This window comes from Sorex araneus, chromosome 5 (genome assembly GCF_027595985.1).
Source record: "Sorex araneus isolate mSorAra2 chromosome 5, mSorAra2.pri, whole genome shotgun sequence".
Lineage (NCBI taxonomy): Eukaryota > Metazoa > Chordata > Mammalia > Eulipotyphla > Soricidae > Sorex > Sorex araneus.
In genome coordinates, this window is record NC_073306.1 from 145701208 (window position 1) to 145986744 (window position 285537).

At 53.9% G+C, this 285537-nt stretch overlaps 3 protein-coding genes and 1 pseudogene across 3 annotated transcripts; 1 reads left to right on the forward strand and 3 right to left on the reverse strand.

Annotated features, from left to right (window-relative positions):
* Nucleotides 1-1666: 1666 nt before the first annotated feature.
* STK32B (serine/threonine kinase 32B) lies at nucleotides 1667-204146 on the reverse strand. The gene is made up of 12 exons (XM_004617418.2): nucleotides 203977-204146; nucleotides 136648-136703; nucleotides 114206-114357; nucleotides 54092-54265; nucleotides 36513-36550; nucleotides 33599-33688; nucleotides 15380-15483; nucleotides 13777-13893; nucleotides 13295-13420; nucleotides 10074-10205; nucleotides 8649-8713; nucleotides 1667-3089 (listed from the first exon to the last, which is right to left on the reverse strand). The coding sequence occupies exons 1-12, from the start codon at nucleotides 204026-204028 to the stop codon at nucleotides 2948-2950; spliced, it is 1248 nt and encodes a 415-aa protein (XP_004617475.1). The 5' UTR covers nucleotides 204029-204146; the 3' UTR covers nucleotides 1667-2947.
* LOC129404861 (uncharacterized) lies at nucleotides 72598-73952 on the reverse strand (annotated as a pseudogene).
* Nucleotides 204147-216608: 12462 nt separating the features above from the next.
* On the forward strand, nucleotides 216609-219596 carry CYTL1 (cytokine like 1). Its single transcript, XM_004617419.2, has 4 exons — nucleotides 216609-216841; nucleotides 218365-218409; nucleotides 218509-218637; nucleotides 219320-219596. Exons 1-4 carry the CDS (start codon nucleotides 216692-216694, stop codon nucleotides 219398-219400), a joined length of 405 nt encoding a protein of 134 aa, XP_004617476.2. The 5' UTR covers nucleotides 216609-216691; the 3' UTR covers nucleotides 219401-219596.
* A 36520-nt stretch (nucleotides 219597-256116) lies between these two features.
* On the reverse strand, nucleotides 256117-259814 carry MSX1 (msh homeobox 1). Its single transcript, XM_055139661.1, has 2 exons — nucleotides 259177-259814; nucleotides 256117-257216 (listed from the first exon to the last, which is right to left on the reverse strand). Exons 1-2 carry the CDS (start codon nucleotides 259646-259648, stop codon nucleotides 256774-256776), a joined length of 915 nt encoding a protein of 304 aa, XP_054995636.1. The 5' UTR covers nucleotides 259649-259814; the 3' UTR covers nucleotides 256117-256773.
* Nucleotides 259815-285537: the final 25723 nt, after the last annotated feature.

The window sequence follows — 285537 nt, forward strand, 5'->3', positions numbered from 1 at the left end:
TGCAGCTCCCTAGCTTCACTGGAGCCTGCTGTGGCATGAGGAGAGGGACGTGGTTGTGACCGAGGGTTGGCTGGGCGCTAGCAAGTCTGCCAGGAGACCCTGTGAGCTGCAGGCTAGTGCCCAGGGTCAGCATGACGACATACGGACCCCTCCCCCAGTGCAGGTCTTCTGAGGGGTCTTTGGCCAGAGGAGAGAGGGGCACAGAGCACTGAGTGTCCCGTGCGCTGGGCGCCCTGGGAGGGAAGCAACCCAAACTAACTGTCAGGGTGTGTCCTTGCCTGGAGTGGGAGGGGGTGGGGAAGGCTGGGGTCCAAGCAGGAGCTCCGAGCTCAGGGCTTACAGGGGGCTGGAAACCATATTAGCAATGCAGCAAGAATATGGCGAAAGCTGGGGCCACTTCAGGCTGAAAAGGAGGCCCCCCTGCACCTCAGGTGGGCAAACACCCCTCTGGCTGGCACAGGAGCTAACCGGGGTGTCGGGGAACTTAGAGGATTCTGGGCCGTGTGCTGTAGCATCTGCTGTAGCTGAGAAGGGACATCGGCTTCAGGGTCATGCGGGTAAGACCTGGCTTTCCTGGCATGGGAAGGGAGAGGAGGGGGAGAAGCCCCCTCGCTGCCCCCCACCCCAGGGCGGGCTTTCCCTGGGCCCGCCTTCTCCCACTGCTTCCTCCTGGGCTGGCCTGGCGATGGCTCCGAGGTGGGCTCAGGCCCTGCAGGGGACACCTTGGGCGTCCGCAGAACGGACAGTCCCTGTGGAAGGAGGGGCCCATGAGAAACTTCATGGCAGAGAAGTGGTCGGGACTCTCCAGTCCTTTTCCTTGGGGGACCAGGGATTAGCGTCCATGAGCCACTAGGAGGGGAGTTGGGGGCGCATGGGGACAGACAGGGACAGACCTGGTCCCTCTTGTCACCCACAGGCAAGGAAAATGAGTCACGGGAAAAGTGACCTTCACGCTGGCCCCCAGCCCCATCCGTGAGGTGCTGGGGGGACAAGTGAGAGTGTATGGGGGGCGACTCGGCTGGGGTCTCTGCAGCCGGGCCCCAGGGACCATCATGGGGAGTTGGGGGTTGAAGGGCACCCTGGGCCGGAGGGGTGGGCTGCAGCCGGGAGGCAGCCGGTCACCAAGTCTGCACAGCGGAGGCCTCTCCCCCCAGCGTGCCTGTGTACAGCTTGAGGCTGTGAGGTGTGACGTCATCTGGGGGGCAGGATGCCCACCGCTGAACTAAGGCAGCCCAGCCTCCCATGGGGTTTCTGCTCGGCCCTCGGTCCTGGGGATCACTTGGGCCGCCAGGGTGCTCGGGTGCGTCCAGGGCGACACCCCGTGAGCCCAGGTTGGACGCACACCAGGCCAGACCCTCTGTGTCCTGTCCCCGCCCTGCGGTTTGGGAAGCCTGTGTTTCCTGCAGGCGAGGAGCTTCTGTGTTCCGCCTGGGCACGGCGGGGGTGCTGGTGGGGCCAGCGTGACTGTGGCTGGACACCAGGGCCGGGGAGCAGAGACCCACCACCGGCCAAGCGGCACTTTTAGTCTCGGTCCTAGTCTCGGTCCCTTCGCTGGCCGCCACCGGCCTTCTCCCCACTGCCGCTGTTCCTGCGCGAAGCCAACGGGCAGAGAACATCGGCCGCCCCGCCCGCCCTTCCGTGAAAAACAACATCGTAAGAAGCAACGTCCAAGAAATAGTTTATTCTGGACAGGGACCCACACAGGCTGCGGAGGGGGACACCAGCGTCCGGGGCTGCTCGGGCTCCTGGCCCGTGGACACAGCACAGGCGCCGTGCGGCCAGAGTCACAGTGAAGACAGAAGCAGCCCCGCTATTTCCTGGAGGGGACGGGACAGAAACGCGTGGAACACGAGTTATGGAGAAACAGGCCTGGTTTGGAGGAGGAGGACGAGGACCATGTGTGTGTCTTTGAGTAAAAATATAAAACCACACCCTACACTGAGACGCCTCTCGAGATGTCGAGGAGATGACGCCGACGGCCCCAAGACTGGGGTGGGTCGTCGAAAGGGACACTCAAGGGTGGAGGACAAAACCCAAGGGCAGGGGGCCCAGGACGGCTGGGGGAGGGGGGCCACAGATGGCGCGGGCCCGGGAGGGAGGTGGCCCTGGCAGCAGCGGGAGGGGACCTTCTCTCCCGCCAGCCCAAGGTCACCAGGCTGCAGCCCAGCAGGGACAAGTCTCGGTCCCTCCCTTCAGACACTCTCCGATGTCCCTGGATGCTGCTAGCCAGAGTCCATGGCTCCAGCCACGTGCTCCAGGAAGGGGGCACGTTCCCGAATGTGTCCTGTGTCGGAGCAGTCTGGAGCTGCCATCTGCCCACCCGGGGTCTCCCCTTCAGACTGGCAGCCTGGACCCCCGGGCTGGGCTTGGGGGAGTGGGGAACTGTGCCAACACTTGGCTGCGTGACTAAGGGGTGTGGCCGGATTCTCAGAAGGGGCTGGGCGAGGTGGGGGAGGGGCGGGTCTTGAATGGGTGGGGGGAGGACAGCTGCAGCACCAGATCCTCAGGGCCGGGCTGTCCTGCGGGCGGCCAGCCCAGCAGGTGGGAGGGGTGGCCAGCGGGGCCGAATGAGGACAGCTGGGCTGTGCTGGGGCCGCGGGAGACGCTCCCCCTGGGCCACTTTCCCCAAAGTCCTGCCTCAGGATGAGGGGCGGGTGAAGGGTCGGTTTGGGGTGGGCTCATTCATCGCCCTGGGGGCCTGGGGGTCTAGGTTGGGAATGGAGGGCAGATTCTACACTGGGAACATTTTATAAACAGCGGGGCTGGCCCGCCCGCCTCCGACTGGCATCTCCCGACAACCTGGTAAATTAGAGGTGGGGCAGAGGATTGTCAGACCCGACGCAGAGGCGGGAAACTGAGGCACAGAAAGGGCCGGGTTTGTCCAAGGTGGCAGCGAGTGGGCCGGGCGGGCCCAGGCTCTCTGCGTCAGCGTGGCCGTGTGCCGGCCTTAGCTGCGGCAGCCTCGGGAGCAGGCCTGGGCCAGGAGGTTGTTGTTGCGGCCGTCCTGCAGTCTGCTCTGCGCCTGGCTGCCTCCGCGGCCCTCGGCGCCATCCAGGAGTTGGCCGCTCGCCCCCTGCTGCCGCCTCAGCCTGCAACAGACAGCACAGACCCCGTCAGTCAGGCCACGGGCGGGCGGTGGGCAGCGGGCTGGCAGAGGGCCCCGGATCGGGACCACGGGCTCGGAGGTGGCACGTGGGAGCAGGGGGGTGGGGGGACCGGGAGCCACAGCCCAGTCCTGCTGCCCTCAGCCACGTTCCACAAAGCACATGTGTGCACACAGACATGCACGCACATGTGTGCACACACGCACACTAACGCGCACATGTGTGCACATGCATGCATACACACATAGGCACACACGGGTGCACACCCACACGTGCACACACCTCCCCTCCCCCCACGTGTGTGTGCACACGCTGCCTTCCTGCAAAGTGAACGGCAGCGCTGCTGACTCTCTGGAGCTCACACGTGCTGTCTGCTGGCTTTTCCCAGTGCAAGGGAAGGTGGTGAGCCCCACACACGCTCACTCAGGTCCCGAAGGTTCTGGGCCAGCTGCCACGCCAGGAGCAGAGGACTCACTCCCCGGCGGGGCCCCCGCGCCGCGGTTCTCACACACATGGCACCTCAGGACGGAGACGCACACCCACTAAGCAGGGCCAGCAGGACCTGGCGAGGGCCAGGCTGAGGGCACTGAGTCCAGCGGGGAGGGGCAGGCGCAGAACGATCCCTTCCCCCTGTGGGTTGTAGAGAAACTGAGGAAGGGGAGGAAACAATGCTCAGAGGCAGCAGAAACAGAACAGACACTGGCCTCCAGGGGCGGGCGAGGAGCAGGGGAGCAGGGGAGGGAGGTGGCACTCCAGTGGGGCCTGCTCAGGACTGTTGCAAGCCACGGCGCCCAAAGTGAAAATCACGCCCTCAACCCCCACCAGACCCACGAGTGAGCATCCAGAGGTGACTGTGTGCCCGGCAGGTTCTGAACGGGGCGGTGCCGACACTGGCACTCGGCACCTCCCCCTCGGAGCAGAACCACAGCCTCCTGCTCTGCAGGTCTGGCTGCAGGCTTCACAGTGTGTGTGTGTGTGTGTGTGTGTGTGTGTGTGTGTGTGTGTGTGTGTGTGTGTGTGCATACATGTGCGTGCGCATGTTTGGGGGAGTAGTGGGAAAGGATGAACTGGAGACAGCTAAAGAGACAGGTTTGGGGAGCAGGGAGAGCTCAGCTCCCGCCCGCTCTCAGCCCCGCGCTCGGCCAGGGACCAGGCTGCCTGCTGCGTGTCCTCTGGAGCCCAGACCCCGTGTCTACCCCTGGCCCTGCCTGCTTGCCTCTGCAGGGAGGGATGTGCTGGTCACGCATGTGCAGGTCCCGTGGCTGAGACAGGGGACCCCTGCTCTGTGCCCTGGCACCAGTCACGCATGCGCGCGTGCATGGGTCGGGGGAGGTTGGTGGTTACAGCACGAGCAAGTCCCGAGATAACACAGTTTGGGTTTGGGCCCACACCTGGTGGGGCTCAGGCCTCACTCCTGGCACGGCCCGGGGAACCGCACATGGTGCTGGGAAGTGAACCTGGGTTTGGCTGCCTGCAGGGCAAGTGCCCTCCCCGCTGGGCCCCTCTCCGGCCCCAGCGCACTGGGTGCGTAGGAGAAAGTGAACTTGGTGGCCATAGTCTGGAAGCAACCCAAGTGCCCGCAAACAGGTGACTGGATGAAGAAACTAATCCATATACAGGATGGAACAGTACTGGGTCCGAGAAAGACAAAACCCTGCAAGCCGCAGCTACTGAGGGGTCCGAGGGGACAGTGCTGAGAGGGCAGGACACAGAGAGGTCACCCTCGTGTGTAGGGGGAAGGACAGGAAGGAAACAAGCCGTTCAGGGACAGCAGAAACTGGGAACTGGTCTTCGAAGAAAGCAGATCATGATGGAAGTGGGGTCTGGGACTTTGGGGGTTACACTAGGACAGTGGGGGTGGGGGACGCTGACGTTCTGGGGGCAGGGGTGGTGCCGGAATGTTCAATGCACAAGACCTGCCATTATCAGTGTGGTAAGCACAGCCTAACATGGAATTTAAAGAATTATTTTAAAAGTGAGTGAAAGTTCAAAGGGCTCCAAACCCCCGAGGCGCCGGAGGCGAAAGTGGCGTTTGCCAAGAAGAGGCTTGTTAGTGCCAAGGGTGCTGCCACTGGGCTGCCCGGTCACAGACAGACAGGGCTCAGTCTCATTATGATGTCATTCAGCTGCTCAGAGAAGAGGTGGCATTGTTATCTGTAGACTTCTGTGCTTTTTATTTATTGCACATAACAAAGCATCAGAAGTTGCCAAGAATGGAACATGTCCATTTTCCATCAACTTACGCATCTATTTACTTACCTTCCAATTTATCCTGTAATCAACCATCTACTTACTCACCCACCTATGCACCCACATGTCCATCTACTCGCCCATCTATCCACCCATCCACCCACTCATCCATCCACTCATTCACCCACCCATCCACTATTCATCCATCCATCCACCTATCCACCCATCCATCCATCCACCCCCCATCCACCCACCCATCCATCCACCTATCCACCCATCCACCCATCCATCCATCCACCTATCCACCCACCCATCCACCCATCCGTCCACCCATCTACACACCTATTATCCGTCCATCCTCCAGTCATTCTCCACCCATCGATCCACCCATGTCATCTATTTACCATCCATCCTCTTTTATTTTTTTGCTTTTTGGGTCACACCTGACGATGCTCAGGGGTTACTCCTGGCTCTGCACTCAGGAATCACTCCTGGCAGTGCTCAGGGGACCATATGGGATACTGGGAATCGAACCCGGGTCGGCCGTGTGCAAGGCAAACGCCCTCCCCGATGTGCTATCGCTCCAGCCCTGACCATCCACCCTCTTTTGGCCCTGTCTACCCACCTACCCCTCCACCTTCACATCCTTCTTTGTCTACTGCCGCCTCCGTCCCTGTCTCCCCCTCTCTAGTCGCGCCACGCCCTGAGGCTGTCCACGCACCCATCTGCCCCCAGGCTCTCTGCGTCACAGCTTCTGCCCAGCTGACAGGCCCACACAGTGCCTCCCCGTCCTGCTCCTCACCCATCCAGGCTCACGGAGGGGAGGCCTGGGCGAGCTCCGTGCCTCTGACAGAGGGTCTACACCGGGAAGAGGCACTGTTCGCAAGAAACTCAGTTTGTTTTTAGTTAAAAACGAAGGGAAACACTGGAGCTCTGTCTTGTGGTGCTCAAGATTCAGTGCTCTGGGGGTCCTCCAGGTGGTGACCCGGGAGCCACCCAGCGCTGGGGACTCACCCAGGCCCCCCGCACGCAGAGCCGCTTGGTCCATTGAATCATCTCCTTGGCCTTGGGCTTGATATTTTTAATATTTTAATTGGTTTTGGTTTGGGGCCAGTGTGCAGGGCTCACTCCTGACTCTGTGCTCAGTGCTCACTCATGACAGGGCTCAGGGTACCACATGGGGTGGTGGGCTTAGAACCTGGGTCAGCTGTGTGCAGCGCAGCCCACAGAGACGCTGGGCAGCCTGTAGCCTCCTGGGGGCTGTTTGTCTCCAGCCCCTGGGCTCTGGGTGCGAGTCCTCTGCCTCGGTGTCCTAGCCTGGCCGGGGCGGAGCCCTGGAGGCGTTTCCCACAGGCACGAGAAAGGCGCAAGCTGTCCACATGGAAGCCGTGAGCTGGACAAGGATGGGGCGCCATCCGGTCACCCCGAGAACCCCCTAAGGAGGTGTGCAGGCCCTGTTACCTGACCGAGGAGGGGATGAGAGCGCGTCATGGACCCTCCTCGTCCCCAGCCCACCCCGCCCGCCTCACCGCGCTGGAAGGGATGTCGCCCTTCCTCAGCCCACCATTCCAGCTCCTGCCAGCTCTACTCTCGGACCGACCACTGTGTGGTGGGTGTGCGTGCCGCGGCCTCCTGAGCTCAGCCTCCAGTGCCGGGATGAAATGCTGCGCCAGAGACCCGCCCTGGGCTGCAGGCCGGGCTGCGGGACTCTGAGGCAGGAGCTGCACAGGAAGGCCACACGAGCTGCCAGCTGCTCGCAAACCTGCCCACTCCACAGGCCACGACGGAGTCCGGCACCCACCAGCCGGACCCAGCCGGCACCCACCAGCCGGACCCAGCCAGCACCAACCAGCCGGACTCAGCCAGCACCCACCAGCCAGACCCAGCCAGCACCAACCAGCTGGACTCAGCCATACTCGGGGGCAACCAGGGGAGCGACCTGCTTCCGACACAAGAGCACCATAACGAGAGCTCCCATCTGCTCACACCATGCTCTGCTCGCCCCTCCCTGCTTCCTGGTGGCTGTCTGCAGTGGGCGGGGGCCCAGAGGGACTAGACAGGCTCCAGTGCTCATTGTGGCTACACCGAATCTTAGCCTCACCCCTGCAGCCCCAGGAACCACCAACTTTGTCGTGTTTCTTCTGGTCGCCAGCAGGGGGCCCTCAGCCCCTGTGGCTGGAAGCGCCACGCAGAGGGTGGGCTGGCTGCACGGAGAAAGCCCACTGTGCGCAGGGACCAGAGAGCCGGGAGATGAGGGACTCCTTGCCACCTCCAGAGGGCGCTGCAGCCTCGGGGTCAGAGCCGGGCTGGAGAGACCGAGAAGGACTTCCTCTCCGGGAGTGGGGGACACGGGGACAGGAACCAGCAGCGGGAGAAACGCAGCAGGAAACAGTTTTTAGGTGTATAGATCCAGGGAAACAGGGCCAGGAGGACTGGTCAGTGGCTGGAATCCAAAACAAGCGTGTGTGGGGTGGGGGGCAGGTAAGATAGAGAAGGGACCAGCAGGACAGAATAGTTGGAAATGATCACACTGGACAAGAACTAAGGAGGCAAAGGGACATACCCGGTGACCTCTCAGTATCTGTACTGCAAACACAATGCCCTCCTAGAGGAGAGAGAGAGACAGAGAAACAGAGAGACAGACAGAGACAGAGAGACAGAGAGAGACAGAGACAGAGACAGAGAGACAGAGAGAGAGAGATGGAGACAGACAGAGAGAGACAGAGAGAGATGGAGACAGACAGAGACAGAGACAGACAGAGAGAGACAGAGAGACAGAGAGAGAGGTGCCTGTCACAGAGGTAGGCTGAGGGCAGGGAGTGGGGGTGGTGGGAGGGACGCTGGGGACACAGGTGCTGGGCAATGTACACTGGTGAGGGATAGTGCTGGAATATCGGTGACTGAAACCCAGTCATGAGCTCTGTAAGTGTCTGTCTTATGGAGTCAGTAATTCTTTTTTTACACAGATCCACCCGAGTCTGTGTGAAACCCAGCCAGAAGCATCTCTGGTGTCCAAATGGGGCATCTCCCCCCCTGCCACCAGGGGGCAGACAAAGAGCCGACCAGTCACTCTATGACGAACTTTACACCAACAGGCACGGCCCGGGCCGAAACCTCACCTCTGCAAATCAGCCCCCGGGACTAGCCTCCCCCGTCATCCCTGACCCAGTGCTCGCAGTTGGGGCCACTCAGCTCCAGTGCTTCGTGGCTGCCTTCCCCCAACTGCCACTCGAGGCATCACGCCCTCGCGTGGCCCCACGGGAACAGTCTTTGGGGGTCGCTCGGCCAGGAGGCAGCCCTGGAGGCTGGGCGCCCTCGCCCCCCGCCGGGAGCCCCGGGCGTGGCGGCACTTACTTCTCTCTGTTGAATATGATGAACTCCTTCCGCACCGTCTCCAAGCACTGCTGCAGGTGTCCGTTCTGCAGAGAGCACAGGAGGGCCGTCGAGGCATGCCCGGGGCAGAGGCCCCTGGGAGTTCCCGGGCGAGTGGCTGCGAGGCCCCCAGTGAAGGGGCAGCTTCACAGCGGCCCCAAGAGGTGCTGGGGGCAAGTTCTTCTCAGGCTACGGAGATGTTTCAGCACCTTCCAAAGTGAACAGGGAAGCGCAGGAGCCTGGGGCACTGGGGTGCACTGATCACCCCGGGATGGAGTGGAGGTCTCCGGCAACACACCCACGGGTGGGGTCAGGGGCAGCTCCAGGTCCTGGCTTGGCCCCGCAGGCGACAGGGCTGGCTGAGCTGGGAACCAGCACCCCCCCCCAAAACTTTGGTTTCTGTTCTTGTTTTGGAGCCACACCCTGCAGTGCTCAGGGCTCACTCCTGGCGGTGCTCGGGGACTCTGTGGTGCCGGGGATTAGACTGGAGTGGCCACGGGCAAGGCAGACACCTAACTCCCTGTGCTGTCTGCCCGCTCTGGTGTTTGTGGCCGGTCGAGGCCCAGGCCGCTGGGTGCAGGGCTGATGGAGGAGCTGAGGAATCAGCGGAGGAAGGTCACACGGGAGGTCGCGTCCCTTAAGGAGAGAGAGGCTGGGCCCCAGGGCCACAGGGCACATGGCACAGGGCATAGGGCGGGGTCCGGGAAGGCGGGGAGGCTGGCGGCTGCCGGGCAAGAGCAGACAGGGAAGGGGTGACCCCGCCCCGCCCTTGCAGGCTGAGCTTTGACCCCTGACCTCCAGACTGGGCAGAACACATTTGCTGACTTCGCTGTATCAGACCAGAGATGAGTCTAGGCGCCCTGGACCCCCAGAGTCCCCATCTGTCTGCTCTCTAGGGCACCCAAGGATGGGCAAGTTGCACCCCAGGGTGGCAATGTGAGTGACGGGGTGGGGGGGCTCGGACAGGAGCGAGGCAGCAGAGTGCTCTCCCGGGCCGCCTCACGTGGGCACCCCGTGTCCCGGCCAGCTGGTCACCCCGTGTCACCGAGTGTGGCTGGGACTGCTGAGTGTCCCCACGCATAGCACAAGAGGCGGCTGCTGGACGAGGCGGTTTGCTCGCGGCCTGAGCGGTGGGGCCGGGTGTGGGGCCGAGTGTGCGCCCGGGTCACGCTGCCCGGGGGCAGCCAGGGAGCTCGAGAGCAGAGTCTGGGTCTCCCGGGGCCAGGCAGGTGCCCCAGCGAGCACTGTGTCCCTGCGCCTGCCTGTGGGCAGGACACGGCAGGGCGTGGAGGGGCTTCCTGAGGTCCGGGCCAGGGCCTTGCCAGCAGGCACCGGGACAGGAGTTGGATGGAGCCCCGCCACCCCCACTCTGGGGCTGTGCGTGCTGGGCGCCCCGGGCCCACTCACCAGGGGACAGCTGGTCTTCGTGCTGTCCCTGGACCGGTTCTTGGCCAACCGCTTCTTCTTTTTGTGAAGGGGCTTGGACTCGAGGATCATCTCTTCAAGTTCAAACGTGGGGTCGCAATTCAGTCTCCCTTTCTGAAAGAGCGGGGAGACAAGGGGTTGGCCTTCGCCCTGCGGCCACGGAATCTGCACCCCCGTCATCCACCCATCCACCGGCTGTCCATCCCTCACTCATCCATCTGCCATGCATTCATTCATTGCTCATTCACCCATTCACCATTCATTCATTCAATCACCATCAACCCATTCATCCATCGTTCTTTCGCTCATTCACCATCCACCCACCATCTATCCATCCAACACTCATCCAGCCAGCCACCGTACATTCATTCATTCATCATCCACACATCATTCACTCACCCTTCATTAATTCACTCACCTAACTTTCATTTATTCACTCATTCACCATTTATCCATCCATCCATCATTCATCCATCCATCCATAATAAATTATCTATCATCCACCCATCATTCATTTACCCACTCACCACTCATTCATTCCCCATCATTCACCATCCATCTACCGTCCAACCTTCATCCACCCGTCATTAATTCACCTGTTCATTCATTCACCATCCATCTACCATCCACCCATCCATCCACCATTCCCCATTATTTGCTCACCCACTCACTGTTTATTCACGTCATCTGTCCATCCATAATTCACCCATTCGTTAGTCACTCATGTGTGGTGTCATCCATTTGTCCATTATCCCTGCACACAAGCACTCACTCACGCTTGCCCACATTCATTCATTCGTTAGCAAACAGTGCTGGTTAGTGTGTCAGGAAAACCTCCTTGGCTCATCCCCTCACACGTGTCCCTTGCTCTTCCCCAGGGGCCTGTCTCCCTCCTGGGGGACTCCTGAGAGCCCCCATGCTCCTCCTCCCGCTGTCCCCTTCAGAGGCTGGCTGCAGTCTCCCCGACTGCGTCGCTGACCTGACCACACACACTCCTAGGGCACTGCTCTGTCTCATTATCTATCTATCTATCTGTCTATCTATCTATCTATCTATCTATCTAATATAACTGATATAATTATATATATAGATGTTTATTATCTATCTGAAATAATTGGGCCATAAAGTCCACATCTGGTTGAAAATCCCGCCTGGCTCCCATGCCCTCGGCTGCTGGGTCCTGCCGGCTGTTCCGGGGTGGGTCCCGCCCACCGTGCCTGGTCAGGGGGATTTGGTGAGTCTGACCATGGCCTGAGATCCCAAGCGGGAGGCCCGGGGAAGGCTCAGCTGTCTCTGCCTCGGGGCGCCTCCTGGCAGCTCGGGTTCCCCTCGAGCACGGGGAGCGAGGTGGCCGGGGGCGGCCCCGGCTGGTTCTGCAGGAGCCTCGCACAGGAGGGGCCCCGGCTCCTGGCCCCGCACGCTTGTGGCTCTGGAAAGGCCAGCAGAAGGGGCTGGGTGGCTGCTGGCCACTGCGAGGATGGAGAGCTGTGATGACTGTGCTGTCATCACTGTTTGTGGGGGTCTGGGGGGCTCCCGGAAAAGCTGATTGGGGGCTGCATTCATGTTGCACCGATTCTACTGGATTTGGCAAAACTTGTTTGGCAAAACAACAGGAGCACGGAATCTCTAGACGAGTGGGGTGTGACGCCGCGGGGGGGAGGCGTCGGGGGTCCAGCCTGTGCAGCCCAGGCCCCGCTGAGGTGTGCACAGGGAACCCCACAGCCAGCTTCAGGGGCCTGCGGTGGGGTCCCTCCTCCCAGCTCTGTGTTCTGCTGACCGCTCAGAGATGGATGGGGTGGGGGCGGGGGGAGGCCAGGCGTGGAACCTCCTCCCCCTCCGTGAGCACAGGCAGGAAATGGCACCGGGAACGCCACCCCGGACTTATGTCCTTTTTGTCTCTTCCTGGAACGCTGCATGGTGCCCTGCTGCCTGTCCCCTCTGCCCTATGGGCTCCTCTGTGGGCGTGTCTGTGCCAGGTAGAAGTGGACACAGGGGCCCTGCTGACGGACCCCCATCCTGCCCAGCTCCCTCCATCCCACCCCCTGCATACAGATGTGCGGAGGTGAGGGGCCGTGTGGGAAACAGTCTGTCCTCGAGAAGAGCTATGCCGCCACCTCCCTCCATGGTTGACTCCAGTCCCCGGGCGCGGCCGTGCCCCTTGGCCTGGCCCCTCACCCCAGATGTCTGCTGCCTGGTCAGTCGCCAGAGCTGCTCCTGCCTCCATCCCCGCCGTGCGGCCCCCACCCCGCTCTGCCTTCCCGGGCTGGGTCAGCTCTGCGAAAGCAGGGCCGGGGCTGCCCCCCTGCACAATGGGTGTCACACCCTGCACATTGTGGGGGTCTGCACCCCTGCACAGAGTGGCTGCCTGGGTCCCAGACACAGAGGGTGTCGCAACCCTGCACAGAGCAGTGTCTGGGTCCCTGACTGAGCAGGTGTCGCACCCCTGCACAGAGCAGTGTCTGGGACCCTGGACAGAGTGGGTGCCTGCACCCCTGCACAGAGCAGGTGACTGGGTCTCTGACAGAGCAGGTGCCTGCAGCCCTGCTCAGAGCAGGTGTCTGGGTCCCAGACACAGAGGGTGTCGCAACCCTGCAGAGAGGGTGTCTGGGTCCCTGACAGAGCAGGTATCGCATCCCTGCACAGAGCAATGTCTGGGTCCCTGACTGAGCAGGTGTCGCACCCCTGCACAGAGCAATGTCTGGGTCCCTGACTGAGCAGGTGTCGCACCCCTGCACAGAGCAGTGTCTGGGACCCTGGACAGAGCGGGTGCCTGCACCCCTGAACAGAGCGGGTGTCTGGGTCCCTGACAGAGCGGATGTTGCACCTCTGCACAGAGCGGTGTCTGGGACCCTGGACAGAGCGGGTGTCGCACCCCTGCACAGAGCAGTATCTGGGTCTCTGACAGAGCGGGTGCCTGCACCCCTGCGCAGAGCGGGTGTCTGTGTCCCTGACAGAGCAGGTGCTCGCACCCCTGCGTAGAGTGGTGTGTGGCTGCCTGACAGAGCGGGTGCCCGCACCCCTGCACACTGCAGCCATGTTCAGAACAGGAAGTAGGCCTCAGGGCGGGAAGCCGCCTGTGTCCGGTTCTCTGTCAACTCAGAGAAACATCAGCCGGTGGCTCCTCTGTGGCCAGCAGGCTCCTGGCTGCACAGAGCCCGGGTCTCCCTGCAGAGGGTGGCACTGCGGGCAGGGACCCCACTCACGTTGGGCACGAAGCCGGGCGTCAGCGCCTTGTCGAACACTGCATCCCAGTTCATGTCGGCCAGGTAGGGTGCGCTCTGGACGTCCCCCAGGCTGGACAGGCGACTCTCAGGGTCCTTGGCCAGGAGCTGCGGACCAAGGACGTGTGTCAGCAGGAACTGGAGCTGCACGGGGTGTGGGACGTGCCCCCGCCATGCCCCTGTGCCAGCCCGACAGGCGCCCTTGGGGCCCTGCCCCCCACCGCCTGGGGGATTCCACGGAGCAGAGGGCAGGACAGCCTGCTCCTCACCTGTCCCCACAACTCCAGGAGCCCTTCGCAGGGGTGCGGGGTGGGGGGAGGCTCCTGTTTCCGGAACCCAGTGGCACTGGTGGGGGGCTCTGTTCAGGGGTCCTAAGTGACCCTGGCGTTCCCTGCACTCGTGTCTTTGGACCCTCCCCCGGACTCCCGGACACTTTCCGGAAGCCCCCGCCCCTGCCCGCCTACCTTCTTGAGCAGAGCCACCATCCCCTTGCACCAGGTGGAGGAGTAGCGCACGCGCTCGGCCCGGAACATGTGCAGGATCTCGTCGACAGGCGTGGCCGAGTGGATCTCGTAGGGCCGCTGCAACAGGGCCCGCGTCAGCCTCGCTGCCGGCCCCTGCGGCCCCTCGCCCTGCACCGTGGGGGCCCGGCCACACCCACGTGCCCACGGTGACACAGGAAGGACAGTGTCAGCCTCACGGGACCTCAGGCTGGGAGGGAGGGGCCTCTGGGTCTTCCCCAGGGCGGGGTCCTGCAGAGCTGCCTGTCCATGGGCGCGCCTCTGTCCTCAGCGGACCACCGATCAGGACAAGCCTCTGCCCCAGCTCTGTGATATGCCTCAGCTCCACCACCACCCCCCCCCGCCCCGGGTACTCCGGGAAGGCCTGTTTTCCGGCTACACTGTCATTCCGGAATATGTGTCCACACCTGTTCTAAAATGGAAGGGAAACGGAGCCCCTGAGGTTTTTGTCCTGCTGGCAAGCCCCCAAATCAAGGTGGGCACAGCCCCGCTCTCTGGGTGGGACCGCCCCTGCCGCCCCCACCCCCACCAACCACTCACGGGGGCTCCACGGAACAGAACAGCAACACGACTGTTTTCAGGAGACAGACCAGAGCACAGGGTGCTACTGCCTTAGCGGGCCAGGCAGGGGAAGTGCTGGGTTGGGGCGTGTGCTGCAGAGGCCCCTTTCGGTGGTGCAGCACAGGGGTCTTGGGGATGGCCCCTGGAGAGGGGTCAGGGGCTGAGCCTTGCGCTGAGCCTTGGGCAGTCTGGGCCAGCGGTCGGCCCCCTTTCTGCCCGGGGGACCCAGAGTTCCAGGGGTCGCAGACAGGAGCTTCTGCCCTCCTCCTCCTGAGACACCAGAGCTAGAGGGGGAGGGCGAAGGGCACAGAGTAGTCCTGCCAGGCCCCGGGCACAGCACTGACTCTGGGGGCTATACCGAGGCACGAGGAGTTGGGGTTCACCCATCTCCGTCCTGACTTGGGCTTGGCCCGGGGACTGTGGTTCTGCACTCCGCCCTCTAGGGGGAGCTCCACGCCGTCCCTCGATTACCCAGGACTTCTCTGCGCTCAGCCCTCTGGGCTCCCCAGGGAAGGCTGTGCTGACCAGCCAAAGGCCAGGGAGCAGCATGGAAGGGAGCTGGAGATGGGGAATGGAATAGAAGTTCTCCCGGTGACTGTCTGTGCTGTTCGGGCCCGCTCAGTCTCAGCCCTCTAGAGGACCCTCCGAGAGGGGCAGGGCTGGGGGTGCTGGTGGGGAGGGAAGCAGGCGGGGCCCCTTGGTACCGGGCTCCGGAGCAGGGCGGGCCCAAGGCGCGTGGCCCAGATGGCCAGGGCGTGGCCAGGGGCGTGGCCAAGGCCCAAACGCCTCTGATTGGTCTGCACTCGGCACGGCACTTTCCCGCCTCACAGCCACAGCCCCGCGGGTGGGTCAGGGGCATGTAGGAACGTGCATGGCGCTGAGCTGTCAGGGAGGATGCTGGGGGCCCCGATCCTCGCCCAAGGCCCTGCTCCGGTGGGAGCCCCCCACCTCCAGGCGCCCGTGTTCACCCACGGGCGTGTCTTACCCAGCCCCGCAGCAACTCGTAGGCCGTGACACCCAGGGACCACCAGTCAACCGGGTACGAGTACCCCGGGCCTCCATCCACGTACACCTGGAAGACCTCGGGGGCTGCCGAAGACAAGACAGAGAGCACGTCACCGGCTTCGGAGAGGGAACACTGGGACAGACACCCCCTCTGCCTCCATACACATACACTTGAGACCCCAAAGCCGATGCCCCGTGGTCTCAGCCCTCCTGAGCCTCAGGCTGCCGGAGAAAGAGCTGCAGGGAACAGGGAAATTTGTGAGACGGCACCGAGGGGTGCCTTGCGGGGGACAGTCCACCTGGCGCACTGGGGAAAGCCTTGAGGGGGTGGGGCTGGGGCCAGGGGGCAGGGTCGGGGATCAGTTAGAGGGGAAGCGGACCCCCCAGACGGAGACACTGGCTAAGCGCCCCTCGGCTTCCCAGAGCCCCTGTGGGGGCCTGGCTGGGGCCCGCTCCTTCTGCACAGCTGTCCCAGGGGCTCTGGGCAGGGACAGCAGCAGATGGGTGCCGGGAAGGGGGAGCTGTCCTGCAGGGGAGAGCAACTGTTCCGGAAGCAACGGAGCCCGTGGTCACACTGCACTATGAGGGCTCTAAGTGTCATGGGTCGCTTGCCTGACAATGGCGGATTTCAGGCCAGGGAGAGCACGCAGGGGTGAAGGCCCCGGCCTCGCGTGCAGCAAACACTGGCTGGAGCCCCTGCACCGCGTGGTGCTCTGACCGTCTCCTGGAGGTGGCACAGAGCTGGGAGAAGACGCTGAGCATCGCCAGGTGTGGCTCAAACCCTCCCTGATAATGGTCTGTCTTATGGTTTGCAAAGTTCCTTCAATAACAAGACATGGGGATGCGGGGAGACCCATGGATGGAGGGCCTTATTCTTCTTATTCTGCATGGGTCTGGGGGTCCCTGCTCTGAGGAGCAGAGAGGGGTTCATCTCATTGCCTCCTCCTGACTCGCCAGGCCCGAGAGTGGGCCCAACACTCCTCCTGCAGTCAGACTAATGCCATCAAGGGGCAAGAAAGCGCCTGTCCAGGCAGAGGAGGCTGGAGAGAGACCACCTGCAAGGCAGGGGGAGGCTCACCCCCAGGCTGGGGCAGAGCACGGAGGAAGTGGGACCCCTTCTCAGCCTGGCTCCAAAGGAGAGCATGAGGGGCCCATGAAACCCAGACCCAGCTCAGCGCCAGGGTGAGTGACTCAGCTTTCCCTCCCTGCACAACTCCAGGCAGGGTGCTTGGGGAGCAGTGCTCATTTCCAGGCACAAGCTCTGTCCTCTGTGGGAGGTCCCATCCCCGAATGACAGAGCTAAGGAGAAAAACAGCCACAAGTGAAGACCCAGTGTACAAAGACAAAGCAATTAAAGGAGCTCCAGAACCAGTCAAGAAATCCCAAATGCTTCCAGAGGAGAGCCCCGGCCCCAGGGGGCCACGCTATTTATTCCAGATCTCTGTTTTGTCCCCCAGGTCAGGACTGCCCCCCACCCTCTATGAGCTCCACTATGCATCTCGGCCACACATTTCTTCAACTCTCCATAACACACTGTAAACATACGACGACATCCAATCTGTAGGCATCAAACCACACAACACATAACAACAACTCCAGGTCACAAGGGCAAAGCAACGCAGAAATCCGCCAGGCTTAGTGAGGATGGGTGCTTGTGTAAAACACAAAAATAAAAAGAAAGGGCGCGCAGGCGGCGAGGCAGGCAAAGGAAGGAAGAAGGCCAAACTGGTTGATTGGTTTATTTCATGTCCATCTCCATTCTCCTCTGATTCTCCTCCTGCTTCTTTCTCCCCCATCCTACTTCATTCTCTCTCTCTCTGCCTCTCTCCCGGCTCTCGGTCTCTCTCTCGATCTGTGGATCTGGCCCCCGTGGATCTGGCCCCCGTGGATCTGGCCCCCATGGATCTGGCCCCCAACCCACTCTTACAGCCTAGTTAAATCTCCACAGCATGAGGGGGTTGGGGCATACACATAGGCGTGGTCAGCAATAGGGTAAGGTTCTTTTCCCTCAGGGGATGCTTCTCCTAGGACTTAATTCTCTTTCAGCAGGAGGATCCACCCAAGGGCAGAGTCCCATGAATGCGTTTCTCTTCTCCTCAGCCAGCAAACATATAAGAATTCATAATATTAATTATTTTGTATGGACACAATAAGAGATGCATTAAAGCTTATAGAATTGCTCTCCTGGGGCCATCTCAATCTCAGACTACAGTGCTCAGGCCAGATCAGTCTTTCCTATCCCTGGCAGGGTCCCAGTCTCATAATTACTATTGGATCATGACAGTATTTGTCTATGATCAAGCTCTTAACTTATAGTTAAGAATTAGGCACTTTGGCCAGGCCCATCTCGATGCCAGGGTAGCACATAACTCACCGCTTGCCCTGGATCCTTCCCTCCCACGTCGGGGACCCTACTTTGGGGTGCTAGGAACTGAGGGCAACTGAGGCTTAAGTGGAGAAAGCAGATGCCCAGGAGGGAATAATATTCAAGGCCAATAATATTCAATAATATTCGAGGTCTTAAGTTATAAAAACATAATATTGTCTTCTTGTGTCTATACAAAAAAGACATAGCTTTAAAGTAAATTATTCAAAAGGCATAAAGAGGAGAGAAAGGCAATGTTATAATATTCAGTGTCCTAGGAAGTTCTGACCTTACCAATTAACAGAGTTTGATTAAGGGAAGAGCAGATAAACTGATAGAAATGGTTACAGATAAACAAAGGAATGGGAGTGACTCGGGAGCACTTTGATGGGTGTGACTGATAAACCTAAGCTCCTAGTGGCAAGGGGGAAAGGACAAACCAATGATATCCAACAGGTGCTAAGCCGGGAGACTGACCAGTAATCCTGAGCAACATAAGCTCTCTGAGAAGGAATTTCATCATCATCATCATCATCATCATCATCATCATCATCATCATCATCATCATCCCGTCGATTGATTTTCTTGAGGGGTCTCAGTAACGTTTCCATTCATCCTAGCCCTGAGATTTTAGCAGCCTCTCTTTACTCGTCCTTTCCAATGGTGCCGCATTGGAGACTCTTTCAGGGCCAGGGGAATGAGACTCAGCCTTGTTACTGGTTTTGGCATATGAATATGCCATGGGGAGTTCGCGAGGCTCTCCCATGAGAAGGAATTTAAAAAGGAATTTTTGAAGATCCATAAGGAGCTTACAGAAACAATGGAATGCACTGCCAATAAAACACAAGAGAACAGGAGAGCAGAAACGAGTAAGTTACAAACAGAAAAGCTGCAAAACTTGGTAGGTGAAATGGAAAACTCACTGGGAGGCCTCAGCTGCAGAGTGACAGGCGCCGAGGACAGCCAGAATCAGTGAGCTCCGAGGTCGGGTTCAGAAAATCTCCAGACAACAGCAGAAAATGGAAAAGAGCTCCAAAATTAACCAATAGATGACAAGAGAACTTTGGAATAAAGTGAAGAGGAGCAATATAAGAATCATTGGGGTCCCAGAGGGCAGGAATAAAACCCTGAAAAAGAAGCAACTGTCAATGCAATCACTGAGGAGGAGTTCCAGAGCTGGAAAGCATATGCACCCAAATCCAGACCAGAAAGGGACCAGCTAAAAGAAATCCAAATAAAGATACTCCAAGACACACCTTAATCAGAATGGCAAAAACCAAAGATAAACATAGAATACTGAAAGCAGTAAGATCAAAGGAGGAAACTATATACAAAGGAGCATCCTTGAGATTTACAGCTGTATCGTATGGAATCCTCTGGGCCTGGAGACAGTGGTGAGATAAGTGAAGGAACTCAGTGAGATGAATGCCTCACCAAGAACACTTTATTCAGCCAGATTCTCATTCAGATTTGAAGGAGCAATACATAGATTCGCAGATAAACAACAACTCAGGAACTTCATAGATTCAAAACTGGCATTACAGGAACTTAACAGGCTACCTTAAGGCAAGCAAGCCCCACAAACACAACACAGTCCTGCAGAAAGACGGTACAAAATTCTATGACGATTATATCTCTCACTGTCAATGGGCTAAATACACTGATTAAGAGACACAGAGTCGCAGATGGATTAGAATATTTAACCCCACACTCTACTGCCTTCAAAAACACATTTGACCAGTCAGAGCAAATACAGACTCAAAGTCAAATGTTGGAAGACCATTCTTCAGGCAAAACAACCCCTCAAAAAAGGCTGGAGTGACCTTACTAATATCAAACAACACAGACTTCAGGCTGAAAAAGGTAATGAGAGACGGAGAAGGTCGTTTCTTAATGATCAAGAAGGATGTACATCAGGAAGAGCTCACACTCCTAAATGCAAAATACCTAAAACAACTTTTAATAGACTTGAAGAAAGACATTGATAGCAGCACAATAGTAGTTGTAGATTTCAATACTGCTTCATCACCTCTTGATATATCAACTACACTACAGCTCAACAAGGAAATACTTTATTTGAGAGGAAAATGGAATAGAGGGGTTTAGTAGATATCTATAAGGGCCTTCTTTCCTCAAAACCTTGAATACACATTCATCTTCAATGCACATGGAACTTCTCCAAGATAGGCCACATGCTGGGACACAAAACGTACCTCCACAAAGTCAAGAGCATAGAACTCATATCAACTATCTTCTCAGAACAGGATGCAATGAGAGCAGAAGTTAATCACAAACAGAAATGGAGAAACAACTCAAGGCCCAGGCTCTAGAGGAAGAGGCAGCATATGCTTTAGAAGAGGGAAACTATGGTCAGAAAGGGGAAACTATTAAATATCCAGGTGGAAAGGATAGTAGCAATGATCATCAATAATAATGACAGCAAAAATAATGACACAAAGAGGGGTGTGGCAATGGAATACTATGCAGCTGTTAGAAAAGATGAAGCCATGAAATTTGCATATAAGTGGATCAACATGGAAAGTATCGTGTTAAGTGAAATGAGTCAGAAAGAGAGAGAAAGACATAGAAAGATCTCACTCATCTGTGGAATATAAAATAACAGAATAGGAGACCCAAGAGTAGTAGAGATAAGGACCAGGAGGTCTGCCCCACAGCTTGGAAACTAGCCTTACATGCTGGAGGAAAAGGCAGCTCAGACAGAGAAGGGAACACCAAGTAGAGGATGTTGGGAGGGCCCATTCAGGTTGAAAGATTCAAACTGAAAGCAGACTATAGACTGAATATGAAGGCCACTCAAAACCTCTATTGCAAACTACAACACCCTAAAGGAGAGAGAACAAAAGGGAATGGAGTGGGGGTGGTGAGAGGGATACTGGGATCATTGGTGGAGGTGAATGGGCATTGGTGGAGGGATGGGTAAATGACCACTGTATGAGTGAAATGCAAACACAAAAGTTCTTAAGTTTGTAACTGGACATCACAGGGATTCTCTAATAAAAAACTGAAAAAAAGGGGGTGTGGTGTTGGAATGTTGTCTACATGAAACCCTATCATTGGCAGCATTTTGATCCTGATGATGAAAATTAGAAGTCTAAAGACTTCTTTAACAAACTCACCAGACGAAGGGAAGCAGTGAGGGAAAAAAAAAAAAACACTGAATTTGGAGATAAGTCAAAGTAAAAGAATAACCTAACGCAAAAAATTAAATAAATAAAATAAAGGAACAGAGGAACTCAAAGCTGTGGGACGGAGTGTGAGAGGCCGCAATGCATAGAGAGCTGAAACCTAGCCACAGAGGAGAGAGGGAGAAGAAGGGTCAGGAAAATATTTGCAGATGACGAGGAATTTTCTAAAATTGGCGAGTCACCAATTTGATGGAGGCAGGCAGGCAGGGAAAGCCCCACTCCCCCAAGGCAATGGCAATGAATTTCCTGGGAAATAATGATACCAATAGCTGGTAAGTTGCAAAAAGCCACCTTTGCAGAAAACAGGAACTAAGGCCTGATAAGACTTTCCCCTGGTCAGCAACAGAGCCAGAGAAGGCTGGGCCCGAACTCGACAGCTCCAGCAGGAACAGAAGGCCAGGAAAGTTCAAAGACAATCAACTCTACCCCAGTTCTACCCACTTGGCAATCTGCCTAGTAACGGACTTTGACTTAGGTAGGAGCCTCACCTGACGGCAGGTTGGGAAAACCCTATAAAAGCCGCCTGAAACAAAGGAAGGGGGCACGTGCTGCCCAAGCCCTGTGCTCTTGTGCCCAAGGGGCTGAGCACATGCGGCACCCGAGCACATCTGTCACCCGCATCTCCTCTTGTGAGACGTGGACTTCCCTGTCTAATGCCGGGGTGTGTGAGGGCTCTCTCCGCCCTTGGAGAAGCTCCGGTTCTCTCTTGAGCGCCTTACTCTCTACTCTCGCCCACTTTCTCTCCCTCCTCCCTTCAAAACCTCCAAATAAAATCTGTTTTAACTTCACTGCCCGTCTACTCCTGAAATTCTTTTCTGCCAGGCGAGACAAGAACCCAGTGACCCTGGGTCCCGGGTGGCAGAGGCGGATCGGGAAAAAGTGACTGTCTTTCTCCTCCCCGATTCACATAAGCCACCAGTGGGGTCCACCGACATCCAAACAACAGATCCAAAAAGGTCATGGACTAGGATAAATGCCCCAAAGTGAACAAACACCATCAAAGGAAGGACATCGCATCTAAACCCCAGATCAGGAGCAAAGGATGCACACGGCTTGAGAGAAAAAACAAACAAAAAGTCTGCCTCCTAGAGAAGAACAAAGGCAGGGGTCAGATGATCTGTTGTTGGAAATATCGCCCTGAGAGGCAGTGCAGGACATGCCCCAGGGCTGATGGGGGAAAACACAGGAAGCCCTACTAGAAAACAGAAACGAAAGCTCTGTAAAGAAATAAGGATCACTGCAGCTCTGGTCACAGTGGCACAGTCTGGGAACAACCGAAGTGTCCGTGAAAGGACGAGGGGGTAACGGAACTTTGGTGTTTGCACACAACGCAGTACTGCTCAGCTATCAGGAAAGATGAAACCGTCTGAGTGAAGTCACGGAGAAGGAAGGAGCGGATAAAGAAACAAACAGCAAATGGCCAAATCAAAAGAATCTGAGAACTGTTCTACAGAGAGCGGGGAAGGTTGTCTCGGGGGGTGGGGGGAATCCTGAGGCGGTGGTGGACGGAAATGGATGTTCAGTGAGGGATGTGGAGCTGGAATGTCTGCATGGAAACTTATCATCGGTAGTATTTTAATCATGGTGACAAAAATTAAAAATAAAAATGGATTACTGAGAAAGATCACTGTATCACTCTATCACTGTCATCCTGCAGCTCATTAATTTGCTTGAGCAGGCACCAGTAACGTCTCCATTGTGAGACTTGTTGTTACTGTTTTTGGCTTATCAAATACGCCACAGGTAGCTTGCCAGGCTCTGCTGTGCGGGCAAGATACTCTCGGTAGCTTGTCGGGCTCTCCGAGAGGGACAGAGGAATCAAACCTGGGTCGGCTGCATGCAAGATAAATGCCCTACACGCTGTGCTATCACTCCAGCCCACTGAGAAAGATAGATTGAAAACTTAATGTTTTAACCAGTGCAAGTCCAAATATAGTTGACTAAAGCAAAGACAAGATCAAATAATTATGCATCTATTTACAGCAAAATAAAACAAAAATGGGTCAGGGTAGGAGGAACTGGGATTAAATTCTTCTTCTTCTTCTAATGTTCTTGCTATTCATGAAGTGGTATGCTATTTTGAGTTGCATTTTTTGTTGTTGATGTTGCTTGTTTTGTTTTGTTTGGGGGTCACACCTAGTGAGGCTCAGTGCTTCCTCTCGGCTCTGTGCACAGTACTCTTCTTAGGTTTAGGGATGCTGGGGATTGAACCTGGGTAGACCACATGCGAGACAAATACCCTACCTGCTGAATTGTTGATCTGGCCCCTCGGGGTGGATTCTGATTCACCGAAGACGTAAGTGAATTGGACACCTAAGACAACTTTTAAACTTTCATTTTTTTTTTTAAAAAGCAGTGTAAGTACTATGTCTCTTAAATAAGTTAATATAAAATTATAAATAACGGTTCACTCATTCCAAATAAGCAAGAAAATTAGGGACTCAGGAATAAAGAACAAATAAAACAAATGGGGGCCAGAGCAATAGTACAGCAGGTAGGGCGCTTGCCTTGCACACGGCTAACCCAGGTTCAATCCCCGGCATCCCATATGGTCCCCCAAACACCATCAGGAGTAATTCCTGAGTGCAGAGCCAAGAGTAACCCCTGAGCATCCCTGGGTATGACCCAAAAAGAAAAAAAAAAGGAAGAAAAAGTCAGAGGGCAGACTTAAATCCAACTTTACCCACAATTATATTAATTACAGGTGTTCTGAATATCAACCAAAAGACAGATGGGCAAAATGACTCCCTGTAAAATCTCTTTGAAATATAAAGACTGGTTAAAACAGAAAGGTGAGGCTCACCGCGGGCTGACATCACTGGGCCTACCCTGAATGGGGGGCAGCCAGCAGCCTCCCCACCTGTCACGGTCAGCTGAAGATCTACTCAACACATTCCATGCCGCTCACAGTTATTCTTCCTATCATTCTGTGAAGATAGGCAGGGAAGACAGAGAGCAACTTCTAGCTCATCCCTCACCTCCTTCCCGGGAGATGAACTACAAAGACTCACCCCCGGCACAGCAACACTAGAAACCCACTGGGTAAATGTGTAGGTACCCACCACGCTCAATAAGCGACAACACCAGAGCCATGAACTAACCAGCAAGCCCTCAGTTTGCATCCTTAGTGACCCTACGCTGAGGATGCTTAATGAGTTCAAAGAAACAATAGCCCAGTTAGTCAGCAAACCACAAGAATGTATGAGAGTCGAAATTTAAAAAACTACAGTAAAGAAAAAATCCAGGACTGCGCGGCTGGCTGCTAGACACATCATAAGACACTCCTACCCATTTCCCATAAAATCATAGATTTCATTTCCCATAAAATCCTATGTATAGTACGGAGCCAGGAGTAACCCCTGAGCATCGCCAAAATAAATAAATAAAAATTTAAAAAAATTCTATAAAAATAATCCAAAAGTATGGCAAAATCCACAGTCATGGCTGGGGTACAGCAAGACTGTGCTGGCCCACCAAGCGTGTGGGGCGCTGGAATCCTCTCCTGACTCGAGCCAACAGTGTCACATTATCATTCACATCACAAAATCCAGCAAAATCTACACATCGGGGCATTTCCCCTTCCTTAGCAGAGAGCCAGCTTACCTCTGGATGGGGCACGCAGAGTAAGCAGGGGAAAGCCAAGTGGTTGTGTTAATGGCAGAGAAAGTAGGTTTCAGGAAAAGGAGCAAGAGCGACAAAGGGATAATGATAAATGCGGCAATTAGCCAAGACAATGGGACAATTCCCAAAGTGTACACCTTTTACAACACAGCAACAAAACACACGAGACAAAATTGAAATGTGCAATACACAAGTCCCTAATTACAGCTGGGATTTCAGCAAACTGCTCCTGGTACTTGCGGTAACAAATAGACATCAGAACATTAAAGGTATTTTCCAAGCAATGCCATCTAGCAACTTAACCTTACTGACATTTCTAAGATACGTGAGCAGACCAGAGAATGTACAATCCTGAAAGTATTATAGAATATTCATCAATATAACCCTGTCCAGTTTGTCATAAGCATAAACAAATTTACCGATTAATAAGAGGAGCAGTTGTACAAGATATTTCCTTTGACGATCACAGAAATAAGCTCTATAACAATCAAAGAAATATATATGGGGTTTCACAAATTTGTTTGGAAATGACACAATATACATCTAAACAATCCAGTTTGGTTAAAAAGGAAATCACAGAAAGTTAGAAAATGAATAAAAATAACATCAAATTTTTCTACAGCTAAAGCTTGAGTTAGAATTATACCATTAAGTGCCTGTATTGGAAAAGAAGATAAGTCTCAAATCTGTGATCTAAATTTTCACCTAAGAAATTGGAGTAAGAATAAATAACCCTCAGAGTAAGCCAAAGAAAGTAATCAAGATAAGAGCAAAAATAAATAGAAAATAGGAAAACAGCAGAGGAAAAGAATTGTGATAAAAATTGATTCTTTCAAAAGATTACTAAATTTGACAAACCTCTAGTCAGAAATATGAGGAAACAGGGGAGAACAAACGACTAATTCAGACATGAAAGGGCAAATATCTTCAGAGAATCTATACACATTTAAAAGACCGGGGCTATTATAAATAACTGTATATCCAGATATTTAGAATTAAATGAAATGGGAACCTGTCTTGAAAGTCATAGATGACTAAATCCAACTCAAATTTTCTTATTTATTCTTAAGGAGAAATACATGACTAGATTTGTTTCTATTAGAGAAATTTTTTTTTTTTTTTGCTTTTTGGGTCACACCCAGGGATGCTCAGGGGTTACTCCTGGCTCTGCACTCAGGAATTGCTCCTGGCAGTGCTTGGGGACCATATGGGATGCCGGGGATCGAACCCGGGTCGGCTGCGTGCAAGGCAAACGCCCTACCCACTGTGCTATCTCTCCGGCCCCCCTATTAGAGAAATTTAATTCATAATTTGCAAAGTGTTCAGGCCCAGTTATACTCATTGTCTAGTTCTACTGAACTTGTGCTGGAAACAGCTCCAATCCCACACAAAATTTTCCACAAATAGAAGAGTCAAAAAATACTCCCAAGTTTATATTCCCATATTAATCTGATACCCAACCACACACAGTTACAGTAAGAAAACTACAGATGATCATCATGACCCTCAATGTACACACTGTCAATGAAATATCAGCAAAATGAGTCCCGCATTATTTAAAAAGAATTATATATTATTATCAAGTGGGATTTATTTGGGGACAACAAGAGAATTTCAGCATTCTGAAATCAATGTATTACAACAAACTGGAGAGGAGAAACCATATTATTATCGCCATAGATTCAGGAGAGAAATGGACAAAATTCAACATGCATTTATTTAAAAGAACTCATAAAATTAGAAATAGAAATTTGCTTAACCTACTAAAATAAAACTACCAAAAAATTCCTATAGGGGATGGAGTGATAGTATACTGAGTAGTGTGCTTGCATTTCACGTGCCGACCCAGGTTTGGTCCCCAACATCCCATATAGCCTCTCAGCGTTGCCAGGACTGATTTCTGAGTGCAGAGCCAGGAGTAACCCTGAGCATCACCAGCGTGGCCTCAAAACCAAAAGACAAAACAAAAATAAAACTCTTATAGCTAACACAATAGTGAGTTTAAAAAAGCATCTGCCAAAATGGTTTCCAATAAGATCAGAAGGAAGTCAAAGCACATAGGATCTAGAATGTTACAACCAGCTCAAGAAGATCTGCGGATGGAAAAAAGGGACTCTGAATGGGTGATGGCTCTAAGGGTGACGCACAGAAGCTAGATTTTGATGCTCATGCCATAGTGTTCTCTGATTGTAATGCCACATAGCCAAAACTTACAAAAAGCTGTAAACACATGCTACTTTGATAAAATTTAATTTCAAGAAAATTGTCTTTAATATGACTTCATGTATAGGACTTTTTGGAATGGTCAAAACTATAGGAGTAGAAAACTGCTCACTGATTCCAGGGACTGGAAAGAGGGGATTTTGGAGGTGATAGAGCCTGCCATTGTTTTCATTGTGATGGTGATTCTATGATCAATGTTTGTTCAAATTCACAGAGCTGTAAGTAAAATGAGTCTATTTCACTGCATGAAAATTATTCCTCAAAAATAAAAGCTCACATTAGTTATTGATTAGGTTGAAAATATTTAAAGCAATTATCTCCTACACAAATGGTTAGGCCAGTGAGTATAGAAATATGTCTGTTCACAGATGCATAGGTCCAAAGGACACTGGTGCAGGGAAGGTACCCAAAAAATCTATGTTAATGGAGGGATGGAAGGAAGGGATGAAGGATGGATGTGTTGGTGATGAATGGGTAGATGAATAGATTGGTGGACTGATTTATGAATTGATAGAGATGGAGGCACAAATGAATGGATGGGTGGACAGATGGTGGATAAATGGATGAACGGATGATGGATGGATGGGTTCATGAAGGGGCAGATGTATGGATGATGTGTGTATGTATGTAAATTGGGTTTTCAGGAAAGAAAACGGGCACTGAACCTCTCTATGAATACTGGCTCTGTCACATTCTCTGAACAGTAAGCCACAATTTCCCATTCTTCACGTGAGTACAATCTGAGGAGAATCTGAGCATTCTTTGATGGCCTGACCACTACCCTTGTGTGCTTGATCTGCAGCACCCCTGGGGAGGGGTCCTGTAAGGACGGGGAATACTGAACAGGTTGTAGTCCCATGATCTCCTGGTGCTCCCAGTACCTCTGAGTTTTAATGAATTAGGATTGGCTTTGGGCCTTGATCCCATGACATTTAAATTGGGCTCTGGGATCCCAGCAGTTGCTGGAGTCCAAATGGTCTGTGACATAGTTCACGACAACAGCAATAATAACAGCTCCTGGTTTGGAGCACCTGGTTTCGGGGCATTATGTTAGAGACAATCTATGTCTCTGGCATCATATTTTCACATACAACCTACTGAGGCAACCATGTGATCACCTCTCATTCGGGCTGAAACAGGCTCCTACTCTGGTGACCCCCATGTCAGGGCCCGCACGCTGAGCTCATTATGTCAGGTGCTGTGTTCTCCGAGGTCACTCCCTGATCGGGGGAAGACCTGGGATGCTGTCAGCACCAGAATCCGCTGTGGGCGACTTGGCCCCTGAGACATCCTGGTGTCCCAGTGGCCTCTTCACCATGGCCTGATCCTGTGAATCTGGTTGGGATGTCCCCAGCACTGAACTGCGGGTTCCTGACATCTGGCCAGGGCATCTGGCCAGGGCATTCAGGGGCTCAGGTTCTTGTCTCTGACTTTCCTCTCTATTTCCTATAAGTTCTCAAACTAGCAAAAATGGTATATCACTTCTTGGCTTCTGTCCCCAAAACACTGAACCATGAATTTGAAAGGATCTGTGACACCTATGTTCATTGCAGCACTTAAACAATCCAAAACCCCGACTACAGATAAATGGATCAAGAAGTTGTGGTACCTATACACAGTGGAACTACGCAGCTCTAAGAAAGAACAAACCATGCAACTTGCCACAACGTGGATGGAACTCGAGGAAGTCAGTCGGGAAAAAGGGAGAGATCTGGAATGGTCTCTCTCACGTGTGGGACTTGAAGATGCACAGTGAGGGTACGGCAAAGGACCAAAGACAACGAGATGGAGGGTCTGACCCACACTGGCCTGGGAGGGGCAACGGGAGGCTTGGGGCAGTGAGGTGGGCGCACTGGCGAGGGGCGTGGCACCGGAATCACACGCAGGAGGCCGCCATGAGTACCAGCTCACAGAACTGTACGACAACAACGTGCTAAAAGATGGAGCCACGAGGCTCTCCCAGCACATCCGCAGGTGGCGGTGGCAGCCCCGTCTCTCCCGAGGCTCCGGGTGCCTTTCACTCACTCCCGGGCGGCCACCGCTGTCTGAAGTGACCTCCTTGCTCCCTGGCCCAAGGCTACCGCTGAGCTCACTTGCAGAAACTGCAGGTGGCCCTGCCCCGGGGCCCTTCCCGACAGGGACCCTTTACGCTTTGCTCAAACACGGGGCTGCCGACTAGCTGTCCCCCTTTAGATCTCGGGGACAGGAAAGGCCCCGAGCCGCAGGCCCGACTCCAGTCCTGCCTCCTAAGTGTCCCCTAGGTATTGCCGCCGAGGCGGAGTGCCTCTCCCCTGCTTCCCACTGACGCACCGCAGGGCCCTGCACAGCTGCTCAACTTCTGACTCTGAACCTGACGCATGTTGGAGTCGTGTCCCTGTGCTGTGGGCCCCACCTGCTCTTTAATTAAGGAGAATTCTGTTTCGTGCGAAGGATGGCGTCTCAGAGGCCATCTGCCGGGTGCCACCTTCGGGAGCGCCCTCACCAGCAGGCTCTTTTAGTCTGTGTTTGGAACATTCTGGAAGTGGTTATTGGGCCTCTGACTTGGAGGGCCGAGATGATGAAGCCCACCTGTGCGCCACCTGACACGAATTCCTAGCGCTGCGGGCAGCGGGGTTTGGTTCGACAGGCGAGCGCCCCCTTGCTGCCTGCTTCTGGGAAGCCCCCAGTCTCTGGAGATACGTCCATTGCACAGGTCCCTTGTGCCTCTAGCGCTGTAAGAATTCTCCCACTCCTTGTTCATGAGCTCCGGGCTGGAGACGAGGCGTGCGGGACGCTGGTGCCCACCCATGCAGCAGCCCCCCACGCACTGGGGCAACAGCCGTGTGTTGTCTGAGAAGCTTGAGTCTGAGTCAGGGGCCCAAGGCTCGGCTCAGTGGCAGAAACACGGATTTCCGATCCAAATAGGCCTGGCTTTGAATTTTGGTTTCTTCCCTGGCCAGCTGTGTGGTTCTCGGCAGCTTAACGGAGCTCTCTGGGCCGCAGACACTTCACACGCGAAAGGAGAAAGATCTAGGGATCACTTTCCTTGGGCCACACCCAGCCGTGCTCAACGCTCACTCGTGGCCCTGTGCTCAGGGATCGCTCCTGCGGGGGCTCCGGGGACCAGCCTAGCTCGACCCCCTGCCAGGCAGGTGCCTGCCCCTGCACCCTGTCTCCAGCCCCACTGGGGAGTCCTTGGGGTCTGGCATGTCAGAGCCGGGCTGGTAGTGGACACAGCAGGTTCCTTCCCCTTCCGAGGATGGGGCCCTGGTGGGTGCTGGAGAAGTGGGCCTGAGGCTGAGCAACGAGTGCCGGCCCCGCGGAGTGGACAGTCCAGTCTTACGCAAAATGGCCTGGAATTCCTCCCGGCACTCGGCACTGGCTTTCCCAGGGATTCCATTTGCACTTTGGACATAGTTCCAAGACAGCCAGAGCAGCTTCTGGGTCCTGGGGCCTCACTGGGACGGCCTCCCGGCCCGTCTGTGCCTTCCCCTGAGCCCCCAACCACAGAGGAGAGGATGGCTCCCGCCCCCCATCTGGGCGGGTCCCCTCAGCCACAGAGCTGTCAGTCACCATCGCCTGGGGGTCACCTGGGAACACTGAGGTCCCGTGGGCTCCTCTGGACGCATCTCCCCACCCCTCACACACTCCTGCTCCTCCCCACCCCTGCACAGAGGTCTCTGCCCAGTGCCTGCACTGGAGGCAGCCGGACAGCCCCTGGACACCCCCCTCCGGCTCACACGCTCTCTGGGAGCTCCCAGTCTCGTGGGGGTGGGTGGAGGGCGGTTTCCAAGGGCCTCAGTCTGTTTCTCAACTTCCAAAGGGGAACATGGAGTTGGGCTCCATCATGTTTAAATAAAGTCCTGGCTAGAAATCGCAAAGAAATGTGTCACCCATTATTTTTTGCCCTTGTTTATTGCCTGACTTCCTGCATTTAATGAATGAAGCAACAATGACTCATCGAGTGGATTCTGGGGAACGGTGGCATGGCGTTTGGATTTCCACGAACCCACGCATAAAAGTGGGGTGGAAGACTCGAGTAGCTCAATCAAAGCCCTGTGGACAATAGAGAACTCTCGTCCTATAACGCCCGATACCAGCAGAGGTGACAAGTCATCAGGAACGACAAGTCCTCCACGGCGATGGTTTCTGTGTGTGGAGAAGCCGGGAAGGACCAAGGCGCCGGCGCTGGACCAGAGGGAGGAGAAGCGTGACTGGTCAGAGCTCCCCGCTGGGAAAGACTCCAGGGAGGAGCTCTCCAGGGTGGGGGGACGTGAGCTGACGAGGACGCCCCAGGCCAGAGAAGGAGAAGGCCAGGGCAGCGAGGGACCGGCATGACAGAGCCAGCGGTTCTGACACCTCTCGGGAGTGATCAGTCGAAGTGAGACAAGCTACCCTGAGTGTCCCATCTTCTCATAGGTCCCATCCCTCGGAGACTAGAGGGTCGGAGGCACAGAGCAGTGGGCAGGGTGCTGCCTTGCCTGTGGCCAGGCCGGGTTCAGGCCTGAGGTTTGCTAGACAGTGACCGATAACTAGAGAAACATCAAGAAAATGATATGAGGCAAGAAACAATAACATAAACTGCAGCTGGAAAAAATACCCTCAGATATTTGGTAAGAGAACATGGGGGGGGGGACTGTAACAAAGGGACATTAATTCCCCAAACAAATACTTTACCAGAAAACCCACAGAGCAAATCAATGCAGCTACAATGCTTTAGAGAAGGAGGAACATGAGGACAATTCTAGGCAAAAGAAGGGTAGGAAAAACTTGAACACGTCACTGAAGGCTGGAAGAAAATGCCCAACACTCCAGCGACAAAAACTGGAGGACACAATCCAGGCACGAAAATGACCCCTCCAGTGAGCAGCGGCTTCTTGTACTAGTGGATGCGTGTATTCTTTGAATTACTGCTTTTGTGCTTGGGGTGCTGGGACAACGACAGGGAAGTGACTCTGGAGGAGGGCATGGAGTGGGAAGGCATCAACATAAAACCATCAACAATCTTGTAAACCATGGTACCTAAAATAAATTTAAAAAGAAAAGAATTGTGGTATGTATATATACATGGAATACTATGCAGCTGTAAGAAAGAATAAAATCATGTAATTTGCACTACATGAAATGAACTAGATTATAACATGATGAGAGGAGTGAGTCAGAAGGAAAGGGATAGATATAGACCCATCTGTCTCAAATGTGGGATTTAAAGACACACAGTAAGGGAGAGGCAATAGAACTGGAGGGGGGCTGGGGGACCCTTGGGCACGGAGAGGGAGAAAGTCTCTGGCGACAGACATGGTGCTGGAACAATGTGTGCATGAAATCATCACTAACAGTGATGGAGAGTTTTTAAAAATAAAAAATTATCGTCTTGCCGCACTCAGTAGTGAAGAAACCCGGCAGGCACCGGGTTTCTTCACTACTGGAGAATTGTCCAGGCCCCATACCGAGCTGATATCTCCAGGACGCCCCAGGTGCAGTCTCCCCGCCTTCTCCAGATGGGATCCTGACGAATGTGAGCTTCTATAAGCATGGCTCCCGCATGCGGCTACAGGACTATTCCTCCGAATATACAAAGTGATATGGAAAATAATTCCTGGTATGCAAAGTGAGCAATGGAAAATAAATGATCTAGCGCCTGCCCCTGCCCAAAACTAGAGAGAGAGCAGCTGACGTGGGGCCTCATGGGATGGGGGGTGGAACCGGCCCCTTTCCCGCCCCGACGAGGCCCCAACTTGCCGCCCATGAACGGCTCCTGGCTCCTGAATGCCATGATCCCAGAGGCACACAGACCAACCTCGGAAACCAGCGGCTTCTGGCAGAAATGCATCTGGACTGAGCACTAAACTATGGCGCCACGCCACCCTGGGTAGGGAAAGGTGTGTGTCCCTTCCACCTTTTCTCCCCAGCGGCGCAGTGGCTGCCACCTTTTCAGAGTCTATTGGACAGCCAGGTATGAGACTGCAGTGACATGACACGCAGGACCTCACAGGATGGGGGGTGGAACCGGCCCCTCTCCTCACCCCAACGAGGCCCCGAGTTGCCGCCCATGAACAGCTCCTGGATCCTGAATGGCCACGATCCCAGAGGCACACCAACCAATCTCAGAACCCAGCGGCTTTTGGCAGAAATCCCTCCAGACTTATTACTAAAGCATCAGAAATCCAAAATGTTCTTCATATCAGCAATAGAAAACAAATTATCTAATGATGCCTTTTTGGCAGGTCTGGTTGTTGGGGAAAATTCCAAATAATAATGGTGGATCTTTTGTTGAAATATTGAATGTGATCAAAGCAGAGAGAGAGTAAGGTGGAAATCATCTGCCACATAGGCGGGGAAGGGGTGGGATGGGGGTACACTGGGGTTCTTGGTGGTGGAGGGTATGCACTGGTGAGGGGATGGGTATTTGGTCATTGTATGACTGAGACTTAGACTGGAAAGCTTTGTAACTGTTCTCACGGTGATTCAATTAAAAAAATTATTATCCCTAAAATAGAAATGAAACTAAATTAATACAACAAAAACTGTAAAATGAAAATAAAGATGCGTCCATCCAAAGTCCTAGGAAAAAGTAAGCTGGGATTCCGCCCTCAGGACCACTGTGTGGGGCAATCTCTAGGCTGCATCCCAACACTCGGCGAAGACAGAAGGGTGTGCTTCAGCCTTGCCACCTCCCCGGGGTGCAGCCAGGCTTCTGCCTGGGGGTCGAGAGGGCAGGAGCGGGGAGGGAGGGCAGGGCCAGTGGGACCCGGGGGTGCTGGTGAAGCAGGAAGGATGCTGGGATGGGGCCAGGGACACTCACCCATATAGGGCTTCGTCCCGGCCATGGAGGACGCCTTCTCGGACCCTTTCACGACCGTGGCGATGTTGAAGTCTGTGACGTGGACGTGCCCTGGAGAGAGGAACAGAGACCCCCGTCAGTCCGAGCCTGGGAGCTGGGCCCCTTCAGGTGCCTTAAGGCAGCTACTGCAAAGCACAGAGCTGAAAGGAGATATGCCTTTCTCGACGCAGACCTTTTTTTGATGCCGTGAAATTGTCACGATAGTCGGGTTATAGAACAAGTGTCCATGGAGAATGAATGAATGAGGAGTGTGGGGTGTGTGTGCTGGGTGCATGAGGAATGGCCGCTGCTGAGGGCTACTGGCTGGACCTCGAGACCATTAGGTTGGGATAAGTGTGGCAGAGAGAGACAAATTCTGCACAACTTCGTTGGCGTGTGGGTCCAGAGGAAGTCATACTCTAGAGCCAGAGGGTAGAAAGGTGGGTGGGTTGGGGGTGGGGAGCTGGGGGATCTGGTCAGTGCTAAGAAGCTCTGGGGCTCTTCCATGCAAACCTGGGCCACAGCCTGGGGTCCCCTGGAGAGCACTGTTTTGTGAGTCTGGAATGGCTGGTGGAGTGAAAAAGGGCTTCTACATGGCGAGAAACATCCCATTCACAGGCAGGTTTCACCATGTGATCTTTTTAGAGTGCTACACGCGTGTAGTTTGTGCACAAACAAATATACCGAGGGCTTGGTAAGAGTTTCTGTGGGGAAGCCCAGCGGCCCGAGCTCTGGAAAGACTGAGCCTGGGGTATTTAATGGGGAGGGGCCGGGATGGAGCCCCCTTCCCAGCGGCCCAGAGCCCAGCTGGGCTGACGTCACGAAGGGCTCTGGGCACCAGGGAAGGGAGGAGAGGCCTGAGGAGGGGAAGTGGAGCGGGGGCGGGGGGGGGTGTGTAAGTGGGGAGGGCAGAGGGTCCCGAATGGGCTCATGTGGACACGGGGCAGGACAGCACTCACGCCGGCCTCCACTGGCTCCCCTCGCCCTCCCGTGCCCGCCGGTGGGGTCTCACTGTCTGAAGGCTGTGTTGGGGCTGAGGGAGGGGACACACCACTCGGGCCCGGGGGCACCTCGGGGGCTGGCCAGATGCACAGGGCCAGAGCTGGGCCACGGGAGGAGCGGCCTGGTTCCACGTGGATGGGGCAGCCGAGTTCCAGCGTGGGTGCCGCCCCAGAGGGTGGGCACGGTGCTCAGGGCCCTGGGGAGGTCAGGCCGCCCTGCGCCCCGGCTGGCGGGGTGAGCCGCACGCCCCGGGACCACCTGTCCACGCACACACTGTCCGTCCAGAAGCACCTCGAGGGTGCCCAGCCTGGCTGTGCCCACGGCCCGAGTGTGCCACCCTCACCCATGGCTGTCGCTGCCCTGCACGGCTCAGCAGCCGTGGCCACAGCCTCAGGCCAGCCCTCGGTCGCTCTCCGCCGTGGCGCCTGGCCGTGAGCGTCAGAGATGGTTTCCCATTGCTCACACCCTGAGGCCTGGGGTCCCCGCTCGCCTCATTTCACTCCCTCCCACCGACTGCCCCGGGGGCCTCGCAGACCCCACTCTCCCTCACTGTCAGGCCACCCACCAGGGTGCAGGGACCAGTCTGCCCAGCCCTGGGCATTACGGGGCGCCGAGGGCCCTGGTGGGGCGGGGCCTTCCCCACGCTCCCTTTCTCGCACCTGCCCCGAGAGCGTCTCTCGGGATAACCGGGCGGGAGGGGGTTTAAGGGCCAAAGTCAGGTTCTGCAGCAGGAGGTCAGCCAGGCTCGCCGGGTGAGGAAGGAACCGAGCAGCCGTGTCCAGCCTGTGGTCTGGGCCCCGCACGGCCAGGCGGGCCCTGGGCGTCTCCCGTGCTCCTCCCTGCACTCTGGGCCCCTCACCTCAGTGCTTCCTCGTCCCGACCAAGCATGGGCTGGGCACGAAGCCCAGGGACGCTGGCGGCCACCCCTCGAGGCCTTGCAGAGCTCCCGGTCCCCGCCAACCCCGGCCCCCCTCCGAGACGCCCTGCCTGGCCCTGCCTCGTCCACTCTGAGCGGACACGCCAGTGCCAGCAGCGCTACTGCAGAGCTAAGCGCTCAGGAGGCCAGCTCTGCCTCTCTGCTCTGCCCTCCCACCTGTCCCGGGAGCAGGAGTGCAGGCGCCGGGCACCTGGGGCCCCGTGGGCACCCCGTCCTCCCCGCAGGTGGGATGCAGCAGCCCCCACTGCCGGCTAGTCCGACGCTCCCACCCCGGCAGCTGAGGCGACAGCAGGGCAGGGCGCTCAGTCCTGGGGACCAAGGCTGTGGGCAGGGCGCTTGGGAACGGGAGGACTAAGGCTGACCAGCCTTAAGAAGCCCCAAGGGCAGTCCAGTGGGCAGGGCACTTGCCTTGCCTGTGGCCGACCTGAGTTCGGTTCTTGGTACCACGTATGTTCTCCGGGAGAACAGAGCCAGGAGTAAGTCCTGAGCACAGCTAGGTGTGTCCCCAACAACACAAAAAGAAGGGCCGGGATCCAGCCCGAGTCCCCACAGGAGCGAGCCCAGAGCCCAGGGGAGGTGGCCCGAACCCCGAGTCCCCGAATAAACCTTCCCCTCTGCAGCCGGGTGGGGCTCTGGGCTGACGGCCACGCGCTGGGCGGGAGGGACATCAGCATCAGGCGTGAAACAGGGCCTGGGAGTGGGGCTGCGGCCCCTAGGCCAGTGCGCTCTGCCCGGAGGGGTCTGCTTCTCCTCTGGCCCCGAGGGCAGCCTGAAGGGTGGGTGTCCTGCTGGGGGCATGCACGGGGACCCCAGAGCTGGGGAGAGACGAGGGGCTTTTCTGTGGTCCCAGGCAGCAGGAGGAGGAGCTCGGCTATGAGCCTCAGGGCCCCGTGACCCCCATCTGCCGGCCTGGCCCGGCCCGGCTGGTCCCGCTCGGGCGCTGCTCCCGGGGCTCACCGCGCTCGTCCAGCAGGATGTTGTCTGGTTTGATGTCTCTGCAAGAGAACACAGAGAGGGCGGGTGGGAGAGGGCCGAGGCGGGGACACAGCCCGCGAGAGCCCCGGCCCCCAGTGGGTGTTTGGGCGGAACCAAGGAGAGGCTGGGAGGCGTAGGACAGAGCAGTGGGCGCCCTGGCCCTGGAGGACTTTGGGGAGAGGGGACCCGGGGCTGACACGAGGAAACCACCAAGGGGCAAGTAGGCCTTCCTTTGCAGAGGAGGCCGGGGGGGTGTGGCCCCTCCCAGGGGCAGGGCAGAGGGATGCTGGGAAGGGAGAGGCTCAGGACATTGTACATGTGCGCATGCACGTGTGCGTGTGTGCATGTGTGTTTGCATGCATGCGTGAGTGCACTGTGCCTACATGTGTGTGCATACATGTGTATGCATGTGTACGTTCATGTGCATACATGTGCATGTTCGCATGTGTGTGCGCGTGTGTGCAGGCTCGCACAGACCCCTCTCCTGCATGGCCTCTAGTCCAGCAGGCACAGAGATCTGGACTCGACCATTAACTGGGACCAGGAGAGGTCTGGAGAGGCCCAGCACTGTGGTCCAGAGGACGCTGGGGCCGCCGGGAGGGGCACTGAGCAGAGGAACAGCCCGGGGGCCCAGAGACAACTCATGTGGCTTAGCCCACTCCAGTGTGCAGGCACGGTCGGGCCTGGCGCTGCTCACAGCCCTTCCTCAGCGCGTGGGCCCAGCCGCGTCCTGCTGTCCACCGACTGTGCCTGCCCCCGGTTGCCTGTGAGAGACCAAGCTCCTCTCTAATGACACCTTGAGGCCCCCCAGTGCTGGAGCCCACCTTCCCCAGCTCTGGGGCTTCAGGGCCTGGGGCCTGGGGCCGGCCCCATCCTGGGAGGAAGGCGGGGGGAGACGAGGACCTCTTCATCCATCCGCCCCCTCCCTCGCCGGGGCCGCAGAGGGACACGGTCTTCATTATAACGACGGGCAGGAAGCTGCAATCGTATTAGAGCATCCGCTACCCCAGAAAGACAGGGCCAGCGGCCACGCCCCGCCCCAGCGCCCGCAGCTCAGAGGGCGCGGCAGGGGACGGGCTAGGCTCTTCCCTCCGCCAGACGCCAACAGCAAACCAGTCACTGGAGTCGAATGTGGGGCAAGGGTTAAGGGGCGAGGGTGGGCGCCCGGCTTCAGCAGGGAGAGGTGGTCCAGAGTGTCCGGTCCGCTCGCCATGCCCGCCCAGGGCTGGAGCCAGGAGGGCCGAGGGAGCAGCCCACTTCTGCCTGTTACTCCCCCCCGCCCGCATTTCCTTCCTCAAACCCTGGAAACTGCCCACCTCTCTTCTAAGGGGCCAGCAGTGGGGTCACTGGCCTTGGAGCTCCCACTGGGCACCAGCGTCCCTGTCTGCTGACCCGACTCCAAGGTGGTGTGGTGACCCTGCACCCACAGGGCGGCCTGTCTCTAGGACTGGCACAGCTCAGGGACTCTGTCGGGTGCCCTGGGTGTGTCAGCCGGGGGGCGGGTGCTCTCGTGCCCAGGGGCTTCTGCCCCGTCTGGAATATCTGCCCTCCTGGTCTCCTGCCCCGATTCCAGAGGGAACCTTGGAGGTGTCACCTGAGAGGGTGGACTTGGACCCACTGTACCCCTTTGTTTCCCTAAGGTTAGCAACGGAGCACGGACTGACGAGAGAGGGCGTGTTGGTCCTGCTGTGGTCCCAATGCCTCCCCCTCACCCGGAGTCGAGCTGGCATCCGGGCCTGCCTCACAGTCCTGCCAAGCTGCCTTAGTCTGTAACCCCCGAGCCTTTAAACAAAAATAGTGACTTAGGGGCTGGAGCAATAGCACAGTGGGGAGGGCACTTGCCCAGCATGCGGCCAACCCAGGTTCGATCCCTGGCATCCCATACGGTTCCCTGAGCACCGCCTGGAGTAATTCCTGAGTGCATGAACCAGGAGTAACCCCTGTGCATTGCCAGGCATAACCCCCCCAAAAAAAGACAAAAAAAACCTCCAAAACTATGGGCCTACTCTGTCCTCTCCTTCTATCCCTCTGACTCAAAACATCAGACACGCCGAACTTCTCTTATTTATTTATGTATTTCAGTGTATGGGTCATGCCCAGTGGCGCTCAGGGCTTACTCCTACCCGAGTGCAGGGGTCACTCCAGACAGGCTGAGGGGACAGGTCAGCCGCACCAAGGCCCATCCACTGCATTATCTCTGTGGCCCCAAGCATCTACCTTGTAAGAATACGATTTCCTTTTCCTTACTCTGGTCTGGCTGGTCTTCCAGCACATCAAATTAATGGAACCAAATGCCGACAGAGCCCTGCCCCAGAGCCCGAGAGGGACTCAGGGACAAGGTGAGTGTTCAGAGCCAAGCTGCTGGCGGGCCCAGCTAAGGCGCCCAGACCCGCCTCTTCTGGGAGCAGGGAGCCAGCAGGCACCCCAAAGACACAAAGTGACACGACAACCCGAGGCCAGCAGGAGTCTGACCCAGGCAGGTTTCCGTGGTGTCGCTGACATGGACACCTGCCTCCTGCCAGGGGCGGGTAGGGGGCGCATGCTGGACGGACCATCGGCCCCGAGTGTGCAGGGTGGCAGGTTCCTCTTTAAATCACTCGGGTGATTTAATGAGCCATGAATATTGAATTTGTCTTTGTTAACTGATAGAGTAAACACTTCGAAGAACCATCTCACATCCCACCGAGACCCCAGAGGTAACAGGACACACATCACAATTAACAGGCACAGTGATAAAAAAGGGCCAGTCACAGGAAGGAGGCTGGCTAACTCTTTTTCAGTGTTTTTGTCTTTTATTTTATATATTATAACTATTTATTATATATCATATATAATAAAAGATCAAGATATGATATATAGTAACATATTATATATATACTCCCAAACAGACTCATCCAACTTGTTGGTGGTCAATGTAGAGCACAGGTCAGGTCCTTGTGCTGGGGACCACCAAGGTCACACTTGGTGATGCCCAGTCTCCGTGTGGTGGCCGGGATCAAACCCAGTCTCACCTGCATCCTAAGCCTTGCATGCTCTCCCTGGCCCCACACTGAATTCTTGAGCTGGTTACCACAGCTCTGTTCAGGATAATTTCCTTTCCATGTCCATAAACCAGAGGTTGTTCTGAGTTGGTCTAAATGCCTCAACCACTGGTATTCTTAGAATTTCTCTAAGAGGCACGTGGGGCATAATAACTGAGCCCAAGCTCTGGGCTGGCACCAAAGCAGGGTCCATCCTCAAAGTGCCAAGTCTGCCCAGAACCCCCAGACACACAGCCCCAGTGCTCATTCTGGACAAGTCCTGGCCTCCTTCTGAGCCTCTACTCTCTCCAGAAGAGGAGGATTCTTCATTATGGCCTAGGCTGGGTCATGCAGAAGCAGAACACAGGACTCTGATGGCGAATCCAAAGTACGAAGGCTTCTGTGTAAGGGATACGTGAAAGGGTGAATATAAAAGCTGCAAGTGCCAATTCGGGCCTTCCCGGGGCATACAGCGCGAATGTTCCTGGGAGTCGGGCTCTGTCAGATCTCAGCGGCTGCATCTGGGATAGGGACGTCCCAAGAGAGACCTGGCTGTGCTGGGTGAGGAGCTGACTGGGACCCCGTGATGCAACCCAGAGCTGTGGGGGGAGCGTGCACAGGCGCCGGCCGGTAGACTGAAGCGTGGCATCCATGTGTGTCCCCAGAGCCACAGATGCTTCCATGGAAGGCGTGGACCTGACCTGGAAGTGACGCTGTGACAATGGTGCTCCTGGGGAGCCTTGCAGACTCGTGGGAGCTGACCCGATGGCCACCTGATGGGCAAGGCCGGGAGACTGCTGCTCAGGGCCCTGGCAGGGCCGGGTTCATCTCCTGCCCCTTCCAGTGAGCTTTCTCACCACAGAGACTGTTTCCTCCATCCCCGTGGCGTCTGGAGGGGGGACGGCTGGGAAAGAGCTGGGATTCTTTCCTTCGGGTGGGGCCCTGCTGGGGTGCAAGCCCCCAGAGTTCCAGCTGCATTCACGGCTTCTGCCTCTGAGCCACAGCCAGGCTCCCGCTCTCCCTCCAAAGGGCACCTAAAGGTCCAGTTTTCTCTGCAGAGACCACGTTCCAGGGCTCTGTGGCAATGCCCTGCCCACTGCCCTGTCCCCCAAGCCCCCGGGCCCTGACACTCCAGGGCATGCAGCACTTCTTGCTTCTACTCGTCGAACCTCTTCATGCTCTCATGCTTAACCTGCCCACCCACGACTCCCCTAGACAGCGTCCCTCCGTGGGAAGCACTCAGAGCGCCTGGTGCTGCCTGCACCTGCCCAGTTCCAAATGAAGAGTCTGTGCCCGCGAGAGCCGGTAGGTGCAGGCAAAGAGGTCAACAGGGAGGTCTGAACGCCAGGGGATGTGGGAATGGGCGAGAAAGGGCTGGACGATGGCCCAAGGATGCCAGACCTGCCAGTCTGCAGACAGACCCTGAGTGGAGCCCTGGACTCCGGGGCCCGGGTGGCTGCGATGCTGTCCTCCCAGCTGCCACCCAGCCCCACACGCAGGCAGGCGGACGTTTCGTTTTCAGCACCAGGGAGAGTTCTTCCCGCAGCACAAGGTTTGTACCTTGGCTAATAAAAATAGCAGGGCTTTGGGGCCTGTTTCAGTCTCTCATCTGAGAGAAAGCCTTTGGACTGGTCCAGAGAGAAGTCTGGTTTCTACATCTAGACAGGATTTACGATACTGTTAGTAATAGTTTCCGCCATTCCAAGCGCCAACTGCATGGCTGCCCCACTGTCAGCATCCCTCCACCAGTGTCTCGAGGCCCCTCCCACCACAACCCCTGCCCCCGACAAACTCATTAAAAATAATTAGGGCTGGAGAGATCGTAGGGTGGGTAGGGCTCTTTCCTTGCAAGCAGCCAAGCTGGGTTCCACCCCTGGTATCCCATATGATCCACTGAGCATTTTCCAGGAGTGAGTCCTGAGTGCAGAACCAGGAGAAAGCCCTGAACACTGCTACGTGTGGCCCCAAAACAAAAAAATATGAAAAAATAATTATAGTTTGGCTCACATATTTATAGTCCTGTTAACACTTGGGTTTAATACACCTCATGTCACCACCACGAAAGTACCCATGACCTTTACCCAATGTCCTTCTGTTATGTCCAGTCCGGCTCCTTATTCTCCCCTGCCCACTCCCTCCCTGCTTGGCATCTCGTTTCTGCAACCCAGGACCGAGGGGCTGCCGCTGAGTGAGTTCCTTAGTGCTCAAAGGAAGCATCCCCAGAGAAGTACGACCTGGAGGCTCACCCTCGTAGACCCCAAATTGGAACACTGGTTTCCATTTTCCCTCGTATGTAAGAGGCACAATGCTAACCTGCACAGCCCTCTCTCACCGGCTGCCCTGACCGTGTCCTCTCTCCCAGCATGCCTTAGGGTAGCTGCCCGACCGCCATCTTGAGAAGACCACCCAGCTCCCCACAAGTCTGAGTTCTCTTGTGTGGCAGTTGAAACTCTTCTCTATAAAACACTAGGCTAGGTGCCCCCCTTCGCCGCCACCAAATTAAAACAATTACTGTCTGATCCCACAATTCCACTGAGGATTCATACCTCACCATAATTACAAAGGTGGGTGACAACCAGATGCCCCAAACTAAACACTAAACAAAGAGCATGTGCTCTATCCCTGTTTGGGGGGGGGCACAGATCGGCATCATAAAGGAAGGCTCCCTGGACCTGGAGCTGGAGGAACCAAGAGGGCAGCGTGCTAAGTAAAACAAGTTAGTTGCAGCAAGACAAATTAGTCACGTGCCAATGTTATGGGCTCCCAGAAGAATCAATTTCATAGACATGGAGAAAAGAATGAGCTTCTGGGTGGGGGAAATCGGTCTGGAGACATGGCACCAAACATCACAGGACAGGGCGAAGAGAAACGGGCGGGATGGTGATTGCTCCACAGCAAACACGCAGACCACCCTGGCCCGGCCTCCTGCTGCCAGGCCCTTGCAGCTGGGACGCTGTCCACCCCAAAGGACGTTCGGGTTCTGCACACACAGCCATGGTTACCAGCCCCTCACCAGAGGTCACACTTCCTTCCAGGGCACAAGGGGTCATTTGACCTCACCTGGCAGCCCGCAGTGGCACGGCCCCAGTTCCGTGCTTCTGGAGCTCGCCTCTGCCATGCTGAACGGGTACTGGCGAGCCTGTCTGATCTCACCAGGACTGGGCAAGAACTTCCAAGACTGGCAAGGGTCCGGCCAATTCTGCCACCCCAGAATGCAGCGTGGAGCCCGTCAAACTGGCAAGAGTGTTCTGAGTCACCTGCAGGCACCTGGGAATGGGCCGGGTGGGCAGGGAGAGCTCACAGGGCTGAGCTTCCAGCAAAACACGCCTCTGCTTTCCAGCAGGAAACTGGCCCTCGCTCCCCGGTAGGAGGGAGGCTGCTTCCCACCCCGACGCTCGTCCATCTTCTGCACAGCAGCCGGAACGATCCTGCCACGAGCAGCCAGCACGCTTGGCTATTGAATGCATAGATCAAACGCTGTCACCCCCGCTGAAAGCTTTCCCTGCGCTCGGTGAGCACCGAAGCCGAGAAATTCCTGCTACCCTCGCTCTCACCTTCCCGCCTGCCACTGCTGCTCCCCCAGACTGGCCCCCATGTCCTCAAGGCACACCAGAGGCCTCAGGGCGGCCCTCTCTGCCTGGAAGGGGCTCCCCCAGAATGTGACCTGCTGCCCCCCACTCCCCAGCTCTCTGCGTCAAAGACTCTCCTCTGAGTGCTCTCTGTAGAGCAGCTACTAGGTAGCCCCGCTGCCCTTTGTCCTGACCTCTCTGGCCCCTGGCAGCACTAGCCATTGCCTGACACTGCATGTGCGTTGGCTGGGCTACTTCTTCCCACCACAATGCTCCTGAAGACAGAGACTTGGCTGGTCGCTGTCCACGGTGGCGGCTGCCCTACCTGACAGAGGACACACCTGCTGACTCACGGCTGAGGGGTGCAGTGTGCAAGGCAGATGGTGGACGGGTAGGTAAGGAGTCACTAGCTGCATGGATGCACAGATGATGGTCACCAGGAGGATGGATGGAGGGATGGATGGATGGATGGAGGGAGGGAGGGAGGGATGGAGGGAGGGATGGAGGGATGGATGGATGGATGGATGGGTGGGTGGATGGATGGAGGGATGGATGGAAGGAGGGAGGGAGGGAGGTGTGGACAGATGGACAGATACACAGACAGATGTGCTGAGTGATATGTGCACGCGTGTGCAGACTGCACAGGCTGGAGTCCAGCACATTCTAAACCGTCTTTCTCGCCCCTTTCCTTGCCTCCACTCCCGTCCGAGTGTAGGTACCCATCTCAACAACCCAGCGGCAATTGTCAGAAAATGTGACATAAGCACACTCACAAGAGTACGCTTGCTGGTCAAGAAGTCAGAGCAGACATCTTTGGTGTTAATTCTTTTTCATGGAAAAATGTCCTCTACCAAGTGTAGTTGTTAAAATGATCACCAGACTTCAAAATCAGGCTCTTCTCTGAGCCCGGGAGAGTATAAAGATATTGAGATCTCCCGGCCCCCTCCCTCCTTCCTGTCTTATAAACCCCATCCTTCCGTATCCTTTACTTCCTCCCTCCCCATCCCTCTCTCTTCCCTCTTCTCTTCTTCCCTCCCTTCCTCTCCTTTTCTCTCTCCCTCTTTCTTTCCTTCCCTTCCTCCTCCTTCCTTCCCTCTCTCCTTCCCTCCCTCCCTTCTTCTGTCTTTATCTCCCTCCCTCCTTCCTTCCTTCATTCCTCCCTTCTTTCCTTCCCTCCCTTCTCCTCCTATCTTCCCTCCCTCCCTCCTTCCCTCCCTCCCTCCCTCTCACCCTTCCTTCCTTCCTTCCTTCCTTCCTTCCTTCCTTCCTTCCTTCCTTCCTTCCTTCCTTCCTTCCTTCCTTCCTTCCTTCCTCCCCTGCCACAGCTGGCAGTGCTCAGTTGTTACTCCTGTCTTGGTGCTCAGGAATTACTCCTGCTGGAGCTCAGGGGACCATATGGGATGTCGGGGATCGGACTCAGGCCAGCCGTGTGCAAAGCAAGCACCCTAGCCCTCTGTACTATCTCTCCAACCCCAAATCCTCTGTTTTCTAACTTGTAAAAAAAAGGAAAGGAGAAAGCTACTGTGAATTGTAGTACATGTGTGCAATTAGTGCACGTGTGCACATGTACATATGTGCTTGTGTGTACACACTGAATAGATGCCTGATGTTTGTACATGTGTACATACACACATGTGCTCATGTATACACAAGTACATATCCATCAATGTACGTGACATAATGCAGTGCACAATGCACATGTGTGTATATATGCATAAATAGACATATACATGCATATAAGCCACGTAGGATTATATATAACAGTGTGTATATTTGTGTGTATAGTATATTTATAAATGGTGTAACCACAGTTTATTTTTGTGCATATCATATAAAGACATATATATGTATATGTGTACTCACATACACATACATATTGATATATAGCATTAAAGTACATGGGTGTGTGCATAATGTGATTGTGCACATATGTGCATAGGAGTGCACATAGATATAGACATACATATATATCATATATATGCATATACATTATGTGTATATATGTAGTACATACATAATATCCATGAGTGCCATATAAATACAGACACATGCATATTATGTAAGTATAATGCATATACACTATATATCTATACAGCACATCTATAATATACATGTGTGTCTGTATTCATATGCACATTCACTATATAATGAGTGTAGATATATGTGTATTGTGTATATATGTGGACACACTTGCTGTGTGTCTGTGTACATGTGCATGCATGTGTGGTGTGCATCTGGATATACATCCAAATAAACTGTGTTTGTGAATGAGTATGTTATGCCATGTGTACATGCACACACACGTGTGTGCACAAATACCCATATAACCAGATATAGGCTTGTGTGTGCACACAATCCTGTATGTCTACAGGCATATCTGTGTCCATGCATAGCTACAGACGCACACCCAGAAAAACTTCTTTACACAGGTGCCTGTGTGTGCCCACGTGTCCTGGTGCCAACATGCCTCTTCCCCAAGACCTGAGGCTCCCTGAGAACAGAATCTCGTCTTCCTGTCCCAGCCTTACTGCCCGGCTCTGCGCCTCATCCATGGGGGTTATGGAAGGGTGGGTGATGCATCCAGGACCCACCCCGCAGAGGGGAGCAGCGCTGGTGGCCCACCTGGAAAGGAAGCCGCTGGCGTTTCGGAACGCACGCCCGCACTTCCTGAGGCTGCTCTTCGTCCTGTTTCAAGCCCTCCTGCAAAAGAGCCTCTAATTTATTGGACCCTTTCAGAGTCTGCTTCCTGCTCACATTCTGCTCCTGGATTTCGTGATGTTAAGTTGAGACCTGGAGCCCAATTTCTAAGATTTATTATCGAACATCAACACTCTCCACCCAATTGCAGGAGCGATTTATACCCAGGAGACAGAACAAGCCTTGTAAGAAATAAATTGGATTCTCTCGTATCTCACTTTTCTATCATCACCAAGTCATAAATTTTCAAAGTGCTTGCCTCACCAGAAGGGGCTCGGAACTCGGAGCCCACAAATAATGAAGCTGCCCCTGAAACAGGAGAGGATCTCCATCCTCAGTGACACTTCGGCTCTTCTGTTGTTTGCGTTGCGTCTGGAAATCTCTAGGTAAGACTGGTCCAGAATACAGAGGCCAGGGAAGTTATTCTTGTTTTGTTTTGGGGCCACACTTGACGATGCTCAAGGGTTACTCCAGCCTCTGCGCTCAGAACAACTCCTGGCAGTGCTCAGGGATGTTGAGCATTGAACCCGGGTTGACCACGTGCAAGGTAAACGTCCTACCTGCTGTGCTTTAGCTCTGGGCCCTAGACTGGGAAGTTTTTTACTAAAGCAGATGGGGGAAGCAGCTCTGCGCACCACAGGAGGGAGGGGCTGGGGGATCACGATCATGATCACGATCACGAAATCCCGTTAATGATCGATTTCTCGAACTGGCTCAGTAACCTCTCCATTTGTCCTTTCCCTGAGATCTTAGAAGTCTCTCTCGACTCAGTCCTCCCAACGATGTCGCACTGGGGGCTCTTTCAGGGTCAGGGGAATGAGATCCAGCTTGTTACTGGATTTAGCATATGAATACACCATGGGAAGCTTGCAAGGCTGTCCCATGTGGGCAGGAAACTCTCAGAAGACTGCCAGTTTCTCCCAGAGGGAGACATAAGCTACATTCGTGGCCGTGCGCTTCTGAGAGCTCGCCCTCAGAAGTCTCTCTCTGGATGTTGGCCGTTGATGGGATTACACACACCTGGGTTCCTCTGCCGGTACCTTCATGCATGAGGCCTGTCCGAACGTGTGGAGAGGGGCCTCGAGCATGGCTGTAGCTAGGTTCCGGTGTCTTTGGCTGCTGAGAGCTCTGCTCGGGGTGGGGCAGGAAGCTGGAGCCCATTCCCTCCGAGGGGCCCCGGGGAAGACAGGCAGGCGTGCGGGCAAGAGACTCTCTGCCAGCTGGGGGATATTTAAAGGATAAGAGTAGATTTATAGTAACCAAACCAACTGTCTTCTGCTCATTGGGTGGGAGTGGGCACTGTGGCTCATATCCACTTGGTCACTTCAGCGCCTTCGCACCAAACCCTTAAAACTGCCCCACATAGACACTCTCCTAATTGGCAAAGTGGAGGGCAGTGGGCGGGAGGGGAGGGGGACATAATCCCCACCCAGGTGGGCCTATAAAAGATTCTCAAGTGGCAGACACTCCAGTGGACACAGCTAAGTCCAGGTGCCTGGTGCCAGGAGCAGGGCGCTTTGGAGGAGGAGGTTTCTAAGGCTCTGAATTTTTATCAACATCTCCTTGATTATCAGAGATGATAATCCATAACTCTACCCCCTGCAGCAGGCACTTTCCAACAAGGGCTAGACTAGAGAATATATGGGAAATAGGATCATTTAATGAGTATGAAAATGCACTGATTTTTAAGAAAAATACATGCATGTTTGAAAAAGGAAAAGACTGTTAATATCAACCTAGGGAAAATATTACTCTTGGAGAGACTCAACAGAGAATCCTGGAAGACAGCAGCTCACCAGAGATCTCTCCAGACCCCGAACCCAGCCAATTCCCCGGGGCCCCGCAGACAGAGTGGTTGTGCCCTCTCCGCCCACCCACATGAAACCCTGGTGGCCACGAGCTTCCAGAAGCAAAACCCAGGTATGTGGGTTCCAGGACTAAGATTCCAGCCACATGGTGGCAGTGGAAATGGGCCATCCCTCCCTGTCTCTCTGCCCACTTGGGGTCTGGGCTGTCACGCCCACGATCTGCCTCCGGGCCTCATCTCAGCGCACCAACAACCTTGACCCAGAGACTCCCAAATGAAGCTCAAAATTGATTGGCTCCCTACACAGATGTCTCTGGACCCCAACCATTTACAATTTTGGAATTTCAGAAGCATGCGACGTTTCATGATATTCATAATATCACTGTATCACTGTCATCCCGTTGCTCAAGCGGGCGCCAGTAATGTCTCTGTTGTGAGACTTGTTATTACTATTTTTGGCATATCGAATACTACCGAGAGTATCCCGCCCACATGGCAGAGTCTGGCGAGCTACCCGTGGCGTATTTGATATTCGATATTCATAATAAGCAATAGAAAATAAATTATCTAGCTTCTGCCCTGGCAGGCAGGTTTGAATGGTGGTGGGAAAATTTGAGCAAACCATAATGGCCAAAAGTAGAGCATATGGGGGAAATTGTCTGCCATAGAGACAGGAAGGGGGGTGTACTGAGGACACTGGTGGTAGAAAATTTGCACTGGTGGAGGGATGGGAGTTTGATCATTGTATGGCTGAAGCTCAAACATGAAAGCGTTGTAACTGTATTGCACGGTGATTCAATAAAGGAAAAAAATAAATAAAAGAAAATATTACTCTTATTGAAAAATGAATCCCCAAAAGCTCAGGTTTGACCAATACCTTCTCTTTTGGATAAAATTAACTATGCTTTGATTTTTCTTCATTAAGAGGATGACAAACTCATTATTGAAAATTTCCAGATAGAAAAGAGAAGAAAAGGGAGATTATTAGGAATCTTCTGAGTATCCTGGGAGATTTCTTTTGAGTCTTTTAAAAAAGTAAGCAGATATTTCTTTACAGTCACACAAACCAATAAGCTATAATTTTTTCAAAATCATAAAATAACTCTTTTCAACCTAGTGAAGTTTCCCGAGGAAGCTTCAGACACGGGAGTATTACAACCCCAAGTTTCCGGAGAGGGGGGTCTCTCCCCAGTTCACTATGCCAACACCTTTTCTTGAAGTTATTTCAAAAAGACAGTCACTGGAGCCAATGCTAGTACAGTGGGGAATGCCTTGCCTGTGGACACCCACCCCCACTTCGATGGCATCACATGGGGTCCCCTAAGCCCACCCAGGAGTAACTCCAAGCTTATTACTGGCTGGAATAAGTCCTGAGCATTCTGGGTGTGGCCCCCAAATCAATGAAAAGTTATCCAAAGTGATGGATAAGCACAAGTCACGTTCTGACCAATACCCCCGGGATTCGAGCTTCCTCTGAAGGCTGTACTGGGCCCGTGTGTAGGGTCAGCAGCTCTGAGGAGCCCTGACTTGAGTCTCCTGGCCTTTCCAAGGTGTTAAAGGATCTTTGTTTTTTCTTTTTGAGTCACACCCAGTGATTCTCAGGGGTTACTCCTGGCTCTGCTCAGGAATTACTCCTGGCTCTGCGCTCAAGGAACCATGTGGGATGCAGGGATTGAACCCGGGCCAGCCATGTACAAGGCAAATGCCCTACCCGCTGTGCTATCGCTCTGGCCTGTGTTACAGGATCTTGACTGCTGCCAGAAATGTGCATCCAGAATGTCCTGAGAACACTTCTCTAGATGCTTTATGGGGCCGCACTGCATTTCACTTTTTTGTTATTGATTGTTGTTTTGTTTGAGGGGGCACACCCAGCAATACTCCTGGGTCACTCCTGGCTCTGTGTTCAGTAGTTACTCCCAGTGGTACTTGAGGATCCATACTGGGTGCTGGGGATAGAACCTAGGCTGTGTGCGAGCAAACGCCCCACCCCGAGCACTGCTCTTCCGGCCCCGCACCTGCATGTCAGCTGGCACATCAGTGCAAGCGACACCCCCAGACCTGCCCTGTGGCTTCCCTTATCCCCATATCTATCCCCTAGAAAACAAACTAAAAAAACTCAGTGCATGTTTGTATACGTGTGCAGATGTCCAGGTGTTTCTGTGTGTGCATGTGTGTCTGTGTGCATGCACAGACCTGATTTACATCCTTACACGCTGACATCCTAAAATTGTCCACAGGAAGTATAGCACCGCGCTGTAGCACTGTCGTCCCGTTGTTCATTGATTTGCTTGAGCGGGCACCAGTAAGGTCTCCATCGTGAGACTTGTTACTGTTTTTGGCATATCGAATATGCCATGGGGAGCTTGCCAGGCTCTGCCGTGCGGGCGGGATACTCTCGGTAGCTTGCTGGGCTCTCCGAGAGGGGCGGAGAAATTGAACCCGGGTTGGCCATGTGCAAGGCAAAGGCCCTACCCGCTGTGCTATCGCGCCAGTCCACAGGAAGGATAAATGATGAATTTAAGATATATTTTGAGGGGGGGCCACAACTGGCAGTGCTCAGGGCTTACTCCTAGTTCTCTGCTCAGGCCTCAATCTTGGTGGAGTTCAAGGGGCCCTATGGGGGCTGGGCCCTGAACCCAGGCCAGCTGTGTGAAGGGAAGCCCCCCACCATGCAGTGCCATCTCCCCGGCTATGAAAGATGAACACGCGGGAGTCAGCACACGGACTCCAGCGCTGGGATGTGTGCTGACGGAGCCCCATGCAACGGTGAACTATAGTGGCACATACACTTTACTGCATGTGCTTCACACCGGATAAAATCCTTGGAAAATGGGGAAAAGCTTGCTTATTTCACTTATGCTCTTGAGTATTTTGGATTTTATAATGTATAATATTTTATAACAAAAAGTGTAGAGGTACTATCTTGTGAAGTAAAAGGTAAGAACTTAGCCCTATCTATCATTGCTAAAGAGAGGGGGATTTGCTTCTCGTTTCTTCAATGTATTAAATAAAGTGACAAATGATGAACTATGGAAACCAGGACCCGGATGCTGACCTTGGACCATCGTCGGGAGATGCTGTGGCATGCTAAGCCGGGCTGCGATGCAGACGCTGCTGATTTGAGAAAGGATGGGAGGAGTCTAGGATTGGGCCAGTGTTCCTAAAGATGAAAGGAAGAGGTGTCTGATGAGGCTGCTTGAAAACTCCCGTCAAACGGAGAGTGAGCTTCAGGGGTAGAGCTTCCCCCACACCTCGGACACTCGCCTGCGTTGGACCCTTGGACTCCCCATGCCTGAGGAGACACCAAGGGGTTTCTCTGATGCTGAGTGGGGGGCAATGTAGCGTGTGTGTGTGTGTGTGTGTGTGTGTGTGTGTGTGTCTGTGAGATGAAGTGACAGTGACATCCGGAGAGACTGTTTGGGTCCATGTAATGCTAATGCAGGGGGCACCGAGGTCAGCTGATCTCATGTCAGGGGCCAGGCAGGGGCACTGCAGGGGCTCTCAGCCGTGCTCGGAGCTCGGCTGGCTGGAGAGACCCACCCTGTGAAAACTTCCTCCAAGAGAAGTTTAGGACGTGGCGGGCCACGCCACACATGCTTAGCAACCAGGGCACCGCCCGCTCCAAACGGCAAATAGATTGTTTCTAGACGTGCAGACAAGGCCAGAGAGGAGCTAAAGCAGCAGGACTGAGAGAGAGTGACCAGACCCGCCGCGCCACCTGCACCCGAGACCCCTCCAGACCCATTTGTGTCCCCAGACTGACGGGGGGAGGCGCCGTCTGCTCGCGGTGAGACACCAGAGGCTTTCCTGGGCGGCTTTCTTAGACGAAAGCTCCTTGAAATTGACTTCACGTATGTGAGGAGTGGACGGCGGCCTTGTCTCGGAGACATGGCCTTGTCTCGGAGACGTGGACAGTGTTAAACGTGGGGTCCCAAGGAAGTCCATGTGTGTGGTGGCTTCTTGGCCCCCACCCCAACACTGCTGGCGCCTCATGGACAAAGGGACATTCAGGAAGTCACAGAGGCTGTGGACAAGCCAGCTAGAACTCGCGTGTCCAGGAGGGCCTGTCTCTCTTCTGCTCTTCCTTAGGCCCCCCAGCGCCAGGGGTCACGGTGGCGACTCCGGCTAGGCTGCGTGTGCCCTAGACTGTATGGAGCGGCCTCCTGCAGCGTCCCAGCTGGGCACCATGTCACAGTTTACGGGCCAAAGGAAGGGGACAGAGCACTTTGGAGGCGAGCAGGGTGGGGCGGAGAGGAGCCCCCCTTGGGTGAGAACTGCCTGCTGAGATGCAGCTTGTGTCCCTCCCATCTTGGCGCTTCCTGTGGCTGACCTAGACGGGACAGGAGCTTCCTGGACCATCAGCTTCCTTTCTGCATCCGGGAGCACGAAGGAGGGGGCAACAAGGCACACCCCAACAGGGGCCGCACGACACTGGTCCCAGCTCGGGAGAGCCCAGCCTGGGGCCGGTTCCCCGGAAGCATCATTGCTCTGGTACCGCCACAGGACCGGCAAGAGACTTGAGGTCATGATCCAGCAGCTGTGTGCCGGGGTCAAGTCACCCCACCTTTCTGCATGAACCAGCTATAGTGCCCAGAGCATTCCACAGGGGGGAGGGTTAAATGATATGACATGTGTGTGCATGCATGCATGTGTGCATGTATGTGTGTGTGTGAAAGAGAAAAAGAGAGAGAGAGGAAGAGAGGGAGAGAGGGAAGGAAAGAGAGGGAGGGAGGAAGGGAGGAAGGGAGGGAGGTGGAGAGAAGGGAGAGAGAGGGGAGGGAGGAACAGAGAAAGGGAGAGAGGGAGAGAGGGGGAGGGAGGGAGAGAGAGAAAGGGGATGGAGGGAGGGTGACAGGGGGAGGGAGGGAGAGGTGAGGGAGGGAGAGGGAGGAAGGAGAAAGAAAGGGGAAGGGAGGGAGAGAGAGGAAGGGAGGGAAGGAGGAGGGAGGGAAGGAGGGAGAGAACGTGCTTCCCAGTGAGCTGAGCCCCCCGAGTCACGGCATGCCTGGCAGGAGCGGGAGAGAGCACGTCCGCTCGGCCCGGGCCTGGCTCACATGCCCTGGGTTTGGTCTGCACCAGCACTTGGTTTCCTGCAAATTGCTGGGCCTAGCTCTGTGTGTGTGTGTGTGTGTGTGTGTGTGTGTGTGTGTGTGTGTACCAGCAGGGGGATCTGGGAGTCCCTGGCACCCGCAGGACTTTGTATACCATAATCAGCCGCTGCACCAAAAATCATGGGCCTCCTGAGTGCCCCCCCTTCGAATCATACACAATACATGGTACACATGGAACCTCTTGGACACAGCTATGTGAGCCTGCTTGGACACACTTGGAACACGAATGCTCAGGTGGATTCCTGGGGTTCAGCGTGGACAGTTACTGGCCTCTCAGCTGGAGTGAAAAGCAGCCTGTGGGGGTTTGTCTGGTCGTGTGGCAGCCGGGAAGCTGAGGCACATGCCAGCAGTGTACATACATATGCACACATACAAGTGCATGCGCATATACACATGCATGCACACACATGTACACACTTAAACATGCATATACTCACAATACATGTAAATAAATACAGGTGTGTCAAATACACAGTACATGTGTGCGCACACCTATGCCTCACGTGTGAACACACATGATATGTGCAGTGCCAGCATGAGAGTTTAACAAATGTGATTCCTTTGAGTTTCTTTGCTTTTTTGTTTGTTGGGCCATATCTGGCAATGCTCAGTAGTTCCTCCTGGCTTTCTGCTCAGGAATCACCCCTGGAGATGCTCAGGGGACCCTATGGGATGCTGGGGATTGAACCTGGGTTGGCTGCGTGCAAGGCAAGCACCCTCCCCGCTGGACTATGGCTATGGCCCAGTGGGGGATGCCCATTACAGAATGAATCCCCCACCCCCTGCATCTGGGTGGTCATGTGACTATTCTGGCCAATCACTAGCAAGGAGATATCAGAAGTTTGGCTTCCAGGAAATGTCATCTTCCTTCCTTCCTTCCTTCCTTCCTTCCTTCCTTCCTTCCTTCCTTCCTTCCTTCCTTCCTTCCTTCCTTCCTTCCTTCCTTCCTTCCTTCTTTCCTTCCTTCCTTCCTTCCCCTTTGGATTGGGGAACCATGCAGTACAGGAATCAAACCTAGGCTCCTGGGCAATCATACGAATGCTGGGGACTAAGGCAAACGCCCTCCCTGCTGTCCCCTCACGCAGGCCTCGATTCCTTTGATTTTTGTAGACTTGAGACTCCTGGCCAGGTGGTGGGTGGCGTGAGCAGCCAGCTCCGGTCACAGGGTGTCAGGCTCAGGGGTTACACATGGGAGGGGAGGAAACCCCGGCACACCTCTGCGACCCTCCAGTCTGCGTGGGCAGTGAGCGAGGTTGGAGCTCCTGCCGCCCGCCCAGCCCGGGAGAAGCTCGCCCCTCCTGCCCGCCCCGACACACCGGCCCCGCCCACCCGCGGGACGGGCCGCGGCCGCACTCACCTGTGGATGATGTGGTACTGCTGCAGGTACTCCAGCGCCAGCGCCAGCTCGCAGATGTACAGCTTCACGGCGCCCTCGGAGAAGTGCACGTTCTGCTGCAGGTGGTAGCGCAGGTCCCCGCCCAGCAGCAGGTCCACCACCATGAACATGTCCTCCTCGTCCTGGAAGGAGTACCTGCGGGCGGATGCACAGGCCGTCAGGGGGCCGTCAGGGGGCCGCCAGCCCACGCCAGCCCCCGCGGCTCAGAGCCAGGAAGGGGCCGGGAGCCTCTTTATCAGTGCAGGCGCCATGGGTGACAACGTTTCCACTGCTGTTTTTCGGGGGCTTGGTCAGATGCTTCCAGAATCCAAGGGTGTGCCCCCGCGGAAAAAGCAAAAGCCTCCTCACCCCCAAGCACCCACAACTCGCCCTGGAGCCCGTTCCCGCAAGCCGTGAATCGAGGAGCCCCTGGAAAGCCACGTCTAGCCTGGCGGAAAGCGGCGGTTCCTGCCTGCCGCCTCCCCCCGCTGCTCAGAGCACAGACCCAGGGGGATCGGGGGTGTCCCGGGGACGGGGGTGTCCCGGACCGTCCCACACAGAGCAGAACCGCCCCTCGGAGCCCAGACTCACCGCTCTGGAACAGTGGACGGTAACTGACAGTGGATGGTCATTTCTGTCACTGATATTTCCGGTTTGGGACCCACATGTGGGGGTGCTCAGGGACCACTCTGGGAAGGGCGTGGGGGGCCATGTGCAATGTGGGGAATTAAAGCTGGGCCCACTATGGGCCTCCTAAGTGTCCTCAGCCCTGTACTATCTCTCCGGCCCTGTTTCTTTTTTCTTTTTTTTCCCCCATTTCTTTTTTTCTCTAGCAGCAGGAAACTACGATCAAACGGAAATCATATTTTTTTTTAAAAAAATGCCTTTTGCTTTTTAAGGAATGCTAGTGTCTAGCATCAGTAGTAGTGTTGAGCTATTGCAAAATCAAATAGAAGCATCAAGAAATGCTGCCCACGTTGGTGGGCTGGAGACATCATGAAGTAAAGCACAGAGTGACTGAATGTGACAGGGAAGCTTCCACCTGTGCCCCAGAGCCTTGGCTCTGGAACCTGGACCATTCTCCCCATTGGACAGCAGGGGAAACCCGAGGCCCAGAGGGATAGACAGACTCAGTGAGCCGCGGCAGAGTGGGGGAGGGACCAGGTCTTCCCTCCTCCCTGTTTCGGCCTCAGCATGGCCTTCAGGGTTGCTGTGACCGGGATGCAGCCCTGGGCAGGGGACCTCACGGCTGACTCTGACCCGGGAGAGGGGCCTTAGGGCCAGAGCGACCTGACATGCTGAGCTGGGATGGAGCCGGAGAATCGTTCCTGGCAGCTCCCAGGGGACCTCGTGGTACCGGGGATACAGCCTGGACTCCTGCACAGCCCACTGAGGCCCCTGGCCTTTCAGCAGTGTGGCAAAATGACCAACAAGCTTTGTTATTTTTTAAAATTGATATTCTGAGTGGATGTTTTTAAACCCTCAGAAAAGAGCCCGGGGGCATGAGGGGGGTCAGCGGTAACAGCCTCCTGCAGATGCTCGGTTGGTATTCTCGGAGCCTAGGGATAACTGAGGCTCTGCATGATAAGCGGCGAGTTCCCCGAGCCACTCACAGCCCAGCTGCGGGAGAGGCCGGCTCACTCAACATTCCAGGCCAGCTCTTGGAGGAGCGGCGTGGGCTCTCAGGAGGGCAACCTGCAAGCCAGAATGAATTCTAAGGAGGAAGTCCCAAGCGCAGATGGGCTGTGATTGAAGGGCGCCTCCCGCCTCCCTCTCCTGTCCTGGGCCCATTGGACTTACTGGGGCTTATCAGAGAACAGAGAACGATCTTTCCTTGATCTCTCCCTTGGCCTGGAACTGCATCGTATTCTCACAGAAATACGATGCAGTTCCAGGTGGTGGAAGTGGAGGTGACCCAGAGCAGAAGCCCCCAGCCTGGCACACGAACTACTAACACAACGCTGGAGGGAGCTGGGAAGGCCCTGCCCACTCCCCCACACTGAGTCAGTGAACTTTACCCGAGGAACCAATAGCATGGAAGAGCAGTCCTTGTTACATCAGTGGGCTCAGCTTGTTCACACCTTAAAAGGGGGAGCCCAAGTTAGGTCCAAATAGCACTTTTATGTAGCACTTCTCATGGGAACTTTGTGACCACCTTCCGTTGGCTCTGAGCCCCATCACCGTGGTTTTGGACCCCGTTATCTGCTGTTTCAATATTCTGCTCCCTCCCTAGTCTCTGGCAGTTGACGAGGAGCCAACCTTCCTAAAACTGCTAAAATCCCAAAATTCTCTAAGCAGCGAATGTTCTATCACATCTCTCCCTTTTTGATTGTCCCTCGGACCCTTTTGCACTCAGATCGTACCTGGTCTTCCAGGTCCTCAGGATGATACTATCTCAACTAGCAGCTGGAATCCAGTGACTTCAGGGCGGGAGCAGATAAATCCTCTGGCCAGGTGCAGAAGTCACGGGCCAAGAAGGAGGGGACTAAGTGGGAAGGTGAGGGTGGCCTGGTAAGGGAGGAACCACGGAAGGCACCATTATGTGAGCATCCTCCGACAACACAGCAAAGCAGCACGAAGAACTCAACACAGCCCTGCAGAGTTAGCACAGGACTAAGATGCTTGACTTGTGCGAAGTGAACCCTTAGCACAGTGCCAGGAATCAAGATCTGAGCACTGCTGGGTATTGCCCAATGCCTGCCTCCTTCCAGCCCCTGCCTTGCTCTAAAATGACTGAAAATGATTTTGAAGTGCATGTAATCTTGATTTAAAAAAAATCACAACCTATAGATCAAGATAAAGAACAAGAAAGGAGTGAAGAGAACAGAAGAGGCAAAGCGCCAGCTCATGCCCCTCAACTGTTCCTGCCCAAATAGACCAACCAGTGTGCCTCTGACCGTCCCAGCCACTGGGGCAAAGGGAGAAATGAGGTGAGTTCCGTGACTCAGTGGGAGAGAATCAGCTATATAGAAAGAAGCCTGATTGTTCCTGGAACAGAAGCCACAAGGAGGTTTCTCGCGGTGGAGCCATCTAAAGATGACATTCCGTAGTGTGTGAGCCTTGGCTGGCAGAGACGAGCTCTACACAGGGGAGCGCTTTAATGGGGACTTGGGAGACTGATGCTCCTGAAGGAAGACAGGAAATCTCAGAGCACTGATGGAGGAAGCCTCAGTCTCCCCTTGCTGGCTTCTGTGAGCAGGCCCATTTTGACTGCTTCCATGCTACATTTTTAACTTTCTAGGAATCCCTGGGCTCTTTCTGATAAACAGGAAGTCAACAATTGTCCAACATAAAACTCTGCCTCGCTAGGCTCGCCAGGAGGTTAAGATAATGAGCAGTGCCCAAGGCAAATTGCCAGAGAGCGCCTGTTTGAACAGCGCATTCTCGTGACATTCTCATCAACTGATAAGAAATGCAAAGCCCAATTTTTATGTAAAAGGACCTACACAACAAACCCTTATCTTTAACCTCCTGCATTCTCTGTAACACAAAGTTAGTGTTCCTATGAAAAAACACACAGAGTGAGCCATAGTTAACCATAGGCCTATACTCAGTTCCTCTCTGTGGGGAGTTCCTCTTCCTTTCTCTCCTACTTTCCAATATGCTTTTTACTCTCTGACTCTGAGCATCATTATTACTCAATATCTTCACTCTTGAAAATACTAGAGAACCTGGGAAGCGTACAGCGGCACAGAGACCCGCTGTCACCGCCATCACTTCTGCATCCACATGATTCCAGAAAGCCACGACCCACAGGCCTGGGCAGAGTCCGGACGTCATCTCCCCTGAGTGTCTTAGGCAGAAACACCCAGCCGAGAAGGCAGGAGCAGTGGGGCCACCTCACCATGTGAGCTCACTCACACAGGCACTGGCCATCCCAAATACACTGACCCTGGCTGGCACCCGGCGGGAGGGCTCCCCCAACATCTGGGATGACCGTCAGGGTCCTGGAGTTGGATGTCACAAGCCATGACAGGCCACCGGGAAAATCGGTGCTACAGAGGCATTCTCTCTAAATGCTTATTGTTGGGGGGGGAGGTTGGGGCACTCAGGAATATATAACTGGAGGCACGTATGTCCCTAACATGGTCCCAAACCCCTAGAGTAGGGAACTGCAGGAAGAGGCCAGCGCCTGCTGTCTGCAAACTCCCTTACCCAGAGAGGAAATAGGAGACCTAAATTAGGCGACATTCATCTACAAAAATGAATGTTTTACAAAAGGGAATATTTTTATTTGATTTACACTTGCATAAAATGTCTCTGGAATTGTATTCACAGTCTGACAGCCCTGGCAGGATTGCTAGATGAACAGTTTCAGAAGGAGAAGGGAAACTTTTTTACCCATATTCTTTACACCTTTAAAATTATGAGCCATATGAATGTGCCAATCAAAACCATTTTTACTGAATTAAATCCAGTCACACTAAAGAGAAATGGGCAAGAGACTCGAGGAAGCTATTTGAAGTAAAAGGATGACTGTATACAGTGGGTGATTAAATATATTTAATGCCTGGCTTCGTGAAACTTTAGTGAAAATTGAAAAGGGATCAGTCACTACCACAATCAATAAAATGGCTAAAATAAGGATGAATAAATATATCAGGCTTTGGTAGAAAGCTGAGTCAAGCCTGGCTCGTGTGTAGGCTTGACTGAAATGTATATGAGTGAAATATTTTGGTAAACTTTAGGCTGGTATCTATGCAAGCTTTGAAATTATGTATATCCAAAGACCCAGCCATTTCCCTCCTTGGCTAGCTGTAAGGTAAGGGTGACAGCCCTGTTCCTTTGCTGAGGTGAAGATGAGGAGACTGCTCACAGGGGAACAGGCGCTGGTACCGCTCCTGTGAGCGCTTACCACCTACCACCAAGTGAAGCGTCTCACTGAATGGAAGAAGAAACACGAGTTTCACTTTAGTGGCCCCGTCAACCGGGGCCGGCCAAGAGGGAAGCTTTTGACCTTAAGAGCCCCCAAAGTGACTGCATCTTCGAGGCGGCAATGGTGGCTAAAGGAGGCCGGGGGCCGGCAGCTCAGGCAGCCTTGGAGGAGGGCCACTCGGGAAGAACAGTGTGAGCACCAGGCCTGCTGCGGAAACCCGGCCCCTCCGCTTCCTGCCCGAGACCACCTGCTCTCCTGACACACCTCGTCCCGGTCCTGTCGGCCTCCTCTTGTGAGACGGGCCTCGGCACCTCTGACCCCGAATGTCTGGCTTTGCCAGGCTGCTATTAACGAAACAGTCCAGGGGCAGTGGAGTCAGCTACAAAAATACGTTTCTCAGAAATGTGGAGGCGGGCAGTCTGGGGAGAAAACAGGGCAGGGTCTCCTGAGGGATGGGGCTCTTCCTTGGGGGTCAGGCAACGTTTCTTCCCTCTGCTCCTCCACGGCTCCCTGAGCGACTGTGCCAAGTCCTGCTCTCACTCGGAGCGATAGGACTGCACTGGGCCCTGCTGACGGCCAGGTTCACTCAATTGCGTTTTTCAAGATCTCTCCCAGCACACCCCTGAGCAGGGCAGGGGATGCTTAGGACTCGGGCAGAATTCTGAGAGGACACGGGTTGGCCCACAGCAAGGAGCGAGGCTGGGAGCCACTCAGGCCTGTTGGCCGTCTGGCCCTGTGCTCTGGGGCTGGGTCCGATCTCTCCTCAGTTACCCGGACAGGCTTTGACAGAGTCTCGCAGCCTGTGTCTCTACAGCCAGCGCCCACCTCCCTCAAGCTCCGACTGGGTCTGGGTCTGGGGACTCCATTTCTGTGTTCCCTTGAACTTGAGGTCAGCCTGACCGTCCCTTTGAACTACCTGCTAACGACAGAGCTAAGTTAAAAGCCTCTCAGCCAAGATTTAATTTGTGATTTGTCCTTGGATTTCCAGCAAATTTTGCTTCATCTAGTTTCCATTTTTATAACAGGCACAGCCAAGTTCCGAAATGTGGATTTTCTTATCATTTGTTAGCTATTATCCTGGAAATGTATTTTTGCTGTGGCATCAATTTTTGTCCCGTAGCTACCCTTTTTCCGAGTCTCTTTACTCTGCGCTATGTTCAGTTTTCACTATCTTCATGTTTTTTTTGCTGTGGTTATAAATAGACTGCACAGAGTTTTTGAAAAAATACCCAGATTGAGAGCTCGGGTATTCTTTGTTGAACTCAGCAAACCAATACTTATTGTGGTGGTCGGTTTCTTAGAATTGCTGCAGTTTACTGTGGGCTTTCAATCTGCCACAATTTCTTCTTCCTACATATATTTATTTAATTGCTTGTGCTTATTTATTTTCCCGATTGCCTATATATTCTATGTCTAATCATTTGTTGCTTACTTTTAAATTTTAACATCTACACCTTGACAAGACATTGAAATAAACACCTCTACCTATTAGCTTAAGGATATATACTAGCACAATTTTACCATAATCATCCCATCTTCGAGACTTTATATTATTGCTCTACCTGGGCTTTTTTAAACTTAGATTTTAGAGTACAATTTTACTTTTATCTTCACATTGTTCAAGTTTTATCCATTAAAAATATTTCAAAGAACAAAACGCCCATTTGTAGCCTGTGTCCCCACCTGGGTTCGATTCCCAGCATCTCATATTGTCCCCTGGACACTGCCAGGGATGACTCCCGAGTGCAGAGCCACGAGTAACCTCTTGGCATCAACAAAATAGAATGATGAAACAAATTCCATAGCCTTTCCCAAGGCAAAGTCAGAGGCTCATTCTGGGACAATGGCGGAGTCGGAATCACCAGCAGTGCCTCGTCTCACCTACCCACGACTGCAGGGGGGCACTCGGATAGTCATGAGGGAACTCAGGAGTCTACGGAAGGCTTGCAACTTATAGGATAAGGGTTAAGGATTGAGTTGTAATTAATTTAATTAATTTCTGCAGAGAGCTTCGAGCAGCTAAGTCACTTCTCCTGCCTCCCACGTCCCAACTCCGGGAGTGGAGGCTCAGGGTTCCGAGAGCATCTTGCACATGGTTTATAGAAATCAGGATAGACACAAGGACCCTGTCCTCCAACACTGGGAAGCTGGGCTCTGTGGCCCAGAGGCCTCAGATGCAGCCCTGGAAGGAGGCGGCCTATTGCTCCCCCTCCCCCACTGATGCCCCTCTCTGCAGGAAGTGATGTCAGAGCATGCCGAGGGCCAGCATCTTTATCCACCCGCTTTGCTTTCCTCTTCTCCCGTTTTGAAAGCGGAGGAGAAAATCAAGGATGACACTGATAGGAGTTAGTATAGGAGTTAGTCACTGTGCGTACAAAGGAAATCACCTGAGAACACCTGGCAATCATGTGTCAGGCTGACGCTCTGGTGTGCGGGGGGAGTCAATCAGCACACAAATACAGCAGGCCCTGAGAAAGGGGAACGACCCTGAGTCACACTGTGACGATTCACTGATAGCAACAACTCCCACAGGAACAGGAGGGGACCCAGGGAAAGCAACTCACAGCCACAGTCCCTGTGGAAGATGGAGCGGCCAGCTCCCGTGTCCTCCCCCAGCAGGGAGCATAACAGGACGCCCACTACAGCCACGCTGCCGGGCCCCGCGCCAGGCTGTTTCACTCGGGGCGCCCCACAGGGGGACGTGTGAGGCCCCTCCCTGTCCTCAGGGACCGGCTGAAAATCTCCAGAACTCAACTGCCTCCATGCTCACAGAGGCTCTCCTCATCTTGGGTCGAGCTTCACCCATGAGCGAGCCTTTTCCTGGACCGTGCGGCCGCACAACACTTCATAGGACACACCCCACCCACACTCCGAGAGTACTGCACCGCTTTTGATGGGATCCAAAGTAGGAGGCAATCAATCTTAGAGGGAAATATATTATTTCGGTTCTGCTTTGGGGCAGGGGTTGGGGTACGGGAAGGAAACACCCGAAATATGGTGGTGAGAAGGTGTATGGTGGTGGGATAGGTGTTTGAATTTTAAATGTAATCAAATATTGTGAACTACTTTATAAAATAAAAATATTTTTTTTAAAAAAAAGATGGAATGGCAGGTCTCTCAGATAAATATTTTATAATAATGGTCATAAAGATGCGAAAAGATCTAATGGAAGATGCAGGTGCAGTGAAAAATGACACATAAATAGTCTGGAGAGATCGTACAGTGGCAGGGTGCTTGCTGAGCATGAAGCTGACCCAAACTCAGTGCCTAGCACCCAGTCCCTTGAGCACCACCAGGAGTAATCTCTGAGCACAGAGCCAGGGTAAGCTGTGAGCACATCCAGAAGTTACTCTAAACAAATAAACAAAAAAGATAAATGAACAAAATTAAACTATCAATATTGACAGAAATACAAGAAGAAACCTAAAGGAAAATTATGCAGCTAAAAAGCACCATAACTTAGATTTTTAAAAATCTATTAGGAGGTTCAATGGTATACTTGAGTGAGGGAAAGAAAGAAATCAATGAACCTGGAGAGAGGAAAATGAAATTTTTTGATTTGAAGAAGAGAAAGAAAAAATTGCAAACATTAAACACAGCATAGGAACCTGCAGAATGTAGCGGAAGGGATCAATATATGCATTATGGGGGGTCCCAGGAGGAAGAGAAGAAAAAGAAGTGGCAGGGGGAGTATTTGGAGAGATGCTCTCTTGAAAATTTCACAAATTCACATGGTCTATGAATCACCTGCATAGAAAACTCTGTGAAGCTCATTGAAGCTCCAATAGGATGAAACTCAAAGCAAAGCACACTGAGAAACATCGTCATCAGACCGTCAGTGACAAAGACAAGGGAGAATTTTGAAAGCAGCAAGAGGAACAAGCCGTCTCAGTAAAATTATCTGTCAGTCATTCAGGCAGAAACTCTGGGGGCCAGAAGTCAGGGTGACTGATACATTAAACATTCTCACATAGAAAACAGATCACTGTTGACCCCAGATCCCAGATCAGGTAAAACAGTCCTTCAAAAGCGAGGGAGCAAATCAAACACCCCCAGATAAAACACAAGCTACTGAGCTCATGACGAGACCTGCTCTGCAGGCAAGACCGCCCGGGATTCCTGCAGGTCCAAGCTGCAGGGCAAGAAAAGGGACCTGAAGTCTAGTCCTCAACGAAGGAACGTAACTTCGAATACCCTGTGTTTTCCATGTGACTCATAAAATGCTTCCTTTTCAGACATAATCAGTCTAAGTGCTTAGACAGGCAGGCAGATAGATAGCGGACCCCTAGCAAAAAAAGACACCACAATAAAATCCTGGGAAGTAATTAAACCAATAACCCCAAAACCACAAAAACCAACCTTGTGGACACAGGAACTAAGGCTGGAGCAGACCCTTACCTGGTGCCAGCAGTCGGACACCCCCCCCTGCCGCCCCCCAGAGAAGCTCCAGCAGTACCAAAGGCCAGGAAGGGAATTCAAAGACCATCCACTGCTCCCAACTCTACCACTTGGGAACTGCCCTAGCAACGGACTCGTACCTGGGTATAAAGCCCCGCGTTGGTAGGCTGGGAGAAACCCTACAAGAGTTGGACAAAGGACAGAGGAAGCATGCCCATGTGCTGCTGCCAAGCACATGTGGTGCCCAAGCACATGTGTAGCCACATTTTCCCTTTTGAGATGTAGACTTTAATATCTAATGCTGGGGTGTGTGCGGGGGCTCCCTCTCCACTCTCTCCTTCCCCCCATATCCCTCTCTCCCCCCCTCGATCTTTTGCTCTCCTATCCCTCCCTCTCCCTCCCTCCCTCCCTCCCTTCCTCCCTTCCCCCCTCTCTCCTCTCTCTGTGTCTCTCTGTCCCTATCTCTCTGCCTGCCTGCCCGTCTCTCCTCTCTGTCTCTGTCTATCTGTCTGTCCCTCTCTCCTCTTTCTCTGTGTCTCTCTGTCTGTCTCTGTCTGTCTGTCTATTTAATATAGTCAGGCAGGTATATAGGGAGGCCGCCTTATACTGTCCCCTTCGATGGCAGTGTATTTCCTGGGAAGTAATAGCTCTGAAGTTGCAAAGGCCAAACTTGCAGAAAACAATAACTAAGGCCTGGTAAGACACTCACCTGGCGCCAGCAATGGACCCTGAGGAGACTGGACCCCTCCCCATGAAGAAAATTCCTCAAATACCCTCGGACCTCTCCTTTAATCTGATTAACTTTAGCGATTCAACCCAGAGAAGACTTCAGAATATTCCAGACCAAGACATCCCGAGAAGATACTCCATAAAAGCCACCTTGAACAAAGGAGGGCTGCCTGAGCCCAGGTGCTGCTTGCACCCACGTGGCCGAGCACATTTGGCACCCGAGCACATGTGTTGCCCGCATCTCCCCTCTTGCAATGTTCTTGAGATGTGGACTTCCATGTCTAATGCTGGGATGTGTGTAGGGAGAAACCCGACTTCTCCCTTGAGTGTGTTTCTCTCTCTCTCTCTCTCTCTCTCTCTCTCTCTCTCTCTCTCTCTCTCTCTCTCCCTCCCTCTCTCTCTCTTTCTCTCCCTCCCTCCCTCTCTCTCTCTCTCTCTCTCTCTCTCTCTCTCTCTCTCTCTCTCTCTCTCTCTCTCTCTCTCTCTCTCTCTCTCTCTCTCTCCCCTGCCACACCTTCAAACACCCTCCAAATAAAATGTTTTACTTCATTGCTTGTCTACTCCTGAAATTCTTTTCTGCGAAGTGAGATAAGAACCCTGGGTCCCGGGTGGCAGAGGTGGGTCGGGAGAAAGTGACATCTTTCCCTCCCCACTTCACATGAGCCGCCCGTGGGGCTCACCGACACTCCCTCCCGCCACGTGCGTTCGGTGGCCATGAGCCACTTCCCCACCCTGGCCTGCAGTCATCGCCAACAGACGCATGAAGGAGGGAACAGGGCGCCAGGCTGGCTGGTGATCAGTTGCCGTTTATGCCAATCTCAGTCAGGCCGTTTATTCCATTATCCCTGCGTGCCGGTTCCAGTCTCACTGAGCGCCCCATTCCAGTCTCACTCCGCCCCTCATTCCCGTCTCCTCCTGTCCCCACACTAGTGTCCCCGAATCCAGTCCTGAGCCTTAGTCAAGAGCCCAACCTCCACACTCAGGTCAGAGAGCACAATCAGCGCCCATAAAGCCCTTCCTCCCTGGAAGCTCTCCTAAGATCTCCCCCTGGGGATCTGCTCGAGGGCAGGAATTCACCTAAGGACACACTTCTCCTTTCCTTAGTCCATAAACAACGATCTTAGATTTACTTCAGAATAATCTTTCTAGTCATGTTGTGTGAACACAGTAAGAGATATATTATAAGAGAGCCACTAATAAGGTGGCTCTGCTGGGGACACCTCACTGTAGATCCCAGACTGCAGTGCTCAGGCCAGATAACTCTTCCTAACCCCAGCAGGGTCCTTGTCCAGTCACTTCTCTTTGGGTTATGACAGAATTTGTCCACAACTGTGCCTTTAACTTATTATAAGTTTTATGGCACTTGGCCTATCCTGTTCCAATGCTATGGTAGTTGACAGCTTGCCCTGGGTCCATCTAGTCTCTATGTCGGAACCTGATTTTGGGGTGCTAGGAATTCAGGGCAACTGAGGCCCTTAGTTGAGTAAATATGACAGATGCCCAGGAGTAAATATTATTTGCTCAATTAACTCCCAAGTTACAAAAGCATAGCATTAATTGCTTTCCTATGTCTATATAAAAAGGACATTGCTCTAAATTAAGCTATGCAAAAGATATAAGGGAGAGATAAAAGCAATATTTCACTTACAAATACAAATCCAGAAATCTCTGGGCTGGAGCGATAGCACAGCGGGTAGGGCACTTGCCTTGCACGCGGCCGACCTGGGTTCTAATCCCAGCATCCCATATGGTTCCCTGAGCACCGCCAGGGGTAATTCCTGAGTGAAGAGCCAGGAGTAACTCCTGTGCATCGCCGAGTGTGACCCAAAAACAAAAACAAAAACAAAAACAAAACAAACAAAAAAATCCAGAAATCTCTGAAGAATTTGACTTTACAAGTCCCAGGTACTGGTTAGGAGAAACGAGTGATTAACAGACAGGGGAAGCAGAGCACAAAGGAGAAGTCAGAGACGAATACCGAGGACATGGGAGAGCTTAGGGAGCCGTGTGACGGTGTTACTCAGTAAACCTCAGCTCCCTGCCGGTGGAGGAGAAAAGACAAACCTCCGTTACCTGACAATCAAGAGCACCTGAGATTTTGCTCCCACTCCACTCCCCGACTTCCCACCTGTGGAACTACTATTCTGGATTTTGTTTAATTTCCATCTTGCTGTTTCACAAGTTTAAGGCAATTGTGCATCTATCTCAAATGTGTTGCTTGGTCTGAGCCTAACTGGAAAGATTCACAGGGCTGTTTCTGTATTGCAACACTCCTCTGCCTACGGAACCAGACAGACAAGGCATCTTCAAGCCTCAGTCCCTGGGGGGTGCACACCTGGGTGTGCAGGTCTGCACGTGCGGGAATGTCCTTCTTCCCACAGCTGGCGGGCACTGGTCGGTCTTGGTCTTCCTGGCCCAGAGACGGACCCTCCACTCTCTGGCAGAATTTTCAGCGAAGGCCCTGCCTGCTCCAGCGAAGGGGTGCTAGTTCCTCTCCATATCTGCTCCCATTTCACAGTCACCGGAGGTCAAATTTTCTACCCTCAGTGCGTGCTGAACCCCCAGTTCTCCAAGTAACTGAGACCTGCCCCTCTCCCTGGCCAGCTGGTGTCAACTCACACCCTCCATGGTCTGGTTTTCTGTCACTTCTTTCCATCTGGTATGCAGGTTTTCCTTTGTTTCACACATAATTTGATGCACAAAGAATATCAAACTCTCCACTGCCCCTCCCAGCCCCTGTTTCTCTATGTTTCTGCTGGGAGATGACCCACCCTCCTGTCATCTTGACGGTAGCCTCTTGCTCCCTTGACACAACTCCCAAGCTCGAGTTTGGTCACGGATCATCAGTGAGAGGACCTCTCAGTGTGAGTTCTTGGTCAAGCATTACGAACAGCCCTGGGGGCCCAGAGAGGACACGGGGTCTCCCAAGCTGGCCTAGGAGTGATGTCTCAGCAGAGCTGGGCTAAAGAAGAACTGAGAGCTGCTTGGGGGGCCAGAACCAGATCAATGAACTAATCACAGAGCCTTAGGTCATGGCGCTGACTCATTGCACACAGGAGTGATGACTGTTCCTGGAAGCATCTCGGATAGTTCAAGACGGTTCCAGAGACCCATGACGGGTCTTTGAACAATATTTAAAATCTATGCCTTCCCCTGCATCCATCTAAAGCAGGAAAGAAGCCGACACAATGGAAAGGTCCCTTGTGGAAAGAAGTTTCTCCCCTCCCTCCCTTCCCCTCCTCTCCCCTCCCCCTCCCCTCTCCTCCCCTCTGCTCCTCTCTCTTCACCTCACCTCTCCTTTTTTCCCCTTTTCTTTTCAGAGAAAGAAGCCCCCACTGATTTCCACCTCCCAGCCAAGTGGGCCGGGAGAGATTGATCTTCTTACTGCAAATGGAGCCCAGGGGTCTAAGACGGGCCCTGCAGGCTGGACCAGTCTTCCACATTCCTGGCTGCTGGATCCCAACCACCAGAACCCTACTGAGGCTCTCAACACTGACTGAAGGCAAGTGTTTCATCCTCAAAGCCACTTCCAGGAAGAAATGAATTGGCTGGGGGCCCCAGACAGCGTTCCTGCTCTGGGAATGAGCCGCTGGCTCACAGTTCCTCCGGTGCCCTACGCTTTGAAAAGCAACAGTGAGGACTGAACTACACACTTGTGTGACACCAACCAAGCTGGCACGTGGGGGCTGGTCCCAGCGAGGGCATCGGCTCTGCATCCTGCTTCCCGGACATTCCCCACTCACAAACACAAAGGTGCTTCTTCGATGCTCTCGTTAGCCAAGCAAGAGCCAACCTAGCCAGGCCACATGCCCTCAAATGCTCACTTGGTGTTGGAGAGAACTTACTGATGGGATAGGGAGCCACAGGGAGCAGTCCCCACTGGCCCCAACCCTGGCCACAGATTTAGTGGGCAAGAGTCCAGGTGAGTGGCAAAACACACATCTGTAGCACTGTCTTGCATGTCTGTTAGCAAGGACACTGGGAACGCCCGTCTGACTAACAAGGCCCCTCAGGGCTGTGGGGCAGAGCTAGAGATCAGGCAGAGAGCAGAGTGGGGCTCAGCCAGAGCAGCCGTGGGGACCAGGCCTCCCCTCTCTCCATTTTCCAGTTAGCTGTCTCTCTAGGCAAAATATTTTTACATCTCCCCGCAGTAGTTCCCTTTGTAATATGGTAATATTATTCTTGAAAACATAATAACGAGTTGCGGGGTTGTTAAGAGCGTATGAGAAGTGTATGTGGAGGCAGCTTGAAAAATAGATGCAATTACTAGCCTAGTGCAAGAAGAGAAAGGAGAGAAGAGTCTGTTTTCAGTTCTTTGGCTGCATGGGGTGTGAGAAGCTCTGCTCTGTGTCAGACCTTCCGCGTCTGACATGAGCGTGTGCAAACACCAACTCTCCATCTCCAAGCTGAGGCCACAGAAACTGCCCGGAGGGGGCATCTGCATGAGAGGGTTGGGCAGGCCACCCAGACTGACCTCACTGTGCTGTCACTTTGCTTGGGGACGGTAAGAGATGTCTGGGAGTCAGCAGGACATGACAGGTGGACGCAGGGGACCGAGCAGGTCCCCAGGGAGAGTAGTCGATGGGTCTTCATTTAACAGGATAGTTGCTGGTTTCTGCCGCCGTTCTTTCAGGACAGAGGAAGTCACCCCAAGTCTTCTGGCTGCAGAACTGATCCTCTTTAGAAAGCTACAGTCCTTCGTGGGGTTCTCCTCGACTCCCCAGGTGACACACAGTGGGCCTCGTCTGGTCTTCTGGTCTGTCCTCACTCGGGCTGGGCTGCAGCCTGGCTCCTGCCTCCACTCTTCCCCAGCAGACCCTTCTGGAACTCCCTCTGCTCTGTGCACTGCCCACCCCCCACATTTTCGAAGCACCCACAGTGCCCCAGCTGCCGCGGAGGCTGTGTGTTCTGAGGCTAGTGGCCCTGTGCCAACATCAGCGCCACACGAGCAATGAAGAACGGGAACATCAAACGCAGGGCTGTGGTCAGGGGACTACAAAGGGGCAGGGGACCCTGACACAGGAGCAGCTCCTCCCAGACTTCTAGACCCCTGTCCCAGTCAGAGCTCCCAGAGGTATCTGCATCCAAATGAATTATTGGTCGTTTTTAACCAAATGAATGCAGTAGAGCCTCAAATCATAGCTGGAAAACAACAATCAGCCATGAAATCCGATCTGACATATTGGAACAGAATTGATTCCTTCCCTCCCTCTTTGTGAAACACCGGGAAGGCTAGAGAGGAAGCAGCCAAGCTGAACTTACATCATCATTGACTGTTACAGGGTTTGCCTTATTTTATCTGAATATTGTCTGGCTCCCCTTCGAAGGCTAGCTCTTTGAGGACAGGGAATTTGCTAAGAATCAACAGCCATATCCCTGCGTCTATTTGAGACTTGCATTTCACTGTTAAACCTGATGCCAGGATTCCAATATACTCAAAATATCTTGACTTAACTGGCATTGTGTCACTTGTATCACTTGTCATCCCGCTGCTCATCAATTTGCTCGAGCAGGTGCCAGTAATATCTCCATTCATCCCTGTCAAGTGCTAGTGTAGCCCAATGGCGTCTGCTTGCTTCAGGAACACAAAGAGCCTCAAACTGTTCACTCAGGGTCTTGACGAAGAAGTCTGACCATCTTGTAGGTGGGCGGCCAGCGTTCTTTTGACGTCCTGTGGAATCCAGTCAGAAACAGCTCTAGTCCAGCGGTCGTCTCCAAATTGCATTACATGACCAGCCCATCTGATTTTCGACTCCTTGGCAAATGAGGCAATAGCACAGCAGGTCGGGCATTTGCTTTGCAGGCAGCCGACCCGGGTTCGATTCCTCCGCTCCTCTTGGAGAGCCTGGCAAGCTACCAAGAGTATCCCGCCCGCACGGCAGAGCGTGGCAAGCTACCCGTGGCATATTCGATATGCCAAAAATAGTAACAAAAAGTCTCACAATGAGACGTTACTGGTGCCTGCTTGAGCAGATAGATGAACAACGGGACGACAGTACTACAGTGCTACAGTGGCAAATGAGACAGCGTCCCTGATTCTCGATCTCGAATGGAGGTTAGAACTCTGATTCCTTCTCTCACTTGAGTGAAATGTGATACTCCAAGCATACCTCTTTCAATTTCTCTTTGGAAGACCCAAATAGCGTTCTTATCCTGTTTTCGTAGGGCCCAGGTCTCTGAGGTATATGTTAGTGCAGGAAGAATGGTGGACTCAAAAAGATGTGCCTAGAGCCTGAGGTTCTTTATCCTCTTAACAACTTCTTTGACACTCTTGAAGGTGTTCCACGCTGCTCTCTTCCTCCTGAACAGCTCAGGTGTCAGGTCGTTCATCATGTTGAGTTCTCAACCTAGGTACACATAGCTGCTGCATTCGGAGATGTTTGTTCTGTTGAGAGCAAATGGAACATCAGGAACTAGTCTGTTTCTCATGAACATTATCTTCGTGAGATTCAGCTGCAGTCCGACTTTTCCACACTCACAGTCGAAGTCGGCCAGCATTCATACCACTTGGCTAATGTTTGGTGTTATTAGAATGATGTCATCATCGAAGTGGAGGTGGTGTAGTTGCTGACCGTTTATCTTCACTCCATTCCTTCCCATTTTAGTTGTCATATGTTGTTCTTGAATTTGGCACTGAAGAGTTTTGGTGGAATGGTATCACCCTGCCGAACCCCCCCTTCTTTTTTTTTTATTAGTGGATCACTGTGAGGTACAATTACAGAGTTATAAACTTCTGTGCTTGCGTTCCAATCACACAATGATCGAGTACCCATCCCTTCACCAGTGCCCACTCTCCACTACCAATAATCCCAGTGCCCCTCCCACCATCCCCACCCACCCTGTCACCCCCACCCACCCCACCCCACCCTTTTGTTCTCTCTCCTTTTGGGTATTGTGGTCTGTAACAGAGATATGGAGTGGCCATCATGTTTGGTCTATAATCTACTTTCATCACATATCTCCCATCCCAAGCGGGTTCTCAGAACACCCTTTTCCTGGTGTTCCCTTCTCTATCTGAAGTGCCCTCTCCCCCAGCATGTGAGGCCAGTTTCCAAACCATGGAGCTAACCTCCTGGCACTTATCTCTACTATTCTTGAGTGTTAGTTTCCCATTCTGTTACTTTATATTCCACAGATGAGTGCAATCTTTCTATGTCTGTCCTTCTCTTTCTGACTCATTTCACTTAACATGATACTTTCCATGTTGAAACACTTATATGCAAATTTCATGACTTCATCTTTTCTAACAGCTGCATAGTATTCCATTGTGTAGATGTACCAAAGTTTCTTTAACCAGTCATCTGTTCTTGGGCACTCGGTTTTTCCCAATTCTGGCTATTGTAAACAGTGCTGCAATGAACATAGAAGTGCAGATGTCATTTCGACTATACTTTTTTGCCTCTCCAGGATATATTCCCAGAAGTGGTATTGCCGGGTCAAGTGGGAGCACAGTTTCTAATTTTTTGAGAAGCATCCATACTGTTTTCCAAAACGGTTGAACCAGCTGGCATTCCCACCAGCAGTGAAGGAGAGTCCCTTTCCCCTCACATCCACACCAACACTGGTTGTTTTTGTTCTTTTGGATGTGGGCCAGTTTCTGTGGTGTGAGATGATATCTCATTGTTGTTTTGATCTGCTTTTTTATGTGCTTTTTGGCCATTTGGATTTCTTCTTTGAGAGTTTCTGTTCATTTCATAGCCCCATTTTATGATGGGGTTGGGTGTTTTCTTCTTGTGCAGTTCAACCAGTGCCTTGTATATCCTTGATAACAACCCCTTACCAGATGGGTACTGGGTGAATATCCTTTCCCATTCTGTAGACTGTCTTTGTATTCTGGTCACGATTTCTTTTGAGGTGCAGAAGCTTCTTAGTTTAAGATAATCCCATTTGTTTATCTCTGTTTTCACTTGCTTGGCTACTTGAACCCCTCTCTTTATGTCAATGATCATTCCTTATAGAATGGTGAGATCCTGGTGGTGAATCCATAATACAGCTCATGGAGGATCCTGATGTACTGAGTTTGAATGCCCTATTTGGCTAGGGCTTTGATGACTGCTTCAGTCTCAACAGAATCAAAGGCCTTCATTAAATAAATGAATGTTAGACAGAGTGGCATCTTGAGCTCTCGCGAAATCTCAATGAGCTTGGTCACCGTGTGGATATGGTCGATCATGCTGAATCCTTTTTTGGAACCTGGCTTGCTCACATGGTTGTCCTTTGTCTAGTGTTCTGCCAATCCTATTCAGGATGACTCGAGTGAATAACTTGTAGACAAGGGGCAACAGGCAGATCAGGTGATAGTTGCTGATGTCGTGGATGTCTCCCTTGTACAACAGAACAGTACTGCTGGTTTTCCATTGGGACAGAACCTTGCATTCAGACAGGTAGCATGTGAAGAACTGAGCCAGTGTATTGACGAGTGCTGGCGGCAGATTCTTCAGATGTTCAGGTCTGACCTTGTCTGGACCAGGTGCTTTACTTTTCTTTATTGACGAAATGGAGTGTTGAATTTTGGAAGGGAGAACGCTGGGAACGACATATTCATCCTTCAGAATTTGGTATGTGGGTAGGTGGATGTGGCTGTCAAAAAGATCCAAGTAGAAGTCGTGGATAACCTTTTCCATTGCCCTTCTGGAAGATGTGATAGATTCATCAGGACGTCGGAGGGTAATCATCATGGTCTTATAGTTGGTGAAGGACAGATGGGCCTTGCGAATACTTTTCCTGGTTTCTGCTGCATTGGCCAACACTTCTGCTCTTCTTTCTTTGAGGTCTTCCTTTATCACTTCTCTGCACAGCTTTGTGAGCTCGGACATTAGTTTGTGATTGCCTAAGGCTCGAGCCAAACCACATTGGCAAATGAGCTTGAGAGTTTCCAAAGACAGGCGTCTTTTTGTGGCTCTCTCTCTCTCTCTCTCTCTCTCTCTCTCTCTCTCCCCCCCCCCCCGGTGTTCCTTGCATAATCATGGAGGTGCTGAACCAGCTGATTGTATTCCTCATCGATGCTGTCAACGATGGCGTCTTCCCATATTGCTGCAATAGTGCCAAAGAGCTTACAGTTGGTGGTTATTCTGGAAGTTCTCTTAAACTGTTCTTAAACTCTGCAACCCTTTTTCTCCGCTCTGTGAAGTAGAATTTTGCACAAAGAAGATGGTGGTCTGATTCTGTTTGGAATTTTGGGACAACAGTGACATTAGTCAGGCAAAACCATCGATTGAATATGATGTGGTCAATTTTATTGTGGAACTATCCACCGGGAGATTCCCATGTCCAACGTTTAGATTTGGCCTTCCGGAAATGTGAGTTACCATGGGTGGTCTTGGTGAACATGATGAACTCAGACAGTCTCTCACCCTGTTTGTTCCATTCTAGGAGTGGGTCCTGATGTGGAGTTCTTCGGGCAACCTTCTCGGTCCTATCTTGGACTTAAAATCACCAACAATGACCTTGTAGAAGGTATGGTCTTCTTTATAGAATTTCTCAAGCTCCAGGTAGAACTTCTCAATTTCTCCTTCATTGTAGTTGGATGTTTGTGTGTAGAGGATGAAGATAGAAACTGCCAGCAATGAGCCACATCTATTCAAATGTAAGCATCCGATTCGGGTTGTTAGGCATTCGAATGAATCAATGCTCATGGCCAAGTTCGTGTTGACCAGGACACCGACACCATTAGATGCCCCTACTGTTGCATGTTCTGAGGCACATTTCTTCTCCAGTGTCGAAAGCAGCATGATGTGATTGATGCCTTCTCATCTCGGTCAATCCAATGACGTCATATTTGATCTTCTGCACTTGCATCATCAGTTCCTCAATGGATGCTTCTGATGCGGCATTAAAAGTGCAGACAGTGGGGTTGGAGCGATAGCACAGCAGGTAGGGTGTTTGCCTTGCACGTGGTCGACCCGGGTTTGATTCCCAGCATCCCACATGGTCCCCTGAGCACCAGGGGTAATTCCTGAGTGCAGAGCCAGGAGTAACCCCTGTGAATTGCTGGGTGTGACCCAAAAAGCAAAAAAAAAAAAAAAGACTTTAATTGAGAATGTACTGAATCTATGGATCAATGTTGACACCATAGCAACATTTAATCATAACGCTTCTAAACAAGGTGGATCTACTTGTGAATTGGGTCCTTTTCCCTTCCCTCAGAATGCTGTGTAGTACTCAGTGTCTAACTCTCTACATGTTTATTCAGTTTTCCACTGAGTAGTTTCTATTTTTTATATTGTTATAAATGGTATTTTTAAAGTTTAATTTGCTTGTTTGCTTTTGGGCTACACCCTGAACTTCTCAGAGTTTACTCCTGGCTCTGCCTCAGGAATTGCTCCTGGCAGTGCTTGGGGACCATGTGGGATGCTGGGGATCTAACTTTGCCAGGTTGGCACTACCCACTGCACTATCATTCTGGCCCCATGATTAGGACACTTGCATTGGTCGTTCTCTAGAGAAAAGATGCTTGAGTCATGTCTGACTTCGAGTTGGAATCCATCAGGCAGCTGTAGACCAGCCCTGGTGCTTCAGACTGTTCGTCTGGGCCCGGGGGCGGGTTGCATCTGCAGCAGGCTGGAAGCCCAGAGAGTAAGAATTCTCTGCCCACCACCTCCAGCAACTAAGAGGCATACCAACACCCATGGGTCCTCACTTCTCAGGTGCCATAATTAGGATGGATGTTTTGTGCCATTTCACAGTGTTGAGTTAAGAATCAAAGAAAGAAGGATACTGAAGGAGGGGGAATTTTTCTAAGATTTAGGACGGGAACAACTGGAATAAAAGAAATGTCAGTCCTATCTTATACCATAGACAAAATAAAATTTGAGATGGCTAACGGATGAGTGACTTGAATATATTTTCTAAAAGAAACATAGAATATTCTATGTACGATCTAGGTAGGTAAAATTTCTATGACGGGGACGATGAAGCCATAAACATAGAGAAGGAGAAGGAAAATGAATGCATTCAGTTATCTCAATTAAAGTCATACCAGAGAGAAAATGAAACAAGTCACTAGGATAAAATATTTACCCAATGGATAACTGACAAATAACCTTCATCTGCAATTTATAAAGACTCCACAACACAATAATTAAAGTAACCTAATTTAAAAACTAACTCAAAGACTTGAACAGGCACTCACAAGGAAGATTTATGAATGCTATTAAGCGGATGAAAAGTCTTCAACGTCATTCGTTATCAGCAAGAAGGAGAGTAAAAGCAAGAGGAAATGCCAGTCTGTACTCTTTGAAGAGTCTAATTAAAAAGTCGTCCTCCTCCAAACGTTGACAAGGACGTGGAGCAACGAGAACAACCACACAGGGGACTTCAGTTCTGCGCCAACTCTGGAAACCTCACTGTCGATTTAGAATGATGTTAAACATGTCATTGGCCTGTGATCCAACGTTCAACCCCACCTGCTTAGCCAACAGAAATCAAAGCAGGTGTTCACACAGACACAAGCACATTCACAGCCGCCCTCGATGTGAGAGCCCCAAACTGGAACCCCATGTGTGTCCGTAGCAGCAAGTATTTTAGATTTACGCATCATTCTATGAAATAATGCAGAGATCCTGGCACCTTTACCCAGTGTTCTCCTGGTCAGACACCTGCAGTTACCGTGTGGAGTTACGTCTAGCACTGCACGTGCCGTGGCTGCGCTCCACTCGTCCTGCTCGGCCTCACCGGAACGCCTGATGTGGATTTCATCCCCTGGCACTAACCCCTCTCTGGCTTCTGAATCTACAACCACCATGGAGGCACTGAGTGGTGTCAGCACCTGCAGGACCCCTGGGCGGCTTTCTGGGACCCTACCCATCACCCCCAACTGACCTGACAAGCCTCCATTTAATCTGAAATTTGTGCTATATAATGGAAGCATTGAGCAGGCAACCTTTTGGATTAGCCTTTTTATCCACTGGAACCATTTGGAGATTGTCCCAGGGTGTGTGTGCGTGCGTTTGTGTGTGTGTGTGTGTGTGTGTGTGTGTGTGTGTGTGTCGTCTGCTCCTTTTCAGTGGTGAGTGATATTCATGCTTGTACAGTGGTTTACCTAATATCTGCCTGCTGCTTTAGGGCATCTGGCTGTTTTTGGAGTTCAGCTGTTTATCTATAAACTGTTGTGACCAGGCCGTGCAAAGATGCATCTTCTTCCTTTCTGGAGAGAGCGCTGAGTCATGGCTGCTCTCAGCTCAGTCTCAAGAAACGCGAAGAGTTGGAGGGAGGCACTGAGCAGAGCAGCTGTGCCTGGCCCGACCCTCCAGCAAGGAAAGACTGTCTGGCTTCTCCACGTTCTCGCCAGCACTGGGGGGAGTCACAGCGCCCATCCCAGTACCCTGCAGAGAGGGGTGATTTATCTTTGTGGCTTAAGCTGCACTTCTCTTGTGTCTGGTGATGCTGAGTGGCCATTCACGGGTTTATTTGCCATCTGCGTCTCTTCTCAGCCAAGTGACTCTTCACATCTAACGGAATTTTGTCTTTTACCATTTTTACTGTTTTTGAAAATGTATTCTAGAGCCTTGTTCTTAGTCATGGGTGTGACCTGCAAGCATTTCTTTGATGATGCAGTTGGTCTTTTCATTCTCTAGATAGAAGAGATCCTGTAACACATTTTCATTCCAGTGAAATCCAGTTTATCAATATTTTGATCACGTTATTGATGTTGAGTCAAGGAATTCTTCACCAAGTCTCAGATTCTGCAGATTTTCCTCCTTCATTTTATCCCCTTGTAATTTCAACAAATCAAAGCTGAAACTATAAATGAGAATGTGGTTTTACTGGGGGTGAGGTGAGGAGCCTTAGGAATTGGAATTCAGGAAACAAGAACTCATAAGTAAACTGTGCTCCTTCCTGCCTTCCTTCTTGCCTTCCTTCCCTCCCTCCCTTCTCCGTACCTCTTCCCTCCCTCTTCCTCCCTCCCTCCCTCCCTCCCTCCCTCCCTCCCTCCCACCCTCCCTCTTTCTTTCTTTCTTTCTTTCTTTCTTTCTTTCTTTCTTTCTTTCTTTCTTTCTTTCTTTCTTTCTTTCTTTCTTTCTTCCTTTTCTTTCTTTCTTCCTTTTCTTTCTTTCTTTCTTTCTTTCTTTCTTTCTTTCTTTCTTTCTTTCTTTCTTTCTTTCTTTCTTTCTTTCTTTCTTTCTTCCTTTCCTCCCTTTCTTTCTCTTTCTCTTTTTTTCTTTCCTTCTTTCTTTTTCTATTTTTCTTTTTTGGTCTTTGGTTCTCACCTGACAGTGCTCAGGTCTTACTCTTGGCTCTGCACTCAGGTATCACTCCTGACAGTGCTCAGGAGTCCATATGGGGTGCTGGGGATAGAACCCAGGTCAGCTAATGCAAGACAAACTCCTTACCTGCTGCATTATTATCTCTCTGGCCCCCTGAATTGTGCTGTTACAGATCTGACAAATACAGAATATTTAAAGAAATAAGAAGATAATATAAGACTTAAGATTGATGTTAGCATGTGCCCCCCACAGGATGTTAAGGTTTATTTGTGGCTGAGAGGCACATGGGGCCTTGGGGACTCACAGGTTTTTGGATCGATCAGCTTCATCTCCCTTATGGTCTCTGGATCTCCTGGCTGGACCCTTGGAATGACATGTTTCATTTACAATTTTCTTTTTGAGCACGAACATGACAGTTTCTCAATTTCCATTCCTAACCCCGTTCTGAGTTGGCTTCTGTCTCAAGTGTGGAGTTTGGGGCTTTGGCTATTTCTGCTGGTGGGGCTCCAGTTAATCCTGCCTGGCTTGCTGGAAAGATTCTTCTCCGCTGAGATGCTTCTGACCTTTTCCAAAATGAGTATCACATTTTTTGTTCTACTTCTGGAGTGTTCATTCAATTCATTGATTTATATGTCTACCTTTATGCCAATGCAATTCTTCTTTTCAATTAATGTAGCTATAGAGGAACCTTATTACCAGGTAGAAGAAGAACATTTCTTCTTTGTCAGATTGCTTTAGCTAATTTAGGGTATGTATTTTTCCATATTAATTTCAGGCTTGTTTATGTCAGCAAAAAAAAAATCCTGCAGGAATTACTTTAGGAATTGCTGTGACCTGCATGTCTGTCCGAGATGTTTGTTATGTTGAGTTTCCCTGTGCATGAAGATGGGATTCCTCTCTACCTCTGTGGGCTCAGTTCATTTCTGTCATTAGCATTTGCAATTTGTAGCGCACAGAACCTCAGGTGTCTTATACAGAAGTTTTTCGCCATCTCTGACCTGATTATAATATTACTGTGTTTTAATTTTAGCTTCTGCTTGTTCATTGTTAGGATGTGGACATTGCTCTGATGTCTGCATGCTGGTCTGGTATCCTGAAACCTTGCAGAACTCTTTGATTTATTCTAGGAATTCTGCTGTAGGGTTATTTTAGACAAAATATAGACAGCCATGTCATCTGCAAATATGATCGTTTCATCTCTCCCTTTCCAGCCCCCGCACCATTTCCCTACTTGCCCTAGTGCTCTGGCAGAACTGTCCCGTGCTACAACGACCATAAATGGTGAGAGGGCTGGTTTCGGCAGCGTCCAGTCTGAGGGGTAAGCAAGAGCCTCCCAACCCAGATGATGCCAGCTGCCGGCTTTCCTACGGTTCTCTGGATAAGGTGCTGTGAGGGTGCAGTGCCTGATGCAGCTCAGCCTCCCATGACCCTGCGGGTGCTAACTAAGGCAACAGAAGGTCGTCCAACGGCCAGACTCTGGGAGGAGGGGAGTCCCAGGCCCCCAGGGGTAAGAGACTCCCTGCACTGGCACACCTGAGGAGACCTTGCTGAACCCTGGTATAGTGCCCAGTATCTGATCCCAATAAAGTACTAGAACCTGATGCATAATACTTGGAATCCAGTACTAACCTTAATCCTAATGTAGTACCTAAAACCTAACAGTACCGTAGTACCTAGTACTAACACGTCGAGATAGCACCTAAGACCTGGTACCTATATAATACTTGTATCTCTCACCTAATACAGTACCTAGTACACAGCACTTAACCGTCACCACCATGGCACCCACAGAGGGCTATGTGGAAATTACCTACGTGCTTCTACATTTTCTCCAAAGACAGAACTCTCAAGAGACCCGTGGTATCATGCTTCTTCCTCTCCGGCTGTGCGTGGCCTTGTCTGGGATCTGACACATGGCATATCATGAAGGGCTGGTGGCCCTCACATGGCTGGTCATATGCTGCTGGTCCCTGAGGGCTCCCACGGGACAGTGACCAGCACTTCCCACGCGCTGCGTCCTCTCTCAGAAGACAGAGCAGACGGGAGGTCGCCCGCTGCTCCTGCCAGAGTCACGGGGGGCTGGACCAGCCCTGTTCTGGGCTGAGAATATGCGCTGGCCAGTTAATTAGACTGCTGGCTGCCAACAGAGAGTGGACAAACATGGGGAGGAAACTGTGAGTGGCAAAGAGGTGGGTAACGCTGTCGGGGAGGGCGGGGATCGGCCATTTGTCGGAGGCAATGAGTCGCAGGGAGTTGGCCTCCTGCTAAATTACCATATGTGCTAATTGTATATGCACCAGTAATTGTTGGCTGCCGTTCCTTTAGATTTGATTATTATATTTGCAGTTTTTAATTGCACTTGAATATATCTGCCGCTAATACTGTCAAGATCATCACTGGCTGCCAGCGAGTCTCAGTGCTCTGACGACTAATGAAATGCAGACCAGTGACTGACCACCATGTCCCCGGACAGGGCTGGCGAGAGCCACGGATGGACAGTATTAAGGACAGCTGTCCTTCTGCGTGTCAGCTGTTTCCCTGGAGCTGTCCTAGGTTCCTGAGCTCCATGAAACTGGGTTTTACCCCTGGCTCAGTTGCTTATTACTGTGTGACTTTAGCCAACTTACTTATGCCCTCTGATCTTTGACTTCACACTATGTCTAAATGTGCACTAGGTGGAACTAGTGTGTTGGCTGTGCAGCAGGACTTACTCAGTGGGGGCTGTTCCCACCCCCCTGCCATCACCTTTGCAAGGGCTTCCTCACAGCTCCCCTGGGCGGGAAGCATCACTTCCCTTCTGGGGCCGAGCCCCCTGCTCCCGCCCCCTCCCCCAGGCATCACACAAGCAGCCCGCACGTCTGTGGACGTGGATGGTTCTCCACACCCTGCAGGACCAGGCTGGATCCCACCCCGGCGCAGACTCACCCTCCAGCTGCTGGGAAGCAGATGGCTGGGAAGCGCCCTGCTGGCCAGGGGCATTGCACTGGCTGGTCACCAGGCAGATGTGACAGCCTGGCCCTGTCCCCACAACTTGGGATAGCTCTGGGGGGCCATATGAGGTTTCACCAGACCACAGCAGAGCCCGGTGTGCCCTTTGCTTTACCCCACTCCTCTCCTCTCCAGCTGGTCCCCGCTGGGACTCTTCCTAGAAGTCCCTTGTATGTGAATTCTCACTGCAAATATGCCTTCCAGGAGCTGGAGAGATAATACAGCAGGTGGGGCACTCACCTGGCATGCAGCCAACTTGGGCTTGATCCCCGGAATACCAGATGGTCCCCCGGCACCACCAGGAGTAATTCCTGAGCACAGAACGAGGAGTAACCCCTGAGCACCTCTGAGTGTGGCTCCTCTTCCCCCCAAGACATGCTTTCCAAGAAACCAACATTCCCACAGGCTCTTTCTACGCATGTGTCCCTCTCTCCTGCTGGCTGTGGGAGGAACCATTTGTAAGTTCCACGTGTGACCCCAGGATTGTCATTTCCTCTTTCTAGGTTTTGTGTCTGCCTTTATAGGAGGGTGGGGGCCAACATCAAGTCTAGAACCCAGGTCACATGACCTTCTAGTCTCAGACTGACTGTTACAGGAGCCAGGATACAGCACAGCACGGATGTCCCCCATCTCCTGGCACATACTTGGTACTCCTCATCTCACGTTCCTCTGAGCATTAGGGCTCTGACCGTACATGCTCACTGTGGACAGTAGGGAATTACATGATGGGGAACGGGAGGTAAAACAGAGAGTCTGAGTGCAAGAAGTCATCTCGTCCCCAGATGACTGTGTTCCTCTCCTGTTCCAGAAATGCAGATGTCCGAGCAGGGGACACTGCAGCCTGGCCCTTGTCTGGCTGGACCCCCTCACAGACTAGCTGGAGACGTGATGTGGAAATGTCTGGATTGGAGCAATTCAAGGAATGTGAACCTTGTAACATAAACCGTAAATATATTTATTGACATATCCATATCCAATATGCACGGGTAGCTTGCCACGATCTGCCACGCGGGCTCGATACTCTCGGTAGCTTGCCGGGCTCTCCGAGAGGGGCGGAGGAATCGAACTCGGGTCGGCCGCGTGAAAGGCAAATGCCCAACCACTGTGCTATCGCTCCAGCCCACCGTAACAATAAGTCTCTCAATGAGAGACGTTACTGGTGCCCTCTTGAACAAATTGATGAACAATGGGATGACAGTGACAGTGATATTTATTGACAATTAGTATTTCTCAAGGCAATTTCGCAGCCTCCTCCAACCTCAGCATAATCCCCTGGGAAACATCGAGGGCAAAATTATTCATCTTGTATCCCAGGTAAGGAACACGGTGACCAGAGGGAGCTTGACATATCAAGTATCACCTGTCAATGGGAAAATCAGATCCTAGGAAATAAAGCTTTCGACCTATCTCCATGCTTGGATCAAAGAAGGAAGAAATCATGCTGAGAAAACAATGGGGGTCATTCGCCACCGTTCAGAACCAATTGGACAGAGAGGTAGGAGTTTGCAGTGATGGGATGGGATGCATGCAGAATCTTGCGATGGGGGAGGCAGAACCGGCCCAATGAGACCCCGAGTGGTCACCCATGAACAGCTCCTCTGCTCCTGAACAGCCATGATTCCAGCACCACAGAAACCAATCTTGGAATGCAGTGGCTGTGGCAGAAATACCTCTGGACTTAATACCAGAATCCCAAAGCTGGTCGGCCGATTTCGAGACCGTGCAACATCTTATGCTCTTTGTTACCAACAATAGAAAACATATGATCTAATGATGCCATTCCGACAGGTCTGACTGTTGGAGGAAAAACTCCAAATAATGATAGTGAGTTTCCTGTTGAAAATTAAATGTAATCAAAGTAAGGAAAGAGTAAAGTGAAAATCATCTGCCACACAGGCAGAGGGGGAGTAGGAGGGGGGGTATGCTGGGTTTTTGGTGGTGGAACATGTGCACTGGTAAAGGGATGGGTGTTTGAACATAGTATGACTGAGACTCGATCCTAAAAGCCATGTAACTGCTCTCACGGTGCCTCAATTAAAAATATATTTAAAAAAAGACAATGGGGGTCATTAAACCTATGTGTTTCCATGAGTTTTGTCATTCTGGGGTTGTATGGGCTTCTGAAGATACACAGATATACTTCCTCTTAGTTCAGTAGGTCAAATGCTCTCTTAGCTTCCAGCAATTTTACAAGTAAAAGGAGTTGATTCACATGTCCCTCACTGGCCCCTTAAGACCCAGAACCACATTTAAATTTGGTCTACATTGTGATCCTGACACTTGACGTAACAATGAACAGAGACAGAAGAAAGAGAGAAGGAAGGGAGGAAGGTGTTTCGAGAGGGCTTCGGCTTTAGGACCAGGGAGTCTGAGTTTGAATCCCGTATCTCATCACTGGAACCTACGTCGGTCACTTCACCCCTCCAGTAGAGAGGGCCAGGGACTAGGACGACCAGCATCACTGATGAATTTGGCTGAACTGGTGTCATTGATAAGAACCCAGAGGCTGACAATGTGCTGAGGTTTTGCAATGAGGAACTGATGACCCTGGCCCCGTCTGTGCTCCCCAATCCCAGGGTAGGTAGTGGGAGGAAACAGACCCTCTCCCTCTGACTGCTTGGGGGCTCCTGACGCTTCTTCTGAGTGTGTAGCGTCTTTGTTTCGCTGACATGGGACTGGGGCAGGAATGAGAGTAGAACAGTTCCCGAGCTGAGAAGGACAGCTGGGTGCTCAGGACCACGGACAGAAATGATTCGGATTCTTTTTTCCGATATCTGATCATGAGTCTTCAAATCTGAGCCTTGATCTCCCACCCCTTCCTGTGGGCCACCCTATGGAATCTTTTAATTCACCCTAACATATGGTTCATGCACGTTAGAACTAACACCTTCCTCTGTCTCCTCACAAAATAAATCAGGCCCTCTTACTGCCCCAAACATCTTGACTATCACCCTGAATGAACTGTGGGCTTTAAAGTTGTCAGTGAAATTCTAATTTGGAGAGGGAAGCGTCATTCACTCATTCTTTAAATAGTATTATTTCCTCTCCATCCCTCACCAAGATCAGAAACTGGGGGTCACTCCAGGCAGGAAAAACCTGAAAGTTCAGTAAATGATGACTCAAAAAAAAGCTAAGACTTGAGTGGGCAGTCAGTGTGGGCTTTCCAGAGTAGTGGAGCAGGCAGGAACAGATTATTTGAAGAGACTTAGGGAGTGAGACGCTTCAGGAGGAAGCCAGAGTGCAGCTAAAGACAAGGGTCTGCCTGTGGGCTTTCTGGAGGGGAAATGTGAGGTCTGAAGAGGAATCCGAGGGCCAGTTGTCTGAGATTTCAATTCCTGCCAGAGGCTTGAACTTGGGGTGCGAAAGACAGGTGCCACCGGGTTTTAGGGGAGGAACAAAATCTGAAGAAAACACAGCTAGATGGGAGATGCTAAGACACCGGATTGAACAGAAATATGCTGCAGTGTCACGGAAAGGAAACAGAAGCTTTAGAGTTTGGGGAATCTCATGGGATGTTCCAGGGATTAGAGGGGAAAGACCCGCAAGCCCTAATACGCGTGAAACTCGTTACCAAGGCATATGTTGAACCTTGTGGAGGCCAGACCCACAAAGGAGCGTCCCACAACTCACAGAAGTGAAAATGTTTGTAAGTGGGTAGAGCTCACTGGCTTGGCTCTGGGTGTGCAGGAGTCAACGGGAAGGAAGGGAGGCGAGAGGACAGAGATCACCGTTAGCCAACGGCTGCTCTCAGGCACGACTCCCAGCCACACTCGAGAGGTGAGCCGTGAGACGGAGCTGGCCTGGGGCTGCGGTGGGGCCAGGAGGGACCCAGGCTTGTTCTCTAATGGGATGGCCACAGGCAAACAGTGGCCCAACTCGCTCCCTCCCCAACACCACACCTCGCTCTTACCCAGAATGGCACCGGCCTTAGGACACATTGACCGAAGGAATGACAGGACTCGGGCATGCAGGCACTGGTCTGGCTGGGTCTCTGCTGACGCTGCTCTGAAGGGCCCCTACAACTGGAGGTGGGTTCCCCGGTCCGTAGCCAGACCCCCTCGGCCAGGAGCAGAGCCCCTTAGCCTACTGCAACTACCAGAGAGACCCTTACACCCCAGAAATAGGCCTGCCCTCACCTCCGGCTCACAGAATTGTGGGCTCAGTAAGCAGCCTTTGTTCGGAGCCCGACGTTCTGAAGGGCCCGGGTGCAGAGAAGTGAACTGTTCTCCACACCGCTAGTGGTGCCCCCGCTGAAGGCTCTAAAATGCCAATGGGTGTAGAGTGGGGGTTGGAGGAAACCCTCCCCTTCCGTCTGACACCCTGGATGGGATTTTACTCTAGACGGAGTGTAAAATGCATTAGCAATGTTTGGAGCTTCCCCTCTGAGCTGAGAGATCTGCCTGCCCCAGGCCCTGCCTCATTGCCAGAGTGATGGTCAGGACAGAGTGGACACAGGTCTTTGCTCCCCAAAAGGCCACAGAGACTGTGGGTTCAGGATGAGAAGGTGCTTGGCTTGGCTTGGCTCCTGAGGGGGTGCTCTCACCTCTCCTGCAGAACTGTGTCCACTCCCGAGAAGGACTCAGCAGGACTCTGATGTCCCAAGGAATCCTGGAAATCACAGGCTGGTCAGGGTCCTGAACTGGACTGCAGAAAGTCTGTCCCCTGTGAGTCCCACACATGAGACCTGGTCACCGTGGGACTGCAAGGAAACGGGTGACCCTGTGGGATGGAACCAGGGTCATTCCAGGGATAGTTGTGATGGTCGCCATGCCACGACCTCACCTTTGGAACCGCTGGAAGGGAAATAGATGAGACAGTGTGTGTGAAATCACCCACACAGGGGGTCACGTGCGGAACCAGAAATGGAACGGGCTGGCTGCGTGCAGGACAAGCACCTTGATACTGTTCTGGCCCCTCAGTTTCATTTTGGTGTCAATAGTAGCAGAAACGTCTGGAAGTAAAATTTTAAAGAGTGTGTAAAAAACTGAACAAACAAAACAACCGTTTATCAGGAAAAAGTTGGGGGCCCCAGTCCACAAAGATGGTCTCACAGAAGAAAAATCTTGGTGTTAAAACACAGCACCAGTCGCGTTGAAAAGCAAAGCTATGCTACAGATTTAGTAAGTCCAAGGAAAATGTAAGATCTGAGACTCATTTATAATAACAACAAACTATATACTAGGAATCAGCCTGAAAAGGGCGTTTTATGAAAACCTACAGTAAACGCCTTAGAAGCAGCCCTTTAAAATCAGGAATAAGACATTGCACCAAAGATCCAAGCCGAGGTTGTGTGATAAGAAATAGAAACAGACACTTAAGGAAGAGACAAATGATACATTGTTTGCAGAAGACACAATTGCTTAACCAGGAAGATCCAGCGGAATCCAATAGAAACCATTAGGATGTTTCTGTAGATAAGATCCAAAAAGGAAGCTGAATTGTACCCTAGTCCTTGGCCACAAACACTCAGAGTGTACTGACTCAGCAGTGAGGAAACCCAGCGGGCACAACAGTGGAGAACCGTCCGGGCTCCATACCGAGCCGTTATCTCCAGGATCCCCAGATGGAGCAGGTGTAGTCTCCCCACCTTCTCCAGATGGAATCCTGGCGACCATGAGCTTCTACGAACATGGCTCCGGTGTGTGGCCACAGGACTATTCCTCTGACTTCTCCTGATATGCAAAGTGAGCAATGGAAAATAAATGATCTAGCGTCTGCCCCTGCCCCAAACTAGAGAAAGATCGGTGACACACGGGGCCTTGAGGAATGGGGGGTGGAACCGGCCCTTCTCCCCACCCCGACAAGGCCCGGCTCCTTGCTCCTGAACAGCCATGATCCCGGAGGCACACAGACCAATCTTGGAACCCAGCGGCTTCTGGCAGAAATGCATCTGGACTGAGCATTAAACTACGGCACCATGCCACCCCAGGTGGGGAAAGGTGTGTGTCCCTTCTGCCTTTTCTCCCCGATGGTTTGGTGGCTGCCAACTTTTCAGAGCCTATTGGACAGCCAGGTATGAGACTCCAGTGATGTGACATGAGGGGCCTCAAGGGATGGGGGGTGGAGTTGGTCCCTCTCCCTGCCCCCATGAGGCCCTGAGTTGCCGCCCATGAACGGCTCCTGGCTCCTGAACGGCCATCATCCCAGAGGTACACAAACCAATCTCGGAACCCAGCGGCTTTTGGCAGAAATGCCTCCAGACTCATTACTAAAGTATCAGAAATCCAAAATGCTCTTCATAAGAGCAATAGAAAACAAATTATCTAATGATGCCTTTTCGGCAGATCTGAGTGTTGGGGGAAAATTCCAAATAATGATGGTGGGTCTTTTGTCGAAATATTGAATGTGATCAAAGCGGAGAGAGAGTAAGGTGGAAATCATCTGCCATATAGGTGGGGGGAGGGGCGGATGGGGGTATACTGGGGATCTTGGAGGTGGAGGGTCTGCACTGGTGAGGGGATGGGTGTTTTATCATTGAATGACTGAGATTTAGACTGGAAAGCTTTGCAACTGTTTTCAATTAAAAAAAATCACACGCAGAAAATGCACAGGTATGAGTTCACTTGACATGCAATGTTTATGGTGAAAAGATAAGCCTTTAAGATGCAAGGAGCCAGAGAAATGAGAGAAACTCACGGGCATAGAAACATACATCCCAGCTCTCCCCAAGCTGGTCCTTCGAGTCCACTGGTCTCCTGTCAAGACTTTAGGGTTGAGGGGCTGGAGGAATAGTGTGGGGGTCCCTCCCTGTCCAGCAGGGAGGACCCTTCGTGGGGTTGAGGAGGGGACGCAGCCGAATGAACAGACACAGAGCCAGAAAGCAGCAAGAAAGAGGAGAGAGCTTCATTCCACTGCCAGCTACAGTATTTATACTTGCCTGCTGGGAGGCAGTGGTATGGTATGCGTGCCCGGACCCCCATACAAGCAGTAGTCAATCACAGACTGTGACATGTCCATGTATCATGTCAGGCACAGGTATCTGTTAGTGTAAACAATGGCGGAAAGGTAAGGTCAGTAAGGTCAGTAATGGCAACCTTGTTACAGGAATTTTAAGTAAGCCCCTGTTTGAGAATAGCCAGGCTCTGTCTTACTTGAAGATAAGAGCCAGGCTTGTAAAATGGCTCCCTACAGAATAGCACAGCGGGTAGGGCGTTTGCCTTGCACGCGGCCAACCCAGGTTCGAATTCCAGCATCCCATACGGTCCCCTGAGCACCGCCAGGGGTGATTCCTGAGTGCAGAGCCAGGAGTAACCCCTGTGCATCGCCGGGTGTGACCCAAAAGGCAAAAAAAAAAAAAAAAAGACTTTAGAGTTGAAACAAACTTGACAAGCACATAGAAAGCCTAGAAGGGTGAATGAAGCATGAGGATATATAAGACAGATTTTGAAGAAGGGCTGCAAAGTCTTGCAAACCACAAGCCCAGGCTTATCATGGAGCTGTGAGTATAGCGGTGCACAGGCAGAGGACAGACGCACATGCACACGCGTGCACACAGACGCACGCACACACGCGCGCACACACGCAGCAGAGAATACGCCCAGCATTCCTGGAACCCTGACAAGCAATGATGTCACTATTTGTAAATGTCAACTGCATGTCATTCCCACAAATAATGCGGCCTGACCCAACTTCTCTCCTCCTGCGAATAAATATCGCACTTGAGAATTCACAGTGAAAATGGAAGTTGGTGGCCCGGTTCTGCAGCCTCCCCCTCGAGGCAGGAACTCCGTCTGCGGAACAGAGCGGTTCCCGAGGGCCAAGCACTGGCCCTGCAGATGCCAGCAAGGGGGCCTGGGCACAGGCGCTACTCCTGCTGAGGTCAGCGTCTTCTGTGTGTGTGTGTTTCGGGTTCGTGTCTTCCCGCAGCCAGGGGTGAGCATGGCGGAGAGAGCTCACGGGCTCCGGCTCCGGCGCTGACACTGCACACGGTCCCTCGAGCTCCACCGGAGGCTGCTCCCGAGCAAAGAGCCTGAAACAGCCTCTGAGAACTGTTGAGTGTGTCCCACAACAGAAACAGAGTTTGGGGCCGGGAAGTAGCTCAGGGTGTGGCATTTATTCTGCACGAGGCCCTGGGCTCGGTCCCCAGCATTGCACAGAGGAAAGAGAAGAGGCAAGGCGGACGCCCTGGCTCCCTCCCCTGCCCCCCACCCCCGCCTCACCCCCACGGCTGCCCCATGCTGGCATCCTGGCTCCATGCCTCACTAAAGGTCAGGCGCCTGCCCTGCCTGCAGTTGGGGGGTACAGAGAGGAGGACGCTGCCTGCTGAGAGCCAGAATGGCGGGGACAGAGCAGCACCCACCCAGATGGGCCGGCAGCCTGGGGTGGCAGGGGGACAGAGGACAGGCGGGCACGGGCAGGTGTGAGCCCTGCAGAGAATGGGGCAGTCGGGCGCCCAGGGCACAGCCGGATCAGGGTCGGGAGACGTGAGGACGCCTCACCTTGCTGGCCTTCAGGGTGCCACTTGGGAATAAAATCACGGGGAAAAAAGGACAGACACAGTGTGTACTTTCAGTCTCGTTTAGGAAAATAAATACTTGTGCCTTTTAGTATGGTCAGATAACTAGGTTGAGTTGCTAGGCAACACCTGGCTCCTGCCCCACCCAAGAGCTGGTGTGACAGCTGGGCTGGCCAATCCCATGACCCTAGCAGCCTGGCTACAGGGCAGCTCGGGCTCGGACACATGGCTGGTCAGCACCCGGGGCCCTTCTGAGGTGGCAGAGGCCGGGCTACACTCGGGCTGCACCGCCCAGCACCTCGTGGAGGATTATAGCGATCCCCGTGCTCCTCGGTCAGCAGATCAACACCGGCTTCTCCAGACACACTTACGGGCACGTCTTGGCAGCTTGCCAAGGACGGCGCAACGGACAAAGGCAGCTGGTAGCTCCTGTGGCAGCCCGGCAGTGTCTGCTCAGTTTGAACATGAGCGAGTAGCCCCGTACCCCAGAAATTCCTCAGAGGCACCCAGAACGGTTCATGTGTTTGCACCTCAAGGCAAGCTGTCGAGTGTCTGGTGGTGTTCTCAGTAACGGCCGCAAGCTGGAGAGGCTCGAGAGCCATCCTCAGAGACTGTGCCCACTCTGCACCAGGGATCACCTGCTGGCAAGGAGAGCACAGCCTGGCAGCGCTTCCACAGCACGGAGGAGCCATGAAGTGACGTGGCCCGCCGGGCCTGGGGACGCGTCACGCCCTGCGTAGCACTGTGATGCTTTCTATCTCGTGTCTCCTCACTGCTTCTGTTGGCGAAGGCAAGCCCACACACAATCACACGAGGGGCCGCTCTGCTTCTCCCATTTGGGAGCGGGGCCACCTTTGAGGACGAGGCCAGGACGGGCTCCAGGGGCTTCTGGTTGTTTCTTATTCTGGGTGCTGGTCCCACATCTCGTGCCTTGAGTTTGACATTCTTGAGCTGGACACGTCTCACAGGGGTGCTCTTTTGGTTGTATCTAATTTTGCTTTAAGTAAGCAGTTTTCTGGACAGGATAAAGGGACGAGGCAGACAGGAAGGAGGCGGGGGCCAGGAGAGACCCTGCAGCTGGGAGTGGAGGGAAGCTTTGGGGGGGGTCAGAGCTTCACCCCCACACCACCCCGAGGGGCAGCTCCCCCCAGCACACCTCCACCAGACTCAGCCCCGCCTGCAGTCCCCATGCACTGGGCTCTGCTCTGCTCCCTCCCCTCCTGCCGGAGCCCCCCCCAAGCTGGGTGCCTACTTCTCGGGGTGTGTACAGACTACACAAGACAAGGTCAGGATTTCTCTGCCCCATCTGCTGCCTGCTGGCTTCGCATCCTCACTGCCACAGACACACAGGGGGTGACACCGAGCCCTCACGGAATGGGTCTGATTAAGAATCTCGAGGCTGAGGCCCCTTCTCCAGAGTCTATTTTTAGCCAAATGAGACAGAAGCAGGTGAGACTGTTCGTACTGGGCTCTCTCCCACAAAGACAAACACTTAATCCTGCAAAATAACCCGTTGTCTTAAGATCTTGGCTTTACTTGGTTATGATCCTCAACATCCCAACCACGGGCAAATCTCTTGTGCTGACACATAAGCTTTAACTTATCTCATCTTCTTTTCCTATGGAAAGGTCTTAGAAGACTCAGAAGAAAGGTCTTAGGTGCCGTTGCTAAATTGGGTTTGGCATGCAGTGGAGGGGGATGGCACTCGAGGGAAACAATGTTCTTGCTATGGGGAGACTCGAGAAGACCAACACCCACTTACTGAGAGCCAGTGACTGCCCCAGACCGAGCACCCGACACTGCTGACCTCAACTGAAAAGCAACCAGTTATTTCCCCCATGCAAGGAGTTTGTTCATAGGAAAAAGCACAAAAGCAACACAAGGAGCAATCGTGGGGCAGGAAACGTGAAATGACACATACAGATTTGAGAGGGGCTGTTGTCACCAACAAGTTTATTAAAGGAACTGCAAGATTGATGTGTGCTGTCTGTTCACTGGGTTCATTTATGGCATCCCCCATTGGCTGGGCAGAGAGGAATCTTCTTCCTTCTGTGGGGCAGGCAAACATGACCACTTCCACTGGAGATGCAGGACACTTGAGGCCCTGTAGTTTGCTGGTTGCATGTGTGTGAGGCCTCGTTTAAATCAGTTTTCTGAGTAGCATTTCCTCATTCCTTCTTCATACTAATGCTAAGGGCTGGGGCGATAGCACAGCAGTTGGGCATTAGCCTTTCATGCGGCCGACCCAGGTTCAATTCCTCCGCCCCTCTCGGAGAGCCCAGCAAACTACCGAGAGTATCGAGCCTGAGCCGTAGAGCCTGGCAAGCTACCCATGCGTATTGGATATGCCAAAAACAGTAACAATAAGTCTCTCAAAGAGAGATGTTACTGGTGCCTGCTTGAACAAATCGATGAGCAACGGGATGACAGTGACAGTGACTAATGCTAAGATGGACACGCCATTGTCATGTGGAAGTTAAGTCAGGTCATGCAAACATGTGAATGGTGGAGCATGGTAAGCAGTATTTCATTCCACAAGTCTCATGCAACACGCAATGTCACCTCACAGATGAGAAATCCTTACAGAGATTAGGGTTGTTTTTGGGGGGGTCATACCTGGCGATGCTCAAGGTTACTCCTCGCTCTGCACTCAGGAATTACTCCTGGAGGTGCTCGGGGACCATATGGGATGCTGGGAATCAAACCCGGGTCAACCGCATGCAAGGCAAATGCCCTACCCACTGTGCTATTGCTCCAGCCCCAAGATTAGAGTTTCTTGACCAAAGAATCCAACTACTAAAGGATGGAGTCAACTCCACGTCATTTCCAAATCTATTCATTATATGAACACAATTTTATTGGTCACCAGCACAAAGCATGTGTCTAACAGGCATACATTTAACAGCATTTAGCTAAATGGGGTGGATGGATGGATGGATGGAAGGAAGGAAGGATGTATGGATGAATGGGTAGGTGGGTGGGTAGGAGGATGGGTAATTGATGGGTGTATGGGTGGATGGATTTGAGAAGAGTTGGATGGAAGAATAGGTGGGTGGCTGGGTAAGTGATGAGTGTGTAGATGAATGAATGATGTATCAATGGGTGGTTAGATGGTAGGTGACTAAAGAACAACTAGATGGGCTGCTTCTGCTTCTCGCCTTCATATTTTCTCTTCAGGCTTTTGGTATCAGCATATGACTCTGCTAATGCTTCCCCTTTAAAAATATCCTCTCTCGTCCCCCAGGTCCTCAAGGGGCTATTGATCTCTCTCCCTTCTATTGCTCACCGTGGTGTTTCTGTAAAGAATTGTTTGCACTTGATTCCTCTGTTCCTCCCTGACCGACCACAGATATCAGCTCTGTGCGCTCCAGCCTCTCTGCCACGCGCACACACTCCACTGAGAATTTAAGGTCCCAGCCATCTATTCATTAGATCGATCAATATTTACTGAGCGTCTGTTGTATGCCAGGCAGGCCGCCAGAGCCCAGAAAAGGGCACTGCTCAGGAAGCCCAACCCTGGCTTGAGAGTGAGTGTGCGATCACGCCCGATGACACTGGGGACTCAGAAGAAACCGCTGTTTATTACCAGCCATTCAGAGTCCAAATGAACAAAGCCTGCCGCAGGCTTCAGGATAGCGGATCCCGTTTCTTCGGCCGAGAAAGTGCAAACGAGAGCTCAGAGACTAATAAAGCCTTCTGTGGCTGACGTTGCTGGATGCCTGCGGATGACAAGTGAACCCCAGAAATCGCAGCACGGCAGCAGCTCGCCTGCAAGGGAGAGGTCTGCCTGGCCGCAGACATGAGACGGAGCCACCCCACCCCTGCAGGACCACACGCCGCCGCCCAAGCAGGCAACTCTCAGCAATGGCTCGGACTCGTCCCCAGGGCAGATGTTTCAGCACCTTGCATCAAACACAGGGCTGCTGGGAGAATCAAAGCGCAGGGGGCTTGCAATGTGCCCTCCCAGGGAGGGGCTGAGGAGGGGGCCGCTCTGCACTGACTAGAGCAGGGGCCTCCCCACCGCTGGGTTTCTCACCGCTACACATTCACCAAGAATAGCTTGTTTCTCTTCAGAATCACCCTGAGGATTGGGGCCAGGGCGAGAGCAGAGCAGGAAGGGCATTTGCCGTGCTTGTGGCTGACCCAGGTTCGACCCCCGGCACCCCATAGGATCCTGCTAAGTTCTACCAAAAGTGATCCCTGAGAGCCAAGTCAGGAGTAAGCCCCGAACACAAGCAGGTGTGCCTCCCACCAAAAAAAAAAAATCCAGCAAAAAATGACTCTAATACTGGGCTAAGTGCAGGTTGTGCAGATAGGACACAGGGTTTCATCCCCAGCACTGCAGGGGCCCCTGACAGCCACTAGGGCTGAGCCTCCAGCACTGAGCATCATCCAGGGTGGCCCTAGAGATAAATCATAAAGGCGGGGGGGAGGGGCAAACCTAAGGAAGCAGGAAGCATTAGTGCCGTCCCCTTCTCTCCACGGTGCGTTCTCTTGCTGTTCGGTGGAATGAGATGGGAAGTATGTCAAAGGCTGCCTTCCGCTGAAACAGACTTTTACAACCACTGTGCAAGCCGCATTAGACACCATTTTTCTGTAGAGCATGAATGATCCTAAAACCTGAGGCTGGATGAAGCCAATTAATACATTAAGATAAAACATCTGTGTTTGCTGCCAGTAATAAAAGCCTGAGTTTTCAAGTGAAAACTAGACTTTGGGGACACTTGTATCCCTGCTCCTGGGCCAAGCTTGCCACCGTCTCAAGACTGATGCTGCTGCGAGTCTGGTGGTGATGTGAGTAGGTATGCTTTTGAATCCCACGTGGCAGACCGTGTCCATCCTCAGGAGACTTGTGTGAATCAGTGACTCACTGCCAAACGACGAAGGAGCACGCACAGTTTAAACAGATACTTAGATGTGAAGACAGCTTAGAAGACTTGAATGCTACAGAACACAGACAATTCTCGGACATAGTTCCGGATTCCAGATCACAACTAATCTTTAAGGAGAAATCCAGCATTAGAGTTTGGAATAGCAGTGAAGGGGACGATCCAGAATCGGAAGAAAAGCTATCAACCTATTCCTCCCTCCTGCGGCTACACACCTGTGTGAGGCTGGCTTGCCCACAGACACTTCATTCAAATTATCACAGTGCAAAGATGGGCTGAAGAAGCATTTTCAGTAGAGCGAAGTATTAGAGAGAACTTCTTCAAAAATGTAAAGGGATGGGGAGCTGCTGAGAGTGAAACGGACCCTCTGCGCCTAAAGACTTTGATTCCAGTGACCTTCTAACACATTTTGGCATCCAGCACAGCTTCTTACAGCAATGCACTGGGACTGTGAGCTGGGCTACAATGGATATTTCCTCTCCACCTTGTTTTTCTGCATGGAAAATGGCGGCGGCAGCAACATCCACATGGCAGGAGCCACCTTCTAAGACTCCTAACCCAGAGGCATACAGTTTTTACACTTGGAGCTCCTATGGAATCATGGGAAGTGGGTGTAACCGGCACGCCCTAGGCCCAGATAAATCCGGAGCTGCTGAGAGTAAAACGGACCCTCTACGCCTAAAGACTTTGATTCCAGAGACCTTCTAACACATTTTGGCATCCAGAGCAGCTTCTTACAACAATGCACTGGGACTGTGAGATGGACTATGCAGTTTCTGGCAGAATTTTCCCTGGACTTTATACAGAATTCCAAAACCATGCAGCCGCTGCTGCAGCTGCGCAACTTAACATCTCTTAATTGTCAGCAATGTGAAACAGTTCTTTTTTTAGCAGGTCTGACTTTGGGGGGAAACTCCAAATAATAACAATGAGTTTTTTGTTGAAATATTGAAGGTAGTCAAAGTAGCAGCCATTTCTCTAGACTGAACTAAGCAACAGCCCCACGCCAGCCGAGAAGAGGAAATATCCCTCTTTCCCGGTTGTTTCCCATTTTCGGGGAGAAATGCACCGTGGTGTCCACCATACTATGAGGCGTGGGAAGAGAGATGAGGGGGGGGGGAAGGAAAAGGGAAAAGGAAAAAAAAAAGAGTTATGTACTTGGAGCAGTGGGGCTACATATCTCCTCAATCTCAGCAATGGAAAACTAATTATCAAAAGCTTCCTTGGCAGTAGGGCTGTCTTTCTTGGGGGAAAACTCCAACAACAATAGTGAGTTTTGTGTTGAAATATGGAATGTAATCAAGGTAAAGAGAAAATGAAGTGAAATTCATTAGTTATCCAGTTGGGGGTGGGGGGGCGGGGGCGGGAGGTATACTGGGGTTTTTGGTGGTGGAATATGGGCACTGGTGAAGGGATGGGTGTTTGAATGTTGTATAACCGAGACATAAGCCTGAGTACTTTGTAACTTTCCACATGGTGATTCAATAAAAAAAAAAATTTAAAAATTTTTTAAAAAAATGTAAAGGGATGGAAATGAAGATTTCAAACTATTACTATTTGCAGATGGCATGGTATTACACATTAAAAACCCAAATAACTTCACAAAAAATCTCCTAGAAATAATTAATCAATACATTAAAGTAACAGGTTACAAAATCAAAATACAAAAATTCATAGAACTTCCATACAGAAAAGCACTATAGCACTGTTGTCCCGTTATTCACTGATTTGCTCGAGCAGGCGCCAGTAACGTCTTCACTGTGAGACTTGTTGTTACTGTTTTTGGCATATCGAATATGCCACGGGTAGCTTGTCAGGCTGTGCTGTGTGGACAGGATTCTCTCAGTAGCTTGCTGGGCTCTCTGAGAGGGATGGAGGAATCAAACCCAGGCTGGCCGCATGCAAAGCAAACACCCTACCAGCTGTGCTATCGCTCCAGTCCAAATACATACACTTAAATAAACTTAAATAAATAAACTTAAGTAAATAATAAAAATGAATTATTATTATTAAATAAACTTAAATTTAAAAAATAAACTTAAATATAATAAACTTAAATAAATAAATAAATAAACCAAATACATACATTTAAATAAGTAAACTTAAATAAAAAGAAATTAAAGTCAATTACCTTCAAAATAGTGCCCCAAATTATAAAATACGTAGGAATCAATTTGACAAGGGAGATGAAAAACGTACACAGTGAGAACTATAAGTCACCACTAAGAGAAACAGAGCAAGACACTAGCAAATGGAAAGACATTCCCTTTTCATGGTTTGAAAGAATCCACCTTGTTAAGTGACCACCTGACACAATGTACCATACAAATTTAATGCAATGTACATTCAAATGTCAATGATGTTTTTCAAAGAGTAAATTTGTATGAAACCATAAAAGTCCCTGAAAAGTCAAAGCAGGAGGGAAAAAAAAAGAAAGAGGAATTATAGCTCTGAACTTTGAACTATAACACAAAGCTACAATAATAAAGACTGCATGGTGCTGGAATAAAGATAGGCTGCAGTCCAGTGGAATGAATTGAGAATCCTGAATTAAATACCACATGTATGGACAATTTATCTATGACAAAGGGCTAACTTTAGAAAGTGGAGAACAGAAAACCCTTAAGTCTCCTCATTGTCTCCAGGACCAAATCTAAATTCCCAAATCACATCTAAGGTGCTTGGTGATCTGTTCCCAACAATTCCATCCTCAACTCTGCTCCTCTGACACTTGTGGAGGCTTTTGGGATCACCTCCAGTGGCACCCAGGGGCTGGGTCCTGGCTTTCTTCCCAGGGATCACTCCTGCAGTGCTCAGGGGACCATGCCCAGCATTGGGGATGGAGCTGGGTTCAGCTGCACACAGGACCAGTGCCCTAGCCCCTGGACTATGGCTCAGATGCCTTTCCCTTGCCTCTCCTTAACCCGAAAGCCTGCCCCCACTTCCAGTTCATCTCAGAGCCACCTCCCACCAGAAAGCCTTATGTGACCTCAGCAGGCCTACCTGGGTGGCCCTGTTCCACACTTCTACATTTCGCACGAATGGCACTGTCCAGAGATTCTCACATACTAACTGACCATCACAACCGTGCCGAGAGCGCAGGCCTGTCCTGAGGTCCCTATACTGATGTGCGTCAGGGTACCCGGCACAGAGATGAACTGGATGACTAAGAGGCCAACTGTCACCAGCTCCTGGGTGCATCTTTGCTGTGATGAACCCAAAGCCAAACTGAGTGTCTGTTCCGGGAATCACTCCATCTTCTCTTCTGGATTCAATGGTTATGGGTCCCTCATATCCTAGAGACTGGCTCTATATTTAAAATGAGTCTATAATTCAGTGCCTTCGCCCCCGTGCATTGCCAGCCTGCCCGGAGCCACTGTCTGTTCTAGATCACCACAAAAGCTGCAGGCAAAGGCTGCTTGCTGCCACAGCCCGGTGTCTCTTCCACTCAGTAGTCAAAGGGAAGTTTCAAACACACAAACCGAAAGGCTAGTGACTGAGAGTGGACCTGCTCCCCGGCACTGCCCCTGCGGGACTGTGATTGACTTTCTCTGCCTTTGAATCAAGCCAGTCTAGTGCTGACAAGCAGGATGTCTGGGAGACCTCCGGGGTCGGGTTCTGGACAATCATAATACTGACTCGAAACATTTCCTGAAGAATGAGGTACCCACTCACTGATATGTAATGCTGGGAAAATAACAATAGAGGCAAAACGTCACAATCGCAGCACGGCACTAATGGCCTCCATGGAAGGTGAGTTTGGAGGCGCCCTTACCTCCGATTCCTCCGATTCCTACTACGTCTCCCATTCCCGTGGCAGGGGAGAGCTGTTCCGATGTCCCACAGGCGGATGCAGCTCCGTCTCTGAGTTTTCTCAATGAACCAGGAGTCAGCACTCAAGGCCAGCGTAACAAATGACGAAGGGCCTGGTGCTCCCGCCTCCCCTCCCCGGGGGAGAAACCCTCCCGCCCGTGGTCCTCTCCTTGGGAGCTAGGACAAATACTCTGCACAGGTCCACACATCACAGAGAAGAGACGAGCCCAGTGATGAGATCGCCCTTCCTGCAAGTATTAAAGCAATAAGTCAGTTGGCTCGAAGATGCTGCATTGTGTGGCTCTGATATTGGTCCTGGGCTCCGATATTCCACGTGAGAACAAGGGCTGAGCTGCGTAATTGAAGCCATATGTTAACCGACGCCCCAGCACACCCGCGCATCCCGCCTCCCAAGTTTCACTGCTCTTCAAAAGCCCCGGATGCGGGTCCAAAGGACGGACACTACTGCAAGTCCAGCAGCAGCAGAGGCTGGGTCGGTGAGCTTCCCTGGGTACCTCACCCCTCTCCACCCGTCTCCCTCCCAGTTCCTTTCTCCTTCTTTCATGAAACGCACAATGGCCTCCTGGTAAGGGAGAATCAAAAATATTTCTGTTCTGAGGGTCAGCGGGATTGTTATGAACCTTAAATTATATCAATCAACCAGAGCCTTGCCTTTAAATCTGAAACAATGCAACACTATGGATTTCAACTAAAATTTCAATTCTCCCTCGAGGAGAGCAGCCTCGCAGCGTTGTTCACAGGACATATGAGCTGCCTCCGGAGGCTGAGCAATTGGCACTTCTGGCTGCTACATGGGCTGATTTTGCTGTATTTTAGTTATTTATTTACTGTCTCACTGGCACACGTACACAGTGACTCCCCCATAAGCTGTAGTGGCGGACACACATGTACATGCATGCATCCACACAGAGATCACCACTACCACCATAATCAACATAATCTACCATCACCACCATCAATAGCACCATCACCACCATCATCACCATCACCATCATCACCATCACCACCACCAACAGCACCCTCACCACCATCATCACCATCACCATCATCACCATCACCACCATCAACAGCACCATCACCACCACCACCAATAGCACCATCACCATCATCACCATCACCACCATCAATAGCACCATCACCTCCACCATCATCACCATCACCACCATCAACAGCACCATCACCACCATCATCACCATCACCACCACCAATAGCATCATCACCACCATCAACAGCACCATCACCACCATCATCACCATCACCACCACCAATAGCACCATCACCACCATCAACGACATCACCACCACAATCACTACCATCACCACCCAGTAGCACCATCACCACCATCGACATCACCACCACCATCACTACCATCACTACCCAGTAGCACCACTCACCACCACAACCAGAAGAGAATGAATATTTCTGAAACTTTTACCATGCACAAAGCATAGAACACGAAGGCTACTCCGTATACCTACATTGTGTTGGAAATAAAGCTAACCAACCCTCAATTTTTATAAATCAGCAAATCAATATAAATGAACAGAACAGTCATACCTATCCCATGTTGTTTAAAACCCAATGGGTTGTTAAAGGCTTCCCATTTACCTTGGAGGAAACAATCCATTAAATTAAAATGTTTTTTTAATTTTATAAAATGGTTCACAATATTTGATTACAGTTAATATTCAAACACCAATCCCAATACCATGACACCTTCCCACCAACAAACTTGGGATGTTTCCATCTCAAGCCCCAATCCCTGTCCCAAAGCACAACCGAAATAATGTATTTTGTATTGTCTGTTATGGAAAACTGTCTTATGATGTGTCATGTGGCCATGAATGTGGCCACGTAGTCCAGGAATATGTTCAGTAGTACATGAGGCTCGGCCCGAGCCTGTGGGGAAGGGCCTTAAGCATGGTGGTGGTTGGGTTCTGGAAGTTTTCGGCTGCCGGGGTTGGGTCCCTTGGGTCAGAAGGACTCTCACCCGCCCCCTCTGAGGCGCCCTGAGTGGAACAGCCTGGTGTGGAGGCCGGTGGCCTGGTTATGGCAGGCATCATGTTCCCCATTAAGTTTCCTAAGTTAGCTCAGAAGTCCCCCCATGGCCCCCCCCCTGCCTCCCTTCCCTTGACATCCTGCCCTCTGCTATTTCCATGCTCTTCACCAACCCCGTGCTCTGCTCTCTGATGCCAGAACTCGCTCTGCCTCCCATCTGCTCTCTCAGGTTCTCAAAATGCCGCCGTGCTTGGCAGGTCATAGTTCATGTACTGTTTCTGCAGGAAGCCCCGCTGCCTCTGAGGGTCCCCTGGATGAGGCCTGTGCTTCCCCCTCCTGGGGCCCCGCAGCCCCTCACTCACCCAGTCCACACGCCACTTCCTGCTTCACATTTCCACTAAGGCCACTGGCCCGCAAGCTCCCGCGGGAAAGAGCCAAGCCCACCGAGTGCCCCCCTATTTCTGTCGGAGTTAGCAGATGTGTGCGTGGAGAGGGATGCTCTTTGCCTTCCCCAGTTTCCCAGGAATTAAAGGGTTCAAAGGTTATGGTTTTAGGGTTAGGGCTTTAGGATTAGTCTCTTGGGTCCAGCCAGGGCCCCGGAACCTGCTTCCCGCACTCATGCGTCAGCTTACACCAGCCACCGGGTGCAAATAGGACATTTCTGCCAAATCAAATGTGCAGAAAATGTCATCCTACCCCCAGCCTAGTGCTGTGGCTTCCAATTATATCCTGTTCCAAGGGATGGTGACAAACATAAGAGAAATGGCCTAGAGGTCGAAGTACTATTACCAAATGCTCAAACGTCCGCTCTCTTCTGCCTCCCATAAGGGTAGTTTGGCCGGTCAGATGAGAACCCCCGGGGTGGGAACTCCCCTGAAGTTTGGGAGAGGCTCACAGTGCCGGCTTCAGGGGCAGAAAGGCGGGCTCAGACACGGGCTGGGTGCCATGGGGAAACGCACTGAACCTTGCTGAAGCACAATCTCTGTGCCCTGCGTGGAGGTACAGTGAAAGCGACAGACAGAACAAGGAAAGCGCTCTGCACTTGGCCATTCACTGGAAGAGTTCTGAATAAATATGCCTGCCAGTGCAAACAGATCTGGAGGGCAGGAAGGAGTTGCCCGGTCAAAGGCCACACCTTTGATCAGGGGCATTAGATCTGCTGGACTCCAAAGTCAGTGCTCCCTCCATACTGCACCGAGGTGACGATGACAGTGGTGATGAATACCTGATGTTCACTGAGTGCCTGCTCACCGTCTTGAGCTCCTTACTGTATTGATCAGTTACTGGGGGGGTAGGGTCCCTGCCAGAAGTCTTCAGGGGCCACTCCCTGGAGTAGCTGCCTGAGGTCCAGTGCTCAGGCCCAGTGACGCTAAGCCAGACTCACCACCAGACTCACCCTGGCAGTGCTTGGGGAGCACCAGGGTTATACCATGCAGTGCTCTGGGGTCAGGCGACATTAGGCATCAACCCCAGGGCCCTGCACAGGCCAGGCAGACACTCCCAGCCTCAGAGGCACCTTTCGTGCCCAGTTACTCACTCTCCATGAGAGTCCAACCAAGTGGATACCTGAGAACGCTTCACAGATGGGGAAACTAAGGCTCCGGTTGGAGAGATTGACAGCGGAGAGGCGCCCCCACCGAGGAAAAGGGAAGTCCTTGCAGTGAGGAGGGTCTCTCAAGCATGACGCCCAGCTCCCCCAGCCCCTCCGGCCCGCTCCTCAGCGGCGTGCTGGCCCCAGGCAGGAGCCATCTGGCTGGGCTGGACCAGTCTCCTGAGCCACACAGGCCCCTGATTTGCATCCGGGGGCTGTGGGCTCGGTCTGCGACATTACACCTTCGTGTCGAGATGCTATTTTCAAGGCAAAGGCTCCGAGACCACATATGTGTGGAGCTGTGGGGGAGTTTGACATTTTAGCGCCGGCGTGGAAATGTTGAGAAGATGCTCGAGTAAGCCTCCAGGAACGGTGCCGTAGCAGCCGAACCAGCGGCTGGCCTCGGAGCCACGACATACGTGACTTCCTCACGCCAGCGACACCGTCCCTGAAGAAACGGCCGTAGGAAGGTGGGTCATGGACACGGAGGGCCGAACCACATCCTGCTGCTGCTTCCTGTCAGCCTGGAGACTTCACAGCAGGCGTGCAAGGCTCCAAGCTGCAATCTCAACGTGGAGTGGGCCGGCCGCTGCTTTCGTGGGGTTAGAAGAACGGGCTGAGAACGGGTGGCTGAGGCCTGCTGTGGGGACCGGCCCGCACTGGGTTCAGTGTGGACTGCTCACAACAGCTCACACGTTGATGAATGCAAGCTCCAGCAGCACCGAGCCCGTCTGTGGCACCAGCCTTGGCTGGCATGTGAGCTTCCAGCTGCCTCTCTAAAGAGCTACACGTGGACCAGACAAGAAGGAAAGGCCAAGGCCCTTTCCTGCCCTTGAAAAGGATCAGAGGGGCTGGAGAGATAGCACAGCGGGTAGGGCGTTTGCCTTGCACACGGCCGACCTGGGTTCAAATCCCAGCATCCCATATGGTCCCCTGAGCACGGCCAGGGGTAATTCCTGAGTTCAGAGCCAGGAGTAACCCCTGTGCATTGCCAGGTGTGACCCAAAAAGCAAAAAAAAAAAAAAAAAGAAAAGAAAAGAAAAAGAAAAGGATCAGAGACTGAGAGCAAACCCGTCGCCGCAGGTCATGGCCACGGGCCTCGTTCCCTCCACTGTCCTTAAAATGTCCGTCCCCAGTTTTGCAGCCTGGGGTAGGCAGGACTGACTTCCTGTGCCTAGCCCTCCTCTCCCCACGCCTCCTGCTGCTCGTGTCTTCAGCCGCAAGGAGCAGCGGAGGGGGCTGGGGGGGGGGGACAGGAGGCCCATTGGGAAGCACCTGGAGACTCAAGCGAAAACACTTGAACATTTTTTTTTCTGGAAAAGGGAGTTGCAGACTGAGTTCAAGGAGGGAGAGATGTGGTTCCTAAGAATGGGCCGATGGAGACAGTGCGGGGCTTACACGGGACAGAGCGACGCTCTTCTCACAGCATGGAGCCAGGATGGGACTCTCCGCTCCTCCCCCCAGGGAAACCCGTGGGTCCCAGTGTGGATATCTCCCAGTGAGCAGCAGTTGGGACAACGGCCCAACTCAGCAGAAGCCAAAGCCAGAAACCCCTTCTGAAGTCACCACTGCGGGACCCGGCCTCTGCAGGGCATGGCTGGACCTCTGGCCGGGATCCACCAGTCAGCCTCGTTTGGGCTCACTCTTCTCACCTGGCAGGGATCGGGGATGTGGGGGACACTTCTCGCGGCAGGTGTGGAGGTGAAGTGCCCTGACAACGGCAAAGAGCTTGTTTGCAGTAAAAACAGTCCAGCCCCAGGAAGCCTTGATTTGACTCAGAGGATGGAGTAGGTCTGGTTCCCACTTACCTCAACAGGACCTGTTGCACAATCATCTACTCTCCACAGTAATCCTGAGTTTCCTTCCTCCCGAGCATACACACAGACGAGTGCAACACACACACACACACACACACACACACACACACACACACACACAGGGGTGGTCCTGATCACATCTCTTTAAAATTTTTTTTTAAATTTTATTGAATCACCATGAGATAGTTACAAGCTTTCATGTTTGGGTTACAATCTCACAATGATCAAACACCCATCCCTCCACCAGTGCACGTTCCCCACTACCAATATATTGGGTATGGCCCCCTTTCCCTCCCTCCCCCTGCCTCCATGGCAGACAATATTCCCCATACTCTCTCTCTACTTTTGGGCATTATGGCTTGCAACACAGACACTGAGAGGTCATCATGCTTGGTCCATTATCTACTTTCGGCATGCATCTCCCATCCCAACTGGTTCCTCTAGCCATCATTTTCTTAGTGACCCCTTCTCTGTTCCATCTGCCTTCTCCCCTCCGCTCAGGAAGCAGGCTTCCACCTACAGATCACATCTTAACTGGACACATAAACCGTTCTGGAATCAGTTGTGCCTGACTCGGAGCTGAGAGCAGCACCCAAGTGCAGCACCTCTAGCCTGGGCTCCTTTCCCTGTGGCCCTGCCACCACCAGTCCCACAGGGAGGTGTCCTGCGAGGAACAAGACCCTTGCCAAGCCAGGCCGGACGTTCCGGCATGAACAAGAGCCCTGTGCTGTCCTAAGCCACTGAAAATGGGCATGTTTGTCACCGCAGCTGAGCCGAGCCCTCTCTGGCTGGCGTCCCTGAGCCTAGACTGTGCTGTGATGCACAAAACACTTTCTTTTCCAGAACACACTTACAGGAGAATTGGAATTTAAGGGTGGACAATGTTTATAGTGAAAGGACACAAACTTTTGTTAACTGCTTTTCTGCCTTTCTTTTTTGTGCCTCTGCCTCTCTTAAATCATACGACCATATGATTTTAATCTTTCACTGCGTTGATATATTTACTTGTTCATGTAAGTTGAACCATCTTTTCATCCCAGGGATAAATCTTACTCAAGATTTACACAAGATCTTTTTTATTTAATGTGCTCTTTTATTAATTTTGTGTGTGTCTTATCGAGAATACTGGCTTCCACATTTGTCAGGGACACTGAATTGTATATTTCTTTCCTTGTATTGTCCTTATCTGGCTTTGGTGTCAGAGCATCATAAAAATGGCAGCTTCAAAAAAGATGGAAACGCTCGTACTCTTCAATCATTTTGGATTGAAGAGCTGCCACAATTCTGTGTGTGGTCACATACCTATGAAGATATTTATATTTCAAGTCTTGGTCTAATCTTTGTAGGAAGGATGGAATTTGATTACAAATTCAATCTTCTTGCTAATTATTGGTCTATAATGTAAGTTGTATCTTTTTAGAAATTTATACTCTTTTTCTAGGTTATCCAGTCCATTGGGATAGAATTATTTATAACACCCTCTTATGATCTTTTGTATCTCTGCAGTATCCTATGCAATGTCTCCCCTTTCACTTACGGTTTCATTGGTTTCTTCTTTTATGTCTTTCTCAGTCTAGCTAAGACTTCACTTTGGGTCAGCAAGACAGTACAGTGAGTAAATGGTTGCCTTAGAGCAGCCAACCTTAGTTTGCTTCCCAGCACCACATATGGTCCTCGAGCACTGCTGGAAGAATCCCTGAGTAGTAGCAAGTCCTCAGCACCACCAGGGAAAGGGAATCCTCAGCACTCCCTCCTTCCACCAAAAAGAGGGAATTTCTCTCATTTTTACAAAAATTATTATTATTCTCATGTCTATTGAAATACTTCTGCTCTAAACTTCACTACTTGCTTCTGCTAACTTGTGGCTTAGTTTGTTCTTTCTTCTACTAGTGCTCTGATAGATAACTTACTTGGGGTCTTTCATGTTTCTTCCCCTTTCTAATTGTTTTTGGAACCATACCCATGGTGCTCTGGAGTTACTCCAGAAGCAGTGCTCAGGAGTGACTCTGGGAGCTCTCAGAGACACCCTGTGATGCCGGGGATTCAAGCCAGGGTCAACAGGAGCAAGGCAAGTGCCTGAGCCCTGTACTGTATCTCCAGCCATATTTTGATTTTTAATTTAGAAAGTTGTTACTATAAATGTCTTAGAACTACTTTTTCTATACCACATACATTTATACATTTTAGTATATTGTATTTCCATTTCTGTTTCCTTGAAATTTTGGGGGTTTTTTTTGGAGGGGGGAAACTCAGTGGTCTTCAAGGGTGACTCCTGGCTCTATGCTCAAGAGTATAGTGCTTGGGGGACCATGTGGGATGCTAGGGATCGAACCCAGGTCAACATCATGCAAGGCAAGTGTCTTACCCACTGTACTATTGCGCCAACCTAAAACTCAAGATACTTTTTATTTCCTTTTTTATTTACTTTATGAGCCATCTGTTGCTCAGGACAGGGTAATTTATTTATTTATTTATTTATTTATTTATTTATTTATTTATTTATTTATTCTTTTATTGAATCACCATGTGGAAAGTTACAAAGCTTTCAGGTTTAAGTCTCAGTTGTACAATGCTCAAACACCCATCCCTTCACCAGTGCACATATTCCACCACCAAGAATCACAGTAAACCTCCTCCCTTCCCCCCACTTCCCCAGCCCCCCACCCCGCATGTGTAACTGGTAAATTTCACTTTACTTTCACTTTACTTCGATTATATTCAATATTTCAACAAAAAACTCACTATTATTGATTTGGAGTTTCTCCCCCTTAAAGTCGATCTGCTGAAAAGAAAGAATTTGATAATTTGTTTTCCATTGCTGAGAATGAAGAGATATGGGGTCAAGAGGCCGCACTTGCAGCCGCATGGTTTTGGATTTCTGTATTTAAGTATTTTAGTAACTAAGTCCAGAGAAATATCTGTCAGAAATTGTAACATTGTAAGCTTGTACCTCTCAGCTACTTTATATTCCACATATGAGTGCAACCTTTCTATGTCTGCAGGACAGGGTAATTTACTGTCTACTTATTTTAATCTGTTAACTTTCCTTCTGCTGTTGATTTCTAATTTTGTAATACAGTGAATGATAAATATTCTTGATTAGATTTTCATTCTCTAAAATTTATGTTGCTTGGGGGCTACCCTGCAGTGCGTGGGGCTTACTCCTGCCTCTGTGTCCAGGGATCAATCCTGGACGGGCTCAGGGGACCACATGGGGTGTCGGGGATGGAACCCAGGTTGGCCGCGAACAGAGCAAGCGCCCCATCTGCTAGACTCTCGCTCTAGCCCTCGGTTCTCTAACGTGTTGAGGCCTGTTTTGTGGCCGATGACTTGCTCTACTCTGGAGCAAACTCCCAGGAGCCCAAGAAGAGTAGGTGAGCAGGTCTGAAGGACCAGGGGTCATAAGCAACGGCTGCGCCAGCCCCGGGGCTTTGGCACCAAGCTTGGCAGTCCAGGTCTACATAGTTGAGTCTGTGGTACCCAGAGGCCAGAAATGGAGGCGCTGAAACAGGTGGGACGGGCCAGGCCTGTGCAGGTGCCTCAGGCTGTGCAGATCAATCTGCTCCAGGAACTGCCCGGGGGCCCCCGCCGCCCCCCCCCCAGCGCGGGGCCTGCAGGGGGCAGCTTGGCTCCTTCTGCTTGTCCTGCCCAGTCTTTAGGCTGCACTTGGCCCCCATCACCCGCCGCACGCAGAGAGCAGAGGCAGCGCTTCCTTCAGGAGGCCGTGGCTGGGCTCCGTGCTCGCAGGCTTTCTGAGTGCCCCTCGCTCTCAGGTACACAGGCAAGAACGCAGGAGCCTCCCGGAGCACTGCTGCCCTTCTGGGATGGGCGGAACATGTGTCCTCGGTTCCAGCAGACCCAGGACACTTTCTCCTCCCCACTCACTCACACTCAGCTGAAGGAGCTGCTTGGCCTCACAACGCTGAGAAACAGCTGGGTCTTCCTCCAACCAGGGGGTCCGGGACAGCGTGGGTCGGAGGGGGGCTACAGGTCTTTGCCTCTTTCCTTTCCATTCAACAGGCACTTCCTGGTACCAGGGGACTCCGTGTGGCAGCATCAACCCTGGCTGTACCGTGAAAGCCGGGAGGGCTCTGAGTGGCTGTCTGCTCTGTCACAGCCTCCCTGGCTGGGACCCAGCACCCACAGTGTCTGGTGTCTCACCCATGGGGCACAGACGCGTTAGACCACCCAGGACTGTGATCTCTGGGTCAGAGCGATAGGACTGTGGGTAGGGCATTTGCCGTGCATGTGGCCAACCCGAATTTGATCCTATACAGTCCGTTAAAGCACCAGGAATAGTTCCTGAGTGAGAAGCCAGGAGTAACCCTCGAGCATTGCCAGGTGTGGCCCAAAAGGAACAAAACAAAACCCTGTTTGCCACAGCCCTTCCGGCTTCTGCAGCTACATGGCGGAGCCCTGCACTGAGAGAGACCAGAGCACACGATAGCCCATGGCGGCGTGGACGCCAAGGCAGTCTTTCCAGACCTGCCACAGGCAGGACTCTGCCGCGAGGCCCGGAGCTACGATGCCACGTCCCAAAGGCACCACTCTCCCTTCCTGCTCAGCACCTGTTCCCTGTGTGCACCAGGCAGAGAGCCGTGGGGGGGAGCTGGGCGCCAGGACCCCCACGGACACCTCCGCAGGCCTCCTGGCATGTTAGAAATACACAGGACAGTTGCCTTCAGCACGGCCCGGCCAGACCACCAGTGACTCTGAGTGCTTTACAGTGTAAATGTAGGAAATAATGACAAACTCCGGCCTGGGTTGGGAGCCAGGGATTCTGACACGACAGAGGGAGCCGCCAAAGGGGGGGAGGAGCAGACACAGTCACAGCAGGGCCCGAGCAGGCGCACGCTGCAGTGCACCACAAGCTCAGGGGCGCTGAGGCACTTAATGGCACACCTTTAAGTGGAACAACTCGGCATCAGGCCCACCGACAGGTGGTCAAGCTCAGACTCAACAGATGATGCCAAGGGACGCAGTGGGCAGCCGGAGGCTTTGGCTCAACCTGCCCGCCGGGGCCTCTGCTTGTGTTCCAGGGTGGGGGTCCCCCGAGCAGAGCTCAGATGTGCCGCCCCCCTCTGCTGCATCCTGAAAAACTGGGCTGGCGATTCATCAGGACCCACCCCAGCGGAGCTTGGGGGTGTCGAGGGCTGCACCCAGCTATACTCAGCGGACCACTGACTGCCAGGAATCAAACCAAGGCCAGCCGCATGCAGGACACGCGCCTTACCCCCTAAACTAACTCTCCAGCACAGGGACCCTCTGTTCTTACGGTGCTACCACCGCACACCCCATCTTTGTGTTGGGGATGAGGAAGCATCCACCCGGCACCTCCGGAAAAGGTGACTGTCCCCACCAACGCAGAGTGAAACAGCCCCTCTCAGCAGAAGGCAGGAAAGCTGGGCAGGCAGGCAGTGGGTGGGATGTTTGGGGTCAGGAGGGCTCGGCGGGTGGACAGGTATGGGAGGATATTCTGGAAACGGCCCGGCATCCGCAGAGATGGGGACAAGTGTCTGAAACCACCTATGCTGGGGTCTCCGGGGCCCCCACATACTGAGTACAACTGAGCTAGTCTCTTAATGCTGTCACGCCCAGCCAAGCCAGGAGCCCAGAAGTGCAGAGAGCGTTCGCTGGAAGAAGCCAGTGAGATCCCATTATGATGGGCTCCACTGGCGTGGAACGTGCTGGAACTCGGAGAGGTGAAAGCATCTCCGAGGAGCTTATTTATATTGTGAATGAGATGGGAGTCGCTGGTGCAACAGCATGTAGGAGGCTAAGGGGTTTAACTATTCAGGAGTACGTGGTCACATAGCAACAAGGATATGCTAATGGCGAACGCTTAATATATTCATTAAAGTCAGTCCCCATGGGACCGCTCCTGTCTGCACCTTATTAGGCTTTCTCCTTTCTGCATAATGTCGGTGTGCCTGCCTCAGGCTCTTTCTGTACAAATAACCACCTCGCATTCGTAATTTAAATAACCCAAACCCACGGCCCCGACTTTAGCTGGACTTGGAGTTGAGAAGGGCCAGCTAGGTGACCGCTATGATTTATAACGTCTCCTAGAGGGTCTCTGTAAGGCCAGAGCCTCCCAGGAGATCAGCACCCAGATGCAAAAATCTGTTATTGGTGCACCCGAAATCTCATTTCTCCCAGTTCAACCTCAAGGGTGTGGATGGAATGGAAATTGTCAGTTTAGATGGATTTTCCCTTTCACTGCACCTCAGACAAACGTGCTGCACGAGAAAGGGGGAGTGACCTCGGAACAAACGCTGTGCACAACGGGAGTTTCAGACCCCCGACGCTGCAATCTGCCCCTGACCCATCCGCCACACACACACACACACACACACACACACACACACACACACACACACACACACACACCAGGCCACCGAGGTGCTCAATGAGGACTTGGGGTTTGCAGGTGATGCGCCAGCCCCCCCTCCCTGCCTCTGGAAACACCGCCTCTCCCGGGAAGAGAACACCACCATCACCGGACTGTTGGGCTGGAGTGTGGGTCACGCCACTGAGTGGGCCAAGGGCTCTACCCTCACCCCTGACAAATGGACTCCCCAACTCCCCCCAGAGAGCAAGTCCTGCTTGGCCCAGGGCCAGGTTCAACCCCTTCCAGCAGCACCTGAGCCTTGAGAAGCTGAGTGGCCAGACAGAGAATCTCGGCCCCCGCCTTTCTCTGCTCCCACTATTGTCACTGCCTGGGCCTCGAGTCAGGACTCCTCAGGAGCCCGTCTGGCGGAGCGCGACGGCCCCCAGAGCAGCCACACTGCAGCGCTACGGTGATCCTAGGAGCCAACGTCAAAGGGAGTCCGTTGTTCCAGGCACCGGGCCCTGATTTCACTCACCCCTGTGATGTTCTTGCACGGCCTGGACAGGGTGACGGAGACGCAGACACGTGGCCATGCAGTGAGTCCTAAGTCAGAGCTTTACCCCCACTTCATTGCAAGAACAACAAAGGAGGATTTATTCCAGGCAAGACGGTCCTACTGCGGATACATTTAATAGAGTAACTACCCACACATCAAGCCCCAAGAAAATCAATATCTCAGCACCTTGATGGCTCCCAAAATACAGCAGGTAAAATTGAGAGCTTGTTTGGAGGTTCTAGCAGGGGAGCGCAGCTACTTGTATACCCTCCACCGAAGACCGGTCCGTCTCTATTCGGGGAAGGCCGTCCTCTTCGACCGAGCGCGCAGCTTTGGGAGGGACGCACATGGAGTGGTGAGGGAGGAAGGGGACACCCGCCTAGCCAGCCAGATCAGCCGAATCAACCCTGGCGATCAATGGGGTGACAGATGTCGCAGCCAGATCGCCCTCACATCCACAGCAGGTAAAATTGAAACTCAATCCCAAAGATTAAAAATAATCTCGGGAAGCCGAGAATGAAAGAATAAGTCCTTATAATCATCAGTACAAACAGAGATGCTAGGCAAGAGGCGTAACTGCGCACAGTAGCACACGCCCGGCTCCAGCCCCTCCTGCTGGGATCCCACCCTGCAGGTTCTTCACCACCAAGTTCCGGGACCCGGAAATGGCCCCTCCCCTCCGAATGGACATTAAGTTCCCTCCCAACCAAGCAAATGGCCAGGGCTTAAAGGTGGACTGAAGGAGGGAGTGGCTGGGCAAGGTGTCCGCTGCATCCCCTCATCCTCCCCCTACCCCCAGCACATACCAGGATCCACAGATCTGCTCAAAATCCAGTGTGGGGGGCCAGAGAGATAGTCCAGGGGTTAGAGCAGAAGCCTGTCTGCAGCTGATGCCTGCAGAGACCTGAGCACCACAGCCTACCGTGGCCTCCAGGTAAGGCCCAGGAGCCCCCCAGAGCACCTCCAAGCACCTCGTGTACCCCCTACTGGTAATCCCTGGCACCCATGCCCTGCACTGAACTGCCAGCCTGGTGGGCTGGGAATCCCCAGGAGTGGAGCCACGGCCTCTTGATCTAAAAGCAAAGAAAGAGTATGGGGTCAGGGGGGAAGAGGAGGAGGAGAGGGGAGCAAAGGGGAGGGGAGGGGTAGGACGGGAGGGGAGGGGAGGGGTGGGAGGGGAGGGGAGGAGAGAGTGGGGATTCCATAACTCTACCTACCGCTCTGCCACACAGCAAATGAGAGAAGGGGTGAGATGAGAGCAGAGCCTCAGAGGGGGGTGTCGGGGGTCTTCTAGCAGCTTCACCCTGTGCTGGCCCTCAGGACCTCCCGCAGTGAGCTCCCTGCTGGCCACTCCCCCACTCAGTAGTGCCCTCACATGCCTGCTCTGCCCCTGCAGTGCTCCCACACCCTGCCCTACCCCGCCCTACCCCCCAGCACACCCCCCTGCCCTACCCCCTGCAGTGCCCACGCCCACGGCGTCCCAGAGAATCAGGCACCCAGGGACAGGGGTGCCCGGACCCTGGCTCAGCTCAGGAGAACCTCCACCCCCTACACTCCCTCGAGGCTTTCACATGCTTTCCTCGCTTGGTGATGCCATCTCTCAGCGTAACTCTGAAAAAGAAGTGTGTGTGTGTGTGTGTGTGTGTGTGTGTGTGTGTGTGTGTGTCTAAGCCGTGTTTGCAGCCGAGAGAAGAAAGGAATGAAAGAAGAGGGTGGGAAGTACTGACTTGCAGGATGGAGGCTGACCCCAGGGTGCTCGGCCCGACCCCTCTGACCCCTCAGCTGACTCGGGTAGCTGCGGGCACGTGAGGCAGGCCAAGGACAGTGATGCCCCCGCCCCGCCACACCTCTGCTTGCCGCCCTCCGGCTTCACAGGTCTGCTGCTGGGGTGGCCGCGAGCCTGTCCCTGCCAGCCCCGTGTCCATCCATCTCCGTCTCAATGGTGGACGCCCTGAGCTCGGGCAGATGCCTGGGCACGCAGGGGCCAGGGCTTAGAGAGTGAAGGGACACCCGGTGTGTCCCCTTCCTGCTCCGTGCCCCCAGGGTTGTCTTCCCTTCAGCTGGTTCTTCCCCGGCTCGGCCCGACTACTGAAGACCTCCCGTTGCACATCAGGCTCCTCTCCACCAAGGCTGGCGTCTGTCGGGCCCGCAGGAGGGGGCCCTCCCCCAGCGTCCCCTCGGCACGTCACAGACCAGCTGCAGCAAAGCAGGCCGTCCCTTTGCCATGTCGTTCCAACCCTCCTCAGGGTCCCAGGGCGCAGCGTGTGCCCGGCTCTGAGTGGGCAGAGGTGGACAGGAGGGGGGAGGTTCCCAAAGGCTGGTCAAGAGATGTGAATGACGCCTCGCTTCCCAGCCTGAGAGCAGACGGCCCATCCCGAAGAGGCCAGGGGCAGATCCAAGGGAAATGCGGGGCCTCGTCAGAAGGGTGTGGGGGGGGGGAGGCTTAAAAGTGAAAGTCAGATAGGGTGTGTGAGGGCACGGTGCTGGAGGGTCTGCCTGTCCTGCCTGCTTGCTTTGGGGGTGCATGCGTGACTTCTCACCCCCGACCACGCCAGGTGCTGGGATGAGGGCAAAAGCAGACAGGGTCCCTCCAACCCTTCCGTCGCATCTCTGGGGTACGCTGGAGAATCCAGCTGGCTCTGCCCTGTCCAGCAGACTGACCTCGCTCCCTCTCCCCCCTGCACTGAGTCTCCTGTGTGCGTCACTGTGGACTGAGGGCAAACAACCGACTCAGCAGAGCAAACATGGCGCCCCGTGTGGCGTGCGCTGGGTCACACTGGCGGTCCTGCTGGCACACAGGGACGGCACAAGCCCCCGGCTTCTGCTGTGACGGGGCGGGAGAGAAAGGGGAATAAAGAAACGTGCAAGGGCGAGACACGCAGACGGCACACAGCCCAGTGCAGCTGTAAGAGCCCGGGGCAGCTGAGCCCGGGGAAGAGCGGTCTGGGGGCTGCTGTCGGCCCCCTATCCACCTCTCACGGCACAAAGTCAGCGCTCCGGGAGACGCGGGGGTAAGCCCTGAGCACCACCGGGTATGACCCAGGAAGTCCGAATAAAGGAACAGATAAATAATAAAGATGATACATATCAAAATCTGTCCGAGTTCACTTCCCTTCTGGAGCCCCCACCATCCTTATATCCTTTCATTCCATCTATCCACGCACCTCTCACCCTCCCTCCCTCCCTCCCTCCCTCCCTCCCTCCCTCCCTCCCTCCCTCCCTCCCTCCCTCCATCCCTTTCTCTCTCTCTCCCTCTCTTTTCTTCTCTCTCACACACATGCGCGCGCGCGCACACACACACACACACACACACACACGTTCTAGAACGGAAGGACGACGGGACGACGGGTGTGTGGGAGCTGGAGGGGGCCGTGGTGGGGGACTTGGCCGGCACCCCACAGAGCTGGCATGACGGGGGCACCAGCGCTCCAGCCCTCACTGCACCTGGAGAGGCAGAAGGGGCCTGGTCTCTGGATGCCAGGGGGCAGTGCTCAGAGACACCCCCTGGGGTGCCCCCAGAGACCCGCCTTCCCTGTTGGGGTCTGCTGCTTCTCTCGTGAGAATGCTCTCCGTCACCCACAGGCTGGAGACAGGACAGGGGAAGGCGACGGACTGGCACACAACCAACCCAGCCCCTGCGGTTCCCAGAGCTCCACCAGGAGGGACCCCTGAGCCCCCTCAGGTGTGGCCCCACACCAGACAGAAGACCCCTTGCAGGAGGGGGGCGGAGAGTGAGTGGCTGGCCTGAGTCATCTCCGTCCAGGTTCCGGAGAGGTGTCCACAGACCTGACCGGGGGATCGAGCAGAGGGGGCCAGAGAGGGGACAGGGACAGACCAGGAACGGTCTCATCGGTGGGACCTAAGGATCCCTGGCAAGGGAGCGACAACGCGCCGACGGCAACACAACGGGAAAGCTGAGCGACAGTGTTGAGCCTGCGGGGAGAAGCTGGGGTCCCTGGGGGCGGGAGGTGGGTGCCCTGGTGACATGCGTGGTGTCGGAACCACGCGTGTGAAAAACCATTATTAATAGCATGGTAAACCACAGCACTCAAGCAATAGGAGTTTTGTCTTTAAAACAATAAACTCGAGACCAAAGCAGTAGCGCAGCAGGTAAGGCATTTGCCTTGCGTGTATGTGGCCGACCCGGGTTCTACCTCCGGCATCCCATAGGGTCCCCGAGCACCACCAAGAGCAATTCCTGAGTGCAGAGCCAGGACTGAGCCCTGAGCACTGCCGAGGGTGAGACAAAAAGCAAATAATAAAAAATATACGAATAAAAGATTCTGATTACTTTTAAATTTTTGATCAAATTTCCCCCAAAAGGTCCCCTTGTGCGCAGCCCTCAGAGCCCAGCGACCTTCCCCCAGAGAGCAAGGCGCCTGCCGCCGTGTCCCGAGCCCTGCCGGGCCGCCCGCCCCGCGCCACTCACCACAGGTTGACCAGGAAGGGGTGCTCCAGCCCTTGCATGATCTGCAGCTCCCGGAACACGTTGCGCACCTCGTCCCTCTCGATGCACTTCTGCTTGTTCATGTACTTCATGGCGTACATCTTCTTGGTGTCGCGCTTCTGCACGATGCACACCTGGGGCAGCATGCGAGAGTCAGGGTGTGCCCGGCGCCAGCCCGCCCCACAGGACCCCGCCCGGGCCCCAGAGCCAGCAGGGTGGGCAGAGCCATCCGTCCATCTGTCCATCCCACCTGGGGGCTGCAGCCTCACCCCACCCCAGCGTGTCTCTCCCGAAATATGGCCGGCCCCTGGCCCTCCCGGGTACCCGCCTCAGTCTGCACAGCAGGGGCTGTGGGTGGCCGCTGCCCCCTCGGCTTGGGGGCTCTGGCCCTGGGCCCCGCAGAGGGGAGACAGGCACCAGCCGCCCCTCAAGCCCCCGCTGAAACGCTCCCCGTGCTCCTGCAGAACCAAGGTCCGTGCACGGCCCCGCCCAGCTGTCCTGAGCGAGAGGGACCAGGCAGGGCTGGAGCTGGGCACCGCCCAGGGGACCCTCGGGAGGCCCCCTGGCTCAGGTGCCCCCAGGATGGCACCTACACAGCTGCCCTCCGCTCTCGCGCTCCCCGCGCCCGCAGGCTGCCCGCCGGGGGGCCTCCTTGGGGACCCCAAGTAAGGGATGGGGGTGCCCGGACACTCCGGGCGCTGCTGAGGGCACGGACAGGGCTCGCGTGCAGGTCCCGGTGACTGACCCCCGACGACACCCTCCCCCTCCCAGGTTAAGTCCTCAGCGGTGCTGCTGGGCCCGACGCTGTTCCTGCACCACACGGCAGTCTTGAGCACTGTGGGGAGCAGCCCCGGGGACCCCCGCTCCCACAAACCATAAAAATAGAGGCCCAGAGTGGAATCGCTGGCTCATGAGGCGTTTCCACTTTTGTGTCATGCTTGGCCACACGCAGCAGTGAGCAGAAATCACTCGTGGCAGTGCCCAGTGTCCACAGCCACCTCCTGGCCCTTCTGCTCCACTCCAGGGAAACTTCATGCCGCCCTCACAGGCCTCCCCGGTCACCAGGTGTGAGGGGACACAGGCCACCAGGAGTGAGAGCACACAGGGTCCCCTCTCAGCCCAGGACACTCCAGGGCACCTCCATCTGTCCCCACCTTTCCCGAGGGCGCCCACCGCCCCTCCACGCCTGCTCTCAAACCCACCCGCACCCGGGACTCCCAGCCCCTCTCTGGCTGCTGGGCCCATCGGCCCAGCCCCGCCCCCCCAGACTGCAGCACCAGCACCCCCTGTCCTGGGCTTGCCCCCTGCGGCAGGCACCCCCCAAGTGCTGCTGGCATTCCCACGCCTGGGCGCAGATGAGGTGCCCTCAGGAGGGGGACTGACCCTGGCACAGGGAAGGCACCTCAGGACTGTGAGCGCACGGCAGGTTCTAGAAGGAAACTGGGCTCCCCGCACTGGCAGGCGGCTGCACCCAGGTCCCAGCTAACGGGGAAGAATGGGGTCCCCACAGATCCGAAGGCCCCGGTGGGGGCAGCTCAGACTAATGAGGCAGAGAAGGAACGAGGGCCGAGAACGCCCGATTAACACTCCGCATTAGTCTGATCCAATTAGGAACCGGAGGGACATCCTTCATCACGCCCGCAGGGACCCCCGGGCGGCTGCGGGGACTCCGCACAGGGTCAGACTCCTCCCACCATGGCCCCTCGCTGGGCTGTCCCCTGAACAGGACAGTTCTCAGGTCTTTGAAAACAGAATCCAGGCAAGCAAACATGTGCCCAGGGAAGAGTGAAACCGACTACAGGGAAGGCAGAAACAGGCCCAGGAGAGGAGAGTCCAACAGCTCGGGCCTGACTGTTGGGGGCTACACGGGCGGGGGAGCAGGAGAGTGCGGGGCCGGCACTGTGGGGCCCCTGCCGCGTCCTCGGGCTGCTGGGCCAAGGCTCTCACGTCCGTGCTGGCTCCCGAGAGAGGGGCCAGGGCGAGGGTGGCCCTCTCCCCACGCCTGCAGGCCCGAGAGGCCACCTCAAGCGGGGCCGTCCCTGCGTGTCCGTCTGTCTCATCCTCTGTGGTGACCCCGCTGCACGAGGTCGAAGGTGCTGACGTGACTGGCTTTCGGCAGCCGAAACCCCCGCGTGCCCGCATGTGGGCGGGGGTCCCAGGGAGAGGAGAAGGCCCCAGGGAGAGAGCCGGGGGCTCCAGGCCAGCTCCACGCGCCCGGGGCGGTTCTGCGGGGGGGGCCCAGCAGGGTATGAGGACAGGCAGGCGGGAATCTCTGCTGGAAAGTTCCAGCCTGCCTGAGTGTTCCCTCCACCCAGAGCCCGGCCCGTGGGCACGCCAACACGCCCGCCGCGGGGAGGGGAGCGGCCTTGAAGGCTGTCAGAAGCCAGTGCTGCCTCTCCCGGTCAGCTCTGGGTCGCTCCACTCCGTCCCGGGACGGCGGCGGGCGGGAGCGCAGATGCCCGAGGCGGGCGGGAGACTCTTCACAGGAGCGGCTGATCGCCCCCATTCTTCACCCAGGACAGTGGGGTCCCTCCCCCAGGAAGGCCATCCACTCAACAGCCCCCTGCAGCAAGAGGTGGCCAACGAGACGATATTAGTCTTCTGGAAGCTTCTAGGAAAGGCCTGGCTTCCCAGACAACTTTATCCCTCAGGAAAAGGTCTTGTCCTTCCTTCCCTGGCTGCGCCACGGCCGCTCAGTGGTCAGAGACATGACCAAGGCCCTGCGAGGTGCTGACCATCAGGCTTCACTGCCTTTGAAGACGGGGTCTGTAAGGAGGGGCCAAGGCATAAGAGGGGCGCTAAAGCCCGGAGCCATCGACAGAGCGGAAGGCGCTGGCCTTGTAGGCAGCCGACCCAGGTTTGGTCCCCGGCATCCCATCTGGTCCCCCAAACCCACCAGGAGTGTTCCCTGAGCACAGAGCCAGGAGTCAGCCCTGAGCACAGCCAGGTGTGCCCCCAAACCAAAGGAACAAATAAAAATGAAAGGGGGTCCCTAGGGAGTTCCAGCTGGCACTGTCTTATGGGGAGGGGACACTCGGAGCCAAGGCACAGACGACGCTGGGCGTCTGGGAGCCCAGCCCTGCCGGGGCCGGGCACAGCCTTGGGAGCTCCTTAGAGTCTCGCCTGTGGATGTTCGGCAAACAGTCAGCCACGAATGAGCGCAGGAAAGAAACAGAGGACGGAGAGTGGCGCGGGGAGCTGGGAAGCAAGTCCGGGGGGGTGGCGGGGCTGGACAGCCCCTGGACTCCCGCCCTCCGTAGCCGCCCCCTGCAGCTCAGGGAGGCCAGGTGAAGGCCCACGTAGGCCGGCCCAGCGCCCCCAACCGGGACAGCTGGGGACGTGTCCCACGGCGGACAGCACGGGCGTCTCCGGTGCGCAAGGGACGGCCCCCATGGCCGGGCCTCTGCAGACCAGTGAGAGGGGTGAGGGCCGCAGGATCTGCCCCCAGGCAGAGTCAGCCCAGTGCCGGGCCTGTGTTTCCTCAGGCGTGGCACCACGAGGGAAGCGTGCCAGGGGCTGCCAGTGCCTCCACAGTCGGGCTCATGGGAAATGCAGAAGCGGCATCGTGGCTGAGAACTGTGGGCACGGGTGGGTCTTACAGTGCACGCTGCCATCTCCACCCTGGCAGATTTCAGGAGCCAAACGCTTGAACCACGATCTTCAAAGTGAGCGAACTGTATTTTGCTGAAGAGCCCTGCAGGTGGGCAGACACAGTGCCAGTGGGCATCTTCCATGGCTATGACCACTGACCCCACAACAGACAGTCCCTGACGCAGGACCTTTGCACATGCTGCCTCTCTGGTCTGGAATGTTCTTTCCCTCAGAGCTGTGCTGGTCTCTCTCCTTCTTAGTGAGAGAGTATTTCCTTCTCAAAGGGAAGTTCTCTGTGTTCCAGGGGGACTGTCCTACGTGCCTGGTCACGACTTGGACAATTTCTGAAGATGAGCCGTCATTGCTGAGATGGCTGTGCCGGTGCTGGTGTGACCGTCTCTTCATGACACAGTCAGCCTCGTGGCACCCCCACAGAGCCCGTGCCGGTGCCTGAAGTGATGAGGAATAAAGCCACGGCCTGGACTCCGGCGTCCCACTCAAAGCCCAGGTGTCACCCCACCTGATGGGCCAGCAAGTTACGACCCCAACGATCCCACACGCTTAAGGGGAAAAGAAGAGAACCTGGACAAGTCACAGTCTCTACGAGGCAAACTTACAAACTGTAGCTATAGCCAGATCACTGCACTCCAGGACAGAGCCGCTGTTGTCTGGGTGCGAATTAGTTAGTTACTCTCTATCCGTCTCTCCTGTCTCTCCTCCCACGCTGGGCTCGTGCAGAGCTGGGAGCTGGAAGGAGACGGATAATATGCCTGGGTGTGAAGTGATGGGCGCTGCTTAATAAGCCGGTGTGGGGTCTGGATTGATCATTTGTGCAGCTCCTGCTCAGTTTCATCCAGAATCTTCCTTTGAGGGACATAAAGAGCTATTATCAGATAACTCTGGGCCGCTTTCGGCTGGTTTATGTGCAGCAGGCCTCGGGCTGGTCTGTGAATGTTAATTAAGTCCGTTTATTTTGCTTCTGCCCCAGGGCCCTTTAAGCAGAGGGAACACCTGCTGACCCAGGCGCGACAGCTGGGCAAGTTTCTCAGGAACTCCCCCAGGCGCCTCCCCCTCCTTCGGAAGTCAGGGAGCCCTGCTGACTGCAAAGGGGACGCGTCCGCCTGCCCTGCTGGCACCCACAGGAAGAAGATCCGAGTCGACTGTGCGGGGGCGTGGGGGGGGGAGAGGGCCTGGGGTCCCCTCGGGTGCGGCCGGCCCTCCCCACCAGCCAGCCTGTGCATGCAGCAGGGGCGCCTCCACTTCTGTGTATCTACCTGCACCGTACTGATTGATGCACCCTCTAAAGAACATGCATGCTACATGCATCGTGTGTGTGCACACAGGTGGTACAATGTTTGGGGAGGGGTGTATGTACACCTGTCTTATATACCGTGTGGAAGAGACGTCCGTGTAGACTGTCTGCTGGGCATGCAGGTAAACGCGTATACACACCTGTGTATGCACTCAGTGGCTGCTTTAAAGCTGTGTCCATCTGTGTCCGCGTGTGTGCATTAAGGTATGGACAGATGCTCCTGTTTACTGAGCGTGTGTATGCAGAGACCTAGCGCTCAGCCAGCCAGCACCTGCACTGGTGCATGTACCTACATGTGTCTCAGTGCATGTGCAATGACATGTGTGTCTATGTCCATATTCCCACTGAGTGCATATGTGGAATAATAAATGCGTATGGACTCTGCTGTGCATGCAATAATAACACACGTGTATGCTTCTCTGTGTATGAGATGAATAAATGTGCATAAGGTACATACAGTGAGTGTGTACATGTATTCATGTATATATATACTTCTTGCAGAGTGCATGCACAAATAAATTACATATATGGGGACTAAAGCAATAGTACAACAGGTAGGGCGCTTGTCTTGCATGTGGTTGATGTGGGTTCAATCTCTGGCACCACATAGGGTCCCCCAAGCCCCACCAGGAGTGATCCCTGAGAGCAGAGCCAGGAGTAAACCCCAAACACCACAAGGTATGGCTCAAAAAGAAAAGAAATCGTTCATACATGCTGTTCAGTAAGGATGCACATGTATCCATAAATGTATATATGCAGCTCAGAGTGTGTCTGAGCACAAAACAACATGTATATATGCTGATCAGGGTATACTGAATTAATATGCTGCTCAGGGCATACTGAATTAATATATGCTGCACACACATGCTTTTCAGCGATACATGCATTAATAAATGCACCTGCATGCTTCCCTACAAAATGAGCATGGATAAATGTGTGCGTAACACTCCAGCAAGTGTGCCCCGGCATTAATGTATATTCTACATAGTGAGTGCATGCTACATGAATAAATGTGCATAGATACCTCCCCGTGTGTACATGCACTTATGGACATATATTCCATTAGTGAGTGTGCATATAATTGTTTACATATAGACTGTCCAAAATGTGTACAAGCATCATAAACTGTACATGTTTCTCAGTGAGTGCAACATACATTAAAAATGCATATCTGTGCTGCCCGGAGTGCATGCACACGTTAAAGGCATGCACTCTGCTTAGTGTTTAGCGTGTGCATAATAAGCAGCTACACATTCCATGCCGCTGAGAAGTGTGTTTCTGAATCTCGTGCTGCCCGCATTGGTGAATGTATGCATATATGCACAGTTCCGTGAGTGCCACGTGAACATGTACCTATGTGTGCTCAGTGTGTGTGTGCAGCAGTAAACGTGTGCATATGTGTGTGCTTGTGTACCATACATCAGCATTTCTGAAGCTCTGCCACACGCCTAGCACTGGCCCTGGAGCTGACGGAGCCTCAGCGGAGTGAGATGTGGGACCCTCGGTGTGGTGGCAGAGGCTGACGCACCCCCAGCGAGAAGTGCCGTGAGACGGAGCGGAGAGACCACGCTGTGCAGTGACGGTGCGTCCAGGGCTCTCGGACAAGCAAGGCTGCAAATGTGCCGCACTGCGAGCAGAGTGGCTGTCAGGCTGACTGCAGAATGCCCAGGGGTCAGCGTGGCCGGACCCTCTTCCTGCCCAGGCCCCCTCGCCCCTGTGGCTTGCTTCAGCCCGGGGTGAGAGCGGGGAAGCCGGCCGGTGGAAGGGGCTGAGTAGTGGAGCGTCTGCCTCGGTGGAGCGTGAGGCCACGACCTCCCTCACCCGTCCCTGCCCCCACAAACACCGTGTGTGACCCTGGGTCACTGCCACTGCCCAGGACCACAATCTATTGAACGGCCCCCAGATGTCACAGCAACAACAGCAAAGGGAAGAGGAAAATCCAAACCTGTCAGCTCCGAGAACCTTCCGTGGCCTAGAGCCGAGCTGCCCCTCAGGTCCCACCTGGGGTGAGCACGAGCGCCCTGGGCGCAGGGCTACCTCCATGGCCCCTGGTCTCCGTCCTCGTGGCCCAGCTGGGCAGTGTCTGGCAAGCTTGACTCGTACCAAGTTTCTTCTCTCCTTAGCGCCTTCCAGAACCCGGGCGCAGAATGCTGTGGGAGGCAGGCCAGGAGCCCAGGAGCAAGAGCGGGTGGCAACGCCCCTTCTATACGCCCCTGAGCCCTGTTCCTGGGTGTCCCCCACCCCACGGGCCCCATCTCCTGCCCTGAGGCAGCCACTCTTTCTGGGCTCCTTCCCCCCTTCTGCAGTCCCACCTCCCCCACCAACGCTGGTGGCCACCAGCTACTTGGGCCAGTCCTCTTAGTGGACGTGACCTCGTGCAGAGACCAGGGAGGCAGGGCGAGCATCTCTGGCCACTCCTGGGCCCACAAGTGGACTGGACGAAGTAGGTCAGGCCAATGCCCACCTTGGCGCGTGAGTGGAGGCCAAATTCACAGTCCCGTGCCCACGTGGAGGGAGAGGAGAGGCCCCCTCCCCGGGAAGGGGCACGCTGTGACGGCGCCTGGGCCTGAGGAGCTTGCGAGGCTCCATCCACAGGGTGTCCTGTTCCCTCTGTCCCCAGAGGGAGTGACAGAGGCTCAGCACAGCTCATTTCCTTTTTGAGGAACCCACGACTAACATCAGAGCCCGCCTGATTCCCACATCTGAGGCGTTTTCCCTGGATCCGAGGAAATCCATCTGCCGTGCCTCCCCGCCTAAGGGCTCACCATGAAAGGGTTTGGGGCACTGCAGAGACCCTCGCGGAGAGCCGGGAGACCGCGCCCCGCGCCCACCGCTGTGCGGGCGAGCACCACTTGGCCCGCGCCAGAGTGAAATGCGATTGCCGTGAGCTCACATCTGCTCCGGCCTGATAACTGAGGCCATTGTCATCGCTTAGCAGTGAAATGTCTTTCTTGAAAAGCTTCAATAAATGCCAGATACTGAGCCCAGCAAAGGCAGAAAGCAAAGTCAAAGCAGCCATTTGATATTAGGAAGATGGTTTTCTTCCTCCAAATCGAGCCTGTGTCCAGCTGCGAGGAGACTTCACACCCTTTGCTGAAGAGGCAGTGGTCAGCTGCCGCTTTGACCAGAACACGGCAGGCCTCTCTGGCCTGGGAGTAAACTAACTCCTTCTGAGTATCGGATGCTTGTGTATATTCTGCGCCCATCTGAGTCTGCGTGTCATCCAAAAGAGCCCCAGTTTGGGGAACAGGACAATAATGCAGTGGGGAAGGCACTTGCCTTGCATGTGACCGCCCCCGGCTCAACCTCTGGCACCACACAGGGTCCCCCCAAGCCCTTCCAGGAGTGATCCCTGAGCGTAGAGCCAGGACCAAGCCCCGAGCATCACCAAGAGCATCAGACTCCAAAACAAAAATGACTCCAATTCAAAAATGACTCAAAAATAAAATATCTAAGAAATCTGCATAGTTCAGAATACCCAGGTTTCGGAACACTGTGGTCTTGTTCCACCTGTTCTCAGGGCTACGGGATCTGAGTTCCAACTCAGCAGCCACACTGCACCGAGGTGTAGTCAGCAAAGGGAAGAGAAGGCTGTCGACAGGACTGATATGCAAATTCAAACACGTGTGACCATGTGCTCAGAGAGCTGGTCATGAGCCACGAGTGGCGAAAAGAGCTCAGAGCCTAAACTGCCTGGGAAAGGGTAAAAGTGGAATACTTCGAATGTGGTACTGTTAAAAGACAGATTAAAAATTAGATGCCTGATTTCCTTGCATCGACCATGAAATGCATGGAATTAGGATGAGAAACAGAAGGTAAAGATGTGACTATTTCCAAGTGCTTTGCTGTTAAGTCCCACTGCTGTGCGTGAGACATCAGCAAGTTTCCCCAATTCTCCAGGCCACAAGACTCCCCTTCTGAGAGATCCAGAGAAAATCTCATCTAAGATCTCAAATCTCCAGCTGACCCTAAAGATCACACGTCAGGACAGTGTCCACAGTCCAGTGAAGAGAAAAAATGGAGTGAAACTTGTTTTCCTGCCCAAGGCATAATGCACAACACAAATCCAGCCCAGCTCCTCACCTGTTTAAATTTTTTTCCAAATAAATATAATCTAAGATTCCCTCAGCTTAATGTTCCCAGCATCTAGGATGCAATCCCAAACTACCCAATAGACAAAGATTCAGGAAAATGTAACTGAGTTCCAGTGGAGGCAAACCCTAAGAAGACCCAGAGATTGGAATTAACACAACAGACTTTAAAACAGTCACTATGACTGCAATACGTCAACGGCAACGTGGTCAAAATGAGTGGAAATATGAGAATCTAAGCAAGGAAAGGGGAACTTAAATTCAACTCAAGAATTTCAACCTGAGCACAGCCTATTCAAACTTTGAAGATCAAGACAAAAGGAAAATCTTGAATGGAGAGAAATGAAAGCGCCACCACACACTAGAGGGTGATGCTAGCTTGGTGACTCTCCACCAGAAACTATGGTGGTGGCATGACGATGGCAGGAAGGCTTGAGCGGTGAATCCACCAACTGTTCTGAAATATTGATTTGTTTATTTAATTATCTAAATGTATTCATTATATTTTAAAAATTAATTTCAAAAAAATAATTGTAAAATTATTTAAATGACTTATTTAAATAATTTTATTATTTACCAAATAATTAAATATTTATTTGTTGTGAAAATAATGCATTTCAGAGCAAATAAAATTGAAGCAAGCCATGCAAGCAGATTGGGAAGAGCCCCTGTGGTAAAGAATTTCTGGGAATAATAAAACTAACAGCCCCAAGACTGCAAAAACAACAACAACAATAACAACACTCCTTGTGAGCAGAGGAACGGAGGCCTGAGGAGGCCTCCACCTGGCTCCAGCTCGGACCGAGAAGGCTGGCGCCCCCCAGAGAGAAGCTCCAGCGGGAACAGAGGCCAGGAAAGGAATTCCAAAGATCATTAACTGCTCCCAAGTCCACCCCGTGGCGATCGCCCTAGCAACAGACTCCTTTTACCTGGGTGGAAAGCCCCGCGTGGGGCAGCTTGGGAGAGACCCCACTGAGGCCAAGTTGAACAAAGGAATCAGGAGCACGTGCTGCCCAGCCCATATGCTGCTGCGCCCAAGTGCTGTGGCCGAGTCCATGTGGTGCCTGAGAACATGTGTCGCATGTCCCCTCTCGAGATGTGCACTGTCATGCTTTCACACAGGATGCAGGGGTGAGTGCAGGGCTCCCTCTCCACTCTGGAGAAGCCCACGCGTTGTCTCTCTCTCTCTCTCTCTCTCTCTCTCTCTCGCTCTCTCTCTCTCTCTCTCTCTCTCTCTGCCTCTGTCTCTCTGTCTCTCTGTCCCTCTGTCCCTCTGTCTCTTTCTCTCCCACCTCAAAAAAAAAACCTTACACAAAATCTGTTTTACGTCCCTGCTCAACTTCCCCTGAAATTCATTCCTGTGAGGGAAAGGTGGGACCTGGCATACTAGGGCTGACTTTCCTTTTCAGCAGAGAGCAAGGCTCAGAGTCCTGGATGTCCCTAGACGTTCCTGGGGCAGAGGTGCATAGGGAGAAAGTGGCAGATCCCCTTCTCGAGGCTGCCATCTCCCCTCTTCACCTAAATTCCCTGGGATGCCACCAGAACCAAAATGAGGAAAGTGTATAGACAGGGAAGTGGTGCTAATTCTCGGCCTGCACAGAAACGAGGCCAGGCTGGACCGCAGGTGTTCGTGAGACAGACATAAACACCAAGGACATTTCCCTCATAATGTTTTAAAAGTCAAAAATGTAATACAGATTTTATATAAATGTCATATATATTTAATAACACATATCCTGAAAATGTATTCTACATATATATCAAAGCCAAAATATAATATTGATCTGGGTATTTATAATATGATTATCATACGGTTGACAACTGTAGTCCAAAGACTGACGGGGTGGGGAATGGACATGTACAGTTGCCTTGCATTTTTTCACACTTAAATGAAGTTTAAATACAAAGTGAAGTATAATCTGTGAACTTCAAGCAGACTGTTAATAAATTAAGGAGATGTATGCCTATGTATTATAATACCTAGGGAAAGACTTTAAAAACAAAATACAATGAAGTATAACTATGCAGTAAAAAGGTAAATGGGCATAATAAATATTCACTGATTCCAAAGCAATACAGAAGCAGAGAAATAAAAGAACATTTGTGAGAGAGAAATTGAGGAAGAGAGAGAGACCTAGATAAATTTGTACCAAAATTACATTTATTGTGAGTGAATTACATATGCCACTAAAATTAGGAGACTAGGCTTTAAAATGAGTAAACTCTCAGGAGATTTTTTTTGTTAAATATAAAAACAGAGGGGCAGGAGTGATAGGACAATGAGTGCTGGCTTGCCTTGCACACAGTTGACCCTGGTTTCATGATTCCCAGTACCCCAAAAGATCCCATGAGCACTGCTAGGAGTATATTCCTGAGTGCAGAGCTAGGAGTGACCCCCGAGAAACTCTGGGTTTGACCTAAAATCTCTCTCTCCCTCTCTCTCTCTCCCTACCTCTCTCTCTTTCCCTCTCATTCTCTCCCCCTCTTTCTTATGCATATATAGTGAATATGTATCTATAATAAATGTAAATGGTTGGGAAAGTATATGTGAGTGAAAAATAAACAGAGGGAAAAAGAAAATAGTTTCATCAGAAACTATTTCACCATGATAATAGGAGCCACCCATTATAAGAATATAGCAATCGTAAGTGAAACTTATACCAAATAATAAGAACATCAAAGCACAGAAAGCAAAACTGACATAAATGAAAGAAAAAACAAAAACAAAACTCCACAGGCAATATCAGAGAATTGGCACAACAGTCCCTCAAATGGATAGAAATGACTAGATTTTTTTTTTCATTAGTGAATCACCATGAGGTACGCTTACATATTTGCAAACTTCCGTGTTTGTGTTTCAGTCATACAATGATCGAGCACCCATCCCTCCACCAGTGCCCATTCTCTACCACCAACGTTCCCAGTATCCCTCCTACTCCCCCATCATATCCCCCCACACCCCACCTCTGTGGCAGGGCATTCTCTTTTGTTCTCTTTCTCTTTTTGGGTGTTGTGGTTGGCAATAGAGGTATTCAGTGGCCATCGTATTTGGTCTATAGTCTACTTTTGGCACGTATCTCCCAATCAGAGCGGGTCCTCCCAACACCCTTTACTTGGTGTTCCCTTCTCTATCTGAGCTGCCTTTGCCCCCAGCATGTGAGGCCAGCTTCGAAGGCATGGGGCAAAACTCCTGGTCCTTATCTCTACTATGGTTGGGTGTTAGTTGCCCTATCCTGTTACTTTACATTCCACAGATGAGTGCAATCTTTTTATGTCTGTCCCTCTCTTTCTGACTCATTTCACTTAACATGAAACTGTCCATGTTGATCCACCTATATGCAAATTTCATGACTTCATCTTTTCTAACAGCTGCATAGTATCCCATTGTGTAAATGTACTAAAGTTTCTTTTTTTATTGATTCACCATGAGATATAGTTACAAGCTTTCATGTTTGAGTTACAATCACACAATGATCAAACATCCATCCCTCCACCAATGCACATTCCCCACCACCAACATCCCCAGTATACCCCCCCTTTCCCACCCTCCCATTGCCTCCATGGCAGACAATATTCCCCATACTCTCTCTACTTTGATGTACCAAAGTTTCTTTAACCAGTCATCTGTTCTTGGGCACTCAGATTTTTTCCAAATTTTGGTTACAGTGCAGCAATGAACATACAAGTGCAGATGTCATTTCTATTATAATGTTTTTGCATCTCTGGGATATATTCCCAGAAGTGGTATTGATAGGAAAAATGGGAGTTCAATTTCTAATTTTTTGAGAATTATCATACTATTTTCCAAAAGGGCTGAACCAGGTGACATTCCCACCAGCAGTGAAGGAGAGTCCCTTTCTCCCCACATCCACGCCAACACTGGTTGCTTTTGTTCTTTTGCATGTGGGCCAGTCGCTAGGGCATGAGATGATATCTCGTTGTTGTTTTGATCTCCATCTTCCTGATGATTAGTGATGAAGAACATTTTTTTCTCGTGCCTTTTGGTCATTCCGATTTCTTCTTTGAGAAAGTTTCTGTTCACTTCATTGCCCCACTTTCTGATGGGGTTGGATGCTTTCTTCTTGTAGAGTTCAACCAGTACCTTTTATATCCAATTCAACCCCGTATTAAATGGGTAGCACTGTAGCACTGTCATCCCAATGTTCATTGATTTGCTCAAGCAGGCACCACTAACAACTCCATTGTGAGACTTGTTGTTACTGTTTTTGGCATATCAAATACGCCATGGGTAGCTTGCCAGGCTCTGCCATGTGGGCAGGATACTCTTGGTAACTTCCCAGGCTCTCCTGAGGGATGAAGGAATTGAACCCAGGTCGGCAGTGTACAAGGCAAATGCCCTACCCTCTGTGCTATCGCTCCAGTCAGGTGGGTATTGGGTGAATATCTTTTCCCATTCTGTAGACTGTCTTTGTATTTGGTCACTGTATCTTCTGAGGTGCAGAAGCTTCTGTTTAAGATAGTCCCATTTTTTAAATCTCTGTTTCCACTTGCTTGGTCAGTGGAGTGTCATCTCGAAAGATTTCTTTAGCTTCAGTGTCAAGGTTTGCCAACATTGTCTTCAATGTACCTTATGGACTCTGTTCTGATGTTGAGGTCTTTAATCCATTTTGATCTGACTTTTGTACATGGTGCTAGGTAGAGATCTGAGCTCATTTTTTTGCATGTAGCTGTCCAGTTTTGCCAGCATCATTTGTTAAAGAGGTTTTCCTTGCTCACTTCACATTTCTTGCTCTCTTATCAAAGATTAGATTATCATATATTTGAGGTTGTGTGTAAGGATATTCGACCCTGTTCCATTGATCTTCAGTTCTGCCTTTGTTCTAGTACCATGCTGGTTTAATTATTACCGCTTTCTAGTAGAGTTTGAGGTTGGGGAAGCTGATGCCTCCTATCTTCTTTTTCCCACGAATTGCTTTAGCTACTCATGGGGGCTTATTGCTCCATATGAATTTCAGGAGTGTTTGCTCCATTTCTTTGGAGAATGTCATGGGTATCCTTATAGGGATCGCATTGAATCTGTACAATGCTTTGGGGAGTTTTGCCATTTTGACAATATTAATTCTCCCTATCCATGAGCAGGGGATATCTTTCCATTTCCTTGTGTTCTCTTTTATTTCATGAAGTAGCATTTTGTAATTATCTTTGTACAAGTCCTTTACCTCCTTAGTTAAGCTGATGCCAAGGTACTTGATTTTCTGAGGCACGATTGTGAACGGAATTGCTTTATTCATGTCACTTTCTTCTTTCTCATTATTTGCGTATAGGAAACCATGAACTTTTGCGTATTGATTTTATAGCCTGATACTTTACTATACCAGTCTATTGTTTCTAGGAGTTTCTTGGTAGAGGCTTTAGGGTTCTCTAAATATAGTATATCATCTGCAAATAGTGAGAGCTTGATTTCTTCCTTCCCTACCTGAATGTTCTTAATATCATTTTCTTGCTAATTGCTATTGAGAGTACTTCCAGTACTATATTGAACAGAAGTGGAGAGAGTGGGCATGCTTGTCTTGTCCCTGATCTTAGAGGGAAGGTTCTTAGTTTTTCCTCATTGAGGATAATGCTAGCATAGGCTTGTGGTAGATGGCTTTGACTGTCTTGAGGAAAGTCCCTTCTATACCCATTTTGGTGAGAGTTTTCATCATAAATGGGTGCTGGATCTTGTCAAATGCTTTCTCTGCATCTATTTATATGATTATATGGTTTTTATCTTTTCTTTTGTTGACATGATAGATTATGTTGATTGACTTCATCTTGGGAGTCTACATTGGTTGACTGACTGCAACTTGGGAGCCCAGGTGAGAAATGTACTGTATTGAAAAAATCACTAGTCCATGAGGTCACTGGGGGCAGCCCAGGTGACCCTAAAGTTTGGATGGTCATCGTGTGTTCATCTCATTCTCTACACTCAGCCTCCCACAGACAGGGATATAGGACCAGGTGAGGCAGGATTCCACATGAACATAGATGTAGAACACTCTAATAAGATAATAGCAAATAAAACTCAACCACATGTAATTGAGTAAGATATCAAATCCATGTGGGATTATCTCAGAAATGGCAGGCTGATTTAAAACTTGATAATCAATCAATGCAAGTTACTATAGTAACAAAAGTACTGAACAAAATGATCATTTCAATAGACACAGAAAGGCGTTTGTTATCATTCAGCATGCAAACTGACAAACACCTCCAGAAAGTAGGTAAAAAAAGAAACAGTTCCATCTGATAAAGGGCCTCCCTGATAAGCCTGATGAGGCTGAAATACTGAATACTCTAGCACACCCTAATCCTGACTTAGACAAACAATGCCAATTTTTTTTTTTTTTTGAAGTAAATAGATTTTATTCAGAAGTTTCTGAGGGAGGAAGGAAGGGATAAGTGGGAGAGAGAATAGTAATAACGCGCTCAAGAGAGAGCTCGGGCTTCTCCAAAGGTGGAGGAAGTTTTACACACATCCTAGCACTGGACACAAAAGCATGAAAGTACACATCTCAAGGGGGGAGATGCGGGCAACACATGTGCTCGGGCACCACATGTGCTCGGCCACATGGGCACAAGCAGCACATGGGCTCAGGCAGCATATGCGCCAACAATGCCAATTTTTCTATGAAAATCCAAAGACCCAGAATGTCCAAGTAATCTGGAAAAATAATACACTGATTTTTATAATATAAAATTTTATAATAATATTAATAATAATTTCGGGATATCCAATATGCATGGGTAGCTTGCCAGGCTCTGCCGCGCGGGCTCGATACTCTCAATAGCTTGACCGGGCTCTCCGAGAGGGGCGGAGGAATCGAACTCGGGTCGGCTGCGTGAAAGGCGAACGCCCAACCGCTGTGCTATCACTCCAGCCCCCAAAACAGTAACAATAAGTCTCTTAATGAGAGACGTTACTGGTTCCCGCTCGAACAAATTGATGAGCAATGGGATGACAGTGACAATGAATAATAATAATAAAATAATAGTCACACTACCCGATTTCCATATTTGAATATGATACGACATTATATTCTTTCACATATCATTGAAATTGATGACCCCAGAGGATAAAGGGTTTTCCAGCATCCTCTCACGTCAGAGAAATGGAGAGGGTGGTGCTTGCAAGGAAACAACAAGAAAGGGATGAGTCCAGGAGCCCCCAGGGAACCGCCTTCCTCATACTCAGCCTCCCCCTTCCTCCACCCACACTGAGCAAAGAGAAATGTTTGCAAACTATGGATGGTGCCATACAGAGGTATGAACCTCGACTGCATACCCCACAATTATCTTATATGAAAACGGATCAGTCCAGTCCATTCTAACTTGAAGAAACAAATCTGTATACTAGAGCCATACACTTTTTAGGATAGGAGCAAACATAACAAATAAACTATCTTCATGACTTCAATATGTTTTTGCTTTGTTTTTTGGGGATGGGGTTAGTTGGTCGGTTGACTTTGGACTTCTGGGCTTCATACATGCAAGGCTGGCACGCCACCACTGAGCCACTTCCCCGGCCCTTTCGAACGTTTTCTCGAGCTGAATTTTCTTATACAAGTCGCATCACAATTACCCTAAAATAAAAAGCACTCAGCAAATCTGACCTCATCAAAATGTAAAACCGTTATAAATCAAAACACCATTATTGCAATTCATAGGCAAAGCACAATCTGAGAAAAATCACCTCTCACTGGCAGAGGCTGGCATCTGGGTAGATAGCCTACAACCAAACAGCACAATAAGATCAAGAACCAATCCCATTCCACATACTATTTTAATTTCCTTCAGACAGACACCCTGAGGTAGAGTTGCTGGATCCTAGGGCAGCTGTGTTTTGAATTGCATGGGGAACTGTTTTCCACAGGAACTGCACCAACTTCCACTTCCACAGAGTCCACAAGTTTCCTTTCGTGGACATCTTCAATACTAGTCACTGTCTCTTGTCATCTGAGTGACAGACTGTAATGGGTATGAGGCGATGTCTCATCACAGCTTTGACTCAGATCTCCCAGGGGTCAGTGGTGTTGCACCTATTTTCCTGTGCCGGTGAGTCATCTGTATGACTTCTTTCTATTCAGATGCTCTGCCTGGGTTTTAAGAGGATTGTCTATTATTGAGTTAAATGAGTTCCTTCTATATTTTGATTATTAATCCCTACCCTAGTCGACGATTCACAAGTCTTTTCTCACATTTGCTAGGTTGCCTTTTCATTTTGTTGATGATTACTTTTAACTTGCAGCAGCTTATAGTTTTGTCATCACCTCATTTGCTCAGTTGCTGATTCTGGTTTTGCTGCTTGTGATTTTTGTTGTCATCTCCAGAAATATCACAGTCAAAACCAAGATTCAGTAGTCTCTTTGCTGTTCACTTACACTCGTCCTACACTTATCTTGTCTTCTGTATAAGTCTTTCATCTACTTCCAGTTAATTTTTCTGAGTAGTGTCAAAGAGAAGTCCAATTTCATTTTTCAGCATGGGGTAACTCAATTTTTAAACCATTTTTGAAAATATTATCCATTGCACATTTAATGGTCATCGTTTCCTTGTCAAATATTGCTTTTAAATATTTGAAAGGCATGTGATTCACAGTATGAATTAACAATAATCACAGGGTTTCGTGCATGCCATACTCCAACATCACAACCACCACCAGTGTCTACCCTCAACCTATGACATGCCTCCTGTTCTCCCCCATGCTAAGCACAGTTCTGTAGACAAACAGCAACAGAGCCTGAAAGCTAGGCTACAGAACTCAGCTTGTCAAATATTGTTTGAAAATCAAAATCTGTACTTTTGTTCTTGTTGAAGTACTGCTCACAATAGCCAGGATATGGACCTAGGAGTTCATCAACAAATCAAGATCAAAGAAAATGTGATCAGAGTATTTTTCAACTGCGAGAAAGAAGGAAGTCCTACCACTCGTGACAGGACGGCATGCCATGCGGCCACGCTTAGTAGAACAAGCTACAAAACTGTCTGACCACGCAATGACTCATATTGGGAAGTTTTTAAAAGCTGAATTTGTCCAAACAGTAGATTTCTGGGCACCAGGAGCCTGGATGGAGGCGCAGAGAGGTGTTGCTTCAGGGGATAAACTTACGGCTCAAAGATGAATCAGTTTTGGAGCGCTGAGGCACTACATAGCGATTAGAGTTAACAAAAGTGTTTTTATGTACTTCAAAGTTGCTAAGAAACTAGATCTTAAATGTTCTCATCAGGAAAAAGAAATAATAATTAGGTGATGTGCAAAGAAAAGAGGTGTTAGCTAAAGATTTGGGGATGATGCTAAAGCAATACATAAATGTATCAAATCATAACCAAACTTAAACTAACACAATGTTATATGTCCATTATACCCACCTTTTTAAAAAACAAAACCCACAGGCAATAACAGTGTTTATAAGAGTGAAAAAGCAATCCACTTTTTCAATGGTGAAAAGCATTGAATAGAAACTTCATAAATGATATATGACTGACCAGTAAATGCACACAAAAATGCTTGTCATCATTAGTCCCTAGGGGAGCACTGATTAAAACCACACCATGTTATTACAAAACACTCAAATGCTGTTTAAAACATCTAAAATGAAAAGTGTTAATAGCACTATTGGCAAGAATGCAAAACGAATGGAATACTTTGTAAAAGCATAAAATGCAACAACTAAGAACCCTGTTTGTTACTTTCTGTCTAGCTGATCGTACACCTAGGCAGGTCTGCCAGCAACTCTATTCCTGGATATTTACCTGGGAAAAATCACTTCACATGATCACCAAGCCAGACTTAGACATTGTCATAGCAACTTTTGTAAAGTCACGAAAACTAGAAAGTCTAAGAATTTATCACAATGCAGAAGACTTGACCAATCACTACAAATTAATAGAATATTATTCATGTAGAAAAGGTAAAAGTACTAATAAGTATAATGTCCAAAATATCTTGCTGCAAAAATGATATGCAAAATGCAAACTATTGCAAGGTCTTACACAAAACCGTATGTTTTTTAAAAGTCCATTATTTTAGATCATAGAGGACACAGCTCTGAGCTATAGGGAATGAAGTGGCGGGGGGAGTGATGAGCTGTGATTGGAAGGCTTAGCAGGACAGTTTTGGACAGTGCAATACTCTGTATCTTGCTAGATGCTCATGCTTCACAGATGTACGCATGAACTCAGAAATGAAAATATAAAGTTGGTGCATTTCATTGTGTGTATGTCTACATGAAAAACAGAGACAGGGGCTGGAGCGATAGCACAGCGGGTAGGGCATTTGCCTTGCACGCGGCCGACTCGGGTTTGATTCCCAGCATCCCATATGGTCCCCCGAGCACCGCCAGGAGTAATTCCTGAGTGTAGAGCCAGGAGTAACCCCTGAGCATTGCCGGGTGTGACCCAAAAAGCAAAAAAACCAAAACAAAACAGAGACAAATATCTTAACACAATATTTAGGAAGATACAAATAGTTCTAATTTACTGTAAATCCTATAAAATAGGGACCAGAGAAACAGTGCACTGGTAAGGCGCTTGTCTTGTACCCAGCTGAGTCAGGCCCTATCCCTGGCCCTGTCTGTGTTTCCAAACCCCGCCAGGAGTAGTCTCTGAGCACAGAGCCACGAGTGAACCACCTTGAGTGTGGCTCCCAAAACAAAAAGTAAATAAATAAAACAAATAAAGTTCATAAAACAAGATTGATGACTGGTGTAAAGGCAAGGTCTTATAAAATGAGTTTGATAAAAGGTTCATGGTAGACGTAAGGGGTGGATGTGACATTAACTATAAAATTCAACTTTGTCAAATTTTTGCTTCTTCTGACCATGTGCAAGAAACAATATATTCCACAGCCATTCCATCCAAGCTCCCCCCACAGAAAGGTCACTGCCGGAGTCTGAAGTAGGATCCATCACTGCCGACCACCCCTTCCTGGGCTTTGCCCTGGTGTTTTCAACACCCAACTTTTTTTTGGGGGTCACACCTGGCGATGCACAGGGGTTACTCCTGGCTCTTCACTCAGGAATTACCCCTGGCGGTGCTCAGGGGACCATATGGGATGCTGGAATTAGAACCCGGGTCGGCCGCGTGCAAGGCAAACGCCCTACCCGCTGTGCTATCGCTCCAGCTCCCCACACCCAACTTTAACTCGCTTATTTCTCTACCTCCTGAATATCCTTGCCACAGTCTCCAGCTATAGCTGGAACATTTTTGTGACCTCTGAACCTCGAGCAGAGCTCAACGCTGCTGTTCCTTCAAAAGGGGGTGGGAAGGGAGAAGGGTGGGTAGGTGAGTGAATAAATGGATGAAAGAATGCAGAAAGGAACCTAAATTGGCCAATTTCATGCCAATTCTATGCAAGCTGCCAACAACAGGACAAGACACCATTTAGAGAAAACTCCACGGCAAGCTTCTCCACGGCCAGAGCTTTAAGCTGAGAGCCTTCGTGGGCTATTTCCAGTACAACCGTCTACACTGATGCAATCGGATTAAAGGTCTGACTGTACCAAAAGCACAAACAGATCCAGAATTTAAACATTAAGACCTAAAAATATCATTCTCCTCTAAGAAGAGGTAAGAAAAGAGCTTCCTGACTGCATGGGTCTTAGAACCAACTTCACGGATCAGACACCCAAAACACAACAAAACATCAGTCTCAAACATCTTTCACAGCAAAGAAACAAGAAAGAGCAAGAAAAGCTGCCGAACGGGAGTGACCCTCTGCAGACCTCGCATCTGCTCGGGATCAAATCTCCAAAATGTATCAGGAATGCCTACAAGTTTAAAGGCAAAGTAGTCTCAACACAAAACTAGCGCTAATGTTAAAATTGGCCACAGACGAGAACAGACATTTCTCCGAAGAGGTACAAACAGCTGATGGGTACATGAAAACGTGTTCCAGGCCCCAGGAAGAGGGAAATGTTTATTGGACCCTGGAGAGACACCAGCTCCCTCTGCCTGCATCATAACCCAGGGCCGTGGGGAGAGCGTGGGGCGTCGTGAGGGGTGGAGGGAAAGCAAAGGCAGTGGCAAGAGGGGAAGAAGAAGGTGTTTTCCCAGCGGTTTCCACGGTCCGGCAATCCCACCTCTGACTGTTTTTTTTTTTCTTTTTGGGTCACACCCAGCAATGCACAGGGGTCACTCCTGGCTCATACACTCAGGAATCACCCCTGGCGGTGCTCAGGGGACCATATGGGATGCTGGGATTTGAACCCAGGTCGGCCGCGTGCAAGGCAAACGCCCTACCCATTGTGCTATCACTCCAGCCCCACCACCTCTGACTGTTGAACCAAAAGAATTTAAATCAGGGCCAGGGAACTTGCTCGGAGAGCTAGAGCGCACTGTTAGCTTAGGGCACCCGAAATATAATCACTGAAATAAGTATCTCAGTGGTACGTCCACTGGCCACAGTACCCAGAGCACAGCCCGGTGTGGGCTGCTCCTCAGCAGACAGACGGGCCGAGAGACGCCGCGGGGAAGACGATGGAACACCGCAGAGGCCTGACCCGCGGAGCAGTGCACGCCATCAGTGGAACCTCGGATGCTGGTTAAACAGCACACGCTGCGGTCTTGGTGCCCCGGCCGTAAGGGAAGGAATGCTCACTCTGCAGCGACAGGGTGACACTGGGGTCAGTGAGGGAACCAGGCGCGGAAGAGAGACGCAGACGCTCCCGGGGTGAGGGGGAGAGGCGTGTGGGAAAGTCCAGTCAAAGGCTCCCAGGCTGGAAAGGACGTGGCCGGGGCTGAGGGGCTGAGGGGCTGAGGAGGAACGGAGCTTACGAACTGAAGGGCACTGGACTTAGGTCCAAACTGAAGGCGCCACAGACCCCCTGCCACCCATGCACTCCCACTGGGGTCAAGCGGGCCAGTGGACTGTGGAAAGTTCCTTTCACTGCAAATTTTAAGATAAAAAGCCCACACTGCAGCATGACCTGCTCTCTGCCAGCCCTGAGGTTTGGGGGTTTCCCTGTGTCCCTCCTTTAGCAAAGAAGAAACAGGCCCCGAAATCTCGGAAATATTAGTCCTGCCAGTCACCAGACCCGGGGCTGCCAGGGTCACTGAATTTTCAGAATAAAATTACAGCCGGTGCAAAGGAAGCTCTCCAGACCTCCTTTTACATTTTGGACACAGCAAGTCTAAGCCTTTCCGTGAAAAGGAAACTCACTGCCCCAAAGGCACCACCTGCATTTCTGCACAAGTGTCTGTAGGTGAAGCTTTTCAAGATCCGTCATACAGGACCGGAGAGACAGTTCAGCAGGTGTGCACTGGCCTTGCATGCGGCCAAACAGGTCCAATCCCCAGCACTACATATGGGCCCCCCATTCCCCCAGGACTGACCCCTGAGCATAGAGCCAAGGGTAACCCCTGAGTGAAGCCAGGTGTGAGTCATAACCCCAAAATTTACATTTAAATTTTTTTCAATCCATCATGCTTACCTTTCCAAAACTCCCTTTTCCGATGGCACGCAGAATCTGAAAGTGGTCAAAGTTGACTGCAAAAGAAGAAGAAAGAGAGAACTTAGACCCGCTGCACTGCCTCTGGAAACTTCTTCTGCACAGGCCTACCCCTGTATTAAGTCCCGGCCGCTGCTCTCGAGAGCAGTGCTCCACACAGAGGGGGTTTCATGGGCAGGTGGCAGTCAACCCCTCCCAATAGGACCTGAGGCATCACGGCGAAGGGGGAAGAGGAGAGAGAAAACTGGAGACCCCAAAGTCTGCTTTTGCTGCCTCTGCAGGATGGTCCTTCCCCACTTCCTGCCTCGTCCGTCCCGGGCACCTGGACAGGGGCAGATGGCGGCCGGCCTGGCCGAGAGCACCATAGTCCTGTCCTGCTGGTGCTGTAATGCCCTACTCTGGGGCGACTGAAGATGAGGGTCACGGCCCCCCACTCCCCGCGGCTCAGGCTCCCCTCCACACCCCCTTCTTGAGGGTGGCCTCCATTCCTGTGACGACCTCGATTCCTCCAATCCAAGGCCCGTCCCTTCCTGCCACCCCCGCACGTGGCTGGGCAGCCAGGGGACACCTCTCTGTCCTCCTCTGGCCGCACCCCCTCTCCCCTACAGAAGACTCCCGCGTGGCTGCCATGACAGTCCCTTGTTTCTGTTCTCTGCCTCCCATGCCAGTGTCCTTCCCACGCTCGGCGACACAGGTCCAGCCCAGCCCCACCTCTGCCACAGGCTCTCCAGACGCCTCTCCCCGGCCTCAGGTGTCCGAGCCCACGCCTTCCCCGGGCATGTCCGCTCAGAGGCCTCAGAGCCCCTGGGACCCGCGGGCCCACGGCAGAGCCCAGAAGCAGGGGCACGGCTTCCGTCTCAGGACAGGCTCACACGCAGGACCCCAGCCGGGACCCTTCTCTAGGTCCAGGACCCCACGTCCACCCTGCAAGCCCGTCCTTTCCCCTCCCTGCAGCCCTGCTCGGCCTACCCTGCCGCCGCCCTCTGGTCTAACCCACCATCCTGCCTTGCCAGAGCGCCCCAGGGGGCCCTCATGCTGCCCAGCCCCCGCCACGGGCAGAGGCGCCGCAGTGCCCACCCGACTCCCTGCTGTGCTTGTGCGGGAGAGGGACAATCGTCCCCCACGGCGCGAGGCCAGCAGACCAGGCCCTGCCACTCACCCACCTGTCTCCCACCAAGCCCCACGCCTGCTTCCCTGCGTCTGGGACTGCCCTCTGCCCGTGGCGGGCCATCTCTGCCTCCTCTCCGCCCTTCTGCACCCGGAGGAGCCGCCTCCACCATCGGGCGAGCTCCCCGAGTCCATGTGCCCGAGCCCCGCGGGCTTCCTCCATGCCCGCTCTGTCACATTCGACCTGCACTGTGTCCCCAGGGTCATTTCCCTCACTGGGCTCTCGGCTCCTATGGCCCAAGGCCACGTGGGTTTTCTGGGCTGTATCCCCGCACCAGTGCTGCTGGACCCGCAAGGGGCCCCTCGGCCATGGAGGCAGGAAAGGGATGTCCATCCTCCTGCGCCAGGCGACCGCCCGCACAGGGTGAGAGTTTGATGAATATCTTTTCACAGGCTGAACCGCGGCCACTTCCCAAGAAGGCCTGTTCCTCCCTCCCGGAAGAAGTGCTCTGATGAGTCACTTGACTGCGGGCGGGGCAGGTGGGAAGGAAATGAGCACAGCTGGCGCCCCGCCCACTGCCGCTTCTCCCCTCCCCCAAGTCTTCCCTTCCGACTCCTGTTCTAAGGTGCCACCTGTCCTCTGCTCCTCCCAGGCCCACTGAGGCCACAACAGTCTCTCCCCGAAGGTGGTGGAGGCCTTGGCTCTCTTCCAGACATACCCACCCAAGTGCCCTGGGAGCTGTGACCCTACACAGGAACTGTGGCCGGCAGGGATTGGCGGGGAGATCGGGTTCAGTTGGCCAATAAAGTGCCCCAGGGGCTGGGGGAGGAGTTTGAGGACCTAGAAGTGAGGCCTTGGGCCACGACCGAGTCACAGGCATGCCCACCCACCCCAGCAGATGGCCTATGCGGGGTCACACTCCCACTGAGGGCTCCCAGGACCCCCACCTCCAGCCAAGTCCACCCCAACTCGAGACCATCTCCGTAGAGGAAGGCTGGAGCCCCAGGCACCCGCAGGAAGGGTCTGTCTCTCCCGCAAGGATTGGTCCCTTCTAACCCCATCTCCCGCGGCTGCATTCTCAAGCCTGAGCTTTGAAGGAAGGGTTCTGGTTCGTGTCGGCTGATCCAGCCATCGTCGGCCCGGTTGGCCCTGCTCGCCCCAGCCCGCTCTCCACAAGTCCCTGCTGGGGCTCGTCCAAGTCCAGCCCTCCACAAACTCTCCCCGCCTTAGCGACAGCGTCACATGCCAACTAGACTGGGACACACGGCGCGCAGGGGTTCGGCCGGGTGCTCTTCAGAGTGCGTCTGTGAGGAGTTTCTGGGAGAGCAACAGGGAGTGAGGAGCACTCACTCAGTGAGTGCTGGCCCTGCAGTGCCAGTTGGGCCCGGCCAACCGTTTGAAGGTAAGAACAGCTGACCCAGGCACTTTTCCCCGTTCATGTGTGCTGCCTTCAGGCTCACAGTGAAGCATCAGCTGAAAGCCTGCGTCTCGAGTCGTCTCGAGTCCATTGGCCTTCAGGCTAGACCTTGGGCCTGGGTTTCCCCGTCCTGGGACTTGAGTCTCACCCTGGCACTGTACTGTTGCTTGCCCGGGCCTCCAGATTTCCAACCCCTCACCCTCCATCATCACAGCAGCCAGCTCCTTAGAAGTTTCTCTGTCCATGTGTCCATCCTTCCACTCACCCTTCCATCTGTTCATCCATTTGTTTGCTCTTCTCTGTAACCAGATATCCATCTATTCTTTTTCCATGTGCCCATCCACCAGCATCAACCCATTTACCCTTATATCCACCCATCATGCATATATTCATCAATCTAATCACCCTTTCGTGTATCCATCACCCATCCATTCATCCATCATCTATCCATCATCACCCATTTGTTCACCACCCATCCTTCCATCCATCATCCATTTGCTCAGTATCCATCTTTCCATCTATCATCCATTTGTTCTCATCCACCCACCCACCCACCCACCCACCCGTCCATCCATCCATCATCCATCCACCCATCCATCTATCCATCCATCCACCCACCCATCCACCCATCCATCCATCCATCCATCCATCCATCCATCCATCCATCCATCCATCCATCCTTTTGATTCCATTTCTCTGAGAACACTGGCTAATGCAACCTGTCGCAGGCACTGCTATCCTCACCCAGGGCTGGACCAACGGCTCAAGACCATCAGCTGCTCCCAGCTCTCCCCTCGGCAGTCAGGCCAGCAGTGGAGCGGGGGTAGAAGGCTTGGAAAAACGAATAAACTAACTTTGCAGAGCAAGAGGCATGCGCGTGCCTCCCACATCTCCTCTCCTTCGATGTGGACGCTCATAGTTTAATGCCCATCCGCCCATTCTGGGGAAACAGCCAGCACCAATCTGCTTGGAATGTGTCCTGCTTTCTCCATCCTGGAAAAGCCCATTTCTTCTCTTCAGGATGTACTTAATTCTACTTCTCTCTTCCCTTCCTTTATTTCTCCAATAAACTTGTTTTATTTCACTCTTTGTCTCTTCCTGAAATTCTTTACTGTGAGGAAAAGGCAACTGACCCGAACCAGCCTGGGTGAGATTTAGGACTGACTTTCTTTCACTGCAAATATCAATTCCTCCCTCCCATCTGGGTCCAGGGTACCCTGAGAGCTGCGGGGTGGGGGTGTGTAGTGGGGATCATTTCCAATGCCTTGCGGAACAAGTGGGCATCAGGCAGCTGCCAGGGGCTGCTGGGACCTGAGCAGCGTGCAGGTAGGGACACAGGAATTGCCAGGCACTCCCCTGGATGACAGGCGGGCGGGAGGGAGCAGATCTCCTTCTAGAGGCTACTGCCTCTCTCCTGGATTTCACATAAGCCACCAGCAGCCTACTCCTCCACGGGGGAAGTCAAGTCGACCACTGGCAGGAGTATCTTGAGAGTGTGGGATGTCGGGGCTGCTCTGATAATGAAGCACCCCGTTTTGTGGCTGGGCGAGACTCTGGATAAGAGCGTGGCTTCTGTCTGCATTAATTTGACAAGGAGGCCAGGGCTAGCAGGGCAATTAGGAGGGCAGGAGAAAGGAAAGGGGAACACCCTCCTTGGAAGTGGTCTTTGCAGGCTAATGATGGAGAGTTTGCATATAAATTGCCTCTTAAGGTTCCCATTCTTCAGGACTAATGAGTGGGTGTCTCTAACTTCAGCAGAACTGTTCTCTCAAAATTACTGTTTTAGTCACTCTTGGGGTTGTGAAACCCGCGACCCCAGAATCCTCTGGGTGAAGTTTGCAAATAGTTGACCCCACAGTCTGATGGTAGAGGTGGGCAATGACACATGAATTTGAGCTTGAGCAGTAACCTAAATTACTCACTCTGCAAGTCACTTAATTGGCTAATAGAGAATATCGGAGTTGCCCCCTGTCTGTGAGAGAGCCGCAGCTATTGCTCGGTTAGCCACCAACTAGCTGCCGGGCCGCCACAAACAAGCCTCTGATAGTCTTACAGGTAAATTCTTCCACTGAAGTGCCAAAGAACAACAGAATTACACAATCTCTTCCCAAGGACAGAACGAGGGACATTTCCCAGGGTTTTATGTGATCAATAGAATGTGAGAAGCACATCAAAAATGAAAATTGCAGGTCAGCCTGATCATGCTCGTGAGTACAGATGCAGGATTTTTAAATGAAATATTAGGGTATTTATTTCAGAAATACCATGAAGATTACTGTTTCCATGGGCAGACACAGATAATCCCAGAAACACAAAATTGATAACATTAAGGGACTAAAGGGGAAAGTTCAGTTAAAATAATTTAAATTGATGTATAAAAAGCAAGATAAAATTTAACACCCATTCATGATGAAGCACAGAAGGAGTTTTGTGACCTGATTTTTCAAAGATAACATTTACTACAAACCTATAGAAAACATCATACTTAACAGTGAAACGGATCCAGAGATTTAAGAAAAAAGAAACTGTGCCAGGTGCCTTTTGTGACGTGAGGAGAGGGCAGAGATGCCAGCCTGGAGGAAAAGCCCGCCGTCTGCCTCTCTCCCCTGGCACCCGGGACGGCCGGGGAGTCTGGGACTGATGCAAGCCTGCGACAGCCCCCCACTGTCCAGGCCTCTCGTCTCACCAGCCGCAGGGCAGCCCCTTGCTCTGCGCGGCGTGGGAGGTGGTCCCTGCCGCCCAATTTCTCAGGGAGCCCTGGACTCGGGCTGGAGCGAGACAGTGCTCTCTGCAGGGAAAGGAAAGTCAGTCCTGACTTCACCAAGTCTTTCCAGTCTGTCGCCCTGCCCTCTCGGGAAAGGATTCCAGGAGGAGACGACAAGGAGGTCGAGCAGCTCTGTGTGGAGGTCCGAGGAAGGCGGCAGAGAGGAATGCACTCAGGAGAGAACATGAGCCTCTTCTGCAGAGGTGGAGAGAGCGAGAACAGACCCCGGGGCGGGAAGACGCACTGCCTGCCTTTGCAGAGGTGGGTTCAGAGGTTTTCTCCCCAGCTATCCCCACGCGGGGCTTTCTGCAGAGTCTGTCGCCATGGCACCCATGTACGTTGTCACAGGAGAGCCTGGGACCTTTGGTGTCCTCCTTCACGTCCTTATCCCAACCTCGGGTTCCTCTAGGAGCGTCTCTCTAGAGGGGGTGCAGACTTCTCTAGGCCTTTGCTGGTGCCAGTTCAAGTCTTGTCAGACCTCAGTCCTTGTGTCCACAAAGTGGGTTCAGATACCATGCTTTTAGCCACTGTGGGGCGAGAGTAACATCTTTAAATCTCATCTTGGTTTTACTGTGTCCAAAGAGCTCAGTGGCAGGGACCCCGCTATCTACCTGCCTGCTCCACAACCTTGCTGTCACCTATTCTACTCGATAGCTCACCCTACACAATTTCTCGGGCATTAAAAGAAATTCAAAGACTAAAGCTTGGAAAATAAAATAACAAACATTCTCCATCACAGAAGATCTGATGAAACATACACAGTCAAAAATAATCTGTAAATAAGCTAAAGCATTTAAGAGGTAAATTTTGAATTGCAAACCACAATGCCCAGATGGAGAGAGAGAGAGAGACAGACACAGAGACAGAGAGACAGAGAGAGAGGGAGGGAGGAGACAGACACAGAGACAGAGAGACAGAGAGAGAGGGAGGGAGGAGACAGACACAGAGACAGAGCAACAGAGAGAGAGGGAGGGAGGAAGGGAGAGAAGGGAAGAAAGGAGGGATAGAGAGAGAAAGAGAGAGAGACAAAGAGAGAGGGAGAGAGGGAGAGAAGGAAAGGGACAGATATAGCATGATTGGACTCATTTGTGGGATATTAAAAAACATACTCTGAGACTAATATCCAAGGACAGTAGAAACTAGGACCAGGACTTGGTCCATGGTTGGAACCTGCCTCAAGTGCTGGGGAGAAGGCAGTTGGGACAGAGAGGGGACCGCCGTGACAAAACTAGTTGGAAATGATCCTCTGGGTATGAACTGTGTCCTGAAAGGAGGTAAATGAATACACACGATGATCTTTCAGTATCTGTACTGCAAATCACAATGCCTAAAAGGAGAGAGACACAGAGAGAGAGAAAGAGGAGGAGGGAAGGAGAAAGAAGAAAAATGCCTGTTGTAGAGGCAGGCGGAGGCAGGAACGGCAGGGGAGGGGCTTGCAGGAGAGAAACTCAGGACACGGGTGGTGGGAAATGCACATGGGCAAAGGGATGAATGTCGTATGACTGAAAGCCAATCATGAACAACTTTTCAACTGTGTTCCTCATGGTGATTCAATAAAAAGGGGGAAAAAACATTTCCGAACAGATGGATAATCATTACTAAAAAGTCCAAAATCCCATTAAAACCACCTATAGGATAAATTTAAATTTCAACAACAAAAAAAGATAAAAATATAAATCTTCAAAAGGTTTTGTAGGGCAAAGTCTTGGTGATCTTTAAGTGGCCGGGTATTTTAAATGGGAAATGAAATGTGTCTAACTATTGGGAAGAACAAACATTTTATTGGCTACACTAACTACCTATGTGTATTTAACTCTATCATTAATGAAATAACCAAAGTGAGAACATACTTACAGTGTGAAAAATAGCTTGCTATTTATTTATTTTTTTGCCAGACCCAGCAGTGCTTAGCACACTCCTGACTCAGTGCTCAGGGCTCCCTCCAGGCAGTGCAGGGGATCAAACTGGGACGAGCGGCATGTAAAACAAGCTCCTTAACCCATGGACTATCTCCATGGACCAACAAATGGTTTTTATTAGAATTACAGCAAACTCCCGTAAATCAGTTAAAAGGAGCAATAACCTGACTTAAAAAAATAATTGAGGGGCCGGAGCGATAGCACAGCGGGTAGGGCGTCTGCCTTGCACGCGGCCGACCCGGGTTCGATCCCCGGCATCCCATATGGTCCCCCAAGCACTGCCAGGAGTAATTCCTGAGTGCAAAACCAGGAGTAACCCCTGAGCATCGCTGGGTGTGACCCAAAAAGCAAAAAAAAAAAATTGACAAAAGACTTGAAGAGATCTTTTAGCTCAAAGTTAGTCTCCTGTATTATATAAAGTATTAAAGGGCCCGTCCGGCTCTCTTTGGAACAATTTAGGTTAAAGCTACTGAGCTCTGCACTGTAAAAATCCACATGGAACTTTTGACTCCCCCAAACTGAGCCACTAATAACCTGCAGGTAACAATAAACCTACCAATAAAATTAATGGCCCTTTAATGCATCTTTTATATGCTCTGTGGGTTGTTACAATAAACTCAACTAGGGAAGTGAATATGTTATTTTAAAAAATCATAAGGGACAAATATATGACAGGGTTAACTGACAGCATCAATTTTACTATGGATCATCTATCATCACTACTATCTTACATGATCCCAAAGATTAGACCAACGCAGCTTCAAAAATCAAAAAGCATTTGAAGGGGCCAAAGAGCCAGCACAGTGGGCCAGGCACTTGCCTTACACACGGCAGACCCAGCTCAGTCCTCAGCATGTTGTCCCCTTCCCTGCCAGGGGTGACCCCTGACCGCAGTGACTTAGGGGTGTGGGCCTCCCCCCAAAATAAAGAAATAAAAATAAAGTTGTATTCATGTAGAACAAGTTATGCATCGGTAATGTTTATTTAAACATGCCTCATGGGGGCCGGGGAGATAGCACGGCAGGTAAGGCCTGGCACGTGGCCCACCTGCGCTCAACCTCTGGCACCCCACACAGGGCCCCAAGCCTGCCAAGAGTGGTCCCTGGGCTCAGAGCCAGGAGTAAGCACAGAGCACAGCTGGGTGTGGCCACCAGCAAACAAACAAAATCCCTCGTAGCAATGGACTCCCATCCCCCAAGCTCCTGCAACTCAGGGTCAGCCGATACACATGAAAATGTGCTCAACCCATCGAGCAGCACAGAAACACAAACTGAATCACTTCCAGAATCTCTAAAATGAGAAGGAGCCAGAGTGATAGCACAACGGGTTGAGCGTTTGCCTTGCACGCGGCCGACCCAGGTTCGATCCCCAGCATCCCATATGGTCCCCTGAGCACCACCAGGAGTGATTCCTAAGGGCACAGCCAGGAGTAACTACACCAGGTGTGACCCAAAAAGCCAAAATATAAAACAAAATAAGAAAGAATCATCAGGAAGACAGTCAACAACCAGCTTCCATTGCATGTAGACATGTGGCTTGATAAGCAAATAAAAACATAAAAACCTTTGCCGGTGGCTCAAAAGGCAGGTGCCAGATACGTGCAAGGCATCGACAAGTCTCATCTGAAAATCACTCCCCCTCTCAAACTCCACCGCCCGCAGAACAGCTAAGCCACAACAGCCCCAGCCTCGGTAGACAACCACCCATGTGAGCAAACCGGCTACAACAGGAAACAGGATGCGACCATCAGAAACAAGGGCTCGAGAGCCACCTGCCAGAGCACACACAGCGCTGTGTCGTGTGAGGTTCTGGAGCAGGACAATAGGGAAATGAAGGGGAGCAGCCTCAGCTGCAGCCTTTGTCATACCCAGTAATATTGTTGGTAGGGGAATAGAGGCGGCAGGGGGCAGGGGCACACTGCCTGGGGGTCTCACAGGCCATGTCGTGGATGTGCCAATGGTCAGAGCTGAGCTTCCCACATAAAGAGACCCTCAAGATTCGTACCAGCACGGATCTGCGGCATCACTGCAAATGTATGTGATTGCCCAAGAAAACGTTGTAGAAAAAAAATTGGCTGCGATTTGTTTAAATTCATAAAATTTACAAAGAAGAATGAGTTCAAAATGAGCCTCAAGGAAAGGAAAAATGAACAAACCCCACTGTATAAAGCAGAATTTGTCCAGCAGCCAACCCCTCTGAAACTTGATAATAGAGAGAAAGAACAAAGCATTTACGTGATGGTTTGGGATGAATTTTATTTCCAACAGCAGGAGGACAGGGAAGACTTCTTTCACGGACTGAGTGCAGAAGGAACAGAACAATTTAAATGCACCCTTCCAGGTTTGCTCAGTTAATGTCAGCCTCGGGCACAGGTCATACCCAAATGGTCAAAGTGTGGGGGCACAGGGAGAGCTAATGAGGGGTTTCACAAGAAGGGGTCTCTGCCTCACCCTCTGACCCACTTCAGCATCACTTATTTTAGTGATGCCTCTGGATGTGGATGCACAGCATCCAAACGCAGCAGAACAAAGGGGAAATAATACCCAAGCCATTCCATCGACATTCAACCCCTCTCCCATCTAACTTGAGATGCACCAACATGCAAAATCCAGATGAACCAGTTAACTGGGACCTCAGGAAATGCTCATAAGAAACCAGAAGAGGAAACATTTTGCAGGACAACTAAGCTCCTACATAAGCCAATAGCACTACAAAGTCATGTTTAAGAGAAGTGGTTATTACAGGCTTAATGAGAACGAATGAAGAGACGCAGCAGATGGCAGAGAGATAACACAGCAAATAAGTACTTGTCTTACAAGAAGGGATCCAGGTTCGATTCCTGGCACCACAGATGGTCTCCCTGAGTCCCGCCAGGTTGATCCTTGACCATTGCACAATGCCAGATACAAACAACTCCTGCACCCCAAATGAAAGACATAAGGAAGAAAGAAAAGGATCGTGATTTCAACAATGTGTGAAAGGCATATGTGGACCAAATGTAGGGATCTCAGAATAGACCGAGTGATGCTAGGTAACTACCAACAACAGTACCGGATATGATAAAGGCCTCTGATTTCCCTACCAAACGCACTCCAAGGAAGTTAGCTATCTGAGCATGAATAGTAAAATACTAAATTTTATATAGAAGTAAACTGGAACCTTAATAAATCACCTTAACATGGTGACCATGAAAGTTCAAACATGTGTAAGGACCAAGCCTTGGTCACATTTGTCCATATTCAGGACAGAGGCAAGCTGCCCTCTCTTGCAGATGCTGTTCACACTTCACCCCACTGCAGGGAAGTGGGGAACAGCTGTGAGCAGACAACACCCTTTCCCATTCTGGAAACCTGAATGAGTGTCCCCCCAACATCCAGTCCCAGAGTATCTGTACCTGCAATGTTGTGAGGCTGGAGTCGGGCCGCACCCAACTCTGCGTTTGGGTATCATCACCCGTGGGAGCCTGGGGACCGCATGGTTCCAGAGGTTAAGTGTGTCAGCTGCATGCAAGTCAGGCACTTGAACCCTTGTACGACCTCGATGACCCCTGCAACTGCGATTTTAAAAACTCATACAGGCCAAACATCAGAGTCAGCCCAGGCCATGCTGGCTAGCCGGGATAAGCCGGAACTCCCCAATGCAGATGGAAGCGCAAATCGGCCCCTCGAGAGCAATTCTGTCAGCGCCTCCTCGATTCCGAGCTGGCAAACCCTGTGAGCAACAGACCTAATTCTCAGGAGCCCCCTGTGGGGTGTAGCCTGCAGAAACTCCCTGTGCCCAGAGAACCTGCGCAAGAAGGCGCCCACCCATCGCCAAGCAGGCGAGTCAGAGCCCACGGTAACCGCAGGAATCGTGCGGAGCGGCGACAGCCAGTGAACTGCAGCCCACGGATCTGCGCGGACGCAGCGGGGAGAGGGAAAGGAAGGTGCTCGACGCTTCAACCTCCCTTCGGTGGAGTGTGAAAATAGGACATGTTGCTCTGGATTACATCACATTAGACGGAAAGAAGCAGCACTTTGCATGCCCAGTGGAAAGTCTGTAGCATGTTTACAGTGGTCTCGGTGGGGGGGGGGGGGGGGGGCGGCCATGTAAAGACAGGGGCTTCAACTCTACACCCCGTGTTTCATTTCCCGTGTGGCAGCGGGGGCACATGTGGTGGACAATCCGGGAGGAAGGCGGGATCTGCAGAGAGGTATCCCAGAATCCGAGAGCCCACGAAGGACTCCAGACGCATCCTTGCAAATGTCAAGGCCGGCTGTCCCTGGTTCCTGGAGACACCAGCTTCCCAGGCAAAGGGGTGTGTGCGTGTGTATGTGTATGTGTGTGTTGCATATGTGTTATATATGTGTATTTGTGTGGTATGTATATATGTGTAGTGTTTGATGTTTGTACACATGTGGTTTGCATGTATGTTTCATATGTGTATATGCATTATGTAGTATGTATGTTCATATATGTATATGTGTGGTATGTGTAGTATCCATGTGTATGTGTGTGATGCGCATGTTTATATATGTGTGGTGTGTATGTATGTGTATATGACATATACAAGTATGTGGTATGTATGTATATGTATGTGTATAGTGTGTGGTGTGTGGTATGTGCATATGTATGATGTGTGGTGTATGTATGTGTGGTATATATATGTGTAGTGTGTTTTGTGAGCTTGTGTATACTATGTGTATGTATTGTGCAGTGTGTGTGGTATATCTGTATATGGTATGTGTTTGTGTGCATGTGTGTATGTGTATGCATATGTGCATGTGTGCATGTGTGTATGCATGTGTGGTGTGGTGTGTGTGTGTGTGTGTGTGTGTGTGTGTGAAGTGCCTCCTCCTCCTATAAGCTGTGACAAGCCAGTCAGAAGGTGCAGGGGAGGCAACTGAACCCAGGAAAGGCAAGATGCCAATGGTGAGCCTGATGTCACCTGTGTCACCCTCCCCCGCCACCCCATCTGTCTCTGCCAGCCCTGTCTCTCCCAGAGCGGGATCTGGGAACTGGGTCTGACAGGGAGTCCTCTACGTGTCTGGGTTGGGAGGGGCACAGAGGCCTGAGGCAGGTGGGTAAACAGGGAAGGAAGCCCGTGACGGAGGGACTCCTAGGAAGCAATCACACCAAGAGCCCCAGGGCTGCCACACGCCCCCTGCTGAGACTCCACAGACCCAGCAAGGCTGGATCCCCTCAGAGAAGCCTCGGCAGGGGCTGGATGAAGCCAGGAAAGGAATGTTAAAGAAGACACTGACCATTCCCAGCCTGACCCCCGTGAGAGTTCCCCTAGCAACAAACTCTTACTCTTACCTAGGTGGGAGCCCCACACATGGCCGCTTGGGAGAAACCCTGTAAAAGCCACCTTGAACAAAAAAAGCGTGCACATGTGTCACCTCAGCCCATGTGTGCTGCTTGTGCCCATGGGGCCGGGCACATGTGCTGCCCACATCTCCCTCCTGAGATGTATGCCGAGGCTCTCTCTGCCTTTGGAGAAGCGCACACTTTCTATTTTTTAATTGAATCACTGTGAGACAGTTACAAACTTTCATGGTTACATTTCAGTCATACAATGCTCGAACACCCATCCCTCCACCAGTGCACATTTTCCACCACCAATGTCCCCAGTATCCCTCCCGCCACCCCCACCCCATCCCACCCCCGTCTCTGTAGCAGGCACCTTCCTTCCTTCTCTCTACATCTGGGCGTTATGGTTTGCAATGCAGATACTAAGAGGCCATCATGTTTGGTCCTTAGTCTACTTTGAACACACATCTCCCATCCCGAGCGATCCCTCCAACCACCATTGACTTACTGATCCCTTCTACATCCCAACTGCCTTTTCCCCCAGCACATGAGGCAGGCTTCCAACCATGGAGTGATCTTCCTGGCCCTTGTCTCTACTGTCCTTAGGTGTTAGTCTCATATTATGTTATTTTATAGTCCACAAATGAGTGCAGTCATTCTATGTCTGTCCCTCTCTTTAACTCATTTCACTCAGCATGATACTCTCCATGTCCATCCACTTATATGCAAATTTCATGACTTAATCTTTCCTAACAGCTGCATAGTATTTATTCCACTGTCACACTCTTTTTTATTTACTTATTTACTTATTTATTTTTAAAATTTTTATTGGTGAATCACCGTGAGGTACAGTTACAGACTTACAAACTTTTGTGCTTGCGTTTCAGTCATACAATGCTCCGTACTCATCCCTCCACCAGTGCCCATTCTCCACCACCAATGGTCCCAGTGTGCCTCCTCCCACCCCCACCTCATCCTCCCACCCCACCCCACCTCTGTGGCAGGGCATACCCTTTTGCTCTCTCTCATTTTGGGTGTTGTGGTTTGCAATAAAAGTATTGAGTGGCCATCGTGTTCGGTCTATAGTCTATTTTCAGAATGCATCTCCCATCCCGAGCGGGCCCTCCAAAGCACCCTTTATTTGGTGTTCCCTTCACTATCTGAGCTGCCTTTTCTCCCAGCATGTGAGGCCGCTTCCAAGCCATGGAGCAATCCTCCTGGTGCTTATCTCTACTATGCTTGGGTGTTAGTCTCTCTTTCTGTTACTTTACATTCCACAAATGAGTGCAGTCTTTCTATGTCTGTCCCTCTCTTTCTGACTCATTTCACTTAACATGATATGTTCCATGTTGATCCACTTATATGCAAATTTCATGACTTCATCTTTTCTAACAGCTGTGTAGTATTCCATTGTATAGATGTACCAAAGTTTCTTTTTTTCTTATTGAATCACCGTGAGAACAGTCACAAAGCTTTCCAGTCTAAGTCTTGGTCATACAATGATCAAACACCCATCCCCTCATCAGTGCAGACCCTCCACCTCCAAGATCCCCAGTATACCCCCATCCGCCCCTCCCCCCACCTATGTGGCAGATGATTTCCACCTTACTCTCTCTCCACTTTGATCACATTCAATATTTCAACAAAAGATCCACCATTATTATTTGGAATTTTTCCCAACATTCAGACCTGCCTAAAAAGCATCATTAGATAATTTGTTTTCTTTTGCTCTTATGAAGAGCATTTTGGATTTCTGATATTTTAGTAATGAGTCTGGAGGGATTTCTGCCAAAAGCTGCTGGGTTCTGAGATTGGTTTGTGTGCCTCTGGGATCATGGCTGGTCAGGAGTCAGGAGCCGTTTGTGGGCGGCATCTTGGGTCATCGTCAGGGCAGGGAGAGGGGCTGGTTCCAACCCCCATCCCTCGAGGCCCCACGTGTCACCACTCTCTCTCTAGTTTTGGGCAGGGGCAGACGCTAGATCACTTATTTTTCATTGGTCACTCTGCTGCGCAGTTCAGAGGAACAGTCCTGTGGCCACATACTGGAGCCATGCTTGTAGAAGCTCATGGTCACTGGGATTCCACCTGGAGAAGGCGGGGAGACTGCACCTGCTCCATCTGGGGGTCCCGGAGATATCAGCTCTGTATGGAGCCTGGAGAATTCTCCAGTGTTGTGGTGCCCACCAGTTTTCTTCACTGCTGAGTGTGGCCTGTACAAAAAGTTTCTTTAACTAGTCATCTGTTTTCAGGCACTTGAGTTTTTTCCAGATTCTGGCTGTTGTAAACAGTGCTGCAATGAACACACAAGTGCAGATGTCATTTCGACTATATTTTGTTGCCTCTCCAGGATATAGTCCCAGAAGTGGTATTACTGGGTCAAATGGGAGCTCAATTTCTAATTTTTTTAGAAGAGTCCACACTGTTTTCCAAAAGGGCTGAACCAATCAGCATTCCCACCAGCAGTGAAGGAGAGTCCTTTTCTCCCCACATCTGTGCCAACACCAATTGCTTTTGTTCTTTTGGATGTGGGCCAGTCTCTGTGGTGTGAGGTGGTATCTCATTGTTGTTTTGATCTACATCTTCCTGATGATTAGTGACAAAGAGCATTTTTTTCTTGTGCCTTTTGGCCATTCAGAATTCTTCTTTGAGAAACTTTCTGTTCATTTCATCACCCCATTTTCTGATGGGGTTGTATGTTTTCTTCTTGTAGAGTTAAATCAGTGCCTTATATACCCTTGATATCAGATGGGTATTGGGTGAATATCCTTTCCCATTCTGTAGACTGTCTTTGTATTCTGGTCTCTGTATCTTTTGAGGTGCAGATGCTTCTTAGTTTAAGATAGTTGCATTTGTTTATCTGTTTCCAGTTGGTTGGCCAGTGGCATGTCATCTTTGAAGATTCCTTTAGCTTCAGTGTCATGGAGGGTTTTGCCGACCTTGCCTTCGTGTACCTTATGGATTCCAGTCTGATGTTGAGGTCTTTAATCCATTTTGATCTGACTTTTGTGCATGGTGATAGGTAGAGGTCTGACCCAGTTTTTTGCATGTGGCCCTCCAGTTCTGCCAGCACCATTTGTTAAAGAGGCTTTCCTTGCTCCACTTCACATTTCTTGCTCCCTTATCAAAGATTAGATGATCATATATTTGAGGATGTGTGTAAGGACATTCAACCCTGTTCCATTGGTCTACAGCTCTACCTTTGTTCCAGTACCATACAGTTTTAATTATTACCACTTTGTAGTAGAGTTTGAGATTAGGGAAGGTGATTCCTCCCATCTTCTTCTTCCCAAGAATTGCTTAAGCTATTCGTGGGGGTTTGTTGTTCCATATGAACTTCAGGAGTGTATGATCCATTTCTTTGAAGAATGTCATGGGTATCCTTATAGGGATCGCATTGACTCTGTATAATGCTTTGGGGAGTATTGCCATTTTGACAATGTTAATTCTCCCAATCCATGAGCAGGGGATATATTTCCATTTCCTCGTATCCTCTTTCATTTCATGTCACACTCTTTCTTGAGCATGTTACTCACCCTCCCTTTCTCTCCCTCTTTCCCTTCCTCCAAAAGAACAAATAAAATCTGTTCTTACTTCACTGCTTGTCTACTCCTGAAATTCTTTTCTGTGAGATAGGACAAAGGCCTGTAAAGGCTGGGTAAGGCCAAGGACTCACTGACTTTCCTCCAAAGAGTATTCCCAGTTGGTCCCGGTGGCAGAGGTGAATCGGGAGAAAGTGGCCACCTTGAGGCAGGCAGATAGAGAAGAGAGGGCTCAAGGCAATGGAATTTCTGAAAAGTAATAAGTTCAACAGCCCTGATGCCGCAAGAATTAAGTCCCAGGCCAGATAAGATCTTCCTGGAGCCAGTTACAGATCCAGAGAAGGCTGGTTCCCCTCTGAGAGAAGCTCCAGCAGGAACAAAAGGCTTGGAAAGGAGTTTCAAAGAAAACCATCAACCACTCCCAACTCTACCTCCTTGGCAACCACCCTAGCAACAAACTCTTACCTAGCTAGAAAGCCCCACGTGGGGGCAGATTGGAGAAACCCTATAAAGGCCACTTTGAACAAAGGAAGTGTGCACATATGCTGCCCGAGCCCATTGCTGCTTGTGCCTATGTGGACGAGCACATGTGGTGGCCGAGCACGTGTCGCCCGCATCTCTCCTCTTGAGATGTGTACTTTCATGCTTCCGTATCTAACGCTGGGGTGTGTGTAGGAGTTCTCTCTGACCTTGGAGAAACCCGCGTTCTCCATTGATCTCATTACTCTTTTTCTCATTTTCTCTCCCTCCTTCCCCTTCCTAAAAACCTCCAAATAAAATCTGTTTTTATTTCACTGCTCAGTGACCCCTGAAATGCTTTTCTGCGAGACACGACCAAGTTCCTGGAGACCCTGGGTGAGGCCTCGGACTGACCATCGAGACTTTATCAATCCTGGCCTTCACAGCCGGCCCGGGTGGCAGAGGAGGGTTGGAAGAAAGAGATCGTCTCTCTCTTCTTCACTTCTCTCTCCCTCCAGCTGGAAAGGCTGGTCCAGTAGTGAGGGGGCTGGGGGCCCAGGCAGGTGTTCAGGGGAAACAGAGTCGGAACCTGAAACAGTCTTTGACACAAAGGACCCATGTCAGGAGCCCAGGAAGACACTGGTGAAGAATTCTAGGCCGAGGGAAGGGGCTTCCCGAGGGGTGAGGGGGCCGGACCCCCTGAGGAGGGGTCCCAGCACAGCAGCGAGGCCGGGGGAAGAGCAGTAAAAAGCAGAGCATCGGCTGCCAAACGCCCCCTCAGCAAGCGCCCTCGCAGTGACACAGACACCGTCACGGTCTCCTCATGCTGGACGGCACCAGCTCCGGCCACTCTGGAGCTGCCCGTGCTGTCCTGAGCCCTCCTCACCGGACCCCCCGTGTTTCCCAGTGAGACGGCCAGACGTCACTGTTCATCTCTCCCGGAAAGGCTTTTCTGAGGAAAGGCCAAGCTGGAAAGCTGGGGTCAGGCCGAGGACTCTTGCCAGACGTCACTGTTCATCTCTCCCGGAAAGGCTTTTCTGAGGAAAGGCCAAACTGGAAAGCTGGGGTAAGGCCAAGGACTCTTGCCTGCAGAGCGGTTCCTCGCTCGGGCTCCCCAGGAAACCAGGGCTGGACTCCCACACTGCGCAGCCTCACGGCCGCCCTGCGGGCCGTGGGTGTGAGCCAGGCTGCGGAGGACGGCCCAGAGCCAGAGCGACGCTCCGTCCCGACGCTCCCAGACGCTCAGGGACGCAGCTGGAGAGAGGGAAGCGGGAGATCTCCCTCCCGGTGTCAGCGCCCAGGGCAGCACAGGCACCCAGCTCTGTCTACCCTGCTCTGCCCTGCCTCTCTCTGCCTCTCTCTGTCTCTCTCTGCCTCTCTCTGTCTCTGCCTCTGCCTCTGTCTGTCTCTGCCTCTCTTTGTCTCTGTCTCTATCTCTGCTTCAGTCTCTGTATCAGCCTGTCTCTGTCTCTGCCTCTGCCTCTGTCTGTTTCTGTCTCTGCTTCTGTCTCTGTCTCTGCCTCTGCCTCTGTCTGTCTCTGCCTCTGTCTTTGTCTCTGTCTCTATCTCTGCTTCCGTCTCTGTCTCTGCCTCTGCCTCTGTCTGTTTCTGTCTCTGCTTCTGTCTCTGTCTCTCCTCTGGCTCTGTCTCTCCTCTGCCTTTGTCTCTGTCTATCTCTGTCTCTGGCTCTGTCTCTTTCTCTGCCTTTGTCTCTGTCTATCTCTGCCTCTGTCTCTGTCTCTATCTCTGCCTCTGTCTCTGCTTCTGTCTCTGTCTGTCTCTGCTTCTGTCTCTGTCTCTGCTTCTGTCTCTGTCTCTGCCTCTATCTCTTTTCCTCCACCCCAAGGATTTTGCAGGGGACGGGTCATCAGCACCTCACAATGCCCTCGAAGGTAGATAAAAGCAGCTGTGTTCTACATGGGGAAACTGAGGCACGGTGCTGTCCAGATTGTGGCGGTGGTGACAGCAAGGGGGACATCAGCGTGTGCTGTCTCCTCCCCTCCAGAGCCCCGGCAGGCGCTCACAGCCACAGACCTGAGAGTCAGAACAAAGCGAGGACACCAGGTTGGCCTTGGGTAGACGGTGTGGGGCGTGGGGCGACAGCAGCCATAGCAGCTGCCAGTGAACAACTGGGCCCGACTCAGTCACCGAGTCCCACTTAGCAAGATGGACTGGAACAAGCAGGGCAGCACTCAGCGGGGCAGTGCGGAAAGCCTCTCCTGAGGGGGCGGGGGCGCGGTCAGACACAGGAGTCCTGAGCCGGTTCATCAACACCCAGCCTGTAATTCAGCCCTGAGGGTGGAAATGCAAATTAAAGACAAGCTTTGTATTGGGAAAAAAACCCTTTCAGAAGACAGAGTCATTATGGCTGTAATTGGGTACAAGATGGGCTAAAGCGGCTCCTCTATGGGCGCGGATGATAAAGGCATCATTTCCTGCTCCCTCCAGTCTCGGGGAAGAGACGGTGCTTCCAGTGAACTTTCAGATCAATAATAATCCTAATTATCCATCCCTTTTGTGAGTAAAATGCCTTTTCTCTTAGCATAAACAAAGGAGGTAATTTGGGGGAGCACTTTCCTTTTCCTTCTCCTCCCTCCTCCCTCCCTCCAGCCTCCTGAACAACTGCAGGAACCCGGGTCCACGTGGCGAGTCTCTGCTGCTCAGACTCGGCTGCGTGGTGCCTCACACCCTCCCGCTCAGTGCTGAGGGCCCGAGAGAAACCTGCCACTGCAGCCTGCCTGATGCCACCTGCCCGAGACACGCTGGCTACAGCCAGGCCATATGGGGGGGAGGGGGTAGTCGGGGGAGGGACCCAGGAGGGCTCGGTCTGATGGAACAGGTCACCTGGTGGCTGGTGGGCACTGGGAAAGTTGCTCACCCTCTCTGTGCCTCACGGAGGTAACACAGGTGAGAACGCCCCGGGCCCCGGGCCCTGTTTGGCCAAGTCAGTGTTTAAAAAAAGACCAGAATTGAACACCGATTCCTAATATCTGAACATTTCACACAGAAATCCCCACTCCAGATATGGCCAGCAGCGACTCTGGGAGTACCGGGATGGTGCCACTCGGGCTAGGGAGGGCCCCGGGTAAACAGGAGCCAGCGGCAGGAAGGAGGGTGCCCTGTCCCAGGGCCGATGTCCCTGAAGGCCACTGGGCTGGAGTCTGACAAGCACTCACCCCATGGGCAGTGACCATCCGTCACTGCCCCTCCACGTTCCCTCCACCTAGGCTGTCTCCCAGATTTCCCCCTGGAGACCCTTTAAGATCAAGTTCAGAGACCACCTCCTGTGCAAAGCCTCAGCTCCCCAATCTGGAGAGACCTTCCTCTTCCAACTCCTGACTCAGCCCTGCTACCACGGCCTGCTCTGCGCTCTCTCATTTCCTCTCTGTGCATCAGAGTTGTTCTATCTGTCTGTCTGTCTGTCCATCTGTCCATCTGTCTGTCTGTCTCTGTGTGTGTCTCTCTCTCACTCTCTCTGTCTCTGTCTCTGTCTCTCTCATACACACACACACACACACACACACACACACACACACACACACACACAGTGCCACATACCAGACTATAATCTGCGTGAGGGTAGCAACCCAAATTCATCTTTGTCCACATTCAGCACCATTAGCCCACAGTGAACAGGACCAATGGGTAATCGGAGGGTGCTTACGCTCTAGTTTCTGGAACCGGGGGCTGTTGCATTAGGTGGCAGAGAGTACTGACTGTGGCAGGAAGCAAGGCTGCCCATCAGCTGTTCTTTCCAGATTATTCAGGCAGATCCAGTGCCATGAGCAGGGCCCTGAGATGCAGAAGAAGGAGCACAGAAGGCAGAGTCGGAGGGTTGTGATATGGGCACCACGGGCTCAGAGAGAGAAGAGAGTCACGAATCTCCTAGGGATGTCCCAGAATCTAGAATCTAGATTCTTCCCCGGCACCTCCAGAAGGAACTGACCCAGTGACACCCTGAGGCTTGCTTCAGGAAACCGTTTTATTCTTTTGGCCTTTGGAATGCCAAGAAAATTACTTTTATGGCGCTTCTTTTGGGCGAGGTGGAGAAACAGTCACTGATGCTCAGGCTTACTCCCAGTGGTACTCAGTGATCGTGTGTGGTACCCGTGCCTTAACCCCTGGGCCATCCCTTCAACCCAAATCTGTGCCATTTGGGCAAGAGAAACATGCGTAGGCGCCCTCTGTTCACCCAGCAGAGCTCAGTGCACGCCTACAGATGCTAAGTCTGAGAGCATCTTCTTCCCCGGGACCCAGAGCCACCCAAGAACAAGGAAGGGTGTCCCTTAGTCCACAGGAAGTCAGCACCAACTTTGGCCTCAGAAGCTGGAAGCTGGGGTCCTGGTCTGCAGCCCGGGTTGGAAGCCCATTTGCTGCTGTTCTCCACAGCCTTCGTGCTGCCCTTTCCCTCCTCCATCACACGCTGGATCTCCTTCCCTGCCCCGTCCACCTCAGCTGGCTTCGGGGGTTTGGTGAACACAATCAGACTGTGGTGGGAGTGACAGAGTCCAGGGAATCTCAAGAGGCTTTGCACGATCGTGTCCTTTCTCCTGGAACCCTGCCACCACCTGAGTCAGGTCTGCCAAGGCCACCTGTGCCCTGCCAGCTCTCAGCTGACTGCAGAATTCAGGCAAACTTGTCCAGATGCGCTGAGCCATCCCAGCTGGCCAGGACTGACCGACCAACTTGCAGATTAGTAAACAAGGACACAAACTTATCTATTTTGTTTTGTTTGGTTTGGGGGCCACATCTGGCAGTGCTCAGGGTCAACTCTGCACCCCGGGATCATTCCTGGCAGGCAGGCTCTGGGGACCAGGTGGGATGCTGGGGATGGAAACCTGGTTGGTCACATGCAAGGCTGCATCCTACCTGCTGTACTATCGCTCTGACCCAAAACTTAGTCATTTTATGGGGGCTACACCCAGCGGTGCTTGGGGGCCCATGTGGTGCTGGTGACCAAAGTCAGGGCTTCATAGTTGCTTCGTGTTTTGGCCTCCAAGTTTGGGGTGGTTGATTATGCAACAAAAGCAAAAAATGCCTACTGGCATATTTGTTTATTTGAAGGAGTGAAGTAGGGGATACATTTGGTGGTGCTCAGGGCTACTCCTGGCTCAGGTGCTTTTCCCTCCAATATGTTCACAGGCCACGGAATATCAGGGATTGAACCTGGGTGCAAAGTACATGCTCAGGCCTCTGAGCTATCTCTCCAGCCTCACAGCCCTTTCTTATTAAACACTAGAGAAATAGCTGACTCACTCACCCAGGTAGCAAATCGAGGAGTGACCTGATGGCATTTTCATCGTTAGCTTTTAAGTTCCTTGGAAACCATAAAAAATTGCTCCTCTGATAAGTGTGACTGAATCATCCAGGGCAGAAATAAGCGTGCCTACCCTTCACGCGACACGTAAGCAGCAAGAGGCTCAAGAGCCAACATAGGAGGGGCACACAGAGGAAGCTGGCAAGGCCAGGACGGCAGGAAGAAGGAATACACAGGGGCTCTATCCTTGCCACGTGCAGACGTGCAAAGCGTGGCCCTGGGAGATGAGAGGTGTGTGTCCTCCTGAGCAAGGGAGAGGCTAGACGGCAGCCCTCCCCCCCCCACAGCCTGGTGGGAGCAAGACGGTGGGACAAAGCCTTGTGAGCACACGATCCCCCAACTCTCTGTGAATAAATTGCCTTCGTGCAAAATCCAGAAAATGATTCAAAGTCTTCTTTGCACCCCAGGGGAAAGTGAAAGCAGATGCACCAAACTTGGAAGGAAAACATGTGGCACCCTTCACCTGAATTCCCACCCCCAATACAGTGCCTGACGATCAGAACGAGACCAGTTCACTCCCAATTTTTCTTAGGAAAAGGCTGATATGCAAGTTCGGTTCCCCAGATTTTTTCAGGTGGCTCCAGAGAAAAGTTGCCTTGGTCTTTCCTTTCATAAGCTCTCTCTGACAGGGCTGATATAATTGAACCTCCTGGGGGTGGAGGCAAGGATGAAGAAGATGGTGAAGACGGGTGCCTGTCACGGCACCCCACATACTCAACACACAGAAGTAGCAAAAACAAAACAGTTCTCAGCTTCCCCCTGGGATACAAAGTGGCTGTTATGTGTCAACAAACCAACTTCCCTAAAGATATACCAAAGCCAGCTACGCTGAAGCCCTGTCAGGGATGATGCACTTTGACTGCCAGATAAGAACATACTTGGTGACTTCATCTTCCCTGACAGCTGCATAGTATTTCACTGTGTAGAATATAAATAACATAATCTGAGACTGACACCCAAGGACAGTAGAGACAGGGCCAGGAAGGTTGCTCCATGGTTCGAAGCCTGCCTCATGAGTTGGGGGAGAAGGCAGCTGGAATAGAGAGGGGATCACTAAGACAATGATGGTTGGAGGGATCATTTGGGATGGGAGATGTGTGCTGAAAGTAGATAAAGGACCAAACATGATGGCCTCTCAGTATCTGTATTGCAAACCATACTTTTCCAAAGTAGAAAGAGAGTATGGAGGAGACTGTCTTCCATAGAGGCAGGGGGAGGGTTAGGATGGGGGTAGATACTGAAGACATTGGTGGTAGAAAATGTGCACTGGTAGAGGGATGGGTGTTCGATCATTGTATGACTGAAACTCAAACATGAAAGCTTTGTAACTGTATCTCATGGTGGTTCAATTAAAAAAAAAAGGACCATACACGGTGGCCTGGTGGCCCGGTGGACACCACAGCCGAAGCAGACAGAGGCCAGAGGCAGGCTTCCCCCAGGGAAGGAAAGAGCTGGCAGGTACCCCCAGACTATCCTGGCACACCGGCTGGTGAATACCAGGAAGGGTACTTGCTCTGAGTGATGTGAACACGCCAACACAAAGGGAAATAAAGAGTCACACTAAGATGTGTCTAAATAAAGAATCAATCCGAATCACCAGAAACTGACTCCAATGACGCAGAGTTACATGATCTGACAGAGAGAGAGAGAGAGAGAGAGAGAGAGAGAGAGAGAGAGAGAGAGAGAGAGAGAGAGCTCGGAGTGACTGTGAGAAGACATTGACTAAAACTGAGCCAAAGATGCATAACTGAGAGAATGTGGGTTTATTTTAGTGAGGTTTTTTTTGGCTAATAAAGCCAAAAATAATGTTTGGGTTTTGATTTTTGGGTCACACCCGGTCATGCAAAGGGCTTACTCCTGGCTCTAGGCTCAAGAATTTCTCCTGTTGGGGCCTGGGGACTCATGGGAGCCTTCCTGCTGGGTCCCTGGACAAGTCCTCTTCCTGCTGGGTGCCATCTCTCTAGACCCAGGTTGAAATCATTTTAACAGACAAGAAGTAGACTAAACTGTAAAACAAGACTTAGCTCTCATGGAGCTAATGAATGCAATGACTGGCAAAATTTTCACAAGGAGAGTTCAACAGATTAGGTAAAGCAGAAGAAAGGGTCAGTGAATTTGAAGACTGGTTCCAAAAAATACAGTGATGCCTCACATCACGAGGGGGTATGTTCAGATGATTTTTTCCTTGTGCAAATGTCACTGAGTACAATTTCACAAACCTGGGTCACAGAACCTCCAATGCCTAGCATATATGGAATAATTTACAGGAACTATTACCCATAAATGAAGCTTATCATTGACTATAATATTATTAAGAAATACATTGATGATCTTCACTAAGTATAAAAGAAGAGATTAAAAATAATGGAGAGCTACGGAGATAGCACATTGGGTAAGGGGTTGTGCAGACAGCAAACCCTAGTTTGACCCCATCACCCTGAAAGGTCCCTTAAGCACCACAAATGTGATTGATCCCTGAGCACAAAGTCAGTAGTAAGCCCTTTGCATAACCACCCCCCCCAAAAAAATGAAGAAAACTTTAGGGGCTTATGAGATATGAAGCATATTATCAACAATCATCCCCAAAGGGAGAAAAGGGACCAGAAAGTTTATTCAAAGAAACAATTTACAAAATCTGAGGCAATAAATAGACTTCCATGTCCACAGATCACTTTGAAAGGAACAAGAGGAAGAGGAGTTGGTATATACCAGGGAGACCCCATCAGACAATCAGCAGATCTGTCTGTCAAAACTTTGCAAGTCAGAAAGCAGAGATGAAAAATTCAAAATGCCAATGGAAAAAAATCTCCACGGGATACTCAAGACAACAAAACTGTCTTAGAAATAAATGAAGAAGAGAAAAAGACTTGCCCGGGCAAACAAAGGCAAAAGGAGTTCGTCGCCACTGAAATGGCCTTGGAACACTGAAGGGATCCCTGCAGGTCAACACAAAGGCACTGCAGAGAGCACAGACGGGGAGAATGCATGAAGCTGCAGGTGAGGATTCTTCCACAGGAAAACACAGAACAGTCATAGAATGGTGACTGCCACCAGAGTGGCCCGTGGCATCTCAGACCTTAGTGTGGAAGTCACAACTATTAAAATAGTATAGCTAAGTGACTAAAATACAACTAAAAGATTATAACTAAAGGACAGCACACTGTCTGTAGCACTTTCATCCTGTTGTTCATCGATTTGCTTGAGTGGGCACCAGTAACGTCTCCATTTATGAAACTTGTTGTTACTGTTTTTGCCATATCGAATATGCCACGGGTAGCTTGCCAGGCTCTGCCATGCAGGTAGGATACTCTCGGTAGCTTGCTGGGCTTTCTGAGAGGAAGGGGGAATCGAACCCAGGTCAGCCGCATGCAAGGCAAACTCCCTACCCACTGTGGTACTGCTCTAATCCACACAAGTAGCTATAAATTATGACAATATATCATTCAAAGAGAGATAAATTAAAGTGCAGTGTTTTGCATGAAATTAAATTTAAAATGTAATCAGCTGGGGCTGGAGTGATAGCACAGTGGGTAGTGCATTTGTCTTGCATGTGACTAACCCGGGTTCGATTCCCACCATCCTATATGGTTCCCTGAACACTGCCAGGAGTAATTCCTGAGTGCATGAGCCAGGAGTAACCTCTGTGCAATGCCAGGTGTGACCCAAAAAGCAAAATAATAAAATAAAATAAGCCAAAATGTAATCAGCTAAAATAAACTGCCCTGTGATGGCCACTCAATATCCCTATTGCAGACCACAACACCCAAAAGGAGAGAGAGAACAAATTGGAATGCCCTGTCACAGAGGCAGGGTGGGGTGGGGGGGATGGGATTGAGGGTGGGAGGGATACTGGGTGCATTGGTGGTGGAGAATGGACACTGGTGGAGGGATGGGCTCCCGAACACTGCATGAGGGAAAAACAAGCACGAAATGTTTGAATCTGTAACTGTACCTTCACTGTGACTCACTAATTTAAAAAATAATAATAAATAAACTAATATCTTAGCGCTGAAAAAAAAATAAAATAAAATAAACTGCCCTGTTACATAAAAACTTTCATGTAGGCACCAGAGTAACCAAACACAAGATAACTTTTTAAGTTACACCCAAAAGTGAAGAAAACAATCAGTTCTTCCATTAAAAAAAAATTAACAAAACATAAAGGAAGATGGGAAGAGGGAAAGAGAGACAAAGGAATTGCAAGACACAGAAAATAACTTTAAAAATGTCGATAGTAAATTCTTTTTTATTAATACTTGTTTGAGTGTAAATGGACTAAACTATCTCATGAAGAGAGGAAATGGCTGAATAAATTTTAAAAGACTCAAACTAGGCTACCAAAAACTCAATTTAAATTCAACAGTACACTGAAAGTGAAAAAATAGAACAAAATACATTACATGCAAATGGTGGGCAAAATAAAACAGGTACAGAGGTATTAACAGACAAAATGAAATCTCAGTAAAACTTTGTAACAAAACAAAAATAAACACTGCATCAACACAGCAGGAAGATTTACTTATGAACATATGTGCCCACACAGCAGGGCAGCCCAAAATATAAAACAAACATTGACAGATCGCAGGGGGTAGTGCAGGGAGACAGTGATTCAATACAAGTAGAAGACTTGAGCACCAGTGTGCCAACAGTAGGACACCTGGTGAAAGATGACGGAGGAAGCAGAGGAATTCACTGGCGTTGTGCCACACAGTTCTAACAGACACGTACAGAACATGTGATCCAACCACATAAGAATAAACATTCCTCTCAAGTGTATTTAGATCATTCTCCATAATACACTACATATAAGTTCACAAGACAAGAGTTAATAAATTTAAGAATTTTCTTAAACAAACAATAGGGACCAGAGGGCCTGGAGTGATAGCACAGCGGGTAGGGCATTTGCCTTGCACGCGGCCGACCTGGGTTCAATTCCCAGCATCTCATATGGTCCCCTGAGCACCGCCAAGAGTAATTCCTGAGTGTGGAGTCAGGAGTAACCCCTATGCATCGCTGGGTGTGACACAAAAACCAGAAAAAAAAATAGGGACCAGAGTGATTGCACAGTGGGAGGTAATTTGCCTTGCACAGAGTAATGCTGCTTTCGATCTCCAGCATCCCGGAGCACCACCAGGAGTAATTCATAAATGCAAAAAAGCCAGGAGTAACCCATAAGCTTTGCTGGGTGTGACTCAAAACCAGAAAAAAAGAAAGAAAGAAAAGAAGAAAGAGAGCGGGAAAGAGAGAAAGAGAGAAAGAAAGAAAGAGAGAAAGAAAGAAAGAAAGAAAGAAAGAAAGAAAGAAAGAAAGAAAGAAAGAAAGAAAGAAAGAAAGAAAGAAAGAAAGAAAGAAAGAAAGAAAGAAAGAGGGAGGGAGGGAGGGAGGGAGGGAAGGAGGGAAGGAGGGAGGGAAGGAGGGAAGGAGGGAAGGAGGGAAGGAAGGAAGGAAGGAGGGAAGGAGGGAAGGAAGGAAGGAAGGAAGGAAGGAAGGAAGGAAGGAAGGAAGGAAGGAAGGAAGGAAGGAAGGAAGGAAGGAAGGAAGGAAGGAAGGAGAAAAGGACTAAGAATCTTTCTGACAACAATGGAAAACTAAAAATCAACAGCAGAAGGGAGGGCTGGAGCGATAGCACAGCGGGTAGGGCGTTTGCCTTGCATGCGGCCGACCCGGGTTCGAATCCCAGCATCCCATATGGTCCCCTGAGCACCACCAGGGGTAATTCCTGAGTGTAGAACCAGGAGTAACCCCTGTGCATCGCCGGGTGTGACCCTAAAAGCAAAAAAAAAAAAAACAGCAGAAGGGAAAGTCAAAGGTCCACAAATATGCAGAAATCAAATACTAGATTCTTCAACAACCATCAGGTTCAAAACCAAAAAGGAAATTGAAAAAATACCTTGAGACCAATGAAAATGAAAACACAGTATACCAAAATTTATGGGATGCAACAAAGTTCAAAGAGATATGTTATACCAAAAAGACAAAAAGACATCAATCCAAAACTTAAATGTGTACCCAAATGAGATGGAAAAAAGAATAAACTTAGTCTAAAGTTGGCAGGAATGAAGAAATAAACACCATAGAAGAAAGGGATCACTCATCACATGTTTTTATTGAAAAAGAAAAACAAAAAAGGAAACAAGTTGAAGCCAGCGTTTATAACTATGAAAAAATTGATAAGCATTTACCTAGAATAAGACAAAAGAGAAGACTCATAAAATCATAAATTAAAGAAATTACACCTCATGCCACCCAGATTTTTTAAAAGTTCATACAAGATCATTATGAATTACTATAGGCCAACAAGTTAATTAGAAGAAATGGATAAATTCCTGAAACACAATCTACCAAAAACTGCTATTATAAAAAATAGAAAATTTAAACAAGTCTATTATTAATATGGAGATTTAATTATTCATCACAAACTTCCAAACAAGCTATCAGGTCCTTCACTAGTTAATTCTACCAAATATTCCAAGAAAATTTCACACCAAGATCTACTTCAATGCTTCCAAATAATTTAAAAGGAGGAAACCTCCGTAAGTAACTAATTAATGAATCCAGAATTACCCTACTATCATAGCCAGAAAAGATGCCTTATAAAATGAAAACTACAGGTTAATTAACCTGATGAATATGGATGCAAAAATCCTCAACAAAATACTAGCAAATTGAATCTACCGGCACATTAAAAAGACCATACACCATGACCAAGTAGTTTATCGCCAGGCTGCACCAATGAATTAACATATACAAATAAATGAATTTGAGACTTCACATAAAAACAGTGAAAGGTAAAAAAAATCACCTCAATAACAGATGCAGAAAGTGAGTTTGATCAAAATTTGACCAGAACCCTTTCGTTATGAACTCTTCACAAACTAAAATAGAAGGTAATTGCTTTGACCTAATGGCAGTCATGTATAAAAAGCCTGCAGTTAATATCATACTCAAAAATCTGAAAGATTTTCTTCTAAGACCAAGAAGACAAGGAGTCCATTCTTAACCCCTTCTGTTAAACTTAGCACTGGAAGTCATTGCCTAAACTAGGTAAGTAAACGAAATATTCTTTTGATGGGAGAGAAACTGGAACATTGGTGATGGGAAATGTGCACTGGTGGAGGGATGGGTGTTGGAACACTGTATGACTGAAACCTAATCATGAACAGCTTTGTCAGGGTCTATCTCACAGTGATTCAATTTTGAAAATCTATTAAATATTTTTTAAAAAGAAAAAGAAATAGAAGACACTTAATCGGAAAGGAAGAAAACAACTGTATATGATCTCACACAGAGAATGCTTTGTGTTTCATGTAACTAAGGCTGCATAGCTACACAGTTAAAAAGAACAAGCAGTAAAGTTGATTATATAAAATTAACCTGCAAAAATAAAGTTGCATTTCTATACTCTAATAATGAACTCCCCAAAAAGAAAATTAGAAATTTTTTCAGCTATCATAGCTTCAAAAATAATACGGGAACAGAAATTGCTAACAAGGGAAAGATCATGGACTAAAAACCATGAAACATCAAATAAAAGAACCAAAATAAGACATAAACAGAAAAATGTTCATGTTCATGATTTGGCAACATGAATTCCATACTACTCAGAGAGACCACAGATTCAATGCCATTCCTATTAAAATCCTTATGAAATTTTTCTTTGGTGGGAGACACCTGGCCATGGTTGGGGCTTATTCCTGGCTCTGTGCTCAGGGAGCACTCCCTAAGTTGGCTCGGGCACTCAGGGACCATATGTGGTGCCACAGATTGAGCTCTGGTCAACTGCATGCAAGGTAAGCAGCCCACTACTCTGCTGTCACACTGGCCTCACATTTTACAGGAGCAGAAAAATTAATTCTGAAATTTTGTTGAACTACAAAGGCCATCAATACCCCCAATCAATATTGAGAAAGAATAAAACTAAAAGTGTCATAATTCTTGATTTTAAAATATATTACAAAGCTAAATAAATAAAAATCATTATATTGACATAAGTACATAATATAAATATGGATATGTAGATTAGATATAGATATATAGATGATTTATAGAGAGATAGACATAGATGGAACAGACTGCAAGGCTTAGAAATAGATCTACACATGCCGAATCAAGTCAGCTTTGAAAGGGATGCCAAGAGTACACAAAGGGGAAGGAGTAGTTTCTTCAGCAAATGATGCTGGAAAAATTGGATACCCACATGCAAAATAACTGCTCTCTTACTTACTCTATATCCATAAAGCAATACAAAATGGGTTGAGACTAAACATGAGCTCTGAAACTGTAAAACTAGACGAAAGCGTAAAAAGAAGGCTTTGTGACACTGATCGGGGACTGCACAGCAAAGGAAACCTATCAAATCCGAATAAATATTGAAAATCCTATCTCTGAAAAGGACTTCAACCCCAAAACATACAAGGAACTCCTACAACTCAATAGTCAAAGTAACTAATATCCCTGTGTTAAAATAAATAAGGAATTGGACAGACATCTCTCTAAGAAGATGTGCAAATGGGCAACAGGTATATAAGAGCAATGCCCAATGTCACTAATCATCAGAAAGATCTCGGTGCATCAGCAGCCTTGATCCAAAGACTCCCAAATGAATCTCAAAATGGATTAGCTCCCTACAGAGATGTCTCTGGACCCCAACCATTTACAACTTTAGAATTCCAGAAGCCTCTTATGATATTCATAATAAGCATAGAAAGTAAATTACCTAGCATCTGCTCCTGACAGGCAGGCTTGAATGGTGGTGGGGAAATTTGAAATAATGGTGGGGGTAGGTGTAATGGTGGTGGGATTGGTGTTGAAATATTGAATGTAATCAATTAATGTGAACAGCCTTATGAAAATAAAATTTTAAAGAAAGAAAGATACAAATGGAAATACACACCATACCAGAAGATCGACTGTTACTTTTTATTTTTAAATACAAATTTCCATAAAATGACCTCTCCCCTATGCAGGATATAAGGAAATTTAATGGACGGACAATGGAAACAAAGAACCTGAGAGCTGACCTTCAGTAGAGAACACACCCCCTGAGGGGGTGGGGAACAGGACAGGGAGAGGACAGTGACCACGGCGGGAGCAGGAGCTGGTGCTGAGGGTGCTCTGGATGCAACCCTACCGGCAGCAGGGCTGTAAACCACAATGCAAAACTGATATTTTTTTTAAACTTGTTTATTGAATCACTGTGAGTTAGACCCTTTCATAGCTGTTCATGATTGAATTTCAGTCATACAGTGTTCCAACACCCATCCCTCCACCAGTGTTCCTTTCCCAGCACCAGTGTCCCCAGGTTCCCTCCCATCACCCACACCCCCTAGCCCCAGCGTGTGTCTATGGCAGGCACTTTTCTTCTCTCTCCCTCTCCCTCTATCTGTGTCTCTGTCTCTCTTTCCCTCTGTCTCTCCCTCTCTCTCCTTTTGGGTTTGCAATATTGACACTAAAATGTTATCAAGAATATCTGTTACCTACTTTTAACCCTCAGACCTTATCCAAGTGTGATCGATATATTTTTTAAAGTGCCCTTTGTAGAGGGAGATTGTGTGGGGAGGGGTATTGTTGGAGTGAACTGGGCACTGGTGAAGGGATTGGTGGTGAAACAATGTATGCCTGAAACCCAATCATGAATAATTTTGTAATCTCGTGCTGTAATCTCATGGTGACTAAAACGAAAACAAAATTCATTACCTCCTTTTTTCTAACAGCTGCATAGTATTCCATTGTATAGATGTACCAGACTGAACACAGTGGCCACTCAACACCTCTATTTCGAACCACAACACCTAATTAGAGAGAGAGAGAACAAAAGGAAATGCCCTGCCACAGTGGCAGGGTGGGGTGGGGGGAGATGGGATTGGGGAGGGTAGGAGGGATGTTGGGTTTACCGGTGGTGGAGAATGGGCACTGGTGAAGGGATGGGTTCTCAAACTTTGTATGGGGGAAACATGAGCATAAAAATGTATAAATTTGTAACTGTACTCTCATGGCGATTCACTAATTAAAAATAAATTAATTAATTTTTAAAAATTTTAAATAAACGAAAACAAAAACAAAAACACAAGTGTCCATAAAGATGCAGACATGCAGGGTTTTGGGGCAGGGAGCAGGGGTCCCGTCAATGAGTAAAGGAGCAGGTTGGTGATAAAGCCACAGACATGCAGACAACAGTGTGGAGTTTGCTCAGGAAAATGAAGGCCACACGCCCAGCATCCCCAGTGCTGCCTATGTAGCCAAAGCTGAGGTTGAAATCAGCCTCAAGAGATATTTTACTCCCATGTTCACTGCAATGCTATTCCAATGGTCAAGGTGGCAGAGTGACTTCCATGTCCATCAGCAAATGAGAAACAGAGAAAATGTGCTGTACAACGGGCTCCAGGGCCACAGTTTCCAAATGGAAATTCTGCATCATCTAACCACAGAAATGAGCCTGGACGACAGAAGACTCAGGGAAATAAAACAATCACAGCAAGACAGATACAGCACGATTTCACTAACATGGAGTGTGTAAACAGCCCGTTCATAGAATTGGGTAGTTTCCAAAAGACTGCAGGAGAGGAGAGGGGAAATTAAGTTTCAATCCAGCAAATGGATCAATTTTAGAGATCTGTGATGCAACACTGAACCTATAGTCATCTACACACAGTTAAAATGTCTTTAGGGTGGATTTCGTGCTAAAGGTTCTCACACAATAAAATCACATACATAGAAATACAACAAAAAGCAGCACCTGTGCTATTTTCAGGATGTGAGTTTTATACACGTCAGTCTCTCAATGGACCCTGATGTAGTGTGACCCCAACCATTCCAAGCAGAAATCATACCCGATATCCTGGCTGATGCAAGCAAAGTTTTCATGATCCCTTTCATCCTGTACTAAGCATTACTAATCATAGGCAAGAAAGCCAGTTTGACTCAATGAGATCCCAGAACCATAAGGATTCTAGAACTCTCACTCTGCCACTTAGGAACAGGAAAAGTTCCTTATATTCTCAATTTCAATTTCATCTTCCCTGGAGTAGGAACAAGAAAGCATCTCACTCTAAAGGTCACCGTGATGGGTGGATGAGCGTCCGTCTGAAACCTATCAGAGGATAGGATGGATGTGACTTCATTCCCTTGCAACAAAAGGCCAGCAATGTACAAGTAAATCTGAGCTGGCGGTAGTGTCTGCTCCTGTTTTCCACCCAACAGCACTGGCTAACCCAGGTATCCTACATGGTAACATCCACAAGAATGTTAGAACCTTGGACCCACATACATGTCTTCCGCCCTTCTGCTTCCCATTATCAGACGAAGCAAATTTCTGGGCGTCTCCAACACGCTTTAGCATGTGCACAGACACTATGTCTGAATGAGACCAAATAATCAAACGCCACTGCAGCTTGGGTCCTGATGCAAGGCACTCCTCAAACTCGAGGTGAAGGTCTAAAATAAGATGGGTCTTCCAAGGCTGGCTGAGAGAGTTTAATTGAACCGCTGTGTGCTGTGCCTGTGTGAACGTTTTATCTTTGTTGTCAAAATGCCATCTGGAGTGGAGGAAACCCGGAGATCAATTTTCTTGGATTACATGGTCACACCCCACAGCGGGTCTGCAGAACTGTGGATCCCCTGCTGGTTCCTCCATCCTTACAACCGGCTACCATGCTGAGACACGAACGGATGTTTTATTTTTTCACAGAAAATGATAAAGACTCAGAGGTGCTAAGGCAGTGCTCTCTTTATCCTTCATGCCAACTGTCGGGAAATGCTGCAGGGATATTTTAGTATCGATTCAAAAGTTGAACTGTCTTAGAAGTATTCTCATGATGTATTTTGAACATTTTTTTTACTATGTCATAGCACATGATCATTGCAGAAAATATTTCGCTAGTTAAAAATTATCACTGAGCTTTTGCGGCCCCGCGCGAGATCGACCCCGGAGGCAACTGAACCACTTTGGACACGAGCGGCGCCCCCAAAATGCCTCCAAACTGTGTGCTGGGAGCTTCTGGCCCAGGCGCTGCCAGCGAGTGATGCAATTGCCAAAAGAATTTTCCTTGGACTTCATATAGAAATCCAAAACCTAATATCTCTTGATTGTCAGCAACGTGTAAATGTTCCTTTTTGGCAGGGCTTAACGTGGGGGGAAACTCCAAACAATAGTACTAAGTTTTTTTGGTAAAGGGTAAAAGATTGTAGCGATAGAATTTTAGGCAGAATTTTCCCTGGACTTTATATAGAAACCCAAAACCGCGCGGCCGCGGCAGCCTAATGTCATCTAATCATCAGCAATATGAAATAGTTCCTTTGTAATGGGTTGGACTTTGGGGGGACCATAATAGGGTTAAAGTTTGTAGCGATGTGTAATTTCTGGCTGTACTTTCCCTGGACTTTATACAGAAATTCAAAGCCGCGAGGCTGCTGCCATGGCCGCGCAACCTAGTGTCATTTAATCATCACCAATATGAAATGGTTCCCTTTTAACGGGTCGGACTTTGGTGGGAAATCCTAACAAGAATAGTAAGTCTTTTGCTGAAATATTGAAGGCCACCAAAGTGGTAGCCATCTCTATAGACTGAACTAAGCCATATCCCCACGCCGGCTGAGAAGAAATATCCTTCTTTCTCGGGAAGAAACGCGGCGTGGCGTTAACCATAGTATGATGTCCATTAAGCTGACACGGACCTGGTGGCGTGGGAATCGGATACAAGGGAATAAATTATTATGTACTTGGAACAGTGGGACGCTGGTGGAATCTTGAGCTGGGGCCGATACCAGCGTATTACTTTTGGTTCCAGAAACTGCTTGCAGACATCCTACCAGACTATCAACTAAGCCAGAGCCCCACGCCGGCTGATGACAAGAAATAACCATCTCTTTTGGTTTGTTTTCCCTTTGTCAGGTAGCGTGGTGATTACTAAACAGGCGTGATCTCGGTGGCGCGGGACGAGGGGGGAAAAAAATAGAAAAGTTATGTAACAAACAGCGGGACTTAATATCTCTACATTCTCAGCAATGGAGAGCCATCAAATGCTTCCTTGACAGTGGGACTGTCTTCTCTTTTTTTGGGGGAAACCCTAGCAACAATAGTGAATTATGTGTTGAAACATGGACTGTAACCAAGATAAAGCGTAAACGAAGTGAAACTTATCACTTACAAGGGCGGGGACTGGGGGGGCTGGAGGGGGCGGGAGGTATAATGGGGTGGTTGGTGATGGAATATGGGCACGGGTGAAGGAAAGGGTGTTTGAGTACTGTATAACTGACATAATCCTGAGAACTTTGTAACCCTCCACATGGTGATTCAATAAAATTTAAATTAAAAAAAAAATTATCACTGAGTGCGGGGAAGACAGTGAAATCATCCCACCACCCAATAAAATAACTGGCATCTTCCAGTGATTGTCACACATGCTGAACCATACTTGTATTCTCTAAGAACACTGCGTGTGGCTGCGATGTGCAATTCTTTTCACATACATTAAATTGTGGTGGGCAGTAAGTGCTGGTCTCTGTGTTCATTAAGCTCAATTGATCTATATTCATTAAGTGCTATTTTTCTGGGGATATCTTTGATCTTGATATCAGGTAAATATCTCAAAGACTGAGTTAGGAAGTGTGTGTTTACAATTTTCAAGGAGTTTGAAAGCATTGGTTTAAACATTTTTGCAGAATTCAATAGTGAAACTATCTGGCCCTGCAGTTTCTTTGCTGAGAGACCTTTGATTACTATCAGATTCTCTTCTTCTGAGTCTCTTCAGATATACTATTTTTTCATGCTGACTTTGTAGCTCCTGTATTTCAAGGGATTTGTCTATTTCAACAAGAGTATTGAATTTGTTTTCAATTGTTCATAGTATTGTCCTATAATCTTTGTTATTTCTATAAAGAAAATAATTATGTTCCCACTTTCTGGCTTCAGTAATTTGTGTCTTCTTTTCTCAGTCAGTCTCAGCAAAGCCTTGATATTGGTATAAATCATTTAAAAGAAAATTTTTCGGTTTTGGTTGTTTTTCTCTACCATTTATCCATTCTCTATTTCATTTTTTCCCCATTCCATTTGTGTTCAGTTTGCTTAAAGTGTGAATTTATGAGAGTAATCTGAGAGCTTTTCTTTTGGATGGAGGCATTTACAACTAAAATTTCCCTTTAAGCGTGGTTTTCATGACACCCTATGAGTCTGAAATCTTGTACTTTCACTTTTATTTATCTCAAACTATTTCTAATTTTGGTTATTGGTGAATGCATTAATTTCCAGACATCTGAAAATTTTCCAAATTTTTTTGTTACTGGTATCTAATTTTATTCTGCTATAGTTACAGAACCTACTTTGTATGATTTAAATACCTTTAAATTTATTGAGACTGTACAAATATATGGCGCATTCTGAAAAATGTTCCATGGGCACAAGAGAAAAATGTGTATCCTTGCCATTTCTAGCTGAAATCTCTCTCTCTATATATATACATGCATATATACACACATATATGTTTTAAGTGTAGTTGGGTTGTAATGTTAAAGTCATCAGTTTACTTTCTGATCTTTTGTTAATTTGTAAATGTTCATTTTTCAAGTCATCAGCTACAATATTAGTCAACTATTTCTCCACTTTGCTTATTCTACCTTGGAACACTCCTGTTAGATGAATAAATGTTTATAATTATCTTATCTTCTTGATCTTTTGTGAGTTTAAATCTCAACTTGGTATCTAGTAGAAAATATATACTAGGAGAGTTCAACTAATTTGTATTTATTATAGTCACTCAAATGTAGGAGTGACAGGTGGTATTTTTGGCACTTGTTTTCCATATCTTATATATATTTTTGTCTATAATTACTATGTTACTACCTTGTTTTTGTTAGATTTTTCTAATGTAACACAATTTCCCTGGTCTCTTCTTTTCCTATATATATTTTGTTTACTTTTAGTGATTGCTTTGGGTATTATAATTAAAATCTTATTTTCATACATAGAAAACCAACTTCTTTTCAAACATATAAACATTTTGCTCATATAGCTCTCTACTCACATATTTTAGGCTATCATTATAAACTTCTTTTTTGAAACTATGTGCTTATCAACATAGTATTCAATTTATGATTTGTTTTTAAGCAGTTGTTTCAGCACAGCAAGAATTTGGAAGTCACAAAACCTATTCATAATAGATCTCTTCTATTTATCTAAGTAGCAACTAGACTGTATTCCTTTTTTGAGAGGTGTCATACCTAGCAATGCACAGGGGTTACTCCTGGCTCATGCACTCAGGAATTACTCCTGGGGGTGCTCAGGGGACCATATGGGATGCTGGGAATTGAACCCGGGTCGGCCGCGTGCAAGGCAAACACCCTACCCGCTATGTATCGTTCCAGCCCTAGACTGTATTCCTTTATTTCTTGGTGTGGGTTTGAGTTATACTGTTTAGAGCCCTTCCACTTCCCCCAAATGACTCCTTAGAGTTTTCCCTGCAGAGTAGGTGTGCTAGCAAAAACCTTTCAATTTTTTCTTTTGTGAGAATGTGTATTTCTGCTTCATCCTTTAAGGATGATTTTGCTAGACACAGAATACTTGACTGACAGAATTTTTCTGCACGTTGAATGCCAGCTCTGTACGGGAAATGAGCTGCTAGTCTGATGGAGACGTCTTTTCCTGGGATTAGTCATGTTCCTCTTTCGAATATTTTGTTATCTCCAGCTTCTACAGATTGATTATGACCTAGGTGTGTATCCTTGCATTTATCACATTATAGTTTGTTGTCCCTCTGTGTTTTATTTTGGCTGGGGGCCACACCCAGCTGTACCCAGGGCTTACTTCTCGCTTTGCACTCAGGGATCACACCAGGGTAGAGAGGCTTGAACCCAGATCTAGGCAAACACCCTGTCTGCTATACTATTGCTCCAGCCCCTGTGGTGCTTTTACAAAAAGATTAACTTATTTTGGTTGAATTTGGAAAGACTTGGGTGATTATACATTCAAATATTCTCTTTATGGGAGGATAGGGGATAGGTTGGGTCACCCCAGAAGTGCTCAGGGATTACTCCTGCTCTGTGCTTAGGAATCACTCCTGCAGGACTCAGGGGACCACTTGTGCTGCTGGGAATCAAACGCAGGCTGACCGCATCAAGGCCAGCACCCCACCTGCTGTACTATCACTCAGACCCCTCCCCAAATATTCTTCTGCTCTCCTTTCCCCTCCCCTCCAGAGGAACCCATTCTGTGTAGTGTGTGGTTGCTGTGATTATTCCTCTTTCTTTCTCTCCTTTCTTTCCAGCTTGGACCATCTAAACAGACCTGTCTTTTAGTTCACGGACTCTTTCCTCTGCCTACACATTGAGTAGACCTGCCAGTGAATTTCTTTCATGATGTTTACATTTTAGGGATTGTGCATTTTTAGTTGTTATAATTTTTTTAATTCCAGAATTTGTATTTGGGTCTATTTTATAGTCTCTATTTCTTTATTGATATTGTCTAGTGAGACATGGTTCTCATACTTTTAGCATTTTATGTGTAATTTTTTGAGATTTTTGAACATACTTAAAGTATCCAATTATAACATTTATTTAGAAATTCCATTCCCTTCATTTCTTTAGGAAAAGTTCTATGGAATGCTTCCCCCCTATGTCATGGATATATATTCTTATTCATAATCCTTGTGATTTGTTGTTGTTGAAAACTGGATGCTTTAATATTCTATTGTAGCAATTCTGAAAATGGACTTTTTCCCCTTCTCGGGGTTTGTTGCTATTACTACTTGGGACAGTAGTTGTGCTTACTCACTCCTTGGTTTTTCCAAACTGCTTCTTCAAAGTCTGTATTCCTTTTCATGTATATCCCTGAAGTTTTGGTCATATTCACTTGGCAATTTGTTAACGGTTAGAAAGAGACTGATTTGCATTTTTTTTTTTTTGCTCTTTTGGGCCACACCAGTGATGCTCAGGGTTTACTCCTGGCTTTGCACTCAGAAATTACTCCTGGCGGTGCTCGGGGGACCATAGGGGATGCTGGGATTCGAACCTGGGTTGGCCACATGCAAAGCAAATGCCCTACCCGCTGTGCTATTGCTCCAGCCCCCATGATTTGCATTTTTAGAATCAAAATAATCTTAACCTTTGCAGTAGGACTTTGTGTGTGTTTTGAAGAATACGTTCAACAGTTAACAATGCTGGTGACCACATTCCCTCAACCTTCTCTTTCTGCTAGGGCCCGTTTTCAAGGTCATCCAAAGACGAAGGTTTAAAGGCCTTATCATGTTCACAGCCTCGGGAATGCATGCAGTCTTTTAGATTTACAAGAATAATGTAGGAGCTTTTCAAAACCCTTCCATGTTCACCAAATTATAGTTTCCAGCTTTACCAAAATAATATTTTGGGGTTTTTTTTTATATACACCAAATGATTTTTGTTGTCTCATGCAGAATAACTAAAACATCTGCTTGTAAATGATTTTGATGAATACCTCCCAGGAAGCAGTGGGCAAATTTCAAGTCAGGTGAACTAAAAATAAACTTTTCAAGCATTCTCTTCCCGGGATCCCACAGAGAGCGAAAGAATGACAACTGTAGGGATGAAGTCTAGACTGTTCCCTCTGGTACTTGGAACATGCGCTGTTATTTTCCAGGCTTTTTCTGTGGTAGAGATTAAAATACCATAACAGTATTGTTCTTACTGAGATGTGACTGGTTTGCTGTGAATAAGTGCGCCTGGGCTCCTGTGTGCCTGTAGTTAATTTTTCAGAGCTCCAAACAAGTTTATTCTGAGAGTTCTTGCAGTTTCCCCCCTACAGTTTCAGAGTTCCTTGCTTTTCCGTTCCACTAATAAGCTATTAGTGTTTATTTTGAAGATGACTTGGATTTCACTAGAATTTGTTCTATCCCTTAGAACAGCCAGAAATATTTCCAATATATATTCTCCATAATATTAGTTCCAGGGGAAGGCAATGAGTACTATATTTTCTGGTAAAAAAAGAAGTGACATACTAATGAGTTAAACATATTTCCTGATAGGGGTTGGAGTGATAGTACAGTAGGTAGGGGTTCAATTCCCACCATCCCACTCATCCCTGAGCACTGCCAGGAGTAATTCCTGAGTGCAAAGCCAGGAGTAACCCTTGTGCATCGCTGGGCATGACAAAAAAAAAAAAAACAACCAAAAACCATACTTTCTGATGGCAGGATTTCTGCATCCATAATCTGCCACTGAAAGTGTTCAGATTCAAAGAAAGGACAGAATATAAAATAGTAACACCAGGTAACCTGTGGGCCAGGAGTGGTGCTATATATTTCAACTTACACCTCACTTGATTCATACAACCATATAATATTATTCCCAATCCACACAGAGACCCTAAGGGCCAAGAAGATTATGTAAATGATTCCCAGCAGTAAGGCCACACTAGGGACTCAGTCAACGCAGTGTCCAGTGTGTGGTCTTCTGAGCCAGCACCACATTGCATTATTTCTCTATTTTGACCAAAGAATCTTGGAGAAATGAAAATCTTGGAGAAATGGTCTAGTTTAGAGCACATTCTGGAAAATGCTGAGCTAAAGCACATTTAATAACTGAAGAGCCCATTTGTGCCTTTCTCTACAGTTTTCCTGTCATAAATCATGGCAAGACCCTGGCTATAACATCGATATTGATTAAAGAAGGGAACACAGAGTCCTTCAGCCTGCAGATTAGCAATACATAAGAGCTTCTGTGTTTTATTGTCTCTTCTGATGTTGGCAAGGAAGGCTGCCTTAACCAAGCAAATAACTCCAGAATTAAGTAAACTAAAGTCACCTTAAAGATTTTTCTTATCTAATTTTTAGACCAACTTATATATTTTTTGCAATAAAGTACATAACCTGTCCATCATAAAAAATAATTGGGAAAGAAGCATAACTATGTCAAGGGATTTTTTTAAAAAACCTGAATTCCCACCACTCTGAGATAATTTCTGTCAGCACAGCTCTTTTTAGCATTTTAAGTATCTTGTTTTCTTTTCATCTTTGGAATCTTGCCATGACTCTAACTTCTACTATTGTAATTATTTTTTTTCATGCCATTCAAAGGTCTCCAGATGCATCATTTTTTCATGACTTTCAAAGAGTCTGTTACTAGGACATGTCCCAGTGCACTGAATTCTTCCAGTCACATTGATTATTGATGCTGTTACTTGTATCTCCCTGATCTAAACAAATAATGGCAGGACAAGCATAGAAAGGCAGCACACAAAATGCTGGGGCCTGGGGCTGGAGTGATAGCACAGCGGGTAGGGCGTTTGCCTTGCACGCAGCTGACCCGGGTTCAAATCCCAGCATCCCATATGGTCCCCTGAGCGCCGCCAGGGGTAATTCCTGAGTGCATGAGCCAGGAATGACCCCTGTGCATTGCCAGGTGTGACCCAAAAAGCAAAAAAAAAAAAAAATGCTGGGGCCCATCTCTGGCACAGAGCTGTGTTCGAGCGGCAAGCACACGTGAAGCACACAGAGACCACAGAGACAGGCTGGTGAGATTCCCCATGCCTGTGTCTCTCCGGACCCTGAAAGGAATGATAACATAACTCAGAGAAGCAGAGTAAACATGGAAAGCGGTCACACCTTCACCTGGAGAACCATGTCTGAAATATGCAGCACCCAGCGAAACCCACAAGACTGCAGAAGCAGGGAGGAAAAGTGCTTTCTGAAAAGCAAAGTCCTGCAGAGACAAACAGGAAGTCCATCTAATCAGGAGTCCACACCAAGGGAGCAAACACGCTTCCCTTTCTTTGCTGTTGAGACACTTGATGAATAAACATTGCTCCAGTGACTCCTGAGAGCCATGACTGTGCAATACTAGACTGAATAAACAACCACCAGCACCCTGAATCGTCTCTCCGAGTCATTTCCATTCTATCTGCTGTTTCCCATAATGCTGTGATGGACATTCTGGTATTTAATTCGTCTTTCAGATAATTTTCTTAAACTATATTTTCCAGGTAGTAAAAAGTATTGTATTATACAACAAGCTTCCCATGGTGTACTCATATGCCAAAGCCAGGAACAAGCTGTATCTCATTCCCCTGACCCTGAAAGAGCCTCCAATGCGGCATCGTTGGGAAGGCCGAGTAGAGAGAGGCTTCTAAAATCTCAGGGATAGGACGAATGGAGAGGTTACTGAGACTGCTCGAGAAATCGATGATCAACAGGATTTTGTGATTCATGATTATACAAAATAACAAAGTACAGTGCTGGTGGTGATGTCAGGAGACGCACTTACTATGTTGTTCAGGTGCTTGCATACTTGACTGTGGACACACGTAATTAAGGGGCACAGAGGATCACCCTTGTGGTGCTGGGCAGTGCCGGGATCACACTTAGCATGATGGGTGGGTCAGGGAATTGGACTCACGGTCTCACTCACACAAGTCAGTGCTTGCCCCCTCAAAGTCCCCAAGAATTCATTTTAAGGTTCTAATATTCAGTCACTTTAAATGCTGGAGATGGGGGCTGGAGCGATAGCACAGTGGGCAGGGCATTTGCCTTGCCCGCGGCCGACCCGGGTTCGATTCCCAGCATCCCATATAGTCCTCTGAGCACCACCAGGATTGATTCCTGAGTGCAGAGCCAGGAGTGACTCCTGTGCATCGCCAGGTGTGACCCAAAAAGAAAAAAATGCTGGAGATGGTTCAATTCTAGCTATTTCATTAAACATTCAAAATATGTGCAGAAAAATTTTTCTGAGGACTGAGATTAGCCCAACCCCGTAGGACTTGAATTGGTAGTGATGAGCATATCCATCCTGTGAGCACGAGCTATGTGCAAGGGGCTCCATCATGTGAGTCACAACGCAGAAACAATTACATGCAACTGGCTAGTGGGCAAAAGGAGGCTCTTTGTCGTGGTCTTTCCGCCCCCTAGTCTCTCGGAATATTCGGTAGTCCCCCTACAAACTCAGGAAACGAGAATGTCTCAGGAAGTGTTAGAAGCAGATAACCTGCAGATTTCTAAATTTATTTCAAACTGTTTATTGAGTCTGAACAACTTAGCCAAGGACCCTCCAGGAGAAATCATAAAGTCAACAGAACAGTACAGCCTTATATGAATTCCCAAACTCCTTTACTTTGGAAAATCTATTCCAGGAAAATTATCTGAGAGGCAGCTGTAGAATTAGGATACTCATTTATGTAATGCACAACAGCAAATGAAATGAAAATAATTCACAGGAACACACAGCAATGATGTATAATAGAGTAAGTCCCTTTAATGCGCTATTCTGAAATCATTACAACTATCACAGAGAAATAGTTATCATTAAGTAGCAAATACACACCAATCCTAATGGAAAAGATGGAGCCAGTGAATGCAGCCTTGTAGGTCAGACAGAGAAGCAAAAAGCATTCCCAAAACTAAAGCAACAGTTAACACTGGATTCCACCCAGAGCCACAGGACTACTCCTGAACTTTTCTCAATTCTTTTTTATCACAGATAAAAATGATGGAAATAAAAATGATGGGAAAACATTGTAATGGGTACCTCCCCCTCCAAGAAAAAATATCCAGGGTCCCAGATGCAGGGGAAGGAAGCAGTGTGCACTGGCCAGGGGAGCTGACCTGGCTGTCCAGTAGAGACCAGGTCCCAAGCCACAGGGCGTGAGCAAAGGGATTCCAAGAAGCAGCCGGCGAAGGCTAGGGCTGGGAGCCAGGGTACAGTTAGAAGATTTACTGATGCCTGGGTGAGAGGTGGGGTGAGAAACGTCCCGGCGGGCACTCCATGTTTGGCCTGAGCCTCTGGAGGACCAGGGTATCCTGGAACCGCGGCAGGAGCTTGAGGGGGAAGACCAAGAGTTCCATTTTAGACACGCAGCTAATCACCATGTGTAAAAATAGGCTCGCTCACTGAGCAATCGCAATCCCAATTAAAACAATGAGATTAAATGTTTGCCTGCTTAATTAGCAAAGATTTAAAATAGTATATTGCTTTCTCTGCTGGCAAGGACATGGTAAGCCCAGAACTGGCATAAATTTTCTGAGGGTAAAAAAAAAAAAAAAAAAAAAAGCATTTGGGGTTGAAAATCCTGACTCTCAGCAATGTTCATAAATTTTACCTTGTTAGTTTCACTTCAAGTCATCTATTTTTGGTAAAAGAGCAAAAGTGCCAGGGCTTTTAAAAGTACCCTGTTGAACCATTCCTGTTTCTGAAAATGAAGAACTGGAAAGAGCCCAGATTCCCACAAAATGAGAGAGAGAAATGTACTATTTTCCATTCACACAACAGAATACTGTGCAGCCACTAGGAATCTTTTTAGGAAGAGCTTAAAACACAATTTTCAAAGAAAATGACAACACATAAATGTATTTAAGTATAGCTGCAAGTTTTTTAAAAATGAAAACAATGAATGCAAAATAATAATAATTATAAATTTCAGTAAGGAATCACTAAACCTATGAGTTGCCACGGGGCAACAAGCATAGTTTTTTCTAATTGCAGCTTTTACAGTATTGTCATGTTCAACATGAAAAAGACAGTTTCAACGTTATTTCAACATTACTAGGCATGGAGCCTCTCTTGAGTAAAACACCCTAAGACCTGGGCTGATACCAGTTCCATCACCGTCCCTCCTCCCACAAGGCCTCTCTCAAAGGCAAAGATGTTAAACTGGGCTGACATCCCACCACAGAAGTCACAAGACAGGGCTCAATGCAACAAGCAAAAGGTCTTTATTGACTAGCTCAAGCTAGGGCCGTCGGGCTCACCGACACAGCAGCAGTCTTCTCAGAACGAGTGGCCCCGAGTCTCAAAAGTGAGGGGCTTTTTTACCATAGCGTTATATAACAGGGACTTTCTGAAGACCACCCTTTTGGTCTCTGTCTGAGGGGCTTTACACTACTTAGCCAATTGGTTATAAATCGGAGTTACATAAGGTTATGTAGGCGTTACATGGTGGGGCGAGGAGGGCTTTCCTACCCGCCTCTGATTGGCAACCCTTAGTTGACGTCACCAAGGTTATTTCACTTCAGGGAAATCATGACTCAATTCCAGGAATTCTGGAACCAAAACCTAGGTCTGGCTTCTCCTGGCCTCTTTATGAGCCTGTCATAGCGCTACCTTTGCTTTCTCTATCTCTCAGAGAGACTGTCCACTTCAGGGAGAACTGGGTTAGGGTGGGGTGGGATTCATACTGAGGTTGAATTTAAACCTGGGATCACCCAAGGAAACAGTGGTGGATGCTGGTCCCTGCAGTATCCAACAGGCCCCAGGGTCTGTCCAGAGGGGACATCCAGGTGAGGTTTCAGCCAGAGCAGAGAGAGCCACCAGTATATGCCGGAAGGAAAATATGGACAATTGGGAAGATTCTCCCCGACGGGCTGGCCCCCTGAATTTCCACTCTCAGGTCAGTGGGAAAACTGACCCAATGCAAATCATTAACTTCTAGGTGACCTCTCAAGGAACAAGTGGACCTGAATTTCATTTGGCAGAACTTTCACTCTCCACATTAAAAAAAATAAATCTTCAATGGCTTTTTAAAAGCTCTCTTTAAAAATTTAAATTTTATTCAAGAGCTATGCTTTACAAAGTTAATGATAGGTGAATTTTAGATCTGTAATATTGTGACACCAACCCCACCTTGACGTCATCACAGGCATTTTTCAGGTGGTGGCAGACATGAATGCCTGTCCAGCCTACAGCCATTCCTTTCTCCGCAGCTGAAAGCTCCATCTCTGGTGGCAGGTAGGAGGGGGAATCCTGGGATCCATGACAAATTGGGCACCCAGTAAAGCTGGAGGGGGATTGGCTGACAGTGTGGCGATGTGACCTGGTGATGGCCAATGATCTGCAAGGGGAAGTGAATGAGCAGCTACCATTTGTCTTCCATGTGGTTCTTCTTTCCCTCCTTCACTCCCTTTCTAATTAGGGCACTGTGAAGTGGAGGAATGTGGAAGCAGGAGGCGGCTGTCCTGAGTCGCTGAGAAATGAGTGTAGGGGGAATAAAAGGCAAAAACTAGAGAACCAGAAAAGGCGGCAGAAAGAGCCAAGTCCTCATGACTGCGTCTTGGGTGGTTCTGGAGTCTTGTCTTCCTAGTCTTCTTAGCCATACAAGAAACCTCTCTGTGAGATGCAGATCAAAACAACTTTGAGATACCACCTCACACCACAGAGACTAGCACACATCCAAAAGAACAAAAGCAACCGCTGTTGGAGAGGATGTGGGGAGAAAGGGACCCTTCTTCACTGCTGGTGGGAATGCCGACTGGTTCAGCCCTTCTGGAAAACAATTTGGACGACTCTCAAAAAATTAGATATTGAATTCCCATTTGACCCAGCAATACCACTGCTGGGAATATATCCCAGAGAGGCAAAAAAGTACAATCGAAACAACATCTGCACATGTATGTTCATCGCAGCACTGTTTACAATAGCCAGAATCTGGAAAAAACCCGAATGCCCCAGAACGGATGACTGGTTGAGGAAACTTTGGTACATCTATACAATGGAATACTATGCAGCTGTTAGAAAAAAGAAGGTCAAGAATTTTGTAGTCAAGTGGATGGGCATGAAAAGTTTCATGCTGAGTGAAATGAGTCAGAAAGAGAGAGACAGACATAGAAAGATTGCACTCATCTATGGTATATAGAGTAACAGAGTGGGAGACTAACACCCAAGAACTGTAGAAATAAGTACCAGGAGGTTGACTCCATGGCTTAGAGGCTGGCCTCACGTTCCGGGGAAAGGTCAACTCAGAGAAGCGATCACCAACTACATTGTAGTCAAAGGCCATGTGGGGGAAGGGAGTTGCGGGCTGAATGAGGGCTAGAGACTGAGCACAGCGGCCACTCAACACCTTTATTGCAAACCACAACAGCTAATTAGAGAGAGAAAACAGAAGGGAATGCCTTGCCACAGTGGCAGGGTGGGGTGGGGGGGAGATGGGTTTGGGGAGGGTGGGAGGGACACTGAGTTTACGGGTGGTGGAGAATGGGCACTGGTGAAGGGATGGGTTCCCAAACTTTGTATGAGGGAAGTATAAGCACAAAAGTGTATAAATCTGTAACTGTACCCTCACGGTGATTCTCTAATTAAAAATAAATAAATTAAAAAAAAAAAAAGAAACCTCTCTGTGCTTTTAAAGTTCCTCTCTGTGGAGTTTTCTGTTACCTGAAGCCCAAGAAGCATCCCGCGCTGGATTCATCATGAAATGGGAAGCAGACCCCCTGAACCTTTCAGCGGACATGACAAGGGCACCCCCACATTCACCTCTGCAGTGGCCAGTTTTAGCAAGAATCTTGAGCTAGAAACTGCCATCTGCCATTCCTAATCATTCTCCTCCTCCTCCACTGTCCTGCTACAGGTCTCGTGGGGTCGCCTGGGCGTGCCGTCCATGTGTTTGGTTTACCCAGAATCTCTTCTACCTGAGTGCTCTTGTCACTGCTTCATCCACTGACATCCCTAGAGAGAATGTTGGGGACAGATGACCAGAAATCTGAACAATGGGTCAGTCTTGGCGAGATGCTGCCTGGGGATATCCTGGGGAAGATTAAGTCATGCTGCTGGCCCTCAGGGCTGGCTGGGGAACTGGGTAAGTGCCAATGATGGGGGGCACTGAGTGCCTAGAGGAACCTTGGACTGAAGAGGGAGAGCCTGCAGGGTGAGACAGACAGCTGGGGCTGTGCTGGGGCTCTCCTTATACTCCGTGTCACCAACAATAGGACTCTCGTTGATTTTTCAACAGATACTCCCGGGATCACTGTGCTGAATGCCTGGTGGTGTTGCTAAGGGCACAGAGAGAAACAGTGGATGAGGCCACTGCTCAGGTAGAATGGAAGTCCAGGGATGCAGCCGAGAAATGCAGAGTGCATGGCAGAGACCCCTGGCCAGAGGCTGTTGGCACTGTTGGTGAGAGAAAGCAAGAGAGGACCCATCCCTCCCCCTCCCCTACCCCTTCTGGCCCAGTGACCTAGCTTTGAAGAGAAATCTTTGCTCAGTAAAAATTTATAATGAAGAAATAATCATTTCCCTTCTGGCCCAGACTGAGTTACAACAGAAGTCCAAGTACCTTATGACACTAATTTCTCCTCCCATAAAAGCGGCCTCTATAGCAACACATGCAGAGTTCATCCTGCTGCCTTCTTGCTGCCTTTAATTACCACATATCCAGTTCACTAGCTTAAAATTCAACATCTCTTAAGCACATTTCCCCACAGTGTTAGCTAAGAGGATGCAAAAATGCAGATTGTGTCAGTGTAAATCAGCCTCATGAATATGCAGTATTTCCTAGTCAATAAAAAAAATGCAGAGAAAAGTGCTTGTCAACAATACAGAGTAATAAATTGGACTCAGAAGACAAGAAAAATGCTTTGATGCTTTGACCCGATAATTCCACTCCAGGGAATTACAACTCTTAAGGAAATTGTGGCCAAGTCAGCAGGAAGAATGGAAATTATAAATAATTTGGCATCATTGATAAGAAAGAGAAACAGGAATGAGCTAAATAACCCAAACAGAGGACTAATTGAGAAAATTACAGTATGTCCAGATAGAAAAAATACAGAAATATGAAATGATTTCACGATGACAGTCACCATTGTTGTTGGGAACTGAATGACTAGCTTCAGTCTTTCACTCCGCCACCCCAGGACCAGCCGAGTGCTGGGTTCATGTGCTGGGTGACTGATTTGGTCAATAGGTGGTAAGAGAGGTGGTAACTGTGGTGATGTGGTATAGAGACAGTTCATCTTCTGACACATCTGATCTCTCCCTGGGGAGCCCCATTTCTAGCCGGAGTCAGAGACAGGAGCAAACCATGAATGCTCCCTTATGTCTCTCACGGAATCCTGGCTGGTACAGTTAGGCAAACGTACGGAGCGCGATGGAGACTCACTCAGAGCTAGGTGCGGATGCAGGAAGAAGATATACATACATATTTGTATATGTAAAGCAATATGCATATATCTCTACACACACACATATATGCCCAAACTGGAAAGTAGGAGCAAGTGGGCTGTATTTGCAGTTTTAAATGCTGGTGAGTTTGTTCTTGGACAGAAAACACTAGAAAATCTGTCAAAAGTTGAAGAGCAATAAAAACTTGTCCAAATGAAGAATTTGTTCAAGTATTCTAAGTTATGACCTTCTTTAATGAGCATGTATTCACTACAGACCAGAATAAAGCAATGTATCAGAACTACGTTTGTTCAACAATGAATTTGAATTCACAAAATGATAAACTGGTATTAAAAAGAGGAGAAAATGAAATTGAATACAGAGTTAACAACATGTGAAGTGAATCATGAGTCTGGTTGGATGATTTTTATAAAGCAAAGTGCTGAGTGGGGGGGGGTCAGAGACTCTCCTCATGGTACTCAGGATGCCATGCAGTGCCAGGGATCAACTCCAGGGCCCTCTGAATGCCAGGCATGTGTTCGACCACCTCTGATATCTCCTGGACCTTAACTGTATATATTTTTAATTATAGCAACAAAAAGGAGCTGTATGTTAAATTTTCATAAATTACATATAAACAGTGAATAAGACATAAAAAATATGTTCATCCTTCTCAGGAATAAAATAGATATTAATGAAACCCTCAAGTTACATCTCAAATTTAGTAAGTTAAAAAAAAAATTTAACAACGCTTCTTGTGTTGTTGAAAAAAGTCTAATGAAAGTGTTATCCATAGGCCATGCTGGTTATAGATCCCCAAATCTAAGCCAAATGTATTTTGGATACCAGGATCTTACAAATTACAGTCATTTAATCTCTGTTTCAATAACCACACTGTGGAATTCATACTAAAGAAAAAACGGGAAAGAACAAATGTCCAGTGGAGTTCAGGACAACTTTCAGGTGGCATGAAAGGTGGCAGATTCCAAGGCATCCAGAGGAACAGCAGGTTCAAAAAATATGAGAACTGGACAGACGCTTCAGCAGCTTCCATTTTGTAGCTCAAATTAATCCCATCAAAAATAAGTGCCGGCCCTCGGCGCCATCTTGCCACAGCAGCCAGCAGTGAAGAATCCGGGCCAGTGGGCACCGCAAGCCGGAGACTGCTCTGGACCCCAGACCGGCCAACAACACCAGGGTGCCAGACGGAGAAGGTGCAGCCAACCCACCTTCTCCAGATGGAGCCCCAGCGACACTGGGCTTCTAACACGGCTCCCATATGTGGGACTGAGATATCCCTCCAAACCGCGCGGCCACTTACGTGGCCTCACAACCTTTCCTGATATACAAAAAACACGCTCAGGAACGGCTCCGCCACCCCTGAGTGTCCATTATCCCAGAGGCACAGAAACCAATCCTGGAACACAGCAGCTGCTGGCAGATATACTCCTGGACTGTGAACTAAGCTATGGCCCCGTGCAGCCCCGGGAGGGGAAGGGTTCCTGTCCCTCAGTCTTTTCCCCTTTGCGGCAGCATGGTGACCACCACTGCTCAGAACCAACTGGACAGAGAGGTAGGAGCTTGCAGTGATGGGAGGCATGGGGAATCTCGAGATGGGGGGGACATAACCGGCCCTGCTTCCTGCCCAAATGAGACCCCGAGCTGTTGCCCACGAACAGCTCCTCCGCTCCTGAACAGCCATGATCCCAGAGGCACACAAACCAATCTCAGAATGCAGCGGCTGCTGGCAGAAATACCCCTGGACTTAATACCAGAATCCCAAAACTGGGCGGCCGCTTTCGCAACCATGCAACATCATATGCTCTTTGTTATCGACAATAGAAAACATACGATCTAATGATGCCATTCCAACAGGTCTGACTGTTGGGGTAAAGACTCCAAATAATGATAGTGAGTTTTCTGTCGAAATATTGAATGTAATCAAAGTAATGAGAGAGTAAAGTGAAAATCATCTGCAGAGGGGGAGCGGGAGGGGGGGTATGCTGGGGTTCTTGGTGGTGGAACATGTGCATTGGTGAATGGATGGGGGTTTCATCATAGTATGACTGAGACTTGATCCTAAAAGCCCTGTAACTGTTCTCACGGTGACAATTAAAAAAATAAATTATTTAAAAAAAAAAAAGCACTAAGAGGGAGCTAGATAGTACAAGGCTAAGGCTCTTGCCCTGCATATGGCCAACCCCAGATGGATGCCCTGGCACCACATGCAGTTTCCAAACACTTCCAGGAGTGACTCCTGAGCACAGAGCCAGGAGTAGCCTCTGAGCATTGCTGGGTTGGACCAAAAACAAAATCAGTATTAAAACCCAAAACAGAAACTGAACTCTAGAACACACCCAAAAAACAGCACTCACAAACCTAGAACAAGAAGGAAAATCAAAAGATACCCACCCTAGCAAACCTCAGAGCAGGAAATGAACCATCAGTCATTTCTTTCCAAGTGGGACAAAACTCTGACTCTGCAAGGGAAGAAAGCTATCAAGTGGAAATCCTAGAACTGACTGAAAAATAGAGTAGCTGATATCAAAGTTAGTTGGATAAGACGACATAGTAGGGCTGGGGAATTAGCCCAAAGGTGTGTGTACATGGAGAAAGTCCAGGTTTGATTCCTGATGCCCTCCCAAGCACTGATGAAGGAAAATCCAAACAACAAGTCAGAATCAACTCCCGAGCACTGCCAGATGTGGGCCCAAAATAAACAGAAAAGCATAGTATTCATGAAACAATCTGAAAATAATAATAATAGCCAATATGGACTTCCAGAGATGAGTGTATCACATTACGTGTCCCATCTTGTACAATGTCTAGAACACACACAAAGAATATGACTGGATGAAGGAATGAGAGCAATCCTTCTGTGGTCTAGGCACCCAAAAAGCAGCACTCACAAACCCAGAAACATGGGTGGGGATGAGCCAGGTGTGCCTTGCATGTGGCCCACGTAGGTTTGCTCCATACAGTCCCCAGAGCCCCACCAGGAGTGACCCCTGATGCAGGAAGAGGAATAATCCCCCAGCACTGCCAGGTGTGATCCCCAAATCACAATAAAGCAAAACACAGACACACGTGTGATTGAGTTGCTAAATTTAGGAGAATTGTTTAAATATATGCAAGGGAAGGAATAAACATCGTTGACAAACACATGAGGAATTTCAGAAGGGAGATGGAACCGTCTGACAAAGCAAAAGAAGATGCAAGAACTGGAAACATACAACCTTTTAAGTTTAAATGCACTCAAGAGAATGAGCAGGCTGGGCGGCACGAGAGGGTCCGTGAGCGTGATCAGGTCACACGGAAAGCCACCAAGCACAGAACACGGGCAGAGGACAGAGATATATTTCACACATTCACAGGGGAGACTGGGCAGAAGACTATCAAGTGGTCTGACAAGCGTGCTAATGGGGTGCTAGTGTGTGTGTGTGTGTGTGTGTGTGTGTGTGTGTGTGTGTGTATCGGGGTGTGGGGAGGAGATGTGGTGAGCTTTCTGCATTTGATCTGAAACATCAAACCACAATCTCAGAGGCTTCCAAACCCTAAGCAGAACAAACACAAAGACCATTACATCTTGGCACCTCACATGCAAGTGAGAAAAATCAAAACAAACCAAAAACTCTTCAAAGAAACTGGAGATCAAAAGACACATGACAACATGACATTGGCGGGCGAGTAAGCTGAAGGATGGCTCGACAGAAATCAAGACAAGAAATAATGAGATGTCTTTAAAATGTCCCAGAAGAGCCGTTAACTTAGAATGCTATGTCCAACTAGCATTTCAAAACAGAGGTTTAACTAATAAAAACTGAAATGTTTTCAAACTCATTACCAAAGAGGTGAGAGCATGTTTTTCAGGAAATGAAACTGAAGAGGAAATAACAGAAAACTTTGACTCTTGAAGAAATTATTGAAAGCATTAGAAACAGAATATACATGGACAAATATACTACATTATTTCTTTATTATCCCTTAAAAAAATGTTAATGACAAGTGATACTTAAGGACAAAGCAATTTATACTGTGGGATTTACATTATATACCAAAATAAAAACATACAGTGAGTCAGGACAAAAATAGGGGGATGGAATGAGTGTTGTAAATAAACTGTTGAAATTCTACATGGCATGTGAAATCATATAACTTAATTCATTAGACTTTGATAAATTAAGATTGTTTATTATTACCTCTACAGCAACTGTTTGGAATTATAAGGAGGCTTAACTAAAAAGGCAACAGTTTAAATAGAATGAAAAAGTGTTAAGCCTAGATCAATTTAAAAAAATTGTACTTTGAGGGCCAGAGGGCACTTGCCTTGCATGCAGCCAACCTAGGTTCGATCGCCGGCACTGCATATGGTTCCCCTGAGCACCACCAAGAGTAATCTCAGAGTAGAGTAAGGGAGTAAGCCCTGAGCATCACCAGGTATAGTCCCAAAACAAAGGAAAAAATTATATTTTTCACTTTAAAATACAAAAAAAGGGGGGGTGGAGTGATAGCACAGCGGGTAGGGTGTTTACCTTGCACGCGGCTGACCTGGGTTCGATTCCCAGCATCCTATATGGTCCCCTGAGCACCGCCAGGAGTAATTCCTGAGGGCAGAGCCAGGAGTAACCCCTGTGCATCAGTGGGTGTGACCCAAAACACAAAAAAAGAAAGAGAAAGAAAGAAAGGAAGGAAGAAAGGAAGGAAGGAAGGAAGGAAGGAAGGAAGGAAGGAAGGAAGGAAGGAAGGAAGGAAGGAAGGAAGGAAGGAAGGGAGGGAGGGAGGGAGGGAGGAAGGGAGGGAGGGAGGAAGGGGGGAAGGGGGGAAGGGGGAAGGGGGGAAGGGGGAAGGGGGAAGGGGGAAGGGGGAAGGGGGGAAGGGGGAAGGGGGAAGGGGGAAGGGGGAAGGGGGGAAGGGGGGAAGGAAGGAGGGAAGGAAGGAAGGAAGGAAGGAAGGAAGGAAGGAAGGAAGGAAGGAAGGAAGGAAGGAAGGAAGGAAGGAAGGAAGGAGGGAAGGGAGGGAGGGAGGGAGGGAGGAAGGAAGGAAGGAAGGAAGGAAGGAAGGAAGGAAGGAAGGAAGGAAGGAAGGAAGGAAGGAAGGAAGGAAGGAAGGAAGGGAGGGAGGGAGGGAGGGAGGAAGGAAGGAAGGAAGGAAGGAGAAACCAAGGAATAAGAACAGAGTGGGGGTGACTATCAACCACATATAAAGCATATTAATCATGTGTAGAGTCAGCCCCTGCACTAGAGGCAGAGCTCTTTGGAACAAGCAAGAAGACTGACTGTGTGCTGTCGAGTGACTCTTCCCTTTAAAGACACTGATAGGTGCACGGTGAGCCCATGCGCCCGAGCACAGTGAGTTCCACGAGCTGGCACGGGGGTCCGAGGAAAGCCGGCCAGTAGCCCTGCAAACGGAAAGCGTGTCTGGTAGCCAGCACTGCCCCAGGCATCAGCAGTCCCTGCAGCTCTGCGCTCTGGTCCGCCCACCCCCAGGGCGGGCACAGGGCGTCTCCAGAGTCCCACAGGCGGGGTGTGTGAGCAGCAACACCCATGCGTCTCGGGGCTGGGTGAGCACCCCTCCAGTGCCCCACGGCCCTGAACGCACCCTGCGTGACACGAGGATTCCCGGGTCTCGGCTCGAGCCTGGGCAAGCGAGAGCTGTTCTGGTTGGAGTGACAGGAGCAAGAGGGCGGCAGGGGGGACAAAGCAGCGGGAATCCCATGGCAGAGCAGCGAGTGACTGCCAGCCACCAGCCCTTGGTGTGTGCCAGACACAGAGACCTCCAGCCAGTCCACAAAAAAGAGTTACTGCTGCCTCGTACAAGTCCGGGCTGGAGCGATAGCACAGCGGTTGGGCGTTCGCCTTTCAAGCGGCCGACCCGAGTTCGATTCCTCCACCCCTCTTGGAGAGCCCGGCAAGCTACCGAGAGTACGGAGCCCGCGTGGCAGAGCCTGGCAAGCTACCCATGTGTGTTGGATATGCCAAACACAGTAACAATAAGTCTCTCAATGAGAGACGTTACTGGTGCCCACTCAACAAATCGATGAGCAACGGGATGACAGTGACAGTACAAGTCCTAGATCCTACAGCAGCACTCCTGTAAGTCCTGATGTATAAATACTGCTACTGTAAACAACGGTCTTTATCCCCGCCTTATCAGTTCACAAAACAGTTCTCCAGGGCACATGGGTAAAGGGGTTGGAAGCCACTCCAAAGGTAGCATCTAAAAAATCAGTTCGGTTGGCAGTGAGAAGTTTGTCTATAGGGTATAGGCTGAGCCTTGAAAGCCAAGAGCTTTCAGCATGAGAAACCGTCGGTATGTGGTAGAAATCACATTCCACATATCTCAAATCAACACGCTCTCTCTGAGACACCATCCCCTTTGAACAGAAATCTGTTTCAAAATCCAACATGATGTTCTCATCCCTCACAAACAGGCTGACGAATCCAGATGGGGAGCAGGTGTACCTTCCCCATAAATCAGCTGAAGACTGAAGCAACAAACAAACAACAATCAAAAAAAATCAAATTCTCAACTTGCAAATCAGAGTCTGGTCTTGTAAGTTTACTTTCTAGCTAAGAAGGAAAGGAATCATGGCAAGTTTTGTTTGTCTCCTCACCCGTCATGCCAGAGACATTCAAGGGAACTCCTGAGATCATAAACAGAATAAATAGTAAACAGAATTCCTGAGAGGTGCTGACCCTCCATCTTAGACCATGGAGACCCAAAAAGGTTTGTCATTTTCTGTAAGTCATAAGTCCACTGTAAATCACTTCCAAGTGAAAAACCACCACAATCAGGATTCCAGGAACAGCAGGAAGGGGTTTCCTTCAATTCTCCTGAAGGAGTGATTACAGTCTGCAGAGCATGATTCTAAGAAACTGTGGAAACTCATTAAATAGGACATGCTGTGACTTTTCAGTTTTGCTTTAAACATGTGCTCCAAAATAATTACTTTTTTTGGTTTGTTTTGGAGTCACCGCTGGCAGTGTTCAGGGTGACTCTTGTTCTCTGCGGTCAGGAATCGCTCTGTGGTGGTGCCTTGGGGGCCAGATGGGACGCCGGGGATCAAACCCAGATGAGCTGCATGCAAGGCAAGTGCCCTATCTGCTGCGCTATCTCTCCAGACCCTCCCCCCAAATAATTACATTTTAAGTAGAATTTCTAAACAGCATCTGCTATGACATAACTTTGTCGATGGAGATTAGCCGCAGTCCCTGTGAGATGAGCCACACAGGTGATTTCCGCAGGATCAAGGAGCTAGACAAGGGGGTGTGCTGTGGTTCCCGCACAGAAGTGTCCAGTGGTGAAAGCGACCCTCCACACAGTGGACAGGCACTGCAGGCATTCACCCCCTCCTTTCCGACGGAGTCTTAGAACCCTGACCTTCCCGGCCTCTCATTTCTGCCCTGTCCGTCTGCAACTCACACGACCGTCCTGAGCGAAACCGCTCACCTCACTCCCCAGGTGAAAGCACCATCTCCTGGTCAGGGTTTACCTCGCGGGCCTGTGGAGCTCAGTGCCCGGGGGTGGGGGGGGGGGCGGCGCCTGGCCCAGCGTGGAGGTCCAGGCCTTTGGACCGTCGTTCTGGGAGGAAGCTCAGCGGAGACGGAGGTGTGAGGCGAGCACTCGGCACTCGGCTCCCCTACTCATAACACACGCCACGCTGTGCTGTGTGCGTGGACTCAGCCCCGCCCCTCAGGTGTTGGCCTTCTGGTGGAGCCAGGAGAGTGAGCCAGGTCTACACCGGGGTAACGGGCCACACATCTCTTCCCGCCAGAACTAACTCGCTTTCAGCACGCCGCTGCTCCGAGAGAGGGCAGGGGTGAGGAAGCGTCTCGGTGGTCTCTGTGCGTGGCTTCCGCGGGCCACCAGCCAGCCACACGCAGTGACACTGCAGGGCCGGAAACAGGGCCCCCTGCTCCCGCGCTCCCCACCTGTTCTTGGCCCCAGCAAGCTGACTTTGGAGAGCACTGGCTGATGTCAGGAGATGAAAGTGTCACCAGTCCACTCTGCTCCACGGCTCTGCTGCGTGCAAGCAGAGGGCAGGTGTCTGGACGTGCTCTGCTGGGGGGATATAAGCGTCCGCTCCGTGCACACGTGCCGAACACTCCGATGGCTCCGTTATATTTTGGTTTGTGGGCCACAACTGCGGCGCTCAGGGGCTTCTCCCAGCTCAGGTGCTCGGCAGACCCCGTGGTGCTGGGAACAGAACTGGGCCTCCTACTGTCAGGAGGAGTATTCTACCTCCAGCCCCTCCCTGGCCTCCCGCTGGGTTTAGAGCTGCACTGCACAGTGCTGACAGGAGGGGCCGGCCCCTCTTCCTTGGTGCAGAGAGCTGCGAAGAGACAGGCAGAAGGTAACAAAGGGTCAAGGGCGGGGGCCTTGGACGCGTCGGTGGTGTGGAGTGTGGCAGACGGACCTACCCAGCCCACAGAGCCAATGACACTGCAAGCATGCATACTCAGTAATAGTTGCTGCAGACTCAAAGTACAATAACTAAACTTAGAAATGCACCTCAAAAAAAAAAAAGAAAGAAAGAAAACACAGGGGCTGGAGTGATAGCACAGTGGGTAGGGTGTTTGCCTTGCATGCAAACGACCCAAGTTCGATTCCCAGCATCCCATATGGTCCCCCGAGCACCACCAGGAGTAATTCCTGAGTGCAGAGCCAGGAGTAACCCCTGAGCATCGCCGGGTGTGACCCAAAAATCCCAAGAAAAAGAAAAAGAAATGCACCTCATAAGCTCATAAGGGGCTGGGCTGGGGTGTGGGAGGGAGCCGGGAGGCATTGATGAAGGGAAATCGATAGTGGTGGGACTGGTGTTAGAACATACATGCCTGAAACTACATGAACAGCTTTGTCAATCACAGTGCCTACATTTTTTTAAAGACTTTTTTTAAAGAACCACCCCACGGAGAAGGCCGCAGTGGAGAACACAACTATTAACACTGTCGCACTGTTCACTGATTTGCTCGAGTGGGCACCAGTAACGTCTCCATTGTGAGACTTGTTGTTACTGTTTTTGGCATATCGAATTTTAAAATAGAAAAAATATTACAGACAATAGGGGCCTGGTGAAAAGACCAAATATCTATGCAACTTGAGTCTGATAATGTGAGGAGAAAGAGAAAATGACACAAGTGATATAAAAATTCCTCCTAAACCACCAAAGCTACCAGCACACAAGCTCAAGAGGCATGAAGAGAAGCGGAAAGTGGCTTCTTTCCGCACGGGGGCTCCATACTGCCCAGTACCTGAAAACCATCATGTAAGCTTGGACTCAGCTAGTTAATAGAAACATGCACACTGAAGGGGGAAAACTAGTACCAATGCTGTCTTTCAAGAGAAACAATGAAATCCAAGTCTAAAATGGGGACAATAGGACCATATGTTCAAAATACTGAAGGGAAATACATAGAATACAAATTCTATGATGGCATAGAATCTGATGCCAACAAAATTATTGACAATTGAGATGGAGAATAAGTCCTTTCCAGACTATTGGAGGGGGAAATGTGTCACAATAGCACTGTAGCACTGTTATCCCATTGTTCATCGATTTGCTTGAGCAGACACCAGTAACGTCTCCATTGTGAGACTTGTTACTGTTTTTGGCATATCAAATATGCCACGGGTAGCTTGTCAGGCTCTGCTGTGCGGGCAGGATACTCTCAGTAGCTTGCTGAGCTCTCCGAGAGGGACGAAGGAATTGAACCCGGGTCAGCCGCATGCAAGGCAAATGCCCTACCCGTTGTGCTATCACTCCAGTCACAATAGGCATATGCAAAAGGTCACACTAAAGGAAGTGTGTTAGGTAGAATGAAATGACTATTATGAGGAGGAAGAGCAAAAATGTGAGGAACCAGTGACCAAACTTCCATCCCAAAACCTAAGGAATGAGCAGTAAGTTAAAGCGAGAAGGACTCAGGAGAGTGAAATGAGAATGCCAGTGAGCCAGAAGATCACAGGGTCAAAAGCTATTTTTTTATTTAAAATATCGAAAAAAAAAACTCTTAAGCAAGATGAATCAATCAAAATAAAGGATAAAAAACAAGTTTTTAAAATCAGAAGGCAAAGAAGCATCACTACAGACCCCAGGGACACTAGAAACTAAAAGGTGTAGAGAGATAGTCCGGTGAAGAAGAAGCCTCCCTTGCCTGCAGCTGACCCGGCTCAACCCCCAAAACCACACGTGGCTCCCCAAGCACTACCAGGAATATCCCTGAGGATAAAGTCAGAAGTCAGCCTTTAACATGCAGAGTGTGGCTTAAAAACAAGCAAGACACACTAAGAGAATATAGTATGAACAACTGTGTGCCAGTGCATTTGAAAGTGAGAAGGAACGACTCCATGCCAACTCTCTCAGAGAACTGCAAGAAATGGTATACTTCCAAATTCCTTTCATGAGACCACTATATACTTGATACAAAAACCTAATAAAAACATTAAGCGTGGGAAAAACAAAGAGTGTACTCTTTTTTGCTTTTCTTTGGATGACATGCTTAATTCAATAAAATGCAAGTTTATTATTACTTCTAATGTTTGGGAGGATTCATCTATGAAGACTTGACTTCTTTAGAGCAAAGCATTTATTATAGATTCAACTCTTTCACAGACAGCAGATTATTCTTGTATTAAAATCCTCCGTTATTTTTGGTAAGTTAGTTTTCAAAGTATTTTATCCAAGTTGCAAATGCACTGGCACCATTCTTCTAACATCCTTTTAGGAAAAACAAAATATTAGCAAATCCAATCCAATAATATGACATTCTTGATCCTAATCCAAGAATGAAAAGTTGATTTAACATATTTAAATCTTTCTAAAATAAAATTCTTCACCTAATTTGGAAAAGGAGCAAAACCACAAATCCACTCAATCGATGTGGAGAAAGCATTTACATAAATTCAGTTCTCGCAGATAACTGGAATTTGCAATAAATTGGGAAGACGGAAACTACTTTAGGGTGACAAGGAACAGCAACGTTCATAGAACAATGAACCGTGAAACAGTGGAGGCTTTCTGCTGCACAGACTGTTGGGCTAAAGTAACACTCGTCCTTCACAACAGTGACTTCAGAGAAAAGAATTTAATCTCAGAGGCACTGGTGTGACCTCCACCCCACCCCACTTTGCTCGGTATTCTCTCAGGCTGAAGTCAGATGCATCACTTGGTTATCCAGAGAGAGAGGAAGAAGAATCTATGAATCTTTTTATATATGATTTTCATTGAAGCCAGACTGCATACACCACTAAGTATTCAGGGATGCAGCTTTACAAATCAGTGTATATACAGGCCCTTTTAAGTTCACAGCTGAAAGTCCAATTCCATCCCTCATGTATATTGATGCCTTTTAGTCGCTCTATCTCCCCTTTCCCTCCAACGGTTCTCAAATTCTCTCTCTAATCAGTAGCCACATTGGTTGAAGCAGGCACACCGTCCTAACTGCCCTCGAAGGGGAAGGAGGACACTTTTGTGCACACACAGAGGTCAGTAGGCAAGAACAGGGCCTGGGTACAGAGTGGTGATTCCCAGGTTTCTATTCACGCTTCACAGATGGAGGCCTCTGGGAAGCCAAACAGAGACACAAAGCCTCGGAGGGTAAGAATCTCCCGGCGAGGTTCTGCAGACCCACAGCGTGGGGCCCGGCTGTGGCTCGGGGGGGAGCGCCTGCCCTGTAGGTGAGGCCTGGGTGCGGGCGGTATGTGAATTAACCCCCTTGCAACCCCCTCCACCAGGGTTCTACTGGGTTGCAGCACTGCCTGCATGATCCCTGGCACCACAAACATCTTCTCAACAAACCCCAGTGCAGCAGGACAAGGCAGAGGGGTGGGGCAGGGTCTGAGAGACGGGGCTGCGGGGCTGACATTGGCCTCCGCTCCCGCTGTCACGGGCTGAGAGCGTGACCTCACCGGGGAAGTCCGATCTTCTCTGGGGAACTTCGGAGCTGCCAGGTCCCTTCCAGAATCCCAAACTCTCTCTCCCCAGAGCCGTCTGAATCCCCTTTCAGTGTGGGACCCAAGCCCCTGCTCTGCAGACACGGGGCCCCTCTGCCTGCAACTGCTCCCAGCCCAGCTGTGAACATCTGAGCGGGCGAAGGGCAGAGTGCTCCTTCTATTGCTCTCGGCAAAATCCCTGGGCTGAGTGCCTCACGCCAGCCCCTGAAAATCCCGAACCTTTTTCTCAAGGGATGTTCAAACACTCAAGACTCAACATACACCTTGCGGCCACCTTAACTTCCTCCTCAGCCCAACTCATCCGGGAGCACCATCGCCCCATTCCGCGCCTTGGGGCTCGAGGAGAGGCTCTGCCTTCTCTCTCACTGGAGAGAAAGGTGCGATCTTGAGGGACAGAGCGCAGGAGGCATCGCGACAGGTGGCTGTTTCTTGGAAACTCCTTGGGGTTCTCCACAAACCAGGACTGGGCAATACAGAGCCATGACCGAGTCTGTCCGTGCCAGGCTTGTGAGGGACAGGCCAGGAGCAGGGAGGCGATTCGAGACCCCAAGCCAGGGCAGCCCCCACAAGCTTTCCAGGGAGCAGGTCTGTGGGGCTGCCTGTTCCTCAGTCTCTTCTGTACCTCAGAGGAAGGGAAGGGACTGGCTCCCCTGTACAGGCACTTTCCCAGAAATGCCTCCAGACTGTGAACTAAGCTACGGCCCCTTGCCGCCCCAGAAGGGGAAAGGTTTTTTCTCTCTCAGCCTTTCCTTTCCCCGGCGGTTTGGCGACTGCCATCTTATAGGGCCCACTAAAAAGAGGTACAAGCTTGCAGTGACGGGACGCGCGGGAAATCTCTGGATAGGGGGCGTTACTGGTGCCGCTCTCTGCCCAGACGAGATACCAAGTGACCACACACCAATGGCTCCTCCACTCCTGAACACCCATGATCCCTGAGGCCAACTAACTACTTTTGGCACCCAACGTCTTCTTGCAGAAATGCCTCTGGACTGTGAACTAAGCTACGGCCCCATGCCACCCTGGGAGGGGAAAGGTTTTTCTCTCTCAGTCTTTCCTTTCCCCGGTGGCGGCGTGGTGACCACCAACTTATAAGGCCCAATACAGAGGGGCACAAGCTTGCAGTGATGCGACTTCTAGCAGAAATTTATCTGGAATTAATTACTAAAATAGAAGAAATTTAAAACTGCGCAGCTGCTGTTGCGGCCGCATGACCTTATATGCTCTTCATTCTCAGCAATGGAAAACAAATGATCAAATGATGCCTTTTTGGCAGGTCTGATTGTTGGGGGAAAATTCCAAACAATAATAGTGAGTTTTCTGTTGAAATATTGAATGTAATCAAAGTACAGAGAGATTAAAGTGAAAATCATCAGCCACACAGGCGGAGGGTGGGTGGGAGGGGGGTATACTGGGGTTCTTGGTGGTGGAACATGTGCACTGGTGAAGGGATGGGTGTTTGGTCATTGTATGACTGAGACTTAAACCTGAAAGCTTCGTAACTTTTCACAGGGTGATTCAATAAAAACTAAAAAATAATAAAAAAGAGGCACTTCCCTCCATGCCACACATTGTTGCCAGATGCCTTCAGGGGCTCCATTTGGCTCTTGAGGATACACAGGTGAGAGAACTTATCGCCGGCATCAAACGAGTGACTAAGAGTTACCGAAGGTTCCCGGCTGTGTGTGGAGCTCAAGCAGAGACGCTCCCCCGATCCAGCCCCTTTGCTGGCCTCCAACACTCCCCACAAAGCCCATCACTCGCGCCTGTAGTTCCAGTCGCACATGGTGCAGCCGACCCAAAGGCAGTGCGTGGTCCCGTGGGGTGAACGTGTCTCGCCTTCCCTGGTCACAGCAACTGGTCGAGACCAGCCTGAAACTGCACCAAAACCCATCAGAACCAGCCCTGAGACACTTGGGGCAACGGCTGTGAAAAAACACACACACACTTTTCCCTCTTCACGACGGGGAATAAGCCGGCAGGAGCCACGGCAGGAAGAGCGTCTGCGGCCCAGAGGTGAGCAGAGCAGGCAGGGAGGGAGCGTGCGGCGGCAGACAAGGAGATGCACACCGCCTCCGTCCTACCTCTTCCTCCACCCTCCCTCGCTTCCACCTTCCTTCCAGCTGTCCTTCCTTCATTCATCCATCCATGCATCCTTCCTCTTCCCTCTGTCCTTCCTTCCATCATCCTCCCTTCGTCCCATTCATCCATCTTCCCTCCCTTCCACAGATCCATCCATTCTCCACCCTCCATTCATCCAACCAGAAAGCATGTGCCGTCCGTGCCCAGCTGCTCTGGGATGTGAAGGCGCCGTAGTGAATGAATCATACTGCATCTTTCCGAAGAGCTCAGCCTGGGAACCTTCTCTCAGGAGCTTGTGGACGGAGGCAGAGAGACTGCTAGAGAAAGGTGGCAGAGGGGGCTGCTGGCTCTGGTTCTTTCACTTGCTGCTTGGTGAGAGACAGTGTCAGGGGGCATCTGAGCAAAGCGTTGATGTGCTCCACGCCCATCTTAGTGGGATCTCTGGCTACTGCATCACAGAAGGGAGTCAGAGGAAAGGTAAGAGACCAGGAAGCACCCACTAAATCTTCTAGGCCAGGGGTGTAACATGGCTCGGACTGGAGGAGTGGAGATGGGGAGAGAGGGCCCGAGCCAGTGAGTTCCCTTCAAAGGAAACTCACTGGCTCTGGTCAGGGTCACTGGAACTCACAGAAGCTTCTCTCCTAGGCCCTCTCCCACCCAATCAGAGACCACCCGGTTATGAGGTGATTATATCCATCCCCCGATGTGGACACTTTCATCGGACCCCTTCGGAAACACAATTCGCCATATCCGGGAGTCTGTGTTTAGCCCCTTACCCCCAACAGACTCCCTCCTTCTATTTCATTTCAAGTATTCATTTAAAAGAGGCGAAAACTGCATAAAATTCGGAGGCAATTTATTTATAAAGCTGGAGACCGAAACAGCCTAACCGCCACACAATTAAGAAGATTACTTAAGTAAATTATTGTAGCTCCACTGGATGGAGTATTACAACCCACTACAATATTAATTTTAAAGACACTGCAGCCGCAAGAAACAACTGAGACCAGGGCAGAAGGGCAGCGGCAGAAGCTGGCTTCTCTGCGGGGGGCGCGGGGGGGGGTGCGGGGGCGGGGGTACTGGGCATCAGAACACCAGGCTCGGGAAGGACGATGAGGCGGGTAAGAGCAAAACCCTTGACAGCATTGTTGGCCTGAAACCTTGACAGCATTGTCAGCCTGAATCTGAGCAGATCATTGTGTTCTGATTCCCAGAACACGCATAGGCCTGGGTTCCCAGAATGTGGCTGCTCGGAGCGCTTCCTGGAGAGGCCTCCGAAGGACTTGTCACCGGCCACCAAGGCTGCGGGTAGCTGTCATTCTCCGCTATTGACTCTGCCCTCGGCTGCCCTGGGCCCCGCTCCCACTCGGCTGGCCCGAGTTCCCGCATATCTGGATGTTGGGGTCCTCCTCCACCCTGGCCCCAGCTCCTCCCCATGCAGGCCCTGGTGCCCGGAGAGAGGTTCCTTCCGTCCCCTCCTGAGACGCAGGCTGCGGGCAATGTGGCTGAGCTGTCCCCGCAGCACCAGGGACTTGGGGCTCTGGTTAATATTACCTGGACACAGTTAAATTTTTGCCAGGGGAATGTAGGTGGTCACGGTACAGTTATGTCCTGGCAAACTCTCAGCTCTGGTTCAACCGTTTCTAGCCAGAAATGGCCGGGCAGACGCCGCCTCTCCTGCTGCACACTCTGATCCAGGGGGCGCCGGTGGTCACGGCACCATGTCACTGCTCAAACTCTTTCTGCAACTCCACAGCACCCATAAGGTCAAGGCCAAGTGCATGCCCACTGGGCCCGCACAGGACGCCTGGCACTCGGGGTCATGTCCTGCCCCCTTCAGCAGCACGGCCACCCCGCAGGTCTACACTTGCCTCCAATCTCTCCAATCAGCCGGGATCAGCCTGTATCATCTGGCTTTGCATGTTCTGTTCCCTCCCTCTGAAACACCCTTCCCTTCTCTACCAACCCCTCCTGGCCCGGAACTCAAGCCAACGAAGAAGTCTTCTCCTGTTTCAGGTCAGAGGCCCTGCCCACTCCAGGACTCCACAGCCCTGCATCCACTGCCAGTCTGCTCCAAGTGACCTGGGAGTCGGGCCTTTGCCCACACTGTCGCTGCACTCCTGGCATCCAGCAGAGCTGTGCGCACAGGAAAGTGGACCCATTAAAGCCAGGTGGCAGCAACGGTACCTTGGTTGCACGGAGAACTAAGTGAACAACACGCGGGCAAAGTGAGACAAGTTAATGTTTCACCAGCGGAGGCAGGAGCAATGTGGGCGTCAAACCCCCACCTCAACATTCCAAGGGGCCCACACAGTATCCAGCCTCGGGGCCTGGGCTGCTCTGGGAATGAGGAAATGCAGGAGGAAAAGCAGAACATCTGCGGCAGCAGCCAGGACAGTTTCACTGTCCCAGCACCAAGCCCGTTCCCCAGGGCAACTCACAGAGACTGTTACGATGGGGCAGACTTCTCGGCAAAGAAAGAAGAAAGAACAGCCGAGAAAACCGTCTGGAACCAGAAAATCACCTTTGACCAGACGAGAACCATAAGCCCCTAAAATCGGGGTGAGGCATAATTCCGTCTCTTCTAGGCGCCCATCAAAGGCTCCTGCTTGGCGCTGGCAGATGCTCCCACAAACTAGAGGCTTCATGGGGATGACTGGGCTGAGGAGGCCGGAGGGGCAGGGCTGACGCTCCTGTGAGACCCCAGAGGCTCTTCCCGAAGGCCAGGGAGCTAGTTCAAAAGAGGACAGCGGGGAGGTGGCTGGCAGCAGGCCAGGAAGGGCCTCCCGGGCAACGGCCCCGCTGGTGGTCCACCTCCAGCCTGCTGCCTTCAGAACAGGAGGAAAACTGGAGTCTGTTTTCCCCCCTACTCCGGCCCTCACACCCCTGTGATGTGAACCCTGTGGTGTGAAACTTTGGAAGCCTGAGCAGATGGACAGAGCCCACACCCCCAGACAGACAGGAAACAGAGCAGATCCCCCCTCTCTGTGTTGAAGTGTGTCTTCGGGGGGCAGAAGGATGAGTGCTCCCCAGGGGACGGGGCTGGCCTCCCAGCACTCCGGGACACCCCCAAAGGCTGACTGCAGGCCCATGGTCACTTGGGCTTCCGTGGAGAAGCTCAGGGTCTAACTCGGAATCATCTGGAGCTGTTTGGCCACGGAGTGACTCTTCCTGACAGCCTTTGCCCTGTCCACTCCTGACCCTCCCCTCCTGCTTCAACTCCAGGCTAAAGGACCAGGAAGGGCTCAAGCTCCAGGTGACCCCAGGTTCCAGCCCAGGAACCTACTTCTGCACTGGCCCTGCTCATTGCTCTTGTCTCCAAGAGTGGTCACTGGTGATCCACAACAGGTGAAGAAGCCCTTTAGGAACAGGTGCCAAGGACCACACTCCGCCCCCATTGGCCGTTTTCAGTGTCTGTAGGTTTAGCGGGGACAAGGGTTGATTGGTTTTGCTTTTGGTTTGGAGGTCGTCACACCTGGCAATGCTCAGGGCTTGCTCCTGACTCCGTGCTCAGGGATCGTTCCTGGAGGGGTTTATGCAGTGCCAGGGACAGAGCTGGGGCTGGCCACATGCAAGGCAAGTGGCTTATAGTCTGTGCTATCCCTGCATTCAGGGTCCTGTGGCTTATAGTCTGTGCTATCCCTGCATTCAGGGTCCTGTGGCTTATAGTCTGTGCTATCCCTGCATTCAGGGTCCTGTGGGGAGGGGACTTGGGGGTGGTTTGTCCCAAGCACGTGGCTATCTCCACACCCCTGGTGGTTCTAGAAACTCTGATCTATGCCCCGGTGTGCGCCCTTGCTGAAAAGCACAGCCTCAAAGCGGGCTCTGCCATTCAGGACAGTGGCCAGAACACATCTCTTCCTGCATCACCAGATGGGGACAGCAGATGACCCATGTCAGGGCTGCAGGAGGGGACCGAGAGCCCGACCCAGAGCCAGCTGTGTGCGAGTGGGCCTTCACTGCAGCGCACTGGGACCCGAAGGCTGACCTCCAGCCCCCGAGGTGACTGCCGCAGGCCATGACGAGGGCGCGCTAACATCTACCGGGAAGGCTGGGGCACAACGCTTTCCGGGTCCTTTGGCAGAGCAGGAGCGACCCTGACTCCCCGCTGAGGGACCCCACATTTCAGAGCGGCCCCGCCCATTGCCCTCGCACACACGGGGGAGTGGGGCTCTGCGCTGTGCAGACAATAGCGCTCCTCGACCTGCAGGACAAAGACCCCCAGTTCTGTCCTTAGAAGGGGTGTGGCAGGGCCGGCTGCTCTCTGGGAGACTCCGAGTTGTGTGAAGAAAGTTTGCCAGGCTGTCCTGGGCATCTGCGGGGAGTGACCGGACTGGACAGCAACGGCACTACCGTGGACAGCGCACACGCGCGCGCGTGCACGCACACACTCCCTCACACACGCGCGCGCGCACACACACGGGGCGCGAGCCGGCCCGGGGATCCCCGGCTTCCTGGGGTCCCCAGCAGCACTGCCCTCGCCTGGGAAGGCGTTGGCCCCGCCCTTCCCTGCTCCCAGGTGAGGGCTGCGGGCGCGACTCTCGGGGAGCCCCCAGGAGCCCCGGCGCGCGGAGCTGCGCGACCCCCGGAACCCCGCGCCCAGCCCGGCCCGGCCCGCGGGACGCCCGCGCCCGCTTACCTTCCTCGTTCTCGTCGAACACGGGGGGCTTGTGGGAGTGGCTCCCGCCCATATTCCGCCGCTGCTGCACCGCTACATGCCCGGCGCGGGGTGCGGGGCCGAGCGCCGCGCAGGGGCGGGTCCGCGCCCGCCGCGCCCCGCGAACCCCGCAGCTCCCCGAGCCCGGCCGGCTGCGGCGGGCGGGAGGCGCCGGGAGGAGGACGAGGAGGAAGGGGAGGGGAGAAGCGGGGAGGAGGGGGAGGAGGCGGAGAGCGAGCGCAGGGGGATGTGCGAGGGTCGCGCCGAGGAGGCGGCGCCGGGGGAGGGCGGGGGGAGGGGCGCGGGCACCCCCGATTCACGCACGGGCACCAGGCGGCTCCGTGCGCACCGACTGCGCGCCAGGCCTCTCCACGGGGCGTTCTCGGCGGGTCCCGGCACCAGAGGGGTTCCCGCTCCCACGCCAGTGCTTCTCTCAGCGTGGAGTGAATGGAAGGAGAAGACGGCCCCCTGGGACCCGGATCTCGCCCCTTCGTCGCACGTGGGGAAACTGAGGCCCAGATAGATGGGCGTGGTTGGCGCAGAGCCGCTCTCCCCAGGGGCGAGGGGCGAGGGGCTGTGAGTCTGGCTGGGCGCACAGTGGGACAGCGGGAGGGGGACGCTCTAGGGCCCGGGGGCCCCGCGGGGCGGGAGTCGGGCGCTCCGGGAGGGGTCCCTGTGCTCCCGGCGCCCTACGGCCCGTCATCCTTGGCCACGGTCTGCCATCTGCTGGCTGCCGCGCGCCACTGCCCGGCCCAGGCCGAGAGTCCTGCGCTTTGGGGTCTCCCGTCTCCCTCATCCCACCTCAGGCTTCTGTCTGGCCCCCGCAGGGAAGGGCGAGGACATCTCTTTGTCTAACTCAGAAAAATATAGGGGGAAAGTCTCCCCCGAGTGTCGGAAAGAAATGGAACGGACGGAGCAGCCCGGGCAGGGCGCCCAGCTCTTCCGAGGCTGACCCTAAATCAGAGGGTCACCTGGAGATCTCTGTGGGGTTGAAGGCTCTCCCGTGAGAGGGGGACTCCTGTGAACTCTGGGGGTGCGTGAAGATCCTATGAGACGGGAGCAGTTAGGAATGCAGCCTTGGCGCAGAAGCAGATGGGGTCTACACCAGAACAGATCAAGGAGTCACAGCCCCCCAGAAGGAGGAGGAGGCTGGAAGCAGACTCGGGCCCCTCCTAAACCTGCCGGGACTCAGTGTGTGCGTCTGTGGAATGGTTGTGTGACAGGGGTCTCTGGGGACTGCTGAGAGAATAGGGCATTGATGCTGGCCACGGGCAGGTGTGGGAGCAGCTGCCTGGCCAGCAGCAGCAGTGGGAGGACATTGCCCCTGTACTCACAGACCTTTACCCTCCCCCTCCCTGTCTTCACCCCGGCTTCCCGGGCAAGGATGGGCGATGTCCCCGTGACCCCTCTCTGTTAGTTGGGTGCTTGCCGCCGGGTTTCCTTTGACAGCCCAGATAGGTGCTGAGTGCCTGGGGAGAGGCTGGGCCCGGGTGCAGGAGCGGCCAGGGAATGAGGCCACCGCAGTGCTCGCTCCGTGGTCAGCCCTGCTCAGTGCCAGTCTGCTCCACGGGATGCTCGGGCCCCAGCACCGCCCTGCCCCTGGCGGATCTGAGGTGGCCTGTTGTTTTGTGGGGCCCTTTTAGTCCTCACTGCACACTGAGGCGGGCGGGAGCCTCGCGGGGACTGAGAGCCCAGAGCCGGGGGCGCGGCCAGGAGCTGATGGGGGCTGGGCAGGGCCAGGCCCGGCAGAGGGCAGAGGGACTCTTTCTGAAATGCACATTCTTTCTCCTTCCTTTTTTTTTTAGAAGGGGAGTGACGGGGGACTCCTAAAGAGTGCTCAGGGGGCTGGAGGCCACTGCCGGTGATGCTCAGCCTCCCGGGTCTGCAGTTCAGTGCGGGGATGGAGCATGCAGTGCTCCTCAGGCCCGGCAGTATCGGGGTCCCGGGGCCACCCCAGTGGTGCTGCAGGAGCCCCAGGGCAGGGCCACACCCGGTGACTTTGGGGGGACCGTATGGCGCTAGGGATCAAACCGAGGAAGGCCATACGGGGGCACCTGCCTTAACCCTGTCCTCTCTCTCTGAAGATACCTTTTAGTGCTTTCCTAGTGTTTCACACACACAATCTTAGGCACCCAGAAACCCAGTGCTAATTCTCTTTGGAAACAGCTCGTGAGCACTGAGCTGGCCCCAACTTGCAAGAGCGCAGACAGGAGGGGCCAGCAGGGCCGGGCTGTACTCACAGGAGCTGTGATGGTGACCGCCCCGTGTCTGGGCAGAGGACAGGCTTGGCCCCTTAGAGGCACGTTCGTCTGAAGGTGTTGGGATTGATCTCGCCAGGGAGGTGGGAGAAGATGAGACCACAAGTAGAGACCAGGGACGGAAACGCCACGGGGGAGGGAGGCAGGGGGCTCGGACAGGCCGGGGGTCTCCAGCAGAGAGAGAGCGGACTGGAGGGTCCCCAGGGAACAGGACACCGGAGTCTGCGATAGAGTTTGTGACGGAGCTTCCAGAGTGTGCTGGAAGCCGGGAGGTTGCCAAGTGCCGGGCAGCCATGGTCAGCAGTGGCAGGTGACAGCGTGAGGATTCGGAGGATTTGATTCATAGAATGTGCTAGAATCTGGCACCAGCTGGTCTGTTGTAAACAATGGGTGGTGTTTGTGACAGGCCGTGAGGAGCCACACCAGGGGTCCTGGAAGCACTGCAGGCTGTGTGACTCTTCTGGCTGGGCCCGGCACACGGCCTCTGCTGCCCGGGGCCTCTGAGAGGAGCAGCTGCGGCCTGGGCGCCGGGCGGGAGAGCCAGCCTGGCTCGGGGCGGGCGTGCCCACACAGCCTTGAGGGCTGAGGACAGGCGGGGACAGAGCCACAGTCGGGAGAGCAGGGAAGGCACTTGGCTTCGTTCAGCTGACCCTGCAACTCATGTGGTCCCCACGTACACTCAGAGGGGATGCCGGAGCAGAGCCAAGAGTGCAGCTGGGTAGCCCCTAGGCATAGCTGGTGTCCCCCCCGGAACAACAACCACCACAGCTAAGGAAAGGTGTGTTTATTCCAAACCAAGGAAGTCCGAATAGAGGGCTCTCCACCGCCCAGCATAAAGATGGACAAAATGCCCCCAGGAGGAACTGTGCAGAGTCTGCTGGGAAGGAAGGAGACAGCACATTTCTAGTAGAAAGTTTGGAGGCAAAAGGAAAGAGCTAAGAATCCCTCCCTCCCGCAGACTGGGCGAGGGCTTCTGCCCTTGGGGCTCCAGGGGTCTCATCTGGCCAACCCTATCTGGGGCGGTTCCCTCTGCCAAGGTGTGTGTTCAATGGGAAGGTCGGGGGTATGGAAAGGGGGCAGAGGGGCACCCTGCCTCCTGCACTCCTGTTTCCTTAGCAGACAGCCAGAGTGGAAGCTTCCAGAAACTCTGCTTTCCATCACCTTCACCTGATCACCTGGGCCTCGGCTGATGAGGTTGGAAGCTCCTCATTGCTCCCCCATCTCGACAGTCTAGGGGATGTTCCAGTGCCAAGAGAGAAAATGCGGGAGGTGGGTTCTGCTGGGTTTGAGCCAGCATCAGGTCCAGCCTTCCTTTAAAACATTTTGGGGGGACCATCCCCAGTGGTGCTCAGGGCTTATTCCTAGCTGTGCACTGAGGGATCACATCTGGAGGACCATATGTAGCTCCAGGGATCAAACTTGGGTCGGCAGCTTACAAGGCAAGCACCCTACCCACTGAGCTATTTCTCTGGTCCTCATGTTCACTAACATGTGGGCATGTAATCAGGCTTTCTGTAGTCTGCCAACTCCCGCTTCTCTGAACATAGCTGCTTTTTTCCAGAAAGCCACCCATGGAAAAATCTGAAGGAGGGGCAACAGGCTATCCTGGAAATCTGAGGGTGGGCTGACTCCATGATCTCTCCATGTCCCAGATACAGACACGGGAATATTTTAATGGGGTTCTTTATCCAGCTGAAATGATCAGGGCCAGACTGGGGAGGCTGCGGTTCTGATCGCCGACAGTGATGGGGCCCCATCCCTCTGGAATCCTGGGGCTTGCAAAGTCAGGGCTGGAGGCTTTCGTTTTGGGTCACACAACTGTGCTGGGAAGGCTAACGCAGCCCCCTAGAGTGAGGGGACTTCTGTGCCAAGCCGTCCCCCGTCCCCCACCCCCACTGCTAGATCAAATTTTTGTCATCATTTCTGTTATGCCTATTTATTTAAAACTTGGTTCTGGTTCACTTAGAGTAAACACCGTCTGCTTGCGCTCACTCTCAGTATGTTCTGTTTGGCAGCACTGCACATTCTAAGAAAGGGTCAACAGAGGCCGCCCTGAAGCCCACCGAGATAAGAGGGCCTTGGCACATCCGGTTGTATTGAAATTATCCCATTCCTGTAGCAAGTGATTCTTTTTTTTGTCTTTTTGGGTCACACCCGGCGATGCACAGGGGTTACTCCTGGCTCTTCACTCAGGAATTACCCTGGCGGTGCTCAGGGGACCATATGGGATGCTGGGATTCGAACCCGGGTCAGCCACATGCAAGGTAAACGCCCTACCCGCTGTACTATTGCTCCAGCCCCGCAAATAATTCTTTTTTTTTTTCCAGGTTCAGATATTAACTTTTTTTTTGTTTTTGTTTTGGGGGTCACACCCGGCGATGCACAGGGGTTACTCCTGGCTCATGCACTCAGGAATTTCTCCTGGCGGTGCTGGGGGGACCATATGGGATGCTGGGATTCTAACCTGGGTCGGCCGCGTGCAAGGCAAATGCCCTACCCGCTGTGCTATTGCTCCAGCCCCGCAAATAATTCTTAATGATTTTTAAAAAGTCCTTTCAGGAGTAACCATTTTATTGTTGAGTGTGTGTGTGCTTACTCAAAATAAGGGTCCATAAATTGTTGCTAATGTGGTGTATCTGCATTTCTTAGTACTTCCCTGGGGACTCGTGCGGCTTTTGGAAGCTGGTAGTCCAGCAGTTGTGAGCTCTTCTCTCTTCCACTCAAACAATTTGCATAGTAGCTCCCAGGTGACCTTAGATCAAGTGTTTGTGGAGAATTCTAGTCCTGACGGGACCCAGGCTGGGGCAGAAGGTAGACCCAGGGCTGCCAAGATAGCCTGCAGGGAGTTTCACTGTATTCCACTTGGGTTTATAGGGATTTCTCAGGGCGGGAGGGAGTCTTCAGGGACACTGAAACTATGATTGAATTCTGTGTGTGTGCACTCACATAAACACATACACACACACACACCCATGCACTACACTGCTGAGAATGTATTGGGCAGTTCCCTTTTTTGTGTTGTTCTGTTTGTCGTTGTGGTCTGACCATACTGGCTAAGCCTGAAGGCTATTCCTGGCTCTGACTGTGCTGAGGGGTCACGCAAGGTGGTACTTGGAGAGCTGTATGCAATGCTGGAGTCAGGGGTGGGACAAGGTACGTGAGATGCAGGGTAAGAAGCATTATGCCTGTATTAGCTTTGACCCATTTGACAATTCCTTAAAAGTCTTCATAAATCTCTTCTCCCCTAAAGGAAAGAACTAAGAGTCATTGGTCTCTCTATTATTGGAGCGTGCATTGTGGCCTGAAAAAGGTTCAAGTCCCATGGGGTCAGAATAACGACGCATCAAGGACACCATGTATCAAGCTGGAGATAAACCTTGCAAGATACCTTTCTTTTTTCAAAAAAAAAAAAGGGGAAACTGTGGAGTTCATGCACAATTCAATCAGCTTAATCAACGGCTGGATAAATAGCAGTACTCCTACATTATAACATTTAAAAAGGGAACCAAAACCAGTCTTAGCTGAGCCTAAGACCCTCCAGCTAGAAACTACATTTCCCAGCTTCCTTTGCAGGGCTGAGCAGTCATGTGACTCGGTCCCAGCCAATAGAATGAGAGAAGGTGTGAGAGTCTTATGGCTTCCTCCCTCCTGCTTCCGGTGGGCTGCCAGTGTGAGCCAGCCAAAGCTGCGGGGTGAAGGAGCCTGGGTCGGGGACACCCTCTTGCTCTGGACGGTCATGCCAGCCGAGGCGTTGCCTCCTGCGCGGTGAGGAAGCAGGAAGACTCGTGGTACAGCACTGCCTTCTGAGCTTTCGAGTCCTTTCCTCGGCAGCTAAGCCCATATGGAGCAGTTGGGTGGGGGTCTCAGGGTTGTCCCCCTCTGCCTCATCCCAGGGATCTAGCACACTGAAAGGACGAGGAAACGAAACGCACGGCCACGCGGGTTAGGCAGCCGAGTCTGGGCTCCTCTGCGAGGATCCAGGAGCCAGATGGGATGTGGAGGAGGTGGAGCCCCTACCAGTGCTCAAGTGCTGCCCCGTTGAACCTCAGAACCACTGGGGACCTCGGTGGTGAGAGGTATGCGCCTAGCCGCGCACCTGCCAAGCAAGGGGCTGGCAGGCGAGCTTGGAGACACAAGCAGACTCACTGTGATTCATTCACAGTGTGATTCACTCACGCCACAAATGCATTCTTATGTCCTATCCCTGGCAGAGATGACGCAGCAGGGCTCACGGGTCCCAGCTGGTGCAGAAACAAACGGGTCCGGGAGCTGATGAAGACAGCATTGTACAGGCAAATAGGAGCAGGACAAAGCCGAGCAGACGAGACAGGAGGAAACTGGGCAACACTGGAGTCCCGAGTCCTCGGAAGAGAATCATCTTCAGCTCCAAGGACTAATGACAACCAAGTTCTCTTCTTGGGACATCCTGGGTACAACCCCTCTCAGAGTTTAGGGTATACGGGGGCATGGTCAGCCAGTGCCCGCCCCAGGACCCAAAGAGGCACCACCCTTTAGCCCATGGAACAGCTGATGACACCGTCTACAGACCGAGGTTCTGGAGCTGAGTGCCCACCTGGGAGTGGGAGGGGCTGTGGGGAGCCACCTGCTCCCCGATCCTCGTTTCGGGCTCTCTGTGTGAGGCTGGGAATACTTTTTCCTTCCCACAGCATTGTGGGGAACTCCGAGTCCAGGTGTCTGCTGGCTGGCAGGAGCCTGAGAAAGATGCCTTCGTGTGGACTGGAGAAGCACACTCTGGCCAGGCAGTTCTCCTTGTATGAGAGGCTGGCTCCTCCACAGGACACAGGTGTCTGGACATGTTTGGGATTGCCCTGGCAGGGATGAGGCAGCAGGGCTCATGGCATCTGCTGGGTAGAGACCAAGGACAATGGTGTAACACTTCTAGGTCATCTGGTTCATTTAATCTGTCCCTTTAAATCTTCCCCTGTGCAGGATGGCCCCTGCCCTAACAAAGCCGCACCAGCAGCTCCCACACCCCGAAGCTGCCAGCATGCCTACAAACAGAGAGTCCAATTAAATACTCTGGGGTTCCCGGAGTGCGCAGCCACATTTGTGGCCACACAACATCTCCAAGCTCTATGGCATCCCAGTGATAGCACACCAGATTGGATTGGAATGTAACGTAAAACTCAACCAATCTCAACTAACAAAAACATTAACATAAAAGCCTTGACTTGCAACAACAGCTTAGTAAACCCTCAAGGACTTACCGTTCCCATGATGAGACACTAAAAATTTCCTCAAAATTTTCTTCTAAGGAAATATTTTTTAATCATTCCGTTAGCTGTTTAGTGGCAACAAGCAATATAAAATAAATTGTGGTGGACCTGCTATGAGGGCAGGCTTGAGGGCGGTTGGGGAAATGGGGACAATGGTGGAGGGAAGGGGTGGTGGGGTTGGGGTTGGAGTATTGAATGCCTGTAACAAATCATGAACAACTTGTAAACCATGGTGTTTAAGTAAAGTGGGTGGGATGGAAAGCTTGTCCTGCTGCAAAGGCCACTAAAGTAGATAATGAAGTGACTGGAGGGAGAAAATAGAAATAGAAGGGAGCCTCCAGCGGGGTGACTTCCTCCACCCCTCACTGCTCTCCCACGGACTGCGGGAAACAGCGATTCTCACCCATTAGCATGTGGCCCATCAGAGCAAGGAAAGCCAAAGGGACAGAGAAGCCCTGAGCCTCAGGTGATGCTGCGACAAGCTGCAGCAAAGGGACCATCGATGGCAGGGATCCAGCCGCTGACCTGGAAGGCAAACATGGGGCCAGGTCCAGTGCAGGATAGCTGAATCAGGCCACTGTGCAGTGGAGGCAAGTGGACAGTGAAGAGATGGGACCAGGCAGTTGTACGCTGGCCTGGAATCTCTAAGGAATGGCCAGCAGCATCCTGCAGGGGTCAAGATAGACCTGGACATTGCAGAGGGACCTATGGCCAGCTATGTCAACTGCTGGAGGTGCAGGGGGAGGGGCGCGTGGACGGGGCATAGGATCCAGGCTTCCGGCATGCCAAGTGTGAGGTCCAGCCTTTGGGCCATCCCCCAGGTCCTGGAAAAGCCATCTTACTGGACTCCGCTTCATGAACCCCATTTGCAACACCAGTGCAGACACAGATTTTCGATTCCCGGCCCCCTAGCCGCTAGGACAGATGCAGATGTTGCTACATTGCTCAAGGGCCCGCGCGCGCGCAGACACCAGGCTCCTTCTGTGGTGACACAGCTCTCACGCCACAGAAGGGCCACGATGCACAGGACAGTCCACAGCAGCGGGGCTCTGCACCACCCCCCAAGGGCCACTAGTGGCAATGCTGAGACAGCTGGGGTCCGTGGAACACCGATTTCACGAGGCTACCCTGGATCCTCGCTGGGGAGCTGCGGTGAGCCGCGGGACGCCCAGCCGGGCTCCAGTCTGCAGCCGTGGATCAGCACTTCTGGGCCTCAGACAGACAGACGGACACTCGAGGCCTGGGAGCGTTTGCTGCCAGAGAGGGCCCGAGCTCCTCCTCTGCACACAGGAACCGGCGCTGAACAACCTGAGCCTCCCCGCCCCTGCCCTGATTGCTCATCAGGAAAGGCACCGGCTTCCAGTCTGGGCGGCAATTGTGGAGTTGATTTCTGACTCCAGAGACACCTGGACCCAATTCGAATAATCAGAACCATCAGGAGCACGCCGGGGAGGAGGAGCCTGCACGCTGATGAGGCTGATTGCCCACACGCGGCGGGATTGTGGCCTTTTACTGCAGCCCGTGTTTACTGAGAACCTACTACATCCCAGGTGTGTGCTGAGCCCTGGGTATTCAATGGGAATAAAACCAACCCAGGCCCTGGCCCACTGCATCCAGCTGCTGGCCGGTGACTTTGGCATCTATTACTCTATTGCATCCCTTCTTGGAGATGCAGGTGTCTGTTACAGACAAGTTCTTTGTCACAAAGAGAGTGAACCCCAGGTCATATGTGCATAAAGAAATGATTAGAGACACTCACTAGCTGACATGATACCTTGGAAGGCCTGGGAAGTCAGCCAGGCGGAGGCCGCCGTGGCCCCATCGTTCAGAGCCTGGCACTGGAGACAGACACTGCTCAGGAAGCATGTCCTCGCCTCCGTGCTCTCTAAAGCCTGGTCTGCACCGGGCCGGGGGCCTAGGTCACGTGCCTCTGTCCTAGCTGCCAGGGAATTGGGAAATGGAGCTCTGCGCATCTTCACTGGTGTCACAAGCGGGATTCATGAAGTGGGAACATTCTCCCGCAGTCAAGAGCCTTTCCAGGACCGGGGAGATAGTCAACGGGCTGGCCCACGTGTCAGTGGCCAGAGCCTGGAGCCTGAGCCCTCAGCCTCCAGGAGCAGCCGGGGGCCGGGTCGGGAAGTGGTTATAATGACCAAGGGCTGGGCCGGGAAGGTGGCTGTACTGACCGGGGGCCGGGCCGGGAAGGTGTTTGTACTGACCGGGTGCCAGGCCAGGCAGGTGGCTGTGCTGACCGGGGACTGGGTTGGGAAGGTGTTTGTACTGACCGGGGACTGGGTCGGGAAGGTGTTTGTACTGACCGGGTGCCAGGCCGGGCAGGTGGCTGTGCTGACCGGGGACTGGGTCGGGAAGGTGTTTGTACTGACCGGGGGCCGGGCCGGGAAGGTGTTTGTACTGACCGGGGACTGGGTCGGGAAGGTGGCTGTGCTGGCGTCTCTAATTGGCTCCTGCCCGTCTGTATTGTGTCGCCCCAAATCCCCCACCCAGCAGACTATCCTCCAAACACGAAGGAACAGGGCTGATAGACGATGAGGCCTGCGACAGCTGCCTTGTGGGGGTTTAGCAGCTCTCCAGGGAGAAGGACACTTCACTGGCCAGGCCTCTGGACCGAAAAGGCAGGCAGAGGATCAGAGAAGAACCGACAGGGACATGAAGCCTCGGTCTCAGGGAGCCGTGGGCAGGACCCAGGGCTTCGCCTGGGCAAGGCCAGTGCCCCGTGTCTGAGCCGGCCCCGAGCCGGAACTGTGACCCATAATCCGTCCAGGAAAGAACAAGGGCTCGGGGGGAGGGCAGGCCCCGAGGGGAATGGGTAGCCGCGGGGCAGTGCCAGATGACGGGAAAGTCAGGATCGGGAAGGAGGGGCTGACATACCCAGGGCACGTGAGACTGGACAGATCCCAACCCCGACCCTTCAGGCCCAGATCCCAAGCCTCTGTCTGCACAAGCACTGGGGCGGCATCCCAGGAATGAGCACTGGGCACTGAGTCCAGCTCAGAGCAGGGCTCTTTGGAGGCCACAGGCCCCGAGGACAGCTCTGGAGCCCTCGCGTGAGCCACCTGTGGCCTCAGTGCTCTGGCTCTACCGCAGTCCCCAGCGAGCCCCGCTGCCCCACACCAAGCACCACCCATGCGCCAGGATCTGGGCCAAGTGTTTGACTCTAATCTCAGTGCTCAATCCTGCCAACAGCCCTGTTTCCGGTTGTCCCTCACCCACCGGAATGAGGCCCTTGGTCGCCCCTGGGGAAGCTTGGCTCATTCCCGCCGGTTCCCGGTGACTTGCCGGGAGAGGCGGGCAAGGCCGGGTCTGCAGCGCAGGCGGCGTGCCCGGTCCATGTGCAGGGGCATCCCCGAGCTCACAAAACCAGGAGCCGAGACGGGTCAGGACTCGCCGTCATGCAGCAGGCACCTCGGTGATGGGGAAAGGCGGGCAGTGCCCCCCCCCCACTGCCCTTTCTCTCGTGGTCCCACAGCATTCCCGGGGCATCACCTTCCAGCACGTTGAGGGGCTCCTGGGTTCCGGGGGGCGCCGGTCATCCTTGCGGCAGGTAAGTGCAGGTCAGATGGACTTGGGGTATTAGGGACCCCGTATGGACGTGCGAGGGGTGTCCCCACCACCAGCAGTGCTGGGCTGGGGGCCAGGGAGCCTGGGGGTGGGTTTCTGTTCTTTTCTTGTTCCACGGCCTCAGCTTTGCTGAGCCTTGGAGGGTGGGTGCCCCGCCCGCGTCTCCGCAGACAGAGAACAGCGCCAACACCCCAGACTCTCTGCCAGGCTCACCTTCCTGCCAGAGCCACCCCTGCCCCCTGGGTCCTCGTGCAGGAAACAAGGGCCTTTCAGAGATGTGCAGGGAAGGGGTCCCAGGCCGCAGTGAGCACTGACCCGCAGCCAAGAGCTGAGTGAAGCTGTTTCTGGAAGGAGGAGGGTCCTTCCTGCCAGGCGGTGCTGGCTGCCGCCCCTCCTGGGGGTCCCGGCAGAACACCCCAGGGGTTTCCAGCGAGAAGGAGCTCCCCTGGCAGGCTGGGAGGCCGGGGACCCCCGGGAAGCTTGTGTGCCGCAGCTGCTGGCCTGGGGAAGGGGCGCTGGAGCCCCTGCCGCGTCTCTGTCCTGGGGAAGCTGGGCGTCCTCGCCCGGGGGCAAGCCCCCCGTGGCCGGTGTATGCAGTGGGGGGACCGTGTTTGCAGGGATGAAATAAAACGATGCAGCCGGCCCCCGCGCTGACAGCCCTGCCCGGGCTTCAGGCTCTGCCTCCTCGGCCCTGGGCTGCGAGGGTGAGTCTGGGCGAGAGCAGGGAGGGGTTGAGGGGGGCTTCTCACCGGGGTCTAGAGCAGGAGCAGGTGTTGGCCAGCAGCTGGGGCACAGCGCTGCTTGGTCACTGGGGAAGGTGGGGGCCTCTTCACGCCGCCGGGAGCTGGCACCCCTCTCTGCTCCTCTGGGACCCGGTGTCTGTTTAGGAGGTGGGGGGTGTCCCCGCAGAGCTCAGGGGACCCTTAGCCCACCAGGCCACACCGGTGACGTAGGATCAAACCCACATGGGCGCGGGCTGCTGACACAGGCATCCGGACCGCTGTCCTACCTCAGACCCGCCGGATGGGCACCCCCGGAATAGGATGTTTCCTGCAGGTGCTGCCCTTGGGGACCCGGGGGTGACCGAGGATGGTGATGCTGGCCAAGGCCCTTAGGAGCTCAGGGTCCTGGGCTGTGGCCGCAACTCCCACAGTGGCCTGTAACTACCTCGTGGTGGCCCTTCGGCCAGTGAGGACGGCCCGGAGCAGCGAGGGGGTGGCCGGGGCTGGGGACGGTGTGACTCGGGGTGGGGAGCTGGCAGCACCCCGCAGCCGTGCCTGGAGAGGGGCCCGCCTGGGGCACACACAGGACCCCACAGTCCTCGGGCTCTGACGTGGGCCCAGAGCCAGAGGCGCAGCAGCCCCCGCTGGCCAGCGGCCCGAGGCCCACCCGGCTGGTCCCCACCCGCCCAGCATGCCCTGACCCCCCTCCGGTCCCCCATCACCTCCCCTCTGCGGGTCCCACCCGGCTGCCCCTCCCCTGCACAGGGAGGGGCTCGTGGCTCTGAAAGGACCCAGTGTCCAGCCAGCTGGGCGTGCTCTGCACAGGAAGTGGAGGCGCAGAGGCCAGCCGGGAGGCGGCTTAAAGGGGAGCCTGCAGCCCCCCACCCCGAGCCCCTTCGCCATGGCGCGCCCACGGCTGCCCGAGCTGCTGCTGCTGCTCCTGGCGGCCCCCGCCGCGAGGCCGGCCCCCCCGACCTGCTACTCCCGGATGCTGGCGCTGAGCCGGGAGATCACCGGCCTCTTCCAGGGCCTGGAGGCCGCCGAGCCGCGGGTGAGCCCCCACGTCCAGGCACCCTTGGGTCCCCAGACCGGGTCCCCAGGCTGCTGGCCTGTCCTCATCCTTGTTCTGAAGACAAGGAAATGCTGCCAAGTCTCTGAGTTCTGGGTTTGGTCTGTCTCTCTCGAGCTGCTCGGGACGAAAGGCCAAGAAAGCTGGACCCGGGACGCGGGCCGAAGAGCCAGGCCGGGGGGGCTGGGAGGGGCCGTGAGGAGGGCGGGGAGGGCGAGCCCAGGATCCCCGAGGTCCCTCAGCGTGAGGTTGAGGGCTGAACCCCGGGTGGCCCTCGGGAAGCCCGAGGGGTCCCGTCACAGGGCTCTGAGCGCCTCTCCGGGCCAACACAAAGGGTCAGGGACCCCCCCCCGGCCCCCGCAGCCTCAGTCTTCTGGCTTGGGTGGCTGCGAACAAACTGAAGTGTCCCCAGACTCACGGCAGACTTCGGGCCCCCCCCCCCCCCGTTAAAAGCCTAGTGACATGTTTGCTTTCTCGGCTGTTTTGTTTGGGGGCCACACCCAGCGGTACTCCGGGCTTACTCCTGACTCCACACCCTGGGATCACTCCTGGCAATGCTCGGGCAACCTCATAGGATGTCGGGGATCAAGCCTGGGTCAGCCACGTGCCAGGCAAACGCCCTCCCCGCTGTGCTATCGCTCCAACCCTCTGTTTTCTTTCCTCAACTGTACAAGAGAAATCACTGTAGAACGCTTGGGACATGCAAAGCACAGAGCTCAAAGTGACGTGCCTCCTAAACCCCACCCCCGGGAGCCTGTGCGCCCTGTTCCTGAGAGCAGAGCCCGGGGCCCAGGCTCTGCCAGGTTTGCAAATGCACCTGGGGCATGCGTGCGTGCGTACGTGCATGTATGTGTGTGAGCATGATGTGTGTGCACATATGTCTGTGTGCTGTGTGGACATACATGTGTATGCTTCTGTGTGCACACGTGGTATACGTATATATGTGTGTTTGTGTGGTATGTACATGTAATCTGTGTGGTAGTACAGCTCCCATTCTTTGGAGGAATGCACCAGTGCAGCAGTGCATCTGAAGGCGTTGGTGTATCTGAAGGCGTTGGTGCATCTGAGGCATGCGTCTGAGGCGTTGGTGCATCTGAAGGCATTGGTGTATCTGAAGGCATTGGTGCATCTGAGGCATGCGTCTGAGGCGTTGGTGCATCTGAGGCACTGGTGCGTCTGAAGGTGTTGGTGAGTCTGAAGCGTTGGTGCGTCTGAAGACATTGGTGCGTCTGAGGGGCTGGTGCATCTGAGGTCTTGGTGCATTTGAAGGCATTGGATGCGTCTGAGGTGCTGGTGCGTCTGAGGCATTGGTGCATCTGAGGCGTTGGTGGATCTGAGGCGTTGGTGCGTCTGAGGGATTGGTGCATCTGAGGCGTTGGTGCACTGGAGGAAGGTCCCAGTGTCAGGAGTGGTGTGTGGTGGCACTGGCCTTGTCCTGGCCTCGGGCCGGCCTGCTGTAGGAGAACTATGGGGTGCTGATGCTGTGTCCCCCCCACTCTCCCCAGGAGCCCTGTGTGAGCTACCTGCCCCGGCTGTACCTGGACATACATGTAAGGGGGGTCTGCCTGCCTGGGGAGGCCAGGGTCGGGAGGGGGCCAGTCCCTGTCCTGCAGGCTACACCATCCCGCCTCCTCCCTCTGTCCACCCAGAACTACTGTGTGCTGGCCAGGCTTCGGGATTTCGTGGGGACACCCCACTGCTGGCACGTGGGCGCAGTGGACGCCCTGCGGGACAGAGCCCGGCAGCTGTACACCATCATGACCACCTTCTGCAGAAGAGTGAGCGCCCCGCCCCCGCCCCCACCCCCGCCCGCCTCCGCGTGGGGGCAGGACATGTGGCCCGGCCAGGCCCAGGGGGTCCAGGAAGGCAGTGGGCAGCTGCGGGGTGCCCTCCTCTGCCACGTCCCCTTGTGAATGAGGAGGGGGCAGCTCCCCGCAGTCAGGGAGGGGAGGCTGGGGGTGTCGGGTGCTTGGTGGCCGGAGAATTCCGGTAGGAGACAGGATGGGGCTGACCCCCCGGCGAGGCAGCCCTGGCTCCGATGTGGGAATAGAGTAGGAGAGCGGGGGTGGGGGTAGGGGTGGGGTGGGCGCGACGCCCTCCTTGGCCTCCTGCTTCCTGCAGTGGGTCTGTTCCTCTCGCTGGGCCTCAGTTTCCACCCTCGGAGCATGGGAGTGTGACAGCACAGGGAGGTGGGGGCCGGCCGTGGGGTAAGGCAGCAGGGGCCCAGCTGCAGGCGAGCCGGTGGCTCCTGCGTCCACGCGGCCTGGGTGGGCTCCTCAGGGCTCCCGGTGCCTGCCCCGAGCCCGTCCTGGGGTCCTCAGCTCATGTGTGTGGAGCCCTTGCAGGGCGCCCGGACGGACCCCCCCCCGGGAGGGGCACTAGGCAGGGGCCGTGACCCTCAGTGTGCGGGCGTAGGGCGCCTGGCTCCTCCAGAACCTTCTGCTCCCGGCGCCTCTGCAGGACCTGGTGTTCCTGTCCGATGACTGCAGTGCCTTGGACTCGCCGCCCCCGACCACCGGCCCCCCCGACAGCCAGAGTTGAGGCCGAGCAGAGGCCCTGCCTGGCCCCCTCTCTGGGGACCCCCGCCCCGCCCTGCCCACGCTTCCTGCCTGCAGCGAGCCCCCGGGCTCTGGCAGTGCCGTCCACCACCGCTGCCCCTCTAGGACACGCAGACCCTGAGAGGGCCTGGCCAGGCCCACTCTGCCCTCGCAGTGAGCGGCCCCCAATAAAGGACACGCATGGCAAGGCTGCTTCGGCTGGTCCGTCCGAGCGGGGGTCCCTGCCCCACGCAGCGGGCCACCCTGGGGGCCGCCCGCAGTCGGCTGCTTGAGGGGCCTGTCCTTCTTCAGCAGCACCCACACAACCCTGTGTTCCACACACGCCACCCCCAGGCTGGGGCGGGCACCCAAGGGCCCTCCTGCCTCCCCTGCCCACCCCGGGCGGGCTCTGGGGGTGCCATCCAATGGGCGGGCCCGCACGGCGCTCTGAACCCCGGCCCAGACCGCACCCCACCCCAGCCTCTTCCCCGGAGGCCACCCAGACAACTCGGAGGCCACAGCAGTCACTGTCTGGGAACAACAGACATGATGGGCCAAGGGCGCCCCCACCCCCACTCGCCACGAGGGTGCCCGAGCCTGATGCCCCGCAGGGGTCCAGCCCACTTGCACTGGCAGGAACATCAGTCAGGTGACTCCGGACAGCTGCCAGGGGCCAGCAGGGCCCAAGGAACACTGACGAGGAAGCTGACCACTGGAGGGGACAAGGGGCACTGGACATGGGGGGGAGAGGACGCTGACCCTGGCCATGGGGGGAGGACGCTGGCCCTGGCCGTGGGGGAGAGGACACTGACCCTGGCCGTGGGGGGAGGACACTGGCCCTGGCCGTAGGGGGAGAGGACGCTGACCCTGGCCGTGGGAGGAGGACGCTGGCCCTGGCCGTGGGGGAGAGGACACTGACCCTGGCCGTGGGGGGGAGGACACTGACCCTGGCCGTGGGGGAGAGGACACTGACCCTGGCCGTGGGGGAGAGGACGCTGGCCCTGGCCGTGGGGAGAGGACGCTGGCCCTGGCCATGGGGGGAGGACACTGACCCTGGCCGTGGGGGAGAGGACACTGACCCTGGCTGCGGGGGAGAGGACACTGACCCTGGCCGTGGGGGGGAGGACGCTGGCCCTGGCCATGGGGGAGAGGACGCTGACCCTGGCCGCGGGGGAGAGGACACTGACCCTGGCCCCGTGGGGGGCGAGGACGCTGGCCCTGGCCCTGGCGGGGGAGAGGACACTGACCCTGGCCGTGGGGGCGAGGACGCTGGCCCTGGCCCTGGCGGGGGAGAGGACACTGACCCTGGCTGTGGGGAGAGGACGCTGACCCTGGCCATGGGGGAGAGGACACTGACCCTGGCCGTGGGGAAGAGGACACTGACCCTGGCCTCGGGGGAGAGGACGCTGACCCTGGCCGTGGGGGGAAGGATGCTGGCCCTGGCCGTGGGGGGAAGGATGATGGCCCTGGCCCTGGTGGGGTGCCCTCTGGGGGCTGTGCGGGGGTCCTGCCGGTGACAGTCTTGCACAGCAAAGAGCCCAGGACGAAACTCAGGAAAGAACCCGGCTGGAGCGACAGTGCCGCGGCAGGGCGCTTGCTTTGCACACAGCTGACCCCCGCCCCAGCCCAGCCCACACGAGCCCGCCAGGGGGTCCCTGAGCAGCGCCAGCAGCAAGCCAGGAGCATCCCCCTGTGGCCCCAAACAAAATAAGAAGCAGATTAATAAATGGTCAAGTATGTGGACGCGGGCTTGGAGCTGTCACCCAAGGCTCTGGTCCCTTTTGACTCCTCTGGGGACCCCCCACCAGTCGGTGTTCGGGGGTCCTGTGCGGGTGCCCTGGCCTGCTTCCTATGAGACTCCTCCTTGTGTTCCCCTCTCTAGAGGACGGGGTGACAGCCTGGGGGCCCCGCTCCTGAGGCCCCTCCCACAGGCACACTGGACCCTCTGGTCCCGAGCACTGCTGCCCGAGAGTCTATTCTAAGATCCTTCACAGAGGACAGGGCCGAGTGCTGTTCGGGGCAGAGGTGGGCTGTGAGGGCGCCCCTCGACGGGAGGCGGGCCCGACCCTGCGCTCTCCCGGCCTCTGATTAGCCTCTAGGAGACCAGGTGCTCCCCCCCCCCCGCCCTCGTGCTCTGCCCCCCACAGCCTGCGGGTCAGACAGAGGAGCCGAAGCCCCCTTCTCCACCCGCTGAGCATCCTTTAGCGCCCCCCTCCCGGCAGCATTTCCTGGGGGGGCAGGGCTCCCAAAAACTGGACTGGGGGGCACCTCAGAAGGGAGGGGTTGCATGCGGGACAGGGATGCCAACATGGCCGACTCAGGGGCTCCAGCCTTCCTCTGGGGTCCTTTGACGACCCAGGCTGCCCCCCCCTCCCCTCCCCCCCCCCCCCCCCCGCGCCTAGTCAAACCCGTCCCCAGTGGGGCAGGAGTGATGTGGTGCTGCCCTCTAGTGGCCAGTGGCCAGAACACAGCTGGGCTCTGCTGGCGGGGCGCTGGGTGCCCCCAGCAGGCTGGGTGCAGGTCACAGCCACCCCAGGAACTCGGCCCGAGCGCCCGGGCTCTCTGGGTCCGCGCCAGCCTGCAGCTGCGTGACCTGGACCCCATCATACCCACCATACGGTGTCACCGGGCCCGAGAGAACCTGGCCCTGGGGGGCCACCAAGCCTGGGCCCAGCCCTGGACCCCGTTTCCCGAGCGTCCCTCCACCCAGCACTCTGAGGAGCCGCTGGACAGTAAATGTCAGCGCCCTTCCCTTGCCGTGAGCACCAACAATTTACTCTGTCAGGGCTGGCACAGTGCCCAGCGTAGTGCCCTCTGCCCTGTGGCGACCCAGTGCCTCACCCAGACCCTTCACACCCCCGGGACGGAACAGTGTGTCTGCTACACGATTTCAGACCAAGTCTGTGGAGTGCAGCCCAGAGAGGTCGAGCAAGCAACCTGAAGCCACACAGCATGCCTTATCCTGTTGGCCACCCTCGCCCCTCCAGATCAGTCTGCCCCCCGGTCAGGCGGCTAAAACCTTGCAGGAGACCAAGCGCAGAATCTCTCTCCGCTGGATCCAAAGACACGAGTGGAGGGGCTGGAGCAATAGCACAGCGGGTAGGGAGTTTGCCTTGCACGCGGCCGACCCGAGTTCGATTCCCAGCATCCCATATGGTCCCCTGAGCACCGCCAGGGGTGATTCCTGAGTGTAGAGCCAGGAGTCAGCCCTGAGCATCGTCGGGTGTGACCCAAAAACCCAAAAAAAAAAAGACACAAGTGGAGCCTCCTTTTCAAGTTGAGATTCTGTGAAAACGTGCAAAACAAAAACACTGTAAGAACATGGCGATTTCCACGGTGGAGGGACCCAGCGGGCGCCTGTGAGCTGAAGGAACAGCCCCGCGTCGTTCACGCCTCTACCAGGGACATGGTCCCCAGTAAAAAGAGTAATTTTCGTTTACTGAGACCGGGCAGTTTTCCGGCTAATGTGGTTTATGGCGTTGCAGGCCCGTCCTCGATGCTCCGGCAGCGTGGGCTGCGGCTGGTTCTCGGGGCGCTGTCAATGAGGGGTGCCAGCCCCTGCACCCCCGGGCCCAGAGGAGAAGAGAGGAGGGTGGGGTCCGTGCCTCGTCGGCCCCCTAAGCACAGCCCATGCACCACTCCTGAAGACCCCAGAGCCGCCCCAGCAGCCATGGGAAGGGTCCCCCACACCGTGCTGACCCTCACAATGGAACCAGCTCCCTTCCTGCATGGGTCTGGGGCCAAGGCAGCGTGGGGCCCAGACTGGGGGGTTCCAGGACAGCCTGCGACACCCTCAGGGACCTGCGGCGGGAGGTGGCCGGGAAGCGGGGGCCGGCCTGCGCTGGACGGTGCACCCCAAGGCAAGGACAGGACAGCACAGGCCGGGGCCTGGTCTTCTTCTCGGAGAAGGCCGAGAGGGGTCAGGACCCCCCCCCCGCCCCATGTTAGTGGTGACCATGGTGTGGCCCAGTGACAGGATGAGGAAAGATGGGGTAGAGACACCCCCACCCCTCAGAGGGCCAGCGTCAGGCTCACAGAGAAAATAAGTCAGACGAGCTGTCGCTCTCAGCCCGTGAAAAGCCATAGTCCCCCTCAACAAGACAGTGCAATAGGAAACAAAAGCATGAGGGTTTTTTTTTTTTTAGGGGGGACGGGTAATTTATTTTTAAAGAAGATAGAAATTTAGTGGATGATACCGTGTACCAGAACAGGGACAGCGAAGAAGAACATTCCGTGACTGGGCTTGGCAGAGATTTCAGTGTATTGTGATACTTAACGCATAAACTGAAGAGGAAAGAGCAGATCGACTGACTGTCTCAAGATTAAAAACACTTGTCTGTGGACGGGGTGTCCCGGCGGGTATGAAGGGGCGCCCACGGGGAGTGGGGAGGGGAGTTACAGCCTCGCCTCTGATACGGGGCGAGTTTGAAGAACAGTTAAAAACCCCAGCAACCCAACAACAGAGCAACCCGACTGAAAAACGGAGAAAGGACTCAGACAACATTTCTCCGAAGGATACGCAAATGGCTACCAAATGCAGGAGCCGATAAAATGCAACCCAGGAGGACAAAGAGAAATCACAGGGTCGCAATAAGTGGGCAGTGAAGTGCTTGCCTCGCCTGCACTTACTTTGCTCTGCAAGCTCGGGTTCGGCCGCAGCACCACAAACAGTGCCCCGAGCACCCCAGGATTAGCGCCGAGCAGCGCCCAGTGCGGCTGGGCACACTGACTGTGCGAGGTCACTGCGTGTAAGGGAGAGCCCCGGCGGCAGCGGCCGTGACGCCGCAAACACCCTTGTGCTGTTTCCGAGCAGGCCAAGGAGGCGAGGCTGCAGTGTGACCCACCCCAGGAGGCGGAGGGTTCATTCCCACAAAGCCCTGCCTGGCCCCCTCGTGCCCACAGAGCCGGGTGGGGACGCAGGTGCACTTGGATCCACTGGAGCCTAAAGCCACCAAAGGGAAGCCAGGAGCCCACTGCCCAGTGCCAGGGACATGCAGAGACACTGCAGGGACGGGCCAACTGGCGTGACATCGAGAGACAGGTCAAGAGGGCCAACAGCACAGGGTCCACGTGACCATTGGGAGGGGACGGACAGCACAGGGCCCACGTGACCATCAGGAGAGGATGGACATCAGTGACCATCATGAAGGGATGGACAGCACAGGGCCCACGTGACCGTCGGGAGGGGATGGACAGCACAGTGACCACTGTGAGGGGACGGACAGCACAGGGCCCGCATGACCATTGGGAGGGGATGGACAGCACAGTGACCACCATGAGGGGATGGACAGCACAGGGCCCACGTGACCATCAGGAGAGGATGGACAGCACAGTGACCATCATGAAGGGACAGACAGCACAGGGCCCGCGTGACCGTCGTGAGGGGGTGGACAGCCAGTGACCATCGCAAGGCCTTGCTGGGACCAAGAGCCCCCAGCGAAAGGACGGGGCACTTCCTCTGCGACAGTGGTCAGCCCCCAGTGTCGCCGCCAGGGCAGCCGCCCACAGGGAAAGGCAGCCGAGGAGACTCCGGGCAGCAGTGCTCATGGGGTCAGCGGTAAGAGCAGCTTGAACTCTGAGCAGCGACGGGGCGGGGAGGCCGGTGCTCGTGCGTTTCACGGCCGCAGTCCTCGACCACGGAGATCAATCCACCAGGATCTGTCCAGAGGCACAGTTAAGGGGATAGGAGGAAGGAGCCGGGCAGGAAGGAACCAAGCAGCGTGCGAAACCGGCTGTCAGGCGGGAAGCCCTCGGCTAACATGGCTGGCGCATGCCAACACCCGCAGTCCCGAACAGACACTGGGTGGAAACGTTTCCTTCCGGTTCAGAGACCGTGTCTCCCGGATGGACGGGGGGGGGGTGGCCAGGGGCGAGGCGGGACAATGAGGCCGGCCTTCCCCGGGACCCAGGATCTGCAAAGACGGTGACCCAGAGTCCAGTGAGATCGAGCGGGACTGAGCCGTCAGCCAGCAGAGCGGGGCGCGCACAGGGTTGAGAGGGACTGGACGGCGTCTCCGGTGTCCCTCCCAGCCCCAGGCCCCCGAGGGCCTGAGCATGCAGCACCGTGGCCCCACGCGGGCGCCTGCGGGATACACAGTCCTTGAACGTTGCCCAAACCTTGCGTGTTCTCCCCTCGTGATGCTGCGACAAGCCGGGGTGGTGACCACTTCGAGAGTCGGGAGTGGACAGGACCCACACGGCCCTCGGCAGGGTGAGGCGTCCGTGACCCTCCGTGAGGGGGAAATCGTCCCTCCACGCTGCCCGGAAGCCGTGCCAGGAAACGGGCAGTCAGGAAGAGAAGAAGGAAGAATGCCACAGTCTCTGCATTACCCACGAGCCCCGGTGAAGACCGCGCCGAGGTGGGCCTGCCACGGCTGCCCTGCTGCCTCCAGAGTTGATGCTGACTTCGCTTTTCACGTTACTAAAGACGCGCGCGGGCGCCTGACCTGTCCCAGCAGCTCTGCTGCGACGACGCAGAGGCCACCACGGGCAGCCTGGCACCTTGTGAGTGTCTCCTGTCACAAAACCTGGGACACTGTGCTGCCTTGGTTTGGCCAGAGCCTGACCACTGACCACTCAAGCAGCATGGGATAGGGAGGGTCAGTCCCAGAGGAGGAAGCGACAAGGGCCTCGGGACGCCAACGACACGCTCTCCCTGAGAGGCCCGAGGCACAGCCAACTCGGGGAACTTAACCCATCACGTGGAAGGACCCGAGTCCAACTCGGTCCCGGCGGCTAAGTTAAGTAATCAAGCATCTTCAAAACCTTCGAATTGTTTAAATAAATTGTTTACACATGATTTGTTCCTAGGTATTTCAGTGCTCTGACCAGTCTTCCCAATAATCAAGCAAATCAGAATAAATTCATAAAAGTAATAAAGGGTCTGAGAAATAGTCTAGGGGTTAGGTGTTTGCCTTGCACAAAGCCAACTCTGGTTCTGTGATCCCTCAAGCACCACCGGGAGTGATCCATGAGCACGGGGTGGGACCGAGTGCTGAGCACAGCCGGGTGTGGTGGGAACAGAGAAGAGTGTACAGCGCCTTGCACAGTGCTGGAACTGCTTGGCCAAGCGTCTTCCTGATTGAAATACTGTTTAGAATGAGGTGGAGGGGCCGGAGCGATAGCACAGCGGGTAGGGTGTTTGCCTTGCAAGCGGCCGACCCAGGTTCGATCCCCGGCATCCCATATGGTCCCCCAAGCACTGCCAGGAGTAATTCCTGAGTGCAAAGCCAGGAGTGACCCCTGAGCATCGCTGGGTGTGACCCAAAAAGCAAAAAAAAAAAAAAAAAAAGAATGAGGTGGAATAAGGATGTGCCCAGACAAATATGAGATATATTTGATATATCTCAAATATATCAGAAGGAGAGGGTGATAAGCATGTGGTCAATATGAACCATCTTTACAGGGAAAGAATCAATAAAAATGTGCAATGGAAGGGCACAGTAAAGCAGATCGTGAGCTACATGTCTAGCTGAGAGTCTGACACAAAGACGACCAAAGGGGGGTGGGGTGGCCAATGCTCCCTAGGCCCCCTGTGAGGTCGTGCTGCTCAACGTGCAGTCATCGGGGTGCACCTGCTTCCTGCCGTCGGCCTTGGGAGACACCCGTCCACGCGCAGCTGCCCACATGTCCACCCGTCCACACGCAGCTGCCCACTCGTCCAGCCACGCGGCTGCCCACCCGTCTACGCACCCGGCTGCCCACCGTCCACGCACATGGCTGCCCAGCATCCCAAGGTCTCCAAAGTCTCTACCTGCCTCGGCACTGATTCAGATGCAAAGTTGCTCTGAAGGCCCGACCTCAGCCTGAGTCCCCGCAGCTGCCTCGGGGGACTCAGCACGACGCTCGTGAAGCAGAGCTCGCCCAGCCTGTGGAGCACCAGGTCCTCTCCCAGGGCACGAGAGGCTCAGACACGGCACAGCTGTCGTGAGGCACTGGGGCTGGGAGGGCGAAGGAGAGGCATCAGGGAGACCCGGCCCCCCGCGGGCAAGCGTCAGCAGGTGTCCGAGTCCGGGCTGCCCCCTCCCTCCTGTCCCCTACACCACGTGCCCTTCTCGCGCGTCAGTTTGCCATGGACGGGCTGTCACTGGGCACACTCTCCATCCCACCTGGGAAGCACGAACCGTCGGCAGCTCCTCTGGACACAAGCCTCCAAACCCCGGGGGTCTCCCAGGTGGACCCCCCAGGAAACGCCCGTCGTCTGTCCTCATCCTGGCACGTCGGGGCCTCCCCCACAGCCTCTTCCCACAAAGTCTCGCATCTGCTTCTGGCTCAGCCAAGGCGGCTGGGTGGTGCCAATACTCACCTTTAACCTCGTACCTCAGTACCACAGGTTACCTCAGTACCACAGGTGGCGAGGCCCCGGCACAGGCGCAGGGGAGGGGAGAGGGTGGCGGGGCCCCGGGGGAGGGAAGTGAACAACACGAAGGGCTTGGGGTTGGAACATCATCTGCCGGAAACCCAACCATGAACAACTTTGTAACCTATGGTGACTAAATAAAATTTCCAAAATAGACGTTAAAGTCAAAGTAAAGAGAATCTCTGACCTGGCTGCAGAGTGTGACCTTCCACGTCTGACTGACTGGCAAGCAACACCTCAGATACTTTCCCAGTCACGAGGGTTCCCGGCCCCGCGGGCCCTCCGAGGAGCATCCCCACTAGCTGCGGATCTGAGAAACTCTCGGGCGAGGGCGTCCTGTTTCCCTGGAGCTTCGCTGCTCCTTTCTCAACCCGTCTTCCTTCTCGCGCTTTGCAGTCGGCAAGCCAGTGTGCCAGCCCCTTGGAGATCCCCTGGGCCACACGCCCATGTTAGCACTCACAGGTTCCGCTTCCAGAAGGCAGTTGGCCCCGCTCCAGGGAGCCGCGTGCAGGAGCCCCTCTGCCCAAGCCCGGGGCTCGCCAGCACCCCTCGCTGCCCACACGTGCACGGGAGAGTCCGGCCTGACCGCGGGGCTCTCCAGGCCTGGGAAGGTTGGCCTTCCCTTCCCGCGCCTCCCCTTCCCGCCAGAGTCCTCGAACCTGTTTCTAAGAACAGTCTGATCCTGGGGCCAGCGGGGAGGTGTTCGCCTGGCACACGGCTGAGCTGGGCTCGATCCCCAGTGCCGCAGCTGGCCCCTGAGCCCTGCCGGAGGGATTCCTGAGCACAGAGCCAGGAGTCAGCCCCGAGCATCCCTGGATATGGCCCCTACACCAACGACAGAATGTTGGCCTTTCCTCCTGGCTCCTGCGGTTCTTCACACGCTCCCCAGAGCTCTGTTCCAGGGACACAGCCGCGTGCCCCGCCCTGGCGCGCCTCTGCCTCAGACCACTCACGGGCCGCTGCATGCTGGTGCCTTGCGGAGTGTCGAGGTCTCAGGTGCTTGGCGCAACTGATGGCCAGATGCCTCTGTGGACCCCAGGCTAACATCAGGGTGCCGGCCGGAACGCACACCCTTCTGGAGGGCACAGAGGACGCTCGCTCTGCCCCCTCAGCTGGGGTCTCTGCTCCCCCCCCCCCCCCCCCCCCCCCCCCCCCCCCCCCCCCGCTCGTGGAGGCAGCTGGTCAGCACCTCAGCCCAGCTGCAGCCTCCTGCTGCTGCACTGCCTGGAATTACCTGCTCCAGGGGAGGGGCGGGGCAGGGTGCAGGGAAGGAGCGGAGGAAGGGGCAGGGACCGGAGGGGAGGGGTGTGGAAGGGCGGGACGGCTCTCGGTTGTTCCCCACATAGCTGGAGCTGTGTAGAGATGCAGAGAGTTGGTCCACGGTTGGATTTCGTGGATCCTCCCAGTGGTTCTCGGTCGGGGGGGAGGGGTATGGGCTGACAGGGTCAAACTCAGGGGCTCACACGTGCAGCGTCACCGACCCCGGTCACTAGCTCCCGCCCAGAGCTCGGCTGTCCGAGCCAAGACTGGAACCTCCTCAACTGCCCGTCAGCACAGAGAAACAACAGCACTTGGCGGGCAGGAGTGGACGGTCAGCCAGCAGACGGCGTGAACGGGGCGAGAGAAGAGACGCTGGCGACAGTAGCCGAGACTCCGGGAAATTCCAAGTCACCCACAGACGGTGGGTGAGCAGAGGGGCCAGGGGCAGGGGCCGGCGCCCTGGTGAGCGGGTACGCGGGCGCTCTCAGCTCTTCTCCAGCCAGAACAGAGTGAGCGGCGGGCCCAGGGGGTGGGAGGGGCCGCTGCTGGCCCCCTCTCTGCCGTCCAGTACAGGAGGAGGGGTCCCGGGAGACGGCAGGCTGAGGGGCTGCAGGCGAGGTCTGAGCCAGGACGGGAGACCACATGTGCCCGGGGTTGCCAGGTCCCATGTGCCCATGTAGCCAGGTTAAGGTTTCAAGGTCAAGGCCATGGAGGTCATGCGGCAGGAAGTGAGCGTGTCATACCTGCGGGCTCCCTGGGTGCGGGGCTGCCCCTGCCTCCCTGGGTCTCAAGCGTGGGTGCTCTGGTTACAGATGGGGGTGTGGAGTCACAGAGGGTCTTTGGGCTGGAGGGGGCTCCTGGCCGGCCTGGTCCCTGCCCCCCCCACCCCGCCCCAGCACAAGGGAGGAACCTTCCTCGCAAGCTGCCCCAGGCCTGTCCCTGCAGCCGGCGGGAGCAGGCTGCGCACCCCTGCGTGCCTGCTCCACAGGGGGGGCCAGCCCCCAGGTGCCGCGTGGGGGGCGGCGGGCCAAGGCCCAGCCTGCTGTCAGCTGTGTTGGCGAATTAGCACTGAGGAGGGGCTGGCACGGGACGACCGTGTCCAAGGCCACCGGCAGCGTCCTTGTTCTTGGCTGGGGACCACACCTCGCACACAGCCCCCGCCATGGCCTCGTGCCCGGGACCCCCCAGCTTGCCGGCTCCCCCGACAGGCCGAGAGCCAGCCTGCCTCGCAGCCGAGCTGCCCGTCCCCAGCGAGCGCCACAGGGAGCAGCCCGGCGGCTGGTCATCTGGGCGGGGGGCAGGGGCGAGTCTGGGCTCCCCTTGCTCATTCAAGGCAGCTTCCCCACAATGAGCGCAGATTGTGAAAAATAACTGGGGGCCACGCCGTGTTGTGCTCAGGGCTCCCACCTTGTTCTGCACTAGGGGACCACTCTGGCGGGCTCAGGGACCGTTGGGGCTGCTGGGGATCGAACCCGAGTCAGCCCTCCCTGCTGCCCTCTCGCGCAGGCCCTCCAGTGGGCACCTTCTGACCTCTGTCTCACCCCCAGCTCATCTGCAGTGCCCAGGAACCGCCAGCTGGCACGGCTTGTTCTCAGCCCTGGGGGAACGCGGCTGCCCAGGCCCCTGGCGAGTCCCCCTGGGTGTGGCCAAGGGCCAGCAGGAGGCTGGGCCCAGACAGGCGCCTGGCCAGCGCCGGCGGGCGGAGCAGCTGGACTCAGGGGTGTCCTGCTCGTGCAGTGAGGAGTGCGGCCAGGGAGAGGGCTCCAGGGGCCAGCTCCAGCCCCAGCAGGACACTGTCCCCAGCACTGCTAAGCTGGACCCTCCCACCCCAGCAACAAGACAAGACGGCCCTGAGCACTGGCGGACATGGCCCCCAAAATCTAAGCAGCAAAGGGAAGTCCCGCAAGCCTGGACGGGGGAGGCGGTTCCCGGGGTCAGCGCTGCTCCCTTGGGGCACAGACAAGGTGCCGCCTCGGGGGGCCAGAACTGTCCTGTCCGAGGGTTCGGGCTAGTCATCTCGAGCTCCCCCCCCCCCGTGCTCTGCACACCCCCAGTCCTTCAGGTTGGTACCCAACCACAGATGGGCCGCCAGACCGGGATAACCACTGTTAGCCAATACAGAGACAGCGACTGGCAGCTCTGAATTCCCATAATAAACATCGCAGCGGAGTCGGCCCCGTACTCGGGGCACGTTGGACTCGAAGGCGAGTCCTCGGCCCTTCCCACCACCCTCGGCCGTCCCAGCCCGGCCACGCCTCACCCACTGAGACACCTCACGAGGCCGGGGTGCCTACGAGGCCCAGGGTGCATGCTGGGGGTCACTGAACCCTGAGTCTCGCCGGCTCCTCCCCCCCTGAGGCATCCGTAAATCCCGGGCATGGATGAGGACACGAGGGGCCCCGCCGAGGCCGAGGCAGGTTTCCCGATGACTTACTTACCCATCTGCCCCTTTAGGGCTGGGGGCCACACCTGGTGGCGCTCGGGCTCCCTCGGGGCTCCTTGCTCAGAGTCACCTGGCGGGGTCAGGGCACCGTATGCAGTCCTGGGATCGAATCTGGGTCAACCTCTGCAGGGCAAGTACCTTTACCCTGTACCATCTGTAACTCGGTATGCTCTGTAGCACGCGCACACACACACACACTCACATATATGTGTACACTCACACAGATGCACACACATGCACACACGCACACATGTACAGAATTCACACAATCACACATGTGCATACACATGAGCGTGACTGCACACATGCATACATACACATTTACATGTGTGCAGACACATACGTGCCCATGCACATACATACATACACACACATGTGCTTGCAGCACTCACACATGCATGTAATCTCTCTCACACACACCCCCTCCCATTTTCTGCGGGCAGCTTTTCTCCCAGCCCTTGCACTGTCTCCTAGACGTGCCTTGGAAACCTGGGGAGTCCCCAGGTGGACCCTCAGCCCAGTGCTCAGCCCTGCAGGCATCTTCGGGTTCCTGGCCCTGCCTTCAGAGGGGTGATACTCCTGGTCACGGACAGTGTGTCTGGCCAGGGGTCAAAGGCCAGGCCCAGGCAGAGTCGGGACAGAGCAGTGCCTGGAACTCCATGGAGAGCACCCTGCCCCTCGCGCCCTGGGCCAGGCCCGCCCAGGCCGGGCTGGGTGAGGCTCCGGGGCCCTGCCTGGGCTGGAGCAGAGGTGGCGCCTTCACAGCGCCCAGAACGTCCCGCCACTCTGCTCGGCTCCAGTAATTAGAAGCATGAGGCCCTTTCGGCATTCCAGGCCGTGCGGGCATGAATTAAACTCGCTGCTTTGTTGCTTTGTTTTGCTCATTAATTTGATCCAGACACGGGGTTTTTGAGGAATTCTAATGTCCTCGGTGCTCCGAGAGGGGCCACGGGGGCTGGGAGATGGTCTCTGAGAGGGAGCGAGGGGGCTGTCCCCAGACCCATGCCCGCCGCGCCTGGAGAGCGACGGGACCCACGTGCCGGCCTCCCCCGGGCCCCGCATGCACCCAGGGTGCGCATGGAAGGGCTCCCCAGACTGAGACGCGGGGCACCGGGGCACCAGCCCTGAGGGACGTGACTGTAGGTGCCTTTGGGAGAAGTAACCAAAAGAATTGTTAAATCAGTCCGAATCGTGTTAAATCAGCTTGTGATGGGTGGGGGGCCAGCTAGAACCCCCCAAGGAGGCTTCAGGTCAGGCCCCGCCCCCGGCCGAGGGTCAGCCCCTCTCAGCCTCACTCCCCGTGACTTGACCTCCAGGACCACTCCGGGCCCTGGGGCTGTGGGACCCCCAGAGCTCCCACCCCCCTCAGGGATGGCGGGGCAGTCAGGGGAAGCACCAGCACTTCCGTCCACATGGTGACCAGAAGCCAAAGGCCAGGCCAAACACACCCGACTGTGCTCAGGGGTCGCTCCTGGCAGGACTCGGGGGCCACGTGGGGCGCCGGGGATCAAACCTGAGTCGATGGCAAGCCCCTTTCCTGCTGCACAATTTCTCGGCCCAAAGCCCCACATTTTGTGTTTGTTTGAGGCTGTGCTCGGGCGATGCCCTGCTCAGTGCTCAGGGGCTCACTCCTGGTGCTCAGGGTACGGCAGGCACCTGCACACAAAGCCTGAGCCCCCACCCTTTGAGCTAGCTCTGCGGCCGGAAGTCAAGCGTTTTAAGTGACAAGACGGTGGTTTCTAAATCCTCTCGCCATTCTGTTGCCATCCCATTGGCCTTTTGGGAGAGCTCCGAAAGCCGTGGGGGCAGGGGCGGAAACCAGGCACACAGAAGCCCCGTGACGGAGATGCCACCGTTCCACAGTCATTCAGACAGCACTAGGGACCAGCGCAGGGGCAAGGGACAGAGCTCGTGCTGTCACCACTGAAACCTCACTGGGAGAAAGCAGAGACGAGGGCTTAGCTGCAGGCCATGAACCCTCACTAAAAAGAGAGGGGTCTGCACCCCAGGTCCTAGCAACTTGTTCCCAGTAGCCATACATGGACCCTGCCCCAAGGCCCAGCATAGGGTGGCAGGTAGGAAACTGGGGTCCATCCACTCCTGTGGAATACTATGCAGTCATGACAAAGGTGCAAGGGGCCCCTCAGGATGCATGTGAGGGGACCTGAGCGGGGACCCAAGTGCAGTAGGTTGGGACGGGAGAGAGTTTGTAGATGCTGCCACTCTCGTGTGGGTTGGACTGAGTCAGCTAACGAGGCTGAGCAGGCAAACTCTCAGACTTGGGGAGCTCTGGTGGGGACTGGAGGGGCAGGGGTAACTGAGCAGAGTCTCAGGCAGGGGCAGCCAAGAGTGGCGACAAAGACAGCCCAGGGAGGGGCGAAGTGGAGAAGGAGAAGGAGGGAGAGGAAGGGGAGGAGGAGGAGGGAGAAGGGGAGGAGGAAGAAGAAGGAGAGGAGGAGGAGGGAGAGGGAGAGGAGGAGGGAGAAGGGGAAGGGAGGAGGAGGAGGGAGAGGGGAAAGGAGGAGGAGGGGAAGGAGGAAGAGGAGGGAGAGGAGGAGGAGGGAGAGGAAGGGGAGGGAGAGGAAGGGGAGGAGGAGGAGGAAGAGGAGAGGAGGAGGAGGGAGTGGATGAGGGAAAGGAGGAGGAGGAGGAGGAGGAGGGGGGAGGAGGAGGGAGGGGAGGAGCAGGAGGGCCAAGAGGAAGAGAGCTGGGGGGGGGAGCCCTGCAGAGACAGAGGCCCTGTCCGGCCCCGCCCAGTCCACCCCCTGCTCAGTAAGTTTTCTGGCCCCAGCACGGGTCAGGCTGCAGGTCGGACCAGCCCACAGGTCACCGCAGGGGAGGTCAGACGAGGGCTGAGTCACGGCCCCCTCGGACGGCCCCTGGGCGAGCCCTTGGGCACATTGTTCCCAGGTCACAAGCAGGCCGCGGGCACAGACATCTGCCTACGGGCGGCCCCGCACAGGCCCCCGAGAGTGCCCGGGAAGGAGCCCTGCGCCAGCCGCGCGGTGGGGGACAACCGAGCCAGCAGCAGGCGGGAAAGTGCTCGAGCCCCAAACCAGCTCCTGCGGCGGCCCCGGGGCCCTCAGACGGGCGGCCCCGGGGCCCTCAGACGGGCGGGAGCTGCTCTCGCTCAGCGTGGCCACGGGCCAAGGCGCCCGGTGCTCTGCTGCTCTGCCGTGGCCTGGGACCCACCTTCTGGCAGGTTCCGGGAGAGGAAGGCGTCAGGGCTTGGGCTGCAGGGCAGGAAGCAAGGCCAGGAAGGAGTCGAGGCTGGTGGGCAGGAGCACCCGCCCTCGGCTCTGGCCCTCCCGGAGGCCCCTGCCCACGGAAGCACTTCCGGGCGCCTGGGAGAAAGCGGGCGTCTGGCTCACTCCCCTGGAGAGTGACCGAGTCCACGTCACCACTGGCCTCTTGGTGACCATGGGGGGGGTCACGGGACTTCAGGCCTTCGAGCAGGCGGGTCCCGGGAGCCTGGACACGCTGCCCTTCTCCGCAGCTCTGGTGCTCCAGCTCCCGCACTCTTCTGCTGCATGGATGGAGGTGGAAGTTTCCAGAACATGAGGGAATCAGAGACTCTAGACCTTGCCAGCCCTGAGCTCTCCGGAGTTTGGGAGTCGGGAGTGGGGGTGGGGCAGCTGCCAGAGTGGGAGCACGGGGCTGAGCCCAGCTCCCGTCAGGGGGACTGCTCCTGCCTCTCCCAGCCGGGGATCCTCCTCCCAGCCCTCTCCCCCACCCCCGACCAGCCCCTAGTCCCCCCCCCCCCAGGACTTAATGGATGCATCAGCCCCTGTTGGCTACCCAGTCACCTCATCTCTGCAAATGCCCTCGCTGGAGTGCAGGGCACGAAGGCCTGGAACATTCCAGAAGCATCCCCTGACCTGTGCAGAGTGGAGTTTCCTGGGCTGCCCCATGCTGTCCTGGGTGGGTGGTCTTCACATTCTTGGTCCCCAATTCCTGCTCAAGCATCGTCTGAGTGTGCCCATTCCTCAGAGCCTGGAGGGAAATAGGATCTGGTGAGCCCCTGGCCTGGGAAAGCAAACAGACTCCGAATGAGACCAGACCAAATTCCCAGCTCACTCCGTCACACGGGAGCAGAGGCAGGCAGGAAGAACCATGGGTGGGAGGAGAGAGGGAAGAGCTGACCCACCATCATCATCCTGGGGCCCAAAAGTGGACGAGGGCTTCTGCCTGTGGCATGTGCAAAGGCCCTGGGGGAGGAAGGTTCTGGTGGCTGGCAAGGAGGAGCTGCATTTGTGAGGACGGATCACACCGTTTCTCCTACCAGTGTCCCTGTGTGACTGCGGCCAATGTTCTGTTTCACCTTCTATTTGGGGTTAGGCCACACCCAGTGGTGCTAGGGGCTGACTCCTGGCTCAGTGCTCAGGGATCACTCCTGGTGGGACTCAGGGACCATATGCGGTACAGGGATCTGAGTCGGGTGTGTGCAAACATCTTAACCTGCCCTGTCTCTCCAGCCCTAAGGTCCATGTCCTAAGTTGCAGGGGGTGGGTGGGGGCGGTCCCAGCGAGGGCCTCCCGAGACCCACATCTGACACCTTTGAGGGTCATTTCGCAGGTTCCCTGCCTGCTGCCCTGTAGGCTCAAGGCTGGAAAGTCCCGCAGAACCTCCCGGCCCCCCACTGACTCTCCACCCGAGGAAGGCTCAGGACTGCAGAGGTGCAGCCTGCCCACCTGCCACTTTGGTTTGCAAAAAAATATATATCTTTATGTAAGTTTTGTTTTGGGGCCACAACGGGCGATGCCTTGCTCAGGGAGCACTCCTGGTGGTGCTCAGGAGACCTATGCGGGCCGGCCGTGTGCAGGGTGAGCGCCCCGCGGCCCTTCAGTGTGAGTCTTAGCTGAGGATGTCTATACTGCGGGTGCCCGTGCCCACCCCACCCTCGGGAGACGCTAGACTAACCCCCAAGGCTCCAAGCCACTTCAGACTGAGGCGGGCAGGCCTCGGCGGGCTCCGCGGGGCTGGGGGACGGTCCGGGGCCTGGGAGCAGGGTGCTGGGCGGAGCGGCAGGTAATTAGGACAAGCCGCTGAGCGTGCTGCTGCATGCCGGCCAGCACGAGGGAGTAGCCTTCCCACTCGGCCGCCCATAAATCCAGAACAGCTTTAATGAAGGAGAAACAGCTTGAAAACCTTCGATGAATATAAATGTCGTCCCAGAAAATATGTGCTGAGGAGGCGGGGGCCGGGGGGTCCCCCGCGCCGCCAGGCTGGGAAGAACATCCGCCTCCCATTAGGCGCCCTGACCCGCGTCGGCAGCTGAGGCTAATGAGAAAAGTTACCACGTTGTACTTGGGCGTTTGTAGCTCTTTAAAGGCGGCTCTTGACTTTCTGTCTACATTTATGTCTGCCAATTACGGGGCCGCTGAGTGCGGCTGTGGCTGTTTCCACGGGAGCCCTAGGACAGCGGCCCTCACCGGCTCCTTCCTGCGTGGGGCGCCCGGGAGGTGAGCTCACTGCACACACACCCACAGCAGCGCAGCGCTGAGGCCTTCTGGAACCTTCCCTGCTGCATGGGGGTGGGCGGGGCGCCTGCGGGAGAGGGGAGGATCCCCGGGAGGCAGGCGCAGGGAGGGGCTGACAGCGCCCTGGGACCTCTTGGGGCAGCTCCCGTGAAGGGCACCAACACCCCGGTTAGCCCCGACCTGCAGGTGCGGGGGATGCGAAGGGCCTGCGGTGGGCCAGGCGGCTCGCACCGTCCTCCCTGAGGCCTGGGGACACTCAGGGCTAACGCAGAGCAGCTGTGTCGTGTCCTATCTCATGACCCACCACGCTTGGTGCCTGACCGGCTGGACGGGGCCCTCAGACACCGGTTCCCAGGTGTCCAGTGGGCCCCTGTCCTGCCCCGGGACAAGCCCACGTCCACTTGACCAGCTCCCCTCAACTGCAGCAGCTGCGCTTGTGGAAAAGGGTCTCGGAGGTGGCAGGGCTGGCGCTTGCTCGTCCAAGGAAGCGCCCACAGCTGTCCAGGGGGAGGGTGTCCTGATCCAGGGCCCCGGGCCTCTGTTTCCAGAAGGAAACTCAGATCTGCCTCAGAGACGCGCAGGTCCACGGCACAGTAGAACTTTCTCCAGCCTTCTGGTGCCTTTTCCAGCCTTCCGGGTCTTTCCCTGTTCCCCGAAGCAGGGCACCCTGCCTGACGCAGCGGGAGCCTTGTCTGCCGGCCGAGCCTGTGTTCTGGGGCCCCTGCTGAAGACGGCAGAGTCCTCTTCTGGAAGTTTCTAGAATGTTGGCCTTGTCACCAGCTGGGGCCCGCCTGGCCATGGAAGATGCCAGCCAGTGTCCGGGAGAGGGTCCAGGCCTGACGACAGTCAGGTTTGGGGGCTGACCCTCCTTCTGCCTCTCTTAGGAGCGAGCTGCCTCCCGGGTGTCCATCTGTGTCCAGAGCAGCACCCACCCCGGTCCCTCGGGGCAGCCCGAGGTCTCCCTGAACCGGGGCCGCCAGGAGCATGTCTGTAGGGATGAGGAAGTTGGGATAACAGGAAGTGGGGTGACAGGAAGTGGGGTACCAGGAAGTGGGGTGACGCCAGCCCCGGCCCCCTGCCCTAGGCACACCCACGGCTCCTACATCTCTCCCGGGGCTTTGCTGCTCGCAGCATGGGGTGGGGCTCCAGCCCCAGGCAGGCAGTGAGTTCTGGGGTCCTCTCGACCCCAGGGTGGAGATACGCCTGGACCCTCTCTCCCCAGGGGGACAGTTCGGGGGCATTCTGGAACTCTCCGAAGCTTGGCCGGCCGGGCCCTGCACCTGTCACAGACCCGCCGCCCAGTGGGCTGAGCAGCCACCCCAGAGTGCTCCCCGCATCCCCCAACTGCCCACAGCGCCCACAGCCCCGCCAGCGAGGGGCGCTGGGGGGTCTTAATGGGGCCAGCTGCATGCAGGCATGAAGGGCAGGCCAAGGCCAGGATTCTGGGCCAGGGTTCGAGGCCAGGATTCAGGCCAGACTGTGATTCCCGGGAGCCCTGGTCCAGGCTTTGCTCTGGAGCGCCCCCTGCCGGCTCCCCTCAGTCGTCTCAGACAATCAGGCCAGCAGGGTGAGCTGAGGGTCCCAGAGGGGGCCAAGTCCTTGCCCGTGTCGGCCTCTGCTTCTCCTCAAGCCTGGGCGTGGCGCCCGTGGCCAGCCATCTGGGGACCCGGCCACCCGCAACTGACCACTGGCCCCGCCCCATCGCGGGAGAGGCCCTGGTGTAAAATTTCCTCAAGGAGCCAACCCTGAGACCGGGGGACAGACCGGGGGTCCCAGCAAGGCTGCTGCCGTGACGGCAGAGGGAACGCGCGGCTGGGGAAGGGAGACCCCTGAGGAGCCTCGGGCGGGAAGGGCCTGCGGCTCCCCCTGTCCTGTGACCACGCGGACCCTCAGAGCTGAGTGGGGCCCTCGGCCCTCGGCCAGGCAGCAAGGAGGAAAAGAACACAGAGATGTTTCCGAGGGTGTCGGGAATTCATGCTCCGATGGTACTGTTCAGCTGCTGGCTTGGAGGGTGCCCCTGGCGCTGCTGGGGCCACACCCGGGCCTCCGCGGGCTGGTGGACAGCGCACGGCCCGCACTTCCTGAGGACCAAGAGGCCAACTCCGACCCCTCCGGCCAGTGACCCCACCCTGTCCCTCGCCCTCCAGACCTGCGGCCCCTGCCCGCGGCCCTGCTCTGCTCCTGCCCGCGGCCCAGGTGCTGGCCGATGCCTCCCCGCAGAAGTCAGGCCTGGCTGCAGGCTTTGTGTCAGGGAGGAGGGAACCATCTGGACTCAGAGCTGTTTCTACCCCGGACACTGGTTTCCTGTCAGGCTCCGTGCCTCAGTTTCCCCTCTGTAACCTTGGGGATGACATGAAGCCCCCGCCGGCTGCTGTGAGCATGAAACCAGCACACTGGAAGGAAGGCTCGCCCTCTGCAGGCTGGCCCTGCCCTCCCGGCCCCCAGCCAGTTCATCCTTGGGACAGGCGAGAGGAGTCGGTGCATCTTCGGAGACCGCGGGCCGAATGGAAGCCAGACCCCGCAGAAGGCGTGTCCACACTCCCCGGGCTGCTGGGCTCTCCCAACCACCCGGCCCGGGGCCCGTGGCAATGCCCAGCTCTGCCCGGCAGGCATTCTCCTGAACGTTCCCGACACTTTATCTTAATTTAGCATAAAGACGAGGAAATACCAGGCTAAGCGTTCTGGGCTGCGGGGGCAGGAGAAACGGACGTTCCCATCTACCTTCCTGGCTGGGGCTCTGCAGGGCAAACGGTTCCAAATGTCGGCCTGCTGCGTGCCCGCCCAGGCCCGCCTCCCGCCGGTGCTCAGGGGCACCACTCTGGAAATAAGCGGGAAGGCCAGGCCTCGGCCAACCAGGGGCGGCCGCCCTGACCCTGGGTGACCCTCTGGCTGGGGTGCCCCACACCTGGACGCCTGCCCGCAACTCCGGCTGCCTTCCCAGCCGGATGCGCTTGGCAGCTCCCACTGGGGGTGGGGACCGGAAGGAGCGTGCGGAGGGTGGGGGCTGCTTAAACATACTGACACTCAGGCCCAGAGACAGCACAGCAGGCCCCGCCCTCGTCTTGCATGTGGCTGACCCAGGTTTGATCCCTGCCTCTACATAAAAACAAGGAAATTCTTTAAAATGTATAAATTCATTTTTATAAATTTATGGAAATTCATAAAAAGAGGAAATTGTGCAGGGTTTCTTATGTTTTATCCCCTGAGCCTGCCAGGAGTCAGCCCTGAGCACAGAGTCTGGAGTGGTCCCTGAGCACAGAGCCAGGAGTCAGCCCTTAGCACAGAGCCGGGAGTCAGCCCTGAGCATTGACCAGGATGGCCTGAAAACCAAAAAATATATATTGAAATTCATCCTGGATTCCTCCCAGATCTGGCTGTTCTGAGGCTTCCCTGGTCAGAGGAGTGAGAGCTTAGCCGGTACTTGAGCCCTGGGGTCCCTGCCCTGTGCCTCGGCTTTGGGTCCCGGAGGGCGAATTGCCCTCCTGCTGGGCAAGTCAAGCCTGTGTCCTCCTGCGCCCCTGGTGGTGGAGAGGAGAACTGCCCCGGAGAGACTGGCATGAGAGTGCCAGGGGGACAGTGGGCAGCAGGCTCCAGCAGGCCAGGCACACCCCTGCACGATGAGAGCCACACAGTCTTGATGGGGACCTGGGGTCTCTCCTAGCCCCTGTGGGGGCCCTCCGGCAGGCACCCTCGGACAGCGTCTGCAGACAGGGGAAGGGGCGTCGGGGAAGTGGGCGCTTTCCGCCCGGTGGGTCCCGAGTGGCCACCCCTTCCCCTGTGACCTTGGCCTGAACGTCTCACTCGTGGGTTTCCTGCCCTTCCTCCGTCTGTGCTGGACCCACGGCCTCCTCGTGTGTCAGGACAACAGGGGACCGGACGGAGGACAGAGGGTCCAGGCTGTCCAAGCAGCCCCTCACTGGGCAAAGACCCCCACTCCCTGCTGCTGGGCACGTGAGGCCTGGAGGGGTTTGGCCTTAAGGATGCCCAGAGGGCCTGTGCCCCAGGGACCTGCCGAGACCCCAGGTCCCTGGCCTCGGGCTCGGGGAGAGCGCTGCCCTGGTGAAATCGCTGTGGGTACCTCCTCTCTGCCAGAGCAGGGAAGGAGAGCTGGCGTGCGTCCCGGTGTGACACAGACAGACAGACAGACAGACAGTGAATCCGTTACAGGCCCACTGGAAGCAGCTCAAACATGAAGGTGATGGTGAGCTCCAGGAAAAGGAGAGTCTGGCAGGGCAGGACGTGGAATTAAAGTCAGTAACTTCAGCTGGAGGTGACACCATGTGACCGTGGGACGGCAGAGACGGGGCGGGCCCCAGAGAACAGAGGCGTCAGAGAGAACACAGTCTTGGAAATGCATCCATCTGTGGAATGCAGAAGGATCAGGGAGGGAGCAGAGCTGCTCACCCCAGGCCCCTGGTTTAAGGCCCGGCCCACAGGCAGGGCTGCGGGCTGATCCCTGAGGACAGAGCCTGGAGTCAGCCCTGAGCACCGCTGCTGAGCATGACCCCTAAATCTCAATTCACCCATCAAAAAAGGAAGGAAGGAAGGAAGGAAGGAAGGAAGGAAGGAAGGAAGGAAGGAAGGAAGGAAGGAAGGAAGGAAGGAAGGAAGGAAGGAAGGAAGGGAGGGAGGGAGGGAGGGAGGGAGGGAAGGAGGGAGGGAGGAAAGAAGGAAGGAAGGAAGGAAGGAAGGAAGGAAGGAAGGAAGGGAGAGACAGAAGGAAGGAAGGCAGGAGGGAGGGAGAGAGGGAGGAAGAAAAGAAGAAATAAAGAAAGGAAGGAAAGAAGAAATAAAGGAAGGAAAGAAGAAATAAAGGAAGGAAGGAAAGAAGGGAGGAACGAAGGAACAAAGGAACAAATGAACAAAGGAATGAAGGAACGAGGGAGGGAGGGAAGGAGGGGGGAAGGAAAGAAGGAAGGAAGAAAAGAAGGAATAAAGAAAGGAAGGAAGGAAGGAAGGAAGGAAGGAAGGAAGGAAGGAAGGAAGGAAGGAAGGAAGGAAGGAAGGAAGGAAGGAAGGAAGGAAGGAAAGAAGGAGAGAGAAAGGAAGGAGGAAGGAAGGCAGTCAAGGAACAGCAGCATAAAGTCATTACTTAGAAATTGGGAAGAACATGTCAAAAATAACTGAAAGTTGGACATTTTTGCATCTGGGCTGAAGAACTGAAACAGGCAGGGTTGAACAAGGCTGCCTTATTATTTTAATAAGTCTTTTAGAATCATTTGACCTTTAAAATTTATAACCTTACTCCTTTAATAAAAAAAAAATCAAAATTGATTCTGAAAAGTTTTAAAACTCCCTGGCTCTAGGGAGAAGACTGGGCATAGAAACATGGATGTGAAATCCCTGCACAGGCCCCTGTTTGTTTTTACAGTGGGACCGTGTTTGGGTACGGCTTACACTGAAACCCAGATCAACCTTGCGGGAGGGGCTGGAGGGGGTGGGGCCACACCTGTCTGTATTCAGACTTACTCCTGGTTCACTGAACAGGGCTCACAGGACCGTATGGGGTGCCGGGGATCGAACCCGGGTAAGCTGTGTGCAAAGCAAGCATCCCGCCCACTGTCCTATGGCTCCAGGCCCAGAAACCCAACCCAACTTCAAATGGTTAACCAGGAAAAGATCTCGGATTAGAACCCAGGCCCCAGGCCCGCTCTCTGGCTGGTTGAGTATCCCACAAAAGAAAGTGCCGGGTTCAGAAGGATGAGAGGAAGAAATTCCCAGCTGGGAAAAGACGTGGAATGTTTGGCTCACAGCGAGAAACCCACACAGAGGTTTCAGCTTGAAGCTTTGGAAAACATTTGTTTTCGTTCCTCGTAAAAGAAACGGATGACGAACAGAATTGCAAGAAATGGAACTTTAACAAGGAAAAATAAAACTAATAACATTTCATTAGCATTCTCTTCCCAGCCCGTGATTCACAAGTCCAAAGACGGGCTTTAAGAGTTTCTGTTTCTCGGTAACTAGCGGTGCAGGGAGGCCATGAGGCGGGTCTGCCCACACCGCTCCCCTCCTCCCGGAACTGCTTAACCGGTTCCAGGGGAGCCGCTGCCCTGCGCTTTCTCTGCTTGGCTCTTGCTTTCACTCCTCTCTGCTGTCCACCGCCCTGGCTGGGGCCAGTGAGAACGCAGTGCCCGTGGATGATGTCCAGTGGGGGTGGGGAGGGCCGAGTGGGAGTCTCCCGCTTCCTCCTTGTCCAGCACCGCCCCGCGGGAATGGTTCCCGCACACGCCCACAGGGGCAGAGACTGCAGTGGAGAGGCCGAGTCCACCGTCCCCCCATCCACCGTCGAGCTCGACTAGTGAGGGCCCTGAGCCCAAGCCTGTCCCTCGCCCCCAGCCCCGCGGCGAGGGCACTTGCCTTGCACACTGCATTCGGACCCTGAGCCCCAGCAGGAGCCTCCCTGAGCACAGTCGGGAGTCAGTCCCGAGCACGCCACATATGGCACAAGATTTTCAAAAATCAAATAAGGCCTCTTGCTCGGAGTGGGCTTGAGAAGCCAGGGATGGGGTGGGGTGGGGCCGCCTGTCTCCAGGCCATGCCCCCCGCACCTGCATTCCAGGGGCTGCAGGGCAGTCCCGGGGGCCCGCCTGAGGGAAGGGCAGCAGGGAGCAGCCCGGGCCTCGCCAGCCCCGAGCGCCTGAGTGAGTCTCCAAGTCCGGCTCATGGCTAACACTGACCTCAGCACGGAGCGTGGCACTGGTGGCAGGAGCCATGGAGAGGCCTTCTGAGGGAGGCAGTGAGGGAAGCCAAAGGCAGCTGGGCTGGGAGAGGGCGAAGGGCCAAGAGAGCGAACGGGGATGAGGAGCAAGGAGCCAGGGGTGCGCACACGGCACTGCCCGGGGCAGCAGGAGGGCTGAGTGCTGGGAAGTCAGAGGGTCCCGTCTGCATCTCAGAATATCCCTCCACCGCCTGGAAGAGGCCTGGACAGGACGGGCCGACGGCACAGCAAGCCAGAGGCTCTGAGAAAGCGCAGAACGGGGACTCCCTGAAGGAAGGGAGGCCAGAAGCAAAACACAAACAAAGCCAAACAGAAATCCCCTTGGGATGACGAGGTCGCCCTTGGCCACAGAGTGTGGGAAGGAGAAGACGGGGAAGGAAAGAAACTGGGGGCGTAAGGAAGAGGCCAAAGGAGGTCGAGGGGGGCAGGGAGGGGCGGAGCCACGGGCTGGGCAGAGAGAGCATCTTCGCAACCCGAACGCAGAGCCAGCCCTGAAGGCAGGAGACCCCAACTACAGCGAACAAAGTGAAGAGGGCGGCCGCTAAGGAGGCGGGTGCGGGCTGGGGGCGCGGGGATGCTGGCGGCAGGATGGGTGCTGGAACTCCACTCTGGCTAACTTTGTGAATCATGATGCCTTCCTAAGAATACTGTTTTAACTTTTGATAAAGTCACTTAGGAGAGGAGGGCCAGGGACTGAGCAAGAGTGACTGACAGGGGGGCTGGAGCAATAGCACAGCGGGTAGGGCGTTTGCCTTGCACTCGACTGACCCGGGTTCGATTCCCAGCATCCCATATGGTCCCCTGAGCACCGCCAGGGATAATTCCTGAGTGCAGAGCCAGGAGTAACCCCTGTGCAGAGCCAGGTGTGACCCAAAAAGCAAAAAAAAAAAAAAAAAGTGACTGACAGATAACAGCTCAAGTTCCAGCTTCTAATGAAAGGGTCACATGATCTCAGAGTGGTCATTAGGCCAGTGGCCTGAGCCACCTGGTCCTCTGGTCTGCAGGTGCCCATGCAGGTGTGGGAAGGCTGAGTGTTCAGTGCAGTGATTCTGATGCCGTCAATGCTGAGGGAGCATAAAGGGAGATGGAGAGATGGATGGACGGAGAGATGGATGGATGGATGGATGGATGGATGGATGGATGGATGGATGGATGGATCAATGGATGGATCAATGGATGGATGGATGGGTCATTGGATGGACGGATGGATGCTTGGATGGATGGATGGATCATTGGGTGGATGAATCATTGGATGGATGGATCATTGGATGGATGGATGGATGGATGGGTGGGTGGGTGGGTGGATGGAAATACAGAGGTGGAAACACTGGCTTTCACCTTGGTGGCAGCTGCTGGGCCTTGGACCAGCGTGTGAGACAGGTGCCCAGTGCAGGTGTGGGAAGACTGAAGAACGCCGAGTCTACCTTTGCCCTTTCCTTAACTCGGTCACCAAGTTCTGCGAATAGCTGGAGCCAAGCGTCCTCTGTGGTGTCTGCCACACAGCGTGTGTCCCAGAAAACTTACCTGCAGGCCATTTTGTGTCCGTATCCTCAAGGACCCAGAATGGTACCTTTTCATCCTGCTGCAGGGCCAGGACGTGCTCTTGGCCGGGCCCCACGATGGCACAGGATCGTGGTGGAAGGAGAGGACAGGGTTGCCACTGGATGAGGAGTATGAGGGGTCCACCCACGGGTGGCAGTGGGGGAAGGACATGAGGCGGAATCTGTGACTGGTACCACTGACACGCAGGAAGACAGCCTGATCGGGGTCACTTGGGAGGGCCCCAGCTCTAACCCTGCTCTGCAGCCCACCCCTCCGTGAGGGCGACTTCCTGAGGACCGCACTTCATCCTCTTCATCCCCTCGCAGCTACAGAGGGACAGCAGCCCTCCGCGCGCAGCACTGGCCTCTGAAGGTCACTGTTAGCAGCCTCATGCTTGTCAAGCTTTATCAACACAGTTGCACTATGAGGGCTTTATCACACCTCATCTTTAGTATTTGTTTCCCCAGATGCTAGGCTCCATCAGGACAGAGGCTCTGTCTTTGTCCTTGCTTGCCCAGGGGTCCCAGGACTGACTCAGTTCCTGTACATACTTGATGCCCAATAAGCACTCGTGAAAGGGGCTGAGTGTCCTGTGCAGTGATTCAGGTGCTGTCAGTGCCAAGGGAGTATAGAGGGAGATGGAGAGATGGGTGGATGGAGGGATGGATGGATAAATAAATGGATGGATGGATGGATGGATGGATGGATGGATGGATGGATAGATAGATAGGTGGATGGATGGAGAGAAGGATGGATAGATGGATGGAAAGATGGATGGATGGTGGATGGTTGAATGGTAGATGGTAGCTGGATGGATAAATGGATGGAGGGATAGATGGATGGTGGGTGGATGGTCAACAGATATATGCATGGTAGAGGGATAAATGGATGGAAGGAGGAGGAATAGACGGATGGATGGTTAGAGATGGCGGATACCTGTGTGGAGGAATAGTAGATGGCTGAAACATGGGTGGATAGATGGGTGAATGGATGGATGGAGAGATAGGTGGATCAAATGGATCAAGAGATTGGTAAATAGGTGGATGGATGAAGATGGAGGGATGGAAGGATGGATAGAAAGATGGATGGAAGGATGGATGGAAGAATGAATGCATGGGTGGATGGATGGGTGGATGGAGAGCTGGATGAATGGAGGGAGGGAAGGATGGATTGAGGGGGGAGGGAGGGAGGGAGGGAGGGAGGGAGGGAGGGAGGGAGGGAGGGAGGGAGGGAGGGAGAAAGGAATTTCTGATCCCTAGAAATATACAAGGATGCAGGGAGCAGAGGTCAGCTTCATCTATTTGACCATCAGTACTTGGCTGTCCACAGAGTGCTGACCCCCTGAGAGACAGCAGGATCATATCACAGAACATTCTAGTGGGAAAACCAGGCAGAAGACAGGAGAGATGTCTGAAGTGACTGGAGGGAAGAGAACACAGACAGAAAACTGCAGGGACTGGACAGTGATCTCAGAAGACGTGAAGGAAGTGGCCCTTCTGAGGAGCCGGAAGCTCAGCATCAGCACTCGCCCCGCCTTCATGGACCCCGGCCTCCCTCGGCCAGTCAGGGAGGAGGAGCCTGGGGGCCGAGAGCTCCTCACAGTCAGCAGGTCTTTTGTCCCTCCATGGGTTCAGGAAGGATGGGTGGTCAGGAAGCCAGAGGTTTGGGGGTGGAGCTATTTCCACAGGCCCCACGGCTGGTCCTTACTCAGCTCTGTCTCCTGCATGAGACTGAACCTGTTCCCCTCTCTGTGCCTCAGTTTCCTCCTATAACCCATCAGTTTAGTGGTTTTTTTGTGGGGAGGGATATCACCATAGCAGTGTTCAAGGCTTACTCCTGGCTCTGCCTATGGGATGCTGGGACTCGAACCCAGACCAGCTGCGTGCAAGGCAAGCACCCTGCACCCTGTCCTGTCTCTCTAGCCTGTGTCCCTCAGGATGGCCGTTCGTGCCCAGCCGGGCAGCCAGAGCACCTCCAAGGCATGCTGGGATCCTCCGGGAGACGGGTCCCATTTCAGGGGGAGGAGGGTGAGCCGAAGGGTGGCTCGTGCCTGCACTCAGCCCGGCTCCGCGGCCCCCGCAGCCCCCGGGGAAACGGCTTCCACGGAGGCAGGTCGGCTGCATGGCGGACGGGGTCTGGTGCAGTGAGGGTCCCAAACAGCAGGGGGGCAAGCGCGCTCCAGAAGCCCCTTCCTCTCCTGGTCTCCACCTGCTGTGGGGTCCCCACCCCCATCACCACTGGGCCCAGCCCGAGGGGTGTCACGTGGGCACCCCCTCTTCCTCAGCAGAAGACCCCAGGGTGTTGTTGCGGACGAGCGCGGCCACCCGGCCTTGAGCAGCAGCGGGCAAGGCGGTCTGCACCTGCCCCAACTCCCCGCCACACACACTGCATGCCAGTGGCCAGGAGCAGGGCCGGGGCGCGAGCACGTGGCCGTAGGGGCCAGGGTGGGGGAGCAGCAGTGCCAGGGGCAGCGGGAGGCAGGCCTGCCCCAGCCCCCGAAGCAGGTCTCAAGGACAGGCCTTGCCATCCGCACTGAAGGAGAAACGCCCGCAGCTGAGCCCGGCCTGACCCGCAGCCCCGGGTGGCAGCGCCCACACGGGCCCCCAGCCGGAGCTGCCGGCACAGGGAGCACGGGGACCTGCGGCCCGGGCAGCGCTGGGGATCTCAGCACCTCATTCCGTCTCAGTGACCCGGCCTGGCACTGGACAGTGGGGGGCAGCTGCCCAGCTGGAAACACAGACCCAAGCACCTTGGGGATCCCACGGGGGGGTCTCAGAAAGGCAAGGGCCTCCATCACTGGGCACCCCCAGGCCCCAGGCTGCTGCCTCTCTGCTCCAGGCCCAGGCCTGCAGCTCTGGAACATTCCTTCCCCCCAGCGGCCAGGACCTGGGGAGGCAGAGCAGAGACTGCTTCCACTCAAATGGCTCCCAGGTCCCCTCCCCTGGAACCATCACCCACTCTCCCCCATCACTCACCCAGGGACCTTGTCAGACATGGGGTCTCAGTCCCCACGTCTGCAGAGTGGGCACAGAGAGCCCCTGTCCCGACCTGCTGGGGTTGAAGCCTGGACAGCAGGCCTGAGCATCCGCGTGAAAGCTGAGCTGGCCTTGCCCATGACCAGCCCTGCCTGGCCCAGCTGCTCCCTCGGGGTGAACAGGAAGGGCACTTCCACTCAGACGGTCCCCAGGCCACTCCCGAGGGCCCCCCCCCCACCCCTCTGCGGCAGGACTGCGGGCTGGGGAGTCACCCTTTACCCTCCCTTCTCTGTGGCCCCCGCCCCCATCCCTGACGCTCAGAGGACAGAGTGACCGGTCACGCCACACCCTTCGCATGAGAGGCCACGTCACACCCTTAGCATGAGGCCAGGAGGGAGAGCTGGCAGACTGATGCAGGCCTTGAACCACCGTCCCCTGAACACTGCAGGAGTGACCCCCAGAGCCCGGCGTGCGGTCCCAAACGCAGAAGCACTCCAGAACCCTCTAGCGGGCGGGAGTAGTAGTGCAGCGGGGAGGGCGCGTGCCTCGGTGTAACCCCAGGATAACTCCTAAGCGCAAAGCCAGGAGCGACTGCGGAGCATTGCCCGAATAAAACCAATAGCACGAAAACCCCTCTTCCTTTCTGTTGTCACCCGGCGGTGCTCGGGGATCACTGCAGGTGACACTGGGGGTGGAGATGGGGGTGGGGGGATCATATGCGGTGGGGGGGGACCTGGATTTCCACCCTTTCCCCACCCCCACCCCACCCCCCAAAAAGAAAACCATTCATTTAAAAACGAAACTACAAGAGAGAAGAGAAGGAAACCCGGGGAACAGATGAAAGAAGAGGGAGAGGAATGCCTTTCGGGTCCGGGACCCTCCGGGTCAGGGGCGGGCTAGGGGAGGGCACCGCGCAGGCGCAGACGCGTACACCTGGTGCTGCGGGGAGCCGGGTGGGGGGATGGATGCACGCTCCAAACCCAGCCGGCCTGGCCGGGAAGATCACCCGGATTCTCGGATTTTCGCCACTGAGAGAAGCGCAAACGCTGAGTCCCCAACCCCTGTCCCAGCCCCGCCCCCAGCGGCGGGAAACCCTGAGCCTGGGCCGTGGTCCCCGGACACCCCAGAGCCGCTGGAGAGCTTTCCTCGGGGCGATGGGAGGGGTCGCAGTCGGCGGCCGTACCCCCACCCCTCAGTCCCGCTCAGCCAGGGAACCCCCACTCCCGCCTCCCGGAACTGCGCTCAGGATCGAGGGGAACTCGCCTCCCAGGAGTCGGGGGCGCGAGCAGCGCGCAAGGCCAGAGCCGCCCGGCCCGGACGCGTCTGGGCAAGGGGCCGCTCCATCCCGGTCCCTTTGGCGGGGGTCCGGCTCCAGCTCAGTCCCTTGGGGCGGCGTGGGGAGGTGTCCGGCTCCAACCTGGTCCCAGGGACCGTGGGGGATGGGGGTCCCGCTCCAGCGCGGTCCCTGGGGCTGGAGTCGGGAGTCCGGCTCCAGCTCGTTACCTGCGCGCCAGAGACACGAAAGAGACGAAGATTCCTAGCGCCGATGGGGCGCTTGCCTGCGCCCCTTCGTCCCGGGGCGCGTCCGGCGCGTGTGCAGGCCCGAGCTGGAATCTTCGGACGCCTTCGGGGACTGGAATCCGGGGTCGGCGTGACCTTGGGAGAGTCCCTTCGCGTCCCTGAACTGCGGTGTGCGCGAGGGCAGCGGGAGGCTCGTGGTTCGGGGCTCTTGGGGGCCCCCGGCCCTCCGCAGGTGAGGCGCCTGGGCAGGGTCCGGCCCGGCTGGGCTCAGGGCAGCGCGCTCGTCCTCCGGGGTCCCGCCGGCTCCCTGGGCGCGGAGCACCGCTTCGAGCGCAGCCTCCAGGGCTGCGCTCCCGGGAGGCGCACGCTGGGCGCACCGCACAGCTGTGGCACAGCTGGAGCTCCGGCGTCCGAGCGGGTGTCGGAGGGAGCTGCGGTCGCAGTGGGGGGTGTCCTCGGGCCGGCTCCACCCCACAGCTGAGACCCAGCTGGTTCCAACCAGCGCGGCGGGGGTTCCGAGATGTACACCAGGGCTTGGGGTCTAGAATCCTGCAAACTCGGAAAGGAAGTTCAGTTCTCTCCCTGCCAGAAGAAGGTTCCCAGAGATAAAGTTAGCAGGGAGCCCCCAACTTTCCCTAACCTACCCCCACCCAGAAGATGCACTGCAGCCCAGCCAGCCATTGGAAAGCACAATTAATCCCCCCAGGGGGCGCTTCCCACCTCCTCTGCTCTTTCCTGCCCCCTGGCCTTTGCACGTCCTCTTTGACTTCTTCCTAAAACTCCAGGCTCCTCCTAACCCTTTGGGTCTCTGCTCACAAGTGTCCTCTGTAGAGTTGCTGAGTTTCCTGCAGTACCTCCCCCACTGAGCTTTCTATGGGTGCCTCATTGTTTTCCCTTTACAGGACACTCATCTTGGCCAGTTTGCTCAGAGTCAGTGCCCGTGTTGTTCCACGCCCTTTGTTGATGAGCGGATTGCTTGATTAGCGCTGGGACTCCAGGCCCTGCTCAGACTGTTCCTGTGGGCTCGGCCCAATTGTCTGTCCCCCCCCCCCAACACACACACACACTCCTGGCAAATGCAGGCACTGAGCCCATCCTGAGCCCTTCCCTCTCCCAGCTCTCTCCAGCTCTGCCCCTCCGGCCTTTAGGGACAGCTGAGGGCAGGTCCGCCCTTGTCTTGGGTGTCCCAGAGAGCCGGCAGGCAGGGCTCCGGCGCTCTGGTAGGGAGGCACCTGGCCATAGGCACCTGTGTGAGCTTTGGCCGGACATCGCCCTCTCTGTGCGCACTTCACCCTGACTCTGGGGGCAGATAAGGAAACGGGGTTGGACAGGGCTGGAGAAGGGTTTGCGGAATTTGGGATGCCTGGCAGTGGCCTCCATCATTCCTGTCCCACCCAAGGACTGGAGTCTGCCCCTTCCCTTCCCCACCGTGGAGGAGGGGTGCTGGGCGCTACAGGCAGGCAGGAGCAGTGCCGCCCACCTGAGAGGGGAGCCCAGGGGCTGTGCAGACCTCAGGCCCCCCTCGCCTCTGCAGCTGCCCTTCCCTTGTCTGGGGTGCCACCTGGGTGCATGCTTGCCTGGAGTGCAGATTCCTAAACCTGTTCTAAGCTTGTGAGCAGAGTGTAGAACCTTCAGCCCCAAGGGCTCCAGGAGGGCACCCCCAGCTGCTCTCCAACCAGGAGGAACAGGCCCTTAGAGCCCACCCCACGTCACCCGATGCTGGGGTCTAGACCCTGTCTGAAGTCTGAACTGTGCCCATCTCACAGATGTGGAAACTGAGTCTCAGGCACTGGCAGCCCAACTGCTCCACCCACCAAATTCTGCCTTGCAGGAGGCACGATCCTGCAGTCGCCCCTTTCTTCCACAGGAAGGTTCCCACTGCCACCGGGGAACCTGGGCGGGAGGAAGTGCATTGCCCCAAATCAACCCCCCAAAGCATCCTACTGCCCGCCCACCTTGGGCGCACACCCCGACCCCGCTGTGGCCCCAGGTCCAGGCCCCCTCTGCTCCTGGCCCGCAGGGCTGCTGCTGGGCCCAGCTAACCGGGCTCCCTTCCACTTGCCCCAGCCCCCCGCCCCCAGAGGTGGAGGAGAGTGACAGGGAGCCTGGGTGGGGGCTGCAGGAGGGGAGGCTGCCCCGCCAGAGTCCTTGTCTGGGCCGGCTCCCACCCCCACCCCCACCGTGGCCCTTGCAGTCCCGTGGTCCAAGCTTCCTGCCAGCAGTGCCCGCGCCTCCCAGCACTTCATTTCCTGCTCCTGATGCTGGGAAGGCGGGTGGCGGTGGGAGCGGCCCCAGACGTGTCACACCCCCAGGGGACTCCAGGGGCTGCCCCCCCCCCCACGGGAGCTTCCTCCACCAGGTTCCAGTCAGAGCCTGGGCACAGCCGCGGGCCCTTGGGGCTTGCTGGGGGCAGGGACCCTGCGGGAGCTGCAGGGGCGAGGAGGTGCGGGCTGAACTGCTCCAGAGAGAGGAGAGCTGGGACCTTCTCCCTGGCAGGGTGGGGAGAGTCCCCCGCCTGCCTCAGATCGCTGCGCCCTGGGGAAGGTTCTGTGACTCAAGGTGTCCCTCTCCCAGGCCCGCAGGATCACTGGGACCCACTCATGTGTCACCTCTGCCCCGTGTCTGCGGTTGGCGGCCCCCCCCCCCGCCCCCAGCAGCAGGGCTCAGCCTTCGAGGGTCTCCGTTTCCCTGCCAGAGGATTCTGTGGCTCCTCTTCGGAGACTAGGAGCTGTCTCTGCCCTGCGGGGGCTGTGGGGACACTGGCTCTGAGAGGGCGCAACTGTGCCTGGGGCTGCCACTTCCGGGCTGGTGTTGGGTGTGTGGGTTGGTTTGGGGGGGGTGTGCATGTGTGTGTGTGTGTCTGTCTTTGGGGGTGCTTGTGTGTGCTGTCGCAGGAGTTCAAGAGTGTTGTCTGGGTGGGGGGCAGGGGGTGTTGTGGCAGGGCTGAGTGCAGGTGTGTGAAGTGCTCGTAGCTGCTGGCTGCTTGCTTTGCCCTGTGAGAAGGTCTCTGTGTTGTGGACGTGTGTTTGGGGCTGTGTGTTGTGTCGTCTGTGTGCATTGTGTTGCTGGTGTGATCTGAGTCTGTTCTGCTGTGTTGTGCAGGCATAGATGTGTGGGTGTGGGTGTGGGTGTGGGTGTGGGTGTGGGTGTGGGTGTGGCTGAGGTGCCTGGGCTGGCGTCAGGCCCCCAGTAGGCTGGCGGGGGCGGCGGGAGGGGCGCTCTTCAGAGTGGACATAGGGCCAGGACCGTCCAGGTGCTGCGGTGGGGGGCGGCTGGCCGCCGGCTGGGGGAGTGCCTGCAGCGGCGGGCGCAGGGCGCGGCGGGGAGGGCGGGGACAGAGCCGGGGAGGCCGCTGGGCCCCCGGGGCCTGGCCAGGCCGGCGCCAGCCGCCAAGTTGAAAGGCGGCCGCGGCCCCTCCTCGCCGCTCCCCATTGCGCCCGCGAGGGTTCCGGCGCGGTGCAGGGGGGGGCGGCGGCTGGGCTCACCTAGGAGTGAGGGTCCCTAAGAGGTGGACCCTTCAGTGCGGCCTGGAGCCTGCGCCCCGGCCTCCCTCCCCAACCCTGATGCCTGCGGGAGCCCGGTCGGGTCAGCACCGGAGCCGCGCGGACCCCGCTGCCGTTAGAACGCGCCGTCCCTCCGCCGCAGGCCCGCGGGGCCCCGGAGACGCGCGCCCAGCTCGGAGCGCGCGCCCGGAGCGCTCAGCGGCCGTCGGGGGTCTCTTCTCCGAAGCCCGGCCCGCCGCACCGCTCGGACCCCACGACCCCACCCGGGCGAAAACGCCTTCAGACACTGCCCCGGGACCCCCACCCCCGCCGGCGCGGACGGCGAGCCAGCTGCGGGGTATCCCCAAGGGAGGGCCGCGCTGGGGTGCGAGCCGGAGCGCGAGGGCCCGATCCGAGCCGCCTTTTGCCCGGGACTAGCGCCCTTCGCCCTTCGCAGGCCCTGTCCAGAGCCACTCAGGAGCCGTGACTGACCCTCCTCCCTGGGTCCGCCTGGAATCCGTGTTTGATTCCCTTCTCTGCCCCCTGTTAGCCCTGTGGCCTGAGAAATTCACAGGATCTCTCCGAATCCCCATCATTTCACTGGCAAAACACCCGCCGAGGTGGCATGGGGTGCCAGGGGTGCTGCAGGTGGGGGGCTGGCCTCCCTGCATCAAGACCCCGGCAGCCTGGCTGGCTGGGCACTGGTTGGGTCTGAGCTTCATACCCCAACGGGTTTCATAAGCCCCTGCTTCTGAGAAGGGGGACTGGGGTATAGCCAAGCCAGGCCGAGGGTACGAAGGATTCAGGGTCCCCTTACCCCTAAGCACAGCTCTATTCAGATCCACCAGGCATTTAATGAACACCTTCTATATGCACCAGGCAGAGAGAGGGAAGGGGAGAGAGGGTGGAGAGAGAGAGGAAGAAAGAAAGAGAGAGAGAGGGAGAGAGAGAGAGGGAGAGAGAGAGAGGGAGAGAGAGAGAGAGAGAGAGAGAGAGAGAGAGAGAGAGAGAGAGAGAGGTTGAGACAAAAAGAAACAAAACTGGGGAAACTTGGGCACAGAAGTAGAGAGAAACTGCAAGCCCAGGGCGGGTCAGGAGTCGGGGCCCTAGACTAGGAGGCCAGTGAGGGTGGGGGCCCGCTGGAGTGCAGGGGGGCCTCCATCCCCGCTGAGATGCTGAGTGGGGGAGGGGGCACCCGCCTAGCCTGCAGCTACCGCCTGGCTGGAGCCGAGGCGCGTCTGCCAGCCGAGCGGTTGCTCATTACAGCAATTATGTTGCTAGAAGTTTGCTTCGACCCTAAATTGCGGAGCTTCGAGGAGCCAGGAGGTCCGGAGCCCCAGCCAGAGGAGACAACTGATCCTGCCCAGCCACCCCCACCCCTGCAGCCCAGTTGCGCTGCGGGAATTCAGGCCCACCCGAGGCTCCCAGCCACCCCCCTCACTGGTGCTCCCTGACTCTGTCCCAAATTCTCCCAGCCAGGAGGACAGACTCTGGGCCCATTTCATAGATGAGAAGATCGAGTGGCAGGGGGGAGAAGGAGCCCCAAGTGCCGCTGTCAGCAAGTGGCAGGGCGGAGGTGGAGCCCCTGGGATCATGGGAGCTAAACTTTAGCACTCTCACCTACGCAGCGGTGTAGCAGCAAGAAACCCAGAAGATTTGGGGGCACCAGCATATCCCATGCACCCCACCGAGGAGGCTTCATTTCCTGTGACTGAGAATGACGGCATTCAAGCCACAGAGCTGTGAGGGGGTGAGGGTTAGGGTCCGGCCACCCCATCTTCTGCACAGTGCCTGCAGCCCCCTGCCCTTTCTTCTCTTGGGGAGTTGAACAGTTCGAGGCTGCCCTTGGCAGGACGGCCCCCTCCAGGCTGGAGAAGGGGAGGGCAGGGGTCTTACAAACTGGGGTGCTAGAACATACGTCCCCAACCCCTTGCTCTCTGGAAATTTCTGGGCTGTGCCGGTCCTGGGGGTCGGAACAAGCATTCCCTGGGCCCAGGACCATCTCCACTCTCATCTGGCCCTTTCAAAGGAGACTTTCTCTTCCAAGTTCAACGCTGTGTCCTTGAGTCTTTGGGGCATCTGACACCCGTGGCTCAGCCGGGCTCCCCCTTCCTCCGAAGAGAAGGCCCTGGGGGTGGGGGCGTGTGGAGTAGGGTAAGGGACTCGCTGGGGCCTGGGCTGGGTTAGTGTCCCAGCAGATCTGGGGAGAATTCAGCCAGGTGCCCCCCAAAAGAAAGAACAGGGGGCAGGGGGCCGGAGCCTGGAGCTTTATGCACTTGAAAGCCCCGTGAATCCCGTCCTGCGCAATCCCCCGCCCGGCTGCCTACAAGCCTCTCCAGAAGGAACAGCAGGGAGCAGGTGGGTGTCAGGAGGGAGGGTGCACACAGACAAGGTCAGGTGGGCCGCACCCCACCCCCACACCCCCTTTTCTTTTTTTCAGGAATTCTCCATTTGGCAGCTCCAAATGAGTTCCACAAGCCGGTCTACACTGCGGGCTGCCTCCATCCCCCACCTGGCCTCCAGTGGGGAAAACAGGTTTGCGGGGTGGGAGTTGTCTGGATTAGCTGTCTGCAGTCATCAAACCCTTTGGGTGATTCGCTTTGTTTTCACAGACAGGTTAAAAGGGGGAGAAAAAAGAGTTGGTTATGGGTCGCCTGAGCAAGTGTCGATTTCAGCTTAAAGTGAATTGGAAAATTGAGCCTAATTATCCCGGGTAATTGCTTCAATTCTCCACTTGACTTTGCCAGCACAGATCTGTCCTGCCTGTTCAGAAAGATGAGCCCCCCCCATCCTGTTGTCACCTCACAAAGTTGCCCTGTGCAACCCGGAGCCGGGTCATGGGAAGAGACGACGCACCCCCCGGAAAAAACCCAAATAACAAACTAAGATTTAAAAAAAGTCAAAATCAGTGAAGAGATCATTCCTTGTAGCTTAAAATTAATTTATTTAACAAATATAGCTATAATATAAATGATAATAAAATTTCCAATATACAGTATATTACACGCGATCCCTTCCAAAGGGATTCGGAGAACCACGCAGATGTGCGTTAAATAGGAGCAGGGGGGGGGGTTCCGTTTCACCGCGAGGGGTTGCTTTGAGTGGGTTTGCTAAGAGCGGTTCCTTCCACCTACCTTGGCGACACACAGGGGTATCCACCACCCCACCCCCGCCAAGGCTGGACTGCCACCGGGTTGCTGGGGCCTCCGAGGCTCTCTCCAGTGACCTTCTCTTTCTGGACGCTTCTTCGGCCTCCCAGCCAGCACCCGCGGTTTGTCCTTGGCCCTTCGGAGCCTGGCGGAGGCGGCTATGGAGAAGCCTCTGGGGCCAGGGCGCCCCGCCGCTGTGGGGGGACTTAGAAAACCTCTCTGGCTGCAGGGTCCTCAGCCTCCCAAACGGGGGATGGGGGAGCTGGATTTTAGGCGAGTTACAGGGACCCTCCCCGCCACGCCACTCTGGGAAAGGCGAAGTCACTGCAGCGAGCGGACTGGGGTGAGAGGAGCCGCGGGAGGAGCCCCAGGGGCTGCGGGGAGGTCGCCAAGAGGTTCGGGGCGGGGAGCATCCGCGCGTGGTTGGGAAGCCCAGCATCTGGGGCCTCTATGTCAGGTGGTACATGCTGTAGCCCACGTGGGCCGTGTAGAGTCCCACGGGCGCCACGGGCAGCGCGGCGCGCTGGAAGGGGCCGGAGGCGCCGTAGATGGAGGCGCCGGCGGCGGCGGCCACGGCCGCAGGGCCGCCGAGCGGGAAGGAGAGGCCGAAGGCCGCTGGGGGCAGCATGGGCTTCGCGGCCATCTTCAGCTTCTCCAGCTCGGCCTCCTGCAGTCTCTTGGCCTTGGCGCGGCGGTTCTGGAACCAGATCTTCACCTGCGTCTCGGTGAGGCTGAGCGAGCTGGAGAACTCGGCGCGCTCGGCGATGGACAGGTACTGCTTCTGCCGGAACTTGCGCTCCAGCGCCAGCAGCTGCGCCGTGGTGAAGGGCGTCCGCGGCTTGCGGTTGGTCTTGTGCTTGCGCAGGGTGCAGGCTGGGGGGCTCAGCCGGCCTGTGGGCCCAGAGGGGAGAGGGGAAAGAGGAGAGGGAGAGAGGGGCGGGAGGGGGAGGGAGAGTGTTAGGGCTGCGGGGGACGTGCCTGCGTGGCCCTCTGAGATCCATCCTGAGCGGCAGCTGCCTAGGAGCTCGGGGCGCCAGCGGGCTAAGCCTTTTCTCCCTCCGTGTCCCGAAGACCCCAGGTGAGCCAGCTCCGTCCGTGTCCTCGACCTAACTGAGGAAGGGACGGAGAGGGCCCTTTCCCTAGGCCGCAGCTTGCTTACTGGTGCCAGTGAGCCCAGGGAGGCATTAGGAAGGAAGAGGCCCTGGGCCCCAGCCTGGAGACGCGGGTACCTGCCTTCTCACAACAGTGAACTGAGCCCAGCAGGACCCAGGGCAAACTCCGGGTGGCACAAACCCACTTCTCCAAAGTCCGTATTGCTGCCTGGAAGGGGCAGGGTCCCCTGCGGGCTAAGGATGAGGCCACCAAAGGCACAGAACACTGGCCCCAAACCTGGACCACACTGTCCGGGGCGCTGAAATGCCGACAGCGCTGAGGGGAGGCCCTGTGGCCCAGTGTGTTGTGTGTATGTTGTGGGTGTATGTCCATGTGTGAGTGCAGGGAGGGGGGCTTGACTTGAAGCCAGCCCTCCGCAGAGGTCCAGAGGCCGCTGTCTGTTTTCTTACTGTGTCGGACCCCATCTCAGGGACGGGAGGCGGAGCAGCAGCCAGGGGCATCACGCAGGCGGGCACGGGAGCAGCCAGACTCAGTGTGAACACTCTTCCCAGGGAAAGAAAGGCTCTCTGGCTTTGGGGGTCAGCCAGGGCCTTACTGGAACTTCCCAGTTTCGGGAAGGCCGGCTTGGTCTGCACCGGGGCTCACCCCACCGCCAGGAGAATCATGAATTGAAATCAAGACGGCCTCACCATGCGGGATTCAGCTTATGATTGATTGCGTTCGTTTGAGGCTTTAGAAAGAAAATAGAGCAAAGTCCGACGACCAAAAGATGCCTGCCTCTCAGACCCCGGGGGCTGTAATGAAGCTCTGGGTGGGGGCACCCCTCTGCCCTCCCCAGCAGCTGGAACCCACTTCACGGTCCACGGGAATGCCACTCCCAGGGGTGGCAGCAGCTGCCCCACGCGAGGCACCTTCCCCAGCCCTCGGCTCCGGGGAGGGCCTGGTCATGCACAGACGTTTAATCCCCAGATAAAAATCATTCCTCAGCATCACGCCATTGAATTCGGGTTGCTATTATGTGGCGCCAAATAATCGGAGGAAACAGAGGAAAACTTGGGAATTTCCCGTGCTCCTGAAATATCTCCGAGCGGACTCGTGGGGCCCAGCGGCCGGGGGCTCCTCAAGGCTTGGGAGCGACCCTGGGCGACTGCCCACGGCAACAGGGCCTGGTCCGAGGGCCTGGTCGCTGACGATGGGGAGCACAGCACTGACCGAGGGGGCGCCTCCCACTGTCTGCCTTGGTGCCCCGCCCCCTCCACGGGAACCTGAGCGCCCCCAACCCTCCGATCCATCCAAGTATTAGCCTGAAACTCTGGGATGGGTTGGGGGCCCGCGGGTAGGATCGGGAGGGGAGGTGAATTTTGCAAGGCAACCTTCAGAAACTCGGGGCAGGAAAGATACTTGCAGTGTGTGCGTCGGGGCGCGGGGTAGAAAGCGAAACTGCGCCCAGGGAAGAACTGGGGGCCACCGGCACCCACCCGCTGGGCAGTGGCTTAAAACCCGCCGAGGGCAAGGTGGGGAACCTGGGGGGGGCTCCTGGGGCCGCTGAGGGGGTGCCCTGCAAGTGGACTCTCACAGACGGCGAGCGAGAAAGGGGGCCGAGGGCCCGGGCCCGCGCCCCGCCGCCCCGCGCCCCAGGTAGCCGGCAGGTACGCAGACAAGCAGGCGCCGGCGCGCCCGGGGGCCCCGCTGCCCGGCCCGGCCCTCCCCCGCGCCGCCGCGCTGCCGGGCTACTCACGGGCCGGGGGCGGGGAGAAGCGGGGGTTCTGCATCCACGGGGTGCGCTCGGCCTTCTCGGGGCTCTCGGCCTTGACGAGCGCGTCTTCGGGCAGCTTGAGGAGCCCTCCCACCGAGAAGGGGCCGAGCGGCCGCGGGGAGGCCGGCGCGTCCGGGGCGCCCAGGGAGCCGGGCCGGGCGCCCAGGGGCTGCGCGGAGCCGCCGGCCGCCGGCGCGCCCTCGGAGGCCGCCAGGGCGCTGTCCTTGGCCCCGGGCTTCCTGTGGTCGGCCATGAGCGCCTCCACGCTGAAGGGCAGCAGCGACGGGGACACTTTGGGCTTGGCCCCTTCCTCGTCGGCCCCCATTGCGGCCGTGGGAGCGGCCGCCGCGGCGCTGGGGGCCTGGCCCCCGCCGCCCCCCGCCGGCTGGCCGAAGGCGGAGTCCTCCACTTTGACACCGAGTGGCAAAGAAGTCATGTCAGCAGCCGGGGCCATGCAGAGCCGGGCATGGGCTGCGGGCGGGCCTGGAGCGCCGGCCGCCTCTGGGCGCGCCCGGGGCCCTGGCCGGCCGGGCCCTCCCGCGCGCGCCTCCCGCCCCTCCCCACGAGGCCCGCTCCGGCCCCGGGCCTGGCAGATCGCTGGCGCCGCGGCGCAGGCCGAGCTCCCGGGCGCACCAGCCGGCTCCGGGTCGGGCCGCGGCTCCCCAGAGAACTTGTTAATAAGGCGAGGCCCGCGCGGCGGCGGCCAATCAGCGCGCGAGGGGGCGGGCCCGGCGACGTCCATTGGCCCGCGCGCGGCCCGACTCGGCCCCGGGCGCGCCGGGCTTTGGGGTGCGAGCGGCTGGGCCCGACCCGGAGGGCAGAGCAGGGGAGGGGGCGATAGAGAAACTTTCCAGCCAGCCAAAAACCCAACCGGTCTCTATCAGGGCGCCCCTGGGGCTCGGTTTTGCCGAGTTCCTGGGATTCGCCCCTAGTTCCTGACTCTGTCTCTTCGGCCCTCCGCTCCTCTCCCTTGCCTGGCGCCCCTCTTTCCCAGCAGCATCCCCCACTTCTTGCCCGCTCCGCGGCAGCCCCTTACCTTTCTCTTCGGAGGCTGAGTTTGCTTCTGGCCCCGCCGCTCTTCCTCTGCTCGTTGCACAGATTCCTCACCAGACGGTCATCTCCAAGAGAGTTCTTGAAAGTTTATGAGGCGGTGCGCACGGCGCCTTCCTCGGCCCCAGGACGCGCCATTGCGTTCTTGGAGAGATACCGGTCATTTCCCCGGTTTTAATCTTCAACACGTTCCCCCCACACTCGGGCCCGTCGGGGCGCTGCACGGTAGTTTCCTTAAAGTCACGCTCTTGTGGATGTCGGATAACACAAAACGAGAACCGTCGGGAATCCATAAATAAATTTCCCATCCATCCCGTGTGCCCCCTGCACGCCCCTCCCTCACCGCACAACTTATCGAGGGATGATTTTTACACCTATGCCCGAGGCCAGGCGCGCAAAGGAGCCTCCGGGTCGTTTGAAGAGAGAACTTACTGAAATAAAACCAGCAGATCTGGCCTCAACATGACCTCAAGCCGCGCGTCCGCGGAAACAATACCGCGTCCCTATCTCTGGGTCTCTGATCTTGAGGTGGGGGCGCAGGGGGTGGGGGAGCCCGCTGCGGTGGGGGTGGGGAGAGGGCAGAGGAGTAAAGGGTCGGGTTCCTCGCCGCGGGTCCTCGATGTTGGGCTTGAGAATTCTGTCTCACAGTTGACCCATTTCGGAGGAAACGTGATTTTAACGTGACTAGTTTCAAAGTGAAGGAAAAGGAGTCGGGGCGCGCCGGAGAGCGCTAAGGTGGGGTCTGGCGCTTTTGCGCCTTCTCATTTACAGCCTCTGATCCCGGGCCTGGCCGTTGATGACTGCGGGGTTCTAATCTCCGGGAAACACCAGGGGCTGCGTGGCCATTTAGGGGTAATTATCCGAGCGCGGAGGGACAGCGAATTCCCTCGCCTTTTAACTGGGTGCAATAAAAACTGTCGGTGAGGGGCGTCCAGATTAAGGAAAATGAATTACTCGAGCGGGAACTTTATTACCAGGGCGGGCGCCCCGGGTCTGGCGGGCGGGGTCGGGCCCGGGCCGCCCGGGGCGCGAGGCGGCGGCCTCGCTCCTGGATCCCGCAGGCTCCCGAGACGCCGGTGAAGGCCTCGGGGCGGGTTGCAGTGCTCGCCCCTGGGAGATGGATCCACGCCGCCTCTCCGGGCTAGAGCGGGTAGCAGCGGCCCGGGACAACGCCGGGCTCGGGCCCAGCTGGAGCCGCAGGGTCCGAAGCCACCGGCCATACGCGCGCCGCAGCCCTTGGCGCAGGAACGGGCAACAACCCCTTCCTCCGGGGAGGGAAACTGAGGCGGTCCGCCGTTTGCCAGTGGCCGACGGCAGGCAGCGCGCGCCAAAACCCGTTGTGGAGCTGGGCGAACGCAGCTTAGCCGGGCTGGAGGCCCACTCGCGTCTTGGGGTTGCGGATCCGTGGAAAGTCTCTCCGGGCGAGCTCCGAAGGCCCAGGGTTTGGAAGAGCCTCTTTTTAGCAGCGAAGAGCGCATGTTTTTCGGGGGCAGCTTGCTTTGTTTAGCCTTGTCCGCTTCCGCCCAAAGGTCTGCTTCGAAGAGCCCTTGGCTGGCGGATTCACCGAGAACTTTTCCCAAGTAAAATATACGGCGGCCCCCAAACCAGCCCTGGGGCGCGGGACCCACTTAGAGCTCCCAGGTTCAGAGCGCCCCGGTTGGGGCGCAGGGGGCCGGGGGGAGGGCGGGCTCGGCAGGGATCCCGGACTGCGCGGGCGCTGGGGCCGGAGCCGCTAGGCCGGGCGGCGGGGACCAGGGCCGCATCGCTAATTGCGGGGATAAACAATCTGTCACGATCCCTCAGAGCGCCTAATAGGCAGACGAGGATGTTGTTTTTAGGCGCCAGCGGCGGCCCGATCAAAGGCTGCAGCCGGCGCTGGGGCCCTTGAAGTCGCGCCCCCGCCTCCAGGGAGCAAACCCCCAGCCCTGCCGCCCGCCCCCTCGGCTGACCGAGCCCGTCCCGGGGCCCGGGGGCATCTTTGTCGCTGGGCTTTGCTGAGCTCTGGGTTCGGGTCCGCTCGGACTTGCGGGCGCGGCAGGTTAGCGGGACGCGCGCGCGCGGCCAGGCAGGGTCAGGCGTGTGCCCTGCGGAGGGAAAGAGGGGGTTCGGCTCCTGCGCACGTGGCAGGCGCCCTCTGGGAGCTCGCGGGGTCCGGCTGCTACGAGCGGCCCCAGAAACAGAAACCAAGTGTGTGATTCTGCGGGAAAGTGCCGGTCCCGCCGCAGAGCACGCGCGTCCTTGCGGGTCGCCCGAGAGGGAACTTTCTCCGCGGGCATCTGGGCCTGGATTTTTTTTTTTCTTCCCCCACAGACCCGGCGGGGGTTGTTATCTCGCCGCATGCACGAAGCCCGAGCGCCCGCTGCCCCCCGGTCTGTCTCCGGCGGGCGGGCGCACAGCCGCGGTGCGCGGGGCTGTAATTCACGGCTGGCAAGGCCAGGGCTGGACGGCGGCAGATAAGGCCGGTCCGCGCCCGCACCCACCCGCGCCCGCTCACCAGCCCTCCCCTCTGCCCGGTCTCGGGGACACGGAACCGCTGGTGGCTTTGCTTTTATTTCATTTCATTTCCCCCAATATGATGATGATGATGATGATTTATTTGGGGGGTTGCAGAAGGAGGGGACTGTTTTTAGACTCCTTCAGGGGTTGAGATTCGTTTTTCAGGGGAACCTGTCTGACTGAAAGCCTGCGCGCCCTCGCCACTGGCTGTCACCAGAGGATGGTCCTTGCAGATGGGTCCCTGTTTGGGCACTCGCCTGCGCCCGCCGGTTGGGGTTAGCAGCTTTTGTTTGCTGTATGCCCCCTTCCCCCCCTTCCACTCCATTTTGTGGCCTGGGCCCAGGAATCCCGCGTGCATTTTTTTTTTTTAGAAAGGGGCAGCTCAGTGGGATCCCCCGGCAATTAGTGAGCCCCAAACAGTCCGCTTTAATAGAATGAATGTGCTGTGAAACCCGATTACCCGGAACGATTTATTTTGGTGGGAACTCACCAATCTCCAGGGGGTGGTGAAAGGGGGAGTGAGGAGGTATTTTGTTGGGGATGGGGGATGGGGGGTGGGGGTAGACGGAATGCCCCATGCCCTAGGTATCCCCGTTCTGTTCTGTGAGTCTTGGGGGGGTGCTCTGGGTCCCAGCTCACCCAAGCTTTTGGCCTCTGTCTTCTAGAAGCGAAGGTCGGAGACTGCTGTGTCACTGGAGGTTCTTGGGAGTGTACACAGCTTTCCAGAGAACTCCGAAGAGCTAAAAACTCAGCGGGTCCTGGGCTAGGCAGCGGATCCCCACGGGAGAGTGCCAGAGGCGTTTCTGCTTTTCTGGGACCTGCAGAACAACTAAACTTTTAAAGAGTTTTAACGCTCTGGAAGGTGAGGGCAAGAAGGGAACCAAAGGCTCCCTGGGCGGACGCGTTTCTAGTGCTCATTCCTCTGCACGGGGACCCCTGCTCATATCCCAGGACCGCCCTGGAGCCTGAGCTCAGGCGGCACCAGGGGAACCCCGGGGCTTCAGGATTCCGACCCCTGACCGCCCTTCCCCGTCCTCTTCTCCCTCTCTCTCAGGGAATGAGTGGTGGGGGGCTTCCTAGTGTCTTTACCTTAGGAAGGGGGGGTGTGGGGGCCGCCCTTTCAAATGGCCCAAATTAATGTGATCGCAACATGAGGGTGCGCTCCAAGAAGATGAAAGAGGAGGCCGCCGACTCCTCTCAGAGCTCTATAATTATAGATAATATATCCCATTTCAAAGCAATTAGACCAATCAGGCGTAACGAACCACTTTGCTGCCCACGAATAACAAAGGCACTCGGTTATTTAAGCTGGAGATGTCAGGCCGACCCGAGGCTCCAGGCCCCCACCAAACGTCTTCCATCCGGCCTCTGCCCACCCGGGACCCGCCAGGCTGGGTGTCTCCCCAGCGCCCCACGGTCCCCAGGCCCTGCCCTGCCCGCGAGGACTCCGCTCCGCTCCGCGGGGGCGGAAGGGAATTGACTTATGTTGAAACGGGTGTCAGGCCTCTTGTCCCAGGCTTCACGAACTTTATCCGATTTAATCCTCTGTCCCCTGGGAGAGAGGTATTATCATAGACGTTTCTGTTCCAGATGAGAGAACAGAATCAGAGGGGTTAAATGCCTTGCCCAGGGTCACCATCTAGTTAGCAGCGCTGGCGGGGACCCGGACTCAGAGGAGCCGTGATGCGGCCCCCGCCCCCACCCACCCTTTACAGGCAGCAGTTCCCCGGGCGCTGTTCAAAGGAAGAAACGCAGGAGAATGCGGCGGATGCCGGTAGGTTTCTGGGGAACCGCCCCCAGGCCCCGCCCCCCAATTAGCCTCAGGTCCACCCTTCCTGGCCGGCTCTCCGCCCCGGGATCCCCAACAACCCTCTGCGCACCTTGGAGAATTACATAGTAAGGATTTCGGGTCTCAGAGAGAACAAACAGCAAACGAAAAGCAGGTCTGGGCAGCGGGACTGTGTCTCTAGCCAAAGGTCAAGGTCCCTTCCCCTGGCCTTGCTGTCCCCAGGTGAGCAGCTGTGTGCCGGGCCCTGTGCAGCTCGGCTCTGTGGCAGGTGAGGGGCGCGGTGGCGCCTACTGACGCATCCTGGAGACGCCTGGCCTTTCTCTGGGTTTGGACATTCCCTTCCTGCGGGAGCACTTGGCGGGAGACAGTCAGCAGGGGAGGGACCCCAGGTGCTGTGGAAGTGAGTGGGGAGCCTGCTCTTGCTCTGCCCGCTGGAAGGGGCGGCGTGAGAGAGCAGAGAGGCCGGCGCAAGGAGAGAAGCGCAGGCACAGACTGAGCCCGGGACGCAGCCAGCACTTCCCGAGACCAAGTGATCCAAGGCGAGTGCCAAGGGGCAGCGGAAAGGGGGCTAGAAATGTGCCCCCGGAAATGTGGTCTGCACCCCAGTATTGCAGAACTGAGTATAATTTTTACAGGTCCGCAAGATTCTGGAGGGGGACCAGGAGAAGGTGGTAGGAGGTGCCCTGGGCCCCCTTAGTCCCTGGTGCCAGCCCTCATCTCCCCCCTGCCTCAGTTTCTCCTCCCTTTGTGCCCTGTGGCTCCGAAGCGTCCATCGAGGATTTTGTCTTGTCTGCCCCCCTTGTGCCAGAGTGTCCCTGCTGGCAGCTGCCCCCACCGTGAATCAGCCTGAATCACTGCCCCGCATTGTTTTTGGTTTCTGGAGCACCTTGGGGAGAGGCAAGAAGTGCCCTTCCCTGCCCTGTGCTGCGCTCCTGCCTGCCAGGGGGCGTGTTCGTCATTTCTCCTCAGCCTCAGTTTCCAGATCTGCACCAGGACTGCTCTACAGATCTCTCTGGGGGATGGGGTAGGGGTGGTACTTGTTGGTGGGAGGGGGGCTGGACAGGCACTAAAGAGTGGCCAGTGTCAGGGCCTCTTGGGGAGGGGACAAGAATGCAATGCGGGCGCCCTCCTCTGCCTGTGCAGAGACCACATTTTGGGGACCACAGCTGTTGCTCCCCACTGAAATGAGGGTCTGGGAGAGTTCTGTCTTGGCTGTCTGTGGCAGCCTGGGGCTGGAGCGATAGCACAGTGGGTAGGGCGTTTGCCTTGCATGCAGCTGACCCGGGGGTTCGATTCCCAGCATCCCGTATGGTCCCCTGAGCACCGCCAGGAATGATTCCTGAATGCAGAGCCATGAGTAAGCCCTGTGCATCGCCGGGTGTGACCAAAAAGAAAACAACAACAAAAAAACCCAAAATGCTCAATCCTTACACCACAGGAACCCAAATTCATTGCTAGGGAAACTGAGTCCCAAGCAGAGTGCTCCCACAGAGTGGGCCGGAAATGGACTGGAACTGGCCTCAAATGCAGGTTGTCCAGCCCCTAAATGGCGAGGGCAGGACAGGGTTCAAACTCCCACACTGAGGGTCTGGAACACTTCCAAACCTGAACTGCCCCCCACGCCCTCCCCCAAAGCTGCTCCCACCAGTGACCAGCGCTGTGCGCCCCTGTCCCAGTGAGGACTGGAGGAGAAACTGATGGGCAGAGAGTGCCAAGCCTCACAGCCCTTTCCCCTTTGCGCAGCTGGAGGGAAGGGACTCACTCGTTTCCACAGGGCGCCAGGCGCTTCAAAGGCAGCCTTAGAGCTAATGGTCTCACTTCCCACGGGGCATCCCCGAGATGCAGATAGTCGGGGTGGCATGCTGCAGCAGTGCTCCGGGCGCGCGTGCGTGTGCGCGCGCGCGTGGGGTGTGTGTGTGTGTGTGTGTGTGTGTGTGTGTGTGTGTGTGTGTGTGTGTGTGTTTACAGAGGAGGGGGTATTCTTTCTGGGTGGCCCCTGCAGTTTGCAAAAAGCCAGAGACTTTGATTCGGATTGTCTCTGTTTTCCCCAGAACGGTTTTTGACGCTGGATGTTCCAGATGGGACTGCCTCCCCCACACTACGCTCCCCCCGGCGGCGTGAGGACCAGGCGGGGCCTTTGGAGGCCCGCCCCTGCCGCGCCCCCGGCCGCGCCCGCCACGCCCTGCCCGCGGGGAGGAGCTCGCCTTTGCGGGGACCTGGGTCCCAGCGAGCGCTTGTAGAGGCCAGGCCGAGCCCCCCCCCCCCCCCCCCCCGGGCGGTGAGAATCCCGGGAAAGCTGAATGGCAGGAGGAGGCCCCGTTCCCAGGAGCCGCAGTGAGCACGCGCTGGCGTCCTTGCCTAACACGGTTGAAACTCTGGATTCCCTGAATTCCAGCAGCGCCGCGATGGGGAAGGTGGAGGGAAGGAAAACAAAGTCTTCTGCAAGGGCTTCTCGCACCCACCCCCCAACCCCAGCACCCCGCCTCGGCCTTCAGCACACCCCGCTGCACGGAATGCACCAGCTCTAGGACCCCGCCTTAGAGGACGCTCGTCAGCTGCCAGGGAAGGAGCGCCAGGAACCTTACTGAGCCCTGAGCACTGCAGAGCTTTCGAGTGCCTGTTAAGAGACTCTTGAACCTTGATTTTAAAAAGGAAACTGAAAGGAAAAAAAAGAAAAGAAAAAGAAATAAACAACCTGAAGTTCCTTTGCCTCTCTGTAGCACTTCATTGTCCTCTTAGTTTATTACTTTGTAGTTTTTGTTTGGGGACCTTCCCCAGGAGGCGCTGGGGCGGGAGGTGTCTCAGCTCTGCCCCGGGCAGTGCTTTGGGGAGTCTGCAGTGTTGAGGATCAAGCCAGGACTGGCTGCATGCGCAAGTGCCTTAACTCCTAGGACTGTCCTCTGGATTCCAGCTGCTGCTTTCTCTGGAGAAACTGAGGCACCGGAATTGACTCTGAGGACCAGGCGGCAGCCTGAGTCTGGGGGCATATGCTCCTGTGAGGCTGCCATGTGCCTGGCCTGCAGTGCCTCCTGCACCCAGACCTCCTTCCCTTGTGTGTGTGTGGGGGGGGGGGCGGTCCACCCAGAGGGCTCCCAGTGCTCCCAGGAACCCAGGTCTCTCTGCCTGGGGCCTTCCCCAAGCAGCTCTCCCCAGATTCTCTGGTGGGAATAAGCAAAGTCCCTCCAGACCCCTCACCAGCCTCTGTGTGTGTGTATGTGTGTGTGGTGAGTGTATGTGTGTGCATATGTGAGTGTGTGAATGGTATGTGAGTATGTAAGAGTGTGTATGAGTGTGTGAGTGGTGTATGTGTGAATGGTGTGTGAGTGGCATGAGTGATATGTAGATGTGTGTGAGTGCGTGTGAGTATGTGGTTGTGAGTGTGTGGTATGTGTGGGAGTGTTAGTGTGGTTGTGAGTGTGTGTGGGTGTGAGTGCGTGGTGTGTGTGGGTATGCTTGTGTGTGAATGAGTGTGTGTCAGTGTGCAGGTGTGGGTGTGGATATCTGTGTGTGGGGGTGTGAGTGTGAATGAGTGTGTGTGTATGGTATGCATGTGTGAGTGCATGTGCGTGTGAGGTGTGAGTGGGTGAGAGTAGGTGTGGGTGTGGGTGTGAATGTGTGGGTGTGTGAATGTGTGTGGGTATGTGTGTGGGGTTGTGAGTGTGTGTGAATCAGTGTGTGAAGGTGTGTGTATGGGTGTGAGTGTATGGGTGTGTGTGAGTACGTGGTGGGCGTGGTTGTGCGTGTGTGCGTGTGTGCATGTGAGTGTAAATGTGACTGTGTGAATGAGTGTGTGGGTGTGAGTGTTTGGGTGTGTGTGTCTGAATGTGTGTGGGTGTGCATGTGTGAGTGTGTGTAGGTGTGCATGTGTTAGTGTGTGGGTGTGCATGTGTATGAGTGTGAGTGTGTGGGTGTGAGTATGAATGTGTGGGTGAGTGTGAGTGTGTGTGTGTGTGTGTGAGTGTGTGTGTGGCCCTCCAGCAGCAGTCTCGGTGCAGGGTGGGATCTGCGGGTTGCTGGTGTGGTCCAGGGGCGCCAGAGGGGGTCCGGCTGGGTTGGATTCAGGCGGTGTCCTGTGGTGGTCCTGTGGCGGTCCCCAAGGGTCGCATCTAATTTTCCAGTTCAGACACGTTTGGTGAAATAGACCAGCCCCTGGCTCAGCCTCCCAGTAACCCGCAACCCAGGTGAAGAGCCTGCGGAGAGCGGGGGCGGGCTGGGGTGGGCGCGGGGGTGGGGGGGCCGGCAGGCTGGAGTCTGCCCTCGGCCTTCCGCAGAGCAAATGAGGATCCCGAGCAAGTGCCTGCCAGCATGTCTCGTGCCCAGGGCACGCCAGGCCTCGCCACAGTCCCGGGCCGGGCGGAGAGCGCCTGCACCCAGAGGTGGGCCCTGGTGTGTGAGCTGCACCAAGTGGCCTTTCCCGCGAGCTGGTGGCGGGTGGCTGCCACAGGAGAAAGGCACCTGGCGCGGGAGGGGGCAGAGCAGCTCGTGAGGGCCAGGGCAGCGGGAGCCAATCCCCAGGGAGACTGTCCACACGGATGCGGGGATTCTCTGATCCCTGAAGTTGTGTTCCCGAAGTAGCGCACGGCTGTCAAATGTGGGGGCCGGGGAGCTCGTGCCTGGGCAGTGGGGTCCCCCACAGAAGCTGGACGTCCCACACCCAGAGGGGGACACGCCCACCCAGGAATGTGGCATGCAGCCAGATGTGAGAGCTAGAAGGGCTCTATTCCAACTCAGGAGGCAAGGGTGGACGCAGCAGGGAGCACCCCAACAGGGAAGGGAGGACCCCAACACCTAAGTGGCACCCGAGCTCTGGAGGCAGAGAATTCTGGCTGGGTCCCCCAGGTGGTGCTTTAACCCTGGGGTGAGTGCTGCATCCTTGGGGGGGTGAATGCTCCATCCCAGGTGCTGAGTACTCAATTATTGGGAGGGTGAGTGCTCTGTCCCTGGGGGCTGAGTGCTCCATCCCAGGGGAGGGCTGAGTGCTCTATCCCTGGTGACTGAGTGCTCCATCCCTGGGGCTGAGTGCTCCATCCCTGGGTGCTGAGAGGGGCCATGGGGGCACCTGTCCTTCCCCTCACTTCTTGGCTCCCCCCTTCCCCTCCAGCTCCTCGCACCCCTGCAGCCTCCCCGCCCAGCTCCGTGCACCACTCTGCCCTCCACAGTCCCTCCTCTCTCCTGGTTATTCCCCCGCCCACAGACCCACCACAGCCTCTCTGGGCCTCGGTTTACCCCAGAGGCCCTAGGCATCGGCCCCTTTGGGAACAGCGGGGCTTGGCACCAAGGAAGACTTGCAGTTGCTTTTCCATGGGCAAGAGAGACAGAGAGTCCGGGGCTTTCCAGAAGATTCCTCTCTCGGCGGGAGATGCGGGAGAGCATTCCGGGTAACGGTTGAGCGGCAACCCTGCTGGGGAGATGCTCCCACCACAGTTCTCGGGCCCGGGACCCCCAGCCGCCCAGAGGCTGGGGACGGTTGAGGTGGGGGGCCGGGTCGGAGAGGGGACGCTCGGTCTCCAGCCCCGGGTGCCTCTGGGTCCTGCGCCCCAGGCAGCTGCCTACTGCAGCAGTGCTCCTGGCCAGAAGCCTTCACAATGGTCCCCCCGTTTGGGGGAGCTGAGTGCCTGCCCGGGTCACAGCTCCTGTGGGCGGCCGCATTTGGCCTCTCCCGGGGTCCCTCGAGGAGGCAGGCCTCGGGGTACCAGAGGGAGGCACTGCTGGGTTCTGCCCTTCTCTCCACCGCACAAGCCCCTGGCGCCCCCAGGTGTCCCCAGAGCTGCTCTGGGTATCCAGAGTCCACTCTGCAGACCTTCTGGCTCAGCCCGTGCATCTGATGCAGAAGGTTCTAGAATCCTGAGTCATGGCTGGAAAAGGTGAGAAGGGGGCTGGAGCATGGCAGGGGGCATGGCAATGTCAGATGAGCACTTCCAGGAGGCGCCCTGGTGGGCTGCGACCACCAGTTATACCGGGGGCTTCCCCGTGAGAACTCGCCAACCCAAACCACTGCCGGGCCAGAAGGAGCCCCCAGGCTGAGAGCTCGCGATGTGTGCTTTTCACCAGGGAGCCATTCCTGGCATCACATGGCCCCCTGGTGCCACGTAGCCCCGAGCACAGAGCTGGGAGTAGCCTCCGAGCACTGCCAGAGGTGGTCGAAAACCAAACACTAGTGGAGCAGAAACCAAGAGGCCAGGGCTGGAGAGGGCATGGGGAGCCCAGGGTGTCATCTTGCACTAGACTGACCCGGCTCGATCCTGTCACCACATGGGGCCCTCCCGAGCGTCGCCGAGTAATCCCTGAGCCCTGAGCATCGCTGGATGTGGCCCCAGCACCTCCTACCCCCCAAACTCCAAATGTCCACTGCAGTGGGGCCAAGGGGCATAAATGATGCTGACCCCGGGCGAGGACACCTTCTGCGCTCCCTGCTGTCATTCTCCAGCCTGGACGAGGCCATGCACCCCTTTTCCAGGGCAAGGGGTCGGATGACCCGAGCGGCACCCCGAGGGTGCACGGAGTCTGTGTGCTCTGGAGGGCAGCGCCCCCCACCCGGGCCCACAGCTGACAGACACCTCTCGGGTCCTAAGGATGTCCATGGGCACGGGGCACTGCAGAACGGGCAAGAATCCAGGCAGGCTGTGCCCACAGACCTGGGGGGTCGTGGCCCCTCAAGGCCAGGATAGCCCTTTCCTTGCCCTTCCTGTCTTCAGTGGGCCTGGTCATTTTGGGGGTCCCTTGGCGTGGCCCTGGGACTGGCTCCAGATGCGCCTTCACTTCTGCTTCCCCGTTGGGTGGGTGGGGGCACATTTATCGTCCAAGCAGGACCGGGTGGCACTGGGTGGGTCCCCCAGTCCCGATGGTCCCCTGTGACCTTGAACTCCGCAGAGAGCCATTTTCATCGCAGTCCCGAGCCTGGGACAGGCAGGGGCTAGGAGGTCAGCCTGTCTCTGTGGGGGTCACCCTCCGCCCTCAGCGGCCCTGGTGGAGTCTGCCTCCCCCAGGCCCAGAGTGGAGGATGGCAGGACCCCCGCCCATACTTCACCCCATCCCTAACCCCCGTGTCTGCTTCCCACAGAGGGCCTGGCCCTCTGCAGGGCAGAGGGGCAGAGTCCGAAACTGCGTCTCTGCCCTTCCAGGCAGCGGCCGGGCAGGCGAGGGTTAAGGCAGAGGACAGGTCGAGGTGCCAGGCTGCTGACTCACGGGCTTGTGCTCTGTCCCTTGCTGGGCACTGATTAAGATGTCACAGAGGATTAGGATGTCCAGGAGGGGCAGCTGCTGGGTCTGTAGCGAAGTTACCCTGGCAACCAGGGCGGAACCTCCGAGCCCTGCAGCCTGGCCCCAGGGGAGCCTGGAGGGGCTGGGGTCCCCCCTCCGCAGTGTGGATTCTTTCTGGGTGACGGGGATAAATTTCTTGCCTTCCCCTGAGTCCTGCCCCACGCACCCGCCACCCCCCACCCCCCCCCCCCCACACACGGAAAGGGTGTCATTCTCTCCGTGTGATCTCAGGGAGCCTTGGGGGAGCTCCCCTCCCTGTGCCGCCTCGGAGAAAGCTACAGTCCCCAGGGCACCCGGACAGGGGCTGCCAAGTGGAGGCCTGGGCGTGGGCAGGCATGCCCAGAGGTGGCAAAGAAATGGTGCCAAGTTACCTCGCTGCCAAGTGCTGAGGATGCTGAGAACCCACAGTTGCCGGGCAGGGCCAGGCGCTGCCCTGGAGTCACAGCTGCCTTGTGGCATCCGCCAGGAGCCCAGCGGCTCTATCCCCCCAGGCCCTTTCTGCTGACTCCTGGCCTCCTCTTGCCTGCTGGCCATGACTGCCCATGGATAGGTCACTAGGCCCCAAGAGCCCAGCACTGTGCCCAGTCAGTAGCGAAAGGGGGTTTCTCAGCTCCCCCCTCGATTGCTCACAAGTCATTTCTCCTGTCTTCGAGGAAGAAATATTTCTCCTCTGCAAAGTCTCCTTCCCCCACTCCTTGTTTCTAAACTTATTTCTACAAGTTCTGACTTTTATTTGCCTGCCCGCCCACCCACCTGCCCACCCATCTACACATCCAGCTCTTCAGTCACCTGATCCTTCCACCCACCTGCCCATCATTTGTGAAGCACCTTTACATCATCTGAACATCATCCCTCCATCTGATCCATCATCCATCCATTCACCAATCACCCAGTCAGATATTCATTCATCTCATCCATTCAGTTTTTTCCACCACCACCCATCCCTTTGACCGTCCACCCACAGAAATGTAACCGGTGTTATGCATCCACTCCTCCATCATCCAGCCAGTCATTCAACCATTTCATTCTTCCATCCTTCCAACCATCCGTCCAACCATCCATCCACCTAACCATCCATCTAACCATCCCCCATTCATCTATATATCTTCATCCATCCATCCATCCACCCTCCACTTATGTGATAATCCATTCAACCATCCATCCCTCCCTCTATCCGATCACTCACCTATCCATCTGATCGTGCATTTAACAATCCTCAATCCATTCTGTGTCTGCTCATCCAACATTCACCCGTGCGCCCTGACCCACCCCTCCAGCTCCCTCTCCATCCGTCCACCCTCTACCTGCCCACCTACCATCAGGGCCCCAGCTGTAAGACTTCTCACCCCTTGGGGAGCGAGTGAGTAGCCATGACTGCAGATACCCACGCAGCACAGGGACTAGGGGAGACCCCGCCAGATGTGGGGACGGAGGCCTCCAGAGGAAGGAGAAGTGACGTCATACTCAGGGACCAGGGAGGGCTCCTGGGAGAGCCGTGAGCAGGGGCATTTCTCAGAGGAGAGAAGCTGGGCAGGAGAAGGTGGGCCTTGAGGCAGCTGGGGGGCACTCACCAGGGTTCCCCAAGTCTCCCTGCCTTCGCAACCCCTCACTTGGGTTCAGAGAGGCTGAGCGACTTCCTCCAATCTCCCAGCTCCCAAGCATGTGTGGACTTGTGAGGTGGGGGGCCAGGTCCTCCCTGGCCTGGCCCTGCAACTGGTGTCCACGTGCCCACCGAGGCCAGGACGCGCCCCTGCCTGCTCTGTCCCACATCAAGGACACTGCGCCGTGCCAGCCCCCGTGACCAGGGCCAGCTCCCGGGTCCCCAGGTGCCACTGCACCCTCCTCGCCCGCTTTCCTCTGGGCGCCCATCCTCTCGGCCCTCGGTGCTGCCGGCCTGGCCCTCGAGGGCAGCACCCAGGCTGGCGCACTGCCCACGCCAGCCATCCCCGAGGCCTGTGCGGAGCAGCAGATAATTGAAAAGATGACCCGGCGGCCAGCGGATTTATGGCGCGTCGGCCCCGCGGCCCGGCTTTATTGGAAAGTGAAGGATGCCGTGTGCTGGGCTGCCCCCCGCCCCCCCCCCCCGCCCACCTCTCCGACTCCGCAACCTTCCTACGCGGTGTGACTGCCCTGTGCTGGGTCCCCGCCCCCACCCCGCTGCCCGTCTCCGCTACTGCTGAGTCAGGAGGATCCCTGGTGTTGTGAGGGTTCGCTGAGAAGGAAAAGCCCAGATGCAGCCACCTTGGAACCAGAGCCAGTCTGTGGGAGGGGGCTTTCTCCAGGAAGCCCTCCTGGGTTCTGGCTTTCACACCTGGGTCGACCCCCTTCCTGGTGTTTTCAGAGCCCCCGTTGGTGCCCCTGTGCTTAAGGGCTGCCTTCCCACACCCAGGCCCCAGGTCCAGGAGAAATGGGTCCAGTGTCTTCTATCCCTGGGAGCAAAGGCTTGCGGTGCTGGGCCTGGCTCCTGGCAGGGGGATGGGGGTGGGGGGAGGATGCAGGTGAACGTCAGTAGGGGATGGTGCCAAGTCACAGCCAGTGACATGGGGGTCAGCACACAAGCGGCTGTGTGACTTTGGGCCAGTAGCTTTGCCTCTCTGAACCTGCCAGTCCTCTCCAGGGCTAAACTGGGGCTGACAAACACCTGAGATTCTCAGGTGCCTCCACATCACCCAGGACCGGGGCAGGAGGACCTGCAGACGCTCAGGCCCTACCTGGGCCCGCCCAAATTTTAGGGCAGCCCCACCCGGAGTATGCCTGGGGGCCAGGCGGGGTCACTGGGCAGCACTGGGCAGTGGTGGGGCTGTGGGCAGAACGGGGAGGACGCAGCAGGCACCCGGACACCCTCTCCATGTCACACCTGTGCACACGCACTCATGCATCCACATGCAGGGAGCCGGCACACAGGTTACACATGTGCACACACCGACACACACGTGGGGACCCTCACATGCTCTGGTCAGCACACTCGTTTCCACGCACTCGCACACGCTCAAATACCTACACAGTCCCGCCCACACACTCGCAAGCACCACCCACTGACACGCAAATATGCCCACACATGTCAGCACACTCCACTACCCCCACCTGTACCCACTCGGATGCACACATGCAAGCACCTACATACGCAAATAATCACACACGAACACACACACACACACACACACACACACACAGAGGCAACCACACACGGTCTTCTTCTGTGGGATGGGCCTTGGGGGCCACAGCTGGCAGTGCTCAGGGTGGACTCCAGGCCCTGCCCCCGGGAGCCTGCAGTGAGGGGCACGGGGGGAGGGGGGCAGTGGGTGCTCTGGGAGGAGGTGCCAGGCGGGGTGGGGTCACTCGGGGGGGGGGTGCTCCCTGGAGGGGCCCTTTGCCCAGCCCCAGAGGAAGGTGCTAGGGGGCTGGGTGGGGAGCTGCAGAGACACCTGGGGTCACTGGGGGTAAGTGTGACAAATCCCACAAACCAGGGCCTACCGGCAGGGCAGGGACTGTCCTTCCCGGCCTCTCCCGGCACCCAGGCCCTGCTCCCGTCTCTCCGCACTCCATGCTCACAGACCCCATCCTCCCAGACCCACACCCCCACTGACGGCGTCACCTCACGTCGGAGAGGGTCCCCTTCACAAGAATGGGGGTGAGTGTGGGTTGGGGTGTAGCTAAGGAGCTCAGAGCGAGACCCTCCTCAGAAACAGGCGGGTCCCCACCAGGAAGCTTGCAGCGGGGAGCCCGGCTCTCGGCGGGGCTGGGGGCCGGGGTCCCTGACTGCAGAGCTACACAGTACACTCTAGCCCCACAGGCCCTGGCGGCGCGGCTGTGCCCTGAGGTGTTCTCAGGGTCTGGGGGAGTCTGGATTCTGGATCCCGGGCTTCTCTCCGGGGCCCCCTGCAGGTTCTCCTGCAAGCCGCAGTTGCCGGAGGAGCGCGGTGGGCCAGCGGGCAGCGGGCTCCTGGCCTCTCCCGCCTGCACGCAGGGCTGCCCCTGGCCGTGCAGCAGGGACAGGGTCCTGCCCCTCCCAGGCCTGCATGGGCACCACTGTGCGGACCCTCGGGGGCCACTCAGGGTGCCCTGGTATCCAGCTGCGTGCTCGAGGCAGCACGGAGGACAGATGTCCAGGCAGGAAACTGAGTGCCGAGCACTGTGGCTTGAGCTTCCCGTTCTTTTCCTTCCGGGCCGGAGGGCAGTGAATGCGCCCAGTGCTCTGAGGGCCTCCCAGGCATCTGTGGGCACTGCCACAGTCTCCAGAGGAGCCTTACCCGCCTAGAGAGAGGTGGGTGGGTCAGTTCCTGGAGGCTCGGGCTCGAGTGGTAACTCAGCGGGGAGGGCGTTTGCCTTGCATGCAGCCGACCCGGGTTCGATCCCTGGCATCCCATATGGTCCCCCGAGCACTGCCAGGAGTAATTCCTGAGTGCAGAGCCAGGAGTAACCCCTGAGCATAGCTGGGAATGACCCAAAAAGGAAAAAACCCGGATGCTGAGGCCATCCAGCTTGTGGAACCCACCGGGCTGTGCCAGGGAGATGCAGAGTAACCTGTGCGTGACCTTGCCAGCAAACCTAGGCAGTGCAGAGCACAGTTCTACGGCAGGGAGGACATTTGCCTTGCATGCCACAGACCTGGGTTCAGTCCCAGCATCCCGTATGGTCCCCGAACATCCCCAGACGTAACCCCCTGAGCATCACCACGTGTGGCCGCAAACCCCCAAACTAAAACCTAGGCAGAGGTGCAATTGGGCCCGAGACTCAGAGAGGTTGTGTGACTTGCCCCAAGGTCACACAACAGATGTGGCATGCCACCTGTCCCTAGAACATGTCCCCAGCTGAACCCTAAGCTGAGCTCGCTCAGGTGGGGTCTGAGCGGGAGGTGGGCGTGACCTTCACCGCTGCCGAGAGCACATCCCCAAGAGGCTACTCCATGGGCTTTGAGGAAATCTCCCCAGAGCTGCAGGTCTTCGGGATCCTGGGCACCCCGGGGGTGGCCTGGCAGGGTGGGGGTGGCGCGGGGTCAGCAGCCTCTGCAGATCCAGCCTGACCTGGCGGGCGAAGCAGTTCCTTCCACGGTCTGTCCGGGGTGTGTCCCGCAGCCCCTTGGGCCTCTCAAAGGCGCCGCCGCCACTCATCCTGGCTTGATGGCCGGTGTGTAAGGAAGGGCCGGGCACTGGCGTCCGTGAGCACGGCGCTAGGCGTCCGAGAAGTCAGGCGACAGGGAGCAAGCTGTGACATTTCTGCTCCCATCCTGGGATGGAGCCCCTGTCTCAGGGCCAGTGTCTGCGTGTGTGCTGGGTGTTGGTAAGTCCTTGGTCTTTGGTTTGTCTGAGAAAGTGATCGGAGAGTGTCTTGTCTCCGTGACTGCTCGGGAACTGAGACGTGCTGGTTTGCAGGCGGGACCCCAAGTGCAGGGCCCCCTGAGCACAGAGCCAGGAGTAGCCCCCGCACACCCCAAACCCAGACCAGCCCAAGTGAAAAACTTAAGTTGTCTCTGGAACCCTGGGCCAGGAACCTTCCTGGCCGCGTGGGGGACTCCAGCGCACGGAACCCCGGCTGGAGGCAGTGACCGCTGACCTATATCTCAGCTTTGCTGCCACTCGGTGATTTTCACTCATAAAAACAAAACCTTGATGCTTTGGGTTTTCTATTTGGGGGTAACGGGGAGAGGGAAGTGCCCCGTTTCAGAGGGTTCACAGAGCCAGCTGTGCCCAGGGGTCCGGCGACCCAAGGCTTCTATCTCAGTGCTCCTTGGGGTGCTGCCTGGGACCGAGCCTGGGACCAGTTCCGGCTAGAGCTCTGGGCGGAAACAAAGTATTCGGTGAGACCACTAGCCTGGGGGCAGGCCAGGAGGAGGAAGCAAGGGCTGAGGAAGGGCCACACCCCCTGGTGTGGGGGACCAGCGTGTCCTGTCACCTCCCCGGCTCTGAGCGGGCGTGGGCGTGGGCGGGTGCCAGCGTGGGCACCTGCACATGTGCCGGGAACAGGCCTGCGGTGCTGTGGGGGGTGTTTACCCGCCTCCCCGAGCTGCACCCCTGCCGAGTCCCTTCCGTGCTCCCAGCCTTCTCTGAATCCGCCCACACCTCTGATTGTTACCCCGTGGAAAGTGGAAAAGCGAAGCGAGCCTTTCCGGGCAAGGCCCGGGTTGCACGCAGGCCCCTCAGGGCGGGGGGCAAATAAATCATCTCCCTGCAAGGGGGCTGGGTGGGGAACACGCCCACCTTGGCTCCAGAGGGGCCAGGCGTTCCCTTCACGCTCCGCCTGCACCTCCACCCCCCACCCCCATCAGAGGCCCTGACAGGGGTGCGGGAGGGCTGGCTGCTGTCCTGCCCCAGGCCAGGCCCAGCGGGGCAGCAGGGGGCGGGGCCGGGCCCTGGTCCCCAAGTGTCCCCGGGGTCAGATCCATCACCCGCGAGGCGGCGGCTGCACTCTGTCAGCCGTGCTCAGCCCCAGGTCAGGGGCCCGGGCGCTGGCGCGGCCGTATTTAATTGAATTAAGGCTGTCAGCACTATTGATTTGGGCAGTTTCAATTACTAGGCTGTTATGGTTTCTGGACCAACTGATGTGTGAGGCGGCCTATCAGCAGAGACACACGCGGGCGCGCTGCTCCGGCTCCCTCGGAAGCCGACACCCGCTGCCAGGCGCCATAAGTTATGGCCTTTATCCGGCTCCGCGCCCCTTCCCTTCCTCGTAATTAATTTCTCATTAGACAGCTCTTTATTGTTTAATTTGTGCAGTTTATAATCAAATTGGGCACATTAATTGTCGCTGAATTTAAGGCTAATGAAAAATAAAGGCTTTCCATAACTTCCTCTTCCATTACTCCCGACAAGATAAGCGGAAGCGGTGGGGGAAGTCAGCTTCCGAAATTATAAATTAGGGTTTTTAAAGAGCACGGGCATTTAGGGAGCAGTTATCACACATTTAGTAATTATAAATCCCTGCTGTGGGGCCATTAGGGAGAGAGGGTGCCCTCCCCCGGGCCAGGCTGGGGGCAGCGCCCTGGGGCGGGGCCTGCTCTGGAAAGGTCCCCTCAGGCGCCGTGTCTGGCCCCGCTGAGCCCAACCAGCCGCCCCGACAGATGGGCACACAGGCCAGTGGGGGACGTGAGGGGAACTTGGGTCACGAGCTGAGGGGGTGACGGGACCACTTACTTGAGGTAGTTGGATATACCCAAGAGATGACAGGACCCTTCTGGATCCACCTTAGGGGGTGACTGGATCACCTGATGGGTATTCGTGTTTACTGTGGAGGTGTTTGCGTCCACTTGGGGGAGTAACCCAAGACACAGCCAGATTCTCTTCACCTGAGGGAGCTGCTGTGGGTTGACCAAATCCATCAGAGGGGTGACAGGATCACCAGATCCATCTGAGTAGTTGGCTGGATCCACCTAAGAGGGTGACTGGATCACCAAAGGGGTGATCCATCAGAGGGGTGACAGGATCACCAGATCCATCTGAAAGAGTGACTGGAGCACCTGAGGCAGAACTAGATTCACTTGAGGGAGTGACTAGCTCCACCTGAGGGATAACCAGATCCACCTGAAGAGGGTGACGGTGCACCTGAAGGGCGACCAGATCCCCCAAGGGGTAACCAGATCACCTGAGGGGTGACCAGCTCTCCATGAGGGGTGACTGATCCCCTGAGGGCTGGCCCTGTGGATCGCCGAGTGGCAGTTACTGAGAATGGAAGGTTTATGGGAGTGAGGGTTCTGACTGGGCGAGTTAGCACGGCCCTGGCTTCACAGTGACTGAAGTCCATCATGGGAACCAGCAGGGATCAGCAGGAAACGCGGCAATGCATCTGCACCCAAACTGGCGGGTGAAGATCCTGGGAACACGTGGGCAGAGCCACTCGCCAGGGTCCGTTTCCTCTTGTGAGAACGTGTGTCTGAGCCGGGCTGAGGGGTTGGAAGTTGCTTTGAAAATGGTTCCCGGGGGCTGGAGGGATACTCCAGCAGGAAAGGCCTTACACGCAGCCAGCCCAGGTGCCAACCCCAACATCCCCATAGAGTCCCCCCGAGCCCCACCAGGAGAGACCCCTGAGCACAGAGTCAGGAGTCAGCCCTGAGTGGCCCCAGGTGTGGCCTCAAATAAAACAAAAGAGAAGCACGCCACATGTGATGGGGTGTGAAGTAGAAGGCAACCAATCTCGATCAAAACAACATATATATTAGCCACAAGCCTCAGCCTGTAACAACATGTTAGTAGCAATCTCTTACTCAAGGGCTTAATGGCTCCAGGGTGAAGTACAATAATCTTAACACCTCTAAGGAAACCCTTTTGGATCATTTTTAGCAAATTATTCATAACAAGCACTGTAGCACTGTCGTCCCACTGTTCATCGATTTGCTCGAGTGGGCACCAGTAACATCTCCAGTGTGAGGGCAGGATACTTTCTGTAGCTTGCCGGGCTCTCCAAGAAGGATGGAGGAATTGAACCCAGGTCAGCTGTGTGCAAGGCAAACGCCCTACCCGCTCCAGTCAAATACAAAATAAATTATTTAGGGTCTGCCTTGGCGGCAGGCTTGGGTGGTGGTGGGAAATTACGAGATAATGGTAGTGGGAAGGCATAATGGTGGTGGGACTGGTGTTGGAATACTAAATGCAATAAATTTTTGTGAACAACTTTATAAAAATAAAATTTAAAAAAATAAAAAAAATAATAGTGGGTCCCTCCTCTCTCCAGTCCTGCCATGTAGGGAGCCATTTTACCTTACTGATCTTATCCTGTCACTATTTGTTAAATCACTAGCTAACCCCATGCCACACCTAGCAAAGGTTGCCACTCCTAATCTAACTGATCTTATCCTATCAGCATTTGTTTATTACTAGCTAAATCCCGTGCCACACCCTGCATTTCTGTTGGGGGTCCTGGCACCACCTCCTCCCAACAGGGAGGTATAAATACTGTAACTGCCATAGAATAAAGGCCTTTTCTCCCTCCTCCGGGCTCTGCGTCTGTTCTTTTGGCTGCGCCCTACGAAGGGTTCTCTCTGCTGAACAGAACAAGACCTCCACATCGACTTCCACACTGCCAGAGACCTGGCAACTCAGGCTGCACCGCTGAGGCTGCACCGTGGGCTCCCGTGCCTCAGTGGGGCTGCTCTCACGCCCAGAAAGGCGCCCCTCAGGCTCCACATTGAGATGCCCAGTGCCAGCTCTGGCCACCCATGTCCAAGGTGACCTCACGCATGGTGTCCTGGAGGGCATGGGCTTGGGCAGCGCCAGCCGCTGGGCGGCTTCAGGCAGACAGTGGCAGTACGGGGCCCGGGAGCCCCTGCTCGTGGTGGGCTGGAGCCCTGCGGAGTGGGGTCTTTGGGAGGAATTAGGTTTGCTACTTTTGGAGGGAGGACACAGAGGGGCTCAGGAGTCCCTCCCTGCGGTGCTGGGGCGGGCCCCTGACCTCCTCCACGGGACGCCTGCGCTCAGCCACGGCCCTGCCCAGGGGACCGGGTTTGGGTGAGGCCTGAGGGGAGAGAGCAGGAGCTCGTGAGCCCGGGCGGGGAGGCCTCGGCTCCTCCTGGACTTCCCGGTGTCCTGGGCAGTCCTGGGCGGTGTGGTGGCTGCGGGAGCCTGAGGTGACAGGCTAGGCCTAGCCAGGGAGTGGGGGTGAGGGGCTCGCAGGGGATCCCGACTGTGAATGGAGTGAAGACGGTCCCAGTCCTGGGGGTTATGCGGGGCTGCGGGGGGCACACGGGGAGCACGTCTGGGAGGAAGGGTCCGCGGTTATGGAAAGTTCTAGAAAAGAAGCGTGACTTGGTATGGGCTGTGGGAGTGGGTGTGAGTACAGGGGTTCAGAGCTCAGGGCATGAGGACTGTGGGTCCAGTCCCCTCCATACAGAGGGAGGTCAGGCCACATGGTGTGGGGGCGGGGGTGGGGGAGGCTCAGCCCAGAGCAAGGAAGGTCCAAGAAGAGGAGGCCCCGCTGGCCAGCCGCCCCCTCTGGCTTCTGGGTGAGGGGGAGGCCCAGGAACCAGGAACCTGAGAAGTTGGGGCTCAAAGCATGACTCCCCAGGAGGCACGCTGCACCCCGCACGACTGTCCCGGGGGCACTGGACGTCACCCACTTGAGTCCCCCGGGCAGGGTCCCAGCCCCTGCCATCCCAGCAGGGTCCTGGACGTGTCGCCAACTCATCACCGGTTACAGCTCCCAACTTTTCATTAAAATCCCGGCATTTCCCCGGAGCTCCAAGGCATCCCGATTAATTATGGGCCCACGTTGGCTCTTGCCCCGGAGACCCGCCGCCCCGGCTTGGCCGTCCCCTATGATTTTATTAAAATCCAGCCTGCCAGCCAGGACCCTGAGATTTACGGCCGCAGCTAATAGGCTGCCTCCCCGGGAGACATCAATCTGGGGCTGCCCGGGGCGCTGCTCGCGCTAAGAGGCCAGTTAATTGTCCCCCTCGACGTTTCTGGGGGGCAATGTTGCATCTGGCCGCTCAGCAAGCCCTGAGCTTGCAGCGGGGTGCTCGGGTGGGTGGGGGTGCCCTGGGTGTCCAGGAGCCGCGTTCTCTTCCTCCCCTGCCCCCCCAGAATCTGGGCCTCTGGGAGCTTTTCTCAGCAGTGAAGGACAGAGACAGCGGACGGATCGCCCTCCAAATGCCTTTCAAACGATGTGAGTCAAGGTCACCCAGAGTCACAGCCCAGCCTAGGATGGGCTTTGGGTGGGCTGCTCTGCCCTTGGGGTCCCCTTGTAGTCTGGTTGAGGTGAAGGCAGCTGTTCTGGCACCTCAGCCCACGCAGTCGCTTGCGGCAGCCATGACTTAGCTGGGGGCTGACGTAGGGACACAGGAGGGCAGGTCCCAAAGTGCCCCCGTGCCCAGAGGGGTACAGCACGCAGTGTGCACTAGGAGAAAGCACCCAGAGGAGATGCCCACTCAGCCCCGCAGGGGACCCCGTGAGTGTCCAGGGAGAGATGGTACCATTGACAGAGGATGTCCCATGGAACCAGGGCAAGACCCCATGGCTGCCTGTCCCCAGCCTCTCACCCACTCTCACTCCCTCCTGGCCTCCAGGGAGCCCAGAGTGCAACTGTATATCTCCTGTGGCCTGCCCACTTCGTAGGAGTTCAGACCAAACCCAGCCTCCTTGCTGACCTGTCCCCCTGGTGTTGCCTGCACCCCCACACTTCCCTCCCTGGGGATGGGTCTTGCTCTTTGCTCCCTTCCTGGCCCCTCTCCTGTCCATTGACCCCATTCGCATCACTGCCTGAGGCAAGGACCCGTGTCTGGCAAAATGCAACGGGTATGGGAAATGCCAAATGAATGGGTGAGTAGGTGGGTGCGTAAGGAGGGGGGCAGGGGGATGATGACTGGGTGGAGCGGTGGATAGATGATGGTGGATAAGTGAATGGGTAAGTGGCTATAGGGATGGATAGATGGGTTGACGAATAGGTAGATTGATGGGGTGGGTGAGTGGATAGATGAATATATAGATGAACAGGTGGAAAAATGAATAGGGGAATAGATGATAGATTTATTGATGGATGGGTAGGTTGATGGGGAATGGATGGATAGATGAATAGATGGATTGATAGGAAGATGGGTGCATGATGGACTGAGAATTATTGGGTGGGTGGGTGGATGGGTGGGTGGATGGACGGATGAATGGATACATAAGTGAGTGGGTGGATGGATGGGGGTGTGGGTATGTAGACGGAGAGATAGGTGTATGGAAGGATGAATGAGTGGGTATATGGGTAGTGGACCGATGGACCTGTGTGTGGATGAATGGGTGGGTGGGTGAGTGGATGGCTGGATAGTGGATGGGTGTGTGTGTATAAGAAGGTGGGTGGGTGTGTGTGGATGGATGGGCGGATGGATGAATAGATACATAGGTGAGTGGGTGGATGGATGGGTGTGTGGGTATATGGATGGAGAGATAGGTGGGTGGGTGGATGGATGGATGAGTGGGTAGATGGGTAGTACATGGGTGGGTTTGTGGGTGTGTGGATGGTTGGCTAGGGGATGGAAATGGAGGGTCAGCTCAAGAAACAGTGAATTTTCTGTTGTAATTAGAACTTGGACATAGTTATGCAGTTGTTTTCTTGGCAACTTCCCGAGTTGGTTCTTACCTACAACACCATGAGACAGTCATGTGAGAGGAGGATGGTCTTTTACTCCCATTTCTCAGCGCAGAAACTGAGGCCGAGAGAAGCTGGAACAATGCACACCAGCAACTGGCAATGCAGAGAGACCTCTGCTCTCATCACAGCCCAACTCCAGAGACAGTGCTCTGGACTCCCCTGACTTCAGGGCAGCCTCAAGTACCACCTTAAGACTTGACTGAGAAGGACCTTCCATCCACACTCCGAGGCTCTTTGTGCCCGGAGCGATGAGTGCGCAGCCAGAAGGGGCCTGTGGCCAGTGCGCCTGCAGGGGCGACACAGAGCATCACTACCGGGTGCCAAGCCGCCGCCCAGCTCTGCCAGAGGCAGGTACAGCGGGCGACAGAGCTGTCATCTCACCCCACAGAGTTTGAGTGTTCTCTGTCTCCGGCAGGCCGCTGGTCCCAGCGCCTGGTGGCCCCCAGAGAGGCCACTTTGGTCTCCCTGCAGAAGGGGCACCCCCACCCTGCTCACCCGTGGCCCTGCCACCTCCTTCACCCTTTTCCTCTCTCGTGTTCCAGCAGGAGTCTGGCTGGCAGTGGCCACTTGAGAGATGCTGGCTTTGTGAAGGAATGCACACATGAATGAACAAATGACACACGCATGAACAAACAGATGGATGCACGCATGAAAGAACAGATGGGTGCATGAGGGTGGGGTGCCCCGAGGGTCTTCCTGGGGCTCGGCTGAGCTGAGACTGTGAGGACAAGTTCAAGGCCGTCCCTGTTAGACTGGGCTCCTTCTGCCGGCCCTTGCAGCTGTCAGGGCTGGAGAGGAGAAGATGCCTGCGGAGCTGGAAGCCACCTGTTTGTCGTTTGCTCCAGAGGCTGGACGCAGCCTGGTCATTCTGGCGAAGGGTCCCTTCGTGGCTTGCAGACAGCCAGTGTCTTGCTGTCCCCCCGGGTGTGGGGAGACAGGCAGATGGTCCTGGCTGTATCTTTACTCAATATTCTCCCACTTCACAGTACGAGTCGCCCTGGTTCCAGGTCTTTCCGCTGCTAGTGACGTGTGATCTCCGCATGTTTTACACGGCGGGGTTAATGGTGCAGCCTTAAACTATGCTCTAGAGCTCGAAGATAAGCCAACATTTATGGTGATCAACATACTGGCGGTATGTTTTTGCTTTGTGTAGACTCAAGTTCCATCCAGTATATTTTCTTCTGCTTGAATGACTTTCCTTAATCATTCCCAAATCACTCTTTTGATATTTTAGTTTTTATATGCTCTTTTCACCATTTTTAGGTTTGGGGGCCACACCCCACGATGCTCAGGCACCCTACCTGATGGGACTGGAGCGGGAGGGGGCACGTATGTGGTGCTGAGGATGGAACCTGGACCAGCTGAGTGCGAGGCAGGCACCTTACCCTCCGTTCTCTCACTCCAGCCCTCACCTTATTTTAAATTATTTATTGATTTTGGTTCAGGGGTTACACTTGGCAGTGCCCAAGGGCTACTCCTGGCTCTGTGCTCAAGGGTCTCTCCTGATGGGAATCACGGGGCCACATAGGTGCCAGGGACCACCCCAGGCTGGCTACATGCAAGTACCCACTGTGGTATCACTCTGGCGCCTTATTGTTATTTCATCTTTCTTTTTAAAGATATTTTCACGGAGTACAAAATTTGTTGAATTTTTTCAGTACTTTTAATAATTTGCTCCACTTCTG

Excerpts from the sequence above, each read along its gene's own strand:
- STK32B (XM_004617418.2), bottom strand. The coding sequence starts at position 204,028 with ATGGGCGGGAGCCACTCCCACAAGCCCCCCGTGTTCGACGAGAACGAG. Across the intron at positions 13,894-15,379 it reads ACGAGTTGCTGCGGGGCTGG|CGGCCCTACGAGATCCACTC; the intron begins GTAAGACACGCC and ends GCCCTGTTGCAG. Across the intron at positions 3,090-8,648 it reads ATCATATTCAACAGAGAGAA|GCTGAGGCGGCAGCAGGGGG; the intron begins GTAAGTGCCGCC and ends TGTCTGTTGCAG.
- CYTL1 (XM_004617419.2), top strand. The coding sequence starts at position 216,692 with ATGGCGCGCCCACGGCTGCCCGAGCTGCTGCTGCTGCTCCTGGCGGCC. Across the intron at positions 218,410-218,508 it reads GGCTGTACCTGGACATACAT|AACTACTGTGTGCTGGCCAG; the intron begins GTAAGGGGGGTC and ends CTGTCCACCCAG. Across the intron at positions 218,638-219,319 it reads TGACCACCTTCTGCAGAAGA|GACCTGGTGTTCCTGTCCGA; the intron begins GTGAGCGCCCCG and ends GCGCCTCTGCAG.
- MSX1 (XM_055139661.1), bottom strand. The coding sequence starts at position 259,648 with ATGGCCCCGGCTGCTGACATGACTTCTTTGCCACTCGGTGTCAAAGTG. Across the intron at positions 257,217-259,176 it reads CTTCTCCCCGCCCCCGGCCC|GCCGGCTGAGCCCCCCAGCC; the intron begins GTGAGTAGCCCG and ends CTGGGCCCACAG.